We start from the raw sequence: 288,358 nt of genomic DNA, 5'->3' as shown, positions 1-288,358 counted from the left end.
CCTTATTCCTATATGCGTTGATTAACGATCAATATTCCTATCAAGCTGTTGTTTCAAGTCCCAAAATAATCTGAGAGTACCTTGAAATATTCTGATTGCCGAGATGGCTTTTCATTGAGCATCTAATAATAACTCCGCTGAAAGTTTGAACCAAAAATTAGTTCCACTTAAATGGGAAAGTTTCGCCCGAATTTGCGGATGGCCGGAATATTTACTCCGCCTTCCTGTTCTTTTGGTGCAGGATGATGAGGTTAATGATGCAACAGTTGCGCTTGGCAATCCTCGGGAGTCAACCGTTCAGCAGAAGCCGCCGTCCACTCCGAGGTTAAACCAAACTAGTGCCAGCGAGAGACGCCTGTCATTGTTCGCACGGCTCCGGACTGAACACCTCTCAGAGTTACTGTCAGTTATAAATACTGCAGAATGGGAGAATAATTGCTGAGTGTGCAACCGGTGTTGCAAAGTGGGTGAAGTCTTTACAAGGAAGCCTCTGCGATTTGGCCATCTCGAACCCACAGTGGGGGAATATCCCTCTCCCCGTCCCACCGTGTGTTGGTTGGTTGCACTGAAAACATAACGTGGAGATGCCGGTGATGGACTGGGGTTGACAATTGTAAACAATTTTACAACACCAAGTTATAGTCCAGCAATTTTTATTTCAATCTACAAGCTTTCGGAGGCTTCCTCCTTCCTCAGGTAAACATTTACCCGAGGAAGGAGGAAGCCTCCGAAAGCTTGTAGATTTCAAATAAAAATTGTTGGACTATAACTTGGTGTTGTAAAATTGTTTACAATTGAAAACATAACAGTAGAGATATATTACAAGCCTTCTTAATTTTCTCTCTTGCATCAGTCTGCAATTGTATGAGGCCAGGCAATTTGCTCATGTCTGTTTCTTTCGAATGGGAGTTCCGTCAATTCCCTTTCACTTTCACGTGTACCATTCTGCAGATGGCATTGTATCGTCACACTAATTAGGTTAATAACCTTGTGAAAGTAGCACACAAGGGGGCTGATTTCCACTGTGGCCGCCCGGTAACCCGGGTCAGTTAACCCCCTGCTTTGGCTTTCACTCCGGCAGTTGCAGTGTTGGTGAGGGCCTTTAGATGGGAGGCCAGAGCGCCCGCCTGTTTCAGGCAGGACGCGCTTTTGATGAGGTCCTTACACATTTTGAGGTACCAATGGGCGGAGTATTCGCTTATGAGCTCCCATTGGCACCTTCCTTAAGCAGCCTAATCCGCCATCAAAGCAACATGGAAACATAGAAAATAGGTGCAGGAGTAGGCCATTCGGCCCTTCGAGCCTGCTCCGCCATTCAATTTAAACATGGCTGATCCTCTATCTCAATTCCTGCTCTCTCCCCATACCCCTTGATGCCTTTTGTGTCTAGAAACGACTGGGGATTAAATATGCCAGGGTATTTAACAATCAGGAAGGACAGGCAGGAAGGGAGGGGAGGTGGGGTGGCTATGTTAATAAAGGAAGGGATCACTGTAATACAGAGAAATGATATTGGGACAAAGGATCAGGATGATGAAACAGTTTGGGTAAGGAATAATAAGGGGAAAAAACACTTGTGGGCGTAATATATAGGCCTCCTAATAGTTGCAACTCTGCTGGAAGAAGTATTAATCAGGAAATAGTCGGGGCATTAATAAGGGAACAGCTATGATTATGGGGGGTTTTAACTATCATATTAACTGGACAAATCAAATTGGGCAGGGCAGCCTTGAGGAACAGTTTATTGAGTGTATTAGGGATGGATTTCTTGAGCAGTATGTAACTGATCCTACAAGGGGGCAAGCAACCTTGGACCTGGTCCTGTGTAATGAGCCAGGATTAATTAATAATGTCCTAGTTAAGGATCCCCTTGGAATGAGTGACCATAACATGGTTAAATTCCATATCCAATTGGAGGATGAGAAGGTTGGTTCTCAAACAAGCGTACTGAGCTTGAATAAAGGAGACTATGATGGTATGAGAGCGGAATTGATTAAAGTGGACTGGGAAAATAGATTAAAGGGTAAGACGGTACATGAGCAGTGGTGTTCATTTAAGGAGTTATTTTACAACTTTCAAAAAATATATATTCCACTGAGGAAAAAAGGGTATAAGAGAAATGACAGCCATCTGTGGCTAAGTAAAGAAATTAAGGATAGTATTCGACTAAAAACAAGGACATATAAGGTAGCCAAACTTAGTGGGAGGATAGAAGATTGGGAAGTCCTCAAAAGACAGCAAAAAGTAACTAAAGGATTGATTAAGAAAGGGAAGATAGATTACGAAAATAAATTAGCAAAAAATATAAAAACAGATAGCAAGAGTTTCTATAGTTATATAAAAAGAAAAAGGGTGGCTAAGGCAAACGTAGGTCCCTTAGAGGATGAGACCGGGAAATTAATGGTGGGAAACATGGAGATGGCAAAAATGCTGAATAAATATTTTGTTTCAGTCTTTACGATAGAGGACACTAAGAATATCCCAACACTGGACAAAAAGGGGGCTCTAGCGGGGGAGGAGCTAAATACAATTAAAATCACTAAGGAATTGGTACTCAGTAAATTAATGGGACTCAAGGCGGATAAATCCCCTGGACCTGATGGCTTACATCCGCGGGTCTTGAGGGAAGTGGCAGTGGGGATTGTGGATGCTTTGGTAATAATTTTCCAAAATTCTCTGGACTCGGCAAAGGTCCCGGCAGATTGGAAAACTGCTAATGTAACACCCTTATTTAAAAAGGGTAGTAGGCAGAAGGCTGGAAATTATAGACCAGTTAGCCTAACATCTGTGGTGGGTAAAATTTTGGAGTCTATTTTGGAGTCTATTAGTAGTGGAACATTTAGATAAACATAATTTAATCGGACAAAGTCAGCATGGCTTTATGAAGGGGAAGTCATGTCTGACAAATTTGCTTGAGTTCTTTGAGGACATAACGTACAGGGTGGATAAAGGGGAACCAGTGGACGTAGTGTATTTAGACTTCCAGAAGGCATTCGACAAGATGCCACATAAAAGATTATTGCTCAAGATAAAGAATCACTGGATTGGGGGTAATATTCTGGCATGGGTGGAGGATTGGTTATCTAACAGGAAGCAGAGAGTTGGGATAAATGGTTCATTCTCGGACTGGCAACCAGTAGCCAGTGGTGTTCCACAGGGGTCGGTGCTGGGTCCCCAACTCTTTACAATCTATATTAACGATTTGGAGGAGGGGACCGAGTGTAACGTATCAAAGTTTGCAGATGATACAAAGATGGGAGGGAATGTAGAGAGTGAGGAGGACATAAAAAACCTACAAGGGGATATAGACAGGCTGGGTGAGTGGGCGGAGATTTGGCAGATGCAATACAATATTGGAAAATGTGAGGTTGTGCACTTTGGCAGGAAAAATCAGAGAGCAAGTTATTATCTTAATGGCGAGAAACTGGAAAGTACTGCAGTACAAAGGGATCTGGGGGTCCTAGTGCAAGAAAATCAAAAAGTTAGAATGCAGGTGCAGCAGGTGATCAAGAAGGCCAACGGAATGTTGGCTTTTATTGCTAGGGGGATAGAATATAAAAACAGGGAGGTATTGCTGCAGTTATATAAGGTATTGGTGAGACTGCACCTGGAATACTGCATACAGTTTTGGTGTCCATACTTAAGGAAAGACATACTTGCTCTCGAGGCAGTACAAAGAAGGTTCACTCGGTTAATCCCGGGGATGAGGGGGCGGACATATGAGGAGAGGTTGAGTAGATTGGGACTCTACTCATTGGAGTTCAGAAGAATGAGAGGCGATCTTATTGAAACATATCAGATTGTGAAGGGGCTTGATCGGGTGGATGTGGTAAGGATGTTCCCAAGGATGGGTGAAACTAGAACTAGGGGGCATAATCTTAGAATCAGGGGCTGCTCTTTCAAAACTGAGATGAGGAGAAACTTCTTCACTCAGAGGGTAGTAGGTCTGTGGACTTTGCTGCCCCAGGAAGCTGTGGAAGCTACGTCATTAAATAAATTTAAAACAGAAATAGACAGTTTCCTGGAAGTAAAGGGAATTCGGGGTTACGGGGAGCGGGCAGGAAATTGGACATGAAGCTGAGTTCGGATCGGTCAAGGCCCTGTGGGTGGCGGAGCGGGCCCAGGGGCCGAGTGGCCGGGTCCTGCTCCTACTTCTTGTGTTCTTTCGATTTAAGGTTAGGATCAGATCAGCCATGATCTTATTGAATGGCGGAGCAGGCTCGAGGGGCCGATTGGCCTACTCCTGCTCCCATTTCTTATGTTCTTATGTTCTTAAATCTATCCAGCTCCTTCTTAAATATATTCAGTGAATTGTCCTCCACTGCCTTCTGTGGTTGAGAATTCCACAGGTTCACCACCCTCTGAGTGAAGAAATTTCTCCTCATCTCATGTCCTAAATGTCCTACCCCGTATCCTGAGACTGTGTCATTAAAGGGACAGCTGAACGCTGCTCAAAAAAGGGCCATAACCATTTTAAGCTTCCGTTTGTGTTCCCCCTAGCCCCACATAAACAACCCCAGCCCATCTCCATCCCAGGTGCAGTCGCCACCCCCATAATCCCCTCTCCACATCGGAGTCCCGGACTGTCAGCCAATTTCTCCACTTGGCCAGTTCCATTGGAGCGCCTGTTTGGGGCGGGTGAGGGATGGGATTTAGTCCTGGACGGTAACACAAAATGGCCCGTACAGTACTTTTGTTTCCAGCCCAATGTTGCCGTCTGCTTCAACAGCCCGATCGATGCAGCTGGACAGTCGGGACCTTAGGATTTCTGACCTGCTCCGACACCAAGGCCACCCACAGGGAGGTCAGCGGCGGCTGAGGCAAAGTAGAGGTGTCAGACACGAGTCAAGAGTGGTAATAACTCTTGGAGCATGCCCAGCACAAGCTCCGCCCATTTGCGACCCAATTTTCATTTGGCTCCCACAACTGGCGTTCGGACCCCGGTTAAATAGATGCCTGTTTCAGGCGGGCGCCCTGCACACCTAGAAGTTGCTGGCATCCAATTTGGCAGGCGCAGCACTTCCGGGTTAGATTACAGCCCGAAATTGATTCCCTGCAACGATTAATTTTACGGCCATGTTAAAGGAACGGTTTTATTTATGATTTATTCCTCAAACCAATAAGATTCTTGAACATTGAGATCGAGTGTCATAGATGTATTAAGAATCTGGTACATACAATAGCTCTTAAACATACAATAACAAATCGTACTTGCAACCGCATGTGATGGTTTGGTTGGGGACTCAAACGTGTTACATCATTGACCAGAAACTTAACTGGACCAGCCACATAAATACTGTGGCTACAAGAGCAGGTCAGAGGCTGGGGATTCTGCGGCGAGTGACTCACCTCCTGACTCCCCAAAGCCTTTCCACCATCTACAAGGCACAAGTCAGGAGTGTGATGGAATACTCTCCACTTGCCTGGATGAGTGCAGCTCCAACAACACTCAAGAAGCTCGACATCATCCAGGGCAAAGCAGCCCGCTTGATTGGCACCCCATCCACCACCCTAAACATTCACTCCCTTCACCACCGGCGCACCGTGGCTGCAGTGTGCACCATCCACAGGATGCACTGCAGCAACTCGCCAAGGCTTCTTCGACAGCACCTCCCAAACCCGCGACCTCTACCACCTAGAAGGACAAGGGCAGCAGGCACATGGGAACAACACCACCTGCACGTTCCCTTCCAAGTCACACACCATCCCGACTTGGAAATATATCGCCGTTCCTTCATTGTCGCTGGGTCAAAATCCTGGAACTCCCTCCCTAACAGCACTGTGGGAGAACCTTCACCACACGGACTGCAGCGGTTCAAGAAGGCGGCTCACCACCACCTTCTCAAGGGCAATTAGGGATGGGCAATAAATGCCGGCCTCGCCAGCGACGCCCACATCCCATGAACGAATAATAAAAAAACAATTCTGAGCTGAGGCCTTTCGAATCTCAATACCTATTAAAGACTGCCACTTGATGTACATTACACACACACCCTCTACATGATAATGCACATACACCTGCATTGCAAAATTATACAAACGTTATCCACTTCGTAATATTGTTTGGTATCACGTCTTTCAAATCCTGTTATGGAGAATGATTTCCAATGCTGGGTAATGGCGACCAATAATGTATTTTGACCTCGACATTAACAATAATTAATAAGTGTGCTGGGGTCCCTATGGTTATTTTCTTGCTACAAACAGATCTAGATTGCTAAAATCGAGAAAAGGACAACGGGTCTGACGGGAACACAATACAAGGAAGGATGCAAAAATTCAGAAATTGCAAATAAAATTTGCAACTCCCCCATCAGGTTATCGGTCCTCATGGCTGCAGTTCACATTGGTCTGTGTTTATATTCTGTTCGGTACTGGCGAACACCAATTAGGAAATTCCTCTCTACGGTATTTTGAACCTAAAATGACTGAAAATGCCACTTCCTTGATACCTGCTCGTATTCTGTCCACAAAAACAACATCCGGCACAGGAGCAAACATCCCTCAGAGAGTTTCCTGATGCTGGAACTGCTTTGCACGGTGTTTCCAGATGTGAATTTGGTGCCAATGATTTCCTCACCTCTGAAGCTGATGTCCCAGAGCAAAAATGGAGCGGGAAGGAGACGGTTCGAGGCGCCAGGGTTTTATTCGTTTTCGGAATGTTTTCTCCAAGTGATTGAAATCAGTTTGCAAATTCACGCGGGTGCATCGTGAAGGCGATTCTTGGCTGACTCAGCTCGCCTGTCCGCGGTTCTCAAACTGTCCGCCAGTCTATTCCTCGAGCGAGAATGGGTTTGAGGAGAGCACAATACAAGGAATACAAAAATAATAAACTTAAGAATTTATCCATTCTCTATGTGTAGAGAGATTGTAACTAGGTTCTTAGAGTTCCCGTGTTAGATATCTCAGTGAAGCCCCAGTGCTGCCGCCTTTCCCTCCTCTCCTCTGCTCTCCTGTCCTCTCCTGTCCTCTCCTCCCCTCACCTCGCACCTCCTCCCCTCTCCTCCCCTCTGCTCTCCTCTCCTCCCCTCACCTCGCACCTCCTCCTCTCTCCTCCCCTCTCCTCCACTCACCTCGCACCTCCTCTCCTCCCCTCACCTCGCACCTCCTCCTCTCTCCTCCCCTCTCCTCCCCTCACCTCGCACCTCCTCCTCTCTCCTCCCCTCTCCTCCACTCACCTCGCACCTCCTCTCCTCCACTCACCTCGCACCTCCTCCCCTCTCCTCCCCTCTGCTCTCCTCTCCTCCCCTCACCTCGCACCTCCTCCTCTCTCCTCCCCTCTCCTCCACTCACCTCGGACCTCCTCTCCTCCACTCACCTCGCACCTCCTCCCCTCTCCTCCCCTCTCCTCTCCTCCACTCACCTCGGACCTCCTCTGCTCTCCTCCCCTCTCCTCCCCTCTCCTCTCCTCACCTCGCACCTCCTCCCCTCTCCTCCCCTCTCCTCTCCTCCACTCACCTCGGACCTCCTCTGCTCTCCTCCCCTCTCCTCCCCTCTCCTCTCCTCACCTCGGACCTCCTCTGCTCTCCTCTCCTCTCCTCCCCTCTCCTCCACTCACCTCGGACCTCCTCTCCTCCCCTCTGCTCTCCTCTCCTCTCCTCCCCTCACCTCGCACCTCCTCTCCTCCCCTCTCCTCTCCTCTCCTCCCCTCTGCTCTCCTCTCCTCCCCTCACCTCGCACCTCCTCCCCTCTCCTCCCCTCTCCTCTCCTCACCTCGGACCTCCTCTCCTCCCCTCTGCTCTCCTCTCCTCTCCTCCCCTCACCTCGCACCTCCTCTCCTCCCCTCTCCTCTCCTCTCCTCCATCCTCTGCTCTCCTCTCCTGTCCTGTCCTACCCTCTCCTCTGCTCTGCTCTCCTCTTCTGTCCTGTCCTGTCCTCCCCTCTCCTGTCATCCCCTCTCCTCTCCTCTGCTCTCATCGCTTCTCCTCTGCTCTCCTCGCCTCTCCTCGCCTCTCCGGTCCTCCCCTCTCCTCTCCGCTCCTCTCCTCCGCTCTCCTCGCTTCTCCTCTGCACTGCCCTCCTGTCCCCCCCCCCTCTACCTCCTCTGCTCTCCTCGACTCTGCTCTGCCCTCCTGTCCTGTCCTCTCCTTTCCGCTCCTTTGCTCTCCTCTCCTGGTCCTGCCCGAACCTCCCCTCTCCTCTCCTCTATCCCTCACCCCTCATCTACCAATGTTGCAATGTTAATATTATACCTGATGTTATTTTGCTTTGTCGATGAGTTTCTGGCATGTATGATGTTCTCAGTAGCACGCTGTGCAATGTGTTGAATGTCCGCCACGTCAGGTGAACACAAACATTCAGCCCCTCCAAAATGTCAATTGGCAAAAACCTTTTATCCGAATGAGACTTTTGTCCTTCATTATTGCTTCGAAAATACTGCTTGAGATATTAGTGTAGCCACGCTTAGCGCCTTGCTGTGGCGTTGCTCACAGTGCTGCTCTATCCCAGGCATTGGCTCGTTTCATTTAGAAGGAGTTTTAAATCCGTGAAACTAACAGGAAATTCGACCCAATAACCACGTGGCCGAGCCTGATACTTTTAAGGAACGGAAACGAGATCTTCCTCCCGCATTGGCATCTGACAAGCTCGGCCATCTCTCTCTCTATGTTTGGTGCAAACTGAACAGCAACAGCCATGCAGTGGTTCATCCTCGGCATCGCCCTTCTGCTGGGCTTTCTAAATTCAGGTATGTTTTCAGAGCAAATTTATATTTTTTATTGTCATTTATATGGAGACAACCACAGTCTCTCCCCCCTCCCGCTTGTGTGGTTATATCTGTCCCTATAGATCAAACTACCATAAATTACGCCCAGATTAGTTAGTTGCTCCTTCCAATTGACAGTCTGCGATTGAAACAGGATTAATGAGATACAGCATGAGACAAAAGACAAGACAATCTTTCAAGGTCCCTGTGACACTGCTGTATTCAATATCTTAAATGCTGTATCAGGTCGGGGTCGTTCCGGGTCCCATTCAGTGACACGCTGGGGTGGTTTGTCATTCACTTATTGATCCAGGTAGGGTGATCAGGAAAGTTTCAGTCAAGTTTGGAGAAGGCAGCACATCCCAGTCAGGCAGTCTCTGTAATATTATTTTTTTTAAAAGAAGATGGCGTCGAGCTAGATTTAAGGAAGTAACATTTTCAGCGAATGCTCTTGTTTCCTGATTGGGGGAGGGGAGCAGCACTGTAAGCCTCTAAATTTCTCCTCCTCTGACCACACAGGACGTAGCTTTCAGCATCTGAAAGCCTCACGAGGTGTGGCAGGTGGTTAAATGAGCAAAGGCTAAATAAGTAAACTGGATGATGAGACACTGAGATCCACTCAATGCTGGAGTGTGGTGCTGATGGAGAGGAGGTGCAAACAAGGTGAAATTTGCCCCCATAATTTGGATCCTTCCGCCAAAAGGGCCGAACTTCACCGACGAGGGCGCGCATTGGTCTAAATATATTTTTTATTCGTTCATGGGATGTGGGCGTCGCTGGCGAGGCCGGCATTTAAAGCCCATCCCTAATTGCCCTTGAGAAGGTGGTGGTGAGCCGCCTTCTTGAACCGCTGCAGTCCGTGTGGTGAAGGTTCTCCCACAGTGCTGTTAGGAAGGGAGTTCTAGGATTTTGACCCAGCGACGATGAAGGAACGGCCGATATATTTCCAAGTCGGGACGGTGTGTGACTTGGAGGGGAACGTGCAGGTGGTGTTGTTCCCATGTGCCTGCTGCTCTTGTCCTTCTAGGTGATAGAGGTCGCGGGTTTGGGAGGTGCTGTCGAAGAAGCCTTGGCGAGTTGCTGCAGTGCATCCTGTGGATGGTACACACTGCAGCCATAGTGCGCCGGTGGTGAAGGGAGTGAATATTTAAGGTGGTGGATGGGGTGCCTATCAAGCAGGCTGCTTTGTCCTGGATGGTGTCGAGCTTCTTGAGTGTTGTTGGAGCTGCACTCATCCAAGCAAGTGGAGAGTATTCCATCACACTCCTGACTTGTGCCTTGTAGATGGTGGAAAGGCTTTGGGGAGTCAGGAGGTGAGTCACTCGCCGCAGAATACCCAGCCTCTGACCTGCTCTTGTAGCCACAGTATTTATGTGGCTGGTCCAGTTAAGTTTCTGGTCGATGGTGACCCCCAGGATGTTGATGGTGGGGGATTCAGCGATGGTAATGTCAAGGGGAGGTGGTTAGACTCTCTCTTTTTGGAGGTGATCATTGCCTGGCACTTGTCTGGCACGAATGTTACTTGCCACTTATCAGCCCAAGCCTGGATGTTGTCCAGGTCTTGCTGCATGCGGGCACGGACTGCTTCATTATCTGAGGGGTTGTGAATGGAACTGAACAGTGTGCAATCATCAGCGAACATCCCCATTTCTGACCTTATGATGGAGTGAAGGTCATTGATGAAGCAGCAGAAGATGGTTGGACCTAGGACACTGCCCTGAGGAACTCCTGCAGCAATGTCCTGGGGCTGAGATGATTGGCCTCCAACAACCACTACCATCTTCCTTTGTGCTAGGTATGCCTCCAGCCACTGGAGAGTTTTCCCCCTGATTCCCATTGACTTCAATTTTACTAGGGCTCCTTGGTGCCACACCCTGTCAAATGATATCAAGGACAGTCACTCTCACCTCACCTCTGGAATTCAGCTCTTTTGTCCATGTTTGGATCAAGGCTGTAATGACGTCTGGAGCCAAGTGGTCCTGGCGGAACCCAAACTGAGCGTCGGTGAGCAGGTTATTGGTGAGTAAGTGTCGCTTGATAGCACTGTCGACGACACCTTCCATCACTTTGCTGATGATTGAGAGTAGACTGATGGGGCGGTAATTGGCCAGATTGGATTTATCCTGCTTCTTGTGGACAGGACATACCTGGGCAATTTTCCACTTTGTCAGGTAAATGCCAGTGTTGTAGCTGTAATGGAACACCTTGGCTAGAGGCGTGGCTAGTTCTGGAGCTAGATATGTGATAGCTACAAAACAACAGCCCCCCTTATAAAGTAGCGCCGGGGCTGGGACTGCATCTGAGTCCTCTGCAGCAGAGCTAGTGTGTGAGCTCGTCCTCCAGCAAGCTGGCATCTGTGACATCCTATATCCCTGCCCTCGCTCCAGCCCACTTGTGCCCATTGATTCACCACATGAAAACCCCTCCTCTAGCCCAGCCTCTGAAGTACTCGTAGTGCCAGTATCTGAGCGATGGTACATTTTCATGAAGGTTGCCCCTGCTCTTCCTGAAGTGGCAGAGGTGTCTCCACATTTTCAGCACCTGAAATGAAAGGGAGGGGCAATGGTTATCATTTACTGTGAAGGAAAACCAGAGGGAGATGTAGCTGGTGAAAACAGTTGCAGTTTGTCACGCAGAGTGTGTAGAGTGAGATACAAGTAAGGAGGGAAAAAGAGGATACGGTGTGAGGAATCCTTGTGTGTCGTCTCCTCCAGCATTGCCAATCAATAGGTGGTTAGGATCTGGAATGCACTGCCCGAGTTATCAAGAACTGGATAAGTACTTGAAAGGAAAAAATTGCAGGGGGAGTGGGACTGGCTGGATTGCTCTGGCATAGAGCCGGCGCTGACTCGATGGGCCGAATGGCCCCCTTCCGTTGCTGTAACCTTTCTATGATTCTATGATATGGCCATGTCTTCCCCCCTGCCCATGAAGGCTAGTACCGTTTCTTCCACAGGGAATAGGGCGTTCAGTCGGAGTCAGCCTTCTCTGGTGACAGCCTCGTGTAACAGGTTGTGTGCGACCTTCTCCCACATGAAAGAAGGGAGGGTGTTAGTGACGGCCTTGAGGTGTTTAGAGATTGTGCCTCTCATGGTGGAATAGTTGGTATGCAGTGTGTAAGATGTGAAGTGTGGGGAAGTGAGGGTTGCAATAGTGGGGCGTTTGAGAGTGTGAGGCGAAGGAGGCAAAGTGATGTGTTGCAATGATTGTAGTAAAGTAAAGGGAATCGGGGAGGGGGTATTGTGAGTATTTAGTGCAGTGATCCTGGTGGTGGTAAAGGTGAGAGCAGAGAGAAAGCGAGCAGTATTGTTACCTTGACAATTCTGGTGAGGTCGTTGAACTTCTTTCAACATTGCAGCCATATCTTGGGAGGGCAGCTCCTGGCATTGACCTCCACAGTGACCTCTCCTCACTGGTGGTGGCGGTGTTGCCTGTAATCTTCTACCCGCTGGAGGGAACAGGATGTCCCTCCTCCTGTGCACTGCTAGGGTCAGTGCCCCTATTGTAAAACCTTGGTGCCCTGTCTGGATCTCTCGCACCAATGTTAGTCCTTTGACAACATTCTCCGCTGTCTGCAACAACAATACACCTCCCCTTTAAATGTTGCTGACTGACTTTAGATGGTGTCTAGAGACATTCGATTTCCAGTCCCAACCCAACACAGGCCAATGGATAGCTCAGGGAGCGCTGGTTGCACGTGAATCATTTTAATGAGGTCCGAGCACGAATTTAATGTGGTGCCTGGGACCATGTGCACCATGCACACCAGCGTAATCGGCTGTAATCGGATTTCTAGACCACGTTTTGACTTATGATGGCTTTCATCAGCTTAATGGACTATCTTCTTTCCCGGCTCCATCAACCTGACCTGTGAGATGTCCAATGCGTCCTATTTTAACAGAATAGATTGGAGCATTAAAAATACCCGCTTAACTGGGACAGGGATTGAAATCCAGTGGAAACTGGACAACATGTTGAATCATAGAATCATAGAAAATTTACGGCGCAGAAGGAGGCCATTCGGCCCATCGTGTCCGCTCTGGCCGAAAATGAGCCACCCAGCCTAATCCCACTTTCCAGCATTTGCTCCGTAGCCCTGTAAGTTAGGTCACTTCAGGTGCACATCCAGGTACTTTTTAAATGAGTTGAGGGTTTCTGCCTCTACCACCCTCTCAGGCAGTGAGTTCCAGACCCCCACAACCCTCTGGGTGAAAAAAATTCTCCTCAGCTCCCCTCTAATCCTTCCACCAATCACTTTAAATCTATGCCTCCTGGTTATTGACCTCTCTGCTAAGGGACAGAGGATGTGGGACGCTACACTTATACTGTAAAATTCATGAACAGCTTTCCTCTTATAGCCGCCTATTGGAGATATCAGGTTAGCCCACATCTCAAACAATACTTCAATTTGCCAGGGATGATTCACAATTTCCATAAATATCTCCCCAAGTTTCACGTTTAGAAGCGCGGAGTCAGCAGACTGCCCTGTCCTGTGTGGTGCTAAGCTCCCCTGTTTTGACTGCACACAATCAGCCGACTGGTGGTTATCCAATTGTTCTCTCACCTTGAGCAACGAAGAGGGAGCAGAGTCTTTGAAGGGTCAGGAGGTGAGCCAACCATCGCTCAGTACCCAGCCTCTGCCCTCTACTTGTACCCAGTGTTCTCTTTGGGATTCTGGTCAGTGGTGACTCTCAGGAATGGCACTGCTGGTCAGTGCCAAGCGGAGGTTTCCAGGACTTGCCTTGTTGGAGATGGTCACCAGGCATTTATGTGGTGTGAGACTCAACAGCCACGTCTCAGCCGAAGCCTCGATGTTATCCTGGTCCTGCTGTAGACTGACATGGGGTCCTCATTATCGGAGAGTGGAAGGAACTGAACACGATGGAATCAGCAGTGGATAACCGCACTCCCATCTTATGAGAGAAGGTCATTGATGAGCCAGCTGCAGATGAGTGGTCCAGGGATGCATCCCTGAGAAACTCCTGCAGTGATTTCCTCCGGCTGAGATGTTTGGCCTTCACATCTTGTATCATCTTCCAGTGTGTCAGGCAAACCCCCGGTCACTGCAGGATCTTCCCCTTAACTCCCATTGGCATCCAGTTATTCTCTGACTATTGTTGCCATTCTCGGTTGGATGTTGCCTCAGGATGGAGCAGCATGTGGTCAGCAGGGTCTATTGTATTTCTGTATCTGCACTCTCTTCCCTTAGAGAACAGTGTGAGGTAGTGGGAGGATTCACAGGCTGATTAACAGTCTGACAGGCCACGATCTGAACAGCCCTTTCCATGGCTGTAACTATCTTTATACCAGGGTGCCTTGCCCTATATGGAGGGAGGGTCCTAGGGGGGCTCCCACAATCTTAAGAATGGGGGGAGACCACCCACATCCAGCTTGGATCCCGCTGGATTTCGGACCTGTGCTCTGCTCCCAGGTTTCGATACCTTGTGACTCAGAGGTGGGACTGCAGTCACTCAGTCCGTCCAAAGAGCAGTACCTGAAGGCATCAGTCAGATCCTGAGACATTGCGAACCATTGGTGTGAGGGGAGGGGGGCCGTGAAGTGACATTTCCACCGTAGAATATGGCTCCTTCCAACAAACGGGCAGCACTTGACAGGCGGGGCCGCGCACTGGTTCAAATCCGACTGAACAATAAAACTAAAGCCCCTCTCTAAGGAGCCGGGGCTGAGACGCTATCTACAGAACCAATTTACACACCTGACTGATACTGGCAGAGAGCTCAGTCCGAGTGTACACATGGCGGAACTCCGCTCCCAGCAGGAAACTTGAAAACTGGAAATTATTCTTTCAAGCTGATCAGTGACATGTCTATAGTGTTTATTGTATGGCGTCAGTATGTCCAAATTTATAACTGATGTTTGAACTCTATTTTTAAGTGTGGCCCTTTTTCAACAGATCCACACCTCAATTAAATTATCAGACAGAATCCCAATGAATGAGTTTGGTGCCCGTACTGCGCCGTGCGCTGGTTTATGTTGAAGTGTTTTCAGAGTTAATACAGTCCTAAACTCGATTCGACTCCGATTGGAATTTTATTGAAAATGTTTCTCAAACCCTATTTGTGTAATTTTTTGTTCTTAATTTGTTCTTGAGATGCGGTCGGCGCTGCTAAGACATTATTTATTGCCCATTCCGAGTTGTCCTTTGGGCAGTAAGGGTTAACCACGTATTGTGGGACTGGAGTCACATGTAGGACCGAATCCCGCCCTGAAGAACATTCCTCAGGGTTTTCATCACATCAAGAGAGTTTTCATCAGTTTTGTGTCAATTTTCAGCCCCGGTCAAATTTTGGTCAAATTCCTTTACTCTTATTAATTGGTTCTTGTTTTCTGTAGAACCTTCGCCTTACTTCAATAACACTTTGGGGAATTCAACAACAAATACATCAGGTAAAACTTTTCTCTCATGAAACCGTTTCTTGTTCCCTTCTTGCTGCCTTGTAGCTAAACGCTCCTGGAGACGGCTGAGTGGAAAGGCTGTGGTGATTGGCAGTGAGCGGGTGTTGCATTCACGAATTGCACCAGTGGATGTTAATTAGAAAATGAGCAGAAAAGGACCAGCCAGGAAAGGGGGAGATTCGACCATAGACCAGTCCCCTTAGACATGACCAGTTATAAGGCTGGGGGAGTGAATGGAGGACAGAGAGAGACCTGAACTAGTCCTGTTTGCTGCTAAACTATCAATGAATTGGCTCCAACTGTCAGTGGCAGAATTCCCACTTCAGAACTCAGAAAGTGTATGTTCGGTCCCTGCTCCCCACAACCCTGGCGAGTGGAGACCCGAGCTCAGGCCCTGAATTATGGGCTGACATCCAGTGAGATAGACATGTCTTGTAGGCGTGGGAAGCGCCTGAAGATCCGAAAATATGAATTTGCTCCCGGACAGTGGTGTTCCCCAGAATGTTATTGGGGGGCTCTTGAATGGTGGTTCTGTTGAAGGGGGCGGGATAGTCATTCTCTTGTTTGCAATCCCGTGGTGCGAAACCCACCAGCTACTTGTCCCTACTCTGGGCTGACACGATAGGCTTCGTTATCGGAATGTGAAAGGCGCTGAACACAGTCGATTAGAAATAATGATATAGAATGTACAGCACGGGGAAAAGGCCATTCGACCCAACAGGTCCAGGCCGAAGGTTATACAATGATCACTGAATAACACCACTCCCGATCTTATGACGGAGAGAAGGTCATTGATGAACCAGTTGTAGATGATTGGGCCTTGGATGCATCCCTGAATAACTCTTACAGCGAAGTCCTGTGGCTGTGATCATTGGGCTCCAAACTGACACCTTCTTCCAGTGTGTCAGGCAACCCCCCCGGTCACTGCAGGGTCTTCCCCTTAACTCCCATTGGCATCCAGTTATTCTCTGACTGTTGTTGCCATTCTCGGTTGGATGTTGCCTCAGGATGGAGCAGCATGTGGTCAGCAGGGTCTCTTGTATTTTGGTATCTGCACTCTCTTCCCTTAGAGAACAGTGTGAGGTAGTGGGAGGATTCGCAGGCTGATTAACAGTCTGATCCACACCTCGGTTAAATTATCAGACAGAATCCCAATGAATGAGTTTGGTGCCCGTACTGCGCCGTGCGCTGGTTTATGTTGAAGTGTTTTCAGAGTTAATACAGTCCTAAACTCGATTCGACTCCGATTGGAATTTTATTGAAAATGTTTCTCAAACCCTATTTGTGTATTTTTTGTTCTTAATTTGTTCTTGAGATGCGGTCGGCGCTGCTAAGACATTATTTATTGCCCATTCCTAGTTGTCCTTTGGGCAGTAAGGGTTAACCACGTATTGTGGGACTGGAGTCACATGTAGGACCGAATCCCGCCCTGAAGAACATTCCTCAGGGTTTTCATCACATCAAGAGAGTTTTCATCAGTTTTGTGTCAATTTTCAGCCCCGGTCAAATTTTGGTCAAATTCCTTTACTCTTATTAATTGGTTCTTATTTTCTTTAGGACCTGCATGTGTCTGCAATGCGACTGAGGAGAATTCAGTACCAAATACACCAGGTGAAACTTTTCTCTCATGAAACCGTTTCTTGTTCCCTTCTTGCTGCCTTGTAGCTGAACGCTCCTGGAGACGGCTGAGTGGAAAGGCTGTGGTGATTGGCAGTGAGCGGGTGTTGCATTCACGAATTGCACCAATAGATGTTAATTAGAAAATGAGCAGAAAAGGACCAGCCAGGAAAGGGGGAGATTCGACCATAGACCAGTCCCCTTAGACATGACCAGTTATAAGGCTGGGGGAGTGAATGGAGGATAGAGAGAGACCTGAACTAGTCCTGTTTGCTGCTAAACTATCAATGCATTGGCTCCAACTGTCTGGAGACAGCCTTTGGCTCAGTGGCAGAATTCCCACTTCAGAGTCAGAAAGTGCAGGGTTGGATCCCTGCTCCCCGCAGCACTGGCGAGTGGAGACCCCAGCTCTGGCTCTGAATTATTGACATCCAGTGAGATAGGCGTGTCTTGTGGGGGTGGCTTTCCCCCTCATGTTATGTGTTGAATGAGTCCATAAAACCCACTCGTCATTTATGACTGACCTCCCCAAGGGAAGAGTTTGAAGATGCAAACACAACCAATTTGCTTCTGTCACCTTTTCATGGTGCTGAGCGTTTTCGGTAAGATCTGATACATGGAGCAATGATCTCCAAATCCATCCAGCGTAAGTCTGTGGAGACGGACATCCAAATTGGTGAAAACCCCGGAGACAAGCATTTGTCAGTTCTTTCCTGTTGCATCCTGTAAAAGTCGAATTGAACATTTTGAGAAATCTGCTGTTACTGGTTCAAACCTGGTAAACTCGAGTGAGTGTTGGCAGAGAAAAAATGAGATCGTTTTCTGCAGTGGGGGGATTGCTCTGCTCGCTATGGACAGTTACATGACCAAAAGCATTGAAGCGAACCTCTTTACTGCAAAGTCACAAGAGAATTAAACATGGGAAAAGCCATTCATCCCATCTTAATTTTAATGACCCTAAAGCCCCACCTCCCACTATTCATTAAATGATTCTGATTTTTAAAACATTCTCTCGGGATGTGGGTGATGCTGGCACATTCATTGCCCATTCCTGTTTATCCAGTGAAAGTACAGCCTGCCTCGTTAACCCACTACAGTCCTTCTGGTCACGGTGCTCCCCCCACTGTGGTGTTAGATAATGGGCATGGAATTCTAGGTGATTGACCCAGCGAAAATGGAAGAAGGGCGATGTATGTCCAATCAGGGTGGTGTGTGCGTTGGAGGGGAACCTGGGGGTGATGCTGTTCCCATAACGTGTCTACTCCTGCCCTTCAGGGTGTTGGAGGTCATGGGGAGGGAGGTGCTGTCGTTTAATGAGTGTGTCACAGTGCGTCCTGTCGATCAGACAGGGGTAAGTGCACCGGTGGTGGAGGGGTTGGATCTCCAGTCCAAGGGGCATTGATCAGACGACCTGTTCTGTCCTAAAAGCTCTCCCGTTTGTTGAGTGTTGAAGCAGCGCCAACTCAAATTAGAGATGGGTGTTGCATCACACTCGGGATTTGGGCCTTGTAGATTACTGGTGAGGCTTTAAGAAATCAGGAAGTGAGCCACCTATCGCAGGGTGCCCAGCCCCTGTCCTGCTCGTCAAACAGTGTTCATAGGGCGGGTTCAGTTCTGCTTCTGGTTATTGATGATCTACATTGATTGAGGCGGGTCCCGGCTCAGGGGAGGCTCAGGAGAGCTAGATGGGCTTTCTCTTGTTCTAGATGGTCATTATTTGGTAGTTATGTGATGTGAATGTTACCGTTCATTTGTCAGACCGAGTTTTAATGGGCTTCTTCATTACTGGCGGGGTGATTGGGGCTAAACACTGTAGAATCGCTAGTGAGTGATGCCACACCTGACATAATTACGGAGGGAAGGTCATTGATGATGTAGATGAAAATAGACTCAGGTGATTGCCTTGAGAAACCCCTTGCAGTCTCTCTGCCCGTTAGATCTCACAGTTGTCCCATTGTCCGTGGGTGCGGGCTATCTTGGAGCCAGCTGTCTAGTGATCGGGGTTCACTCTTTGAAAGCAATAATCGATAGAATCACCTCTCAATCCCTGAGATGTGGAAGGTACAATTTATTGCCCATCCCTAGTTACCCTGAGGGCTGTAAGAGTCAACCACGTGATGTAGGACAGAAGTCACTTGTAGGCCATGTCCTCCCTGAAGGGCATGAGTCAACCATTGTGTTTTATGATATTGAGTCAGTCTTTATGTACATTTTCATTCCATGAAATACCCTTCCTCATGTTAATTCCTTCTTCTTTTCCATATGATCTGCACCGACTTCTGTCACCAAAAGGGACTCCACCGACACCAGGTAAAACTTTAATCTCATCAAACACACATTCCCTTTTAGTTTCCCTGCCTTGTTGCTAATTGCACCTGGTGGAGTGAAAAGCTGATGTGGTTTGCAGTGAACAGATGTTTGCTTTCAGTGGGGTAATTTGAACTTTGACCCATAGTTGTAACTACAACTCGCCCGTTGACCATTTCCTTCCATTCAATATCACGGTGAATTTTTGTCCTCTTGGATGGAGGCCCAATTTCGGCCTCTTTGGGCCTGTGCTTCTCATGCAGCGTCAAGTCTGGGCTTAAAAAAGGCCAAGATTAATTTCTACCCCAGTGAATTCCCATGACAGGTCACAGAGACAATTACAATGTTCATTGTTGACATAAAAATCAGGACAAAATAAGTAACATCAGTAATGGACTTCTACAGATGTCATAGTGCATTTATACAAATATTACACACGTTTGCCATTATATGTGGATAGTTAGTTGGATTTAGTGCTTTTTTTAATTGATAAGGTGTTTTCACAGCTTCCCCTAAGAATTCAAAGAGAACCATAATCACAGGTGCTGTAGTCGGTGTGGTGGTGATTGCTCTTACCCTGATTCTCATAAGTTTACTGATCAAAAGAAAATGCAAACCAGCAGGTAATTATGACAAAAATAACATCTAAATAGCTGCATAGCCTACAGATATTTCCACTCAGTGCTGGCAGTTAACAGTTCGACCGTGCTACTTTTCATCTTTCGTCTGGGTGCTCACATTCTTGGTCTTACTGTCTGCTCTGATCTCAACTGGGACTCTCACACTTGCTCCTGTCAACCATTTGCTTTCTCGTCAATTCCCACACGGAAGCTCAAGCAGTCCAAGAGTTGAATGAGAGTCCCATTTATGGGGAGATTCTCAGCTCCCTTCACCTCCTGGACACTACGCCAGAAAAATAATTACTAGCAACCATTGGTCTCCGCCACAAGCTCGAAATGGGCTGACAGCCAATCGCCAGCCAGTTTGATACCCCGCCCTGTTACCTTTTCCACTGACCTCAATGGGCCAGGAAATTCGGGCGGATTGTAAACGGGTTGCCAATTCACTAAGAGCAGGTTGCGGGCTAGGGGCTGAGACGACGTTCACCCCACCCCCCAGCCTCTCGGTCCATCTCTCTCAAATGGTGTTGAGTCTCTGTGTCTGGGGTAGAAACCCCGTCTTGGGTTTTATAGCAAATCAGGCGGTTAAGCTCCACGGCTTGGTTTGCCTTATTAACCTGCATTGCTACTTTTAGTGATCTGTACCCCCAAAGATCCCTTTGCTTCTCTATCCCATTTAGTCCCTTATTATCTAAGCAGTATGTGCCCTCCTTATTCTTCCTACCAAAATGCACCACCTCACACTTATTGAAATTCATTGACAATTACATGCCCATTCTGCAAGTTTATTAATTGCATTTTGACACATTCTTCCTTTTTATTAACTCATTTATTAATTACCCCCTCAATTTGGCAAATTTTGAAATTGCGCTCCCGATTCCTGAATACAAATCGCTAATGCAAGTTGCGAACAACAGTGGTCCCAGCACCGATCCCCGTGGAACACCATTTCCCACCTTTTGCCGGTCTGGTTAGCTACCCTTAGCCCCTCAGATTATTTGTGTTTTGTAGCCAGCTTGCTATCCATTCTACTACTTGTCCCCTGACTCCACATGCTCTGACCTTAGTCATGCGCGTATAATGAGCCTTTTGAAAATCCAAATATATTACATCTACTACATTACCCTTGTCTACTCTTTCTGTTACTTCCTCAAAGAATTCAACAAGATTGGTCGAGTATGACCTTCCCTTCTGAAATCCGTGCTGACTATTCTTTATTATATTTTCAGTTTCTAGATTTTTTTAATTACATCTTTGAGTAAGGATTCCATTATCATTCCTACCACTGACGTTAAGCTAACTGGTTTATAGTTCCCTGGACTTGTTCTATCTCCTTTTTAAAATATAGGAATCACATTAGCTGTCCGCCAGTCCTCTGGCAATGTTCCCTTTTCTATTTTTTATATATATATGTGTAAAAGTGCCTCTGCTATCTCTTCCCTAACTTCTATTAATATGAGCGGATGGAATCCATCGAGACCAGGGGTCCCCACCCCTGCCATCACCCCTGGGATTGCCTCCTGCTCGATGGTGCCATGGTTAGCATTTTTGGCTGTCCACCTCACAGCCTGAATCTTTATCTTGTCACAAATAGCAAGTACATTATAACTGCTGGATAGGGCCAGTGTCTGCGGGGGATCTCCTTCTCTATCTCCCCCAGCTTCCCCACACCCTGCTGACGATCAGTCACTCTCTCCCCTTCCTGTAACTGCGCTTTCCTCTGAGGTGTAACTGGAGAAAACTATCCAAAAATTCCTCCCCCTCTCTTATGTGTCGGAGTGTCTCCAACTCGCACTCCAGCTCAAGGATTCGGAGCCTGAGTGTCTCAGGGCAGAGACATTTCCTGTAGATGTGGCAATCCAGGACAGTCTCACTCTCCACAGACTCCCAGACATTTCAGTCCCGACACATAGCCTGTACTGCCATTTCTAGTATTTCTTTCTTTCTTTATTTGTTTGTAGTAATTTAATTCTAGAAAGAATAGAATTACTTATTTAGTAGATGGATTTAGCTTGATTTCCAATTAATTTGTAACTAATTAGTTTTGTTTATTAACTTCTTTATTTGAGTATCCCTTTAATTCCTACTTATTATTTATGTATACCAGATTTTTATTTAATACAATCCTGATCCCTTTAACATTGGTATCCTCTATTCCCTTAGATCTAATTAATTTCTCTGATTATTTATGTATATATTTACTTATTTACTGTTGCCCCTTGGTTTAAATCATTTAGCCAAGCTAGATTTTTTCCCTCCATTAACTTGAAGATAAAGTAAAATTGGATGTGGTGCATAACAGACGGTCAATTTGATAGCACCCATTTTACACAGTTGTCCAAAGTTAACATTACCCCCATTTCCAAATCTCTGCTGATCTTGTCGATCTAGGGGGAGGCATGACGAAAGCTACTGCGGTGACTGATCGTCTAGGTTTCTCTTCCTTTGGTTGAGGTGGTCAGGCTTGGTTCAGTGCTGTCCTACAGTGGAAAGAATGAGAACAGGAACTAAGGCACTGACGACATCAATAACTGCGATTGACTGTGGTCTTACTTGCGGCTTCGCGCTGTTGGAGCACTAACTTGCTGAAAGACAAACAGATGTTTTTCATTGCATGTACTGTCAATGTGGATGATTCCTGTCTCTCCTTAAAGCCACAGGTATTTACATTGCAGCAAACAAGAAACAGGGCAGTATGGTATTTTAGAGCACGTGAACCGCAATTTTAGGGATTTATGTGACCTGCAGTCCCACTGTCATAATTATATTATATATAGCATTAGAATTTAATTCCAATATAGGAACAGGAGGAGGCCATTTAGCCCCTCGAGCCTGTTCCGCCATTCAATGAGATCACGGCTGATCTGTGACCTAACTCCATAAACCCGCCTTAACCCCATATCCCTTAATACCTCTGGTTAACAAAAATCTTTCAGTCTCAGATTTCAAATTCACAATTGAGCTAGCATCAATTGCCGTTTGCAGAAGAGAGTTCCAAACTTCTCCCACACTTTGCATGTAGAAGTGTTTCCTGACTTCACTCCTGAAAGCCCTGACTCTAATTTTTAGGCTATGTCCCCTAGTCCTAGACTCCCCAACCAGTGGGAAATAGTTTCTCTCTATCTACCCTATCCTTAATATCTTGAAAACTTCGATCAAATCACCCCTTAATCTTCTAAATACAACCCTAGTTTGTGGAATCTCTCCTCGTAATTTAACCCTTGGAGTCCAGGTATCATTCCAGTAAATCTATGCTGCACTCCCTCCAAGGCCAATATGTCCTTCTGAAGGTGCGGTGCCCAGAACTGCTCACAGTACTCCAGGTGCGGTCTAACCAGGGTTTTGTATAGCTGCAGCATAACTTCTGTCCCCTTGTACTCTCTTCCTCTAGATATAAAGGCCAGCATTCCATTAGCCTTATTGATTATTTTCTGTAACCTGTCCATGACATTTTAATGATCGATGTACATGGACCCCTAAGTCCCTTTGGACATCCACTGTTTTGAGCTTTTCACCATTTATAAAGTTCTCTGACTTTAGTTTTACAGCTTTAAAGATTATTGATTAAATCTGTTTCGACTTAGACAATGTCCAGTATCAAACCCAGGTTTCTGTGCTGGATTCCAATTTATTGACCAATGCATTTTTTCTCTTCTTATCTTGTTTTTGTCACAACAGCGCAAAATGCGGCTCAGGTAAGTTTTTTTTTTCATTTCTTTATATTATTATTGTTGTGGAATGTCGGTGAACTGATTGTTAATATATCAGTGGTGCAAGTGGGAGTGAGATGATAAAGATAGGCAGAGAATTGAATGGATATTGGAAATAGGGAATGTCAGGGAATGTTGGATGCACCCAGCCAACCCATCCACCGTCTAAATCAAGAATCAACTCCAGACGGAAAGAATGCCATCTCTAAATGGTCTTGGTTTTACCCTACAATGCTGCTCACGGTGAATACCCTAGCGACCACTCACTGCTCAGAACCCATAAAGCTCATCAAACTTCATACAAACCCTCAACCTGAATATTTTAAGGAATGTTTGGAAAAAGATTCTAGTCTCCATCCAGAGACTCTCATATTCAGCGTTAAACGTTTTAACCCCTATTTAATGTAAGTGATACATGTGAAGCTCGACACCATCCAGGACAAAGCAGCCCGCTTGATTGGGACCCCATCCACCACCCTAAACATTCACTCCCTTCACCACCGGCGCACCGCGGCTGCAGTGTGTACCATCCACAGGATGCACTGCAGCAACTCGCCAAGGCTTCTTCGACAGCACCTCCCAAACCCGCGACCTCTACCACCTAGAAGGACAAGGACAGCAGGCACATGGGAACAACACCACCTGCACGTTCCCCTCCAAGTCACACACCATCCCGACTTGGAAATATATCGGCCGTTCCTTCATCGTCGCTGGGTCAAAATCCTGGAACTCCCTTCCTAACAGCACTGTGGGAGAACCTTCACCACACGGACTGCAGCGGTTCAAGAAGGCGGCTCACCACCACCTTCTCAAGGGGCCTTTAGGGATGGGTTTGCCAGCGATGCCCACATCCCTTGAACCAATAAAAAAAAACCTTAAAAAATAAACTATAGTGGACAATATGAAAGTCTAAACAGTTGATAACTGGATACAATAAGGCTCCTATCTCCAAGTTAGAGTAGACTCATTCTACAGCCTCTCTAGCCTGCCCTCACCAGTTTACAGTACGTCTATGCACACTCAGAGATCACACTATAAACACCAGCCACTGTGCTATCCACTAACACTCAATTATAGAAAGCTCTCTCACTCACCAGTCCTGAACCTGTAGTTTAAACCGAACATCAGTGCGGAAATCCGAATTAAGCCAAGTCTGCCTCCTTTCATCCACTCCAGCAACCCCATACAGGGATAGATGGCAATGTCAGTATGATCAGTGAATGTACCAGCAGTTTAACTGCACTTATGTTGATTTTACAGTGGTTTATTTAGTTAAGAATAAATTTCATGCCGTGTATATCCTGTTTGCTTGACTTCCTGGCCCAGAATTCCCTTTGGCACAACTTGGTTCTAAAACAATCATTTTCATGATAAAGTATTTTACTGACTGAATAGTTTTGTCACTGGGCGACTATAGTTTAAGAATCCCTCTCGTCACGGTGTGTAGGGACCCGGTAAAACGATTTGTGCAGAATGCTGTTCATTATTTCCAGAAAATTCACGAAAAAAAATCCTTAGGATTTCACTGAGGCCTGATGAAGATTTTCTAAATACAGGACAAGAGTGATGATAAATTTGTGAGCGACAATGTTTGGCTGCAGTCAGAGTACTGCACGCAGATTTGGTGCTGCATTATAGAAAGGACCTTAAAAACCTATAGAACTGGAGTGTAGATTCGCCAAGATGGTGCCAGCAATGGGAAACTATAGTTATGATGAGTGATTGGAGAGACTGGGACTATTTCCACTGGAGAAGAGAAGGCTAAGCGAAGATTTAAGTGATTTTTTTTTAAATGATGCAAGATTTTGATCAAACGAATAGGTAAAGTCTTTTCCCCCCAGTTAATAAGTAAGTGATTGAGAGGGCCTCCATTTAAAAATGTAACTAAACGAGTGAAGAGACGCGAAAGAGGTTCGGAGCAAATGGTTTATACAGAGTGGTGTTGGAGCACGGATGCGTTATTGCAGGGAGTGGTTGAGGCAGAGATCATTGAATCCTTTAAGGAAAATGGAAAAGTGTTAGAAGTAGAGGGAGATAAAGGGTTAAAGAGAAAGAGAGAGAGCCGGGCAGTGCGTTTCGCAAAGAGCTGGCACGTACATGATGGCCCGAATGGCCTCCGTCTGTGCTGTAAACTGAGCAGCAGAAATCTTCACAAATGCATTTATAATGTGGAGAGACATAGTGGTCAGAAAAGCCTGTATACGTTTATTAAAGATGTATGTTCATATCAAGCTGTTGTTTCAACTTCCACAACACATCAGAGTCCTTGAAATGTCCTGATTGCCTTGTTGTCGTTCTACCAACGATCGAATAATAACTCCGCTGAAAGTTGGACTCCAAAATTAGTTCCACTTAAATGAGAAAGTTTCGCCCCGAATTTGCGGATGGCCGGAATATTTACTCCGCCTTCCTGTTCTTTTGGTGCAGGATGATGAGGTTAATTATGCAACAGTTAATCTGGATGCGCTCGGCAATCCCCGGGGAAGAGTCAACCGTTCGTCAGAAGCCGCCGTCTACGCCGAGATTAAACCAAACTAGTGGGACGTTGCCAGCGAGAGACGCCTGTCATTGTTCGCAAGGCTCCGGACTGAACATCTCTCAGAGTTACTGTCAGTTATAATTAACGCTGCTTTACTGCGTGAATAATTGCTGAGTGTGCGCTCGGTGTTACAAAGTGGTAAAAGTGTTTATAAAGAAGCCTTTACAATTTCGCTACATCTAACCCACAAAGAGGGGCCGAGGGGGATATCCCTCTCCCCGTCCCACCATCTGTTGGTTATATTGTAACCATAACATGAGTTCCTGTGCTCATTATTTGTGGTGAAATTGTGAAATTGTCCTCAAATGTATTTGAATTCTTTTACAATTACTTTTCTCTCTTGCACTAGCTTGCAAATATTTGCTTCTACTTAAATTCCCTTCAGTTTAATTCTAATGGGAGACACATCTGGTTATTCTCTATCCCTTCCTTGTGTAGGTTTCTGCACAGACCATAAGAAATAGGAGCAGGAGTAGGCCATTCGGCCCCTCGAGCCTGCTCCGCCATTCAATCAGATCATGGCTGATCTTTGACCTCAACTCCACTTTCCCGCCCGATCCCCATATCCCTTGATTCCCCTAGAGTCCAAAAATCTATCGATCTCAGTCTTGAATATATTCAATGACTGAGCATCCACAGCCCTCTGGGGTAGAGAATTCCAAAGATTCACAATCCTCTGAGTGAAGAAATTTCTCCTCATCTCAGTCCTAAATGGCCGACCCCTTTTCTTGAGACCATGGTGTTAATGCAGCATCACATGTTCATCTTAATGAGGCTGATGACCATGTAAAAATACCATAAGAGGGGGGCTAATTTCAACAGTGGCCGCCCGGCGTAACCGAGAGGGTAGGGGACTGAAAGTGGTGTCTGCTCACTCTTGTTTACGCTGACTTTCTGGTGTCCGCAGTGCGGGTGAGGGCCTTTAGATGGGCAGCCAGAGTGCCCACTTGTTTCATGGCATATCACCATTTTAAGGATTCAAATCGGGGTCTCATCATGCACATAGGACCCCAATTGTAATTCTGTGGTACAAATGGGAGGGTGGGTTAGCCCAGGCTGGCAACAGCCCCCTAGGGCCACTGTGGAGCACTCCTGGTCCTACTGGCTGCACATGACTATAAACTATAATAGAAATTGTACCTGATTGTGGGCAGCTGCTGGCTGGTCCACACAAAACCCTGGACGAGGTACTCAAACAGGCCTCATTAACATATGCTAGGGCTCTAATGCCCGCTTACGGTGGCCTTCTGGCATGCCTGAATATCGTCCGAGGGCAAATGGCCTCCGACAGTTCTCAGGCATTCTTGAGGTGGGGGACAGAACCCCACGAAATTGACCCTTTTTTGCCACCCTCCCCCTTTTATCCACCTTAAATGTTGAGGTGTTGTGTAAAGGAGTTCCCTGTCACAGGACCGCAAAGGTAATAATCTCTGGATTACTTCCTGTGCCACGTGCACAGGGACAAACAGATGTGTGGCTCAAAGAGTGGGGTGGGAGACAGGGGGTTTCGATTCATGGGGCAGTGGGACCAGTACTGGGGAAAGAGGGGGCTCTTCCGTTGGGACGGGCGCCACTTAAACCGAGCTGGGACCAGCGTCCTGGCGAATCGAATAACTGGGGCTGTAGATAGGGCCTTAAACTAAAAGTGGGGAGAGAGGGGTCAGGTGAGGGGAAATTTAGAAATCTAATGAGAAAAGTCAAGGCAACAGAGCAGTGTAGTGATTTGGGTAAAGATAAGCAGAGTGGGGCAGGAAGGGACAGAGAGTTTACCAATACTAGAGCATCAACAAGTAAGGTCAAAGCAGGAAAAAATGGTAAACAGTCAAAAGAAAATGGCTCTTTGAATGCACAGAGCATTCGTAACAAGATAGACGAATTAGTTGCACAAGTAGAGATAAGTGGGTTTGACCCAATAGCCAATACAGAGACATGGTTGTAAAGTGACCAAGATTGGGAACTAAATATTCCAGGGTACATTGAGAAAAGACAGGCAGGATGGAAAAGGAGGGGGTGGAGCCCTGATAATAAAGGATGAGATAAGGACAGCAGTGAGAAAGGATCTCGGCTCGGAAGATCATACAAATTAAGAGCAGGAGTAGGCCATTCGGCCCCTCGAGCCTGCTCTGCCATTTGATAAGATCACGGCTGATCTGATTGTGACCTCAACCCTACTTTCCCATCTACCTACTATAAACTTTGACTCCCTTGTTGATCAGGAATCTATCGAACTCAGCCTTAAAAATATTCAATGACCCTGCCTCCACCGCTCTCTGGGGAAGGGAGTTCCACAGACTCACGACCCTCTGAGAGAAAAAAATTCTCCTCATCTCCGTCTTAAATGGGAGACCCCTTATTTTTAAACTGTGGCCCCTAGTTCCAGTCTCTCCCACAAGGGGAAACATCCCATCAGCATCTAAAAGTTTATGCACCGCCCAGGAATCGCAAGAATGGGGATCTTGCATGATGTAGAATCAGTATGGGTGGAAATGAAAAATAACAAGGGGCAGAAAACACTGGTGGGAGTAGTTTATAGGCCCCCAAATAGTAGCTATACCACTGGACAGAGTATTAATCATGAAATAATAGGAGCTTTTAATAAAGGCAATGGAGTAATCATGGGGAACTTTAATCTTCATATAGACTGGACAAATCAAATTGGCAAAAGATAGTTTGGAGGGCGAGTTCATGGAATTTATTAATGACAGTTTCCTAGAGCAATACATTGTGGAACCAACTAGGGAACAGGCTATTTTAGATCTTGTATTGTGTAATGAGACAGGGTTAATTAGTAATCTCACAGTAAAGGATCCTCTGGGGAAGAGTGATCATAATATGATAGAATTTCACATTGAGTTTGAGAGTTACGTACTTAAGTCCGAAACTAGAGTCTTAAAGCCAATTACATAGGAATGAGGGGTGAGTTGGCTAAGGTAGATTGGGAAATTAGATTAAAAGGTATGACGGTTGATAAACAATGGCAAACATTTAAGGAACTATTTCAATATTCTCAACAAGTACACATTCCATTGAGAAATAAAAACTCCACAGGAAAAGTGATCCACCCGTGACTAACTAAAGAAGTTAAGGAGAGTATTAGATTAAAAGAAGAGGCTTATAATGTTACCAAGAAGAGTGGTAAGCCTGAGGATTGGGAGAGTTTTAGAAACCAGCAAAGGATGACCAAAAAATCGATAAAAAGGGAGAAAATAGAATATGAGAGTAAACTAGCAAGAAATATAAAAACGGATTGTAAGAGTTTCTACAAGTATGTAAAAAGGAAGAGAGCAGCAAAAGTAAACGTTGGTCCCTTAGAGGCTGAGACAGGAGAAATTATAATGGGGAATCAGGAAATGGCAGAGACGCTAAACAAATATTTTGTATCTGTCTTCACAGTAGAAGACACAAAAAAATACCAGAAATAGTGGGGAACCAAGGGGATAATGAAAGTAATTAATATCAGAAGAGAAAAAAGTACTGGAGAAACTAATGGGACTAAAAGCCAATAAATCCCCTGGACTTGATGGCCTACATCCGAGGGTTCTAAAAGAGGTGGCTGCAGAGATAGTGGATGCATTGGTTGTGATCTTCCAAAATTCCCGATATTCTAGAACAGTCCCAGTGGATTGGAAGGTGGCAAATGTAACCCCGCTATTCAAGAAAGGAGGGAGAGAGAAAACAGGGAACTACAGGCCAGTTAGCCTGACATCAGTCATTGGGAAAATGCTAGGGTAGATAAAGGGGAACCAGTGGATGTAGTATATTTGGATTTTCAAAATGCATAAAACCATAAGAGATAGGAGCAGGAGTAGGCCATTCGGCCCCTCGAGCCTGCTCCTCCATTTAACGAGATCATGGCTGATCTGATTTTTACCTCAACTCCACTTTCCCGCCCTTTCCCCATATCCTTTGATACCCTTGCTGATCAAAAATTGGTCTAACTCAGCCTTGAATGTGTTCAATGACTCAGCCTCCACAGCTTTTTGGGGTAAAGAATTCCAAAGATTCACCACCCTCTAGGAGAAGAAATTCCTCCTCATTTCCATCTTAAACGGGCGACCCCTTATTCTGAGACTATGCCCCCTAGTTTTAGATTCCCCCATGAGGGGTAACATCCTCTCAGCATCTACCCTATCGAGTCCCCTCAGAATCTTGTATGTTTCAATAAGATCTCCTCTCATTCTTCTAAACTCCAATGAGTATAAACCCAACCTGTTCAATCTTTCCTCACAAGCCAACCCTTCCATACCCGGAATCAACCGAGTGAACCTTCTCTGAACTGCCTCCAATGCAAGTATGTCCTTCCTTAAATAAGGGCACCAGAACTGTACGCAGTGCTCCAGGTGTGGTCTCACCAGCACCCTGTACAGTTGTAGCATGACTTCCCTGCTTTTATACTCCATCCCCCTAGAAATAAAGGCCAATATTCCATTTGCCTTCCAGATTACCTGCTGTACCTGTATGTTGACTTTTTGTGTTTCATGTACAAGGACTCCCAGATCCCTCTGTACCGCAGCATTTTGTAGTATTTCTCCATTCAAATAATATTTTGCTTTTTTATTTTTCTTCCCAAAGTGGACGACTTCACATTTTCCCACATTATATTCCATCTGCCAAATTTTTGCCCATTCGCTTAACCTGTCGATATCCCTTTGCAGACACTTTGTGTCCTCATTGCAACTTGCTTTTCCACCTATCTTTGTATCATCAGCAAATTTGGCCACAAGACACTCTGTTCCTTCATCCAAGTCAATGATATATATTGTAAATAGTTGAGGCCCCAGCACTGAGCCCTGCGGCACCCCACTAGTTACAGATTGCCATTTTGAAAATGACCCTTTTATCCCGACTCTTTGTTTTCTGTTAGTTAGCCAATCCTCTATCCATGCCAGTATATTACCCCCAACACCATGAGCTCTTATCTTGTGCAGTAATCTTTTATAGAATCATAGAATCATAGAATCATAGAAGTTACAACATGGAAACAGGCCCTTCGGCCCAACATGTCCATGTCGCCCAGTTTATACCACTAAGCTAGTCCCAATTGCCTGCACTTGGCCCATATCCCTCGATACCCATCTTCCCCATGTAACTGTCCAAATGCTTTTTAAAAGACAAAATTGTACCCGCCTCTACTACTGCCTCTGGCAGCTCGTTCCAGACACTCACCACCCTTTGAGTGAAAAAATTGCCCCTCTGGATCCTTTTGTATCTCTCCCCTCTCACCTTAAATCTATGCCCCCTCGTTATAGACTCCCCTACCTTTGGGAAAAGATTTTGACTATCGACCTTATCTATGCCCCTCATTATTTTATAGACTTCTATAAGATCACCCCTTAACCTCCTACTCTCCAGGGAATAAAGTCCCAGTCTGTCTAACCTCTCCCTGTAAGTCAAACCATCAAGTCCCGGTAGCATCCTAGTAAATCTTTTCTGCACTCTTTCTAGTTTAATAATATCCTTTCTATAATAGGGTGACCAGAACTGTACACAGTACTCCAAGTGTGGCCTCACCAATGCCCTGTACAACTTCAACAAGACATCCCAACTCCTGCATTCAATGTTCTGACCAATGAAACCAAGCATGCTGAATGCCTTCTTCACCACCCTATCCACCTGTGACTCCACTTTCAAGGAGCTATGAATCTGTACTCCTAGATCTCTTTGTTCTATAACTCTCCCCAACGCCCTACCATTAACGGAGTAGGTCCTGGCCCGATTCGATCTACCAAAATGCATCACCTCACATTTATCTAAATTAAACTCCATCTGCCATTCATCGGCCCACTGGCCCAATTTATCAAGATCCCGTTGCAATCCTAGATAACCTTCTTCACTGTCCACAATGCCACCAATCTTGGTGTCATCTGCAAACTTACTAACCATGCCTCCTAAATTCTCATCCAAATCATTAATATAAATAACAAATAACAGCGGACCCAGCACCGATCCCTGAGGCACACCGCTGGACACAGGCATCCAGTTTGAAAAACAACCCTCGACAACCACCCTCTGTCTTCTGTCGTCAAGCCAATTTTGTATCCAATTGGCTACCTCACCTTGGATCCCATGAGATTTAACCTTATGTAACAACCTACCATGCGGTACCTTGTCAAATGCTTTGCTGAAGTCCATGTAGACCACGTCTACTGCACAGCCCTCATCTATCTTCTTGGTTACCCCTTCAAAAAACTCAATCAAATTCGTGAGACATGATTTTCCTCTCACAAAACCATGCTGACTGTTCCTAATTAGTCCCTGCCTCTCCAAATGCCTGTAGATTCTGTCCCTCAGAATACCCTCTAACAACTTACCCACTACAGATGTCAGGCTCACTGGTCTGTAGTTCCCAGGCTTTTCCCTGCCGCCCTTCTTAAACAAAGGCACAACATTTGCTACCCTCCAATCTTCAGGCACCTCACCTGTAGCGGTGGATGATTCAAATATCTCTGCTCGGGGACCCGCAATTTCCTCCCTAACCTCCCATAACGTCCTGGGATACATTTCATCAGGTCCCGGAGATTTATCTACCTTGATGCGCGTTAAGACTTCCAGCACCTCCCTCTCTGTAATATGTACACTCCTCAAGACATCACTATTTATTTCCCCAAGTTCCCTAACATCCATGCCTTTCTCAACCGTAAATACCGATGTGAAATATTCATTCAGGATCTCACCCATCTCTTGTGGTTCCGCACATAGATGACCTTGTTGATCCTTAAGAGGCCCTACTCTCTCCCTAGTTACCCTTTTGCCCTTTATGTATTTGTAGAAGCTCTTTGGATTCACCTTTGCCTGATCTGCCAAAGCAATCTCATATCCCCTTTTTGCCCTCCTGATTTCTCTCTTAACTCTACTCCGGCAATCTCTATACTCTTCAAGGGATCCACTTGATCCCAGCTGCCTATGCATGTCATATGCCTCCTTCTTATTTTTGACTAGTGCCTCAATCTCCCGAGTCATCCAAGGTTCCCTACTTCTACCAGCCTTGCCCTTCACTTTATAAGGAATGTGCTTACACTGAACCCTGGTTAACACACTTTTGAAAGCCTCCCACTTACCAGACGTCCCTTTGCCTGCCAACAGACTCTCCCAATCAACTTCTGAAAGTTCCTGTCTAATACCATCAAAATTGGCCTTTCCCCAATTTAGAATTTTAACTTTTGGGCCAGACCTATCCTTCTCCATAGCTATCTTAAAACTAATGGAATTATGATCACTGGTCCCAAAGTGATCCCTCACTAACACTTCTGTCACCTGCCCTTCCTTATTTCCCAAGAGGAGGTCAAGTTTTGCCCCCTCTCTAGTCGGGCCATCCACATACTGAATGAGAAATTCCTCCTGAATACACTCAACAAATTTCTCTCCATCCAAGCCCCTAATGCTATGGCTGTCCCAGTCAATGTTGGGAAAGTTAAAGTCCCCTACTATTACCACCCTATTTTTCTTGCAGCTGTCTGTAATCTCCTTACATATTTGCTCCTCAATTTCCCGTTGACTATTTGGGGGTCTGTAGTACAATCCTATCAAAGTGATCTCTCCCTTCTTATTTTTCAGTTCTACCCATATGGACTCAGTGGGCGAACCCTCGGATATATCCCCTCTCTCTACTGCCGTGATGTTCTCCCTAATCAAGAACGCAACTCCCCCTCCTCTCTTACCTCCTGCTCTATCTTTCCTATAGCATCTGTACCCTGGAACATTGAGCTGCCAGTCCTGCCCCTCCCTTAGCCATGTTTCAGTAATAGCTATAACATCCCAGTCCCATGTACCCATCCATGCCCTGAGTTCATCTGCCTTGCCCATCAGACTTCTTGCATTGAAATAAATGCAGTTTAATCTAGTCTTCCCTTGGTCTTTGCCCTGCTTTCTCAGACCATCTGTCCGGTCATGTTCTGTACACTCTCCCTTACTGCCTTTTGTTTCTGTCACCACTTTATTTCCCACTGACTTCCTGCATCGGTTCCCATCCCCCTGCCACATTAGTTTAAACCCTCCCCAACAGCACTAGCAAACACTCCCCCTAGGACATTGGTTCCAGTCCTGCCCAGATGCAGACCGTCCAATTTGTACTGGTCCCACCTCCCCCAGAACCGGTTCCAATGGCCCAGGAATTTGAATCCCTCCCTCTTGCACCATCTCTCAAGCCACGTATTCATCTTAGCTATCCTGTCATTCCTACTCTGACTAGCCCGTGGCACTGGTAGCAATCCTGAGATTACTACCTTTGAGGTCCTACTCTTTAGTTTAACTCCTAACTCCCTAAATTCAGCTTGTAGGACCTCATCCTGTTTTTTACCTATATCGTTGGTGCCTATATGCACCACGACAACTGGCTGTTCACCCTCCCCCTCCAGAATGTCCTGCAGCCGCTCCGAGACATCCTTGACCCTTGCACCAGGGAGGCAACATACCATCCTGGAGTCTCGGTTGCGTCCGCAGAAACGCCTGTCTATTCCCCTTACAATCGAGTCCCCTATCACTATAGCTCTGCCACTCTTTTTCCTGCCCTCCTGTGCAGCAGAGCCAGCCACGGTGCCATGAACCTGGCCACTGCCACCTTCCCCTGGTGAGCCATCTCCCCCAACAGTATCCAAAACGGTATACCTGTTTTGGAGGGAGATGACCGCAGGGGACCCCTGCACTGCCTTCCTACTCTTCCTCTGTCTGTTGGTCACCCATTCACTATCTCCCTCAGTAATTTTTATCTGCGGTGTGACCAACTCACTGAACGTGCTATCCACGACTTTCTCAGCATCGCGGATGCTCCAAAGTGAGTCCATCCGCAGCTCCAGAGCCGTCAAGCGGTCAAACAATAGCTGCAGCTGGACACACTTCCCGCAGGTGAAGGAATCAGGGATACAGGAAGGAGCCCTGAATTCCCACATCCCACAAGAGGAACATGACACGGCGCTGGGATCTCCTGCCATGACTTAACCCTTAAATTAGCTTAAGAACAACTACAATGTCAAGAGAAAAAAAAAGGAAAGAAAAACTACTTACCACTCCCTTTAAGGAGTTTACTCCTTTAAATTGTTCTCAATTTAGAGAATGTTAACTACACTAGGGACCTTGATTCACTAAAAAATAAACGCTACTTCCTATAAGACCTGCAGACCTTCCCTTTCCTTTTACTTTAGTTACTGTAGATAAGTAGAAATACTCACCTGAACCTACTCACCAATCAGGTGCCTCCCCTGTGTCGCGTCCCGATCTGATTCCTGACGTCACTTCGAACTCGGTCGCAGCTCCGCTCGGCTCCTCTCAGCTGTTCTCAGCGCTCTGAAATCCCGCCTTTTATCGGACGCTCCCTCCGCTCGGCTCGGCTCCTCTCAGCTGTTCTCAGCGCTCTGAAATCCCGCCTTTTATCGGACGCTCCCTCCGCTCGGCTTGGCTCCTCTCAGCTGTTCTCAGCGCTCTGAAATCCCGTCTTTTATCGGACGCTCCCTCCGCTCGGCTCGGCTCCTCCCAGCTGTTCTCAGCGCTCTGAAATCCCGCCTTTTATCGGACGCTCCCTCCGCTCGGCTCGGCTCCTCTCAGCGCTCTGAAATCCCGCCTTTTATCGGACGCTCCCTCCGCTCGGCTCGGCTCCTCATCGAATGCCTTTTGGAAATCCAAACATACTGCGTCCATTGGTTCCCCTTTATCCACCCTGCCCGTTACTTCCTCAAAGAACTCTGATAAATTTGCCGGACGTGATTTCCCCTTCATAAAACCATGTTGACTCTCCTTGATTGTATTATGAGTCTCCAAATGTCCTGCTACTACTTCCTTAATAATGGATTCTAGCATTCGATAAGGTGCCACATAAAAGGTTGTTACGCAAGATAAGGGCTCATGGGATTGGGGGTAATATATTAGCATGGAGAGAGGATTGGTTAACTGACAGAAAACAGAGAGTGGGGATAAACGGGTCATTCTCAGGTTGGCAGGCTGTAACTAGTGGGGTGCCGCAAGGATCAGTGCTTGGGCCTCAGCTATTTACAATCTATATTAATGACTTGGATGAAGGGACTGAGTGTAATGTATCCAAGTTTGCTGATAATACAAAGCTAGGTGGGAAAGTAAGCTGTGAGGAGGACACAAAGACTCTGCAAAGGGATATCGACAGGTTAAGTGAGTGGGCAAGAAGGTGGCAGGTGGAGTATAATGTGGGGAAATGTGAGGTTATTCACTTTGGTAGGAAGAATAGAAAAACAGAGTATTTTTCAAATGGTGAGAAACTATTAAATGTTGGTGTCCAGAGAGACTTGTGTGTCCTCGTACAAGAAACACAGAAAGTTAACATGCAGGTGCAGCAAGCAATTAGGAAAGCAAATGGTATGTTGGCCTTTATTGCAAGGGGATTGGAGTACAAGAGTAAGGAAATCTTAGTACAATTGTACAGGGCTTTGGTGAGACCTCACCTGGAGTACTGTGTACAGTTTTGGTCTCCTTATCTAAGGAAGGATATACTTGCCTTAGAGGCGGTGCAATGAAGGTTCACTAGATTGATTCCTGGGATGAGAGGGTTGTCCTATGAGGAGAGGTTGAGTAGAATGGGCCGATACTCTCTGAAGTTTAGAATTATGAGAGATGATCTCGTTGAAACATATAAGATTCCGAGGGGGCTTGATAGAGTCGATGCAGAGAGGCTGTTTCCCCTGGCTGGAGAGTTTAGAACTAGGGGGCATAGTCTCAGGATAAGGGGTCGGCCATTTAAGACTGAGATGAGGAGGAATTTCTTCACTCAGAGGGTTGTGAATCTTTGGAATTCTCTGCCCCAGAGGGCTGTGGATGCTCAGTCATTGAATATATTCAAGGCTGAGATGGATAGATTTTTGGACTCCAGGGGAATCAAGGGATATGGGGATCGGGCGGGAAAGTGGAGTTGAGGTCGAAGATCAGCCATGATCTGATTGAATGGCGGAGCAGGCTCGAGGGGCCGAATGGCCTCCTCCTGCTCCTATTTCTTGTGTTCTAATGTCCATCTCCTCGCTGTGACCATTTCAAATATTTGACTGTGGCAAACACCACCATCTGCTGGTGGAGAGGCGGATCTGCAGGAACAGGTTGAAAATCGAAGCTGCTGCCTGTTTGCATTATTCGCAACTTGTGTGCCTGTGCCAGTAAAAGTGCTTGTCTCCAGCTGCCTGTTAGTGCTGTGCGTTAGCGAGAGAGATGTTTGCTCAGGAGGCTGTCTTTAGCGGAAAAGCATTGCACTGAAATACCGCACAGTCCCGGAGACAGCAACACTCGTGTTGAGAGGCTGACCCTGGCTACAGAATGTGACGAGGACACTGAGTAATAGCACTGAGAAAGAGGCAGAGTAACACGAGGGAGAGACAGAGAAAGAGACTGAGTAAATCAGGGAGAGAGAGAGAGACAGAGTAACCCAGGGAGAGAGAGAGAGACCGAGTAAATCAGGGAGAGAGAGAGAGAAAGAGACTGAGTAAATCAGGGAGAGAGAGAGAGACAGAGTAACAAAGGGAGAGAGAGAGAGAGAGAGAGACTGAGTAAATCAGGGAGAGAGAGAGAGAGACAGAGTAAACCAGGGAGAGAGAGAGAGAGACAGAGTAAACCAGGGAGAGAGAGAGAGAGACTGAGTAAACCAGGGAGAGAGAGAGAGACTGAGTAAAACAGGGAGAGAGAGAGAGAGAAAGAGAGTGAGTAACACGAGGGAGAGAGAGAGAGACTGAGTAAATCAGGGAGAGAGAGAGAGAGAGACTGAGTAAAACAGGGAGAGAGAGAGAGAAATATACAGAGTAAATCAGGGAGAGAGAGAGAGACAGAGTAACCCAGGGAGAGAGAGAGAGAGAGAGACTGAGTAAACCAGGGAGAGAGAGAGAGAGACAGAGTAAACCAGGGAGAGAGAGAGAGAGACAGAGTAAACCAGGGAGAGAGAGAGAGAGACTGAGTAAACCAGGGAGAGAGAGAGAGACTGAGTAAAACAGGGAGAGAGAGAGAGAGAAAGAGAGTGAGTAACACGAGGGAGAGAGAGAGAGACTGAGTAAATCAGGGAGAGAGAGAGAGAGAGACTGAGTAAAACAGGGAGAGAGAGAGAGAAAGAGACAGAGTAAACCAGGGAGAGAGAGAGAGAAGGAGACTGAGTAAACCAGGGAGAGAGAGGGAGAGAAAGAGACTGAGTAAACCAGGGAGAGAGAGAGAGACTGAGTAAACCAGGGAGAGAGAGAGAGAGAGAGACTGAGTAAACCAGGGAGAGAGAGAGAGAGAGAGAGACTGAGTAAACCAGGAAGAGAGAGAGAGACTGAGTAAACCAGGGAGAGAGAGAGAGAGAGACAGAGTAAACCAGGGAGAGAGACAGAGAGAGAGAGACTGAGTAAACCAGGGAGAGAGAGAGAGACTGAGTAAACCAGGGAGAGAGAGAGAGAGAAAGAGACAGAGTAAACCAGGGAGAGAGAGAGAGACTGAGTAAACCAGGGAGAGAGAGAGAGAGAAAGAGACAGAGTAAACCAGGGAGAGAGAGAGAGAGAAAGAGACAGAGTAAACCAGGGAGAGAGAGAGAGAGAAAGAGACTGAGTAAACCAGAGAGAGAGAGCGAGAGAGAGAAATAGACTGAGTAACACGATGGCAAGAGGTAGCGAGAGAGAAAGAGATTAACACACGAGAGGATGAGATAAAGAGACTGAGACTGGTGAAGGGACGGAGACGATGTGTAACGCTGGTCTCCGTTGTGCAAAGATGTTCTTTGCTGTTGTGTACAGATGTTTCTTTGTTCCTGTGTGAGGGTGTTCCCTGTTGTGTGAGGGTGTTCCTTGTTGTGTGAGGGTGTTCCCTGTTGTGTGAGGGTGTTCCCTGTTGTGTGAGGGTGTTCTCTGTTGTGTGAGGGTGTTCTCTGTTGTGTGAGGGTGTTCTCTGTTGTGTGAGGGTGTTCCCTGTTGTGTGAGGGTGTTCCCTGTTGTGTGAGGGTGTTCCCTGTTGTGTGAGGGTGTTCCCTGTTGTGTGAGGGTGTTCCCTGTTGTGTGAGGGTGTTCCCTGTTGTGTGAGGGTGTTCCCTGTTGTGTGAGGGTGTTCCCTGTTGTGTGAAGGTGTTCTCTGTTGTGTGAGGGTGTTCCCTGTTGTGTGACGGTGTTCCCTGTTGTGTGAGGGTGTTCCCTGTTGTGTGAGGGTGTTCTCTGTTGTGTGAGGGTGTTCCCTGTTGTGTGAGGGTGTTCCCTGTTGTGTGAGGGTGTTCTCTGTTGTGTGGGGGTGTTCCCTGTTGTGTGAGGGTGTTCTCTGTTGTGTCGAGGTGTTCTCTGTTGTGTGAGGGTGTTCCCTGTTGTGTGAGGGTGTTCCCTGTTGTGCGACGGTGTTCCCTGTTGTGCGACGGTGTTCCCTGTTGTGTGAGGGTGTTCCCTGTTGTGTGAGGGTGTTCCCTGTTGTGTGAGGGTGTTCCCTGTTGTGTGAGGGTGTTCCCTGTTGTGTGAGGGTGTTCTCTGTTGTGTGGGGGTGTTCCCTGTTGTGTGAGGGTGTTCTCTGTTGTGTCGGGGTGTTCCCTGTTGTGTGAGGGTGTTCCCTGTTGTGTGACGGTGTTCCCTGTTGTGTGACGGTGTTCCCTGTTGTGTGAGGGTGTTCTCTGTTGTGTGAGGGTGTTCCCTGTTGTGTGAGGGTGTTCCCTGTTGTGTGAGGGTGTTCCCTGTTGTGTGAGGGTGTTCCCTGTTGTGTGAGGGTGTTCTCTGTTGTGTGAGGGTGTTCCCTGTTGTGTGAGGGTGTTCCCTGTTGTGTGAGGGTGTTCCCTTTTGTGTGAGGGTGTTCTCTGTTGTGTGAGGGTGTTCCCTGTTGTGTGAGGGTGTTCCCTGTTGTGTGAGGGTGTTCTCTGTTGTGTGAGGGTGTTCCCTGTTTTGTGAGGGTGTTCCCTGTTGTGTGAGGGTGTTCCCTGTTGTGTGAAGGTGTTCCCTGTTGTGTGAAGGTGTTCTCTGTTGTGTGAGGGTGTTCCCTGTTGTTTGACGGTGTTCCCTGTTGTGTGAAGGTGTTCTCTGTTGTGTGAGGGTGTTCCCTGTTGTGTGAGGGTGTTCCCTGTTGTGTGAGGGTGTTCTCTGTTGTGTGGGGGTGTTCCCTGTTGTGTGAGGGTGTTCCCTGTTGTGTGAGGGTGTTCCCTGTTGTGTGAGGGTGTTCCCTGTTGTGTGAGGGTGTTCCCTGTTGTGTGACGGTGTTCCCTGTTGTGTGACGGTGTTCCCTGTTGTGTGAGGGTGTTCCCTGTTGTGTGACGGTGTTCCCTGTTGTGTGACGGTGTTCCCTGTTGTGTGACGGTGTTCCCTGTTGTGTGACGGTGTTCCCTGTTGTGTGAGGGTGTTCTCTGTTGTGTGAGGGTGTTCCCTGTTGTGTGAGGGTGTTCTCTGTTGTGTGAGGGTGTTCCCTGTTGTGTGAGGGTGTTCCCTGTTGTGTGAGGGTGTTCCCTGTTGTGTGACGGTGTTCCCTGTTGTGTGAGGGTGTTCCCTGTTGTGTGAGGGTGTTCTCTGTTGTGTGAGGGTGTTCTCTGTTGTGTGAGGGTGTTCTCTGTTGTGTGAGGGTGTTCCCCGTTGTGTGAGGGTGTTCTCCGTTGTGTGAGGGTGTTCCCTGTTGTGTGAGGGTGTTCCCTGTTGTGTGAGGGTGTTCTCTGTTGTGTGAGGGTGTTCTCTGTTGTGTGAGGGTGTTCCCTGTTGTGTGAGGGTGTTCCCTGTTGTGTGACGGTGTTCCCTGTTGTGTGAGGGTGTTCCCTGTTGTGTGAAGGTGTTCTCTGTTGTGTGAGGGTGTTCTCTGTTGTGTGAGGGTGTTCTCTGTTGTGTGAGGGTGTTCCCTGTTGTGTGAGGGTGTTCTCTGTTGTGTGAGGGTGTTCTCTGTTGTGTGAGGGTGTTCCCTGTTGTGTGAGGGTGTTCCCTGTTGTGTGAGGGTGTTCCCTGTTGTGTGAGGGTGTTCCCTGTTGTGTGAGGGTGTTCCCTGTTGTGTGAGGTTGTTCCCTGTTGTGTGAGGGTGTTCTCTGTTGTGTGAGGGTGTTCTCTGTTGTGTGAGGGTGTTCCCCGTTGTGTGAGGGTGTTCTCCGTTGTGTGAGGGTGTTCTCTGTTGTGTGAGGGTGTTCCCCGTTGTGTGAGGGTGTTCTCTGTTGTGTGAGGGTGTTCTCTGTTGTGTGAGGGTGTTCCCTGTTGTGTGAGGGTGTTCTCTGTTGTGTGAGGGTGTTCTCTGTTGTGTGAGGGTGTTCCGTGTTGTGTGAGGGTGTTCTCTGTTGTGTGAGGGTGTTCTCTGTTGTGTGAGGGTGTTCCCTGTTGTGTGAGGGTGTTCTCTGTTGTGTGAGGGTGTTCTCTGTTGTGTGAGGGTGTTCTCTGTTGTGTGAGGGTGTTCCCCGTTGTGTGAGGGTGTTCTCCGTTGTGTGAGGGTGTTCTCTGTTGTGTGAGGGTGTTCCCCGTTGTGTGAGGGTGTTCTCTGTTGTATGAGGGTGTTCTCTGTTGTGTGAGGGTGTTCCCTGTTGTGTGAGGGTGTTCTCTGTTGTGTGAGGGTGTTCTCTGTTGTGTGAGGGTGTTCCCTGTTGTGTGAGGGTGTTCTCTGTTGTGTGAGGGTGTTCTCTGTTGTGTGAGGGTGTTCCCTGTTGTGTGACGGTGTTCCCTGTTGTGTGAGGGTGTTCTCTGTTGTGTGAGGGTGTTCCCTGTTGTGCGAGGGTGTTCCCTGTTGTGCGAGGGTGTTCCCTGTTGTGTGAGGGTGTTCCCTGTTGTGTGAGGGTGTTCCCTGTTGTGTGAGGGTGTTCTCTGTTGTGTGAGGGTGTTCCCCGTTGTGTGAGGGTGTTCCCTGTTGTGTGAGGGTGTTCCCTGTTGTGTGAGGGTGTTCCCTGTTGTGCGAGGGTGTTCCCTGTTGTGCGAGGGTGTTCCCTGTTGTGCGAGGGTGTTCCCTGTTGTGCGAGGGTGTTCCCTGTTGTGCGAGGGTGTTCCCTGTTGTGTGAAGGTGTTCCCCATTGTGTGAGGGTGTTCCCTGTTGTGTGAGGGTGTTCCCTGTTGTGTGAGGGTGTTCCCTGTTGTGTGAGGGTGTTCCCTCCTACTGTCCATCTGAGTACAGTGATACAGAGAGACACTTCATTGGAAGATATGTAATGGGTTTTAAAATTGTAATGATGAGATCATCGGTTTGACGACCTGCTCGGTATTGCTTTGAACTGCCTGCAGGAATTTGCGTCTTTTTACGTGAACTTTGTGTAAACTGTGTGTATCTTTAAATTTTATGAAATAAAGTATATTTTGAAATTTTAAAAAAGGCGACACCAACAGGGGTAGAGAGATAAAGGTGAGACTGAGTACAGTGATAGAGAGAGAGAGAGACACCAACAGAGGGAGATGGATAAAGGTGAGACTGAGGACAGTGATAGACAGAGAGAGAGAGACCAACAGAGGGAGATGGATAAAGGTGAGACTGAGGACAGTGATAGAGAGAGAGAGAGAGACACCAACAGAGGGGGAGAGATAAAGGTGAGACTGAGTACAGTGATAGAGAGAGAGAGAGAGAGACACCAACAGAGGGGGAGAGATAAAGGTGAGACTGAGTACAGTGATAGAGAGAGAGACACCGACAGAGGGAGAGAGATAAAGGTGAGACTGAGTACAGTGAGAGAGAGAGAGAGACACCGACAGAGGGAGAGAGATAAAGGTGAGACTGAGTACAGTGATAGAGAGAGAGAGACACCGACAGAGGGAGAGAGATAAAGGTGAGACTGAGTACAGTGAGAGAGAGAGAGAGAGACACCAACAGAGGGAGAGAGATAAAGGTGAGACTGAGTACAGTGAGAGAGAGAGAGAGAGACACCAACAGAGGGAGAGAGATAAAGGTGAGACTGAGTACAGTGATAGAGAGAGACACCGACAGAGGGAGAGAGATAAAGGTGAGACTGAGTACAGTGATAGAGAGACACCGACAGAGGGAGAGAGATAAAGGGTAGACTGAGTACAGTGATAGAGAGAGACACCGACAGAGGGAGAGAGATAAAGGTGAGACTGAGTACAGTGATAGAGAGAGACACCGACAGAGGGAGAGAGATAAAGGTGAGACTGAGTACAGTGATAGAGAGAGACACCGACAGAGGGAGAGAGATAAAGGTGAGACTGAGTACTGTAAGGGGTTTCTTTTTTTTACTGTTTCTCGGGCTTATAATAGGTCAGCCAGTTATGTTTTCCTGAGCTGCCCTGCCCGCAGTGCGGTTGCGAATCGCTTACCCCTTCCTGATTCTGAGCTGAGGACTTATCGAGTGGTAACAAAGACAGACAAACAGACCAGTGGATTGGTACAAGGAAAACCAATGTTTATTAATAAGAAAACTAAAACTACAAGGTAAACAGTATAATACAGAAGATAAAGAAATCGCTATGGATGTAATACAGTCTTACACTTATCGGGTTGAAAGAAACGGACACATCGAGGGAAAATTCTAAATTCACAAGTTTAGCAATATCCCCTTTAACCCCCAACCTTACACTTATGCTAGGTTGTCTTGTGGCAGCCAGAAAATTAATGCTCACCGGTGAAAACAGATGAAAAGGCCTGGCCCCTGTGCCTGCTGCTGCCGTCGACATGTGGTTGCGAGGTTTACTGGATGGCCTTCCTTCTTAGTTGCTAGCAGACAGACAGGACAGGGCCAAGAGGCGAAGAGAGCAGCTACTACTAGAAATATACTGGGCAGCCCCAGTTATACCCTCTTGGTAACAGGTTTTTTCATACCTTATCAGCTTGCTTCATTGTTTGATTTAAGCACGAAACGTAAGACAAAGGACCCCATCTCTGGCCCATTTACATTATGGCCGTTTCCTGTATCGATCTGTTCGCTAACTGCTTTACCATTGTTCCGAATGTACCTTGATGGTTCACCTTTTGTCCTGCGATCACTTCCTGCTCGAATTTTGATGTGTTGGCCGGCCATGTTGATAGCTTGCCTCAGGGCTAGAATGCAGCTGCATTGTTTAAAGAAACCTGTCTGAGACACGAAGTCTGCCAAGTTGTTGAAAAATGCAATTTCAAATCTGCCGGTCCTCGGCCATGTGTCTGACTGCAGCCATTTTGAGAGACCTTGGATTTTTTAAAACAGTCACACCAGGGTTTCTTTAATAACTCCAATAAATCTTCGGGGTGGGGGGAACATGTGAAATTTTGCGAATCCCTTCACTCCCCCCTGTGGATACTTAAACTTGCTTGAAGTGTCCATGCAAGGTGAGCAAAGATTTCTGACTGTCGCAAACAACCTTCCCCTTTATTTACCTATCCCTAATCCCTCGACACATACATTCCCTTACTTGGAGAGAACCCCAGTGTATGGCAGGCATTCGGATAGAAAACAAGGTTGAATTACAACAATCCCAGCACGGAGGGGTCCAAATACCCCTGCACCACTTGGGATGAAACAGTATTTCGCATACTATACAACACAACAATGAACAATCTTTATTCAAAATAACATCAAAACGTAAACATTACTTTATTGAAAACAACAAACGGAAGGGACCATCTTTATTAAAATAATGAAGCAGGCTGCCATCGCTCGCAAGGGATGCGTCCCCGAACTCACACGGGTGTTTCGTCTACCCGAGCATACTGGTCCTTCCATACCCTTTGTGTTCTAACTACTACCTCGAGACCCCTATTCCTACACTGGACGCAAACCAGGTAGAGGACGATCCCGAGCTGACAGATTACTAGCACGTGTGATGCCAGACGAATCCAGGAGGGGACCTCTATATTCTCAAAGATGTCCCACCAGGGTGGGGTCGTAATACTCAGAATATCGGCCCCTATCTGGACAGTCTTCTGTTCCAGCGTGTAAAAAGTGTTTTTGGGACACCCCTACTGCTTTTAATAATTTAACGAGGTGTTCTGGGAGAGGGGGAATCTGATAGCCAAAGTGGGCTACATACTTTTGGAGGTTGGTGAAATTCTCTTTCATAGTGAGGTGAACAGTGGATGGTTCAGGGATGGGGACAATTCGTGTCTGTGCCACTTGAACTTCTGCCTCGGGTTTAAAGCAGAAACTGCTGTCACTCACCGCACACCAGCTGTGCTGACCGTGCTGGTAGTGAGACGCTGCTGTGGTGACGCAATATGTCCCACCTCCTATATACGCCACCTGTGGGGGAACATGGCCTTGTGCCATGGCTTCCATGGTGCAGTTTATAGGCTTCGCGTCAGCAGCTCTGAACCCGCACTGCGGTTTTGAATAGGCGTTCAAGTGCTGGGGACACAGGATTATGTGTGATCCCCGGCTCTGCCACCCCGAGAGGTCAGTACCCGTCATACCGTGCTCCCACTTTATGACGTTGGGCGGGACCGCTGTGAAACGAACGTGTGCACCCCCCCTGAATGACACCAATGTTCTCCACCCTGTACACCGGCTTAAATTGCATTTTTAAACCATTAATCTGGGTCCGCAGCTCGATGTCATCTCAGCTGTTGATGACAGGAGACCCCGTGTTAAAACCAGTTAAGACATCGTTAAAAACACCCCTTCTTTGTCTCCCAATCCCGTCCAAAAGCTCGTGGGTGTTTAGTCTGGTTCTGTCACCGTCTGAAAAATCAAACGGATAAAATTTAACATTTCCTTTAAGAGGGCTCATCCGAAGATGTGGTGGTCCTCGGTGTCGCCCCTTCTCGCGAGGCTCAGCCCAGACAGGGCGAGCAGGATCACTCCTCCGAACATTCCCTGTAAGAGATAAAAACATCTGGCCGGGCCCCATACAGGCTGCCTGGCTCGGGTGAAGTGTTGACCATCCGGATTCTTTCCCCTCAGTCTGGTTCAGTAATAACTGAAGTCGAATACATTTTAAAGTTCAACACATCTTTAATAGCAGGGTTCTTAGTCTGCAGCATTGATTTGGACTCCTGATAGAGTCCCTCTATGCTGGCAGAGCAAGAACAAAAACATACAGAAATCCACACGTTTTTATACAGATGAATAGGGTTGGAACATACTTAACGAGGGTCAACACCAATCATAAGCCGGGCATAGGTTGCCATGCGAGGTTACATTATTTCCGACCAATCATAAATCGTCCATGTGCTGATCATGCTGCTGTTAGACATCAAAGGGGATAACTTCCTCACTTTCCAACTTGGAATGTTCTTCCCTGTTCCTTCTGTTCCTTATCTCCCAACCTGGAATGTCTTTCAACTTTGGCTAAGCTCGTTACCTATATTGATCTGCCATAAACATGGAGACATTCAGACCAGTCCTTGACTCACATCAAAGACCTATCATTGATAAGACAATGCAGGCCTGCTGACTAAGCAAACATATGGCCCAGCAGGAGGGCCAGGCCATCTGTACCAATCTCAGTTACTAACTAATTAACCCTTTCTAACCATTTTGCATTCTGCTTCTTTGCCACGTAGGCATTTTAATATTTTACCGAAAACTGACCATGTAGGGATTCTCAGTGTGAGCGGGTCCCTGGACCTCGGCTCACGTAGACAACACTGGAACGGTTCCATCTTAAAATTACATTACGGTTCCACACCTTATAATAAACCTATACATCTTAACTTAAAACTACAAACTTAACTGCTAAAGTTATATACATCCGCCGCCCGTCTCCGAGCGGCCAGCTCAAATTCTGTCAGGACTGCTGCAGGCTGCTCCCTGCGGCTTGGCTGTACTGAGCTTTACTTCCGGTCCCTCACAGCCCGCGACTGCTGGCTGAGGACCTTTGTCTTTCGACTTAACTTTAGCACGGGAGGTAGCCCTTTTAAACTGGGGAGCCGGCGACCATGCCTTCCTAGGCTGGGGTGTCCGAGGGGACCTCCTAGGAAGTGCTGTTGGTGGGGCTACCCTGGCGAGCGGACCCTTGCTGTGGGTCGCAGCCCTCGCTGGCTGGGGGCTTTTCCCCTGTGGCTCCTCCCGTCCCAAGTCTGAGCTGGGGACAGGCAACCCCTCGCTGCCTGCTGCCGGAGGCTGAGAGTCTTCCTCTCCAGGTTCAAAACCTGGGTCGGGGGTGGGGTTACCTGCCTCGGGCTCCTCCTCCTCCCCACCTGAGTCCCAGGAGAGGGGGAGTGGTTTGGACAGGGGTCTGGGTGACTCCTCCCCTGACTGCCCCTGCAGGCGGTGCCTGTGAGCTGTGACCTGCTGGGAGCTGGGGATTTCTAACCTCGGGTTGGATCCCAGCTGCCTGCTTTTTCGCCTCCACAGTACTGGGGACTGGTAGCTCTTGGACCCCTTCCCTCCGAGCCTTGTCTATGGCTCTTTCCCCTGCGCGGACGGTCAGGCCCAGGAATTTCACCTCCTGCTGACCGATCTGCGCTTTCTTCTCTAGTCATAGCGGGGCATCGTCAGGGGGGGCTGAGGGAGCTACCACACCAGTAGTGGCTGCTATTCTTCCCTGGCTGGCCATAAAAGATCGCATGGCCTCAAAAAATGACTCCATGGCAGCGGGGGCAATTCCTGTCCCTGCCTCCCCCGTCGCTGCCTTTTGGGCTGGGGCGGTGGGATTCTTTCCCTTGGTGTCCTTCCAGGGGTTTTTACAATCTTTCCGCCAGTGGCCGTTCTTCCCGCACCCAAAGCAGTTTAACTTAGCCTGGGCGGGACGATTCCCTTCCTGGTGCCATTCCCTTTTATGCTGGGCTCCTGGTTTAACCTCGTGGACTTTCCCCTTGGGTTGGGGCGTCTCGATACCCCTGATATTTTTAAATGCTATCGTGAGCTGGCGGATCACCGTTTCCTCGGTGGTCTGGGGGCTACGGGGGTCAAACCAGGCCGCAGCTCGTGTTCGAATTTGGGGCAGGCAGTTTGTCATGAGACAGCGGAGCCAGTGGGCCGATTGATCTCTGTTCAGGAGTGTCGGCCCTGGCATTCCCGGGCATGCGCTCCGGTAGACTGGCCACAGCCTGTCTGCGAAAGCCTGTGGGGACTCCCCAGGGAGCTGTACCGTTTTTCCCACCCGGGCGAACGGACTCCCATCATTTAGTCCCATGGCCTCCAATATCTCATCCTTTAACTCCCCGTAATCTTTCTGCCCCCTTTTGCACTCATCTGATAAGGTTTGGAGGAGGTCACCCCCCAGAGAAAACAGCAGCATTTTTGCTTGTTCTGCTTCATCACAGTCATTAACGCACGCTGCCTGCTCTATCTCACGGAAGTGTAGAGAGGGGTCTCCCCTCACTGTAAGCTTAGGGATATGGCTAACCATGGCCCTGAGCTGTGGGGTGCCATGCGGCACTACAAACTGGTTCTGGATGGCCCCTAGGTCCTCGCCATCGGCGGGCGGGCCGTACCTCCGTTGTCGGAGGGGGTACACTGGTCCCGGTCCTGGTCTATCTACCAGGGCTTGCTGGGTCTCCCCTAATGCTTCATCCTCCACCCCCCCTTGCTGCCAGACCTCCTGAAAACTCGGGGCTATGGGTGGTGGCCGTGAAGCCTCTGGTTCCCTAACCAGTGTCGTTCTGGGAGCTGCCTGTGGGACTTCCCTGCTTGGGTTGCCGTTAAAATCCGACTGGCCCGCCTTCGGGCTAAGGAGGCATACCATGCCCTTCGCCCTCGCTAAGGCCATGCCCAAACGTTCTATTTCTTGCCTGCAGGGGCGATGATCTGCGTCCTCAAACCCCTGGGCGCAGGCCAGCTTATATGCTGCCTTTACCTCGCCTACTTTCTCCTCCTGCTCTTTTAATTCTTGTGTGAGGCTGTGGATCTTATCCATTAACCTAGCCTCACTGCCTCTCGCCTCTCTGACCTGGTATTCCAGGCGTTCCATTCTACCTCTAGCGCTACTTTTGAGCTCAGCGATCTGGTATTCCAGGCGCTCTACCTTTGCCTGGTGGTCCCTTGCCATCTGCGCCCTTTCTTGGCTTATTGCCTCGAGCGTCGCTACCCCTTTCTCTTCCGCTGCTGTCTTTTCCTGCAGCTCTAGGGTCAACTGTTTAATCTTGGCTGCTTGTACTGCTACAGCACGGTCTAGTACCAAGACCTGCTTTTTAAAACACAAGAGCCAGACCGCCTTCTCAATACCTTTCTTATACTGTTTACTTGCTGTCCACTGGATGGCTGCATCTATGGGACGCTCGGCCTTTAACATATCGCCCACCCACTTTTTCGCGATATTTACCTTGCCGCACACATAGGCAGACAACCTTATCTCCATTGCGGATTCCTCCTCCGCACCACTGTCTGCCTTGTTACACACTTTCGTCTCAGCTCCTGGCTGGCTCGCCATTTCTGTAAGGGGTTTCTTTTTTTTACTGTTACTCGGGCTTATAATAGGTCAGCCAGTTATATTTTTCCTGAGCTGCCCTGCCCGCAGTGCGGTTGCGAATCGCTTACCCCTTCCTGATTCTGAGCTGAGGACTTATCGAGTGGTAACAAAGACAGACAAACAGACCAGTGGATTGGTACAAGGAAAACCAATGTTTATTAATAAGAAAACTAAAACTACAAGGTAAACAGTATAATACAGAAGATAAAGAAATCGCTATGGATGTAATACAGTCTTACACTTATCGGGTTGAAAGAAACGGACACATCGAGGGAAAATTCTAAAATCACAAGTTTAGCAATATCCCCTTTAACCCCCAACCTTACACCTATGCTAAGCTGTCTTGTGGCAGCCAGAAAATTAATGCTCACCGGTGAAAACAGATGAAAAGGCCTGGCCCCTGTGCCTGCTGCTGCCGTCGACATGTGGTTGCGAGGTTTACTGAATGGCCTTCCTTCTTAGTTGCTAGCAGACAGACAGGACAGGGCCAAGAGGCGAAGAGAACAGCAACCGAGAGAGATATACTGGGCAGCCCCAGTTATACCCTCTTGGTAACAGGTTTTTTTCATACCTTATCAGCTTGCTTCATTGTTTGATTTAAGCACGAAACGTAAGACAAAGGACCCCATCTCTGGCCCATTTACATTATGGCCGTTTCCTGTATCGATCTGTTCGCTAACTGCTTTACCATTGTTCCGAATGTACCTTGATGGTTCACCTTTTGTCCTGCGATCACTTCCTGCTCGAATTTTGATGTGTTGGCCGGCCATGTTGATAGCTTGCCTCAGAGCTAGAATGCAGCTGCATTGTTTAAAGAAACCTGTCTGAGACACGAAGCCTGCCAAGTTGTTGAGAATGCAATTTCAAATCTGCCGGTCCTCGGCCATGTGTCTGACTGCAGCCATTTTGAGAGACCTTGGATTTTTTAAAACAGTCACACCAGGGTTTCTTTAATAACTCCAATAAATCTTCGGGGTGGGGGGAACATGTGAAATTTTGCGAATCCCTTCACCCCTTCCGCCATCTTGTCAATACCCAGAGACGACCTCACCTCCACCGCCTCTCCGGGGAGCGGGGTCACGGGGTCAGGCGCCTCGAACTCCCAGCTCCCGCAGAGGGGCCCGAGCTGTCCATCGATGGGGCCTTCTCTGCACCGTGTTGAGGGAAGGTGGGGCCCGCCATTGGCCCTGAACACGTTCCCATCCCTCTGAACCCCTTCCCCGACCCCAGAACCCCCACAACCTTAACCCCTTCCCCGACCCCCAGAAGCCCTTCCCCCACCTCCCGAACCGCTTCTCCGCCCCTTGAAACCCTTACCCTCCCTGAGCGCTTTGTCCTCCCCTCTAACCTCCCCCCACCCTCAGAATCCCCTCCCCAACCCCTGACCCCCTCCCCCCTCCCCTGAACCTCTCCCCTCCCCTCAATGATGAGGGCTTTGTATCAATTGAAGATTCTCAGCATTAATGGTGACCACAGACATGGACAAAAGAGCTGAATTCCAGAGGTGAGGTGAGAGTGACTGCCCTTGACATCAAGGCAGCATTTGACCGAGTGTGGCACCAAGGAGCCCCAGTAAAATTGAAGTCAATGGGAATCAGGGGGAAAACTCTCCAGTGGCTGGAGTCATACCTAGGACAAAGGAAGATGGTAGTGGTTGTTGGAGGCCAATCATCTCATCCCCAGGACATTGCTGCAGGAGTTCCTCAGGGCAGTGTCCTAGGCCCAACCATCTTCAGCTGCTTCATCAATGACCTTCCCTCCATCATAAGGTCAGAAATGGGGATGTTCGCTGATGATTGCACAGTGTTCAGTTCCATTCGCAACCCCTCAGATAATGAAGCAGTCCGTGCCCACATGCAGCAAGACCTGGACAACATCCAGGCTTGGGCTGATAAGTGGCAAGTAACATTCGCGCCAGATAAGTGCCAGGCAATGACCATCTCCAACAAGAGAGAGTCTAACCACCTCCCCTTGACATTCAACAGCATTACCATCGCCGAATCCCCCACCATCAACATCCTGGGGGTCACCATTGACCAGAAACTTAACTGGGCCAGCCACATAAATACTGTGGCTACAAGAGCAGGTCAGAGGCTGGGTATTCTGCGGCGAGTGACTCACCTCCTGACTCCCCAAAGCCTTTCCACCATCTACAAGGCACAAGTCAGGAATGTGATGGAATACTCTCCACTTGCCTGGATGAGTGCAGCTCCAACAACACTCAAGAAGCTCGACACCATCCAGGACAAAGCAGCCAGCTTGATTGACACCCCATCCAGCACCCTAAACATTCACTCCCTTCACCACCGGCGCACTGTGGCTGCAGTGTGCACCATCCACAGGATGCACTGCAGCAACTCGCCAAGGCTTCTTCGACAGCACCTCCCAAACCCACGACCTCTACCACCTAGAAGGACAAGGGCAGCAGGTACATGGGAACAACACCACCTGCACGTTCCCCTCCAAGTCACACACCATCCCGACTTGGAAATATATCGGCCGTTCCTTCATCGTCACTGGGTCAAAATCCTGGAACTCCCTTCCTAACAGCACTGTGGGAGAACCTTCACCACACGGACTGCAGCGGTTCAAGAAGGCGGCTCACCACCACCTTCTCAAGGGGCAATTAGGGATGGGCAATAAATGCCGGCCTCGCCAGCGACGCCCACACCCCATGAACGAATTTTTTAAAAAGTCCACTCCCACTTTGGTAAAATGAACCTCTCTAATTTATGATTCCCAAATCATGTTAAAATGCGACTGTTCCTTGCATTATGTGACCTCCGGCAACACAGACTTGTGGAAAACTCATGCTCACACATTTAATAACAACCATTTAATGAACGAATCCGCACGACACGTGGTCACTGTCGTAATGTAGGAAATGCAGCAGCCAATTTGTGCACAGCAAGCTCCCACAATGTGATAACGGCCAGATAATCTGTCTTAGCGATGTAGGTTGAGGGATAAATATTGGCCAGAACACCGGGGAGAACACCCCTGCTCTTCTCTTTCGACCACCTGAGAGGGCGGACGGGGCCTCGGTTTAATGTCTCATCCGAAAGACAGCACCTCCGACGGTGCGGCACTCCCTCAGTACTGGCACTGGGAGTGTCAGCCTGGATTATGGGCTGACGTCTCTGGAGTGGGGCTCGAACCCACGACCTTCTGACTCAAGGCGAGAGTGAAACCCACTGAGACACGGCTAACACTGTACAACATTATAAACACTGTAAACACAAACTATTTCAGGGGCCAAGTCGCAGGGACACACTGGGGTGTAGATGCTTTTCCACTCTCACTCCTCAAGGAGCCCAGTCACTCTCTCAGGGTCCTTCCCTCAGACTGGGACTGACCTGAGCTCGAACAGGAACAGAAAAAGGCCCTAAATTCAATCCCCAGATAAAAAGATAAACAATTTTACAACACCAAGTTATAGTCCAGCAATTTTATTTTAAATTCACAAGCTTTCGGAGACTTCCTCCTTCCTCAGGTAAATGTTTGAAAAGGTGCTTGGATATAAAGGCCCGTACCGGGCAGCTCTGTGTGAACGGATTCCATTTGTTTCAGTCTAGTCCAGGGATTGGACACCAACACCGGCCAGAAAAAAACATGGTGCTGTTTCTGGGATCTTGCTGTGCGCAAAATGGCTTCCTCATTTGCCTCCATAATAGTGACTGCATCTCAAAAAGGTAATCCAGTGAATCTGAAGTGCTTTGGGACATCCGGTGAAAGGCGCTATATGAATGAAAGTTCCATCCTCCTTTACTGAGGGAGTGCTGCACTGTCGGAGGTGCCCTCTTTCAGACGAGACCTTAAACCGAGGCCCCGTCTGCCCTCTCAGGTCGATGTAAAAGATCCCAAGGGCATTATTGCGAAGAAGAGTTCTCCCCCGGTGCCCTGGGGCCAATATTTATCCCTCAACCAACATCACTGAAAGAGATTATCTGGTTATTTATCTCATCGCTGTTTTGTGGGATCTTGCTGCCCGCAAATTGGCTGCCGTGTTTCCTACATTACAACAGTGACTGCGCTTCAACTTCGTTCGCTGTAAAGCACTTTGGGACATCCAGAGGATGTGAAAGGCGCTATATAAATGAAAGCTCCTTCTTTAATAAATAGTAAAATCACTCAACCCGTATCTACGCTCTGAGTTGGTGGCGGAGGGGGCAAATTGTGTGGCCTGTAGAGCATTATATAAGGAAAGGTTCATTGTGGACTAGTCCCTTGCTATCTCTTCCTGCATTAGTGAATCACGGTTTGGGGGATAAGATCTCTGTTTGGGGGACAGTTTTGCCCCTCTGGATACAATCCCAGATCAACATCCCCCAACTCCAGCACCAATGGGAAGCCAAGGTTGCAACTCACTCTCAGAAGAATTTTTTAAACAAATTTACTGCTAATTTGGCACCGAAAGGGATGAGTTTGGTAAAACCAGGCAGGACCAGAGTCGCAGTGTCGAGTGCCAGGTCCACGAATGAAGGGGAGTCGGTGTCTTCCCATTGACTCCACAGGGAGTCTATCTCCCTCTGCATGTCACTCGCACGGTCCTGAAATCCCTCTTGCTTCAGGCTCTCCTGCTCCAGTAACCTTTGCTCCAGGACCTTCTCGTGCTCCTGGACCAAGCTGATCCGGTCCTGCTCCGCTTTCTCTCGCAGTTGCCGCAGGTGCTCGGCCATCGTCCGCCTCTCGTCCTCCAGGATCTGCTGGGTAGCTCGTTCCTCCTCCTCCTTCGCTTTCCGTTCCTGCTCCGCCATTTCCGCCCTCTCCCGTGAGGCTGGTCAAAGGAAAAAGAGGAATTACATCGAATTTTACAGCGGAGAAGATGGCCATTCGGCCCAACTGGCCCATGCCCGTGTTTATGGCTCCACACGAGCCTTCTCTCACCCTACTTTCCAATGAGGACAAATGGGCTCTATTCAAAAGCATTCTCAGAAACAGAATGAAGCCATATATGTCCCAGTGGTCAAAAGAAGGGCATGAGGAACAACAAAACCATTACAATTGCCGAGGAACATACAGAGGCAAATTCCAATGGAATCGAAGGCATTCGACACACTTCAATTAACTCGCAGGGAAAAGTATCACATGAAATGAAGGAAGGCAAAAGCAGCCAAGAAAGAGATCGCTGGAAAAGAAGAAGGTGCTTAATTGTGGTAGTGATAGCAAAAGCTTTATTAGCTATGTCTATAGTCAGAAGACATCGAGGACATAAAGGGCCACTAAACGAGGGCAGATTCAAACTGATTCTCAGGTTATGGCCTAGCTGCTAAGTGACTATTTTGCATCAGTCTATACTCCTGCAGAAGATGCTTATTATATTAATAATGTCATCTTGGATAGATTAGGAGAGCTCAAAATTGATAGGGCTGCAGATCCGGATAATATTCACCAGTGAGCCCCTTACCCGTATCTTTAACAGTTCAATAGAGTCAGTGATAGTTCCCCTCAGACTGGAAGCTCGCTCGTGTAGTCCCGATTTTCAAAGAAGGGGACAAATATGACCCAGGGAGCTACAGGCCTAGCAGCCTGACATCCATTATTGGGAAGGTGCTCAGAGGGATCTCAAGAGATGCCCTCGATGATCGCTGGGAAGGGCCATTAGACATACACCACACGGCTTCTGAAAAAGTAGATCATGCCTGACAAATTTGATAGAGTTTTTTGAGGAGTGGATGAGGGTAATCCGGTAGATATTGGCTCCCTGGGCTGTCGTAAAACCTTTGATAAGGTTCCTCACACTAGGTTACTTCACAATATAGAATCTTGTGCTATCAGTGGGGATTTGACAAGATGGATTAGGGATTGGCCCCAATCCCACAGGCAGAAAGTTGTAGTTAACAGATGTGGGTCAGCTTGTCCCCCAGGGATCGGTCCTGGGCCCATGACTCTTCACGGTCTTTATTAAAGACCTGGACAGTGGTGTCGGGAGTATGGTAAGTAAGTTTGCAGAAGACACCAAAAATCTAGGCAAGGGTTAGGACGGTAGAGCAGTGCAATCAAATCCAAAAAGATTTAGATTTGCTAGGGGAGTGGGCCACACACTGGCAAATGGCGTTTAATTTAGATAAATGTTGGTAGGGCCAACACAGAATTTGCAGGGCACAATAATGAAAGAAGGTCGAGAGAGAAAAAGATCTCGGTGTTATTGTGCACAGATCACTGAAGGTTCACAAGCAACGTAGAGAAACTGTAGCCAAAGCAAACAGGGTGTTAGGTTGCATTAATAGAACCATTCATTATAGGACACCATCCTGACCCTATCAGCATAACCTTCTGTTCCATTCATGTAGGAATATAGGAACAGGAGGAGGCCATTCAGCCCCTCGAGCGTGTTCCGCCTTTCAATTAGATCACGGCTTATCTGTATCTTAACTCCATTTACCTGCCTTGGTTCCGTAACCTTTAATCCCCTTACCCAACAAAAATCGATCAATCTCAGTTTTGACATTTCCAATTGACCCCCAGCCTCAACAGCTCTTTGGGTGAGAGAGTTCCAGATTCCCACTCCCCTTTGTGTGAAGAAGTGCTTCCCGACATCACCCCTGAACGGCCTGGCCCTAATTTTCAGGTTATGCCCCCTTGTTCTGGACTCCCCCCGCCAGAGGAAATAGTTTCTCTCTATCTACCCTATCGAATCCTTTAATCATCTGAAACACCTCAATTAGATCACCCCTTAATCTTCTATACTTGAGGGAATACAAGCCAAGTCTCTGCTTTTCAATTCTATCTCTCTAGAAATGAACCCCAGTGCTTGGTTTGCTTTTTTTATGGCCTTATTAACCTGCGTCGCTACTTTTAGTGATTTGTGTATCTGTACCCCCAGATCCCTCTGCTCCTCTCCCCCATTTAGACTCTTATTATCCAAGCAGTATGAGGCCTCCTTATTCTTCCTACCAAAACGCAGCACTTCACATTTATCTATATTGAAATTCATTTGCCAATTACACGCCCATTCTGTAAGTTTATTAATGTCTTCCTGTATTATGTCGCAGTCCTCCTCGGGATTAACTACACCCCCCAATTTGGTGTCGTCCGCAAATTTAGAAATTGTACTTCTGATTCCCGAGTCCAAATCGTTTATGTAAATGGTGAACAACAGTGGTCCCAGCACCGATCCCTGTGGAACTCCACTTCCCACCTTTTGCCAGTCTGAGTAGCTGCCTTTAACCCCCACTCTCTGTTTTCTGTTTTGTAGCCAGCTTGCTATCCATTCTGCCACCTGTCCCCTGACCCCACATGCTCTGACCTTAGTCATGAGTCTACAAACCTTATTGAAGGCCTTTTGAAAATCCAAATATATTACATCTACTACATTACCCTTGTCTACCCTTTCTGTTACTTCTTCAAAGAATTCAGTAAGATTGGTCGAGCATGACCTTCCCTTCTGAAATCCGTGCTGACTGTTCTTTAATATATTTTTAGTTTCTAGATGTTTTTCTATTCCATCTTTGAGTAAGGATTCCATTATCTTTCCTACCACTGACGTTAAGCTAATTGGTCTATAGTTCCCTGGACTGGTTCTATCTCCTTTTTAACTACAGGACTCACATTATCTGTCCGCCAGTCCTCTGGCACTGTCCCCTTTTATAATATATATAATATATGTAACATTGCCTCTGCTATCTCCTCCCTAACTTCTTTTAATATTCACGGATGCAATCCATCCGGACGAGGGGTTTTATCCTCTCTAAGTTTGATTAGTTTATTAATTATCTCCCCCCTTTCTATCTTGAATGTCTTTTTTGGGTTCTTCATCTAATGTCATGTTGAGGACAGCTATTAGGAATAAGTTACAAAAGGTTGGTGCTCGAGTCTCACCAAGTCTTGGACACATTCTCAACCTCCAATGTAATAATGGCCCAATCGCTAAATAAGAGTTACCATGACAACTGTAGCTAGGCGCCCCTCCATTCTCGTTTAAACTATTTACCACGTTACTGCTGAGCGACTAAGTCTTCCCAGGGCAGTGCTCTCCAACGGGGACATCTCCCAGGGCCTTGTGTCCAGGTGCGGGATTACAATCTACATTGAGATTATAGTGTCGGCCGAGGCCCAGAGGGTCTCGCTCTCACCTCTGAGTCTGAAGATCGTGGGTTCGAGCCCCACTCCAGAGACTTGAACCCATAATCCAGGCCGACACTCCCAGTGCCCAGAACCGAGGGAGCGCTGCACTGGTGGATGAGGCGTTAAACCGAGGCCCCGTCTGCCCTCTCAGCTGGATGAGAAAGATCCCACGGCCACTATTTCGAAGAAGAGTCGGGGAGTCGTGGGCCAATATTTATCCCTCAACCAACGTCACTAAATAAAGATTATCTGCTCATTATCTCACTGCTCTTTGTGGGATCTTGCTGTGCGCAGATTGGCCGCCACGTTCCCTACATTACAACAATGACTACACTTCAAAAATTGGCTGTTCAGCTTTTCGGGACGTCCTGAGGTGGTGAAAGACGCACACGTTACCGACTCTGAGTTCTTTGCTTTACCCAAGGCGCCATTCACCAGCACCGAGATTACTGACATTGATCGCAAGGGGGAAAGAGAGAGAGCAGTGGGGGAAGGAGCAGGGGGGAGTGGGACTAATCTTTCAAAGAGCTGGCACAGGCACGATGGGCCGAATGGCCTCCATTCTGCGCTGTAAGATTCTATGGTTCCAAAGATATTTGAAAAGGTAGACTCTGAGAAGGAGAAGGACCGTTGACCCAGTCTGAACTCTTGTCCCGTCTCTGGTGCTGATGGGTCGACTGTTCTGTTTTTGTGAACTGTACCTGTGAGCCCTTTCGTTCTTGCCGTCAGGTTTATGTCGGCCTGTCGAAGGAATTCCGAGAGTTGCTCCTTACGTTCCAGGAATGTACGAAGAACTTGCTCGGCCTGTGAAGCGAATGGGTTTTTGTTTTAGAGAAGTTCGTATCCTTCAACAATGGGAGTGAGGAACCGATGGGAGAGGTCAAAGGACAGAGGGCAGGGGGCAGGACAGCCCCAGTCGGAGAGAAGGCCGTGGTGGGGGGGGAACCTGAGGTAAATCAAGTTGTAGCCATTAGGCGGCACCAAGCTTCGGTTTATAAAGTCTTTACATCGAAGAGGATGTGAAAGTGGAGGGAGCTGAGGGATCCGCAGTTCAGAGTCCTGGAAAGGAATGAGTTTGAGTCCGAGACTCTGTCGTGAGTTTTGATTTCAATGCCTGTTAATAAAACATACGGGATCTTGGGCTTTATAAATAGAGGCAGAGAATATAAAAACAAAGAAGTTACGCTAAACCTTTATAAATTCACTGGGTTCGGCTCCAGAAGTCCAATTCTGGGCACCACACTTTAGGAAGGATGTCAAAGCCTTGGAGAGGGTGCAGAGGAGATTTACTAGAATGGTCCCAGGGATGAGGGACTTCAGTTATGTGGAGAGACTGGAGAAGCTGGGATTGTTCTCCTTAAAGCAGAGACGGTTAATTTAATAGAGGTGTTTAAAATTCTGAGGAGTTTTGATAGGGCAAAACTGTTGCCATTGGCAGGAGGGTCGGTAGGCAGAGGACACAGAATTAAGATAATTGACAAGAGAACCAAGGGGGAGATGAGGAGACATGATTCAAGTGAATGGTGGAACAGGCTCGAGGGGCTGAATGGCCACGTCCTGTTCTGATGTAACAAGTTCAAGGGGCTGAATGGCCTCCTCCTGTTCCTCTGGTCATTAAGGACAATGGGGTAGATTTGAAACTTGCCGCCCAGGTCTATTACTGAACCTTGCACCTCAGCCTCCCGTTATAGAAACAGCTCAATTCCCATTTCCACTGAGATCAGTTTCTCACCCCGGGGCAAAAAGTTGAAAATCTACCCCACGGTTTCAGACACGGGCTGGGAGTATTTCTCAATCTGGGTGAGGAGAATGGAGATAAAGGGGCTCGATTGAACCCAACATTTGGCCGGGCTCCTCCTGGTCAACATCAAATGCTTCGGGATCCCCCTCAGATAATCCAGCAACGTTCCTGGCATTCCAACACATACCTGGACTCCTTTCCCTGGTGTAGCTCGGTATATCTTGACCAGAGCTTCCATGTCCTTCTCAAATACTGCATATCCTCCTGGCTTTGTGTACGACCCATTCTTGATCTTATCTTCCATCGGAACTCCCAGCTCCAATATGATGGCGGTCGATTTGTCCACAGATTCTTGGAAGTTTTTCTTGCACACGGCCGCATATATTTCAGCCACTGCATTCTGTTATCAACAAGGACACAAGATGCTTACACCAAGATCGCAGTGTTGTCGAATAAATAATAAAGGATTTTGACGTTTACATTCTAGACTCACTCTATGCTGTGTTCACACTACGACCTCTCCTCAACCTCCAAGTCAAGTCCATTGTCCTACCTTCTCCCACTCAGCAACACAGGAAAAAAAATGCCTGAAGGATATTCAGTTACTTTAACTTGTAACATTAATTGTTTCAAGCTCAATAATATCTTCCGTCTGCATGCACTTCCTGTCTACAAATCATCACTTCCAGTTGGCAAGTTGCAGTCAACTTTTCCCTATTCCCTTTATGACGGAAAAGTCTGCACTGGGAGTGTCGGCCTGGATTTTGTGCTCAAGTCTCTAGAGTGGGGACTCGAACCCACGACCTTCTGACTCAGAGGTGAGAGTGCTACCCACGGAGTCACGGCTGACGCCTACAGTCTCCGGACCATGCACCATTTAGAAAAAATAATTTAATAGAAAAAACATTGCCAACTGGTGAATCTCCCATGGTCAGTTACACACACAAGATGATGACGGAGTGCGGAGAAAGACTTCAGCCACTCACTCCACAGAGACACCTAGTGGCCAGAGTCTGTCGTTACATCGTGACAGTTGACATAGCAAAATTGAGTGGGAGATGTTGACATAGGAATTTACAATGGAAAATGTGGTGACGAATGTTTGATCAAAAATCATAACAGGAAGTAATGTTCATGGAGAGAAAAGATTTTCCAATATCTAGAAATATTAAATCAAAAATGATCAACCGATCCTTCCAAAGACATAACTCAACAGATCCAGGTGACCGTAGCAACGATACAACTTAAATTACCATTAGTTCCTGCTGATACTTCTGCCCTTCATCCTTGAAGCAGCGTTCCATGAAGAGGTGTAGGGACTCCGACTGGCACTGATGATGGACCTCCGATAGTTCCTGCCAGGTTCCCGTCGGGAGCTGGACCAGTTTTCCCATCTGTTCCTCGTAGGCCTTGGTCGCTTCGCTGACCGCGGCCGAGTTCTCGATCCGTGCCAACGCATGGACCGCGCTCTCCAGACACGGAATCTTCCCGCTGCGGATAGCGTCCACGTAGGTGACTGCCAGGGTTCCCAGCACTGAGGGAGAGAGGCACAGGATGGGGGAACTATTGGCGTCAACAATACACAATGTTTCTCCTGGACATATTTTGTGATAGTTTCCTTTAAACACCGAGTGTTAATCACCTGCGATGTGAGTGATTCAGTGGATGGGAATCTCCCTTTAACCATGTGTGCTCTGAAAGTCAGCGGAAGTTCAACAGACTCCCATCATATATCTATCCTAACCCTCCGTCATGCCCTCAGCACTCACTCTCAAAGCTGCTGAGGTGCATCATAAGTTTGATCGCACTTCAATCCAATTGCATCAAATCTCCACAGTTTGTGGGGAAAGACTAAGGGGGGGAAGGGGGGAGAAGGTTTTGACAGGCTGCCTGATTTTCACGTCTAGCGATTTGAATGCAAGTGACGATCGGGCGGTTTCTGTAACGGGCGCAGACCCACTAACGCCAGTTTGATTCCCGGGCGCGAGCGGGGAAACCCACCCCCTCGTCTCTCTACAGTCCCCACCTTGTATAGCAGGCCCACGACCTTCTGACTCAGAGGTGAGGGGGCTACCCACTGAGCCAGGGCTGACACCGTAACGAAGAACCAATTGAACTGCCCGAAACAGTCGGGGCAATTAATCCGTTATCCGCAGTGCCCTTGTAATCGAAGCCTGTGGTACGGACAGATGGTTGGCGCATTTCCCCAATATGGAGGACTGCCCGTGACCAGAGCGGACGGTGTAAGTGGTGGGGACCGCGGTAATATCAGTGACCCACACTGTCCCTCTCCATCACGCACATCCAATCTCTGCCATCTCTTGGTTTATCCTTCCAATCCAACTTACCGTCCTGAACTATTAGCTCAGGGACTTACATCTCCCGTTGACCATGTGGCCCCCTTTCAGTCTCTTGATCTGCGCCGTGCTGTAGACGTAAGTCACAAAAGCACGGGCCTGATTCACGAAGGCTGGATCCAGGCCGGAGTCCGCAATCAGATCCATGTTTCTCATCACTTCCTTACCACCCGGTCTGTCAAACACAAAACATTTCCGGGTTGGGAAGTATTCCCGGATGCACTCCCTGGGCAGGTTATAATCCTGAACTGTTTCACTTGAGCCTGGGGGGGAAAGAAAAAATACAAAACAAAATCAATTTTTAAAAAGTTAAAGCTAAACTTGTACCAATCATCGGCTAGGACACGGTTCGAATATTGTGCCCAGTTCTGGGCACCTTACTTTGGGAAGGACGTCAAGGTCACGGAGAGGGTGCAGGAGAGATTCCTTGCGATGATCCCAGGGGTGACGGGCTGGTGTCACGAGGGACGAGGGAAACTGGGGGCTCTTTTCATTAGAACAGGGATTAAGAGGAGATCGGAGAGAGGAGTTTGAAATTATGAACGGTTTGATCAAGTGAGTCGATAACTAGAGGTCATAATTTGAGGAAAATTTTCTTACGCAGAGTTCTGTTAGGACATGGACTGCCCGACCGGAAACAGAGGGGAAAGCAGGAAGAGTAAAAGAGTCGATAAATAATTGGGGGAAAAAAATAATAAGTCATGGGGAAAGGGCAGGGAATGGGACAAAGGGAACAGTTGCTTCAGAGAAAGGGGACGAGCTTTTTGGATCGAATTGGGAGAGAGGAGGGGAACGGGACTGGGGGACATCTCCTTCAGAGAGAGAGAGGGGGGGCGTTGATCAGTATTGATAGAGAAGGAAGATTGGAGCTGTTGTCTCTGTGCCAGGAATCAAGGGTCTGAACGCAGTGTCCTCGTTTAGCAGATTTTATTTGAGGAATTGACACTCACAGACCAGCACACACGGTGATGTGAAGGCTGCGGGAGACCTCGAGTTACAGGTACTGAGCTCAATCTCCCTCGATCTCCCTCACTTCCTCACAATGGTCTCGCTTTAAAAGCTCGGCTAAAGGTCCCTTAACATCATCTCCTCCATGACCTCAACTCCTGGCTTTACACTGACTTACATCAGCTCAACATTCCCGAGAGTGGGTCCCGGGATATTAGGAGCTGAAAGATTCCACAGCACAGTCTCAGGTCTGAACATGAGCCACCTTATCTGTTTACATCTACAGAAAAGTATAAACATTTAGTCCATTAGAAGGACAGAGCTTTCAAACACCAGCTTACATTGGGCTGTCTGACTGACATTCTCCAGACACTAGTTGCTTCAACAACTCTCTGGGAGAAGATGCTTTTGACCCACAAAATGGAGTCTTGAATAAATCCTTCCTGCACGTGTCCCTAACAGGTACAAGAATGTTGGACCAAATGGAGATGGGGCAGGTGAATGGGACTGAGTGTCTAGCTCGATCAGAGAGTGAACACAGGTAAGATGAGGAGATGCCGGTGATGGGCTGGGGTTGACATTTGTAGTGTTTCTGCCTCTCTGGTTTTTTTTGGTTGTTTGTATATTCAGTGGCCCTGTAGGTAACACCTCTCTGTCTGAACACTTTGATTGCCTTGGCAACGGGCAGTTGGAAAGACTATCTGTAATCACCAGGTATTGTTCTGTGATTTATAAATGCGAAAGGTTCGAGGATTTCTTGACATTCACCTGAGGAAGGAGGAAGCCTCCGAAAGCTTGTGATTTTCAAATAAAATTGTTGGACTATAACTTGGTGTAGTAAAATTGTATACAACAGGTAAGATGGGCTGAAGGGCCTGCTCTGCGTGGCTACATTCTCTGATTCTAACTGAGGATTGACCAGAGCCAACTGGTACACATCGGGGAGAGGGGGGGATTCAACTGGTGGGACACTGAACGATCGAAGAGGTTTCTAACTCTGGATAACACTACTGGTTCCTGCCGTCTCTTGGCTGCCGATTTCCCCGGGCTTACCGTGCCTCAGTCTGAGAGCGTTGTCCAAGTATTCATCCGAAGACACATCTCTGCCGTTCATCTTCAGCTCCAGGGTGAAATCTCGAACTGACCACACAAAGGCCGGGAAGAATCGGACAAACTCCAACGATTCGTCGCCCCCGCCCGCTGATTTCACTTTGATGAGCTCGGTCAGTTCCGTGACGTAACTGAGAAACAGCTAAGGATCGGGTTTACAGACGGGTACAAGAATCAAGGGCGGCCGGGCAGTAGCACAGGGTCGAGTAAATGGCCAGAGCTGGGAGGAATCAGCGTCCATGAATCCAGGAACTGACTCCTTTCGTAGACATAAGTAATGGGATTGAAACAACAACAAGGATTTGCATTTATATAGCGCCTTTAACATAGTAAAACCTCCCAAGGTGCTTCACAGGAGCGTAAATCTGACAAAATTTGACACCGAGCCACATGAGGAGATATTAGGACAGGTGACCAAAAGCTCGGTCAAAGAGGTGGGTTTTAAGGAGCGTCTTAAAGGAGGAGAGAGAGGCGGAGAGGTTTAGGGAGGGAATTCCAGAGCTTAGGGCCCAGGCAGCTGAAGGCACGGCCGCCAATGGTAGAGCGATGGAAATCGGGGACCAGAATTGGAGGAGCGCAGAGATCTCGGGAGGTTGTTGGGCTGGAGGCCCGGACTGGGTAAGGACGGCAGGTTTCTTTCCCTGAGGGACATTAGTGAACCAGATGTGTTTTTACGACAATCCAACAGCTGCATGGTCACCGTCACTGATACCAGTTTAAAATTGAATTCAAATTCTCACGGAGCCCGTGGTGGGATTATGAACTCACTGTTCTCTGGATTACAAGTCCAGTAAGATAACCATGATACTACCTCGGCTACTAGTTTGATTTTGGAAAACGGGACGAGTAATCTGGAAGGACAGTAAATCCAGTGGTTTAAAACCTTCCAGAACATCAGGAATTCACCAGTAAACATTCTAATTTACATTGACTGCTGATTGCTGTGAACATCTGTTTGATATGTGTTAATATTCACCTCCCAATTTTTTACGGCAAAAGCTACAAGTGAAATGATGGATGTGACCAAAATAATATCTTGAGATCAGGACCTGCACAGGGGTGATCCTGGTATGCAAGAAAAACTCTAATGTGGATTTTCCCTCTCATTTTATCTGACCTTGGATACATTGTCGGAGTAATCATTCTACATCTCTTAAATCCACAGAGTCGGGGTCAAGCGACTATGGAGGGCATCGCAAACCCAGCCTTGCCGATTGTCCAGAGGTTGTCAGAGACGCTGCATCACTGCACGTTCTTTCTGCTATTTAATGTAGGCAAGCACTTGGATCTGAAGGAGAGGGGGGTTTGCAAACAATACGTGAAGGATACTGTAGGTCCTGCAGTGCGTATTCATCGATGGTGCCCAGGCTATTGTACACCAACATGCTGCTCAGGAGCACAGCAAGAGCAAAGATCCAAGAGTCATTCTTCTTGTCGACCTGCAGAGAGATTGAAAGAGTCACACTTGGCCTTCCGTCATTCCCCACAACACCCTCCCTCTCGCAGAACAGACAAAACGCTGGGACCGTTCTCTATTCCGAACACAGAACGTAAAACGGGGCGTTCGATGTAACCGTGTAAGACTGGGGACACCCTGGAGTGATGGGCCACACCTACCCATTGCTGGGCTGCCCGTTGAGAAATAAATTAGAGCCAGGCCATTCAGGAGTGAAATCAGGAAGCACTTTTTCACACAAAGGATAGTGGGATCTTGCTCTGTTTCTCCCCGCCAAAAGGCTCTGGATGCTGGGGTGCAATTGGAGCTTTCAAGACTGAGATCGCTAGATTTTTGTTGAGTAAGGGTATCAAGGGATATGAAGGAAAGGCGGGTAAATGGAGTTGAGATACAGATCAGCCATGATCTGATTGAATGGCAGAACAGGCTCGAGGGGGTGAATGGCCTCCTCCTGTTCCTATGTAACAGGCACGAGGGGCTGAATGGCCTCCTCCTGTTTCTATATAACAGGCACGAGGGGCTGAATGGCCTCCTCCAGTTCCTATGTAAAAGGCTCGAGGGGCTGAATGGCCTTCTCCTGTTCCTATGTAACAGGCACGAGGGGCTGAATGGCCTCCTCCTGTTCCTATGTATCAGGCTCGAGGGGCTGAATGGCCTCCTCCTGTTCCTACGTTCCAGTGCAAATCACTAAGCAATGTCTGTTGTTCAATCGGTTAATTAATATCAAAAAGTTGCCCCTCCCATACTTCCCATCCTCTCCTGGAATGTACATTAGGAAGGTGGAACTTGAGAGTATTCCTCAGTTGAACAAATGATTCTGTGATCCATGAAACACATCAGTTGATTGAGAGATAGGTTGGCTCACCTTCTCCACATCACCCAGTCCTTCTGTGTCCAGTAATACGAGGCAGTGGTCGGGCTGTAGCGGATGAGGCACACACCACATCCAGATCCCTTTGGTCTGGGATTGAATGGTTGATCCAAGAGAGAAACCTGTTTTTTGTTTCGGAGAAACACAGGACAGTTACTTATTCGCGGAATAACAGCAAGGCCACCTTTAAACACGGAACCAAGGTCAGGGCCAATGCGGGCAAGTAGTCACATAGAAAATCGTCAAAGAATTGATTTGTTCTTAGGATGTGGACAACACTGGCAAGGCTCCATTCATTGCCCAACTCCTAGCTGCTTTGAAGAGGAGGCGGTGAGATGGACCTTCGATTGTGCTTTGTAGTAACTTTTTGTTTTAATAACCGAATGGCTTGCACTTCAGAGGGCAATATAGAGTCAACCACATAGTGTGGGACTGGAGTCACGTGTAGGCGGGGCTGGCTGGGGGGGTGGGGAATGGGGAGGGGGGGGGTCACAGGTTCCTTTCCCCGAAGGGCGTTGGTGAACCAGTTGGGTTTTTACAACATTTTGATCTGGTGCCAACCCAGTGATTGCTGATTTATTGAGTTCCATTGGTGGGATTTGAACTCAGAACCTCTGGGGTGTTCGTCATGTCCCATAACCACTATCGTAACGCACCCTAACCTTACATTGTACGTAGTTTGGGAGCTCGTACTGATCTTATCTACGTTCAGCGCGGTTTTATTGCCTAAGGTTTGACGCAACTGAGTGGTTTTCTGGGCCACTTCAGAGCGCAGTTAAGAGTCAACCACGTTGGTGTGGGACTGGAGTCACATATAGGCCCAGACCGGGTAAGGACGGCAGGTTTCCTTCCCTAAAGGACATTAGTGAACCAGTTGGGTCTTTACAACAATCTGACAGCTTCACGGTCACTTATACTGGTACCAGATTTGTTTTAAATTTCCAGATGTGTGCGGTGGTGGGATTTGAACTCATGCTCTCTGGATTATTAGTCCAGTAACATAACCAGTGCTCTAGCTGTGTAGTGTGGGATCTTGCTGTGCCCTTGTTTTCCTGTCAGCGAGAAATCATACAAATTGGGCAAGAAATGAACCAACTATTTGCCTACCCAGTTGCCCAAGCCCTTGCCTGATTGGCGCCTGGACACTGGGAGGCCCACCCTCAGAAGAGGCAGTGAGACCCAGAGTGTCACCAGCTGAAGATGGGTTCAAGGTGGAGTCATCAAACCGAAGGGGAGGTAGTTGTTGATGGGACTTGAGAGGGACGTAAAGAAACCATGGGGGAGAATTTCCCCGGAGCTCCTCCTGATCTGCTGCCGTAACTTCAGCGTAAGTGCATCGGAGACCCGGAAAGTACGACGTAAAGGACATTTACGTCATTCCATCTTACGCCAAAGTTAAGGCAAAGGAACGGGAGAGCCTCTCTCGAAATTCACTCCCATGTCTTCAAGAAACAAACCCAATGAAATATGACTTTCATTGCCATGTTCAACATTTCAAATCCCTCCATGGCCTCGCTCCTCCCTACCTCTGTAACGGCGGGGAGAGAAACGGCGGGGAGAGAGACGGGGGGAGCGGGGGAGAGACGGAGGGGAAGATAGACGGGGAGAGAGAGACGGGGGGAGAGAGATGGCGGGGGGAGAGACGGCGGGGAGAGAGACGGCGGGGAGAGAGACGGGGGGAGCAGGGGAGAGAGTCGGGGGGAGAGAGACGGCGGGGAGAGAGACGGGGGGAGCAGGGGAGAGAGTTGGGGGGAGAGAGACGGGGGGAGAGAGACGGCGGGGAGAGAGACGGGGGGGGAGAGAGACGGGGGGGAGAGAGACGGGGGGGAGAGAGACGGGGGGAGCAGGGGAGAGAGTTGGGAGGAGAGAGACGGGGGGAGAGAGGGACGGGGGAGAGAGGGATGGGGGAGAGAGACAGGGGGGAGAGAGACAGCGGGTAGAGAGACGGTGGGGAGAGAGACGGGGGTAGAGAGATGGGGGGGAGAGAGACGGGGGAGAGAGACGGGGGGGCAAGAGACGGGGAGAGAGACGGGGGGCAAGAGACGGGGGCGAGAGACAGGGGGGCGAGAGACGGGGGGAGAGAGACGGGGGAGAGAGACGGGGGGAGAGACGGGGGAAAAGAGACAAGGGGGAAATAAACGGGGGGGAGACAGACGGCGGGGAGAGAGACGGCGGGGAGAGAGACGGCGGGGAGAGAGACGGGGGGAGCAGGGGAGAGAGTTGGGGGGAGAGAGACGGGGGGAGAGAGGGACGGGGGAGAGAGGGATGGGGGAGAGAGACAGGGGGGAGAGAGACAGCGGGTAGAGAGACGGTGGGGAGAGAAACGGGGGTAGAGAGATGGGGGGGAGAGAGACGGGGGAGAGAGACGGGGGGGCAAGAGACGGGGAGAGAGACGGGGGGCAAGAGACGGGGGCGAGAGACAGGGGGGCGAGAGACGGGGGGAGAGAGACGGGGGAGAGAGACGGGGGGAGAGACGGGGGAAAAGAGACAAGGGGGAAATAAACGGGGGGGAGACAGACGGCGGGGAGAGAGATGGCGGGGAGAGAGACGGGGGAGAGCGAAGGGGGAGAGAGAGAACGGGGGAGAGAGAACGGGGGAGAGAGAGGGGGGGAGAGAGAGGGGGGAAGAGACGGGAGAGAGAGATGGGGAAAGAGATGGAGGGGGAGAGACGGGGGGAGAGAGTGAGACAGGGGAGCGAGTGAGACGGGGGAGAGAGTGAGACGGGGGGGAGAGAGTGAGATGGGGGAGAGAGCTGGGTGGGGGGTGGAGAGAGAGCTGGGTGGGGGTTGAAGAGAGAGCCGGGTTGTGGGGGGAGAAAGATAGCGGGGTGGGGGGGGGGTGGAAGAGATAGCCAGGTTGGGGGGAAGAAGTGCTGGGGGGGGGTGGAAGAGCTGGGAGTGGGGGGGGGGGGGAGAAAGCCGGGGTACGGGGAAGGAGAGAGAGCCGGGTTGAGGGGGGAGAGACCCGGGTAGGGGGGAGGGAGACCGGGGAGGAGAGAAAGACAGACAGACAGAGAGAGAACGAGCGACCAACCACAGCGCAGATGGAGCTATTTGAGAGGAAACGAGGTAGCTACAGAAGTTAAGATGGAAAATTTTACAATGGCGGCTTGCTCATGGTGTGAACTATAACAAGAGACAATGGCTGGTCCCATCTGTGTCTCTGGTTCCACAGGAAAGATTCTTATCAATTTATCGAGCACCACAACAGAAATAGAACAATGCAGCTCAGTCTCATTAGCGTTGAGTCACCAGGAGTTGGTACTGGGTTAAATGTGATGGTTCGGAGTTTGTACCTTTCTGTTTCCCAGCGAGCTTGTTCATCAGGTAGGATTTCCCGGTGCGATACAGTCCCACTATGGCCACCACAATCACCGGTTGGCTGATCTCCGACAGGATGTTCAAGGCCTCTTGGTTCACCTGGAGTTCGCCAGACGCGCTGTTCTCAATCAAACACATGGGCTCATCCATGTTGTAAAGGCCATGACCTTCACTTGGGTTTGTGAGGGGAACAATCCTTTCCATCTAATGCACAAAGAAAATTACAAGACCCATCAACCAATGTAAGGAGAGTTTGATAAAGTAGCCTTTGGGGGGATGACCTGGAAGTTAAGACCAGTAGATAGTCGGTCATCACTAGAGCAAGACTAGAAGGAGATGGCAATGGGCAAGGAAAAGGACTTGAGTTTGACATAAAGAAGGAACTTGCATTTATATAGCACCTTCATGACCCCAGGATGACCCTACGCACTTCACAGCCAATGAGGTAGCTGTGAAGTGTAGTCACTGTTGTAATGTAGGGAAACACCACAACCAATTTGCGCACAGCAAGCTCCCACAAACAGAAATTAAATGAATGACCAGCTCATCTGTTTTGGTGTTGACTGAGGGATAATTGTTGATCAAGACACTGGGGACAACTAGTTTGGAGCCAACATGTCCACGTTTCAGCTCTTATCATTGTGTTAAGGTGTGATGTTTATAACCATGAAAAATTGTCTGATCTTCCACATCAACAAAACATACAGTCCAGTGAGAATGCAGTGCATGGGCTGCGACATTGCCATCTACTGGTGTAGCAGCGTATGACACAAATATCACATGACAATAATCTCAGCATTGATAGGTTTAGAGCAAGTCCTCTGACATTGTCCATCTCGGTGTATAATTAGGCTCACTTTCAGTAATTCTCTCATATTTTGTGCTGAGAATTTGCCTGGATTGGTTAGAGTTAAAAGCAGACCCAATGGATATCCTACCAGTGAGTATATAGACATATAACTCATTCATGCTTTCTGTCAATATTAATAAAACCAACAAGTTGATTTATGTCTGGCATCCAATCCTATATAATTTGGTTTAATCTTCTTGGTCGATGTAACGCTGGTCAGTAAATTGATACCTTGGGTTGGTCGACTTTCTTCTCCCTTTTGCTAATGGTAACAGCTTTGTCCAGTTCCACAATTGGCTCCTTACACAGGACTATGTCACAGAGATTCTCCAGAATGATCAGTTGGCCGTTGGACATCCAGCTTACACAGGTTTCAACCAATTTACCCAACACTGAAATAGATTAAAAAGTATATCACATCATCTCTCCACCACCTACTGGGCACAGGTCAGGAGTGTGATGGAATACTCTCCACTTGCCTGGATTGGTGCAGCAACACTCAAGAAGCTCGACACCATCCAGGACAAATCAGTCCATTCGATCGGCACCCCATCCACCACCTTAAATACCCACTCCCTTCACCACCGGCGCACTGCGGCTGCAGTGTGTACCATCCACAGGATGCACTGCAGCAACTCGCCAAGGCTTCTTCGACAGCACCTCCCAAACCCGTGACCTCTACCACCTAGAAGGTCAAGGGCAGCAGGCGCATGGGAACACCACCACCTGCACGTTCCCCTCCAAGTCACACACCATCCCAACTTGGAAATATATCGGCCGTTCCTTCATCGTCGCTGGGTCAAAATCCTGGAACTCCCTTCCTAACAGCACTGTGGGAGAACCTTCACCACACGGACTGCAGCAGTTCAAGAAGGCGGCTCACCACCACCTTCTCAAGGGCAATTAGGGATGGGCAATAAATGATGACCTTTCCAGCGACATGCATATCACGAGAATGAATTTTTTTTTTAAAAATCAGTACAATGGTTAAAATTCTATTAAACACCATAATGCTTTACAGGGCATGTGAAGTCCAAATCTATATTATTGTATTTTAGTGTAAGGGAATATCATGTAAAGTTAGCTAATCTGCTTGTGTCTACATTATCCCTTCCCCCCGAGTTTTACTAGTCTGCCTCATATCTTTTCTCAGTCTTTTAATGAATGAAACTTCGATCCCATCGAACGGTCATTGGAAATACATTCCCCTTTTCCCAACTCTGCTCTCCCTTCCTTCATAGTCGCGCTATCTCAAAAACAACCACAATTTGCATTTATATAGCGCCTGTCCCAAGGTGCTTCACAGGAGCGATTATCAAACAAAATTTGACACCGAGCCACATACGGAGGTATTAGGACAAGTGACCAAAAGCTTGGTCAAAGAGGAAGGTTTTAAGGAGCGTCTTAAAGGAGGAGAGAGAGGCGGAGAGCTTTAGGGAGGGAATTCCAGAGCTTAGGGCTGAGGCAGCTGAAGGCACGGCCGCCAATGGTGGAGCGATGAAAATCGGGGGATGCGCAAGAGGCCAGAATTGGGGGAGCGCAGAGATCTCGGAGGGTTGTAGGGCTGGAGGAGGTTACAGAGTTAGGGAGGAGGGGCGAGGGATTTGAAAACAAGGAGGAGAATTTTAAAATGGAGGCATTGCCGGACCGGGAGCCAATGTAGGTCAGCGAGCACAGCGGGGGGGGGCGGTAATGGGTGAACGGGACTTGGCGCGAGTTAGAATACGGGGGGCAGCAGAGTTTTGGATGAGCTGGAGTTTATGGAGGGAGGAAAATGGGAGGCCCGGCCAGGGGAGCATTGGAATAGTTGAGTCAGGAGGTAACAAAAGCTCAGATTACACATGAACGATGGGTCGAAAAAGGGAAACTTACTCAGCCCATTAATCTTGTGGCCTCCCAGGATAGTTTTCACCTGACCCGTGAGAACGTAGCCCCTCAGCCTTTCCATCTGCATCTCGAAGTCGTGCTCCAGATCCTCCTCGAAAACCTCATCCAGCCTCTTTGTGCCAGCTTCTGCACATGGCTGGCAAAATTCAAAACACTTGTATTTCGGGAATAGTTTCTTGAAGCAGTAACTGACAGAACAGCGATCGGGATCTGCAAACCATAAATGGGGAATCTGTGTCTCAACACCGAATCAAGCAGACGCACAAAAGCAACACACTTGTTACTGTGATATACTGTATTACAAATCTTACATCTTCATGCATCTCCTCTCAATTGTTTTCCATTATAAATTCCTACGTCCGCATTTATAATGGGAACTGCCCATGTAAACACGTCACGGTGTAATTACATCCTCCCACCAGTGGTGGGGCTGTAACAGCCCAGTTTCCCTTCGGCCTTTACTGTGGGAGAACTTGATCCTGCAAATAATCCTGCTTCACTGCCATGTTTTGTCAAAGTATTATGTAAAAAGTAAGGACAGAATGTATGAGTTTAAGAGGGACTGAGATACGTTTGCCCTGGTCCAATTATCTCCAATTGGTTTGTATTCCCTTGAGTTTAGAAGGTTGAGGGGTGATTTAATTGAAGTGTTTAAAATGATAAAAGGATTCGATAGGGTAGATAGAGAGAAACTATTTCCTCTGGTGGGGGGAGTCCAGAACAAGGGGGCATAACCTTAAAATTAGAGCCAGGCCGTTCAGGGGTGATGTCAGGAAGCACTTCTTCACACAAAGGGGAGTGGGAATCTGGAACTCTCTCCACCAAAAAGCTGTGGATGCTGGGGGTCAATTGGAGCTTTCAAGACTGAGATTGATCGATTTTTGTTGGGTGAGGGTATCGAGGTACAGATCAGCCATGATCTAATAGAATGGTGGAACAGGATCGAGGGGCTGAGTGGCCTCCCCCTGTTCCTACACAATAGGCTCGAAGGGCTGAATGGCCTCCTCCTGTTCCTTTGTTACAGGCTTGAGTTGCCCGCAGGAGTCAGTCGTGGCTCACTGGTAACACTCTCACTCCTGAGTCAGGAGCTCCACTCCAGAGACTCGAGCCCCGTAATCCAGGCCGACACTCCCAGCGCCAGTACTGAGGGAGTGCTGCACTGTCGGAGGTGCCGCCTCTCGGATGAGACGTTAAACAGAGGCCCCGTCTACCCTCTCAGGTGGATGTAAAAGATCCTATGGCCACTATAGGAAGAAGAGCAGGGGAGTTCTCCCCGGTGTCCAGGGGCCAATATTTATCTCTCAACCAACATCGCTACAAAACAGATTATCACATTGCTGTCTGTGGGATCTTGCTGTGCGCCAATTAGCTGCCGCATTTCCTACATTACAATAGTGACCACACTTCAAAAAGTTCTTCATTGGCTGTGAAGCTCTTTGGGAGGCCCTGAGGGTTGTGAGAGGTGGTCAATCAATGCAAGCTCACGCCGTTTGTTTGCAGCTTGGGCCTTTTACCCAGATCTCTCTCGATTCACTCCACGCCTACCTTTCCCCGTCGTCAGAATCGAATTCAGGTAATCGTCCGCGATCAGCCTGAAACCGTCCACGTAAAGCTCCAGCTCGGAGTCCCGGACGCACCAGAGAAACTCGGGGAACAGTCCGGAGAACAGGAATGTGTCGTCCTCACTGGCATCAGAATGCATCTGAACAAAGTCTGAGAGTTTTGTGATGAAGCTGATGGTTATTAAGGAAAAGGCACGAACGAGGCACGCCTTAACTTGTGCTGTCCACCAGCTAATTACACCTGGTCAAAGGATCACATCCCCCGACTCTCTGCACAGTGTAAGATCTGGACATTTTGTTTACATAGAATTCTACAGCACATCTACCATGGCCGAATCCCCCACCATCAACATCCTGGGGGTCACCATTGACCAGAAACTTAACTGGACCAGCCATATAAATACTGTGGCTACAAGAGCAGGTCAGAGGCTGGGTATTCTGCAGTGAGTGACTCACCTCCTGACTCCCCAAAGCCTTTCCACCATCTACAAGGCACAAGTCAGGAGTGTGATGGAATACTCTCCACTTGCCTGGATGAGTGCAGCTCCAACAACACTCAAGAAGCTCGACACCATCCAGGACAAAGCAGCCTGCTTGATTGGCACCCCATCCACCACCCTAAACATTCACTCCCTTCACCACCGGCGCACTGTGGCTGCAGTGTGTACCATCCACAGGATGCACTGCAGCAACTCGCCAAGGCTTCTTCGACAGCACCTCCCAAACCCGCGACCTCTATCACCTAGAAGGACAAGAGCAGCAGGTACATGGGAACAACACCACCTGCACGTTCCCCTCCAAGTCACACACCATCCCGACTTGGAAATATATCGCCGTTCCTTCATCGTCGCTGGGTCAAAATCCTGGAACTCCCTTCCTAACAGCACTGTGGGAGAACCGTCACCACACGGACTGCAGCGGTTCAAGAAGGCGGCTCACCACCACCTTTGGTCCACACTAGCCTAAAATTAAATTAGTCCAATTAAATCAATTGTTATTACTAATATTTTGCTTTTTCTCCCCCACAGTCTGCGGACTGTCGGAGGGAGAGATGGAGAGGGGGAGGGGTACAGGTTTTCAGATGCGTTCTGATGGAAGGGGTCAGGGAAGGGAGAAAGAGAGAGACACAAATAAAGAGAGAGAGATGGATAAATACATACACATAAGATGGATAAAGAAACAGGAAGAAATAGAAAGAAAGACAGAAAGAGTGAGACAGACAGAGACAGAAACATACAGATGGATAAAGAAACAGGAAGAAATAGAGAGAAAGATAGACAGAGAGACAGATTCGGAGAGACACAGATTGAGCGAGAGAGGGATTGAGCGAGAGAGAGGGATTGAGCGAGAGAGAAATTGTGTGAGAGAGAGAGAGAGAGAGATTGTGTGAGTGAGAGATTGTGTGAGAGAGAGAGATTGTGTGTTAGAGAGAGAGAGAGACTGAAAGAGAGAGATTGAGAGAGTGACTGAGAGAGAGATTGAGAGAGAGAGAGATTGAGAGAGAGAGAGATTGAGAGATTGAGTGAGGGAGAGATTGTGTGAGAGAGAGAGAGATTGTGTGAGTGAGAGATTGTGTGAGAGAGAGATTGTGTGTTAGAGAGAGAGAGAGACTGAAAGAGAGAGATTGAGAGAGTGACAGAGAGAGATTGAGAGAGAGAGAGATTGAGAGATTGTGTGAGTGAGAGATTGTGTGAGAGAGAGAGAGAGATTGTGTGAGAGAGAGAGATTGTGTGTTAGAGAGAGATTGTTTGAGTGAGAGATTGTGTGAGAGAGAGAGAGAGATTGTGTGAGAGAGAGAGATTGTGTGTTAGAGAGAGAGATTGTGTGTTAGAGAGAGATTGTGTGTTAGAGAGAGATTGTGTGAGAGAGATTGTGTGTTAGAGAGAGAGATTGTGTGTTAGAGAGAGATTGTGTGAGAGAGAGAGATTGTGTGTTAGAGAGAGATTGTGTGAGAGAGAGAGATTGTGTGTTAGAGAGAGATTGTGTGAGAGAGAGAGAGATTGTGTGAGAGAGAGAGAGATTGTGTGTGAGAGAGAGAGATTGTGTGAGAGAGAGAGATTGTGTGTTAGAGAGAGATTGTGTGAGAGAGAGATTGTGTGTTAGAGAGAGAGATTGTGTGTTAGAGAGAGATTGTGTGAGAGAGAGAGATTGTGTGTTAGAGAGAGATTGTGTGAGAGAGAGAGATTGTGTGAGAGAGAGAGATTGTGTGAGAGAGAGAGATTGTGTGAGAGAGAGAGAGATTGTGTGAGAGAGAGAGATTGTGTGTTGGAGAGATTGTGTGAGAGAGAGAGATTGTGTGAGAGAGAGAGATTGTGTGTTAGAGAGAGAGATTGTGTGAGAGAGAGAGAGATTGTGTGTTGGAGAGATTGTGTGAGAGAGAGAGAGAGAGAGAGATTGTGTGAGAGAGAGAGATTGTGTGAGAGAGAGAGATTGTGTGTTAGAGAGAGAGATTGTGTGAGAGAGAGAGATTGTGTGTTGGAGAGATTGTGTGAGAGAGAGAGAGAGATTGTGTGAGAGAGAGATTGTGTGAGAGAGAGATTGTGTGTTGGAGAGATTGTGTGAGAGAGAGAGATTGTGTGTTGGAGAGATTGTGTGAGAGAGAGAGAGAGATTGTGTGAGAGAGAGAGATTGTGTGTTGGAGAGATTGTGTGAGAGAGAGAGAGAGATTGTGTGAGAGAGAGAGATTGTGTGTTAGAGAGAGAGACTGAAAGAGAGAGATTGAGAGAGTGACTGAGAGAGAAATTGAGAGAGAGAGAGAGAGAGATTGAGAGAGAGAGAGATTGAGAGATTGAGAGAGAGATTAAACTGGGATGTGGAAACATTGGGAGTTTTGTTTCTGCATCACTGCTTCTTCAAAAAGATCAAAAACTGATCCTCCCCAAACCACACCCGTCCCCAAACCACACCCGTCCCCAAACCACACCCATCCCCAAACCACACCCGTCCCCAAACCACACCCGTCCCCAAACCGCACCCGTCCCCAAACCGCACCCGTCCCCAAACCGCACCCGTCCCCAAACCGCACCCGTCCCCAAACCACACCCGTCCCCAAACCACACCCATCCCCAAACCACACCCGTCCCCAAACCACACCCGTCCCCAAACCACACCCATCCCCAAACCACACCCTTCCCCAAACCACACCCGTCCCCAAACCACACCCGTCCCCAAACCACACCCGTCCCCAAACCGCACCCGTCCCCAAACCACACCCGTCCCCAAACCGCACCCGTCCCCAAACCGCACCCGTCCCCAAACCGCACCCGTCCCCAAACCGCACCCGTCCCCAAACCTCACCCGTCCCCAAACCACACCCGTCCCCAAACCTCACCCGTCCCCAAACCACACCCATCCCCAAACCACACCCGTCCCCAAACCACACCCATCCTCAAACCACACCCGTCCCCAAACCACACCCGTCCCCAAACCACACCCGTCCCCAAACCACACCCATCCCCAAACCACACCCATCCCCAAACCACACCCATCCCCAAACCACACCCATCCCCAAACCACACCCGTCCCCAAACCACACCCGTCCCCAAACCACACCCGTCCCCAAACCACACCCATCCCCAAACCACACCCATCCCCAAACCACACCCATCCCCAAACCACACCCGTCCCCAAACCACACCCGTCCCCAAACCGCACCCGTCCCCAAACCGCACCCGTCCCCAAACCGCACCCGTCCCCAAACCGCACCCGTCCCCAAACCGCACCCGTCCCCAAACCGCACCCGTCCCCAAACCGCACCCGTCCCCAAACCGCACCCGTCCCCAAACCGCACCCGTCCCCAAACCACACCCGTCCCCAAACCACACCCGTCCCCAAACCGCACCCGTCCCCAAACCACACCCGTCCCCAAACCGCACCCGTCCCCAAACCACACCCGTCCCCAAACCGCACCCGTCCCCAAACCACACCCGTCCCCAAACCACACCCGTCCCCAAACCACACCCGTCCCCAAACCACACCCGTCCCCAAACCACACCCGTCCCGTGCCCGAATCTGTCCTCAACGGGATGTGAATAGGATACCGCAGTTTCTCCAGGGCCTCTTGGTCTATCGTTCCTTTGCTGTTATAGAGGAAGATGCTGCTGAAAATCAGAGCAAGGACGGACATTTCTGCTCCCTGATCGCCCTGGAGGAGAGAGATGGAGAAGCTGAGTAAGGGGATAAGGTGGGGGAAGGGGAGTGATGGAGAGAGTGGGTGAGGGGGGGGATGAGGTGGGAGACGGGGAGAGATGGAGAGGGTGGGCGAGGGGGGGCTGAGGTGAGGGAAGGGGAGAGATGGAGTGGGTGGGTGAGGGGGGGGATGAGGTGGGGGAAGGGGAGAGATGGAGAGGGTGGGTGAGGGGGGGATGTGGTGGGGGAAGGGGAGAGATGGAGAGGGTGGGTGAGGGGGGGATGAGGTGGGGGAAGGGGAGAGATGGAGTGGGTGGGTGAGGGGGGGAGGATGAGGTGGGGGAAGGGGAGAGATGGAGAGGGTGGGTAAGGGGGGGATGGAGTGGGTGGGTAAGGGGGGGATGGAGTGGGTGGGTAAGGGGGGGATGGAGTGGGTGGGTAAGGGGGGGGAGGTATCAGGTGGGGGAAGGAGAGAGGGAGTTTGGGGGCCCGGAATTAACGCTAACTCTTCTTTCAGTGGTTTCTATCTACTTCTCCACAGGGATCTCCCGTCTCCACTGAACAGTCTCTTTGACCTAAAGTAACCTCTCTCCCTCCATCTGAAACTCAGTAAAATTATTGACCTCACACCTGAGTTTCAAACTGAAACTCCCTTATTTCCACACTGCTTCTTTCATCCGACTAAGAGCCAGTTGAATTGTGTCTTCTCCTGGGAACACTTGTGCGAATCAGCACAGTGGGTGAGGGGAGCTGTTCGACTCTGGGGGGCATCAACCAGATCCAATCATCACCCAACACACACACCAGGCAGCGATCTAGCGTGGGAAATGAGGCTGATATTCCCCCCACGCCCCCACTCCCTTCCCCAGACACCCTGAGGGGCAAATTGTAGCCTTACTGTGGCCCATGACGGGGATCAGATGACTCAGTACAGGCCGGGAATCCATCCTGGGGCCTTGTGGCCTGCAGAGTTTAATAGGCCACCAGGCACGGCCTTTAACCCACTGTGGAATGAACAATAAACTAACGTTACAAAATTTAAAAACAAGGAGGCAATGTTTTACTACAAAGCACTGAATAGACTGCGTTCAGACTATTCAATCATAGAAAGGTTACAGCACGGAAGGAGGCCATTCGGCCCATCGAGTCCGTGCCAGCTCTATGCAAGAGCAATCCAGCTAGTCCCACTCCCCCCGCCCTATCCCCGTAGCCCTGCAAATTTTTTCCTTTCAAGTGCTTATCCAATTCCCTTTTGAAGGCCATGATTGAATCTGCCTCCACCACCCCCTCGGGCAGTGCATTCCAGATCCTAACCACTCGCTGGGTAAAAAAGTTTTTCCTCATGTCACCTTTGGTTCTTTTGCCAATCACCTTAAATCTATGTCCTCTGGTTCTTGACCCTTCCGCCAATGGGAGCAGTTTCTCTCTATCTACTCTGTCTGGACCCTTCATGATTTTGAATACCTCGATCAAATCTCCCCACAACCTTCTCTGTTCCAAGGAGAACAATCCCAGCTTCTCCAGTCTATCCACGTAACTAAAGTCCCTCATCCCTGGAATCATTCTAGTAAATCTCTTCTGCACCCTCTCTAAGGCCTTCACATCTTTCCTAAAGTGCGGTGCCCAGAACTGGACACAATACTCCAGTTGTGGCCGAACCAGTGTTTTATAAAGGTTCATCATGACTTCCATACTTTTGTACTCTATGCCTCTATTTATAAAGCCCAGGATCCCATATGCTTTTTTAACCGCTTTCTCAACTTGCCCTGCCACCTTCAACGATTTGTGCACATATACCCCCAGATCTCTCTGTTCCTGTACCCCTTTTAGAGTTGTGCCCTCTAGTTTATGTTGTCTCTCCTCGTTCTTCCTGCCAAAATGTATCACTTTGCATTTTTCTGCGTTAAATTTCATCTGCCACGTGTCCGCCCATTCCACCAGCCTCTTGAAGTCTATCACTATCCTCCTCACTGTTTACTACCCTTCCAAGTTTTGTGTCATCTGCAAATTTGGAAATAGTGCCCTGTACACCCAAGTCCAAGTCATTAATATATATCAAGAGAAGCAGTGGTCCCAGCACCGACCCCTGGGGCACACCTCTGTACACCTCCCTCCAGTCCGAAAAACAACCGTTCTCCACTACTCTCTGTTTCCTGTCAGTTAGCCAATTCTGTATCCATGTTGCTACTGCCCCCTTTATTCCATGGGCCGCCATCTTGATGATAAGCCGACCGTGCGAAGCTTTCTCAAATGGCTTTTGAAAGTCCATATACACCACACCTTCCGCATTGCCCTCATCTACCCTCTCTGTTACCTCATCAAAAAACTTTTAGATGCTGAGAGGATGTTACCCCTCACGTGGGAATCTAAAACTAGGGGGCATAGTCTCAGAATAAGGGGTCGCCCATTAAGACGGAAATGAGGAGGAATTTCTTCTCCCAGAGGGTCGTGAATCTTTGGAATTCTTTACCCCAAAAAGCCGTGGAGGCCGAGTCATTGAATACAGTCAAGGCTGAGTTAGACCAATTTTTGATCAGCGAGGGAGTCAAAGGATATGGGGAAAGGGCGGGAAAGTGGAGTTGAGGTAAAATTCAGATCAGCCATGATCTCGTTAAATGGCGGAGCAGGCTCGAGGGGCCGAATGGCCTACTCCTGCTCCTATCTCTTATGGTCTAATGGTCTATCAAGTTAGTGAAACACGATTTGCCTTTAACAAATCCGTGCTGGCTTTCCCTAATCAATCCACGCTCGTCCAAGTGACTGTTAATTCCGTCCCGGATTATCGTTTCTAAAAGTTTCCCCACCAGTAGACTATAAATGGATTCCCGCCACATTCCTGGGCCCATGGGAGCCTTTCCCACCTTTGTCAGATTTTCCAACCTTCCCTCCCCCTCGGCTATTCTGCTGTAACCATTTACACCTCCTGAGGACCCATCTTTAGTCTGTTTACCTGTCCCATCAACACCCCCTAATGCCTTGCACCATCATCCCTATTCTCATTCAATCGTTCCTGCCCTCCGCCTGATCACAGACCTCTCCCTTTTGATCTTTCCCAGGCTCTGTATTTACTTATGAACTGTTGAATCTCTAATTTCTTCCAATTCTGACAAAAGGCTATCGACCTGAAACATTGGCCCCGATATTACCAGGGAGGCGGGATGGCAGAGAGGGGGCGACTGGGCGCGTGGGTAACCCGCCCAGTAAAATCCGTCCACTCCCCACGCGGTCGCGGGTAAATTGAAGCCACTTCCCCCTCGTCAACCTGCGCAGCGGGCGGACTGCGCACCCGCATCACAGGCTGTCAGCTGGAGGAGCCCTATTTAAAGGGGCAGTCCTCCAATGGCTGCTCCTGCAGCAAAGAACCAAAATTATAGAATGGAGCAGCCCAGGAGAAAGGCTGCTCCCAGATTTACCGATGCCTCACTCCAGGTCCTACTGGAGGTGAGGAGGAGGAGGGATATTTTCTACCCGGTGGACGGGAGGAAGTGGCCTGTCTCTGCCACCAAGAAGGCCTGGCTCAAGGTGGCGGAGGAGGTCAGCAGCAGCAGCAACATCTCCCGCACCTGGATCAAGAGCAGGAAGCTCTTCAATGACCTAACCAGGTCAGCCAAAGTGAGCACACTTACTCACTCTCCTACACTCCGTCTTCCACATCACCGCCCCCACCCCACAACTCCTTCTGCACTGCCAACACTACTCTATCACATCACTCCTCACACCCACTCAAAGCTCATCCTCAACTTACCTGCACTTACTCACCTCTCCATTACTCATCCCACCACTACCACTCAACCCAATCCTCATACAATCTCACGGCTCTGTCTCATACTCACCCTCTGATGCATCTCTTTCACGGTCAGCCTCACCCAACCCAATGCATTCAACGGTTGGCCATGTCACCATCCCTCACTCACGCCTCTCTACTTTCTCCCCTTATAGGAGAAGAGAGCCCAGAATGCACGGGAGAGGGCGAAGACAGGAGGGGGCCGCAACATCTGGTGGTCCTCACAAACGTGGAGCAGGAGGCACTTGAAGTGAGCCGCACCCTCGAGTGCCTGTCCGTCGGGGACGCCGAGAATGCCACCCGACAAACGACTGGTGACAGGACTTTAACATTCTGCACTCACAGTAGCAAATGATGTTAACATGCCTTGCCATCTTCAGCACCTCAACATCTGTCATCATGCTTAATATTGCCTTCTGTTCTCTTACAGGGCCTTCAGCGACCTCCGTGACGGCGGTGGGTGATTCTTCAGAGGACCTGCCGGCCTCTGAGGGGACACCGTCACATCTGAGCGAGCCATCCACCAGCACAGATACACACACCTCGGTGGGTCCCCGTCCTCACTTAGTTGGGGTTGCACACGGTGAGTCACCACACACATGTGAGCACGAGCAGACACTGGTGGCAGGGGCAGCTGTGGAGAGTCCGAGTCGGTGGGAGCATTCCTCTCCAGGCTCTGCTCAGCTGGACACAGATGCTGAACCCTGGGGGCCATTCTTTAAAAGGACAATGATCGAGGGGCAGCAGCACATCTGCGAGGTGCTGGAACAGGTGCCACACGCACTCTGCACAATCGCGCAGAGGATGGAGGAGTCCAACTCCTGCATGAGTGGAATGGTGGCACAGGTACAGGAGGGAATCTCTGAGATACTGTCACAGGGACGTGAGGGCATCTCTGAGATAGTGTCACAGGGACGTGAGGGCATCTCTGAGATAGTGTCACGGGTACAGGAGGGAATCTCTGAGATACTGTCACAGGGACGTGAGGACATCTCTGAGATAGTGTCGCGGGTAAGTGCGGGAATGTCTGCGATGGAGGGAAGGCTAGCCTCCATCGAGCTTCAAGCACGGCTCACCATTGAGTCCATAGAGGCCCTGACAACAGCCGTTCAGACTCAGGGTGAGCAACTTTCTGCCGCCTTAAACAGGCAGGCAGATACACTAGCACTGGCCTTACAAGGCTTTACACATGTCCTCCAAACTGTTGTCCAGCAGGGTGGTAGGAGTGATGTGGGCCTGGCCCGGGGGAGGGATGTTGGTGAAAGGGGACATGGAAGTGGGGATGCCACTCAAACCGCTCCCACGTCTCACCCCTTGCCCCCCTCTCAACCAGTACCCGCGATGCTGCCTCCTCTCCAGGTGGTCGAGTCTGCTCCTGCACAGGTGCAGGTGGAGCAGTCTTTGGAGGGGCCCTCACGGGCACCGAAACCCAGAGGGCGTAGGCCCAAAGCATCTAATCGGTCAGGGCATGAACAAGAGCAACCTGCCACTACCTGTGCTGCAGCCACAGAGGAAGCACCATGTAGGAGTAGTCGGAAGTGAAAGCAAAGGTTTTGTGAACACAGAGGGGATGCACAAGGGTGTTTGACGGTTTGTCATGTTCTTTATTTATATTTGATTTTTGTTAATGGCACATTAAATATTATTATTGTCACCACTACTGCCACGTCTTGGCCATTCTTGACTGACTTGTATAATAAGTCCCTTTCATGAGGTTCACCATGAGCACCCACCCTTGATGCCACCCATTGGGTCACCCTACAGTGGGTGTGTGTTTAGTTGCACGACTATTTTGTGCAGGTGCCTGTGGCACAGCATTGTGTTGTGGAGCTCCCCGTGGCGGAGGTGGACGCCGTGCCTGGCGAGGCTGGTGATGTTGCTCGTCCTCGGATGAAGTGATGAATGCAGCCATGGTGCCCCCCGATCCTGACGTTGTGAGATTGAGGGGGTCCACAAAGTAGGTAAATGTGTTTGCACAGCAGAGTTTAGGGTATAAATTAATAATTTTGAGTGGAAAGACAAAGGAGTTGCAGCCAAAACTTTGTCTGAAGTGACAGAGTGTCCCTGCTGCAATAAATGAGGTTTTCCCCCCAACTGCCAAATAATCCTTTACATCTCCCACTGGCTGAAACACGTCTGTTCCAACAGGGAGTGTTTCCCACAGCACGGGAAACACGCTGAGGATCCTTCAAAATTGCACCCCTGCCAAAATCTCCACTCAATGAGGCCTGTCAAGTACCTCAACCAGCTAAATAACCATCTAAATTACCATCCCGTCGGCTTTAATTGCTGGAGGGAGTCTCGCATTCTCACCACTCTCTGGGTAAAGAAGTTTCTCTTGAATTCCTTATTGGATTTATCAGTCACTGTCTTAAGAGGCCATAAATATAAGATAATCACTAATAAATCCAATAGGGAATTCAGGAGTGGTTGAGGCGAATAGCAAAGATGGATTTAAGGGGAAGCTGGATAAACACATGAGGGAGAAAGGAATAGAAGGATATGCTGATAGGGTGAGATGAAATAGGGAGGGAGGAGGCTCGTGTGGAGCATAAACACCAGCACGGACCTGTTGGGCCGAATGGCCTGTTCCTGTGCTATACATTCCATGTAATCTTATACTTATGGCCCCCAGTTTTGGACTCACCCACAAGTGGAAACATCTTTTCTGTTTTTATGACAATAAACGGCTTGGTTCATTCTCAATCTCTCTCTATTGTTTCCCCATTTTACCTGTTCCTTTGCTTCAAATCCATCCACATCCAAAATAATCAGACACTGAGCATCATGAAGAGGGTGAGGGAGACACCAGATCCACATCCCCCGGACTGGGGGCTTGGTTCCAGACGCCAGGCGGAACCCTGCACATGGTAAAAGAACAAACCTGCATTTACGAGGTTAAACGATGAGGACAGGTTGCAGAGACTAGGCGTGGACTCCCTCGAGTATAGAAGATTGAGGGGTGATCTTATCGAGGTGTTTAAGATGAGTAAAGGATTCGATAGGGTAGATAGAGAGAAACTATTTCCTCTGGTGGGGGGAGTCCAGACAAGGGGGCAGAACCTTAAAATTAGAGCCAGGCCGTTCAGGGGTGATGTCAGGAAGCATTTCTTCACACAAAGGGGAGTGGGAATCTGGAACTCTCTCCCCCAAAAAATGGTTGAGGCTGGGGGTCAATTGGAAATTTCAAAGCTGAGATTGATCGATTTTTGTTGGGTGAGGGGATTAAGGGTTACAGAACCAAGGAGGGTAAATGGGGTTGAGATACAGACCAGCCCTGATCTAATTGAAAGACGGAACAGGCTCGAGGGGCTGAATGGCCTCCTCCTGTTCGTATGTTTCGAAGATTAAATAGGCAGCTCCCAAGTTGATCTAAAGATGTGAGTTCTCGGAGGGTTGTAGGGCTGGAGGAGGTTACAGAGATAGGGAGGATGAGAATTTTAAATTCGAGGCGTTGCCAGACCGGGAGCCAAAGCACGGACCTACCTTTCCTCCGATTGACCAGTCTGTTCATGAGGTAGGACTTCCCGGTGTTTGGGGGCCCAAATATCGCCACCACCAGGACAGGCTCGGTGATGCCGGCCAGGATTTGTAAGGCATCTTGGTTGAGCTTCAGAGACCCTGAGGGAGAGACCTCGACGAGGCACATGGGCTCGTTCATATAACCATCAGAGGCCATCTGGGCGATTCTCAGATATCTGGAAAAGAAATAGAAGAGAGTTGGTTGAGAGTAGTTCAGTACTTGGGGCGTTACGGTTGACTTAATCTGTTTTATTGGGACAAGAACGTAGCAACGATCAAACAAATCCAGTCTTTACATCCATATCCTTTCCCTGACCATTTCCTCTCCTCCTCCGACCCTTTGTCATTCCATTCCCTGCCCATCCAACTCCCTTGGGAATGGGCAGTGTTGGCATTTATTGCCCATCCCTCATTACATGGAACGTACAGCACAGAAACAGGCCATTCGGCCCAACTGGTCTATGCCGGTGTTTGTGCTCCGCACGAGCCTCCTCTCACCCCTCTTCATCTAAACCCTACCAGCTTATCATGTTACCCTAGGTGATCCTAGGACAATTGCAGTTCATGATTAATTGACATGTACAACAGCAAGACTTGCAAGACCACTAGAGGGAATTTATGGTCAACCACGTAGAATGAAACTGGAGTCACGAGTAGCCTCAGACCAGGGTACGTGTGGTTGGATCCCTTGCCCGAAGGACTTCAGTGAACCAGTTGGGATTTTACGGCAATCTGGCCGTTTTAATGGTCATTTTGTGCCAGCCCACAAATTACCAGGTTTATTTATTTTTTGTTAATTATTCATTCATGGGAAGTGGGTGTCTCTGGCGAGGCCGGCATTTATTGCCCATCCCTAATTGCCCCTTGAGAAGGTGGTGGTGAGCCGCCTTCTTGAACCGCTGCAGTCCGTGTGGTGAAGGTTCTCCCACAGTGCTGTCAGGAAGGGAGTTCCAGGATTTTGACCCAAGTCGGGATGGTGTGTGACTTGGAGGGGAACGTGCAGGTGGTGTTGTTCCCATGTGCCTGCTGCCCTTGTCCTTCTAGGTGGTAGAGGTCGTGGGTTTGGGAGGTACTGTCGAAGAAGCCTTGGCGAGTTGCTGCAGTGCATCCTGTGGATGGTACACACTGCAGCCACTGTGCGCCGGTGGTGAAGGGAGTGAATGTTTAGGGTGGTGGATGGGGTGCCAATCAAGCGGGCTGCTTTGTCCTGGATGGTGTCGAGCTTCTTGAGTGTTGTTGGAGCTGCACTCATCCAGGCAAGTGGAGAGTATTCCATCACACTCCTGACTTGTGCCTTGTAGATGGCGGAAAGGCTTTGAATTCAACTTCACAATTTGCCCCGGTGGGGTTTGAAGTCACAAACTCTTAGTTCCTGATCCAGGTCCCTAACAACAACTGGGGCTACGAGGTCTGAATTATGAGGACAGAAGGCATAAACTAGGATTGTATTCCCTCGAGTTCAGGAGATTGAGGGGTGAACTAATCAAGAAACTATTTCAAGAATGGGAGAGTCCAGAACGAGGGGGCATAACCTTAAAATTAGAGCCAGGCCGTTCAGGGGTGATGTCAGGAAGCACTTCTTCACACAAAGGGGAGTGGGAATCTGGAACTCTCTCCCCCAAAATGGCAGTGCACAGATCAGCCATGATCCAATTGAATGGCAGAGCAGGCCTGAGGGGCTGAATTGCCTCCTCCTGTTCCTTTGTAACCGGCCCGAGGGGCTGAATGGCCTCCTCCTGTTCCTTTGTAGCCGGCCCGAGGGGCTGAATGGCTTCCTCCTGTTCCTTTGTAACCGGCCCGAGGGGCTGAATGGCCTCGTCCTGTTCCTAAGTAAAATCTGCGGACGTCCCTAATTATATTTGACGATGTTGTCATAGTCTCACGTTGTAAAGTTAGAACCGACAGAAGTTCTCAGCCGAAGCCTGAAAATCGAGCGGGGTAATTATATTCTCGATGAGTTGACTTTTCAGCCGGTGATGGTAATGCAGCGAGGCATTAGCAGAATGAGGTCAAACAAAAACGTGAGGAAGTCATTCTGCAGCGAGACAGAAGGAACTAGCCGGTCCTAAACACAGCTTCCTCTTTCACTGAGAACCACAGGAAGTTATCAAGTTACACTAAACTTTTCCGTTAATCCCTGGTAGTTTTTTTAAAAAGAAACAATTGGGACTCATTTTGACGTGCAGAATCTCCTTGAATCTCCACAATTAGCAATGGTTACCGTACCTCAGCGGGCAAAACCATCAGGCCTGCTGTTTAATGGCTCCATTCAGCCACTTCCTGCTCTCTGTCTGGGAGGCCGAGACACAGACAGGGTGTCTTTGCATCTCTGCTCTGAGTCAGGGGGACCGAGGGTCCGAGATATTACCCGCACTAACCGCCAGCCGTGGCTCAGTGGGTCTCATGCTCGGTCGTGGGTTCGAGCCCCGCTCCAGACGCTCGAGCACAAAATCCAGGCCGACACACCCAGTGCCAGTACTGAGGGAGCGCTGCGCTGTCGGAGATGCCGTCTTTTGGATGAGACGTTAAACCAAAGCCCCCGTCTGCCCCTCTCAGGTAGACGTAAAAGATCCCACCACTACCTTTCACGACCTCAGGACGTCCCAAAGCACTTTACAGCCAATTAAATACTTTTTGAAGTGTAGTCACTGTTGTAATGTAGGAAACGCAGCAGCCAATTTGCGCACAGCAAGATCCCACAAACAGCAACGTGATAAATCACCAGGTGATCTGTCTTACCGACAGAGACTGTCCACAGCAAACTGGGCAAATCTGTTAATGGGTAAAACGACTGATGATCAGTGGGAAATGTTTAAAGAAACATTTAACGTGATACAGAACTGGTTTATACCCCTGAGGGGCAAGAACTCAACTTGCCAAAAAAAACAGCCATGGACAACTAAAGAGGTAAGAGACAGTATAAGACATAAGGAAAGGGCATACAAAAAGGCAAAAAATGGCACAGATCCTGGCGAATGGGAAAGATACAAAGGGTCACAAAACAGATAGTAAGAGCTACAAAAAGAGAGTATGAAAAGAAACTTGCAAGGGATATCAAAACCAATACGAAGAACTTTTATAGTTACATTAGGAAAAAGAGGGTGGTCAGGAGCAATGTTGGCCCCTTAAAAACTGGAAGTGGGGATATTGTCATTGACAATGGGGAAATGGCGGACATGTTGAACAATTACTTTGCGTCAGTATTTACAGTAGAAAAAGAGGATAGCATGCCGAAAATCCCAAGAAAACGAATGTTGAATTGGGGACAGGGACTCAATAAAATTAACATAAGTAAAGCAACAGTAATGAAGAAAATAATAGCACTAAAGAGGGACAAATCCCCAGGACCAGATGGTTTCCATCCCAGGGTTTTAAAGGAAGTAGGTGAGCACATTGCAGATGCCCTAACTATAATCTTTCAAAGTTCTCCAGATTCAGGAACCATCCCTCTAGATTGGAAAATTGCACATGTCACTCCGCTTTTTAAGAAAGGAGAGAGAGGGAAACCAGGGAATTATAGACCAGTTAGCCTAACATCTGTTGTGGGGAAAATGCTGGAGTCTATAATTAAGGATAGGGTGACTGAACACCTCGAGAATTTTCAGTTAATCAGAGAGAGCCAGCATGGATTTGTGAAAGGTGGGTCGTGCCTGACAAACCTGATTGAATTTTTTGAAGAAGTGACTAAAGTAGTGGACAGGGGAATGTCAATGGATGTTATTTATATGGACTTCCAGAATGCATTTGATAAGGTCCCACATAAGAGACTGTTAGCTAAGATAGAAGCCAATGGAATTGAGGGAAAAGTACGGACTTGGTTAGGAAGTTGGCCGAGCGAAAGGCGACAGAGAGTAGGGATAATGGGAAGGTACTCACGTTGGCAGGATGTGACTAGTGGAGTCCCACAGGGATCTGTCTTGGGGCCTCAATTATTCACAATATTTATTAACGACTAAGATGAAGGCATAGAAAGTCTCATATCTAAGTTTGCCGATGACACAAAGATTGGTGGCATTGTAAGCAGTGTAGATGAAAACATAAAATTACAAAGGGATATTGATAGATTAGGTGAATGGGCAAAACTGTGGCAAATGGAATTCAATGTAGACAAATGTGAGGTCATCCACTTTGGATCAAAAAAGGATAGAACAGGGTACTCTCTAAATGGTAAAAAGTTAAAAACAGTGGATGTCCAAAGGGACTTAGGGGTTCAGGTACATTGATCATTGAAGTGTCACGAACAGGTGCAGAAAATAATCAGTAAGGCTAATGGAATGCTGGCCTTTATATCTAGAGGACTGGAGTACAAGGGGGCAGAAGTTATGCTGCAGCTATACAAAACCCTGGTTAGACCGCACTTGGAGTACTGTGAGCAGTTCTGGGCACCGCACCTTCGGAAGGACATATTGGCCTTGGAGGGAGTGCAGCGTAGGTTTACTAGAATGATACCCGGACTTCAAGGGTTAAGTTACGAGGAGAGATTACACAAATTGGGGTTGTATTCTCTGGAGTTTCGAAGGTTAAGGGGTGATCTGATCGAAGTTTATAAGATATTAAGGGGAACAGATAGGGTGGATAGAGAGAAACTATTTCCGCTGGTTGGGGATTCTAGGAGTAGGGGGCACAGTCTAAAAATTAGAGCCAGACCTTTCAGGAGTGAGATTAGAAAACATTTCTACACACAAAGGGTGGTAGAAGTTTGGAACTCTCTTCCGCAAACGGCAATTGATACTAGCTCAATTGCTAAATTTAAATCTGAGATAGATAGCTTTTTGGCAACCAAAGGTATTAAGGGATATGGGCCAAAGGCAGGTATATGGAGTTAGATCACAGATCAGCCATGATCTTATCAAATGGCGGAGCAGGCACGAGGGGCTGAATGGCCGACTCCTGTTCCTATGTTCCTATGATGTTGGTTGAGGGGTAAATATTAGCTCAGGACACCGGGGAGAACTCCCCCTGCTCCTCATCGAAATAGGGGCCATGGGATCTTTTATTGTCTCTGAATTGCAAACTTCATTCAGGATCCACACGAGGTTTGTGGAATTGGGAGGAAAAAAGGAAACAATGTGAATTCGAAACTGTAAACGGACATCGAGGGAGAGAGGGAGAGAGACGGGGAGAAAAGTAGGGAGAGAGAGAGAGAGAGAGAGACAGGGGAACACAGGGGAGAGAGAGAAGGGGAGGGAGAGTGACAGGGGAACACAGGGAGAGAGAGAGAGACAGTGTAACACAGGGAGGGAGAGAAGGGGAGAAAGAGAGGGAGGAACACAGGGAGGGAGAGAAGGGAAGAGAGAGACAGGGGAACACAGGGGAGAGAGAGAGAGAGAGACAGGGGAACACGGAGGGAGAGAAGAGGAGAGAGAGACAGGGGAACACAGGGAGGGAGAGAAAGGGAGAGAGAAACAGGGTAACACAGGGAGGGAGAGAAGGGGAGAGAGAGAGAGGGTAACACAGGGAGGGAGAGAAGAGGAGAGAGAGAGACAGGGGGACACAGGGAGGGAGAGAAGGGGAGAGAGAGACAGGGGAACACAGGGAGGGAGAGAAGGGAAGAGAGAGACAGGGGAACACAGGGAGGGAGAGAAGGGGAGAGAGAGACAGGGGAACACAGGGAGGGAGAGAAGGGAAGAGAGAGACAGGGGAACACAGGGAGGGAGAGAAGGGGAGAGAGAGACAGGGGAACACAGGGAGGGAGAGAAGGGGAGAGAGAGACAGGGGAACACAGGGAGGGAGAGAAGGGGAGAGAGAGACAGGGGAACACGGAGGGAGAGAAGAGGAGAGAGAGACAGGGGAACACAGGGAGGGAGAGAAAGGGAGAGAGAAACAGGGTAACACAGGGAGGGAGAGAAGGGGAGAGAGAGAGACAGGGGAACACAGGGAGGGAGAGAAGAGGAGAGAGAGAGACAGGGGAACACAGGGAGGGAGAGAAGGGGAGAGAGAGAGACAGGGGAACACAGGGAGGGAGAGAAGAGGAGAGAGAGACAGGGGAACACAGGGAGGGAGAGAAAGGGAGAGAGAGACAGGGGAACACAGGGAGGGAGAGAAGGGGAGAGAGAGAGACAGGGGAACACAGGGAGGGAGAGAAGGGGAGAGAGAGAGACAGGGGAACACAGGGAGGGAGAGAAGGGGAGAGAGAGAGGGAGGAACACAGGGAGGGAGAGAAGGGAAGAGAGAGACAGGGGAACACAGGGAGGGAGAGAAGGGGAGAGAGAGACAGGGGAACACAGGGAGGGAGAGAAAGGGAGAGAGAGACAGGGGAACACAGGGAGGGAGAGAAGGGGAGAGAGAGAGGGAGGAACACAGGGAGGGAGAGAAGGGAAGAGAGAGACAGGGGAACACAGGGGAGAGAGAGAGAGAGAGACAGGGGAACACAGGGAGGGAGACAAGGGAAGAGAGAGAGAGGGAGGAACACAGGGAGGGAGAGAAAGGGAGAGAGAGACAGGGGAACACAGGGAGGGAGAGAAGGGGAGAGAGAGAGACAGGGGAACACAGGGAGGGAGAGAAGGGGAGAGAGAGACAGGGGAACACAGGGAGGGAGAGAAAGGGAGAGAGAGACAGGGTAACACAAGGAGGGAGAGAAGGGGAGAGAGAGAGACAGGGGAACACAGGGAGGGAGAGAAGGGGAGAGAGAGAGGGGGGAGAGGGAGAGATACAAGGGAAAACAGGGAGAAAGCAAAAGGGAGAGAGACAGAGGAACAGAGGGAGGGAGAGAGAGAGAAAGGGAGAGAGACAGGGTAACAGAGCAGGAGAGAGTGAGGGAGAAACACAGGGGAAACAAAGAGGGAGAGAGTGAGGACAGAGGCAGGAGAAATGGGGTAAAGGAGAGACAGAGAAGGTGAAAGAAAGGGTAAGAGGATAGAGACAGAGTGAGCGAGGGGAGAACACAGGAAATGCTAAACGAGAAAAGACCCAGGCCCATCGAATTCACCTTCTACCATCCTGAGGGTCACACGATACATCGATAATTTGATGGGACAAAAATAGATGAAGAGGAGGTACTTAAAAGGTTGGCAGTACTCAAAATAGAAAAGTCACCCGGTCCAGATTTTTAAATTCGTTCATGGGATGTGGGCGTCGCTGGTGAGACCGGCATTTATTGCCCATCCCTAATTGCCCTTGAGAAGGTGGTGGTGAGCCGCCTTCTTGAACCGCTGCAGTCCGTGTGGTGACGGTTCTCCCACAGTGCTGTTAGGGAGGGAGTTCCAGGATTTTGACCCAGCGACGATGAAGGAACGGCGATATATTTCCAAGTCGGGATGGTGTGTGACTTGGAGGGGAACGTGCAGGTGGTGTTGTTCCCATGTGCCTGCTGCTCTTGTCCTTCTAGGTGGTAGAGGTCGCAGGTTTGGGAGGTGCTGTCGAAGAAGCCTTGGCGAGTTGCTGCAGTGCATCCTGTGGATGGTACACACTGCAGCCACAGTGCGCCGGTGGTGAAGGGAGTGAATGTTTAGGGTGGTGGATGAGGTGCCAATCAAGCGGGCTGCTTTATCTTGGATGGTGTCGAGCTTCTTGAGTGTTGTTGGAGCTGCACTCATCCAGGCAAGTGGAGAGTATTCCATCACACTCCTGACTTGTGCCTTGTAGATGGTGGAAAGGCTTTGGGGAGTCAGGAGGTGAGTCACTCGCCGCAGAATACCCAGCCTCTGACCTGCTCTGGGATGGGATGTATCCGAGGTTACTGAGGGAAGGAAAGGTGGAGATAGTAGAGGCTCTGATGACAATCTTCCAATCCTCCTTCCCTCAGTAACCCGAATAGCGAAAGGGAGATAGAAGAACAAATATGTAGGCAAATTTCTGAGTGCAAAAATAAGAGGGCAATAAGAGTCGGAGATTTCAACTACCCGAACAGCAACTGAGATTCAAACAGAGGGGTACAGAGGGCGCAAAATTCTTGATCGGTGTCCAGGAGAACTTTTTTAGCCAGTACGTGACAAGCCCAACAAGAGGGGATGCAATTCTAGATTTAGTCCTGGGAGATGAAGATGGGCAAGTGGGTGAAGTGACAGTGGGTGACCATAATGGGGATAGTGACCACAATTCAGTTAGTTTTAGCATTGTTATGGAAAAGGACAGAGTTAAATCAGGAGTAAACGTTTTAAATTGGGGGAAGGCAAATTTTACAGAACTAAGAGGTGATTTGGCAGAAGTGGACTGGACACAACTACTTGAGGAGAAATCAGTGGCAAGCCAGTGGGAGGCACTAAAAAGTGAAATTCTACGGGTCCAATGCAGACACGTCCCCTCAAAGAAAAAGGGTGGCACTGCCAAATTTAGAGCCCCCTGGTTGTCTAGAAGTATACGGGGCAAGATAAAGCAGGAAAAGAAAGCTTATGACTGTCACAGAAAACTAAATACTGCAGAAAGCCGAGAGGAGTATAGAAAGTACAGGGATAACGTAAAAAAGGAAATAAGGAAAGCAAAGAGAGGGCATGTAAAAATATTAGCTACTTAGATTAAAGAAAACCTAAAGATGTTTTATCAGTACATTAATAACAAGAGGATAGCTAAGGAAAAGGTGGGACCTATCAGGGATGATAAGGCTAACTTGTGTGTAGAAGCAGAGGATGTGGGTAGGGTTTTAAATGAATATTTTGTCTCTGGATTCACAAAGGAAAGGGATGATCTGGACGTAGTAGTTAAAGAGGAGAGGTATGAAATATTGGATAAGGTAAACATAACGAGAGAGGAAGTACTAGAGGGACTGGAATCCTTGAAAGTTGATAAGTCACCAGGGCCGGATGGATTGTTTCCCAGGCTATTGAAGGAAGCCAGGGAGGAAATAGCGGATGCTCTGAGGATCATTTTCCAATCCTCACTAGATACAGGGGAGGTACCGGAGGACTGGAAGACTGCAAACGTAGTACCATTGTTTAAAAAGGGTACGAGGGAAAGGCCGAACAATCACAGGCCGGTCAGTCTCACCTCGGTGGTGGGCAAACTATTAGAATCAATACTGAGAGATAGGATAAACTGTCACTTGGAAAGGCATGGTTTAATCAGGGATAGTCAGCATGGATTTGTTCAGGGAGGGTCATGCCCTACAAATCTGATTGAATTCTTTGAGGAAGTGACAAGGAGGATTGATGAGGGTAGTGCAGTGGATGTTGTCTACATGGATTTTAGTAAGGCATTTGACAAGGTCCCACATGGCAGACTGGTCAGAAAGGTAAAAGCCCATGGGATACAGGGAAATGTGGTGAATTGGATCCAAAATTGGCTCAGTAACAGGAAACAAAGGGTAAAAGTCGATGGATGTCTTTGCGAATGGAAATCCGTTTCCAGTGGTGTGCCACAGGGCTCAGTATTGGGTCCCTTGCTGTTTGTGGTATATATTAATGATTTGGACTTGAATGTAGGGGGCATGACTGGAAAATTTGCAGACGACACAAAAATTGGCCGTGTAGTTGATGGTGAAGAGGATAGCTGTAGACTCCAAGAAGATATCAATGGGTTGGTGGAGTGGGCGGAAAAGTGGCAAATGGAGTTCAACCCGGAGAAGTGTGAGGTAATGCACTTAGGGAGGGCAAACAGTAAAAGGGAATACGCAGTAAACGGGAATAGATTGAGAGGGGTAGAGGAAGTGAGAGACCTTGGAGTGCATGTGCACAGGTCCCTGAAGGTGGCAGTACAGTTAGATAAGGTTGTGAAGAAGGCATACGGAATGCTCTCTGTTATTAGCCGAGGTACAGAATACAAAAGCAGGGATGTAATCATGGAACTGTATAAAACGCTGGTAAGGCCACAGCTGGAGTATTGTGTGCAGTTCTGGTCACCACTTTACAGGAAGGGCGTAATTGCCCTGGAGAGAGTGCAGAGAAGATTTACAAGAATGTTGCCAGGGCTTGAAAACTGCAGCAACGAGGAGAGATGGGATAGGCTGGGGTTGTTTTCCTTGGAGCAGAGGAGGCTGAGGGGAGACTTGATTGAGGTGTACAAAATTATGAGGGGCCCAGATAGAGTAGACAGGAAGTATCTGTTTCCCCTTAGCGGAGAGTTCAAGAACTAGAGGACATAGATTTAAGCTGATTGGCGGACGGATTAGAGGGGACATGAGGAAAAACATTTTTACCCAGAGGGTGGTGGGTGTATGGAATTCGCTGCCCGAATTGGTGGTAGAGGCAGGGACCCTCAACTCTTTTAAAAAGTACCTGGACCCGCACCTAAAGTGCTGTAAGCTGCAGGGCTACGGACCGGGTGCTGGAAGGTGGGATTAGAATGGGCACCTGGTTGTTCTTCGAGCCGGGGTGGACACGATGGGCCGAATGGCTTCCTTCTGTGCTGTATCTTTTCAATGGTTCTATGGTTCCTTAGATATGGGGATGGTACTGGAGGACTGGAGGATTGCAAATGTTATACCCCTGTTCAAAAAAGGGGAGAGGGATAAACCCAGCAATTACAGGCCAGTCAGTCTAACGTTGGTGATGGGGAAACTTTAAGAAACAATAATCCTGGACAAAATTAATTGGCATTTGGAAAAGCGTTGGCTAATAAATGAAAGTCAGCACGGATTTGTTAAAGGGAAATTGTGTTTGACTAACTTGATTGAGTTCTTTGATGAAGTAACGGAGAGGGTTGATGAGGGGAGTGCGGTTGATGATGTGTATATGGACTTTCAAAAGGCATTTGATAAAGTACCAAATATTAGACCTGTTTGCAAAATTGAAGCCCATGGGATTAAAGGGACAGTGTCAGTGTGGATACAAAATTGGCTAAGAGACAGAAAGTAGAGCGTAGTGGTGAACGGTTGTTTTTCAGACTGGAGGGAAGTATACAGTGGTATCCCCCAGGGGTCAGTATTAGGACCACTGCTCTTTTTGATATATATTAATGACTTAGACTTGGGTATAGAGGGTATAATTTCAAAGTTTGGAAATGACACAAAACTCAGGAATGTAGTAAACAATGAGGAGGATAGAGACAGACTGGTGAAATGGGCAGATACATGGCAGATGGAATTTAACACAGAGAAGTGTGAAGTGATGTACTTTGGTAGGAAGAATGAGGAGAGGCAATATAAACTTTTTTTTTTATTAGTTCACGGGATGCGGGCGTCGCTGGCGAGGCTGGCATTTATTGCCCATCCCTAATTGCCCTCGAGAAGGTGGTGGTGAGCCGCCTTCTTGAACCACTGCAGTCCGTGTGGTGAAGGTTCTCCCACAGTGCTGTTAGGAAGGGAGTTCCAGGATTTTGACCCAGCGACGATGAAGGAACGGCCGATATATTTCCAAGTCGGGATGGTGTGTGACTTGGAGGGGAACGTGCAGGTGGTGTTGTTCCCATGTACCTGCTGCCCTTGTCCTTCTAGGTGGTAGAGGTCGCGGGTTTGGGAGGTGCTGTCGAAGAAGCCTTGGCGAGTTGCTGCAGTGCATCCTGTGGATGGTGCACACTGCAGCCACAGTGCGCCGGTGGTGAAGGGAGTGAATGTTTAGGGTGGTGGATGGGGTGCCAATCAAGCAGGCTGCTTTATCTTGGATGGTGTCGAGCTTCTTGAGTGTTGTTGGAGCTGCACTCATCCAGGCAAGTGGAGAGTATTCCATCACACTCCTGACTTGTGCCTTGTAGATGGTGGAAAGGCTTTGGGGAGTCAGGAGGTGAGTCACTCGCCGCAGAATACCCAGCCTCTGACCTGCTCTCGTAGCCACAGTATTTATATGGCTGGTCCAGTTAAGTTTCTGGTCAATGGTGACCCCCAGGATGTTGATGGTGGGGGATTCGGTGATGGTAATGCCGTTGAATGTCAAGGGGAGGTGGTTAGACTCTCTCTTGTTGGAGATGGTCATCGCCTGGCACTTATCTGGCGCGAATGTTACTTGCCACTTATCAGCCCAAGCCTGGATGTTGTCCAGGTATTGCTGCATGCGGGCTCGGACTGCTTCATTATCTGAGGGGTTGCGAATGGAACTGAACACTGTGCAGTCATCAGCGAACATCCCCATTTCTGATCTTATGATGGAGGGAAGGTCATTGATGAAGCAGCTGAAGATGGTTGGGCCTAGGACACTGCCCTGAGGAACTCCTGCAGCAATGTCCTGGGGCTGAGATGATTGGCCTCCAACAACCACTACCATCTTCCTTTGTGCTAGGTATGACTCCAGCCACTGGAGAGTTTTCCCCCTAATTCCCATTGACTTCAATTTTACTAGGGCTCCTTGGTGCCACACTCGGTCAAATGCTGCCTTGATGTCAAGGGCAGTCACTCTCACCTCACCTCTGGAATTCAGCTCTTTTGTCCATGTTTGGACCAAGGCTGTAATGAGGTCTGGAGCCGAGTGGTCCTGGCGGAACCCAAACTGAGCATCGGTGAGCAGGTTATTGGTGAGTAAGTGCCGCTTGATAGCACTGTCGACGACACCTTCCATCACTTTGCTGATGATTGAGAGTAGACTGATGGGGCGGTAATTGGCCGGATTGGATTTGTCCTAAATGGTACAATTTTAAAGGGGGTGCAGGAACAGAGAGACCTGGGGGTGTACGTACACAAATATTTGAAGATGGCAGGACAAGTTAAGAAGGCTGTTAAAAAGGTATATGGGATCCTGGGCTTTATTAATAGAGGCATAGAGTACAAAAGCAAGGAAGTTATGCTGAACCTTTATAAAACACTGGTTGGGCCTCAGCTGGAGTATTGTGTCCAATTCTGGGCACCGCACTTTAGGAAGGATGTCAAGGCCTTGGAGAGGGTGCAGAGGAGATTTACCAGAATGGTCCCAGGGATGAGGGACTTCAGTTATGTATTTGCAGGGCTACGGGGAAAGAGCAGGGGGGAGTGGGACTAATTGGATCGCTCTTTCAACGAGCTGGCACAGGCACGATGGGCCGAATGGCCTCCACCTGTGCTGTATCTCCTATAGTGCTGTGATACATCGATAATGGAGTTGTTGATTAATTATAGCAATCAATCTCCACCAATTAGTCTACAACAGACCCAGACATGAGGCGAGGGAAATCGCCAATGGTGGAGAGCTTTGGGGCAACTTTGAGAAAGGGAGAGAGAGAGAGAGGGAGAGAGAGAGAGAGAGGAACAGAGAGGGGAGAGGATTCCGGCAGGTGAAAGGGGTTGGTCACAAATAACGGTTTTAATCTCAGTTAACAGACAGCCAATAAACACCTCCTAAACCAGCAGTCGTCCGATAGTTTCTCAAACCTGATCGACAAACGGTAAGTCCTGGTTTAGACCGGGTGTGGAACCAGTTCAGTTGACCCTACCTGTCGGTGCAGGTGATGGGGTCTGAGAGTTAGACGTGAATCTGTGCAGTAATTCCCCCGGTCCCTGTATCAGAACAGCCTGAGTGCGAGCCTCCTCGATGATTCTGAGCTCGGAGCTGACTCTCCGGATACACACTCTCTCTCTCTCTCAAACTGAAACTAAAAGCTCTTACAGGAAAAGCATCGAGGAGGGAGAGAGTCAACCAGTGGGACAGGTTTCGACATCTTAAGAGGTGCAGAGAAATGTGTCCGGGCTCCGAACAGCAGCAAATCTCAACTCCCCGTTTTCTAATGTCTGTAGATTTACAGCGATTGCTGCTCCTGGTCCCTGCACACACTAACTCCACATCAGGACACTTGCTCAGTTAACCCCTCCCTGCCCAAGTCAGTGTTCATTCACAACATATTTTGGTCCTTTTCTCTTGCCCTGCATTTTATTCCACTCCATTCCTGATTCTCAACTTTTAATTTCATCTCTGCACAAACACTGGGAGATTCAGAGATTCCCCATTAAACACAAACTGTACAACACTTCCTGAGGGAGTGAAGAGTCTCCTTCTCTCCGTCTCTTTCTCTGGACTCTTCTTCCTCTCTCTCTCCCCATCTTACTCCCCCCCCCTACTCCCTCTCCTCTCTCTCATTCTCCCCGTCTCTCCCATCCTTTCCCTCTACCTCTGTCTGTCTCCCTCTCTCGGTCCCTCTCTCTCCTTTCTGTCCCATGTCTCCTCTCTGTCCATCTCTCTCTTTACCTCCCTCCCTTTCCCTCTCTCTCCCTTTCTTTCTCTTCTCCATCTCTCCCTTTCCCTCTCTCTGCTCCTCCCTCTCTTTGTCTCTGCTCCTCCCTCTCTCTCTCTGTCCCTCCCTCCCTTTCTCCATCTCTCTCTCTCTCCCTCTCCGTCTTTCCATCTCCTTCTCTCTGTCCCTCCCTCACTCTTTCTCCCTCCCTCTCCGTCTCTCTCTGTTCCTCCCTCTCTCTCCCTCTCTTTCTCCCTCCCTCTCTCTCTCTCCCTCTGTCCCTCCCTCTCTCTCTGTCCCGCCCTCCCTCTCTCCTTTCCATCTCTCTCTCTCTCTCTCTCTCCCTCTCCCTCTGTCCCTCCCTCGCTCTTTCTCCCTCCCTCTCCGTCTCTCTCTGTTCCTCCCTCTCTCTCCCTCTCTTTCTCCCTCCCTCTCTCTCTCTCCCTCTGTCCCTCCCTCCCTCTCTCCTTTCCATCTCTCTCTCTCTCCCTCTCCCTCTGTCCCTCCCTCCTTCTCTCCCTCACTCTCTGGGGCTCGATGATGTTCTGACTGAGTTCCCTTCACCAGTCGAGTGACCAACACACAGACCTCTGACTCTCCCTCCATGCACGGCCGGGAATCAGGGAGCCCAGTGAAGAGAGGACCCTCCGAGAACAGGAAAGGATTTCTTCGTCCCACTTTGAGGAGTTGAAAGTTTCATTCCCTTCTGCAGCCCAGAATGTGGATTCGACAGATGGAATTCCGCTCTCACTTTCCCCTCTGTGTAGTGGCTGCCGGTGTGTATCAATGCAAACTCTGCCGGTATAACTCGGGTCAGATCCCTGGGTCCCGATTGCACTGGAGCCCAGGAGTGCGAGGCCTCCAGCGATGGGCCTACTCCGGGTGATGGGGCTGCTCACCGGGTGCAGTATAACTCCAGCCCGGTGAGAACTCGCACTTCAAAGGAGTGCCCAGGAAAGGCCATTGGATTGGTGGGGATCCTTTAAACACAAAGTGTTTCACTGTTAAAAGAACTTGCATTTATATAGCGCCTTTCACAACCTCGGGACATCCCAAAGCGCTTTACAGCCAATGAAGTACTTTCTGAAGTGTAGTCACTGTTGTAATGTAGGAAACGCGACAGCCAAATTGCGCACAGCAAGATCCCACAAACAGCAATGAGATAAATGACCAGATCATCTGTTTTAGTGATGTTATTTGAGGGATAAATATTGGGCCCATGACTCCCCTACTCTTCTTCAAAATAGTGGCCGTGGGATCTTTTTCATAAATATCGGCCCAGGGCACAGGGGTGAACATAAGAACATAAGAAATAGGAGCAGGAGTAGGCCAATCGGCCCCTCGAGCCTGCTCCGCCATTCAATAAGATCATGGCTGATCTGATCCTAACCTCAAATCTAAATTCATGTCCAATTTCCTGCCCGCTCCCCGTAACCCCTAATTCCCTTTACTTCTAGGAAACTGTCTATTTCTGTTTTAAATTTATTTAATGATGTAGCTTCCACAGCTTCCTGGGGCAGCAAATTCCACAGACCTCCTACCCTCTGAGTGAAGAAGTTTCTCCTCATCTCAGTTTTGAAAGAGCAGCCCCTTATTCTAAGATTATGCCCCCTAGTTCTAGTTTCACCCATCCTTGGGAACATCCTTACCGCATCCACCCGATCAAGCCCCTTCACAATCTTATATGTTTCAATAAGATCGCCTCTCATTCTTCTGAACTCCAATGAGTAGAGTCCCAATCTACTCAACCTCTCCTCATATGTCCGCCCCCTCATCCCCGGGATTAACCGAGTGAACCTTCTTTGTACTGCCTCGAGAGCAAGTATGTCTTTTCTTAAGTATGGACACCAAAATTGTATGCAGTATTCCAGGTGCGGTCTCACCAATACCTTATATAACTGCAGCAATACCTCCCTGTTTTTATATTCTATCCCCCTAGCAATAAAAGCCAACATTCCGTTGGCCTTCTTGATCACCTGCTGCACCTGCATACTAACTTTTTGATTTTCTTGCACTAGGACCCCCAGATCCCTTTGTACTGCAGTACTTTCCAGTTTCTCGTCATTAAGATAATAACTTGCTCTCTGATTTTTCCTGCCAAAGTGCATAACCTCACATTTTCCAATGTTGTATTGCATCTGCCAAATCTCCGCCCACTCACCCAGCCTGTCTATATCCCCTTGTAGGTTTTTTTATGTCCTCCTCACTCTCTACTTTCCCTCCCATCTTTGTATCATCTGCAAACTTTGATATGTTACACTCGGTCCCCTCCTCCAAATCGTTAATATAGATTGTAAAGAGTTGGGGACCCAGCACCGACCCCTGCGGAACACCACTGGCCACTGGTTGCCAGTCCGAGAATGAACCATTTATCCCAACACTCTGCTTCCTGTTAGATAACCAATCCTCCACCCATGCCAGAATATTACCCCCAAAACTCCCCCCTGCTCTTCTTCCAATAGTGGCCGTGGGATCTTTTACGTCCAGCTGAGAGGGGCAGACGGGTCCCTCGGTTTAACGTCTCCTCCGAAAGACGGCAACTCCCTCAATACTGGCACTGAGGAGTGTCGGCCTGGATTACGGGCTCAAGTCTCCGGAGTGGGGGCTCGAACCCACGACTTTCAGACTCAGAGGGGAGAGTGAGACCCCACTGAATCACGACTGACAGCACGAGCAGCTCTGATTGCGTCGTCATGGGGCTAATCACAGTTCATATAACTCAGCAGTGAAACAGCCGTCAGTGACGCAGCCATGAACTTTCACCCCTCTCCTTACCTACACTTCACTCTCCCTCGCCCTCCCATTGGCTCCTGGACGGATATCCAGCTGTTACCGCGAAATCCCGGCAACTCAAGGCACCAAACCCAAGAAACCTCACCTCCGCGTGACCCCCTGACGCGACCCTCACCGACCTCCTGTGACCTGAGGCCTGCGAATCTCCTGCAGCCTCTACCTCCAGCCCGACCTTTTCACATCTGGTAAAAACCTCCCCTCCGCACCCCATCGCGTCCCTCTCCCTTAATCTAAGTTCACAGCTCACATCCCAACACCACATTCAATTGCACGCCAACTTATTCCAAGGGCATCCTTTAATACTTCTGCCAACTGCCTTTTCTACCCTGTTGCTAACACCTAACCAATCTGTTTGATGTCTGCATCTCCAGCCTCCCCTGTTTTATGTTTATATCCGTTTGCTTTGACAGTCTCTAAATTACAAAGGGACTTGGACAGATTGAGAGAGTGGGCAAAGCAGGGGCGGATGGAGTTCGATGTGTGGGAGAGTCTGAGGCCATCCACTTTGGACCTGAGAAAGATAAATCAGAGTATTTCGTTAATGGCGAGAGGCTAGGAACTGTGGAGGAGCTGAGAGATTTGGGCGTCCAGGTCACAAATCACCAAAAACTAGTGGACAGGTACAATAAAGTAACGGAAAGGCTAATGGAATGGTGGTCTTTATCTCGAGGGGGCTGGAATACAAAGGGGTGAAGTTGTGTTCCAGCTGTACAGAGCTCTGGTTAGACCCCATCTGGAGATACTGCGTTCAGTTCTGGGCACCGCACCTCAGGAAGGATGTACTGGCCTTGGAGGGGACGCAGGGCAGATTCACCAGAATGATGCCGGGGCTAAAAGGGTTAAATTATGAGGACAGGTTGCACAGACTAGACTTGTATTCCCTCGAGTGTAGAAGATTAAGGGGTGATCTAATCGAGGTGTTTAAGATGATTAAAGGATTTGATAGGGTAGATAGAGAGAAACTATTTCCTCTGGTGGGGGGAGTCCAGAACGAGGGGGGCTTAACCTTAAAATTAGAGCCAGGCCGTTCAGGGGGTGATGTCAGGAAGCACTTCTTCACACAAAGGGGAGTGGGAATCTGGAACTCTCTCCCCCAAAAAAAGCTGTTGAGGCCGGGGGTCAATTGAAAATTTCAAAACTGAGATTTTTTGCTCGCCGAGGGTATCGAGGGATATGGAGCAAAGGAGAGAAAATGGAGTTAAGATACAGATCAGCCATGATCTAATTGAATGGCGGAACAGGCTCGAGGGGCTGAATGGCCTCCTCCTGTTCCCATGATTTAAGAATCACCTTACGAAATAGCTCAGTGGAACTTTCTCCCCCCACTGTTTAATAACCTGAGACAAGAGCAGAAAACTTCTGAATGTTTTAAAACTTAAAGTCCCCCCAATCTCACCTGGCGCTGGGAGCATCAATTTAAAGGGATCTTTTCTGTGCTTTTTTTTTTGGACGATCAATAATTCGTGTCAATCTTTCCGCTGGAAAGCTGCAATCTCAAGAGTAGAGTTTGCAGCACCACGGACTCTCTGCGTCCGTCCACTGAAAGAATGCTGTTCACCTGCAAAAACCATCGTCCAGCCTGGGGACAGAGGTTCGTCCCCATCGGTGCCCGCGATACCGCCTTCGGTCACCAGAGGGCGGTGGTGGGCTGCGATACCGCCTCCGGTCACCAGAGGGCGGTGCGTCCTGTGGCAGCAAAGACTGCGAGTGCCTATTCGACTGTGGGAGCATCACAGCAGTTCCTCACCCGACGCCCAGAGTGTGTTAATATCAGATCTCAGGTGTGAATATTTTACACAATCCGGACGGACTGGAGTGTGTAAGGAGGAGAAACGTCAGCTGAGGACAGAATCGTGAGATTCGCCCGAACCGCATTGGAACAGACGGCCCACACCCACCGCCTGGGCTCCGACACTAAGAAAGGGCCGAGGTACCGAGAGCGGGTCGGGACCCAGGGACCCCCCCCCCGACCCCACCGGCAGCCTAAGCCTTCCCGGGGGGGGGGGGAGGGGGACGAGACACCTCGAGCATCATAGTCACAAACAAAAGTCAGAGGGCAGAGTTTCACTTGATCTGTTTATTAACCACGACTCGCCCTCTGCCCCAGGCTCAGGGAACAAGCATCAAAGCAACCGACGCACCCCATGGTCGACCAAGCCTCAGTGAGAAGGCGTCACTGCAATCAAAGCGTCTCTCAGGAGACCGAAGATCATTTTAACGATTTCACGTCAGGAAAAGACAAACGTTTAATGGCGACAGTCAGCGCGCAGAGATCAGGGGTTTCTACTAAAGGGGTTTCCTGGGCGAGGGTACAGGGGGCTCCCGTCCCCCGGGCCGTGTCTCGAATTTCCTGAAGTTTGCATTTATCCCCCAGATTCCCTCCCCACCCCTTGAAGGCAGCAATCGCCCCCCACCCCCACCCCCCACCCCATGATCCACCCCCAAGCAATGAATTTGTTGGCCAGATGTTCAACTACAGCAGGCATCACAGTTGGGACCCAGAGCGAGAGGAGGCCGGGGTCAGGGGTCAGGGGTCAGGGCCTGGGAGGGAAGCGGGGGGCCAACAATAACTTGAAGTGAAATTGGGGCTGAATAAAGTGAAGGATGTTAATGGTGGGGGAACAGAACAGAACTGTTTCAGGATCAAACACTCAGTTCCCTCCTCGTCACTCCCCTCCCTCCCCTCCCCCTTCTCCCCTCCCTCCTCACTCCACCACAACCTCTCACTCACCCTCCCCTTCCCCCTTAGCCCCCCTTCCCCTCCCATCACTCCCCCTCCCCCTCATGCCTCTCTCCTTCCCTCAATCCCTCCCCTCCCCTCCCCTCACGCTCCTCCCGCCCCTCACTCCCCCCTCCCCCTACAATCCCCTCCCCACTTGCTGCCCCCTGGTGTCCGGAGGCCGGTTTGACGGTGTTGCGGTGACGGGCGGTGTGTGTGTGAGCGTCGGGGGGCTCCGGAGACCCCCCTGCTGGGGACGGGCGGTGTGTGTGTGAGCGGCGGGGGGCTCTGGAGACCCCCCTGCTGGGGACGGGCGGTGTGTGTGTGAGCGGCAGGGGGCTCTGGAGACCCCCTTGCTGGGGACGGGCGGTGTGTGTGTGAGCGGCAGGGGGCTCTGGAGACCCCCTTGCTGGGGACGGTCTCTCTCTCTCTCTCTCTCTCCCCGGGGCTCAGGGCTGCTCCAGCTGACTGTCGCTCAGCCTGCAGTTCGCCACATCCTCGTACATGCACTGCTGGCCCCGGGTGATGTCCTCGTAGGTCGATTGATCTGCCTGGTTCAGACCCTGCAGGCAAGAGGGACAGAGTGAGGGGGGGCGGAGAGAAAGAGGGAAAGAGAGAGAGAGAAAGGGAGAGAGAGTGGAAGGGAGAGAGAGTGAAAGGCCGGGATAGAGAAAAGGGAAGAGAAAGGGACAGGGAGAGAGAGAGCGACAGAGGGAAAGAAAGAGAGAGAGACAGGGAGAGAGAGAGCGATAGAGGGAAAGAAAGAGAGAGAGACAGGGAGAGAGAGAGGGAAAGAAAGAGAGATAGAGACAGGGAGAGAGAGAGGGAAAGAAAGAGAGATAGAGACAGGGAGAGAGAGACAGAGGGAAAGAAAGAGAGAGAGAGACATGGGAGAGAGAGAGAGAGAGACAGAGGGAAAGAAAGAGAGAGAGAGACAGGGAGAGAGAGAGGGAAAGAAAGAGAGATAGAGACAGGGAGAGAGAGACAGAGGGAAAGAAAGAGAGAGAGAGACATGGGAGAGAGAGAGAGAGAGACAGAGGGAAAGAAAGAGCGAGAGAGACAGGGAGAGAGAGAGGGAAAGAAAGAGAGATAGAGACATGGAGAGAGAGAGAGAGATAGAGACATGGAGAGAGAGAGAGAGATAGAGACATGGAGAGAGAGAGAGACAGAGGGAAAGAAAGAGAGATAGAGAAAGGGAGAGAGAGAGACAGGGAGAGAGAGAGAGAGACAGAGACAGGGGAAAAGAAAGAGAGATAGAGAAAGGGAGAGAACGAGACAGAGAGAGAGTGAGAAAGAGAGACAGAGAGAGAAAGAGAAAGAAAGAGAGATAGAGACAGGGAGAGAGAGAGAGGGGGGGAGAGAGAGAGGGAGTGAGACAGAGAGAAAGAACGAAAGGGAGAGAGGGAGAAATGGAGAGAGAGAGAGACAGAAAAATATAGAAAGAACTTGCATTTCTATTGTGTCTTTCATGACCTCAGGAAGCCCCAAAGCGCTTTACAGCCAATGAAGTACTTTTTTGAAGTGTAGTCACTGTTGTAATGTAGGAAACACGGCAGCCGATTTGGGCACAGCAAGATCCCACGAACAGCAATGTGATAATGATCAGATCATCTGTGTTTTTAGTGGTGTTGGTTGAGGGATAAATATTGTCCCCAGGACACCGGGGAGAACTCCCCCCTGCTCTTCTTCCAATAGTGGCCGTGGGATCTTTTACGTCCACCTGAGAGGGGCAGACGGGGCCTCGGTTTAACGTCTCATCCGAAAGACAGCACCTCCGACAGTGGGGGAGACAGGCTTCTGGGGAGACGCCTCTCTGGTGTCACCGAGCGGGAGACAGGCTGCTGAGCAGACGTCTGTCTGGTGTCACTGAGCAGGAGACAGGCTGCTGAGCAGACGTCTGTCTGGTGTCACTGAGCAGGAGACAGGCTGCTGAGCAGACGTCTCTCTGGTGTCACTGAGCAGGAGACAGGCTGCTGAGCAGACGTCTCTCTGGTGTCACTGAGCAGGAGACAGGCTGCTGAGCAGACTTCTCTCTGGTGTCACTGAGCTGGAGGCAGGCTGCTGAGCAGATATACGCCTGGTGTCACTGAGCAGGAGACAGGCTGCTGAGCAGACGTTTGTCTGGTGTCACTGAGCTGGAGACAGGCTGCTGAGCAGACATCTGTCTGGTGCCGCTATGCGGGAGACAGGCTGCTGAGCAGACATCTGTCTGGTGCCGCTATGCGGGAGGCTGGCTGCTGAGCAGACGTTTGTCTGGTGTCACTGAGCGGGAGACAGGCTGCTGAGCAGAGGTCTGTCTGGTGTCACTGTACGGGAGACAGGCTGCTGAGCAGACGTCTGTCTGGTGTCACTGAACGGGAGACAGGCTGCTGAGCAGACGTCTGTCTGGTGCCACTGAACGGGAGACAGGCTGCTGAGCAGGCATCTGTTTGGTGCCACTGAACGGGAGACAGGCTGCTGAGCAGGCATCTGTTTGGTGCCACTGAACGGGAGACAGGCTGCTGAGCAGACGTCTGTCTGGTGCCACTGAACGGGAGACAGGCTGCTGAGCAGGCATCTGTTTGGTGCCATTTTGCGGGAGACAGGCTGCTGAGCAGACGTTTGTCTGGTGTCACTATGCGGGAGACAGGCTGCTGAGCAGACGTTTGTCTGGTGTCACTGAGCGGGAGACAGATTGCTGAGCAGACGTCTGTCTGGTATCACCGACTGGGAGACAGGCTGCTAGGCAGACGTCTGTCTGGTGTCACTGTACGGGAGACAGTCTGCTGCACAGACGTCTGTCTGGTGCCGCTATGCGGGAGACAGGCTGCTAGGCAGACGTCTGTCTGGTGTCACTGAGCGGGAGACAGATTGCTGGGCAGAGGTCTGTCTGGTGTCACTGAGCGGGAGACAGATTGCTGAGCAGACGTCTGTCTGGTATCACTGAGGGGGCTCGTACCTCGTACAGATTCTCATTCTCCTCTTTGTAACGCTGGATTTTCTCTCTCAAGCTTTTCTGCGATTTCTGTTCGAAAATAAAAACACAAATGATCCAATTACTGAGCCCGAGATATCGAAGGACCAGACACACACGGGACGACGTTACTCCTCTGTGTTTACATCCCCTGTCCCGAATATTATTTCACCAGAAAACGGTTTGAATTGAAAACAAATTGGGTAAAAATTCTCCTCATCAAAGTGAAGGAAGTTAATGCAGGGAATAAATACCCACTGTCCCATCAAACACCCCCAGGGCAGGTACAGGGGGTTAGATACAGAGTAAAGCTCCCTCTACACTGTCCCATCAAACACTCCCAGGGCAGGTACAGGGTTAGATACAGAGTAAAGCTCCCTCTACACTGTCCCATCAAACACTCCCAGGGCAGGTACAGGGGGTTAGATACAGAGTAAAGCTCCCTCTACACTGTCCCATCAAACACTCCCAGGGCAGGTACAGGGGGTTAGATACAGAGTAAAGCTCCCTCTACAATGTCCCATCAAACACTCCCAGGGCAGGTACAGGGGGTTAGATACAGAGTAAAGCTCCCTCTACACTGTCCCATCAAACACTCCCAGGGCAGGTACAGGGTTAGATACAGAGTAAAGCTCCCTCTACACTGTCCCATCAAACACTCCCAGGGCAGGTACAGGGGGTTAGATACAGAGTAAAGCTCCCTCTACAATGTCCCATCAAACACTCCCAGGGCAGGTACAGGGGGTTAGATACAGAGTAAAGCTCCCTCTACACTGTCCCATCAAACACTCCCAGGGCAGGTACAGGGGGTTAGATACAGAGTAAAGCTCCCTCTACACTGTCCCATCAAACACCCCCAGGGCAGGTACAGGGGGTTAGATACAGAGTAAAGCTCCCTCTACACTGTCCCATCAAACACTCCCAGGGCAGGTACAGGGGGTTAGATACAGAGTAAAGCTCCCTCTACACTGTCCCATCAAACACTCCCAGGGCAGGTACAGGGGGTTAGATACAGAGTAAAGCTCCCTCTACACTGTCCCATCAAACACTCCCAGGGCAGGTACAGGGGGTTAGATACAGAGTAAAGCTCCCTCTACACTGTCCCATCAAACACTCCCAGGGCAGGTACAGGGGGTTAGATACAGAGTAAAGCTCCCTCTACACTGTCCCATCAAACACTCCCAGGGCAGGTACAGGGGGTTAGATACAGAGCAGGGCTCCCTCTACACTGTCCCATCAAACACTCCCAGGGCAGGTACAGGGGGTTAGATACAGAGCAAGGCTCCCTCTACACTGTCCCATCAAACACTCCCAGGTCAGGTACAGACCGGGTTAGATACAGAGTAAAGCTCCCTCTACACTGTCCCATCAAACACTCCCAGGGCAGGTACAGGGGGTGAGATACAGAGTAAAGCTCCCTCTACACTGTCCCATCAAACACTCCCAGGGTAGATACAGGGGGTGAGATACAGAGTAAAGCTCCCTCTGCACTGTCCCATCAAACACTCCCAGGGCAGGTACAGCACGGGTTAGATACAGAGTAAAGCTCCCTCTACACTGTCCCATCAAACACTCCCAGGGCAGGTACAGGGGGTTAGATACAGAGTGAAGCTCCCTCTACACTGTCCCATCAAACACTCCCAGGACAGGTACAGGGGGTTAGATACAGAGTAAAGCTCCCTCTACACTGCCCCATCAAACACTCCCAGGGCAGGTACAGGGTTAGATACAGAGTAAAGCTCCCTCTACACTGTCCCGTCAAACACTCCCAGGGCAGGTACAGCACGGGTTAGATACAGAGTAAAGCTCCCTCTACACTGCCCCATCAAACACTCCCAGGGCAGGTACAGGGTTAGATACAGAGTAAAGCTCCCTCTACACTGTCCCATCAAACACTCCCAGGGCAGGTACAGGGTTAGATACAGAGTAAAGCTCCCTCTACACTGTCCCATCAAACACTCCCAGGGCAGGTACAGGGGGTTAGATACAGAGTAAAGCTCCTTCTACACTGTCCCATCAAACACTCCCAGGGCAGGTACAGGGGGTTAGATACAGAGTAAAGCTCCCTCTACACTGTCCCATCAAACACTCCCAGGGCAGGTACAGCAGTGAGGAGGCCGGGGATGGAACCTGAGCCTCTCCTGCTCTGTGCGGGGGCCTCAGTACCACAGGGAGCAGGGCACTTACCCACTGAGCCATGGAGGGGGTTCAGGGGGTGGGGGGGTTACTAACACCGGAATATTTGTTACCCCCACTTCTTTGTGTCTTTGCAGGGTCACCAAACCCTGTGCGAAAGGCGTCTCTCACCTCCCGGAGCAGAATCGTCCCGGGGATCATGACGCAGACGATGAGTAAGATCCCCTCCACCATCAGGATAATGTTCTTCATTGAGTCCTCGATGTCGAAGAGTTTGGGATACTGTTTGCCTGGACCGCAGACGGGAGGAAAGGACGGAGTGTTAGATGGGAGATTCCAGTGATGACGAGGAACGTAGAGCAGGAAATAATAAACTCCCCACTGGCCGTAAACACTCCCAAACCCCAATCACCTGTCGGTGAAGACTCTTCCAACCTTTCCTGACAGTCCTGAATGGGACACAATGGGCCCACTAGTTGATCCATGTCTCATCTCTTGGCTTCTAACCTCTCTCCCTTATCGCTATCGCTCCCCTGGTCTTCCCTCTCTCCTCCCTTCCAAGCTCCAAATCCCCCCACCGTCCCACAAACTCTACCTCCTCCCTGTGTTGAAATCGAGACTCATTGCCCGATCTCCTCCTCCAACTCATTCATTCACCCCAAAACTGTGGGAGTCCTCGCCTCACCTCGCTCGATCTACCCTTCCTCCCCGCCTCCCCTCCTCTTTCTCTCCTCTCCCTCCTCCCCTCCTCCTCCTCCCTTCTTCGTCCTCCACCTCCTCCACCTTCTCCACCTCCTCCTTCTCCACCTCCTCCTCCTCCTCCTCCACCTCCTCCTCCTCCACCTCCTCCATCATCTCCTCCATCTCCTCCTCCTCCTCCACCTCCACCTCCTCCACGTCCTCCATCATCTCCTCCATCATGAATTTAGATTTGAGGTTAGGATCAGATCAGCCATGATCTTATTGAATGGCGGAGCAGGCTCGAAGGGCCGATTGGCCTACTCCTGCTCCTATTTCTCATGTTCTTATGTTCTTATCTCCTCCTCCTCCAGCTCCACCTCCCCTCTTCCCCACCTCCTCCTCCTCCTCCAATCCACCAAAGATTTTGGCCCCCGATTTTCTTGATCCAACTTAATGTGGAAATTAAGCTGAAATTTGCACTCGTTTTTACGCTGATCTCATCATGCTGTAACATAAAAATTAGTGTAAACAATCTGAAATCAGCTAAAACAATCAGAAATCAGTGTAAACAATCAGAAATCAGCTAAAACAATCAGAAATCAGTGTAAACAATCAGAAATCACCAGAAACAACCAGAAATCAGTGTAAACAATCAGAAATCAATGTAAACAAGTGGAAATCAGCAAAAACAATCATAAATCAATTTGAACAATCACAAATCAGTGTAAAGAATCAGAAATCAGCATAAGCAAGCAAAAGTCTGTGTGAACAATCCTAAATCGCCTAAACATCGTAAATCAGTGTGAACAATCAGAAATCAGTGTAACCGGAAGAAATCAGCGTAAATAACCAGAAATCAGTGTGAACAATTGTAAATCAGTGTAAACAATCAAAAGTCAGTGTAACCAGAAGAAATCAGTGTAAGCAAGCAGAAATCAGCTAAAACAATCAAAAATCAATGTAAACAATCAGAAAACAGTGTACAAAATCAGTGTGAACAAGCAAAAGGCTGTGTGAACAATCCTAAATCAGCCTAAACATCATAAATCAGCGTAAACAAGCAGAAATCAGCCTAATCAGAAATCAGCCTAAACATCGTAAGTCAGTGTACGCAATCGTAAATCAGTGTAAACAATCAGAAATCAGCGAAAACAAACAGAACTCAGTGTAAACAATCAGAAATCAGTGTAAACAATTGAAAATCAGCGTGAACAATCAGGGCCCGAGGAAAGGGCGGCCATCTTCTTTCTTCGTGTATGAAAATTAAAGTTTGAAGCCATCAAACCGATATTCACGCACGTTAAGCACAGAGGCCTGGAACTTCCTCCGTGGGCCCAACTGAGGGTTGCACCCAAAAGCTGAACCCCCTTCCCTGCCCGTACCCCTGCCCACACCCCCCCCCCCACATGTTACCCCGCCTGTTATCCTATTCCCGCACCCATTCCCTTGCCCGTCCTCTGCCATTCCCCCCCCCACCCGTTACCCTGCCTGATACCCCGCCCGATACCCCGCCCGTTCCCCCGCCAGTCCCCCGCCCCTTCCCCCACCCGTTCCCCGCCCCTTCCGCTGCCCGTCCCGCCACCCATTCCTCCGATAAGTTACGCCTCAAACTCCCTCCCAATCTCATTGGAATTGGCCTGAACTTAGAACAGGCGTAAATCAGCACAAACGATCGGGGCCCGAGGGAAACGTGAATCCCAGACCAGAAAATTATCGTCTTTAATATCCGGGCGGAGGGGGCGGAGGAACTTTAGGCGTATTGCGGTCACGTGCGTAACTCACTCCCGCCCAGAATTTCTCCTGGAGAAGGAACAGTTTGCAGGTCTATGGGGAAAGAGCAGGGCGGGAGTGGGACCAATTGGACAGCTCTTTCGAAGAGCCAGCACGGGCAGGATGGGCCGAATTGCCCCCTGCTGCGCCGCGCGATTCCATGCTGCTGCAATTCCGCCATCTTTTAACCCCGCGTGTCCCACCGTCGCGCCCAGATCGCGCATTTGCTTTGGGCGCGAATACGCGGGGAATTTCAGGCCGTGAACCTGAAGCTCCTTGATCTTTTAACATCACTCATTCCGATGCCGTTAAACCGCGTTCAAGGGCACAGTGATGCTGGCAGTTAAACAAAGCTCTGCTCAGACCCCATCTGGAGACACTGCGTTCAGTTCTGGGCACCGCACCTCAGGAAGGATATATTGGCCTTGGAGGGGGTGCAGGGCAGATTCACCAGAATGATACTGGGGCTAAAAGGGTTAAATTATGAGGCCAGGTTGCACAGACTGGGCTTGTATTCCCTCGAGTGTAGAAGATTAAGGGGTGATCTAATTGAGGTGTTTAAGATGATTAAAGGATTTGATAGGGTAGATAGAGAGAAACTATTTCCTCTGGTGGGGGGAGTCCAGAACAAGGGGGCAGAACCTTAAAATTAGAGCCAGGCCGTTCAGGGGTGATGTCAGGAAGCACTTCTTCACACAAAGGGGAGTGGGAATCTGGAACTCTCTCCCCCAAAAAGCTGTTGAGGCCGGGGGTCAATTGAAAACTTCAAAACTGAGATTGATCGATTTTTGTTGGGTGAGGGGATTAAAGGTTACGGAACCAAGGCGAGTAATTGGAGTTAAGATCCAGATAAGCCGTGATCTAATTGAAAGGCGGAACAGGGTCGAGGGGCTGAACGGCCTCCTCTTGTTCCTATATTCCCATGTGAGGAGAAATATAAAAAGAAGAATTACTTGAAAATAAGAAACCCCAGATCAAAACACAGGAAATAAAACCTCGGGTTGTGCAGGGGCTGCAGGTTCCGGGTGTAAATTCTGAACGGGTGCAAATGCAGGAAGCCCGCGTTCTCTGCTCGTTTGCGTTGCGGGAAAGGGGGCGGAGCTACGTCAAGGAGCGGGAGAGGAAGATGGAGGGCACTCGAGCGTGGAAACGGGCGTGAGTCACTCGCGCACGATCGGCGGTGCGGGAGGTCGGCCTTGCGCTGACCTCACGCCGAAAGATGCGAGGACGTTGGAGGCCATTAAAAAAAAATCAAGCTTGGCGTCAACTGATTGCTGCTCCCTGATTGGCCTCATCGTCCCTCTTACTCTTGTCAAATTGGGGAGGTTGGTTCCCCTTGACCCCCGTTGACCCCCCCCGCCCCGGTGTCTCAACCCAACCATTGACCTACTTACTGTAGACCCGGACTCCGATGTCACAAGAGATGTCATTGGTCCTCGCGTTCCGACAGCGGTAAATTCCCACGTCGCTCACCTCCACCTTCTGCAGGGTCAGCTGGCCACCCGTTGAGTTCAGAGGTCGCCAGGTGGAGTTGTTGTAGGACCTCTTCTCCCACACCACGCCCTCCCCGGGCTCGAGGCGACACGGCAGCTGGAATGGCTTCCCGATCTCAGCCCGCACGGAAGGTTCCGGAACCTTCACGGTCCCCACTGTAACTAAAAACAGTGTGCGACATCGCTACCAAACACAGGCATAGAGTCATGGAATGGTACAGCACAGGAGGAGGCCATTCAGCCCATCATGCCTGTGCCGGCTCTTTGAAAGAGCGATCCAATTAGTCCCGTTCCCCCTGCTCTCTCCCCCTAGCCCTGCAAATTTTTCCCCTTCAAATATTTATCCAATTCCCTTTTGAAAGTTATTATTGAATCTGCTTCCACCGCCCTTTCAGGCAGCGCATTCCAGATCAGAACAACTCGCTGCGTAAAAAAAATGTTTCCTCATCTCCCCCTCTGGCTCTTTTGCCAATCACCTTAAATCTGTGTCCTCTGGTTACTGACCCTCCTGCCACTGGAAACAGTTTCTCCTTATTTACTCTGTCAAAACCCATCGTAATTTTGAACACCTCTATCAAATCTCCCCTTAACCTTCTCTGCTCTAAGGAGAACAATCCCAGCTTCTCCAGTCTCTCCACATAACTGAAGTCCCTCATCCCTGGGACCATTCTGGTAAATCTCCTCCGCACCCTCTCCAAGGCCTTGACATCCTTCCTAAAGTGCGGTGCCCAGAATTGGACACAATACTCCAGCTGAGGCCCAACCAGTGTTTTATAAAGGTTTAGCATAACTTCCTTGCTTTTGTACTCTCTGCCTCTATTAATAAAGCCCAGGATCCCATATGCTTTTTTAACAGCCTTCTCAACCTGTCCTGCCACCTTCAAAGATTTGTGTACATAAACCCCCAGGTCTCTCTGTTCCTGTAACCCCTTTAAAATTGCACCATTTAGTTTATATTGCCTCTCCTCATTCTTCCTACCAAAATGCATCACTTCACACTTCTCTGCGTTAAATTTCATCTGCCATGTGTCTGCCCATTTCACCAGTCTGTCTCTGTCCTCACTCTTTACAACATTTCCGAATATTGAATCATCTGCAAACTATAAAATGATGCCCTCCATACCCAAGTCCAGGTTATTAATAAATATCAAAAAGAGCAGTGGTCCCAGCACCGACCCCTGGGGAACACTACTGTACACTTCCCTCTGATAAACAACCATTCATCACTACTCTCTGCTTTCTGTCTCTTAGCCAATTTCATATACACACAGCAACTGCCCCTTTAGTCCCATGGGCTTTAATTTTTCGAACAAGTCTATTATGTGGTACTTTATCAAATGCCTTTTGAAAGTCTAATCACACAGCACGGGTTAGATACAGAGTAAAGCTCCCTCTACACTGTCCCATCAAACACTCCCAGGGCAGGTACAGGGGGTTAGATACAGAGTAAAGCTCCCTCTACACTGTCCCATCAAACACTCCCAGGGCAGGTACAGGGGGTTAGATACAGAGTAAAGCTCCCTCTACACTGTCCCATCAAACACTCCCAGGGCAGGTACAGGGGGTTAGATACAGAGTAAAGCTCCCTCTACACTGTCCCATCAAACACTCCCAGGGCAGGTACAGGGGGTTAGATACAGAGTAAAGCTCCCTCTACACTGTCCCGTCAAACGTAGCAGACACGATGTACACAGGAAGATCCCACAAACTGTACTGACAGATTTCACCAGTTTTTTCGTGATGCTGTTTGAAGGATTAATATTGTCCCAGGACACTGGGGAGAACTCCCCCTGCACATCTTCGAATAGCGGCTGAGGAATCTTAAACATCCGCCTGAGAGGGCAGACGGGGGCTCGGTTTAACGTCTCATCCGAAAGACACCGGGAGTGTCGGCCTGCGTTCTGTGCTCAACTCTCTGAATGGCCCGAATGGCACTGAATCTCCGACACTGGGAGAGAGCACTGCAGGCAGGAGGAGCAATAACTGAATCCCTGACACTGGGAGAGAGCACTGCAGGCAGGAGGAGCGATGATTGAATCCCTGACACTGGGAGAGAGCACTGTAGGCAGGAGGAGCAATAACTGAATCTCCGACACTGGGAGAGAGCACTGCAGGCAGGAGGAGCGATGATTGAATCCCTGACACTGGGAGAGCACTGCAGGCAGGAGGAGCAATGATTGAATCCCTGACACTGGGAGAGAGCACTGCAGGCAGGAGGAGCGATGATTGAATCCCTGACACTGGGAGAGAGCACTGCAGGCAGGAGGAGCGATGATTGAATCCCTGACACTGGGAGAGAGCACTGCAGGCAGGAGGAGCGATGATTGAATCCCTGACACTGGGAGAGAGCACTGCAGGCAGGAGGAGCGATGATTGAATCCCTGACACTGGGAGAGAGCACTGCAGGCAGGAGGAGCAATGATTGAATCCCTGACACTGGGAGAGAGCACTGCAGGCAGGAGGAGCGATGATTGAATCCCTGACACTGGGAGAGAGCACTGCAGGCAGGAGGAGCGATAACTGAATCTCCGACACTGGGAGAGAGCACTGCAGGCAGGAGGAGCGATGATTGAATCCCTGACACTGGGCTCGAGTCTCTGGAGAGGGGCTCGAACCCACGACCTTCTGACTCAGGGGCCAGAGAATCTACCACTGAGGCAACTCGACCGAGCGACCAGTTCAGATCGCAGCCTGACCGTACTGAGCAGTTTCAGGTCCTCTTTCGGAGCAGGTGTCCGTCTGTATCAGCCTCACAATCTTGGCTCTCATTCAAAGCAGACCCTCCGCTCGGCCCCCAAGGGACCAATGGGTAATGATGGCTGGAGATGTGGGACTGAGTTGTAGCCACTCGCAGTGTCCGTGGGTCGATGCCTGGTCTGTGCTCAGTATCTCTGGGCCAAGGAGGGGGACAATCACTCGTGGTTCTCATTGCTGGTCACTGACATGCGGACTCTTGCTGGCAAGTCTGTATGTGTTTGTGGGGGTGCGTGTGTGCCTGCGTGTGTCTGTGCGAATGTGTGTGTGTGTGGGTGGGCGTGGGTATGCGCGTGTGTGAGCACGTGCGTCTGTTTGTGTAAGTGAGTGGGTGTGTGTCTGTGCATTTTGTCTGTGCGTGTGCGTGTGAGCGTGTGTGTGTGGGCGTAAGTGTGTGCGTGTAGGTGTGAATGCGCCTCTGTGTGTGTGTCTGTGATTATGTGAGGTGTGTGTGTGTTAGAGTATGTGTGCACGTGTCTGTGCACGTGTGTTTGTGTTCATGTTTGTGTGTTTGAGTGTGTGTGTGCGCTAGTGTGTGTATGCGTGTGCCTGTGTGTGTGTTTGTGCGTGTGTGTGTGCATGTGTGCCTGTGTGTATGTATGTGCATGTGTGCACATATGTTTGTGTGTGCATGTACAAGCAAATGTTTGTAAGTGTTTGTGCGTGTGTGTGCATGTTTGTGTGTTTGTGTGGGAGTGTGTGTATGCATGTGCCTGCATATGTGTGCATATGCTTATGTGTGTTGTGTGTGCGTTCATGTGTGTATGTGTGTGCCTGCGTGTGTGTATATGTGTATTTGTGCATGTCTATGTAAATGTGTGCATGTGTGTTTGTGTGTGTGCGTGTGTGTCTGTGTGTATGTATGTGCATGTGTGTTTGTGTGTGTACATGTGTGTCCGTGTGTATGTATGTGCATGTGTGTTTGTGTGTGTGTGTCTGTGTGTATGTATGTGCATGTGTTTGTGCGCATGTGTGTGTTTGTGTGTGTTTGTGCATGTGTGTGCGTGTTTGTGTGCGTGTTTGTGCGTGTGTTCGTGTTTGTGTTTGTGTGCGTGTTTGTGCGTGTGTGCATGTTCATGGGGGCTTATCTCCCACCTGAAACTAGCTGTAATTCCCCCTCCTCCTCAGCACCCCTGCCCCCCTCCCCCATTGGGCAATTGAGAGAGCTCAGGGTTGCCATCTCTCCCAGTCAGATTCTCCGTCTCACCGACACCCACCTCTCACACTCACTGCGTGTTCACACTTGCCCCCACACCGAATTCTCTCCAACAAATCCACCGACCCAAACACATCGGAGCTGGAGCAGGTCCACAGGTGCGGAGCCGGTGTCCGTGAGACGCCCTCTCACAGACAGTGCTCTTTATAGACGGCAGGAGCCTGGGTCCTTATCTCTGTCACAAACCTTTCACTTCCCCTTCTGTGGTTCTCAAACCCTCGTCCCTGATAGTCCAGCTCAGCGCTGATCCAGATTGGGCCTCACAAGATATAACCAACAGTTCAGTGTTCCCCAACTCTCTCCATAACCCTCAATCCCACCTACCCACCTCTCCCCATATCCCTCAATCCCACCTACCCACCTTCTCCCCATATCCCTCAATCCCACCTACCCACCTCTCTCCATAACCCTCAATCCCACCTACCCTCCTCTCCCCATATCCCTCAATCCCACCTACCCACCTTCTCCCCATATCCCTCAATCCCACATACCCACCTCTCCCCATATCCCTCAATCCCACCTACCCACCTCTCTCCATAACCCTCAATCCCACCTACCCACCTCTCCCCATATCCCTCAATCCCACCTACCCACCTCTCCCCATATCCCTCAATCCCACCTACCCACCTCTCCCCATATCCCTCAATCCCACCTACCCACCTTCTCCCCATATCCCTCAATCCCATCTACCCACCTCTCCCCATATCCCTCAATCCCACCTACCCACCTCTCCCCATATCCCTCAATCCCACCTACCCACCTTCTCCCCATATCCCTCAATCCCACCTACCCACCTTCTCCCCATATCCCTCAATCCCACCTACCCACCTCTCCCCATATCCCTCAATCCCACCTACCCACCTCTCCCCATATCCCTCAATCCCACCTACCCACCTTCTCCCCATATCCCTCAATCCCACCTACCCACCTCTCCCCATATCCCTCAATCCCGCCTACCCACCTTCTCCCCATATCCCCCAATCCCACCTACCCACCTCTCCCCATATCCCTCAATCCCACCTACCCACCTCTCCCCATATCCCTCAATCCCGCCTACCCACCTTCTCCCCATATCCCCCAATCCCACCTACCCACCTCTCCCCATATCCCTCAATCCCACCTACCCACCTCTCCCCATATCCCTCAATCCCACCTACCCACCTTCTCCCCATATCCCTCAATCCCACCTACCCACCTTCTCCCCATATCCCTGAACTCCCCGCCCAGTGGGCCACACAGATCAGGAAGGCCACAGATTCCCCCCGGCACCGCCCCCTCCCCCAGCCCATGCTGAACTCACCTGGGAGGCACCAATTGGCATCACTTCAGTGTCCCTGGGCTGGGGGCGGGTAAACTCCAGCCGCTGACCCTGTTCCCCAGTGCAGCAAAACCCTGATGGAAAGCGCGAGCTTTGGGCGAGGAGTGGATCAGGCTGCAGTGTGATGCACCCTGTGGTCGAATATCCCACCGATATTCCTCGTCTCTCACACATAACGTATGGGCCATCGCCGTCACTACGATATACCCGGCCGCTAACGAGCGCGTGACGGTGTCCGGCAGGTGGGACGGCCCCTCTGTGCGGGGGAGGGGCAGCTGCCATCTCAGCATCGCAAGCAAGACTTTTCTGAACACGTCTCAGTGAGAAAAACAACAATCGAGGGGGGGAGCAGGGTGGGGGGAGCAGGGTGGGGGGGAGGTGGAGAGCGGGGGGGGGGAGCAGGGTGGGGGGAGGCGGAGAGCGGGGAGGGGGGGAGCAGGGTGGGGGGGAGGCGGGGAGCGGGGAGCAGGGTGGGGGGAGGCGGAGAGCGGGGAGGGGGGGAGCAGGGTGGGGGAGGCGGAGAGCGGGGAGGGGGGGAGCAGGGTGGGGGGAGGCGGAGAGCGGGGAGCAGGGTGGGGGGAGGCGGAGAGCGGGGAGCAGGGTGGGGGAGGCGGAGAGCGGGGAGGGGGGGAGCAGGGTGGGGGGAGGCGGAGAGCGGGGAGGGGGGGAGCAGGGTGGGGGGAGGCGGAGAGCGGGGAGGCGGGGTGCGGAGGGGGGGCACAATTCAAGAGACCACAGACCCTCTCCCCCCACCAGACCATCGCACAAATATCCATTCAATTCCAGTCAACAAAATGGCCGGCGAGGGAAGGGTCAGACTCTCAGGATAAAAGCACCGAAAAGGAAGATATTTGTCACAGGCCCTCACTCCCCTTTAAATAAACACAGGCCGTCACTCCCCTTTAAATAAACACAGGCCGTCACTCCCCTTTAAATAAACACAGGCCGTCACTCCCCTTTAAATAAACACAGGCCGTCACTCCCCTTTAAATAAACACAGGCCCTCACTCCCCTTTAAATAAACACAGGCCCTCACTCCCCTTTAAATAAACACAGGCCGTCACTCCCCTTTAAATAAACACAGGCCGTCACTCCCCTTTAAATAAACACAGGCCGTCACTCCCCTTTAAATAAACACAGGCCCTCACTCCCCTTTAAATAAACACAGGCCCTCACTCCCCTTTAAATAAACACAGGCCGTCACTCCCCTTTAAATAAACACAGGCCGTCACTCCCCTTTAAATAAACACAGGCCGTCACTCCCCTTTAAATAAACACAGGCCCTCACTCCCCTTTAAATAAACACAGGCCGTCACTCCCCTTTAAATAAACACAGGCCCTCACTCCCCTTTAAATAAACACAGGCCATCACTCCCCTTTAAATAAACACAGGCCGTCACTCCCCTTTAAATAAACACAGGCCCTCACTCCCCTTTAAATAAACACAGGCCGTCACTCCCCTTTAAATAAACACAGGCCGTCACTCCCCTTTAAATAAACACAGGCCATCACTCCTGTTTAATGGCCTTGTTAACCTGCGGAAGGAGGCGACGATGTTGTGATGAGGGAGTGATGGTCGAGTGGGGTAACCTTGGTCCCCTCACTCTGGGCTTTCTTATTTGATGGAGGGATTGAAGGGGTAAAGGGGGGTTAAGGCAGCTGATTGGGAGACGTGGTCAGCCTGGGAACAATGATTGGGGCAAGAAACAGGAAGAGCTGGAGGAGAGAACGCCTCAATTTTAAAATTCTCATCCTTGTGTTCAAATCCCTCCATGGCCCTCGCCCCCCTCCCTATCTCTGTAACTTCCTCCAGTCCTCCAACCCTCCGAGATCTCTGCGCTCCTCCAATTCTGGCCTCTTGCTCATCCCCGATTTTAATCGCTCCACCATTGGCGGCCGTGCCTTCAGCTGCCTGGGCCCTAAGCTCTGGAATTCCCTCCCTAAACCTCTCCGCCTCTCTCTCCTCCTTTAAGACCCTCCTTAAAACCTCCCTCTTTGACCAAGCTTTTGGTCACCTGTCCTAATATCTCCTTATGTGGCTCGGTGTCAAATTTTGTTTGATAATCGCTCCTGTGAAGCGCCTTGGGACGTTTTACGATGTTAAAGGCGCTGTATAAATGCAATTAGTTGTTGTTAAAACACACAGCGTCTAACCTCGTTCAAAAGGGGAACCCCCGGGGGGCAAAAAACAAGACCATCTCTCCGAGCACCTTCAAAACCTGCAACTCTCGAGCCGGGACATTGAATCTCTGGCCCGTCAGAGATCAGAGCGATTCGCCCCAGGCCCGAGAGAGAAAAATCCTCCCGGAACCGTGCTCCCAGTTCAACCAAAGGATGAAGACCCCTCCCATTGCCGATGGCCCCCCCCTCCCCCGATCCGCCCCCCTCCCCTCCTCCCTCCCGCCACTGCCCCTCCCCCGCACTCACCGTGAACCAGCATCTCCATCACCAGGAGCGTCACGGCCAAGGTTTGGAACGCGGGCTCCACGCCGTTCGCCATCCTCGTGCCACTCTGTGGCGAGGACTGTCGCGGACTGAGCTGGCGGACGCAGCCCCCGTGTCCCGCGTGACTCTCCAGGGCGAGCGAGCGGTCCCCGGGGCGTGCTGGGCCGGATGTTTACCCGTTTCTGGCAGTCGTGCCCTGCTGCCCGTCGCAGATGTTTCTCAACTTCTCCTTTCCTCTATTAATAGAACGAAGCAAAGCCCATGGGACCGACCTCTGACCTCAATCAGTGAGACCGTCCACCCACAGAGTACCTGCCCGGGGAGTGTTTGATGGGACAGTGTAGAGGGAGCTTTACTCTGTATCTAACCCCCTGTACCTGCCCCGGGAGTGTTTGATGGGACAGTGTAGAGGGAGCTTTACTCTGTATCTAACCCCCTGTACCTGCCCTGGGAGTGTTTGATGGGACAGTGTAGAGGGAGCTTTACTCTGTATCTAACCCCCTGTACCTGCCCTGGGAGTGTTTGATGGGACAGTGTAGAGGGAGCTTTACTCTGTATCTAACCCCCTGTACCTGCCCTGGGAGTGTTTGATGGGACAGTGTAGAGGGAGCTTTACTCTGTATCTAACCCCCTGTACCTGCCCTGGGAGTGTTTGATGGGACAGTGTAGAGGGAGCTTTACTCTGTATCTAACCCCCTGTACCTGCCCTGGGAGTGTTTGATGGGACAGTGTAGAGGGAGCTTTACTCTGTACATTTTTTTTATTATTCGTTCATGGGATGTGGGCGTCGCTGGCGAGGCCGGCATTTATTGCCCATCCCTAATTGCCCTCGAGAAGGTGGTGGTGAGCCGCCTTCTTGAACCGCTGCAGTCCGTGTGGTGAAGGTTCTCCCACAGTGCTGTTAGGAAGGGAGTTCCAGGATTTTGACCCAGCGACAATGAAGGAACGGCGATATATTTCCAAGTCGGGATGGTGTGTGACTTGGAGGGGAACGTGCAGGTGGTGTTGTTCCCATGTGCCTGCTGCCCTTGTCCTTCAAGGTAGTAGAGGTCGCGGGTTTGGGAGGTGCTGTCGAAGAAGCCTTGGTGAGTTGCTGCAGTGCATCCTGTGGATGGTACACACTGCAGCCACTGTGCGCCGGTGGTGAAGGGAGTGAATGTTGAGGGTGGTGGATGGGGTGCCAATCAAGCGGGCTGCTTTGTCCTGGATGGTGTCGAGCTTCTTGAGTGTTGTTGGCGCTGCACTCATCCAGGCAAGTGGACAGTATTCCATCACACTCCTGACTTGTGCCTTGTAGATGGTGGAAAGGCTTTGGGGAGTCAGGAGGTGAGTCACTCGCCACAGAATACCCAGCCTCTTATCTGCTCTTGTAGCCATAGTATTTATATGGCTGGTCCAGTTAAGTTTCTGGTCAATGGTGACCCCCAGGATGTTGATGGTGGGGGATTCGGCAATGGTAATGCCTTTGAATGTCAAGGGGAGGTGGTTAGACTCTCTCTTGTTGGAGATGGTCATTGCCTGGCACTTGTCTGGCGCGAATGTTACTTGCCACTTATCAGCCCAAGCCTGGATGTTGTCCAGGTCTTGCTGCATGCGGGCTCGGACTGCTTCATTATTTGAGGGGTTGTGAATGGAACTGAACACTGTGCAGTCATCAGCGAACATCCCCATTACTAACCTTATGATGGAGGGAAGGTCATTGATGAAGCAGCTGAAGATGGTTGAGCCTCGGAGACTGCCCTGCGGAACTCCTGCAGCAATGTCCTGGGGCTGAGATGATTGGCCTCCAACAACCACTACCATCTTCCTTTGTGCTAGGTATGACTCCAGCCACTGGAGAGTTTTCTCCCTGATTCCCATTGACTTCAATTTTAGGAGGGCTCCTTGGTGCCACACTCGGTCAAATGCTGCCTTGATGTCAAGGGCAGTCACTCTCACCTCACCTCTGGAATTCAGCTCTTTTGTCCATGTTTGGACCAAGGCTGTAATGAGGTCTGGAGCCGAGTGGTCCTGGCGGAACCCAAAATGAGCATCGGTGAGCAGGTTATTGGTGAGTAAGTGCCGCTTGATAGCACTGTCGACGACACCTTCCATCACTTTGCTGATGATTGAGAGTAGACTGATGGGGCGGTAATTGGCCGGATTGGATTTGTCCTGCTTTTTGTGGACAGTACATACCTGGGCATTTTCCACATTGTCGGGTAGATGCCAGTGTTGTAGCTGTACTGGAACAGCTTGGCTAGAGGCGCAGCTAGTTCTGGAGCACAAGTCTTCAGCACTACAGCTGGGATGTTGTCGGGGCCCACAGCCTTTGCTGCATCCAGTGCACTCAGCCGTTTCTTGATATCACGTGGAGTGAATCGAATTGGCTGAAGACTGGCTTCTGTGATGGTGGGGATATCGGGAGGAGGCAGAGATGGATCATCCACTCGGCACTTCTGGCTGAAGATGGTTGCAAACGCTTCAGCCTTGTCTTTTGCACTCACGTGCTGGATTCCACCATCATTGAGGATGGGGATGTTTACAGAGCCTCCTCCTCCCATTAGTTGTTTAATTGTCCACCACCATTCACGACTGGATGTGGCAGGACTGCAGAGCTTTGATCTGATCCGTTGGTTGTGGAATCGCTTAGCTCTGTCTATAGCATGTTGCTTCTGCTGTTTAGCATGCATGTAGTCCTGAGTTGTAGCTTCACCAGGTTGGCACCTCATTTTTAGGTACGCCTGGTGCTGCTCCTGGCATGCTCTTCTACACTCCTCATTGAACCAGGGTTGATCCCCTGGCTTGTTGGTAATGGTAGAGTGAGGAATATGCCGGGCCATGAGGTTACAGATTGTGCTGGAATACAATTCTGCTGCTGCTGATGGCCCACAGTGCCTCATGGATGCCCAGTTTTGAGCTGCTCGATCTGTTCTGAATCTATCCCATTTAGCATGGTGGTAGTGCCACACAGCACGTTGGATGGTGTCCTCAGTGCGAAGATGGGACTTCATCTCCACGAGGACTGTGCGGTAACCCATGCTATACCTGCCCTGGGAGTGTTTGATGGGACAGTGTAGAGGGAGCTTTACTCTGTATCTAACCCCCTGTACCTGCCCTGGGAGTGTTTGATTGGACAGTGTAGAAGGAGCTTTACTCTGTGTCTAACCCATGCTGTACCTGCTCTGGGAGTGTTTGATGGGACAGTGTAAAGGGAGCTTTTCTCTATATCTAACCCCCTGTCCCTACCCTTGAAAGGTTTGATGGGACAGTGTAGAGGGAGCTTTACTCTGTATCTGACCTGTGCTGTCCTGGGGCTGAGATGATTGGCCTCCAACAACCACTATCATCTTCCTTTGTGCTCGGTATGACTCCAGCCACTGGAGAGTTTTCCCCCTGATTCCCATTGACTTCAATTTTACTCGGGCTCCTTGGTGCCACTCGGTAAAATGCTGCCTTGATGTCAAGGGCAGTCACTCTCACCTCACCTCTGGAATTCAGCTCTTTTGTCCATGTTTGGACCAAGGCTGTAATGAGGTCTGGAGCCGAGTGGTCCTGGCGGAACCCAAACTGAGCATCGGTGAGCAGGTTATTGGTGAGTAAGTGCCGCTTGATAGCACTGTCGACGACACCTTCCATCACTTTGCTGATGATCGAGAGTAGATTGATGGGGCGGTAATTGGCCGGATTGGATTTGTCCTGCTTTTTGTGGACAGGACATACCTGGGCAATTTTCCACATTGTCGGGTGGATGCCAGTGTTGTAGCTGTACTGGAACAGCTTGGCTAGAGGCGCAGCTAGTTCTGGAGCACAAGTCTTCAGCACTACAGCCGGGATGTTGTCGGGGCCCATTGCCTTTGCTGTATCCAGTGCACTCAGCCGTTTCTTGATATCACGTGGAGTGAATCGAATTGGCTGAAGACTGGCTTCTGTGATGGTGGGGATATCGGGAGGAGGCTGAGATGGATCATCCACTCGGCACTTCTGGCTGAAGATGGTTGCAAATGCTTCAGCCTTGTCTTTTGCACTCACGTGTTGGACCCCGCCATCATTGAGGATGGGGATGTTTACAGAGCCTCCTCCTCCCGTTAGTTGTTTAATAGTCCACCACCATTCACGACTGGATGTGGCAGGACTGAAGTGCTTTGATCTGATCCGTTGGTTGTGGAATCGCTTAGCTCTGTCTATAGCATGTTGCTTCCGCTGTTTAGCATGCATGTAGTCCTGTGTTGTAGCTTCACCAGGTTGGCACCTCATTTTTAGGTACGCCTGGTGCTGCTCCTGGCATGCTCTTCTACACTCCTCATTGAACCAGGGTTAATCCCCTGGCTTGATGGCAATGTTAGAGAGAGGAATATAGAATCATAGATTCATAGAAAGTTACGGCACAGAAGGAGGCCATTCGGCCCATCGTGTCCGTGCCAGCCGAAAATGAGCCATCCAGCTCAATCCCACTTTCCAGCACTTGATCTATATCCCTGTAGGTTACGGCATTTCAAGTGCACATCCAGGTACTTTTTAAATGAGTTGAGGGTTTCTGCCTCTACCACCCTCTCAGGCAGTGAGTTCCAGACCCCCACCACCCTCTGGGTGAAAAAAATTCTCCTCAGCTCCCCTCTAATCCTTCCACCAATCACTTTAAATCTATGCCCCCTGGTTATTGACCTCTCTGCTAAGGGAAATAGGTCCTCCCTATCCACTCTATCTAGGCCCTTCATAATTTTATACACCTCAATTAAATCTCCCCTCAGCCTCCTTTATTCCAAAGAAAACAACCCCAGCCTATCCAATCATTCCTCATAGCTAAAATTCTCCAGTCCTGGCAACATCCTCGTAAATCTCCTCTGTACCCTCTCTAGTGCAATCACATCCTTCCTGTAATGTGGTGACCAGAACTGAATGCAATACTCAAGCTGTGGCCTAACCAATGTTTTATACAGTTCTAGCATAACCTCCCTGCTCTTATATTCTATTCCTCGGCTAATAAAGGAAAGTATCCCATATGCTTTTTTAACCACCTTATCTACCTGTCCTGCTACCTTCAGGGATCTGTGGACATGCACTCCAAGGTCCCTCACTTCCTCGACACCTCTCAGTATCCTCCCATTTATTGTGTACTCCCTTGCCTTGTTTGCCCTCCCCAAATGCAATACCTCACACTTCTCTGGATTGAATTCCATTTGCTGCTTTTCTGCCCACCTGCCCAGTCCATTGATATCTTCCTGCAGTCTACAGCTTTCCTCCCCACTATCAACCACACGGCCAATTTTTGTATCATCTGCAAACTTCTTGATCAAGCCCCCTACATTCAAGTCCAAATCATTAATATATACCCCAAAAAGCAAGGGACCGAGTACTGAGCCTTGTGGAACCCCACTGGAAACAGCCTTCCAGTCACAAAAACACCCGTCGACCATTACCCTTTGCTTCCTGCCACTGAGCCAATTTTGGATCCAACTTGCTACTTTCCCTTGGATTCCATGGGCTTATAATTTTTTGACCAGTCTGCCATGTGGGACTTGGTCAAAAGCCTTGAATAAAATACACTACATCAAACATGTTACCGTCATCGACCCTCCTTGTTACCTCCTCAAAAAAATTCAATCAAGTTTGTCAGACACGACCTTCCCTTAACAAATCCATGCTGACTGTCCTTGATTAATCCGTGCCTTTCTAAATGATGGTTTATGCTGTCCCTCAGAATTGATTCCAATAATTTGCCCACTATCGAGTTTAGACTGACTGGCCTGTAATTACTCGGTCTATCCCTCACTCCCTTTTTAAACAACGGTACAACGTTAGCAGTCCTCCAATCCTCCGGCACCACGTCTGTATCCAGGGAGGATTGGAAAATGACGGTCAGAGCCTCCGCTATTTCCTCCCTTGCTTCTCTTAGCAGCCTGGGATACATTTCATCCGGGCCTGGCGATTTATCTAATTTCAAAGATGCTAAACCCCTTAATACTTCCTCTCTCACTATGTTTATCCCATCCAATATTTCACACTCCTCCTCCTTAACTACAATCTCTGCATTGTCCCCGTCTTTTGTGAAGACAGATGCAAAGTATTCATTTAGAACCATACCCACATCTTCCACCTCTGCACACAGGTTACCTTTTTGGTCTCTAATAGGCCCTACTCTTTCCTTAGTTATCCTCTTGCTCTTTATGTATTTATAAAACATTTTTGGGTTTTGCTTGATTTTACTTGCCAGTATTTTTCATGCCCTCTCTTTGCTTTCCTAATTTCCTTTTTAGTTTCACCCCTGCACTTTCTATACTCCTCTAGGCTTTTTGCAGTATTGAGCTCTCGGTGTCTGACATAATCTTCCCTTTTTTGCCTTATCTTACCCTGTATGCTCCTTGTCATCCAGGGGGCTCTAGATTTGACAGTCCCACCCTTTCTCTTTGTGGGAACATGTTTACTCTGAACCCCTTGAATCTCCCTCTTGAATCTCTCCCACTGCTCCGACACTGATTTACCTTCAAGTAGCTGTTTCCAGTCCACTTTTGCTAAATCACTTCTCAGCTTAGTAAAATTGGCCTTTTCCCAATTGAGAACTTTTACTCCTGGTCTATCTTTGTCCTTTTCCATAACTACGCTAAATCTAACTGAATTATGATCACTACCACCAAAATACTCTCCCACTGATACTCCTTCCACCTGCCCAGTTTCACTCCCTAAAACTAAATCCAGAACTGCCCCTTCTCTTATTGGGCTTGCTACGTACTGGCTAAAAAAGTTCTCCTGAATGCAATTTATGAATTCTGCACCCTCTGTACCGTTCACACTGATTGTATCCCAGTTAATATTTGGGTAGTTGAAATCCCCGACTATTTCTGCCCTATTGTTTTTGCACTTCTCAGAAATTTGCCGACATATTTGCTCCTCCATCTCCCTCTGACTGTTTGGGGGTCTATAGTTCACTCCCAGAAGTGTGACTGCTCCTTTTTTGTTCTTTAGCTCAACCCATATGGCCTCATTTGATGATCCTTCTCACATATCATCCCTCCTCACAGCTGTAATTGTTTCTTTAACCAATATTGTGACCCCCCTCCTTTTATATCCCCCTCTCTATCTCGTCTGAAAACCCTGTAACCAGGAACGTTGAGCTGCCATTCCTGCCCCTCTTTAAGTCATGTTTCAGTAATAGTTAAAATACCAAACTTCCACATGTCTTTCTGTGCCCTCAGCTCATTTGCCTTATTCACTAGACTCCTTACATTGAGCTATACACCATTAATCACTGCCAAACTCCTTTGTTGTCTAGTTTCTAACCCTTGTTTCCTCTGCCTTCCAAACTCACTCACTAATTTTCTGCCTTCCATTTCCAGCTCTGTTTCTCTCCCTTCTAAATCTATGCTCAGATTCCCATCCCCCTGCCAAGCTAGTTTAAACCCTCCCCAACAGCACTAGCAAACCTCCCCGCGAGGATATTGGTCCCGGCCCTGTTGAGGTGCAACCCGTCCGGCTTGTACAGGTCCCACCTCCCACAGAACCGGTCCCAATGTCCCAGGAATCTAAAGCCCTCCCTCCTGCACCATCTCTCCAGCCACGCATTCATCTGCTCTATCCTCCTATTTCTATACTCGCTAGGGCGTGGCACTGGGAGTAACCCGGAGATTACTACCTTTGAGGTCCTGCTTATTAATCTCTTTCCTCACTCCTTAAAATCTGCCTGCAGGACCTCATCCCTCTTTCTACCTATGTTGTTGGTACCGATATGGACCACGACCTCTGGCTGTTCACCCTCTCCCTCCCAGAATGTTCTGCAGCCGCTCAGTGACATCCTTGACCCTGGCACCAGGGAGGCAACATACCATCCTGGAATCACATCTGCGGCCGCAGAAACGCCTGTCTGTTCCCCTAACTATAGAATCCCCTCTCACTATCGCTCTCCTGACCTTCCTCCCCACCCTGTACAGCTAAATGCCGGGCCTTGAGATTACAGATTGTGGCGGAATACAATTCTGCTGCTGCTGATGGCCCACAGCGCCTCATGGATGCCCAGTTTTGAGCTGCTGGATCTGTTCTGAATCTATCCCATTTAGCACGGTGGTAGTGCCACACAACACGTTGGATGGTGTCCTCAGTGTGAAGACGGGATTTCATATCCACGAGGACTGTGCGGTGGTCACTCCTACCAATACTGTCATGGACAGATGCATCTGCGACAGGTAGGTTGGTGAGGACGAGGTCAAATAGGTTATTCCCTCGTGTTGGTTCTCTCACCACCTGCCGCGGACCCAGTCTGGCAGCTATGTCCTTCAGAATTCGGCCAGCTCGGTCAGTAGTAGTACTGCCGAGCCACTCTTGTGATGGACATTGAAGTCCCCCACCCAGAGTACATTCTGTGCCCTTGCTACCCTCAGTGCTTCCTCCAAGTGGTGCTCAACATGGAGGAGGACTGATTCATCAGGTGAGGGAGGGCGGTAGGTGCTAATCAGCAGGAGGTTTCCTTGTCCATGTTTGTCTGGAAGCCATGAGACATCATGGGCTCTGGAGGACTCCCACCTGACTGTATCCCACTGTGCCAACACCTCTGGTGGGTCTGTCCTGCCGGTGGGACAGGACATACCCAGAGATGGTGATGGAAGAGTCTGGGACATTGGCTGAAAGGTATGATTCTGTGAGTATGGCTATGTCAGGCTGTTGCTTGACTAGTCTGTGGGACAGCTCTCCCAACTTTGGGCGCAGTCCCCAGTCCCCAGATGTCATTGAGGAGGACTTTGCAGGGTGGGCTGGGCTGGATGAGCCTTCGTCACGTCCTGATTCGATGGCTAGGTCACAGCCGAGTGGCCCGTCTGCTTTTATTCTTTTGTTCCTTTCTAACAGTTATTGATACGACTGAGTTGTTTTCCAGGCCACGTCAGAGGGCAGTTAAGAGTCAACCACAATGGTGTGGGGGCTGGAGTCGGCAGGTTTCCTTCCCAAAAGGAACCAGTTGGGTTTTTACGACAAAACTACAGCTTCACGGTCACTTTTACTGATAATCGGCTTTTTAAAAAGAAATCTGGGAATAAAGGGCTGGTCATTAGCAAAAGTGGCCTTGGAGCTGTCGGATTATTGCCCCATTCCCTGTATCACACCCCATTCCTTGTATCACACCCCATTCCCTGTATCACACCCCATTCCTTGTATCACACCTCATTCCCTGTATCACACCCCATTCCCTGTATCACACCCCATTCCCTGTATCACACCCATTCCCTGTATCACACCCATTCCCTGTATCACACCCCATTCCCTGTATCACACCCCATTCCCTGTATCACACCCCATTCTCTGTTTCAAACCCCATTCCCTGTATCACACCCATTCCCTGTATCACACCCCATTCCCTGTATCACACCCCATTCCCTGTATCACACCCCATTCCCTGTATCACACCCCATTCCCTGTATCACACCCCATTCTCTGTTTCAAACCCCATTCCCTGTATCACACCGCATTCCCTGTATCACACCCCATTCCCTGTATCACACCCATTCCCTGTATCACACCCATTCCCTGTATCACACCCCATTCCCTGTATCACACCCCATTCCCTGTATCACACCCATTCCCTGTATCACACCCCATTCCCTGTATCACACCCCATTCTCTGTTTCAAACCCCATTCCCTGTATCACACCCCATTCCCTGTATCACACCCCATTCTCTGTTTCAAACCCCATTCCCTGTATCACACCCCATTCCCTGTATCACACCCCATTCTCTGTTTCAAACCCCATTCCCTGTATCACACCCCATTCCCTGTTTCAGACCCCATTCCCTGTATCAGACGCATTCCCCGTATCACACCCCATTCCCTGTATCACACCCCATTCCTTGTATCAGACCCCATTCCCTGTAGCAGACCCCATTCCCTGTAGCAGACCCCATTCCGTGTATCACACACCATTCCCTGTATCACACCCCATTCCTTGTATCAGACCCCATTCCCTGTATCACACCTCATTCCCTGTATCACACCCCATTCCTTGTATCACACCCCATTCCCTGTATCACACCCCATTCCCTGTATCAGACCCCATTCCCTGTATCAGACCCCATTCCCTGTATCACACCCCATTCCCTGTATCAGACCCCATTCCCTGTATCACACCCATTCCCTGTATCACACCCATTCCCTGTATCACACCCCATTCCCTGTATCAGACCCATTCCCCGTATCACACCCCATTCCCTGTATCACACCCCATTCCCTGTTTCAGACCCCATTCCCTGTATCAGACCCATACCCCGTATCACACCCCATTCCCTGTATCAGACCCCATTCCCTGTATCAAACCGATTCCCTGTATCAGACCCCATTACCTGTATCAGACCCCATTCCCTGTAGCAGACCCCATTCCCTGTATCACACCCCATTCCCTGTATCACGCCCCATTCCCTGTATCACACCCCATTCCCTGTTTCAAACCCCATTCCCTGTATCACACCCCATTCCCTGTATCACACCCATTCCCTGTATCACGCCCCATTCCCCGTATCACACCCCATTCCCTGTATCACACCCCATTCCCTGTATCACGCCCCATTCCCTGTATCACACCCCATTCCCTGTTTCAAACCCCATTCCCTGTATCACACCCCATTCCCTGTATCACACCCATTCCCTGTATCACGCCCCATTCCCCGTATCACACCCCATTCCCTGTATCACACCCCATTCCCTGTATCACACCCCATTCCCTGTATCAGACCCATTCCCCGTATCACACCCCATTCCCTGTATCACACCCCATTCCCCGTATCACAACCCATTCCCTGTATCACACCCCATTCCCTGTATCAGGCCCATTCCCTGTATCACACCCCATTCCCTGTTTCAAACCCCATTCCCTGTATCACACCCCATTCCCTGTATCACACCCATTCCCTGTATCACACCCCATTCCCTGTTTCAAACCCCATTCCCTGTATCACACCCCATTCCCTGTATCACACCCATTCCCTGTATCACGCCCCATTCCCCGTATCACACCCCATTCCCTGTATCACACCCCATTCCCTGTATCACACCCATTCCCTGTATCACGCCCCATTCCCCGTATCACACCCCATTCCCTGTATCACACCCCATTCCCTGTATCAGACCCCATTCCCTGTATCACACCCCATTCCCTGTTTCAGACCCCATTACCTGTATCAGACCCCATTCCCTGTATCACACCCCATTCCCCGTATCACACCCCATTCCCTGTATCAGACCCCATTCCCTGTATCACACCCCATTCCCTGTATCAGACCCCATTCCCTGTATCACACCCCATTCCCTGTATCACACCCCATTCCCTATATCATACCCCATTACCTGTATCAGACCCATTCCCCATATCAAACCTCATTCCCTGTATCACACCCCATTCCTTGTATCACACCTCATTCCCTGTATCACACACCATTCCCTGTAGCAGACCCCATTCCCTGTATCACACCCATTCCCTGTATCACACCCCATTCCCTGTATCACACCCATTCCCTGTATCACACCCCATTCCCTGTGGCAGACCCCATTCCCTGTATCACTCCCCATTCCCTGTATCACATCCCATTCCCTATATTAGGCCCATTCCCTGTATCACACCCCATTCCCTGTATCACACCCCATTCCCTGTATCACACCCCATTCCCTGTAGCATACCCCATTCCCTGTATCACACCCATTCCCCATATCAATCCTCATTCCCTGTAGCAGACCCCATTCCTTGTATCACACCTCATTCCCTGTATCACACCCCATTCCCTGTATCACTCCCCATTCCCTGTATCACATCCCATTCCCTATATTAGGCCCATTCACTGGTATCACACCCCATTCCCTGTATCACACCCCATTCCCTGTATCACACCCCATTGCCTGTATCACACCCCATTCCCTGTATCACACCCCATTCCCTGTATCACACCCATTCCCTGTATCACACCCCATTCCCTGTATCAGACCCATTCCCTGTATCACATCCATACTCTGTATCAGACACCATTCCCCGTATCACACCCCATTCCCTGTATCACACCCCATTCACTGTATCAGACCCCATTCCCTGTATCACACCGCATTCCCTGTATCACACCCCATTGCCTGTATCACACCCCATTCACTGAATCACACCCCATTCCCTGTATCAGACCCCATTCCCTGTATCACACCCCATTCCCTGTATCACACCCCATTCCCTGTATCAGACCCCATTCCCTGTATCACACCCCATTCCCCGTATCACACCCCATTCCCTGTATCACACCCCTTTCCCTGTATCACACCCCATTCCCCGTATCACGCCCCATTCCCTGTATCACACCCATTCCCTGTATCACACCGCATTCCCTGTATCACACCCCATTGCCTGTATCACACCCCATTCACTGAATCACACCCCATTCCCTGTATCAGACCCCATTCCCTGTATCACACCCCATTCCCTGTATCACACCCCTTTCCCTGTATCACACCCCATTCCCCGTATCACGCCCCATTCCCTGTATCACACCCATTCCCTGTATCACACCCCATTCACTGAATCACACCCCATTCCCTGTATCAGACCCCATTCCCTGTATCAGACCCCATTCCCTGTATCACACCCCATTCCCTGTATCACACCCCATTCGCTGTATCAGACCCATTCCCCGTATCACGCCCCATTCCCTGTATCACACCCATTCCCTGTATCATGCCCCATTCCCTGTATCACACCCCATTCCCTGTATCACACCCCATTCCCTGTATCACACCCCATTGCCTGTATCACACCCCATTCACTGAATCACACCCCATTCCCTGTATCAGACCCCATTCCCTGTATCACACCCCATTCCCTGTATCACACCCCTTTCCCTGTATCACACCCCATTCACTGAATCACACCCCATTCCCTGTATCAGACCCCATTCCCTGTATCAGACCCCATTCCCTGTATCACACCCCATTCCCTGTATCACACCCCATTCGCTGTATCAGACCCATTCCCCGTATCACGCCCCATTCCCTGTATCACACCCCATTCGCTGTATCAGACCCATTCCCCGTATCACGCCCCATTCCCTGTATCACACCCATTCCCTGTATCATGCCCCATTCCCTGTATCACACCCCATTCCCTGTATCACACCCCATTCCCTGTATCACACCCCATTCGCTGTATCAGGCCCATTCCCTGTATCAGACCCATTCCCTGTATCACGCCCCATTCCCTGTATCACACCCCATTCCCTGTATCGCACCCCATTCCCTGTATCAGACCCCATTCCCTGTATCACACCCCATTCCCTGTATCAGACCCCATTCCCTGAATCACACCCCATTCCCTGTATCACACCCCATTCCCTGTATCACACCCCATTCCCTGTATCAGACCCCATTCCCTGTATCACACCCCATTCCCTGTATCACACCCCATTCCCTGTATCACACCCCATTCACTGCATCAAGCCTTTTTCCCTGTATCCGCCCTCATTGCCTAAATCAGGCCTCATTCCCTGTATCTGATCCCATTCCCTCAATGTATCAGGACCCATACAGTGAGTCAGACCCTTCCCTTCCTATAAATAATAAAAGGGTTGTTAAAGGAAGGGTGGGACCGATTAGGGACAAAAAAGGAGATCGTCTTGTGGAGGCAGAGGGCATGGCTGAGATACTAAATTAATACTTGGCATCAGTCTTCACTAGAGGAAAGAATGCGGCCATTGTAGCAGTAAAGGAGGAGGTCGTAGTGATATTGGAGAGGATAAAAATAGATAAAGAGGAGGGACTTAAAAGATTGGAAGTACTCAAAGTAGAAAAGTCACCTGGTCCAGATGGGATGCATCCTGGGTGACTGAGGGAAGTAAGGGTGGAAATTGCAGAGGCTCTGGCCACAATCTTCCAATCCTCCTTAGATATGGGGACGGTGCCAGAGGATTGCAAATGTTACACCCCTGTTCAAAAAAGGGGAGAGGGATAAACCCGGCAATTACAGGCCAGTCAGTCTAACGTTGGTGATGGGGAAACTTTTAGAAACACTAATCCTGGACAAAATTAATTGGCATTTGGAAAAGTATTGGCTAATAAATGAAAGTCAGCACGGATTTGTTAACGGAAAATTGTGTTTGACTAACTTGATTGAGTTCTTTGATGAAGTAACGGAGAGGGTTGATGAGGGGAGTGCGGTTGATGTGTATATGGACTTTCAAAAGGCATTTGATAAAGTTACGACATATTAGACCTGTTAGCAAAATTGAAGCCCATGGGATTAAAGGGACAGTGTCAGTGTGGATACAAAATTGGCTAAAGGACAGAGGAGTGATGAACGGTTGTTTTTCAGACTGGAGGGAAGTGTACAGTGGTGTCCTCCAGGGGTCAGTATTAGGACCACTGCTCGTTTTGATATATATTAATGACTTAGACTTGGATGTACAGGGCATAATTTCAAAGTTTGCAGATGACATGAAACTTGGAATTGTAGTAAACAATGTGGAGGACAGTAACAGACTTCAGGAGGACATGGGCAGATTGGTGAAATGGGCAGATGAAATTTAACGCAGTGTGAGGTGATGCATTCATAGAATCATAGAAAGTTACAGCACAGAAAGAGGCCATTTGGCCCATCGTGTCCGTGCTGTCTGAAAAAGAGCTATCCAGCTTAATCCCACTTTCCAGCACTTGGTCCGTAGCCCTGTAGGTTACGGCACTTCAAGTGCACATCCAGGTGCTTTTTAAATGAGTTGAGGGTTTCTGCCTCTACCACCCTCTCAGGCAGTGAGTTCCAGACCCCCACCACCCTCTGGATGAAAAAATGTCTCCTCAGCTCCCCTCTAATCCTTCTACCAATTACTTTAAATCCTCTGGTCACTGATCCCTCTGCTAATGGAAATATGTCCTCCATTTTGGTAGGAAGAATGAGGAGAGGCAATATAAACTAAATGGTACAATTTTAAAGGGGGTGCAGGAACAGAGAGACCTGGGGGTGTATGTACACAAATCTTTGAGGGTGGCAGGACAAGTTAAGAAGGCTGTTGAAAAACCATATGGGATCCTGGGCTTTATTACATAAGAACATAAGAACATAAGAAATTGGAGCAGGAGTAGGCCAATCGGCCCCTCGAGCCTGCTCCGCCATTCAATAAGATCATGGCTGATCTGATCCCAACCACAAATCTAAAGAACACAAGAAGTAGGAGCAGGACCCGGCCACACAGCCCCTGGGCCCTCTCCGCCACCCACAGGGCCTTGACCGATCCGAACTCAGCTTCATGTCCAATTTCCTGCCCGCTCCCCATAACCCCTAATTCCCTTTACTTCTAGAAAACTGTCTATTTCTGTTTTAAATTTATCTAATGATGTAGCTTCCACAGCTTCCTGGGGCAGCAAATTCCACAGACCCACCACCCTCTGAGTGAAGAAGTTTCTCCTCATCTCAGTTTTGAAAGAGCAGCCCCTTATTCTAAGATTATGCCCCCTAGTTCTAGTTTCACCCATCTTTGGGAACATCCTTACTGCATCCACCCGATCAAGCCCCTTCACAATCTTATATGTTTCAATAAGATCGCCTCTCATTCTTCTGAACTCCAATGAGTAGAGTCCCAATCTACTCAACCTCTCCTCATATGTCCGCCCCCTCATCCCCGGGATTAACCGAGTGAACCTTCTTTGTACTGCCTCGAGAGCAAGTATGTCTTTTCTTAAGTATGGACACCAAAACTGTATGCAGTATTCCAGGTGCGGTTTCACCAATACCCTATATAACTGCAGCAATACCTCCCTGTTTTTATATTCTATCCCCCTAGCAATAAAAGCCAACATTCCGTTGGCTTTCTTGATCACCTGCTGCACCTGCATACTAACTTTTTGATTTTCTTGCACTAGGACCCCCAGATCCCTTTGTACTGCAGTACTTTCCAGTCTCTCGCCATTAAGAAAATAACTTGCTCTCTGATTTTTCCTGCCAAAGTGCATAACCTCACATTTTCCAATATTATATTGCATCTGCCAAATCTCCGCCCACTCACCCAGCCTGTCTATATCCCCCTGCAGGTTTTTTATGTCCTCCTCACTCTCTACTTTCCCTCCCATCTTTGTATCATCTGCAAATTTTGATATGTTGCACTCGGTCCCCTCCTCCAAATCGTTAATATAGATTGTAAAGAGTTGGGGACCCAGCACCGACCCCTGTGGAACACCACTAGCTACTGGTTGCCAGTCCGAGAATGAACCATTTATCCCAACTCTCTGCTTCCTGTTCGATAACCAATCCTCCACCCATGCCAGAATGTTACCCCCAATCCCGTGATTTTTTATCTTAAGTAATAATCTTTTATGTGGCACCTTGTCGAATGCCTTCTGGAAGTCTAAATACACTATGTCCACTGGTTCCCCTTTATCCACCCTGTACGTTATATCCTCAAAGAACTCAAGCAAATTTGTCAGACATGATTCCCCTTCATAAAGCCATGCTGACTTTGTCCTATTAAATTATGCTTATCTAAATGTTCCGTTACTGTCTCCTTAATAATAGACTCCAAAATTTTACCCACCACAGATGTTAAGCTAACTGGCCTATAATTTCCAGCCTTCTGCCTACTACCCTTTTTAAATAACGGTGTTACATTAGCAGTTTTCCAATCTGCCGGGACCTCTCCTGAGTCCAGGGAATTTTGGAAAACTATCACCAAAGCATCCACAATCCCTACTGCCACTTCCCTCAAGACCCTAGGATGGAAGCCATCAGGTCCAGGGGATTTATCCGCTTTGAGTCCCATTATTTTACTGAGTACCATCTCCTGAGTGATTTTAATCGTATTTAGCTCCTCCCCCCGTAGAGTCCCCTGTTTGTCCAGTGTTGGGATATTCTTAGTGTCCTCTACTGTAAAGACTGAAACAAAATATTTGTTCAGCATTTTTGCCATCTCCATGTTTCCCACCATTAATTTCCCGGTCTCATCCTCTAAGGGACCTACGTTTGCCTTAGCCACCCTTTTTCTTTTGATATAACTATAGAAACTCTTGCTATCTGTTTTTATATTTTTTGCTAATTTCTTTTCATAATCTAACTTCCCTTTCTTAATCAATCCTTTAGTTACTTTTTGCTGTCTTTTGAAGAATTCCCAATCTTCTATCCTCCCACTAAGTTTGGCTACCTTATATGTCCTTGTTTTTAGTCGGATACTATCCTTGATTTCTTTACTTAGCCACGGATGGCTGTCATTTCTTTTACACCCTTTTTTCCTCAGTGGAATATATTTATTTTGAAAGTTGTAAAATAACTCCCTAAATGAACACCACTGCTCATGTACCGTCTTACCCTTTAATCTATTTTCCCAGTCCACTTTAATCAATTCCGCTCTCATACCATCATAGTCTCCTTTATTCAAGCTCAGTACGCTTGTTTGAGAATCAACCTTCTCACCCTCTAATTGGATATGGAATTCAACCATGTTGTGGTCGCTCGTTCCAAGGGGATCCTTAACTAGGACATTATTAATTAATCCTAACTCATTACAGAGGACCAGGTCCAAGGTTGCCTGCCCCCTTGTAGGATCAGTTACATACTGCTCAAGAAATCCATCCCTGATGCACTCAATGAACTCGTCCTCAAGGCTGCTCTGCCCAATTTGATTTGTCCAGTTAATATGATAATTAAAATTCCCCATAATTATAGCTGTTCCCTTATTACATGCCCCGACTATTTCCTGATTAATATTAATAGAGGCATAGAGTACAAAAGCAAGAAAGTTATGCTAAACCTTTATAAAACACTGGTTGGGCCTCAGCTGGAGTATTGTGTCCAATTCTGGGCACCGCACTTTAGGAAGGACGTCAAGGCCTTGGAGAGGGTGCAGAGGAGATTTACAAGAATGGCCCCAGGGATGAGGGACTTCAGTTATGTGGAGAGACTGGAGAAGCTGGGATTGTTCTCCTTAGAGCAGAGAAGGTTAAGGGGAGATTTGATAGAGGTGTTCAAAATCATTTTGTTTTTATATTCCTTCATGGGATGTGGGCGTCGCTGGCAAGGCCGGCATTTATTGCCCATCCCTAGTTGCCCTTGGGAAGGTGGTGGTGAAGGTCATGAGGGGGTTTTGACAGAATAAATAAGGAGAAACTGTTTCCAGTGGCAGAAGGGTTGATAACCACAGGACACAGATTGAAGGTGATCGGCAAAAGAGCCAGAGGGGGAGATGAGGAAACATTTCTTTTACGCAGCGAGTTGTGATGATCTGGAATGCGCTGCCTGAAAGGGCGGGGGAAGCAGATTCAATAATAACTTTCAAAAGGGAATTGGATAAATACTTGAAGGGGAAAAATTTACAGGGCTCTGGGCAAAGAGCAGAAGGAATGGGACTAATTGGACAGCTCTTTCAAAGAGCCAGCACAGGCCCGATGGGCCGAGTGGCCTCCTCCTGAGCTGCATCTCCAAGGGTGCTCTGAAGGCCCCGCCCATCTCTCCTCAGACCCCGCCCCCTCCAATGCGCTGCTTGCCATTGGTTCTCACTCCATTTGACATCACAATGGGCTGCGAGTGCTCGGCGTCAGGCGAGGGGCGGGGCGGGAGGATATTTAAATTAGCAAGCCTTCCCTCCCGGTTCTGATTGGCAGACGTTCAAAGTTGTGGGGGGGGGCGTGGGGCGGGCTTCGGCCCACGTGGCCTCGCGTGTGTATGGCGTGTTCCTGTCCTGATTGGGAGGATGGCGCGTGGGCGGGGCCGGCGCCGTGTGGGCGGGACCGGCGCCGGGTGGGCGTGTCCACTCGCTGATTGACAGCCGGGGGCGGTGATTGGCAGGCCGGGCTGTCAACATCTCAGCGTGAAGATGGCGTCAGGCGGAGCGGAGAGGAGCCCGGGGGAGAGCGGCAGCAAGGCCCAGGGGAGCGGCCCGGCGCCGGCAGGTCGGTACGCGAGAGTGGCGGTTACCAGGGAAACCTGGGGTCAGGGGGGGGGCCTGTTACCAGGGAAACCTGGGATGAAGGGGGCCGGTTACCAGGGAAACCAGGGGTCAGGGGGTCAGTTACCAGGGAAACCTAGGATGAAGGGGGCCGTTTACCAGGGGTCAGGGGGTGAGTTACCAGGGAAACCTGGGATGAAGGGGGCTGGTGACCAGGGAAACCTGGGATGAAGGGGGCTGGTGACCAGGGAAACCAGGGGTCAGGGGGTCAGTTACCAGGGAAACCTAGGATGAAGGGGGCTGGTGACCAGGGAAACCAGGGGTCAGGGGGTCAGTTACCAGGGAAACCTAGGATGAAGGGGGCCGTTTACCAGGGGTCAGGGGGCTGGTGACCAGGGAAACCTGGGATGAAGGGGGCCGGTTACCAGGGAAACCAGGGGTCAGGGGGTCAGTTACCAGGGAAACCTAGGATGAAGGGGGCCGGTTACCAGGGGTCAGGGGGTCAGTTACCAGGGAAACCTGGGATGAAGGGGGCTGGTGACCAGGGAAACCTGGGATGAAGGGGGCCGGTTACCAGGGAAACCAGGGGTCAGGGGGTCAGTTACCAGGGGAACCTGTGATGAAGGGGGCTGGTTACCAGGGGAACCTGGGATGAAGGGGCCCGGTTACTAGGGGAACCTGGGATGAAGGGGGCCGGTTACCAGGGAAACCTGGGATGAAGGGGGCTGGTGACCAGGGAAACCTGGGATGAAGGGGGCCAGTTACCAGGGAAACCTGGGATGAAGGGGGCTGGTGACCAGGGAAACCTGGGATGAAGGGGGCCGGTTACCAGGGAAACCAGGGGTCAGGGGGTCAGTTACCAGGGGAACCTGTGATGAAGGGGGCTGGTTACCAGGGGAACCTGGGATGAAGGGGCCCGGTTACCAGGGGAACCTGTGATGAAGGGGGCTGGTTACCAGGGGAACCTGGGATGAAGGGGCCCGGTTACTAGGGGAACCTGGGATGAAGGGGCCGGTTACCAGGGGAACCTGGGATGAAGGGGGCCGGTTACCAGGGGAACCTGGGATGAAGGGGGCCGGTTACCAGGGGAACCTGGGATGAAGGGGGCCGGTTACCAGGGGAACCTGGGATGAAGGGGGCCGGTTACCAGGGGAACCTGGGATGAAGGGGCCCGGTTACTAGGGGAACCTGGGATGAAGGGGCCGGTTACCAGGGGAACCTGGGATGAAGAGGGCCGGTTACCAGGGAAACCTGGGATGAAGGGGGCCGGTTACCAGGGAAACCTGGGATGAAGGGGGTCGGTTACCAGGGAAACCTGGGATGAAGGGGGCCGGTTACCAGGGAAACCTGGGATGAAGGGGGGTCGGTTACCAGGGGAACCTGGAATGAGGGGTCAGTTACCAAGGGAACCTGGGATGAAGGGGGCCAGTTACCAGGGAAACCTGGGATGATGGGGCCGGTTACCCTGGAACCCTGGGATGAAGGGGGCCGGTCAGGGAAACCTGGGATGAGGGGTCAGTTACCAGGGGACCCTGGGATGAAGGGGGCCGGTTACCAGGGGAACCTGGGATGATGGGGCCGGTTACCCTGGAACCCTGGGATGAAGGGGGCCAGTCAGGGAAACCTGGGATGAGGGGTCAGTTACCAGGGGACCCTGGGATGAAGGGGGCTGGTTACCAGGGGACCCTGGGATGAAGGGGGCTGGTTACCAGGGGACCCTGGGATGAAGGGGGCTGGTTACCAGGGAAACCTGGGATGATGGGGCCGGTTACCCCGGAACCCTGGGATGAAGGGGGCCGGTTACCAGGGAAACCTGGGATGAAGGGGGCCGGTTGCCAGGGATTATTAGTCCTGGCCTCTGGGTTATTAGACCAGTACCTGTACCTATTATAGATACTGGACCTATTATGGTGACACTTTCCTGTCAACATCTCCCATTGTAAATTGCTATGTCAACTGTCACAGTGCAGTGCTGGCTTTGGCCAGTAGATGGCTCTGTGGAGATAGTTTCCAAAGTCCCTCCCAACTCTGTTGCCATCTTGTTGACTGTGGCAACACAAACAGGCAGTTGGAGAGTATTGGATTAAGGCTGAGTGTCAGCGCCACCACACCGAATAAGTCCTGTGACAGTTAACGGCACCGCGTTGGAGCTGTCCCGACACTCCGGTGTATATAATGTTCAGACAGCCTCACACGGTGTCATTAGCCGAGCTTCTCCACAGCCTGATAGTGGACAGATTGCGGTTAGCATTTCTCAGCAGATCGGCCTCCGCACAGATGGGTCAGCAACTGATGTCTGTTGGTGACGGGCTGCTTTAGAAGCACTAACTGGGTCCCCGGTACCAAGTCACCGCTCACCCAGTAATAAGAAGCTTCTTGTCTCTCCCTTTCTGAGAGCATTTTGCTTTGTATTCACTGTGTCTGGCACTAAATGATGTATTCTACATGGCAAAACACGTTTGAAGATTATTCTTACATAGAATGTACAGCACAGAAACAGGCCATTCGGCACAGCTGGTTCATGCTGGTAGTTAATGCTGCACACAAGTCTCCTCTCACCCCTCTTCTCAATGATGAGTTTAAAATTCTCATTAAATGAGTGAGGAGAGAAATTAGGTGAAATTTCTGTACACTGAGGGCTGTTGGAGTATGGGATGCTTTGGCACGGGGAGCGGTTGAGGCAGAGACCATGGTATCCTTTAAGGGAGAATTGGATATAAGGAAAAAGAGGAAGATACAGGGCTATGCGGAGAGAGCGGGCAGTGGGATTAGTTTGGGATTGATACACAGTTATGGGGAAAGAGCAGGGCAGCGGGATTAGTTTGGGATTGATACAGGGCTATGGGGAGAGAGCGGGGCAGTGGGATTAGTTTGGGATTGATGCAGGGCTATGGGGAGAGAGCGGGGCAGTGGGATTAGTTTGGGATTGATACAGGGCTATGGGGAGAGAGCGGGGCAGTGGGATTAGTTTGGGATTGATACAGGGCTATGGGGAGAGAGCGGGGCAGTGGGAGTAGTTTGGGATTGCTCTAGCATAGAGCCAGCACAGACACGATGGGCCGAATTACCTCCTCTTGTGCTCTAAACTTCCATGGTTCCCCAACCCCATGCCTGAAATTGCTGGCATTGACATCATCGAGTGATACAAGACAGCTGAGCGTTCCTGCTCTGCCGCTGAATGTGACCCTGCTCTCCTGAAACCTACGTCTCACCGGCTGGCAGGAAAAGTGCCAGGATCCAGATGTCAGAGGGGTGCGTTTCCTCAAAGGCCAATATCACAGCAGCTGTTCTATGTATCGAATGGTTAAGTGTGCTATTAGTTCAAGGCCTGTCTACGCCTGGCCCCTGGCAGTGGGACGCTTCTTGCGAGCTGCTGTTCTGTATGTAGCAGACTGAAGGACTCCTTCAAGGCCCGCTTGCACCAAAGGGCCGTGACCTGGCAAGTCCACCGTCTGTCCAGCGGCTGCTGGCGATTCGGTAACCCTCGACCTACTGTACTGTTTACTTCACTGCAGAGCAGCTTGGGGGACGTGAGCATCCATTTTGTTTTCCGGGCTGCCTTAAAGAAAGAAAGAAGTTGCATTTATATAACTCCTTTCAAGACCTCAGGATGTCACAAAGCGTATTACAACCAACAAAGTGCTTTTGGAATATAGAAAAACGGCAGCCAATTTGCAAACAGCAAGCTCCCACCAACAGCAATAAGATAATGACAAGATCATCTGCAAAACTGTCATTGACTGGGTACAGTACCTGGAGACTGTAGGGTCAGTGACTGTCATTGACTGGGTACAGTACCTGGAGACTGTAGGGTCAGTGACTGTCATTGACTGGGTACAGTACCTGGAGACTGTAGGGTCAGTGACTGTCATTGACTGGGTACAGTTCCTTGAGACTGTAGGGTCAGTGATAGTCATTGACTGGGTACAGTACCTGGAGACTGTAGGGTCATTGACTGGGTACAGTACCTGGAGACTGTAGGGTCAGTAACTGTCATTGACTGGGTACAGTACCTGGAGACTGTAGGGTCAGTGACTGACATTGACTGGGTACAGTATCAGGAGACTGTAGGGTCAGTGATAGTCATTCACTGGGTACAGTACCTAGAGACTGTAGGGTCAGTGACTTTCATTGACTGGGTACAGTACCTGGAGACTGAAGGGTCAGTGACTGTCATTGACTAAGTACAGTTCCTTGAGACTGCAAGCTCAGTAACTGTCATTCATTGGGCAGTACCTGGAGACTGTAGGGTCAGTAACTGTCATTGACTGGGTACAGTATCAGGAGACTGTAGGGTCAATGATAGTCATTGACTGGGTACAGTACCTGGAGACTGTAGGGCCAGTGACTGTCATTGACTGGGTACAGTACCTGGAGACTGTAGGGTCAGTGACTGTCATTGACTGGGTACAGTACCTGGAGACTGTAGGGTCAGTAACTGTCATTGACTGGGTACAGTACCTGGAGACTGTAGGGTCAGTGACTGACATTGACTGGGTACAGTATCAGGAGACTGTAGGGTCAGTGATAGTCATTCACTGGGTACAGTACCTAGAGACTGTAGGGTCAGTGACTTTCATTGACTGGGTACAGTACCAGAAGACTGTAGGGTCAGTGACTGTCATTGACTAAGTACAGTTCCTTGAGACTGCAAGCTCAGTAACTGTCATTCATTGGGCAGTACCTGGAGACTGTAGGGTCAGTGTCTGTCATTGACTGGGTACAGTACCTGGAGACTGTAGGGTCAGTGACTGTCATTGACTGGGTACAGTACCTGGAGACTGAAGGGTCAGTGACTGTCATTGACTGGGTACAGTACCTGGAGACTGAAGGGTCAGTGACTGTCATTGACTGGGTACAATACCTGGAGACTGTAGGGTCAGTGACTGTCATTGACTTGGTACAGTACCTGGAGACTGTAAGGTCAGTGACTGTCATAGTACCTGGAGACTGTTGGGCCAGTGACTGTCATTGACTGGGTACAGTACCTAAGAATGTAGGGTCAATTACTGTCGTTGACTGGGTACAGTACATGGAGACTGTAGGGTCAATGACTCATTGACTGGGTACAGTACCTGGAGACTGTAGGGTCAGTGACTGTCATTGACTGGGTACAGTACCTGGAGACTGTAGGGTCAGTGACTGTCATTGACTGGGTACAGTACCTGGAGACTGTGGGGTCAGTGACTGTCATTGACTAGGTACAGTACCTGAAGACTGTAAGGTCAATGACTGTCATTGACTAGGTACAGTACCTGAAGACTGTAAGGTCAATTACTGTCATTGACTAGGTACAGTACCTGAAGACTGTAGGGTCAATTACTGTCATTGACTGGGTACAGTACCTAAGAATGTAGGGTCAATTACTGTCATTGACTGGGTACAGTACATGGAGACTGTAGGGTCAATGCCTCATTGACTGGGTACAGTACCTGGGGACAGTAGGGTCAGTGACTGTCATTGGGTACCCTTGAGCTCCGATCTAAAACTCTGTTGCCCGTATCCTAACTCTCTCCTCCAATTCTGGCCTCTTGCCCATCCCCGATTTTAATCGCTCCACCATTGGCGGCTGTGCCTTCAGCCGCCTAGACCCTAAGCTCTGGAACTCCCTCCCTAAACCTCTCCTACTCTCTACCTCTCTCTCCTTTAAGACGCTCCTTAAAACCTATCCCTTTGACCAAGCTTTTGGTCACCTGTCCTAATATCTCCTTATGTGGCTCGGTGTCAAATTGTGTTTGATAATCGCTCCTGTGAAGCGCCTTGGGACGTTTTACTTGGTTGAAGGCGCTATATAAATGCAAGTTGTTGTTGTTGATTCTGATAATAGCCCGCGTTCAGGATCTGGCATATTGATTCCCTCCAGCTCTCCTTATCCATATCATCGTTTTTCATTGTTACGCCCACAGCCTACCATTACTGCTCCCTGCTCAGAAATACAGATTGAACACTCAGTAAGATCTGTCCCCTCAGCAGCAATAGAACTAGGTTTGTGTTTGCAGCGCGAGGCACAGGGCCCGGTCAGTTCATGTAGCGGGTGAGGCCAGTGAAAGGCTCTTGGCCCCCATCCCCCTCTTTCACTCCCACTGCCCCACTCTCTCCCCATAGCCCTGTATCAATCCCAAAACTACTCCCACTGCCCCACTCTCTCCCCATAGCCCTGTATCAATCCCAAAACTACTCCCACTGCCCCACTCTCTCCCCATAGCCCTGTATCAATCCCAAACTAATCCCACTGCCCCGCTCTCTCCCCATAGCCCTGTATCAATCCCAAAACTACTCCCACTGCCCCGCTCTCTCCCCATAGCCCTGTATCAATCCCAAACTAATCCCACTGCCCCGCTCTCTCCCCATAGTCCTGTATCAATCCCAAACTAATCCCACTGCCCCGCTCTCTCCCCATAGCCCTGTATCAATCCCAAACTAATCCCACTGCCCCGCTCTCTCCCCATAGCCCTGTATCAATCCCAAACTAATCCCGCTGCCCCGCTCTCTCCCCATAGCCCTGTATCAATCCCAAACTAATCCCACTGCCCCGCTCTCTCCCCATAGCCCTGTATCAATCCCAAACTAATCCCACTGCCCCGCTCTCTCCCCATAGCCCTGTATCAATCCCAAACTAATCCCACTGCCCCGCTCTCTCCCCATAGCCCTGTATCAATCCCAAACTAATCCCGCTGCCCTGCTCTCTCCCCATAGCCCTGTATCAATCCCAAACTAATCCCACTGCCCCGCTCTCTCCCCATAGCCCTGTATCAATCCCAAACTAATCCCACTGCCCCACTCTCTCCCCTTAGCCCTGTATCAATCCCAAACTAATCCCACTGCCCCGCTCTCTCCCCATAGCCCTGTATCAATCCCAAACTAATCCCACTGCCCCGCTCTCTCCCCATAGCCCTGTATCAATCCCAAACTACTCCCACTGCCCCGCTCTCTCCCCATAGCCCTGTATCAATCCCAAACTAATCCCACTGCCCCGCTCTCTCCCCATAGCCCTGTATCAATCCCAAACTAATCCCACTGCCCCGCTCTCTCCCCATAGCCCTGTATCAATCCCAAACTAATCCCACTGCCCCGCTCTCTCCCCATAGCCCTGTTGTTGTAGCGGGTGAGGCCAGTGAGAGGCTCTTGGCCCACATCTCCCACTTTCAAGCTCTCTTTTGCTGCGCTGCCCACTCATTCCACTTGGCTGGAGTTTTGTGTCCAATTCTGGGCACCACACTTAGGAAGGATGTAAATGCCTTGGAGAGGGTGCAGAGGAGATTTACTAGAATGGTACCGGGGATGAGAGACTTCAGTTATGTGGAGAGACTGGAGAAGCTGGGATTGTTCTCCTTAGAGCAGAGAAGGTTAAGGAGAGATTTAACAGAGGTGTTGAAAATCATGAGGGGTTTTGATAGAGCAAGTAGGGAGAAACTGTTTCCTTTGGGGCAAGTGGGTTGGTATCCAGAGGTCATTGATTTAAAATAATTGGCAAAAGAACTCGAGGGGAAATGAGGAGAATTTTTTTCACGTGGAGGGTGTGATCTGGAGCGCACTCCCTGAAAGGGCGGTGGAAGCAGATGCCATAGGAACTTTCAAAAGGCAATTGGACATGTACTTGAGGAGGACTAATTTGCAGGGTCATGGGGAAAAAGCTGGGGTGTGGGACTAAATGGGACAGCTCTTTCAAAGAGCCGGCACAGGCTCGATGGGCCGAATGGCCTCCTTCTGTGCTGTAAGATTCTATGATTCTATATGATTCCGTCCTGATGTGGGACCTAAACAGGCAGCCTTACTTCCTGACGCAGCACCAGCACAGTCCCTCGGCATCACGGGGGAGGGAAAGGTGGAGGCAGAGGGATAGGGGTGGAGGAAGGGGGACTGAGAGAGATCAGGAGTTAGGGGACCAGGAGATTGGGAGGAAGGGGGACTTAGGTGGGGGAGAGACTGGGACCGAGAGAGACGGGAAGGAGAAGTGGACTAAGGCACAAAGACTGAGAGAGGGATGTAGATCAAGAGAGATTGGGGGAGGGGAGAGAAGGGGACTGAGAGAGACAGGGGATGAGAGGGGGAACAAGAGAGATGGGGGGAAGAGAGGAGAACTGAGAAATGAAAGGGGAATGAGAGAGAAGGGGACTGAGAGAGACAGGGGATGAGAGGGGGGGAAGGAGAGAGATTGGAGAGAGGAGCGAAGGAGAGGGGGAGAGAAGGGGACTGAGAGAGACAGGATGAGAGGAAGGAAGGAGAGAGATTGGAGGAGGGGAGAGAAGGGGACTGAGAGAGACAGGGGATGAGGGGGGGAAGGAGAGAGATCGGAGGAGGGGAGAGAAGGGGACTGAGAGAGACGGGATGAGAGGGGGGAAGGAGAGAGATTGGAGAGAGGGGGAAGGAGAGAGATTGGAGGAGGGGAGAGAAGGGGACTGAGAGAGACAGAGGATGAGGGGGGGAAGGAGAGAGATTGGAGGAGGGGAGAGAAGGGGACTGAGAGAGACAGGGGATGAGGGGGGGAAGGAGAGAGATCGGAGGAGGGGAGAGAAGGGGACAGAGAGATGGGATGAGAGGGGGGAAGGAGAGAGATTGGAGAGAGGGGGAAGGAGAGAGATTGGAGAGAGGGGGAAGGAGAGAGATCGGAGGAGGGGAGAGAAGGGGACTGAGAGAGATGGGATGAGAGGGGGGAAGGAGAGAGATTGGAGAGAGGGGGAAGGAGAGAGATTGGAGAGAGGGGGAAACAAGGTGTTGCGAGATGAAGATAATGGAGACTGAGAGGCAGGGAAGATTGCGCGGGAAGGAAAGTGAGAGGGAACGTGAGAAAGGTGAAGAGACGAAATGAGAAACAGTGAGAAGATAACGGCGGTAATTTTAACCCCCAAGCACAGGTGGGTTGGGGGCGGGTGGGCAGTGAAAATTGTCGATTTTCGGAGCGGGACCGCACCCTGGGCTCCAGCGCGCCCACTTCTGGGTTTGACCCAGGCATGTTCGGAGGCGAGCACACAACAGACACCTGGAAGTCCCACCCCCACTTAAAGCTGGCGGGCCGATACTTAAAGGGGCAATGTACCTCATTGAAATAGTTGAGGTACTTAATTTTTTGTGTATTTCAAAAATAAAACAACTTTAACCTTACCTGTTTGGGTTTCCCATCGCTTCCGATTCACGTCAGGTGAAAGCAGGCGGGAAGGGCCGGATCCATGAGGCGAGGGCCTTTATTGCACAGCTAGTGGGCCTGGAGGAGCAGGAGTGCTTCATCCAGGCCCAACAAGCTCACCTGGCGCAACATGACCCCGCAATCGGCCGATACCCCCCCTGACGGCGGACCCGCCCCCCCCCCCCCCCCCCGATCTTCTCCAAGGCCCACCCAATGTCGTCCACGTACCCCACCTCCCCCTACCCCTCTGATTTCTTCCACGGTCTCTCTCTCTCTCCCTTCCGCCCCCCCCCTCTCTCTCATTCGAGGCTCCTTTCCCTCCCAACAGGCAGCCAGCCTGTCAATCTGGCTGCCTGGCGCGTGGCGAACCCGGAAGCAACAAATACTCACCTTCACTTGAGTTGCGATCGCAGCTTGCGACAAACTCATCCGGGTTCCCCACGCGAATATCTGGACTGGGTTCTCGGCTGAATTTTGGCTCCCAGTTAAAATCGTGCCCAACGTGTCGTAAAAGGGATTGTGAGAAAGGAATTAATGGATTGAGAGGGAGGAGGGTGTGAGAGAGAATCCAAATGTTAGGTGAATGTGGATGTCAAAACCGAGTATGATGGGCACATTGTATATCTGGTTACAGTGGGGATACGAGTCAGTACATTTATACCCGTGACTATGTCAGTACGTGGTGTCTCAGCCCTGAAGGGGTTGGCCATCACTCTCCCAGATAAAGAACAGCTGAGAGTGTGTGTGAGCGAGTGTGTGTGAGCGAGTGTGTGTGAGCGAGTGTGTGTGAGCGAGTGTGTGTGAGCGAGTGTGTGTGAGCGAGTGTGTGTGAGCGAGTGTGTGTGAGCGAGTGTGTGTGAGCGAGTGTGTGTGAGCGAGTGTGTGTGAGCGAGTGTGTGTGTGTGTGTGCGTGTGAGCGTATGTGTGAAACACTGTAAGATAATGGACCGACCTTGGACCCTTGCTATCTGGGAAAAGGAACGCGCACAACCTTGGAGTTTGTTCAAACAACGAGACAAAAAGAGGAAGAATAGGCAGAGAGTCTGAGCAGAGGCAGAGAGTCTGAGCAGAGGCAGAGAGTCTGAGCAGAGGCAGAGAGTCTGAGCAGAGGCAGAGAGTCTGAGCAGAGGCAGAGAGTCTGAGCAGAGGCAGTGTCCGTTGGGTTCAGCTGTCTCACACAGACAATTTGAAAAGCAAAGTCGTGCTGTTCCTCCTGGAGATTTTACACTGATTCACCGCAGCAGGTAAAGTGACACAATGCCAAGTTACTATTCCTTATATATTAATTCTAGGGATGTGGGCGTCGCTGGCAAGGCTGGCATTTATCGGGCATCTCTCGTTGCCCTTGAGAAGGTGGTGGTGAGCCGCCTTCTTGAACCGCTGTAGTCCGTGTGGTGAAGGTTCTCACACAGTGCTGTTAGGAAGGGAGTTCCAGGATTTTGACCCAGCGACGATGAAGGAACGGCGATATATTTCCAAGTCAGGATGGTGTTTGACTTGGAGGGGAACGTGCAGGTGGTGTTGTTCCCATGCGCCTGCTGCCCTTGTCCTTCTGGGTGGTAGAGGTCGCGAGTTTGGGAGGTGCTGTCGAAGAAGCCTTGGCGAGTTGCTGCAGTGCATCCTGTGGATGGTGCACACTGCAGCCACAGTGCGCCGGTGGTGAAGGGAGTGAATGTTTAGGGTGGTGGATGGGGTGCCAATCAAGCGGGCTGCTTTATCTTGGATGGTGTCGAGCTTCTTGAGTGTTGTTGGAGCTGCACTCATCCAGGCAAGTGGACAGTATTCCATCACACTCCTGACTTGTGTCTTGTGGATGGTGGAAAGGCTTTGGGGAGTCAGGAGGTGAGTCACTCGCCGCAGAATACCCAGCCTCTGACCTGCTCTCGTAGCCACAGTATTTATATGGCTGGTCCAGTTAAGTTTCTGGTCAATGGTGACCCCCAGGATGTTGATGGTGGGGGATTCGGTGATGGTAATGCCGTTGAATGTCAAGGGGAGGTGGTTAGACTCTCTCTTGTTGGAGATGGTCATTGCCTGTCACTTATCTGGCGCGAATGTTACTTGCCACTTATCAGCCCAAGCCTGGATGTTGTCCAGGTCTTGCTGCATGCAGGCTCGGACTGCTTCATTATCTGAGGGGTTGCGAATGGAACTGAACACTGTGCAGTCATCAGCGAACATCCCCATTTCTGACCTTATGATGGAGGGAAGGTCATTGATGAAGCAGCTGAAGATGGTTGGGCCGAGGACACTGCCCTGAGGAACTCCTGCAGCAATGCCCTGGGGCTGAGATGATTGGCCTCCAACAACCACTACCATCTTCCTTTGTGCTAGGTATGACTCCAGCCACTGGAGAGTTTTCCCCCTGATTCCCATTGACTTCAATTTTACGAGGGCTCCTTGGTGCCACACTCGGTCAAATGCTGCCTTGATGTCAAGGGCAGTCACTCTCACCTCACCTCTGGAATTCAGCTCTTTTGTCCATGTTTGGACCAAGGCTGTAATGAGGTCTGGAGCCGAGTGGTCCTGGCGGAACCCAAACTGAGCATCGGTGAGCAGGTTATTGGTGAGTAAGTGCCGCTTGATAGCACTGTCGACGACACCTTCCATCACTTTGCTGATGATTGAGAGTAGACTGATGGGGCGGTAATTGGCCGGATTGGATTTGTCCTGCTTTTTGTGGACAGGACATACCTGGGCAATTTTCCACATTGTCGGGTGGATGCCAGTGTTGTAGCTGTACTGGAACAGCTTGGCTCGAGGCGCAGCTAGTTCTGGAGCACAAGTCTTCAGCACTACAGCTGGGATGTTGTCAGGGCCCATAGCCTTTGCTGTCGAGCTTCTTGAGTGTTGTTGGAGCTGCACTCATCCAGGCAAGTGGAGAGTATTCCATCACACTCCTAACTTGTACCTTGTAGATGGTGGAAAGGCTTTGGGGAGTCAGGAGGTGAGTCACTCACCGCAGAATACCCAGCCTCTGACCTGATCTTGTAGCCACAGTATTTATATGGCTGGTCCAGTTAAGTTTCTGGTCAATGGTGACCCCCAGGATGTTGATGGTGGGGGATTCGGTGATGGTAATGCCGTTGAATGTCAAGGGGAGGTGGTTGGACTCTCTTGTTGGAGATGGTCATTGCCTGGCATGAATGTTCTGGGATTTTGACCCAGCGACGATGAAGGAACGGCCAATATATGTCCAAGTCGGGATGGTGTGTGATTTGGAAGCCCTACGGCTCTCTCTCTCAGACCCTCTCTCTCAATCTCCCCTATCTTTCGTGGTCCCCCTTTCCCCTCAATCTCTCAGAGTCTTCCCCCCGCCTCTGTGCCTCTTGGTTCCCTTATCTTCTCCCTGTCTCTCTCGCTCTCTCTCTCTTCCCTCCCCCCACCCCTCAATCTCCCTCCCTCCCTCCAGTCTCTCTCAGTCCCCTACCTCCTGATCTCTCTCAGTCCCCCTTCCCCCGTCACCTTATTCTCAACCCCTGACTGATATTGGTCCCTTCTCATCAGGCGCTTTTACTATTTGGATTTTTTGGGCCCGGAGGTATGGATCAGGTTGCTCTTAACTCTGTTGCACTCGGTGGCTGAATCCTAAATCAGAACAGCCATGCTTTCCAGCAGGGGGCACGGGATAGTGATCAGAAACTGAAATCTGGGCTGATTTCCCGGCCCCCTGCCTCACAGTCCTAATTGTACGCTTCCAGTTCAGAGTGGGGCTGGAACCTGGGACCCTTGCGGCCTGTGTGGCACCCTCGGGTGCTGTCTCCACCCGCTGTCTGTGGACAATGGACCCCAGCGACTGACCCCTTCAGCTGCCTCCTTACTGTGTGTGTGTGTGTGTGTGTGTGTGTGTGTGAGAGAGTGATACTGCCTGCACTAACTGGAGAGATGTTACTGTCCCACAAATCAGGTACCGGGATAAGGAGAGACGCCTCCTTTTAAATAAGCTTTCCATCGTAACCATTCCTCGAATAAATGACACCACTTAGTTCGCAGATCAGTGACTCCCATTGAAAACCATAACTTGCATTTATACAGCACCTTTAACATGGAGAAACGTCCAAAGCTGCTTGGCAGAGGTGTAATCAGGCAAACACGTGAGATACTTTATCAGAAGTTGCTGCCCCGTGAGCTGTAAAGAAGCAGGGAATCCGAGGGAGGAGTCTGACATCAGATGTCAAGTTGCTTTCCCTTAGCTGTTTCACCCCCTCAGTCCGTCCCACGGACCTGAATCAGGGCCTTGAATTAATCACAAGTCCCGGAATTGCCAGGGGGTACCTTTCTTTGTTCTCCTTCCTCTGATGTAATCTTTCTGCCGAGGTCCATAGTCCATTGGCTGGCAACGCCTCGATTTCAAAATCCTCATCCTTGTTTTCAAATCCCTCCATGGCCTCGCCCCCTCCCTATCTCTGTAACCTCCTCCAGCCCTACAACCCTCCGAGATCTCTGCGCTCCTCCAATTCTGGCCCCTTGCGCATCCCCGATTTTAATCGCTCCACCATTGACGGTCGTGCCTTCAGCTGCCTGGGCCCTAAGCTCTGGAATTCCCTCCCTAAACCTCTCCGCCTCTCCACCCCTCTCTCCGCCCTTAAGACGCTCCTTGAAACTTGCCCTAATATCGCCTTATGTGGCTTGGGTCAATGTTTGTCTGATTTCCGCTCCTGTGAAGCGCCTTGGGATGTTTTTTCTACGTTAAAGGCGCTATATAAATGCAAGTTGTTGTTTTCGTTGTTATTATTTACCAAAGGCGCTCAAAACTTTAAAACCCACACACTGCCCATCCTTTACAGCATGGCATACCCAGTTAGTATCTGAAGACACCATTTAATATGCAGTAGATTCAGTTATTCCTAGGTTTCCTAATTATCTATTCCTCATCAACACTATGCCCGTAAATGTACTTGTTCATTCACCCACAACCTTGTTGCGTGACTTTACTCAATGCACTGCTCAAAAATAGTAAAGCTGCAGGCTCCTCAGTTACAGTATAATGAATAATTAATCAACAAACAAAGATAGAAACAGGAGGAGGCCATTCAGCCCCTCGAGCCTGTCCTACCATGTAATTAGATCATTGCTGCTCTGGATCTTAACTCCCATCTACCCGCCTTGGTTCCGTAACCCTTAATCCCCTCACCCAACAAAAATCGATCAATCTCAGTTTTGAAATTTCCAATTGACCCCCGGCCTCCACAGCTTTTTGGGGGAAGAGAGTTCCAGATTTCCACTCCCCTTTGTGTGAAGAAGTGCTTCCTGACATCACCCCTGAATGGCCTAGCTCTAATTTTAAGGTTATGCCCCCTTGTTCCGGACTCTCCCCACCAGAGGAAATAGTTTCTCTCTATCTACCCTATCAAATCCTTTAATCATCTTAAACACCTCGATTAGATCACCCCTTAATTGATATTCAAGGGAATACAGTGCACTGGGGTTCATTTCTAGAGGGATAGAATTGAAAAGCAGAGAAGTTATGTTAAACTTGTATAGAACCTTGGTTTAGACCACACTTGGAGTACCATGAACAGTTCTGGTCTCCGTATTATAAAAAAGGATATTGAGGCATTGGAGAAGGTGACAAAAAAAAATTTACAAGGCTGATACCAGAACTGAGAGGTTATACCTATCAGGAAAGATTGAACAGGCTGGGGCTCTTTTCTCCAGAAAAGAGAAGACTGAGGGGAGATCTCATTGAGGTCTTTCAAGATTATGAAGGGGTTGATAGGGTAGATGTAGAGGAGATTTTTTTTATTCGTTCTTGGGATGTGGGCGTTGCTGGCGAGGCCGGCATTTATTGCCCATTCCTAATTGCCCTTGAGAAGGTGGTGGTGAGCCGCCTTGTTGAACCGCTGCAGTCCGTGTGGTGAAGGTTCTCCCACAGCGCTGTTAGGAAGGGAGTTCCAGGATTTTGACCTAGCGACGATGAAGGAACGGCAATATATTTCCAAGTCGGGATGGTGTGTGACTTGGAGGGGAACGTGCAGGTGGTGTTATTCCCATGTACCTGCTGCTCTTGTCCTTCTAGGTGGTAGAGGTTGTGGGCTTGGGAGGTGCTGTCGAAGAAGCCTTGGTGAGTTGCTGCAGTGCATCCTGTGGATGGTACACACAGCAGCCACTGTGCGCCGGTGGTGAAGGGAGTGAATGTTTAGGGTGGTGGATGGGGTGCCAATCAAGCAAGCTGCTTTGTCCTGGATGGCGTTGAGCTTCTTGAATGTTGGAGCTGCACTCATCCAGGCAAGTGGACAGTATTCCATCACACTCCTGACTTGTGCCTTGTAGATGGTGGAAAGGCTTTGAGGAGTCAGGAGGTGAGTCACTCGCCGCAGAATCCCCAGCCTCTGACCTGCTCTTGTAGCCACAGTATTTATATGGCTGGTCCAGTTAAGTTTCTGGTCAATGGTGACCCCCAGGATGTTGATGGTGGGGGATTCGGCGATGGTAATGCCGTTGAATGTCAAAGGGAGATGGTTAGACTCTCTCTTGTTGGAGATGGTCATTGCCTGGCACTTGTCTGGCGCGAATGTTACCTGCCACTTATCAGCCCAAGCCTGGATGTTGTCCAGGTCTTGCTGCATGCGGGCTCGGACTGCTTCATTATTTGAGGGGTTGCGAATGGAACTGAACACTGTGCAGTCATCAGCGAACATCCCCATTTCTGACCTTATGATGGAGGGAAGGTCATTGATGAAGCAGCTGAAGATGGTTGGGCCTAGGACACTGCCCTGAGGAACTCCTGCAGCAATGCCCTGGGGCTGAGATGATTGGCCTCCAACAACCACTACCATCTTCCTTTGTGCTAGGTATGACTCCAGCCACTGGAGAGTTTTCCCCTGATTCCCATTGACTTCAATTTTACTAGGGCTCCTTGGTGCCACACTCGGTCAAATGCTGCCTTGATGTCAAGGGCAGTCACTCTCACCTCACCTCTGAAATTCAGTTCTTTTGTCCATGTTTGGACCAAGGCTGTAATGAGGTCTGGAGCCGAGTGGTCCTGGCGGAACCCAAACTGAGCATCGGTGAGCAGGTTTTTGGTGAGTAAGTGCCGCTTGATAGCACTGTCGACGACACCTTCCATCACTTTGCTGATGATTGAGAGTAGACTGATGGGGCGGTAATTGGTCAGATTGGATTTGTCCTGCTTTTTGTGGACAGGACATACCTGGGCAATTTTCCACGTGTAGGAAAGACCAGAACTTGGGGCCATTAATATGAGATAGTCTCTAATAAATCCAATCGAGAATTCAGGAGAAACTTCTTTACCCAGAGAGTGGTGAGAATGTGGAACTCGCTACCACAAGGAGTAGTTGGGGCGAAATACACAGATGCATTTAAGGGGAAGCTGGATAAACACATGAGGGAGAAAGGAAATGAAGGATATGGTGATAGGGTGAGATGAAATAGGGAGAGAGGAGGCGCGTGTGCAGCAAAAACATCGGCATAGACCAGTTGGGCCGAATGGCCTGTTTCTGTGCTGTACAATCCATGGTGTCAGAATTTGAAACAGCGCATGGGACGATAAGGCAGCTGTATCAAAATTTTTAAAAAGATAGATTAAAGACCTGGATCCATTTAAGAGGTGGACAGACTGTCATGTTAACGTAAGAACGGAGCCAGAATGTGCCCAGCTCTGCAGCAGGCAAGAAGGGCTTGCAGGGGGTTAGGACTTAATGACATTAATGCTCTTTCCTGTGTACATTAGGTAATGCCCTCTCTCCTCTGTATATTAGGTAATGCTCTCGCTCCTGTGTCCATAAGGTAATACTCTCTCCTGTGTACATTAGGTAATGCCCTCTCTCCTCTGTATATTAGGTAATGCTCTCTCCTGTATCCATAAGGTAATACTTTCTCCTATGTACATTAGGTAATGCTCTCTCCTGTGTACATTAGGTAATGCCCTCTCTCCTCTGTATATTAGGTAATGCTCTCTCTCTTGTTTACATTGGATAATGCTCTCTCTCTTGCATACATTATGTAATGCTCACCTGTGTACATTAGGTGATGCTCTCTCCTATGTATATTAGATAATGCTCTCCTGTGTACATTAGGTAATGCTGTCTCTCCTGTGTACATCAGGTAATGGTCTCTCTCCAGTGTACATTAGGTAATACTCTCTCCAGTGTACATTAGGTAATACTCTCTCCAGTGTACATTAGGTAATGCTCTCTCTCCTGTGTACATTAGGTAATACTCTCTCCTGTGTACATTAGGTAATACTCTCTCCTGTGTACATTAGGTAATACTCTCTCCAGTGTACATTAGGTAATACTCTCTCCAGTGTACATTAGGTAATACTCTCTCCAGTGTAGATTAGGTAATACTCTCTCCAGTGTACATTAGGTAATACTCTCTCCAGTGTACATTAGGTAATGCTCTCTCTCCTGTGTACATTAGGTAATACTCTCTCCAGTGTACATTAGGTAATACTCTCTCCAGTGTACATTAGGTAATACTCTCTCCAGTGTACATTAGGTAATACTCTCTCCAGTGTACATTAGGTAATACTCTCTCCAGTGTACATTAGGTAATACTCTCTCCAATGTACATTAGGTAATACTCTCTCCAGTGTACATTAGGTATTACTCTCTCTAGTGTACATTAGGTAATACTCTCCCCAGTGTACATTAGGTAATATCCTTTCCTGTGTACATTAGGTAATACTATCTCCAGTGTACATTAGGTAATACTCTCTTCAGTATACATTAGGTAATACTCTCTCCAGTGTACATTAGGTAATACTCTCTCCAGTTTAAAATGGGTAATAGTCTTTCCTGTGTACATTGGGTAATACTCTCCCCAGTGTACATTAGGTAATATTCTCCCCAGTGTACATTAGTTAATATTCTCTCCAGTGTACATTAGGTAATACTCTCTCCAGTGTACATTAGGTAATACTCTCTCCAGTGTACATTAGGTAATACTCTCCCCAGTGTACATTAGGTAATACTCTCTCCAGTGTACAATAGGTAATACTCTCTCCAGTGTACATTAGGTAATACTCTCTCCAATGTACATTAGGTAATACTCTCTCCAGTGTACATTAGGTAATACTCTCTCTGGTGTACATTAGGTAATACTCTCTCCAATGTACATTAGGTAATACTCTCTCCAGTTTAAAATGGGTAATAGTCTTTCCTGTGTACATTAGGTAATACTCTCTCCGGTCAACATTAGGTAATGGTCTCTCCCCAGTGTACATTAGGTAATATCCTTTCCTGTGTACATTAGGTAATACTATCTCCAGTGTACATTAGGTAATACTCTCCCCAGTGTACATTAGGTAATACTCTCCCTAGTGTACATTAGGTAATACTCTCTCCAATGTACATTAGGTAATACTCTCTCCAATGTACATTAGGTAATACTCTCCCCAGTGTACATTAGGTAATACTCTCTCCAGTGTACATTAGGTAATACTCTCCCCAGTGTACATTAGGTAATACTCTCTCCAATGTACATTAGGTAACACTCTCTCCAATGTACATTAGGTAATACTCTCCCCAGTGTACATTAGGTAATACTCTCCCCAGTGTACATTAGGTAACACTCTCCCCAGTGTACATTAGGTAACACTCTCCCCAGTGTACATTAGGTAATATTCTCTCCAGTGTACATTAGTTAATATTCTCTCCAGTGTACATTAGGTAATACTCTCTTCAGTATACATTAGGTAATACTCTCTCCAGTGTACATTAGGTAATACTCTCCCCAGTGTACATTAGGTAATACTCTCTCCACTGTACATTAGGTAATACTCTCTCCGGTGTACATTAGGTAATACTCTCTCCAGTTTCAAATGGGTAATAGTCTTTCCTGTGTACATTAGGTAATACTCTCTCCAGTGTACATGAGGTAATACTCTCTCCAGTGTACATTAGGTAATACTCTCCCCAGTGTACATTAGGTAATACTCTCTCCAGTGTACATTAGGTAATACTCTCTCCAGTGTACATTAGGTAATACTCTCCCCAGTGTACATTAGGTAATACTCTCTCCGGTGTACATTAGGTAATACTCTCTCCGGTGTACATTAGGTAATACTCTCTCCGGTGTACATTAGGTAATATTCTCTCCAATGTACATTGGGTAATACTCTTTCCTGTGTACATTGGGTAATACTCTCTCCTGTGTACATTGGGTAATACTCTCTCCTGTGTACATTGGGTAATACTCTCTCCTGTGTACATTGGGTAATACTCTTTCCTGTGTACATTGGGTAATACTCTCTCCTGTGTACATTGGGTAATACTCTCTCCTGTGTACATTGGGTAATACTCTCTCCTGTGTACATTGGGTAATACTCTTTCCTGTGTACATTGGGTAATACTCTTTCCTGTGTACATTGGGTAATACTCTTTCCTGTGTACATTGGGTAATACTCTTTCCTGTGTACATTGGGTAATAATCTCTCCTGTGTACATTGGGTAATACTCTTTCCTGTGTACATTGGGTAATACTCTTTCCTGTGTACATTGGGTAATACTCTTTCCTGTGTACATTGGGTAATACTCTCTCCAGTGTACATTGGGTAATACTCTTTCCTGTGTACATTGGGTAATACTCTCTCCAGTGTACATTGGGTAATACTCTTTCCTGTGTACATTGGGTAATACTCTCTCCTGTGTACATTGGGTAATACTCTCTCCTGTGTACATTGGGTAATACTCTCTCCTGTGTACATTGGGTAATACTCTTTCCTGTGTACATTGGGTAATACTCTCTCCTGTGTACATTGGGTAATACTCTCTCCTGTGTACATTGGGTAATACTCTTTCCTGTGTACATTGGGTAATACTCTCTCCTGTGTACATTGGGTAATACTCTCTCCTGTGTACATTGGGTAATACTCTTTCCTGTGTACATTGGGTAATACTCTTTCCTGTGTACATTGGGTAATATTCTTTCCTGTGTACATTGGGTAATACTCTCTCCTGTGTACATTGGGTAATACTCTTTCCTGTGTACATTGGGTAATACTCTTTCCTGTGTACATTGGGTAATACTCTTTCCTGTGTACATTGGGTAATAATCTCTCCTGTGTACATTGGGTAATACTCTTTCCTGTGTACATTGGGTAATACTCTTTCCTGTGTACATTGGGTAATACTCTTTCCTGTGTACATTGGGTAATACTCTCTCCAGTGTACATTGGGTAATACTCTCTCCTGTGTACATTGGGTAATACTCTTTCCTGTGTACATTGGGTAATACTCTCTCCAGTGTACATTGGGTAATACTCTTTCCTGTGTACATTGGGTAATACTCTCTCCTGTGTACATTGGGTAATACTCTTTCGTGTGTACATTGGGTAATACTCTCTCCTGTGTACATTGGGTAATACTCTTTCCTGTGTACATTGGGTAATACTCTCTCCTGTGTACATTGGGTAATACTCTTTCCTGTGTACATTGGGTAATACTCTTTCCTGTGTACATTGGGTAATACTCTCTCCAGTGTACATTGGGTAATACTCTCTCCTGTGTACATTGGGTAATACTCTCTCCTGTGTACATTGGGTAATACTCTCTCCTGTGTACATTGGGTAATACTCTCTCCTGTGTACATTGGGTAATACTCTCTCCTGTGTACATTGGGTAATACTCTTTCCTGTGTACATTGGGTAATACTCTCTCCTGTGTACATTGGGTAATACTCTTTCCTGTGTACATTGGGTAATATTCTTTCCTGTGTACATTGGGTAATACTCTCTCCTGTGTACATTGGGTAATACTCTTTCCTGTGTACATTGGGTAATACTCTTTCCTGTGTACATTGGGTAATACTCTTTCCTGTGTACATTGGGTAATAATCTCTCCTGTGTACATTGGGTAATACTCTTTCCTGTGTACATTGGGTAATACTCTTTCCTGTGTACATTGGGTAATACTCTTTCCTGTGTACATTGGGTAATACTCTCTCCAGTGTACATTGGGTAATACTCTCTCCTGTGTACATTGGGTAATACTCTTTCCTGTGTACATTGGGTAATACTCTCTCCAGTGTACATTGGGTAATACTCTTTCCTGTGTACATTGGGTAATACTCTCTCCTGTGTACATTGGGTAATACTCTTTCGTGTGTACATTGGGTAATACTCTCTCCTGTGTACATTGGGTAATACTCTCTCCTGTGTACATTGGGTAATACTCTCTCCTGTGTACATTGGGTAATACTCTCTCCTGTTTACATTGGGTAATACTCTTTCCTGTGTACATTGGGTAATACTCTTTCCTGTGTACATTGGGTAATAATCTCTCCTGTGTACATTGGGTAATACTCTCTCCTGTGTACATTGGGTAATACTCTTTCGTGTGTACATTGGGTAATACTCTTTCCTGTGTACATTGGGTAATACTCTTTCCTGTGTACATTGGGTAATACTCTTTCCTGTGTACATTGGGTAATACTCTTTCCTGTGTACATTGGGTAATACTCTTTCCTGTGTACATTGGGTAATACTCTTTCCTGTGTACATTGGGTAATACTCTTTCCTGTGTACATTGGGTAATACTCTCTCCTGTGTACATTGGGTAATACTCTTTCCTGTGTACATTGGGTAATACTCTCTCCTGTGTACATTGGGTAATACTCTTTCCTGTGTACATTGGGTAATACTCTTTCGTGTGTACATTGGGTAATACTCTTTCGTGTGTACATTGGGTAATACTCTTTCCTGTGTACATTGGGTAATACTCTTTCCTGTGTACATTGGGTAATACTCTCTCCTGTGTACATTGGGTAATACTCTTTCGTGTGTACATTGGGTAATACTCTCTCCTGTGTACATTGGGTAATACTCTCTCCTGTGTACATTGGGTAATACTCTCTCCTGTGTACATTGGGTAATACTCTTTCCTGTGTACATTGGGTAATACTCTTTCCTGTGTACATTGGGTAATAATCTCTCCTGTGTACATTGGGTAATACTCTCTCCTGTGTACATTGGGTAATACTCTTTCGTGTGTACATTGGGTAATACTCTTTCCTGTGTACATTGGGTAATACTCTTTCCTGTGTACATTGGGTAATACTCTTTCCTGTGTACATTGGGTAATACTCTTTCCTGTGTACATTGGGTAATACTCTTTCCTGTGTACATTGGGTAGCCCCAGTGTCATCAAACAAAAAACAAACAAAAGTGCCCCTTTTTAGAGGGGCACAGCTAATAAAGAAGTAAACCATAAAACAAATGAAAGTGATAAAATTAAAGAATATTTTTATCGACGTCCACTATGCCCTCCGATCCCTGCGGTGGCCACCGGTGGCGGAAGGCCTCAAGCGTACTGGCGGACACCGCGTGTTCCTTCTCCAGGGCCACCCTGGCGCAGATAAGATCGCGGAAGAGAAGGGCAGGCAGCCCTCGTCCAACCTGGACCTGTGGATTGCCACCTTGGCCAGGCCCAGGAGCACACCCACGAGGTGGTCCTCCGAATTGCCCGCCCTCCACACGCACACACCCCACCCCCGGCCAACCTGCACCAGGTGGCCAACGATCAGGAGCACGCCAGTACGTTGTACATTTTACTGCCCTTTTTTCCACAATACATCTGGCAGCTCATATTGAAACTGTTCCTCCCCCAGAGGCCAGTTCAGTGCTGTCGCAGTTGTGTTCTTTTGGTGTTTGAATTTCAGACACCTGTTGTGTAGCCGAATGTGGAATGTGCTGGATCGGCAGTCAGGCTGGTCAGCCTGAGGCTGCTGTTTGTAATTTCCGATCACAACAACAACAGCTTGCATTCATGTCGCGCCTTTAACGTAGTAGAACGTCCCGAGGCGCTTCACAGGAGCGTTAATCAGACAAAAACTGACACCGAGCCACATAAGGAGACATTAGGACAGCTGGCCAAAAGCTTGGTCAAAGAGGTAGGTTTTAAGGAGCGTCTTAAAGGAGGAGAGAGAGGCGGAGAGGTTTCGGGAGGGAATTCCAGAGCTTGGAGCCTAAGCAGCTGAAGGCACGGCCGCCAATGGTGGGGCGAAGAAAATCGGGGATGCGCAAGAGGCCAGAATTGGAGGAGCGCAGAGATCTCGGAGGGTTGTTGGACTGGAGGTTACAGAGGTAGGGAGGGGAGGCGAGGGCCATGGAGTGATTTGAAGACAAGTATGAGAATTTTAAAATCGAGGCATTGCCGGACCGGGAGCCATTGTAGGTCAGCGAGCACAGGTTCCTGTTGGCCAGTTGTTACAGTAACGCTGTGCATTGTTGTTAACGGAAAAAGCATCTTGCAGGCATTGGGAGGGAGCGGGTAAAGACCCCCAGTAGTAATGGGTCACGGTGCTGTTGATAAATTGCTGCATTAATCGAATCATTCTCTATTAAGCAAACTGCAGAATTTCTATGCATTGAGAATGGATCGGTGTCTGCGATATCCCAGAAACTGGTCCTGAGTGACCCAGCACTGCCAATATTGGACAATTGTAAACAATTTTACAACACCAAGTTATAGTCCAGCAATTTTATTTTAAATTCACAAGCTTTCGGAGACTTCCTCCTTCCTCAGGTAAATGTTCAGGAGCTCCTCGAAGCCTACGCATTTATACATATAGAACAATACATGGTGTTTACAGAATGCCCCTGCAACTGCCCGTTGCCAAGGCAATCACCGTGTTCAGACAGAGAGGTGTCACCTGCAGAACCCCCGAATACACATTCAACAAAAAAACAAACAGGAAAAAAAACAGAGAGAGGCAGAAACATCCGGAAGGCAGAGAAAGCCAGCAAATGACCCATTATATTAAAAACAGATAACATTTGTTCGCTGGTGGGGTAACGTGTAGCGTGACATGAACCCAAGATCCCGGTTGAGGCCGTCCTCATGGGTGCGGAACTTGGCTATCAATTTCTGCTCGACGATTTTGCGTTGTCGTGTGTCTCGAAGGCCGCCTTGGAGTACGCTTACCCGAAGGTCGGTGGATGAATGTCCATGACTGCTGAAGTGTTCCCCGACTAGGAGGGAACCCTCCTGTTTGGCGATTGTTGCGCGGTGTCCGTTCATCCGTTGTCGCAGCATCTGCATGGTCTCGCCAATGTACCATGCTCTGGGGCATCCTTTCCTGCAACGTATGAGGTAGACAACGTTGGCCGAGTCACAGGAGTATGAACCATGCACCTGGTGGGTGGTGTCCTCTCGTGTGATGGTGGTATCTGTGTCGATGATCTGGCATGTCTTGCAGAGGTTACCGTGGCAGGGTTGTGTGGTGTCGTGGACGCTGTTCTCTTGAAAGCTAGGTAATTTGCTGCGAACGATGGTCTGTTTGAGGTTGGGTGGCTGTTTAAAGGCGAGTAGTGGAGGTGTGGGGATGGCCATAGCGAGGTGTTTGTCCTCATTGATGACATGTTGAAGGCTGCGGAGAACATGGCGTAGTTTCTCCGCTCCGGGGAAGTACTGGACGACAAAGGGTACTCTGTTGGTTGCGTCCCGTGTTAGTCTCCTGAGGAGGTCTATGCGATTTTTTGTTGTGGCCCGTCGGAACTGTCGATCGATGAGTCGAGCGTCATATCCCGTTCTTACTAGGGCGTCTTTCAGCGTCTGTAGGTGTCCATCGCGTTCCTCCTCGTCTGAGCAGACCCTGTGTATTCGCAGGTCCTGTCCATAGGGGATGGCCTCTTTGACGTGGTTAGGGTGGAAGCTGGAAAAGTGGAGCATCGTGAGGTTGTCCGTGGGCTTGCGGTAGAGTGAGGTGCTGAGGTGCCCGTCTTTGATGGAGATTCGTGTGTCCAAGAAAGAAACTGATTCTGAGGAGTAGTCCATGGTGAGCTTGATGGTGGGATGGAACTTGTTGATGTTATCGTGTAGTCTCTTTAGTGATTCCTTGCCGTGGGTCCATAGAAAGAAAATGTCGTCGATGTATCTGGTGTATAGTGTTGGTTGGAGGTCTTGTGCAGTGAAGAAGTCCTGCTCGAACTTGTGCATGAAAATGTTGGCGTATTGGGGTGCGAATTTGGTCCCCATGGCTGTTCCGTGTGTTTGGGTAAAGAACTGGTTATCGAAGGTGAAGACATTGTGATCCAGGATGAAGCGGATGAGTTGTAGGATGGCTTCCGGAGATTGGCTGTTGTTGGTGTTGAGTATTGATGCTGTCGCAGCGATGCCGTCATCGTGGGGGATACTGGTGTATAGTGCCGAGACGTCCATCGTGGTGAGAAGTGTTCCTGGTTCAACTGGTCCGTGGGTACTGAGTTTTTGTAGGAAGTCTGTAGTGTCGCGACAATATTGGACAAGCCCTGGGTGTGACATTGTGTGTCACAGGCTGTGTAGCTGAGGGTTTGACTACCGCCAAACACATAAAGGTGTGTGAAGCTGTCAGCCGGGCTCTGTCGCAAGGACTGTGGGGAACGGACAACTGGAATTCAGTCTCTTCTCCTCTCGCACACTTCCCTGACTACTTCATTCTGTGTGTGTGTGTCTCTTGTCTCTCGTTTTTCTATCGCATTCTTTTGCTTTTACACTCTTGCTCTCTTTCCTATCTTTTTCTCTTCCTCTCTTTCCCATTCTCCTTTTCTCACTCCCTCTCTTTTCTCACTCCCTCTCTTTTCTCACTCCCTCTCTCTTTTCTCGCTCCCTCTCTCTTTTCTCGCTCCCTCTCTCTTTTCTCGCTCCCTCTCTCTTTTCTCGCTCCCTCTCTCTTTTCTCGCTCCCTCTCTCTTTTCTCACTCCCTCTCTCTTTTCTCACTCCCTCTCTCTCTCTTTTCACTCTTCTTTCCCTCTCTCTCACTTTGCTCTATTTTCTCTCCCACTCTCTTTTCTCTCTTATTTCTTCCACTCCTTTCTCCTCTTTCTTTCACATTCTCTTTCTTTCGGGATGTGGGCGTCACTGGCAAGGCCGGCATTTATAGTCCAGTCCCAGATGCCCTGTAAAGATGGCGGTGGGCTTTCTGTTTGAACAGCTGCATGGTGATTTGATACAGCTGTGTGGCTTGCTCGGCCACTTTAGAGGGAAGTTAAGAGTCACCCAGCTGTGGGACTGGAATCAGATACAGGCCAGACCGGTTAAGGGCAGCAGTTTTCCTTCTCCGCAACTGGCGAATGTGACCCTTGCGAGCCATTAAGTGCCCGATATCAGTGAGTTGCTGGGTCTGTACCCTCTGTGTCCACATAAACAACAGTGGACACTGAGGGTCATGCCAGCACCACCGAATTTACAGAACCCGGTAACATCAGGCTTTTGATGCATCAGCTGGCAGGCTTCACCACGGTTGATACAACAATTTGCATTTATATAGCGCCTTTAACGTAGTGAAAGGTACCACAGGAGCAATTATCAAACAAAATTTGACACCGAGCCACATAAGGAGATATTTGGACAGGTGACCAAAAGCTTGGTCAAAGAGGTAGCTTTTAAGGAGGGTCTTAAAGGAGGAGAGAGAGAGGCGGAGAGGTTTAGGGAGGGAATTCCAGAGCTTAGGGCCCAGGCAGCTGAAGGCACGGCCGCCAATGGTGGAGCGATTAAAATCGGGTGCCAGAGGCCAGAATTGGAGGAGCGCAGAGATCTCGGAGGGTTGTCGGGCTGGAGGAGGTTACAGAGATAGGAAGGGGGTCGAGACCATGGAGGGGATTTGAAAACAAAGGATGAGAATTTTATAATCGAGGCATTGCTGGACCGGGAGCCAAGCCTTCTATTAACCTGCATCCAGCTAGGATTAGCTAAGGACATGCTCGTCGAGTTTATATTACTGTGCATTTTAGTAAAAAAAAACTTGCATCTTTCACTACATCAGGACATCAAAAAAGGGCTTCACAGCCAATGAGGAACTTTTTGAAGTGTGGTCACTGTTTGTAATGTAGGAAATGCGTCAGCCAATTTGCGCACAGCAAGATCCCACAAACAGCGACGTGATAATGACCAGGTCGTCTGTTTTTTATTGATGCTGGTTGAGGGATAAACATTGGCCCCAGGACATCAGGGCGAACGCCCCCTGCTCTTCTTCAAATAGTGACTGTGGGATCTTTTACCTCCACCTGTGAGGGCAGACGGGGCCTCGGTTTAACGTCTACATCCGAAAGACGGCACCTCCGACAGTGCAGCACTCCCTCGGTACTTCCACTGGGAGTTACAGCCTGGATTATGGGTTCGAGTCACTGAAGTGGGACTCAAACCCACAACGTTCTGATTCAGAGGTGAGAGTGCTGCCCACTGAGCCACGGCAGACACCTTACTTCTGTGTCTGTGTATTGCTGTTGAATCTGTGCTGTACCCGCTCCGAGGCCAGCACATGATTCCTGAGGTGCGGTGCCCAAAAAAAAACAAAACCCTGGGCCAGTTTGGATCAATTAATGATCTCCGTTGGCTTTATTCTTTAATACTGTGGCCCAGTTTAGTTCAGGTAATGATGCCTGGGGTGGGGCCCAATCTGGTTCAGGTAATGATGCCTGGAGTGGGGCCCAATCTGGTTCAGGTAATGATGTCGGGGGAGGGGCCCAGTCTGGTTCAGGTAATGATGTCGGGGGAGGGGCCCAGTCTGGTTCAGGTAATGATGTCGGGGGAGGGGCCCAGTCTGGTTCTGGTAATGATGTCGGGGGAGGGGCCCAGTCTGGTTCAGGTAATGATGTCGGGGGAGGGGCCCAGTCTGGTTCTGGTAATGATGTCGGGGGAGGGGCCCAGTCTGGTTCTGGTAATGATGTCGGGGGAGGGGCCCAGTCTGGTTCTGGTAATGATGTCGGGGGAGGGGCCCAGTCTGGTTCTGGTAATGATGTCGAGGGAAGGGCCCAGTCTGGTTCTGGATACAAAACATGAAAAGACCATTAGGCCCATCCATCCGCTTTGCCTCCATCCTTCAGCTGACTTCATCTCTTCTGCTTCCCCCATTATTTTTCATTCATTCTGGGGATGTGGGCGTCGCTGGCAAGGCCGGCATTTATTGCCCATCCCTGATTGCCCCTTGAGAAGGTGGTGGTGAGCCGCCTTCTTGAACCGCTGCAGTCCGTGTGGTGAAGGTTCTCCCACAGTGCTGTTAGGAAGGGGGTCCCTGGATTTTGACTCAGCGACGATGAAGGAACGGCCGATATATTTCCAAGTCAAGGTGGTGTGTGACTTGGAGGGGAACGTGCAGGTGGTGGTGTTCCCATGTGCCTGCTGCCCTTGTCCTAAATCTGGAACTTTCTCTCCCAAAATGCTGTTGAGACCAGGTCACTTGAAGCTTTCAAAACTGAGATTGATAGATTTTTGTTGGGCAAGGAGATATGGAACCAAGGAGGGAAGATAGGGCGAAGGTACAGATCATCCGATGATCTGATTAAATGGCGAAACAGGCTCGAGGGGCTGAATGGTCTCCTCCTATTCCTTTGTAACAAGCTCAAGGGGCTGAATGGCCTCCTCCTGTTCCTGTGTAACAGGCTCAAGGGGCTGAATGGCCTCCTCCTGTTCCTGTGTAACAAGCTCGAGGGGCTGAATGGCCTCCTCCTGTTCCTGTGTAACAGGCTCGAGGGGCTGAATGGCCTCCTCCTGTTCCTGTGTAACAAGCTCGAGGGGCTGAATGGCCTCCTCCTGTTCCTATGTAACAGGCTCGAGGGGCTGAATGGCCTCCTCCTGTTCCTATGTAACAGGCTCGAGGGGCTGAATGGCCTCCTCCTGTTCCTATGTAACAGGCCCGAGGGGCTGAATGGCCTCCTCCTGTTCCTGTGCTCCTACAGTGGAGGTCTGGGAGGTGCAGCGACAGAACGGAAAGGAACTGATACGATGAGCCAATTCTGGGGGCTGGGGGGGGGGTCCACTATCAAAAGGAACTGCCCCCCGACAGCTACACGATCCGCACTCCTCTCGCTAGCCGGGGCAGGTTAATATACAAGTACCCTGGGGATTGGAGGGTGGGGCTCCGCGGGACGGCTCGGTTATAAAACGCCTGCCTTTCCTTTCTCTCTCCAGCCTCCGCCCTGTCCCCTCCGGCCATGGACGTGCGGACCATGTTCCTCCTCCTCCACTCCGTCACCGAGGACAACATCCGCTTCTTCCAGCAGAACCCGTCGGAGACGGGGCGGCGTTTCGTCAGCGCCTTCGCCCAGATCCAGGGCCACGGGCGGGGGCTGCAGTCGGTGGTGCACGGCTTCACCGAGATCTTCCCCATCTTCGACTTCGACGAGCGCACGCCGGCCAACGGTTACCGCAGCCTGATCAAGGTGGTGCGAGCCTGCATCCTCCACATCATCCACAAGGCCCGCTACATCTCCGCCAACCGCCGCAGCATCTTCTTCCGCACCAACCACAACTGCATGGAGATCGAGGCCTACTGCACGGCCCTCTGCCAGCTCCGCGCCCTGGTCTACTTTGCCCAGAAGCTGCTGACCGCCAACAAGCACGGCGACCTGTTCTTCAGTGAGGAGAAGGGCCTGTCCGAGGACTTCCTGCGCGAGTCCAACTCCATGCACAAGGGCTGCTTCTACGGGCGCTGCCTTGGCTTCCAGGTCCGTGTGTCTCTCCCGCGTCTTCGAGTCACCCCCCCCCCCTCCGCCCCCCCGAGGCCTGGCCCCCTCCGAGATTGCTGAAACCTCCCCCAGCCCCACACCCCTCCCTATCTCTGTAACCTCCTCCAGCCCCACACCCCTCCCTGTCTCTGTAACCTCCTCCAGCCCTACACCCCTCCCTATCTCTGTCACCTCCCCCAGCCCTACACCCCTCCCTATCTCTGTAACCTCCTCCAGCCCCACACCCCTCCCTATCTCTGTATCCTCCTCCAGCCCAACACCCCTCCCTATCTCTGTAACCTCCTCCTGCCCCACACCCCTCCCCATCTCTGTAACCCCCTCCGGAGCCCTACACCCCTCCCTATCTCTGGAACCTCCTCCAGCCCTACACCCCTCCCTATCTCTGTAACCTCCTCCGGAGCCCTACACCCCTCCCTATCTCTGTAACCTCCTCCGGAGCCCTACACCCCTCCCTATCTCTGTAACCTCCTCCGGAGCCCTACACCCCTCCCTATCTCTGTAACCTCCTCCTGCCCCACACCCCTCCCCATCTCTGTAACCCCCTCCGGAGCCCTACACCCCTCCCTATCTCTGGAACCTCCTCCAGCCCTACACCCCTCCCTATCTCTGTAACCTCCTCCGGAGCCCTACACCCCTCCCTATCTCTGTAACCTCCTCCGGAGCCCTACACCCCTCCCTATCTCTGTAACCTCCTCCGGAGCCCTACACCCCTCCCTATCTCTGTAACCTCCTCCGGAGCCCGACACCTCTCCCTATTACTATATCTCTCCCCTTCCCGCCCCCAGTTAGCTGTGCTCCTCGCGAGCTCATCCACAAGTATGGGGCAGTTCGATAACCAAACTCTCTGTTGTTCAGTGTGTTCCCTGGTTAACTCTGTGCTCTTACTGTCACGGGACAGAAGAAAGAGAGGAGCCTCCCTGGTCACACTGTGAGAGCACAGAACCATATTAAAGGATTAAAGAACACAAGGGGGCTTAAGAGCTGAGAGTTTGTGCACAGCGTATATCGCGTGTTGTCATGAACTGACTGACTATGAGGCCGCAGCTCCTGATTTGTGTCTTTCTTCACTTCTTCAGTTTTTTCCTCTCCCCTCTGCCCCGGGCTGAGAAAGATGGAGCCATTCTTCATTGAGAGGCCAGACAGTGAGCCTGAGCAGGCGATTTGATTGTAGAGGGGATGACTGATCCTGTCCACAGAAGTACACACATACACACAAACGCACACACACAAACGCACATGGACACACTGCTCTCATAGAGTCACACTTCACACACACACACTGCTCTCATAGAGTCACACTTCACACACACACACTGCTCTCATAGAGTCACACTTCACACACACACACTGCCCTCAGAGAGACACACTTCAGACACACACACTGCTCTCATAGAGTCACACTTCACACACACACTGCTCTCATAGAGTCACACTTCACACACACACACACACACACACACTGCCCTCAGAGAGACACACTTCACACACACACACACTGCCCTCTTAGAGTCACACTTCACACACACACACTGCCCTCATAGAGTCACACTTCACACACACACACACTGCCCTCATAGAGTCACACTTCACACACACACACTGCTCTCATAGAGTCACACTTCACACACACACACTGCCCTCATAGAGTCACACTTCACACACACACACACTGCTCTCACAGAGTCACACTTCACACACACACACTGCCCTCATAGAGTCACACTTAACACACACACACACTGCTCTCATTGAGTCACACTTCACACACACACACACTCTGCCCTCATAGAGTCACACTTCACACACACACACACTCTGCCCTCATAGAGTCACACTTCACACACACACACACTGCCCTCATAGAGTCACACTTCACACACACACACACTGCCCTCATAGAGTCACACTTCACACACACACACTGCCCTCATAGAGTCACACTTCACACACACACACACTGCCCTCATAGACTCACACTTCACACACACACACTGCCCTCATAGAGTCACACTTCACACACACACACACTGCCCTCATAGACTCACACTTCACACACACACACACTGCCCTCATAGAGTCACACTTCACACACACACACACTCTGCCCTCATAGAGTCACACTTCACACACACACACTGCCCTCATAGAGTCACACTTCACACACACACACACTGCCCTCATAGAGTCACACTTCACACACACACACTGCTCTCATAGAGTCACACTTCACACACACACACACTGCCCTCATAGAGTCACACTTCACACACACACACTGCCCTCATAGAGTCACACTTCACACACACACACACTGCCCTCATAGTCACACTTCACACACACACACACACTGTCCTCACAGAGTCACACTTCACACACACACACTGTCCTCACAGAGTCACACTTCACACACACACACTGTCCTCACAGAGTCACACTTCACACACACACACTGCCCTCATAGAGTCACACTTCACACACACACACACTGTCCTCACAGAGTCACACTTCACACATACACACTGTCCTCACAGAGTCACACTTCACACACACACACACTGTCCTCACAGAGTCACACTTCACACACACACACTGTCCTCACAGAGTCACACTTCACACACACACACACACTGTCCTCACAGAGTCACACTTCACACACACACTGTCCTCACAGAGTCACACTTCACACACACACACTGCCCTCATAGAGTCACACTTCACACACACACACGCACACACCCTGCTCTCATAGAGTCACACTTCACACATACACACTGCCCTCATAGAGTCACACTTCACACACACACACACTGCCCTCATAGAGTCACACTTCGCGCACAAACACTGCCCTCATAGAGTCACACTTCACACACACAAACTGTCCTCACAGAGTCACACATCACACACACACACTGCCCTCATAGAGTCACACTTCACACACACACTGTCCTCACAGAGTCACACTTCACACACACACTGTCCTCACAGAGTCACACTTCACACACACACACTGTCCTCACAGAGTCACACTTCACACACACACACTGCCCTCAAAGAGTCACACTTCACACACACACACTGCCCTCATAGAGTCACACTTCACACACACACACTGCCCTCATAGAGTCACACTTCACACACACACACTGCTCTCATAGAGTCACACTTCACACACACACACTGCCCTCATAGAGTCACACTTCACACACACACACTGCCCTCATAGAGTCACACTTCACACACACACACTTCCCTCATAGAATCACACTTCACACACACACACACTTCCCTCATAGAGTCACACTTCACACACACACACTGCCCTCAGAGAGACACACTTCACACACACACTGCCCTCATAGAGTCACACTTCACACACACACACACACACTGCCCTCATAGAGTCACACTTCACACACACACACACTGCCCTCATAGAGTCACACTTCACACACACACACTGCCCTCATAGAGACACACTTCACACACACACACACACTGCCCTCATAGAGTCACACTTCACACACACACACTGCCCTCATAGAGACACACTTCACACACACACACTGCCCTCATAGAGTCACACTTCACACACACACACTGCCCTCATAGAGACACACTTCACACACACACACTGCTCTCACAGAGTCACACTTCACACACACACACTGCTCTCATAGAGTCACACTTCACACACACACACACTTCCCTCATAGAGTCACACTTCACACACACACACACTTCCCTCATAGAGTCACACTTCACACACACACACTGTCCTCAAAGAGTCACACTTCACACACACACACTGCCCTCAAAGAGTCACACTTCACACACACACACTGCTCTCATAGAGACACACTTCACACACACACACTGCCCTCACAGAGTCACACTTCACACACACACACACTTCCCTCATAGAATCACACTTCACACACACACACACTGCCCTCATAGAGTCACACTTCACACACACACACTGCCCTCAGAGAGACACACTTCACACACACACACTGCCCTCATACAGTCACACTTCACACACACACACACTGCCCTCATAGAGTCACACTTCACACACACACACTGTCCTCATAGAGTCACACTTCACACACACACACTTCCCTCATAGAATCACACTTCACACACACACACACTTCCCTCATAGAGTCACACTTCACACACACACACTGCCCTCAGAGAGACACACTTCACACACACACACTGCTCTCATAGAGTCACACTTCACACACACACACACACTTCCCTCATCGAGTCACACTTCACACACACACACACACTGCCCTCAGAGAGACACACTTCACACACACACACTGCCCTCATAGAGTCACACTTCACACACACACACACACACACACACTGCCCTCACAGAGTCACACTTCACACACACACACTGCTCTCATAGAGTCACACTTCACACACACACACTGCCCTCATAGAGTCACACTTCACACACACACACTGCTCTCATAGAGTCACACTTCACACACAAACACTGCCCTCATCGAGACACACTTCACACACACACACACTGCCCTCATAGAGTCACACTTCACACACACACACACTGCCCTCATAGAGTCACACTTCACACACACACACTGCCCTCATAGAGACACACTTCACACACACACACTGCCCTCATAGAGTCACACTTCACACACACACACTGCCATCATAGAGACACACTTCACACACACACACTGCTCTCACAGAGTCACACTTCACACACACACACTGCTCTCACAGAGTCACACTTCACACACACACACTGTCCTCACAGAGTCACACTTCACACACACACACTGCCCTCATCGAGTCACACTTCACACACACACACTGTCCTCACAGAGTCACACTTCACACACACACACTGCCCTCATAGAGTCACACTTCACACACACACACTGCCCTCATAGAGTCACACTTCACACACACACACTGCCCTCACAGAGTCACACTTCACACACACACACTGCCCTCATGGAGTCACACTTCACACACACACACTGCCCTCATAGAGTCACACTTCACACACACACTGTCCTCACAGAGTCACACTTCACACACACACACTGTCCTAACAGAGTCACACTTCACACACACACACTGCCCTCATAGAGTCACACTTCACACACACACTGTCCTCACAGAGTCACACTTCACACACACACACTGTCCTCACAGAGTCACACTTCACACACACACACTGCCCTCAAAGAGTCACACTTCACACACACACACTGCTCTCATAGAGTCACACTTCACACACACACACTGCCCTCACAGAGTCACACTTCACACACACACACTGCTCTCATCGAGTCACACTTCACACACACACACTGCCCTCATAGAGTCACACTTCACACACACACTGTCCTCACAGAGTCACACTTCACACACACACACTGTCCTCACAGAGTCACACTTCACACACACACACGGCCCTCATAGAGTCACACTTCACACACACACACTGCTCTCATAGAGTCACACTTCACACACACACACTGTCCTCATAGAGTCACACTTCACACACACACACACTTCCCTCATAGAGTCACACTTCACACACACACACACACTTCCCTCATTGAGTCACACTTCACACACACACACTGCCCTCATAGAGTCACACTTCACACACACACACTGCCCTCATAGAGTCACACTTCACACACACACACTGTCCTCACAGAGTCACACTTCACACACACACACTGTCCTCACAGAGTCACACTTCACACCCACACACTGCCCTCATAGAGTCACACTTCACACACAGACTGTCCTCACAGAGTCACATTTCACACACACACACTGCCCTCATAGAGTCACACTTCACACACACACACACTGCCCTCATAGAGTCACACTTCACACACACACACTGCCCTCACAGAGTCACACTTCACACACACACACTGCCCTCACAGAGTCACACTTCACACACACACACTGTCCTCACAGAGTCACACTTCACACACACACACTGTCCTCATAGAGTCACACTTCACACACACACACTGTCCTCATAGAGTCACACTTCACACACACACACTGCCCTCATAGAGTCACACTTCACACACACACACTGTCCTCACAGAGTCACACTTCACACACACACACTGTCCTCATAGAGTCACACTTCACACACACACACACACACTGTCCTCATAGAGTCACACTTCACACACACACACTGCCCTCATAGAGTCACACTTCACACACACACACTGTCCTCACAGAGTCACACTTCACACACACACACACTTCCCTCATTGAGTCACACTTCACACACACACACACACTTCCCTCACAGAGTCACACTTCACACACACACACACTGCTCTCATAGAGTTATACTTCACACACACACACTGTCCTCACAGAGTCACACTTCACACACACACACTGCCCTCACAGAGTCACACTTCACACACACACACACTGCCCTCATAGAGTCACACTTCACACACACACACTGCTCTCATAGAGTCACACTTCACACACACACACTGCCCTCATAGAGACACACTTCACACACACACACTGCCCTCACAGAGTCACACTTCACACACACACACTGCCCTCATAGAGTCACACTTCACACACACACACTGCCCTCATAGAGTCACACTTCACACACACACACTGCCCTCATAGAGTCACACTTCACACACACACACTGCCCTCACAGAGTCACACTTCACACACACACACACTGCCCTCATAGAGTCACACTTCACACACACACACACTGCTCTCATAGAGTCACACTTCACACACACACACTGCCCTCATAGAGACACACTTCACACACACACACTGCCCTCACAGAGTCACACTTCACACACACACACTGCCCTCACAGAGTCACACTTCACGCACACACACACTGCCCTCATAGAGTCACACTTCACACACACACACTGCCCTCATCGAGACACACTTCACACACACACACTGCCCTCACAGAGTCACACTTCACACACACACACTGCCCTCACAGAGTCACACTTCACACACACACACTGTCCTCACAGAGTCACACTTCACACACACACACGGCCCTCATAGAGTCACACTTCACACACACACACTGCTCTCATAGAGTCACACTTCACACACACACACTGTCCTCATAGAGTCACACTTCACACACACACACACTTCCCTCATAGAGTCACACTTCACACACACACACACACACTTCCCTCATTGAGTCACACTTCACACACACACACTGCCCTCATAGAGTCACACTTCACACACACACACTGCCCTCATAGAGTCACACTTCACACACACACACTGTCCTCACAGAGTCACACTTCACACACACACACTGTCCTCACAGTGTCACACTTCACACCCACACACTGCCCTCATAGAGTCACACTTCACACACAGACTGTCCTCACAGAGTCACATTTCACACACACACACTGCCCTCATAGAGTCACACTTCACACACACACACTGCCCTCACAGAGTCACACTTCACACACACACACTGTCCTCACAGAGTCACACTTCACACACACACACTGTCCTCATAGAGTCACACTTCACACACACACACTGTCCTCATAGAGTCACACTTCACACACACACACTGCCCTCATAGAGTCACACTTCACACACACACACTGTCCTCACAGAGTCACACTTCACACACACACACTGCCCTCACAGAGTCACACTTCACACACACACACACTGCCCTCATAGAGTCACACTTCACACACACACACTGCTCTCATAGAGTCACACTTCACACACACACACTGCCCTCATAGAGACACACTTCACACACACACACTGCCCTCACAGAGTCACACTTCACACACACACACTGCCCTCATAGAGTCACACTTCACACACACACACTGCCCTCATAGAGTCACACTTCACACACACACACTGCCCTCATAGAGTCACACTTCACACACACACACTGCCCTCACAGAGTCACACTTCACACACACACACACTGCCCTCATAGAGTCACACTTCACACACACACACACTGCTCTCATAGAGTCACACTTCACACACACACACTGCCCTCATAGAGACACACTTCACACACACACACTGCCCTCACAGAGTCACACTTCACACACACACACTGCCCTCACAGAGTCACACTTCACGCACACACACACTGCCCTCATAGAGTCACACTTCACACACACACACTGCCCTCATCGAGACACACTTCACACACACACACTGCCCTCACAGAGTCACACTTCACACACACACACTGCCCTCACAGAGTCACACTTCACACACACACACTGTCCTCACAGAGTCACACTTCACACACACACACGGCCCTCATAGAGTCACACTTCACACACACACACTGCTCTCATAGAGTCACACTTCACACACACACACTGTCCTCATAGAGTCACACTTCACACACACACACACTTCCCTCATAGAGTCACACTTCACACACACACACACACACTTCCCTCATTGAGTCACACTTCACACACACACACTGCCCTCATAGAGTCACACTTCACACACACACACTGCCCTCATAGAGTCACACTTCACACACACACACTGTCCTCACAGAGTCACACTTCACACACACACACTGTCCTCACAGTGTCACACTTCACACCCACACACTGCCCTCATAGAGACACACTTCACACACAGACTGTCCTCACAGAGTCACATTTCACACACACACACTGCCCTCATAGAGTCACACTTCACACACACACACTGCCCTCACAGAGTCACACTTCACACACACACACTGTCCTCACAGAGTCACACTTCACACACACACACTGTCCTCATAGAGTCACACTTCACACACACACACTGTCCTCATAGAGTCACACTTCACACACACACACTGCCCTCATAGAGTCACACTTCACACACACACACTGTCCTCACAGAGTCACACTTCACACACACACACTGTCCTCATAGAGTCACACTTCACACACACACACACACTGTCCTCATATAGTCACACTTCACACACACACACTGCCCTCATAGAGTCACACTTCACACACACACACTGTCCTCACAGAGTCACACTTCACACACACACACACTTCCCTCATTGAGTCACACTTCACACACACACACACACTTCCCTCACAGAGTCACACTTCACACACACACACACTGCTCTCATAGAGTTATACTTCACACACACACACTGTCCTCACAGAGTCACACTTCACACACACACACTGCCCTCACAGAGTCACACTTCACACACACACACACTGCCCTCATAGAGTCACACTTCACACACACACACTGCTCTCATAGAGTCACACTTCACACACACACACTGCCCTCATAGAGACACACTTCACACACACACACTGCCCTCACAGAGTCACACTTCACACACACACACTGCCCTCATAGAGTCACACTTCACACACACACACTGCCCTCATAGAGTCACACTTCACACACACACACTGCCCTCATAGAGTCACACTTCACACACACACACTGCCCTCACAGAGTCACACTTCACACACACACACACTGCCCTCATAGAGTCACACTTCACACACACACACACTGCTCTCATAGAGTCACACTTCACACACACACACTGCCCTCATAGAGACACACTTCACACACACACACTGCCCTCACAGAGTCACACTTCACACACACACACTGCCCTCACAGAGTCACACTTCACGCACACACACACTGCCCTCATAGAGTCACACTTCACACACACACACTGCCCTCATCGAGACACACTTCATACACACACACTGCCCTCACAGAGTCACACTTCACACACACACACTGCCCTCACAGAGTCACACTTCACACACACACACACTGCCCTCATCGAGTCACACTTCACACACACACACTGCCCTCACAGAGTCACACTTCACACACACACACTGCCCTCATAGAGTCACACTTCACACACACACACTGCCCTCATAGAGTCACACTTCACACACACACACACACACACACACACACTGCTCTCATAGAGTCACACTTCACACACACACACTGCCCTCATAGAGTCACACTTCACACACACACACACTGCCCTCATAGAGTCACACTTCACACACACACACTGCTCTCATAGAGACACACTTCACACACACACACTGCCTTCATCGAGTCACACTTCACACACACACACTGCTCTCATAGAGACACACTTCACACACACACACTGCTCTCATAGAGTCACACTTCACACACACACACTGTCCTCACAGAGTCACACTTCACACACACACACTGCCCTCACAGAGTCACACTTCACACACACACACACACTGCCCTCACAGAGTCACACTTCACACACACACACACTGCCCTCATAGAGTCACACTTCACACACACACACACACTGCTCTCATAGAGTCACACTTCACACACACACACTGCCCTCATAGAGTCACACTTCACACACACACACTGCCCTCATAGAGTCACACTTCACACACACACACACACACACACTGCTCTCATAGAGTCACACTTCACACACACACACTGCCCTCATAGAGTCACACTTCACACACACACACACTGCCCTCACAGAGTCACACTTCACACACACACACACTGTCCTCACAGAGTCACACTTCACACACACACACTGTCCTCACAGAGTCACACTTCTCACATGCACACTGCCCTCATAGAGTCACACTTCACACACACACACTGCCCTCATAGAGTCACACTTCACACACACACACACTGCCCTCATAGAGTCACACTTCACACACACACACTGTCCTCACAGAGTCACACTTCACACACACACACTGTCCTCACAGAGTCACACTTCACACACACACACTGCCCTCATAGAGTCACACTTCACACACACACACTGCCCTCATAGAGTCACACTTCACACACACACACTGCCCTCAGAGTCACACTTCACACACACACACACTTCCCTCATAGAGTCACACTTCACACACACACACACTTCCCTCATAGAGACACACTTCACACACACACACTGCCCTCATAGTCACACTTCACACACACACACACACACACACACACTGCCCTCATAGAGTCACACTTCACACACACACACTGCCCTCAGAGAGACACACTTCACACACACACACTGCCCTCATAGAGTCACACTTCACACACACACTTCCCTCAGAGAGACACACTTCACACACACACACACTGCCCTCATAGAGTCACACTTCACACACACACACTGCTCTCATAGAGTCACACTTCACACACACACACTGCCCTCATAGAGTCACACTTCACACACACACACTGCCCTCATAGAGTCACACTTCACACACACACACACACACACACTGCTCTCATAGAGTCACACTTCACACACACACACTGCCCTCATAGAGTCACACTTCACACACACACACACTGCCCTCACAGAGTCACACTTCACACACACACACACTGTCCTCACAGAGTCACACTTCACACACACACACTGTCCTCACAGAGTCACACTTCTCACATACACACTGCCCTCATAGAGTCACACTTCACACACACACACTGCTCTCACAGAGTCACACTTCACACACACACACTGCTCTCACAGAGTCACACTTCACACACACACACTGCTCTCATAGAGTCACACTTCACACACACACACTGCCCTCATAGAGTCACACTTCACACACACACACACTTCCCTCATAGAGACACACTTCACACACACACACTGCCCTCATAGTCACACTTCACACACACACACACACACACACACTGCCCTCATAGAGTCACACTTCACACACACACACTGCTCTCAGAGAGTCACACTTCACACACACACACTGCTCTCAGAGAGTCACACTTCACACACACACACTGCCCTCAGAGAGACACACTTCACACACACACACTGCTCTCACAGAGTCACACTTCACACACACACACTGCTCTCACAGAGTCACACTTCACACACACACACTGCTCTCATAGAGTCACACTTCACACACACACACTGCCCTCATAGAGTCACACTTCACACACACACACTGCCCTCAGAGAGACACACTTCACACACACACACTGCCCTCATAGAGTCACACTTCACACACACACACACTTCCCTCAGAGAGACACACTTCACACACACACACACTGCCCTCATAGAGTCACACTTCACACACACACACTGCTCTCATAGAGTCACACTTCACACACACACACTGCCCTCATAGAGTCACACTTCACACACACACACTGCCCTCATAGAGTCACACTTAACACACACACACACACACACTGCTCTCATAGAGTCAAACTTCACACACACACACTGCCCTCATAGAGTCACACTTCACACACACACACACTGCCCTCACAAAGTCACACTTCACACACACACACACTGTCCTCACAGAGTCACACTTCACACACACACACTGTCCTCACAGAGTCACACTTCTCACATACACACTGCCCTCATAGAGTCACACTTCACACACACACACTGCCCTCATAGAGTCACACTTCACACACACACACACTGCCCTCATAGAGTCACACTTCACACACACACACTGTCCTCACAGAGTCACACTTCACACACACACACTGTCCTCACAGAGTCACACTTCACACACACACACTGCCCTCATAGAGTCACACTTCACACACACACACTGCCCTCATAGAGTCACACTTCACACACACACACTGCCCTCATAGAGTCACACTTCACACACACACACACTTCCCTCATAGAGTCACACTTCACACACACACACACACTTCCCTCATAGAGACACACTTCACACACACACACTGCCCTCATAGTCACACTTCACACACACACACACACACACTGCCCTCATAGAGTCACACTTCACACACACACACTGCTCTCAGAGAGTCACACTTCACACACACACACTGCTCTCAGAGAGTCACACTTCACACACACACACTGCCCTCAGAGAGACACACTTCACACACACACACTGCTCTCACAGAGTCACACTTCACACACACACACTGCTCTCACAGAGTCACACTTCACACACACACACTGCTCTCATAGAGTCACACTTCACACACACACACTGCCCTCATAGAGTCACACTTCACACACACACACTGCCCTCAGAGAGACACACTTCACACACACACACTGCCCTCATGGAGTCACACTTCACACACACACACACTTCCCTCAGAGAGACACACTTCACACACACACACACTGCCCTCATAGAGTCACACTTCACACACACACACTGCTCTCATAGAGACACACTTCACACACACACACACTGCCCTCATCGAGTCACACTTCACACACACACACTGCTCTCATAGAGACACACTTCACACACACACACTGCTCTCATAGAGTCACACTTCACACACACACACTGTCCTCACAGAGTCACACTTCACACACACACACTGCCCTCACAGAGTCACACTTCACACACACACACACTGCCCTCACAGAGTCACACTTCACACACACACACACTGCCCTCACAGAGTCACACTTCACACACACACACACTGCCCTCATAGAGTCACACTTCACACACACACACACTGCTCTCATAGAGTCACACTTCACACACACACACTGCCCTCATAGAGTCACACTTCACACACACACACTGCCCTCATAGAGTCACACTTCACACACACACACACACACACACACTGCTCTCATAGAGTCACACTTCACACACACACACTGCCCTCATAGAGTCACACTTCACACACACACACACTGCCCTCACAGAGTCACACTTCACACACACACACACACTGTCCTCACAGAGTCACACTTCACACACACACACTGTCCTCACAGAGTCACACTTCTCACATACACACTGCCCTCATAGAGTCACACTTCACACACACACACTGCCCTCATAGAGTCACACTTCACACACACACACACTGCCCTCATAGAGTCACACTTCACACACACACACTGTCCTCACAGAGTCACACTTCACACACACATACTGCCCTCATAGAGTCACACTTCACACACACACACTGTCCTCACAGAGTCACACTTCACACACACACACTGTCCTCACAGAGTCACACTTCACACACACACACTGCTCTCATAGAGTCACACTTCACACACACACACTGCCCTCATAGAGTCACACTTCACACACACACACTGCCCTCAGAGAGACACACTTCACACACACACACTGCCCTCATAGAGTCACACTTCACACACACACACACTTCCCTCAGAGAGACACACTTCACACACACACACACTGCCCTCATAGAGTCACACTTCACACACACACACTGCTCTCATAGAGTCACACTTCACACACACACACTGCCCTCATAGAGTCACACTTCACACACACACACTGCCCTCATAGAGTCACACTTCACACACACACACTGCCCTCATAGAGTCACACTTCACACACACACACACACACACACACACACTGCTCTCATAGAGTCACACTTCACACACACACACTGCCCTCATAGAGTCACACTTCACACACACACACACTGCCCTCACAGAGTCACACTTCACACACACACACACTGTCCTCACAGAGTCACACTTCACACACACACACTGTCCTCACAGAGTCACACTTCTCACATACACACTGCCCTCATAGAGTCACACTTCACACACACACACTGCTCTCACAGAGTCACACTTCACACACACACACTGCTCTCACAGAGTCACACTTCACACACACACACTGCTCTCATAGAGTCACACTTCACACACACACACTGCCCTCATAGAGTCACACTTCACACACACACACACTTCCCTCATAGAGACACACTTCACACACACACACTGCCCTCATAGTCACACTTCACACACACACACACACACACACACACTGCCCTCATAGAGTCACACTTCACACACACACACTGCTCTCAGAGAGTCACACTTCACACACACACACTGCTCTCAGAGAGTCACACTTCACACACACACACTGCCCTCAGAGAGACACACTTCACACACACACACTGCTCTCACAGAGTCACACTTCACACACACACACTGCTCTCACAGAGTCACACTTCACACACACACACTGCTCTCATAGAGTCACACTTCACACACACACACTGCCCTCATAGAGTCACACTTCACACACACACACTGCCCTCAGAGAGACACACTTCACACACACACACTGCCCTCATAGAGTCACACTTCACACACACACACACTTCCCTCAGAGAGACACACTTCACACACACACACACTGCCCTCATAGAGTCACACTTCACACACACACACTGCTCTCATAGAGTCACACTTCACACACACACACTGCCCTCATAGAGTCACACTTCACACACACACACTGCCCTCATAGAGTCACACTTAACACACACACACACACACTGCTCTCATAGAGTCACACTTCACACACACACACTGCCCTCATAGAGTCACACTTCACACACACACACTGCCCTCATAGAGTCACACTTCACACACACACACACTGCCCTCATAGAGTCACACTTCACACACACACACTGTCCTCACAGAGTCACACTTCACACACACATACTGCCCTCATAGAGTCACACTTCACACACACACACTGTCCTCACAGAGTCACACTTCACACACACACACTGTCCTCACAGAGTCACACTTCACACACACACACTGCTCTCATAGAGTCACACTTCACACACACACACTGCCCTCATAGAGTCACACTTCACACACACACACACTGCCCTCAGAGAGACACACTTCACACACACACACTGCCCTCATAGAGTCACACTTCACACACACACACACTTCCCTCAGAGAGACACACTTCACACACACACACACTGCCCTCATAGAGTCACACTTCACACACACACACTGCTCTCATAGAGTCACACTTCACACACACACACTGCCCTCATAGAGTCACACTTCACACACACACACTGCCCTCATAGAGTCACACTTCACACACACACACACACACACACACACTGCTCTCATAGAGTCACACTTCACACACACACACTGCCCTCATAGAGTCACACTTCACACACACACACACTGCCCTCACAGAGTCACACTTCACACACACACACACTGTCCTCACAGAGTCACACTTCACACACACACACTGTCCTCACAGAGTCACACTTCTCACATACACACTGCCCTCATAGAGTCACACTTCACACACACACACTGCTCTCACAGAGTCACACTTCACACACACACACTGTCCTCACAGAGTCACACTTCACACACACATACTGCCCTCATAGAGTCACACTTCACACACACACACTGTCCTCACAGAGTCACACTTCACACACACACACTGTCCTCACAGAGTCACACTTCACACACACACACTGCTCTCATAGAGTCACACTTCACACACACACACTGCCCTCATAGAGTCACACTTCACACACACACACACTGCCCTCAGAGAGACACACTTCACACACACACACTGCCCTCATAGAGTCACACTTCACACACACACACACTTCCCTCAGAGAGACACACTTCACACACACACACACTGCCCTCATAGAGTCACACTTCACACACACACACTGCTCTCATAGAGTCACACTTCACACACACACACTGCCCTCATAGAGTCTCACTTCACACACACACACTGCCCTCATAGAGTCACACTTCACACACACACACACACTGCTCTCATAGAGTCACACTTCACACACACACACTGCCCTCATAGAGTCACACTTCACACACACACACACTGCCCTCACAGAGTCACACTTCACACACACACACACTGTCCTCACAGAGTCACACTTCACACACACACACTGTCCTCACAGAGTCACACTTCTCACATACACACTGCCCTCATAGAGTCACACTTCACACACAAACACTGCTCTCACAGAGTCACACTTCACACACACACACTGCTCTCACAGAGTCACACTTCACACACACACACTGCTCTCATAGAGTCACACTTCACACACACACACTGCCCTCATAGAGTCACACTTCACACACACACACACTTCCCTCATAGAGACACACTTCACACACACACACTGCCCTCATAGTCACACTTCACACACACACACACACACACACACACTGCCCTCATAGAGTCACACTTCACACACACACACTGCTCTCAGAGAGTCACACTTCACACACACACACTGCTCTCAGAGAGTCACACTTCACACACACACACTGCCCTCAGAGAGACACACTTCACACACACACACTGCTCTCACAGAGTCACACTTCACACACACACACTGCTCTCACAGAGTCACACTTCACACACACACACTGCTCTCATAGAGTCACACTTCACACACACACACTGCCCTCAGAGAGACACACTTCACACACACACACTGCCCTCATAGAGTCACACTTCACACACACACACACTTCCCTCAGAGAGACACACTTCACACACACACACACTACCCTCATAGAGTCACACTTCACACACACACACTGCTCTCATAGAGTCACACTTCACACACACACACTGCCCTCATAGAGTCACACTTCACACACACACACTGCCCTCATAGAGTCACACTTAACACACACACACACACACACACTGCTCTCATAGAGTCACACTTCACACACACACACTGCCCTCATAGAGTCACACTTCACACACACACACACTGCCCTCACAGAGTCACACTTCACACACACACACACTGTCCTCACAGAGTCACACTTCACACACACACACTGTCCTCACAGAGTCACACTTCTCACATACACACTGCCCTCATAGAGTCACACTTCACACACACACACTGCCCTCATAGAGTCACACTTCACACACACACACACTGCCCTCATAGAGTCACACTTCACACACACACACTGTCCTCACAGAGTCACACTTCACACACACACACTGTCCTCACAGAGTCACACTTCACACACACACACTGCCCTCATAGAGTCACACTTCACACACACACACACTTCCCTCATAGAGTCACACTTCACACACACACACACTTCCCTCATAGAGACACACTTCACACACACACACTGCCCTCATAGTCACACTTCACACACACACACACACACTGCCCTCATAGAGTCACACTTCACACACACACACTGCTCTCAGAGAGTCACACTTCACACACACACACTGCTCTCAGAGAGTCACACTTCACACACACACACTGCCCTCAGAGAGACACACTTCACACACACACACTGCTCTCACAGAGTCACACTTCACACACACACACTGCTCTCACAGAGTCACACTTCACACACACACACTGCTCTCATAGAGTCACACTTCACACACACACACTGCCCTCATAGAGTCACACTTCACACACACACACTGCCCTCAGAGAGACACACTTCACACACACACACTGCCCTCATGGAGTCACACTTCACACACACACACACTTCCCTCAGAGAGACACACTTCACACACACACACACTGCCCTCATAGAGTCACACTTCACACACACACACTGCTCTCATAGAGACACACTTCACACACACACACACTGCCCTCATCGAGTCACACTTCACACACACACACTGCTCTCATAGAGACACACTTCACACACACACACTGCTCTCATAGAGTCACACTTCACACACACACACTGTCCTCACAGAGTCACACTTCACACACACACACTGCCCTCACAGAGTCACACTTCACACACACACACACTGCCCTCACAGAGTCACACTTCACACACACACACACTGCCCTCACAGAGTCACACTTCACACACACACACACTGCCCTCATAGAGTCACACTTCACACACACACACACTGCTCTCATAGAGTCACACTTCACACACACACACTGCCCTCATAGAGTCACACTTCACACACACACACTGCCCTCATAGAGTCACACTTCACACACACACACACACACACACACACTGCTCTCATAGAGTCACACTTCACACACACACACTGCCCTCATAGAGTCACACTTCACACATACACACACTGCCCTCACAGAGTCACACTTCACACACACACACACTGTCCTCACAGAGTCACACTTCACACACACACACTGTCCTCACAGAGTCACACTTCTCACATACACACTGCCCTCATAGAGTCACACTTCACACACACACACTGCCCTCATAGAGTCACACTTCACACACACACACACTGCCCTCATAGAGTCACACTTCACACACACACACTGTCCTCACAGAGTCACACTTCACACACACATACTGCCCTCATAGAGTCACACTTCACACACACACACTGTCCTCACAGAGTCACACTTCACACACACACACTGCTCTCATAGAGTCACACTTCACACACACACACTGCCCTCATAGAGTCACACTTCACACACACACACACTTCCCTCATAGAGTCACACTTCACACACACACACACTTCCCTCATAGAGTCACACTTCACACACACACACACTTCCCTCATAGAGACACACTTCACACACACACACTGCCCTCATAGTCACACTTCACACACACACACTGCTCTCAGAGAGTCACACTTCACACACACACACTGCTCTCAGAGAGTCACACTTCACACACACACACTGCCCTCAGAGAGACACACTTCTCACACACACACTGCTCTCACAGAGTCACACTTCACACACACACACTGCTCTCACAGAGTCACACTTCACACACACACACTGCTCTCATAGAGTCACACTTCACACACACACACTGCCCTCATAGAGTCACACTTCACACACACACACTGCCCTCAGAGAGACACACTTCACACACACACACTGCCCTCATAGAGTCACACTTCACACACACACACACTTCCCTCATAGAGTCACACTTCACACACACACACTGCCCTCATAGAGTCACACTTCACACACACACACTGCCCTCACAGAGTCACACTTCACACACACACACTGCCCTCATAGAGTCACACTTCACACACACACACTGCTCTCATGGACTCACACTTCACACACACACACTGCCCTCATAGAGTCACACTTCACACACACACACACTGCCCTCATAGAGTCACACTTCACACACACACACTGCCCTCATAGAGTCACACTTCACACACACACACTGCTCTCAGAGAGTCACACTTCACACACACACACTGCTCTCAGAGAGTCACACTTCACACACACACACTGCCCTCAGAGAGACACACTTCACACACACACACTGCTCTCACAGAGTCACACTTCACACACACACACTGCTCTCACAGAGTCACACTTCACACACACACACTGCTCTCATAGAGTCACACTTCACACACACACACTGCCCTCATAGAGTCACACTTCACACACACACACTGCCCTCAGAGAGACACACTTCACACACACACACACTGCCCTCATAGAGTCACACTTCACACACACACACACTTCCCTCAGAGAGACACACTTCACACACACACACACTGCCCTCATAGAGTCACACTTCACACACACACACTGCTCTCATAGAGACACACTTCACACACACACACACTGCCCTCATCGAGTCACACTTCACACACACACACTGCTCTCATAGAGTCACACTTCACACACACACACTGTCCTCACAGAGTCACACTTCACACACACACACTGCCCTCACAGAGTCACACTTCACACACACACACACTGCCCTCACAGAGTCACACTTCACACACACACACACTGCCCTCATAGAGTCACACTTCACACACACACACACTGCTCTCATAGAGTCACACTTCACACACACACACTGCCCTCATAGAGTCACACTTCACACACACACACTGCCCTCATAGAGTCACACTTCACACACACACACACACACACACACACACTGCTCTCATAGAGTCACACTTCACACACACACACTGCCCTCATAGCGTCACACTTCACACACACACACACTGCCCTCACAGAGTCACACTTCACACACACACACACTGTCCTCACAGAGTCACACTTCACACACACACACTGTCCTCACAGAGTCACACTTCTCACATACACACTGCCCTCATAGAGTCACACTTCACACACACACACTGCCCTCATAGAGTCACACTTCACACACACACACACTGCCCTCATAGTGTCACACTTCACACACACACACTGTCCTCACAGAGTCACACTTCACACACACACACTGTCCTCACAGAGTCACACTTCACACACACACACTGCCCTCATAGAGTCACACTTCACACACACACACTGTCCTCACAGAGTCACACTTCACACACACACACTGTCCTCACAGAGTCACACTTCACACACACACACTGCCCTCATAGAGTCACACTTCACACACACACACTGTCCTCACAGAGTCACACTTCACACACACACACTGTCCTCACAGAGTCACACTTCACACACACACACTGCTCTCATAGAGTCACACTTCACACACACACACTGCCCTCATAGAGTCACACTTCACACACACACACACTTCCCTCATAGAGTCACACTTCACACACACACACACTTCCCTCATAGAGACACACTTCACACACACACACTGCCCTCATAGTCACACTTCACACACACACACACACACACACTGCCCTCATAGAGTCACACTTCACACACACACACTGCTCTCAGAGAGTCACACTTCACACACACACACTGCCCTCATAGAGTCACACTTCACACACACACACTGCCCTCACAGAGTCACACTTCACACACACACACTGCCCTCATAGAGTCACACTTCACACACACACACTGCTCTCATAGAGTCACACTTCACACACACACACTGCCCTCATAGAGTCACACTTCACACACACACACACTGCCCTCATAGAGTCACACTTCACACACACACACTGTCCTCATAGAGTCACACTTCACACACACACACACACACTTCCCTCATAGAGTCACACTTCACACACACACACTGCCCTCACAGAGTCACACTTCACACACACACACACTGTCCTCATAGAGTCACACTTCACACACACACACACTGCCCTCATAGAGTCACACTTCACACACACACACTGCCCTCATAGAGTCACACTTCACACACACACACTGCCCTCACAGAGTCACACTTCACACACACACACTGCCCTCACAGAGTCACACTTCACACACACACACTGTCCTCACAGAGTCACACTTCACACCCACACACTGCCCTCACAGAGTCACACTTCACACACACACACACTGCCCTCATAGAGTCACACTTCACACACACACACTGCCCTCATAGAGTCACACTTCACACACACACACTGTCCTCACAGAGTCACACTTCACACACACACACACTTCCCTCATTGAGTCACACTTCACACACACACACACACTTCCCTCATAGAGTCACACTTCACAGACACACACTGTCCTCACAGAGTCACACGTCACACACACACACACTGCCCTCATGGAGTCACACTTCACACACACACACTGCCCTCACAGAGTCACACTTCACACACACACACACTGCTCTCATGGAGTCACACTTCACACACACACACTGCCCTCATCGAGTCACACTTCACACACACACACTGCCCTCACAGAGTCACACTTCACACACACACACACTGCTCTCATAGAGTCACACTTCACACACACACACTGTCCTCACAGAGTCACACTTCACACACACACACTGCCCTCACAGAGTCACACTTCACACACACACACACACTGCCCTCACAGAGTCACACTTCACACACACACACACTGCCCTCATAGAGTCACACTTCACACACACACACTGCCCTCATAGAGTCACACTTCACACACACACACTGCCCTCATAGAGTCACACTTCACACACACACACACACACACTGCTCTCATAGAGTCACACTTCACACACACACACTGCCCTCATAGAGTCACACTTCACACACACACACACTGCCCTCATAGAGTCACACTTCACACACACACACTGCTCTCATAGAGACACACTTCACACACACACACTGCCCTCATCGAGTCACACTTCACACACACACACTGCTCTCATAGAGACACACTTCACACACACACACTGCTCTCATAGAGTCACACTTCACACACACACACTGTCCTCACAGAGTCACACTTCACACACACACACTGCCCTCACAGAGTCACACTTCACACACACACACACTGCCCTCACAGAGTCACACTTCACACACACACACACTGCCCTCATCGAGTCACACTTCACACACACACACACTGCTCTCATAGAGTCACACTTCACACACACACACTGCCCTCATAGAGTCACACTTCACACACACACACTGCCCTCATAGAGTCACACTTCACACACACACACACGGCACACTCTGCCCTCATAGAGTCACACTTCACACACACTGCCCTCACAGAGTCACACTGCACACACACACACACTGTCCTCACAGAGTCACACTTCACACACACACACTGTCCTCACAGAGTCACACTTCTCACATACACACTGCCCTCATAGAGTCACACTTCACACACACACACTGCCCTCATAGAGTCACACTTCACACACACACACTGCCCTCATAGAGTCACACTTCACACACACACACTGTCCTCATAGAGTCACACTTCACACACACACACTGCCCTGATAGAGTCACACTTCACACACACACACTGTCCTCACAGAGTCACACTTCACACACACACACACACACACACACACACCCTGCTCTCATCGAGTCACACTTCACACACACACACACTGCCCTCATAGAGTCACACTTCACACACACACACTGTCCTCATAGAGTCACACTTCACACACACACACTGCTCTCAGAGAGTCACACTTCACACACACACACTGCCCTCAGAGAGACACACTTCACACACACACACTGCTCTCACAGAGTCACACTTCACACACACACACTGCTCTCACAGAGTCACACTTCACACACACACACTGCTCTCAGAGAGTCACACTTCACACACACACACTGCCCTCATAGAGTCACACTTCACACACACACACTGCCCTCAGAGAGACACACTTCACACACACACACACTGCCCTCATAGAGTCACACTTCACACACACACACTGCCCTCATAGAGTCACACTTCACACACACACACTGCCCTCAGAGAGACAAACTTCACACACACACACTGCCCTCATAGAGTCACACTTCACACACACACACTGCCCTCATAGAGTCACACTTCACACACACACACTGCTCTCATAGAGACACACTTCACACACACACACACACACTGCCCTCATAGAGTCACACTTCACACACACACACTGTCCTCACAGAGTCACACTTCACACACACACACTGTCCTCACAGAGTCACACTTCACACATACACACTGCCCTCATAGAGTCACACTTCACACACACACTGTCCTCACAGAGTCACACTTCACACACACTGTCCTCACAGATTCACACCTCACACACACACACTGCCCTCATAGAGTCACACTTCACACACACACACACACACACACACCCTGCTCTCATCGAGTCACACTTCACACACACACACACTGTCCTCATAGAGTCACACTTCACACACACACACTGCCCTCATAGAGTCACACTTCACACACACACACACACACTGCCCTCATAGAGTCATACTTCACACACACACACACTGTCCTCATAGAGTCATCCTTCACACACACACACACTGCCCTCATAGAGTCACACTTCACACACACACACACACACTGCCCTCATAGAGTCATACTTCACACACACACACACTGTCCTCATAGAGTCACACTTCACACACACACACTGTCCTCACAGAGTCACACTTCACACACACACACTGTCCTCACAGAGTCACACTTCACACACACACACTGCCCTCACAGAGTCACACTTCACACACACACACACTGCCCTCATGGAGTCACACTTCACACACACACACTGCCCTCATAGAGTCACACTTCACACACACACACACACACTGCCCTCATAGAGTCACACTTCACACACACACACACTTCCCTCATAGAGACACACTTCACACACACACACTGCCCTCATAGAGTCACACTTCACACACACACACACACTGCCCTCACAGAGTCACACTTCACACACACACACACACACTGCTCTCATAGAGTCACACTTCACACACACACACACTTCCCTCATAGAGTCACACTTCACACACACACACACACTGCCCTCACAGAGTCACACTTCACACACACACACACACACTGCTCTCATAGAGTCACACTTCACACACACACACTGCTCTCACAGAGTCACACTTCACACACACACACTGCTCTCATAGAGTCACACTTCACACACACACTGCTCTCATAGTGTCACACTTCACACACACACACACTGCCCTCATAGAGTCACACTTCACACACACACACTGCCCTCATAGAGTCACACTTCACACACACACACTGCCCTCATAGAGTCACACTTCACACACACACACTGCTCTCATAGAGACACACTTCACACACACACACTGCCCTCAGAGAGACACACTTCACACACACACACTGCCCTCATAGAGTCACACTTCACACACACACACACACTGCCCTCATAGAGTCACACTTCACACACACACACTGCCCTCATAGAGTCACACTTCACACACACACACTGCTCTCATAGAGACACACTTCACACACACACACTGCTCTCATAGAGTCACACTTCACACACACACACTGCTCTCATAGAGACACACTTCACACACACACACTGCCCTCACAGAGTCACACTTCACACACACACACACTGTCATCACAGAGTCACACTTCACACACACACACTGCCCTCATAGAGTCACACTTCACACACACACTGTCCTCACAGAGTCACACTTCACACACACACACTGTCCTCACAGAGTCACACTTCACACACACACACTGCCCTCATAGAGTCACACTTCACACACACACACACACACTGCCCTCATAGAGTCACACTTCACACACACACACACTTCCCTCATAGAGACACACTTCACACACACACACTGCCCTCATAGAGTCACACTTCACACACACACACACACTGCCCTCACAGAGTCACACTTCACACACACACACACACACTGCTCTCATAGAGTCACACTTCACACACACACACACTTCCCTCATAGAGTCACACTTCACACACACACACACACTGCCCTCACAGAGTCACACTTCACACACACACACACACACTGCTCTCATAGAGTCACACTTCACACACACACACTGCTCTCACAGAGTCACACTTCACACACACACACTGCTCTCATAGAGTCACACTTCACACACACACTGCTCTCATAGTGTCACACTTCACACACACACACACTGCCCTCATAGAGTCACACTTCACAAACACACACTGCCCTCATAGAGTCACACTTCACACACACACACTGCCCTCATTGAGTCACACTTCACACACACACACTGCCCTCATAGAGTCACACTTCACACACACACACTGCTCTCATAGAGACACACTTCACACACACACACTGCCCTCAGAGAGACACACTTCACACACACACACTGCCCTCATAGAGTCACACTTCACACACACACACACACACTGCCCTCATAGAGTCACACTTCACACACACACACTGCCCTCATAGAGTCACACTTCACACACACACACTGCTCTCATAGAGACACACTTCACACACACACACTGCTCTCATAGAGTCACACTTCACACACACACACTGCTCTCATAGAGACACACTTCACACACACACACTGCCCTCACAGAGTCACACTTCACACACACACACACTGTCATCACAGAGTCACACTTCACACACACACACTGCCCTCATAGAGTCACACTTCACACACACACTGTCCTCACAGAGTCACACTTCACACACACACACTGTCCTCACAGAGTCACACTTCACACACACACACTGCCCTCATAGAGTCACACTTCACACACACACACACTGCTCTCATAGAGTCACACTTCACACACACACTGCCCTCATAGAGTCACACTTCACACACACACACTGTCCTCACAGAGTCACACTTCACACACACACACACTGCCCTCATAGAGTCACACTTCACACACACACACGCACACACCCTGCTCTCATAGAGTCACACTTCACACACACACACACTGCCCTCATAGAGTCACACTTCACACACACACACTGCTCTCATAGAGTCACACTTCACACACACACACTGCCCTCATAGATTCACACTTCACACACACACACACTGTCCTCATAGAGTCACACTTCACACACACACACACTGCCCTCATAGAGTCACACTTCACACACACACACTGCCCTCATAGAGTCACACTTCACACACACACACTGCCCTCATAGAGTCACACTTCACACACACACACACTGCCCTCATAGAGTCACACTTCACACACACACACACTGCCCTCATAGAGTCACACTTCACACACACACACTGCCCTGACAGAGTCACACTTCACACACACACACTGTCCTCACAGAGTCACACTTCACACACACACACTGCCCTCATAGAGTCACACTTCACACACACACACACTTCTCTGATAGAGTCACACTTCACACACACACACTGCCCTCATAGAGTCACACTTCACACACACACACACTTCCCTCATAGAGTCACACTTCACACACACACACACACACACACTGCCCTCATAGAGTCACACTTCACACACACACACTGCCCTCATAGAGTCACACTTCACACACACACACTGCCCTCATAGAGTCACACTTCACACACACACACTGCCCTCATAGAGTCACACTTCACACACACACACACTGCCCTCATAGAGTCACACTTCACACACACACACTGCCCTCATAGAGTCACACTTCACACACACACACACACTGCCCTCATAGAGTCACACACACACACACACTGCCCTCATAGAGTCACACTTCACACACACACACTGCCCTCATAGAGTCACACTTCACACACACACACTGCCCTCATAGAGTCACACTTCACACACACACACTGCCCTCATAGAGTCACACTTCACACACACACATACTGCTCTCACAGAGTCACACTTCACACACACACACTGCTCTCATAGAGTCACACTTCACACACACACGCACTGTCCTCATGGAGTCACACTTCACACACACACACTGCTCTCATAGAGTTACACTTCACACACACACACACTGCACTCATAGAGTCACACTTCACACACACACACTGCCCTCATAGAGTCACACTTCACACACACACACTGCTCTCATAGAGTCACACTTCACACACACACACTGCACTCATAGAGTCACACTTCACACACACACACTGCCCTCATAGAGTCACACTTCACACACACACACTGCCCTCATAGAGTCACACTTCACACACACACACTGTCCTCACAGAGTCACACTTCACACACACACACTGCCCTCATAGAGTCACACTTCACACACACACACACTGCCCTCATAGAGTCACACTTCACACACACACACTGCCCTCATAGAGTCACACTTCACACACACACACTGTCCTCACAGAGTCACACTTCACACACACACACTGCCCTCATAGAGTCACACTTCACACACACACACACTGCCCTCACAGAGTCACACTTCACACAAACGCACTTCCCTCATAGAGTCACACTTCACACACACACACTGCCCTCATAGAGTCACACTTCACACACACACACACACACTGCCCTCATAGAGTCACACTTCACACACACACACACACACACACTGCTCTCATAGAGTCACACTTCACACACACACACACTGCCCTCATAGAGTCACACTTCACACACACACACTGCCCTCATAGAGTCACACTTCACACACACACACACACACTGCCCTCATAGAGTCACACTTCACACACACACACACACACACACTGCTCTCATAGAGTCACACTTCACACACACACACACTTCTCTCATAGAGTCACACTTCACCCACACACACTGCCCTCATCGAGACACACACACACTGCCCTCATAGAGTCACACTTCACACACACACACACACACTGCCCTCATAGAGTCACACTTCACACACACACACACACACAATGCCCTCATCGAGACACACTTCACACACACACACTGCCCTCATAGAGTCACACTTCACACACACACACTGCCCTCATAGAGACACACTTCACACACACACACTGCTCTCATAGAGTCACACTTCACACACACACACTGCTCTCACAGAGTCACACTTCACACACACACACTGCCCTCATAGAGTCACACTTCACAAACACACACTGCCCTCACAGAGTCACACTTCACACACACACACTGCTCTCATAGAGTCACACTTCACACACACACTGCCCTCATAGAGTCACACTTCACACACACACACTGTCCTCATAGAGTCACACTTCACACACACACACTGCCCTCAGAGTCACACTTCACACACACACACTGCCCTCAGAGTCACACTTCACACACACACACTGCCCTCATAGAGTCACACTTCACACACACACACACACACACACACACACCCTGCTCTCATAGAGTCACACTTCACACACACACACACTTCCCTCATAGAGTCACACTTCACACACACACACACACACTGCCCTCATAGAGTCACACTTCACACACACACACACACACAATGCCCTCATCGAGACACACTTCACACACACACACTGCCCTCATAGAGTCACACTTCACACACACACACTGCCCTCATAGAGACACACTTCACACACACACACTGCTCTCATAGAGTCACACTTCACACACACACACTGCTCTCACAGAGTCACACTTCACACACACACACTGCCCTCATAGAGTCACACTTCACAAACACACACTGCCCTCACAGAGTCACACTTCACACACACACACTGCTCTCATAGAGTCACACTTCACACACACACTGCCCTCATAGAGTCACACTTCACACACACACACTGTCCTCATAGAGTCACACTTCACACACACACACTGCCCTCAGAGTCACACTTCACACACACACACTGCCCTCAGAGTCACACTTCACACACACACTGCCCTCATAGAGTCACACTTCACACACACACACTGTCCTCATAGAGTCACACTTCACACACACACACTGCCCTCAGAGTCACACTTCACACACACACACTTCCCTCATAGAGTCACACTTCACACACACACACACTTCCCTCATAGAGTCACACTTCACACACACACACACTTCCCTCATAGAGTCACACTTCACACACACACACTGCCCTCACAGAGTCACACTTCACACACACACACACTGTCCTCATAGAGTCTCACTTCACACACACACACTGCTCTCATAGAGTCTCACTTCACACACACACACTGTCCTCATAGAGTCACACTTCACACACACACACTGCTCTCATAGAGTCTCACTTCACACACACACACTGTCCTCATAGAGTCTCACTTCACACACACACACTGCTCTCATAGAGTCTCACTTCACACACACACACTGTCCTCATAGAGTCACACTTCACCCACACACACACTGTCCTCACAGAGTCACACTTCACACACACACACACTGTCCTCATAGAGTCACACTTCACACACACACACACTGTCCTCATAGAGTCACACTTCACACACACACACTTCCCTCATAGAGTCACACTTCACACACACACACTGCCCTCACAGAGTCACACTTCACACACACACACACTGTCCTCATAGAGTCTCACTTCACACACACACACACTGTCCTCATAGAGTCACACTTCACACACACACACTGTCCTCATAGAGTCACACTTCACACACACACACACTTCCCTCATAGAGTCACACTTCACACACACACACTGCCCTCACAGAGTCACACTTCACACACACACACACTGTCCTCACAGAGTCACACTTCACACACACACACTTCCCTCATAGAGTCACACTTCACACACACACACTGCCCTCACAGAGTCACACTTCACACACACACACACTGTCCTCACAGAGTCACACTTCACACACACACACTGTCCTCACAGAGTCACACTTCACACACACACACTGTCCTCACAGAGTCACACTTCACCCACACACACTGCTCTCATAGAGTCACACTTCACACACACACACTGCTCTCATAGAGTCACACTTCACACACACACACTTCCCTCATAGAGTCACACTTCACACACACACTCTGCTCTCATAGAGTCACACTTCACACACACACACTGCCCTCATAGAGTCACACTTCACACACACACACTGCCCTCAGAGTCACACTTCACACACACACACTGCTCTCATAGAGTCACACTTCACACAGACACACACTGTCCTCATGGAGTCACACTTCACACACACACACACTTCTCTCATAGAGTCACACTTCACACACACACACACACACACACACACACACTGCCCTCATCGAGTCACACTTCAAACACACACACTGCTCTCATAGAGTCACACTTCACACACACACACACACACACACTGCCCTCATCGAGTCACACTTCACACACACACACTGCCCTAATCGAGTCACACTTCACACACACACACTGTCCTCACAGAGTCACACTTCACACACACACACTGCCCTCATCGAGTCACACTTCACACACACACACACTGCTCTCATAGAGTCACACTTCACACACACACACACACACACACACACACACACTGCCCTCATCGAGTCACACTTCACACACACACACTGCTCTCATAGAGTCACACTTCACACACACACACACACTGCTCTCATAGAGTCACACTTCACACACACACACTGTCCTCACAGAGTCACACTTCACACACACACACACACTGCTCTCATAGAGTCACACTTCACACACACACACTGTCCTCACAGAGTCACACTTCACACACACACACTGCTCTCATCGAGTCACACTTCACACACACACACTGCTCTCATAGAGTCACACTTCACACACACACACTGTCCTCACAGAGTCACACTTCACACACACACACTGCTCTCATAGAGTCACACTTCACACACACACACTGCTCTCATAGAGTCACACTTCACACACACACACTGTCCTCACAGAGTCACACTTCACACACACACACTGCTCTCATAGAGTCACACTTCACACACACACACTGCCCTCATCGAGTCACACTTCACACACACACACTGCCCTCATAGAGTCACACTTCACACACACACACTGCTCTCATAGAGTCACACTTCACACACACACGCACTGTCCTCATGGAGTCACACTTCACACACACACACACTGCCCTCATAGAGTCACACTTCACACACACACACTGCTCTCATAGAGTCACACTTCACACACACACGCACTGTCCTCATAGAGTTACACTTCACACACACACACACTGCACTCATAGAGTCACACTTCACACACACACACTGCCATCATGGAGTCACACTTCACACACACACACTGCTCTCATAGAGTCACACTTCACACACACACACTGCACTCATAGAGTCACACTTCACACACACACACTGCCCTCACAGAGTCACACTTCACACACACACTGTCCTCACAGAGTCACACTTCACACACACACACTGCCCTCACAGAGTCACACTTCACACACACACTGTCCTCACAGAGTCACACTTCACACACACACACTGTCCTCACAGAGTCACACTTCACACACACACACTGCTCTCATAGAGTCACACTTCACACACACACACACACACTGATCTCATAGAGTCACACTTCACACACACACACACTGATCTCATAGAGTCACACTTCACACACACACACTGCCCTCACAGAGTCACACTTCACACACACACACACTGATCTCATAGAGTCACACTTCACACACACACACTGCCCTCACAGAGTCACACTTCACACACACACACACTGATCTCATAGAGTCACACTTCACACACACACACTGTCCTCACAGAGTCACACTTCACACACACACACTGCCCTCACAGAGTCACACTTCACACACACACACACTGATCTCATAGAGTCACACTTCACACACACACACACTGCCCTCATAGAGTCACACTTCACACACACACACTGCTCTCATCGAGTCACACTTCACACACACACACTGCCCTCACAGATTCACACTTCACACACACACACTGCTCTCATAGAGTCACACTTCACACACACACACTGCTCTCATAGAGTCACACTTCACACACACACACACTTCCCTCATAGAGTCACACTTCACACACACACACTGCCCTCATAGAGACACACTTCACACACACACACTGCCCTCATAGAGACACACTTCACACACACACACTGCTCTCATAGAGTCACACTTCACACACACACACTGCTCTCACAGAGTCACACTTCACAAACACACACTGCCCTCATAGAGTCACACTTCACACACACACACTGCTCTCATAGAGTCACACTTCACACACACACACTGCCCTCATAGAGTCACACTTCACACACACACACTGTCCTCATAGAGTCACACTTCACACACACACACTGCCCTCATAGAGTCACACTTCACACACACACACTGCCCTCATAGAGACACACTTCACACACACACACTGCTCTCATAGAGTCACACTTCACACACACACACTGCTCTCATAGAGTCACACTTCACACAGACACACACTGTCCTCATAGAGTCACACTTCACACACACACACTGCTCTCATAGAGTCACACTTCACACACACACACTGTCCTCATCGAGTCACACTTCACACACACACACACACACACACTGCCCTCATCGAGTCACACTTCACACACACACACTGCTCTCATGGAGTCACACTTCACACACACACACACACACACACACACACACACACACTGCCCTCATCGAGTCACACTTCACACACACACACACTGTCCTCACAGAGTCACACTTCACACACACACACTGCCCTCATCGAGTCACACTTCACACACACACACACTGCTCTCATAGAGTCACACTTCACACACACACACACACACACACACACTGCCCTCATCGAGTCACACTTCACACACACACACACTGCTCTCATAGAGTCACACTTCACACACACACACACACACACACACACTGCCCTCATCGAGTCACACTTCACACACACACACTGCCCTCATCGAGTCACACTTCACACACACACACTGCTCTCATAGAGTCACACTTCACACACACACACTGCCCTCATAGAGTCACACTTCACACACACACACTGCCCTCAGAGTCACACTTCACACACACACACTGCTCTCATAGAGTCACACTTCACACAGACACACACTGTCCTCATAGAGTCACACTTCACACACACACACACTTCTCTCATAGAGTCACACTTCACACACACACACACACACACACACACACACACTGCCCTCATCGAGTCACACTTCAAACACACACACTGCTCTCATAGAGTCACACTTCACACACACACACACACACACACTGCCCTCATCGAGTCACACTTCACACACACACACTGCCCTAATCGAGTCACACTTCACACACACACACACTGTCCTCACAGAGTCACACTTCACACACACACACTGCCCTCATCGAGTCACACTTCACACACACACACACTGCTCTCATAGAGTCACACTTCACACACACACACACACACACACACACACACACACTGCCCTCATCGAGTCACACTTCACACACACACACTGCTCTCATAGAGTCACACTTCACACACACACACACACTGCTCTCATAGAGTCACACTTCACACACACACACTGTCCTCACAGAGTCACACTTCACACACACACACACACTGCTCTCATAGAGTCACACTTCACACACACACACTGTCCTCACAGAGTCACACTTCACACACACACACTGCTCTCATCGAGTCACACTTCACACACACACACTGCTCTCATAGAGTCACACTTCACACACACACACTGTCCTCACAGAGTCACACTTCACACACACACACTGCTCTCATAGAGTCACACTTCACACACACACACTGCTCTCATAGAGTCACACTTCACACACACACACTGTCCTCACAGAGTCACACTTCACACACACACACTGCTCTCATAGAGTCACACTTCACACACACACACTGCCCTCATCGAGTCACACTTCACACACACACACTGCCCTCATAGAGTCACACTTCACACACACACACTGCTCTCATAGAGTCACACTTCACACACACACGCACTGTCCTCATGGAGTCACACTTCACACACACACACACTGCCCTCATAGAGTCACACTTCACACACACACACTGCTCTCATAGAGTCACACTTCACACACACACGCACTGTCCTCATAGAGTTACACTTCACACACACACACACTGCACTCATAGAGTCACACTTCACACACACACACTGCCATCATGGAGTCACACTTCACACACACACACTGCTCTCATAGAGTCACACTTCACACACACACACTGCACTCATAGAGTCACACTTCACACACACACACTGCCCTCACAGAGTCACACTTCACACACACACTGTCCTCACAGAGTCACACTTCACACACACACACTGCCCTCACAGAGTCACACTTCACACACACACTGTCCTCACAGAGTCACACTTCACACACACACACTGTCCTCACAGAGTCACACTTCACACACACACACTGCTCTCATAGAGTCACACTTCACACACACACACACACACTGATCTCATAGAGTCACACTTCACACACACACACACTTCCCTCATCGAGTCACACTTCACACACACACACACTGATCTCATAGAGTCACACTTCACACACACACACTGCCCTCACAGAGTCACACTTCACACACACACACTGATCTCATAGAGTCACACTTCACACACACACACTGCCCTCACAGAGTCACACTTCACACACACACACACTGATCTCATAGAGTCACACTTCACACACACACACTGTCCTCACAGAGTCACACTTCACACACACACACTGCCCTCACAGAGTCACACTTCACACACACACACACTGATCTCATAGAGTCACACTTCACACACACACACACTGCCCTCATAGAGTCACACTTCACACACACACACTGCTCTCATCGAGTCACACTTCACACACACACACTGCCCTCACAGATTCACACTTCACACACACACACTGCTCTCATAGAGTCACACTTCACACACACACACTGCCCTCATAGAGTCACACTTCACACACACACACTGCCCTCATGGAGTCACACTTCACACACACACACTGCCCTCATAGAGTCACACTTCACACACACACACTGCCCTCATAGAGTCACACTTCACACACACACACTGCCCTCAGAGAGACACACTTCACACACACACACTGCTCTCATGGAGTCACACTTCACACACACACACACTGCCCTCATAGAGTCACACTTCACACACACACACTGCCCTCATAGAGTCACACTTCACACACACACACTGCTCTCATAGAGTCACACTTCACACACACACACTGCCCTCATAGAGTCACACTTCACACACACACACACTGCCCTCATAGAGTCACACTTCACACACACACACTGCCCTCATAGAGTCACACTTCACACACACACACTGCTCTCATAGAGTCACACTTCACACACACACACTGCCCTCATAGAGTCACACTTCACACACACACACTGCCCTCATAGAGTCACACTTCACACACACACACACTGCTCTCATAGAGTCACACTTCACACACACACACACTGCCCTCATAGAGTCACACTTCACACACACACATTGCCCTCATAGAGTCACTTTTCACACACACACTGCCCTCATAGAGTCACACTTCACACACACACACTGCCCTCATAGAGTCACACTTCACACACACACACTGCCCTCATAGAGTCACACTTCACACACACACACTGCTCTCATGGAGTCACACTTCACACACACACACACTGCCCTCATAGAGTCACTTTTCACACACACACACTGCCCTAATAAATTGTGGGGGGAGGGCTCAGTCATAAACATTAGTAGAAATGATAATGTAAGGACAAAAAAGGGATAAGAGCAGAGTTCAGGTCACAAACACTGGTGCAGGTACTTCAGGTGAAGGGAATACTAAAATAACTAAAGTGGTTATAGCAGGAGTGACAAATTAGAAACGTGTTCAGTTTAACGGTGTGAGAAAGACAGCATCAAGGCAGAAGGTCAGATTAGAGTCTCTTGCCCAAATAAGAGTTTTGTATACAAACACACTGAGTATTAGCAATAAAGTGAGTTAATTTGAGGCTTAAATACAGCCTCGTGGATAGGACATGGTGGCCATTACTGAGACATAGCTGCAAGCTGGTCATAATTGGGAGTTAAATATTCCAGGTTATAAGGTCTTTGGAGAGGACACGTAAACTGGAAGAGGAGGAGGGGTAGCCTTGTTGATTAACAATACTATTACAACATTAGTAAGAGAGGATATAGATAAAGGAAAGCAATCAGCTGAGACTCTATGGTTAGAATTGAGGAATAAGAGAGAACTTAAAACTGTAATGGGAGTTATCTGCAGACTTCCTGATAGCAGCAATGGAGTGGCAGAATGTATTAATTCAGAGATTAGAGAGGCTTGTAGTAAAAGTTGTTTTAATGGGAGACTTTAATTTTCCTTTAGATTGGGAAGAGCAGAGTAGCTGAAGTCAGAAAGGTAGTGAATTTCTTGAGTGCATTCAAGATAGTTTTCTGGAACAATATGTTCCAGAACCAACAGGAGGGCAGTTCATACTAGATTTAGTAATGAGTAATGAGCCCGACTTAGCTAAATGTTCCCTTACTGTGAGACCATTAACTAACAGTGATCATAATATGATCGAATTCAATGCTAGGTTTGAAAAGGAGAAACGTAACACAGTTACTAAGATTCTAGATTTTGGTAAAGCTAACTTTAAATGGGCTGAAACAGAGACTGACAACAGCAAACTGGTCAAAACTGTTTTCGGGTAAAACTACAGATGAACAGTGACAGGTGTTCAAAAAAGAATTTAGCTTAATACCAGGCCAGAATATACCCCTAAAGGGCAAGAGCTCTACTTTCCAAATAAAACATCCATGGTCGACAAAAGAGGTGAGAGAGAACATAAAACTAAAAGAAAGAGCACACAAAAGTGCAAAGAATAGTGGAGATCCAGGGGACTGGGAGAGAGATAAAGAACAGCAGAGGAAGACAGAAAAGATAGCAAGAGCTGCAACAAGAGAATACGAAAAGAAACTGGCGAGGGATATCAAGATTAACACAAAGTTTTAAAAATTATATTAAATGATAAAGGATAATCAAGGGTAGTGTGGGCCCTTTAACCACAGATGCGGGTAATATTGCACAAATGAAAATAAGGAAATGGCAGACTTGTTGAATAATGACTTTGTGTCAGTCTTTACAGTCGAGGAAGAGGATAATATACCTGACATTCCAGGGAAACTAATAATGAATCAAGGACTGGAACTCACTAAAGTTAACGTAAGCAAGAAAACAGTGTTAGAAAAATTAATGGCACTGAAAAGACTCATCAATCTCCAGGACCTGATGGTTTCCACCCCAGGATTTTAAAGTATAGACATATACTTCCAAAGCTCTCTCGATTCAGGAATTGTCCCTTTAGATTGGAAAATTGCAAATGTAACTCCATTATTTAAGAAAGGTGAGAGAGAGAAACCAGGAAATTGCAGACGTGTTAGTCCAACATCTGTTGGAAATTATTGGAACCTATAATTAAGGACAGCATGACTGAGCACAAAGAGAAATTTGAGGTGATTAGAGAGAGCCAACATGGATTTGTAAAGGGTAGGTCATGACTAACGAACATAATCGAATTTTTTGAGGAAGCATCTAAAGTAGTGGACAGGGGAATGTCGACGGATGTAGTTTATATGGACTTCGAGAAGGCATTCGATAAGATTCCACCAGAAGAGACTGTTAGCTAAAATTAAAGCTCATAGAATTGAAGGCAAATTATTGACCTGGTTGGGAGATTGGTTAGGTCATAGGAGACAGTAGGGAGAATGGGTATGTACTCGAATTGGAAGGAAGTGACTAGTGGTGTCCCACAGGGATCTGTGCTGGGGCCTCAACCATTCACTATTTATTAATGACTCAGATAACACAATAAATAACGACATATCCAAATTTGCCGATGACGCAAAGATTGGTGGCATAGTAAGTAGTGTAGACAGGAGCATAAAATTACAAAGAGACATTGATAGATTAATGAGTGGGCAAAACTGTGGCAGATGGATTTCATCCATTTTGGACCAAAAAAGGGATGGATCCGAGTATTTTTTAAATGGTGAAAAGCTAGGAACAGTGGAAGTCCAAAGAGATTCAGGGGTCCATGTACACAGATCACTAAAATGTCGTGGTCAGGTAAAAAAAATAATCATTAAAGGCTAATGGAATGTTAGCCTTTATAACCAGAGGGCTAGAATATAACAGGGAGGAAGTTTTGCTGCAGCTGTACAAAGCCCTGGTTAGACTACATTTAGATTATGGTGTACAGTTCTGGGCACCGCGCCTTAGAAAGGATATATTGGCCTTGGAAGGTGTCCAGCGCAGATTCACCAGAATGTTACCAGGGCTCCAAGGGTTAGGCTTGTATTCCCTGGAATATAGAAGGTTAAGGGGTGATTTGATAGAGGTTTTTAGGATTTAGAAAGGAATTGATAGGGTAGATAGAGAGAAACATTTTCTGCTGGTGAGGGGCGTCTGGGACAAGGGGACATAACCTTAAAATCAGAGCCAGGCCATTCAGGAGAGAAGTTAGGAAACATTTCTTCACACAAAGGGCGGTAGAAGGGTAGAACTCTCTCCCACAAAAAGCAGTAGGTGCCAGCTCAATTAATAATTTTAAATCTGAGATCGATAGATTTTTGCCAGCCGAGGGTATTAAGGGATATATGGAGCCGAGGCGGGTGGATGGAGTTAGGATACAGATCGGCCATGATCTCACTGAATGGCGGAACAGGCTCGAGGGGCTAAATGGCCTATACACACACACACGCACACTGCTCTCAGAGAAAGTCTGCTCCAGTCTTCTCACCCAGCCTCTTTCAATGTGAGATCAAAATCCTGTGCCGGTCCCAGAATGAATGGCAGATCCGTTGCGGGTTTTTTCTTCCTTCTTTTCCCTTGCCCCTCCTCCAGCACCCGCCCCCCCCCCCCTTCCAGTGCTGACTAATACCACGGGCTCTACTGTGCTCTCAAAAGATTAATTGTATAACAGCTGCCATTAACGTCAGCATAAACACTTGTGAAATAAGCCATTGTTGATGTATTATGGGCAGACACCCAGCAACTCATTATGTTCAGTCCTTGGTGATAGCGCTGACTGTCTGCGTGGGGTTTAGTGTCAGTGAGCGCTGGGATCGGGGCTAACGGTTTCCACATGCCCGACAGTGCAGTCACTGGCACTTCAGGGAATCGGAAAACTGGCTGGGCAAAATCCTCATCCTGCAAAACTCATCCAGCCGTACGATTCTAGACTATGTCCTTTCAAACTTGGTTTGTGTTCAGCACTTGAAGCCGTATAATACTGGGGTACAGTACTGGTGGGTACAGGTCTGTCACTGTATAATACTGGGGTACAGTACTGGTGGGTACAGGTCTGTCACTGTATAACACTGGGGTACAGTACTGGTGGGTACAGGTCTGTCACTGTATAATACTGGGGTACAGTACTGGTGGGTACAGGTCTGTCACTGTATAACACTGGGGTACAGTACTGGTGGGTACAGGTCTGTCACTGTATAATACTGGGGTACAGTACTGGTGGGTACAGGTCTGCTACTTCGCGGGTTTACAGTCAACATGCGCTGTAAAATTAGGATTGATGAGAAGCCTTGGCTGGGGAGGCTCCCATAGGAATGTGGGAATGTGGAAGCTCCTCCTACAGCCTCTTCCCCCAGCTCCCGATCCCACCTCCTCCCCCAGCTCCCGATCCCACCTCCTCCCCCAGCTCCCGATCCCACCTCCTCCCCCAGCTCCCGATCCCACCTCCTCCCCCAGCTCCCGATCCCACCTCCTCCCCCAGCTCCCGATCCCACCTCCTCCCCCAGCTCCCGATCCCACCTCCTCCCCCAGCTCCCGATCCCACCTCCTCCCCCAGCTCCCGATCCCAGCTCCTCCCCCAGCTCCCGGTCCCACCTCCTCCCCCAGCTCCCGATCCCACCTCCTCCCCCAGCTCCCGATCCCACCTCCTCCCCCAGCTCCCGATCCCACCTCCTCCCCCAGCTCCCGATCCCAGCTCCTCCCCCAGCTCCCGGTCCCACCTCCTCCCCCAGCTCCCGATCCCACCTCCTCCCCCAGCTCCCGATCCCACCTCCTCCCCCAGCTCCCGGTCCCACCTCCTCCCCCAGCTCCCAACCCTACCTCCTTCTGCAGCTCCCGGTCCCACCTCCTCCCCCAGCTCCCGATCCCACCTCCTCCCCCAGCTCCCGATCCCACCTCCTCCCCCAGCTCCCGATCCCACCTCCTCCCTCAACCCCCGATCCCACCTCCTCCCTCAACTCCCGGTCCCACCTCCTCCCCCAGCTCCCGATCCCACCTCCTCCCTCAACCCCCGATCCCACCTCCTCCCTCAACTCCGGGTCCCACCTCCTCCCCCAGCTTCCGATCCCAACTCCTCCTATCAGCTCCCGATCCCACCTCCTCATCCCACCTCCTCCCCCAGCTCCCGACCCTACCTCCTCCCTCAGCTCCCAATCCCACCTCCTCCCTCAGCTCCCGATCACGATCCCACCTCCTCCTGCAGCTCCCGGTCCCACCTCCTCCCCTCGCTCCCGATCCCAGCTCCCGGTCCCACCTCCTCCCCCAGCTCCCGATCCCAGCTCCTCCTCCAGCTCCCGATCCCACCTCCTCCCCCAGCTCCCGGTCCCACCTCCTCCCCCAGCTCCCGGTCCCACCTCCTCCCCCAGCTCCCGGTCCCACCTCCTCCCCCAGCTCCCGATCCCACCTCCTCCCCCAGCTCCCGGTCCCACCTCCTCCCCCAGCTCCCGGTCCCACCTCCTCCCCCAGCTCCCGGTCCCACCTCCTCCCCCAGCTCCCGGTCCCATCTCCTCCCCCAGCTCCCGATCCCACCTCCTCATCCCACCTCCTCCCCCAGCTCCCAACCCTACCTCCTTCTGCAGCTCCCGGTCCCACCTCCTCCCCCAGCTCCCGATCCCACCTCCTCCCCCAGCTCCCAATCCCACCTCCTCCCTCAACCCCCGATCCCACCTCCTCCCTCAACTCCCGGTCCCACCTCCTCCCCCAGCTCCCGATCCCACCTCCACCCCCAGCTCCCGATCCCACCTCCTCATCCCACCTCCTCCCCCAGCTCCCGACCCTACCTCCTCCCTCAGCTCCCAATCCCACCTCCTCCCTCAGCTCCCGATCACGATCCCACCTCCTCCTGCAGCTCCCGGTCCCACCTCCTCCCGTAGCTCCCGATCCCAGCTCCCGATCCCACCTCCTCCCCCAGCTCCCGATCCCAGCTCCCGATCCCACCTCCTCCCCCAGCTCCCGATCCCAGCTCCCGGTCCCACCTCCTCCCCCAGCTCCCGATCCCATCTCCCGATCCCATCTCCTCCCCCAGCTCACGATCCCACCTCCTCTCTCAGCACCTGAACGAGGAGCGGATCCAAGCTCTTCGCTGGGGCTCGGTGAGTGAACTCACCGCCTGGTGTGGTACCGGTAACGGTGACCTGGGAGCTCTGAAGTTCGATTTCAGGGATGTGCTCAGTTAGTTGACCTCAGCTAGATGCTACAATTACCCTTGGTACTCCCTGGGCTCGAGCAGCAAGATCATTCTGATTACTACCCAGAAAGCACATGTTTGTGGGTGTCAGCGTGGAGTGCCATTCGGCTGGGCTGCGACGCACCCCATACTCAAATATCCTGCTGGCACTCGCACGTAGAGCATGGCTATTCGGGCACGTGTAGGAGAGGTAAGCTGGCTTGTGTAGAGCTGTAACTCCGTACTCTCCGGCGAGTTCAGAAGAGGAGAACATTATAACATAAGCTTGCATTTAGATAGTGCCTTTAATGCCGAAGGGGATATCAGGAGGGGCGAACAAGAGCTGGGTAAAAGTGGTGGGATTTAAGGAGTATCTCTCCTAACCAGCCTCCCACCTTCCACTCTCTGTAAACTCCAGCTCATCCAAAACTCTGCTGCCCCCGTATCCTAACTCGCACCGAGTCCCGTTCACCCATCACCCCCTGTGCTTGCTGACCTACATCGGCTCCCGGTCCGGGAACGCCTCGATTTTAAAATTCTCATCCTTGTTTTCAAATCCCTCCATGGCCCTCGCCCCTCCCTATCTCTGTAACCTCCTCCAGCCCTACAACCCTCCGAGATCTCTGCGCTCCTCCAATTCTTGCCTCTCGCACATCCTCTGATTTTAATCACTCCACCAATAGCGGCCGTGCCTTCAGCTGCCTCGGCCCTAAGCTCTGGAATTCCCTCCCTAAACCTCTCCGCCTCTCTCTCCTCCTTTTAAGACGCTCCTTAAAACCTACCTCTTTGACCAAACTTTTGGTCACCTGTCCTAATATCTTCTTATGTGGCTCGGTGTCAGTTTTTGTTTGATAATCGCTCCTGTGAAGCGCCTTGGGACGTTTTATTATGTTAAAGGCGCTGTATAAATGCAAGTTGTTGTTGTTGAGATGGAGGTGAAGAGGCGATGGGGTTCAGGGAGAGAATTCCAGATCTTGGGATCTAGGGTCGCCAGTGGGTGGGGTGAAGGGAGGGTCTGCACGAGGAGCCAGAGGAACGGGGAGTTTGGTGGGGCAATGGGGCCGGAGGGGGTTACAGAGCTAGCGAGGGGCGAGGCCATGCAGGGATTTGAACACAAGGATGAGAATTGTAAATCTGAAGCATTGCGGGCCTCAGGTTTATGTCAGCGCGGCTGGATATGCTTCGAAGCTCGTGCTGTGCTTCCCCTACTCAGCTTCGTACAGAATACCGCCACATCACTGATTCCCTTCACCTAAAAAAAATACTCGATCTATGAACTTTCACCTCCTACCTTCCCTTCATAGCTCAGTGATCCGATTTACCGATGAGGAGATTGGGTGTGTGAATAACTAGAAATGCTGGAAACACACAGCAGGTCCGTCAGCACCTGGGACAGATCCCAAGCTTAGCAACAGGAGGGAGTGCGAGCTCCAGCATTACCCTGGACCTGTGATGGGATACCAACCCCCCATTATATCCTCCACAGGCAGAGAACCTCGCGAGGGCCGATGCAGCTCTCCCTCCCTCCTGCACACACCCACAACCTTCTGATTTTTTATTCATTCTCAGGATGTGGGCATCACTGGTAAGGCCGCACTTATTGCCCCATCCCTGGTTGCCCTGAGAAGGTAGTGAGCCTTCTTGAACCGCTGGTTAGCAGTTTGATGCAACTGAGTGGTTTGCTAAGCCACTTCAGAGGGGGCAGTTAAGACTCAATCACATTGGTGCAGGACTGGAGTCACATACAGGCCCAGACCAGGTAAAGACAACAGGTTTCCTTCCCTAAAGGGACATGAGTGAACCAGTTGGGTTCAATAAACAATCCAACAGCTTCACGTTCATTTTTACCGGTAACCAGCTTTTTATAATCAGATTTTTTAAGCTGAACTAAAATTCTCAAACTGCGATGATGGGATTTGAACTCGTGTTGGCTGGGTTACTAGTCCAGTAACATAACCACTACGCTACCGTACTCAGAGGCAAGGACGCTGCCACTGAGCTCGTGTTTAGCTGTGGAATCATGATGCCCTCCTCTGGATCCAGACGGTGCCCACATTCCGGTTTCGTTAACTCTCGGTGCCGTTCCTTCTCACTTCCCTCTGGCTCCGTCGCCTTGCTCAGTGCTGACCCGTTGACTAATCGTTGACTCACTTTGAATGCCCTTTGGTCTGCCCTGGCTTCTTTCTGTTTTTACTGCGATAACTTTGACAGTCGTCATCTGTGACTCACCACAATGATTTGTGCAGCCTTGAAATGTGTTTGAACCTGTTCAGAACATGTACAGCCGCAGCTGATGGGAACATAGGAACAGGAGGAGGCCATTCAGCCCCTTGAATGTCTTCCGCCTTTCAATTAGATCACGGCTGATCTGTATCTTAACTCCATTTACCCGCCTTGGTTCTGTAACCCTTAATCCCCTTACCCAACAAAAATCTATCAATATCAGTTTTGAAATTTCCAATTGACCCCCAACCTCAACAGTCTTTTGGGGGAGAGAGTTCCAGATTTCCACTCCCCTTTGTGTGAAGAAGTGCTTCCTGACATCACCCCTGAACGGCCTAGCTCTAATTTTAAGGTTATGCCCTCTTGTTCTGGACTCTCCCACCAGACGAAATAGTTTCTCTCTATCTACCCTATCAAATCCTTTAATCATTTTAAACACTTCAATTAAATCACCCCTTAATCTTCTAAACTCGAGGGAATACACGCCTTGTCTGTGCAACCTGGGCCTCATAATTTAACCCTTTTAGCCCCGGTATCATTCTGGTGAATCTGCGCTGCACCCCCTCCAAGGCCAGTATATCCTTCCTGATGTGCGGTGCCCGGAACTGTGTTGTGCTTTCTTGGTGCAGAGAAGAGGCTTTGTCCAATATACTGTCTGGTCGTAGCGCTCTGCCCAGGGTCCTGAGGCACCCAGACCAGAGCAGCCCAGCTCACATCACCAGTTTTATGCCGGGTTCGCTGATTGCAGACTGAGGCACCTCTTGGTGTGGGAGAGCAAAAACCAGCCTTGCTCCCCCTCGGGGATCCCGGAACCCCAAGCCGGAAGGTGTGTGGGCGTCAAGTGAAGGAAGTTTCAGGTGTGCCCCCCATGGTTCAATAGCCGGCTGGCACTCACCGTCTCGGCCCAAGCCTCATAAACGGGTGAGATGCCGCAAGAGATTTGGCACCGTTCCCCAGCACCATCAGAGGGTCGGGGATTTGGAGAGGACAAGAACGTTTAACAGAAAAACAAAGGCGATGTCCCCCCAGACTGGTGATCAATAAAGTCATAGAATCTTACAGCACAGGAGGAGGCCATTCAACCCTTTGTGCCTGTGCCGGCTCTTCAAAAGAGCAATCCAATTAGTCCCATTCCCCCTGCTTTCTCCCCCTAGCGCTGCAAATTTTTCCCCTTCAAGTATTTATCCAATTCCCTTTTGAAAGTTATTATTGAATCTGCTTCCACCGCCTTTTCAGGCAGCGCATTCCAGATCATCACAACTCGCTGCGTAAAAAAATTCTCCTCATCTCCCCCTCTGGTTCTTTTGCCAATTACCTTAAATCTGTGTCCTCTGGTTACCGACCCTCCTGCCACTGGAAACAGTTTCTCCTTATTTACTTTATCAAAACCCTTCATAACTTTGAACCCCTCTATCAAATCTCCCCTTAACCTTCTCTGCTCTAAGGAGAACAATCCCAGCTTCTCCAGTCTCTCCACATAACTGAAGTCCCTCATCCCTGGGACCATTCTGGTAAATCTCCTCTGCACCCTCTCCAAGGCCTTGACATCCTTCCTAAAGTGCAGTGCCCAGAATTGGACACAATACTCCAGCTGAGGCCCAACCAGTGATTTATAAAAATTTAGCATAACTTCCTTACCTTTATTAATAAAGCCCAGTACCCCATATGATTTTTTAACAGGCCTAGAGTTTATTAGAGCCAGTATGGGCTGTAACGCGGGGAGGCGACACGTAGCTCTTAAAGGGGCCGGCCCCTGTACTGAGGGGAGGGGAGGGGGCTGCTCTTATACCTGGGTTGGGGGGGGGTCTCCTCCTGAACCTGGAGGTTCTCCTTCTGTACCCAGGGGTCTCTGCCTGTACCTGGGAGTCTACTCCTGGGGGTTTCTTCCTGTACCTGGGGGTCTCCTCCTGTACCTGGAGGAGGGGTCTCCTCCTGTACCTGAGGGATCACCTCCTGTACCTGAGGGATCACCTCCTGTACCTGAGGGATCACCTCCTGTACCTGGGGGATCACCTCCTGTACCTGAGGGATCACCTCCTGTATCCGGGGGATCACCTCCTGTATCCGGGGGATCACCTCCTGTACCTGGGGGATCTCCTCCTGTATCCGGGGGATCACCTCCTGTATCCGGGGGATCACCTCCTGTACCTGGGGGATCACCTCCTGTATCTGGGGGATCACCTCCTGTACCTGGGGGATCACCTCCTGTATCTGGGGGATCACCTCCTGTACCCGGGGGATCACCTCCTGTACCCGGGGGATCACCTCCTGTACCTGGGGGATCACCTCCTGTACCTGGGGGATCACCTCCTGTACCCGGGGGATCACCTCCTGTTCCTGAGGGATCACCTCCTGTATCCAGGGGATCACCTCCTGTACCTGGGGGATCACCTCCTGTATCCGGGGGATCACCTCCTGTACCTGAGGGATCACCTCCTGTATCCGGGGATCACCTCCTCTACCTGGGGGATCACCTCCTGTATCCGGGGGATCACCTCCTGTACCTGAGGGATCACCTCCTGTATCCGGGGATCACCTCCTGTACCTGGGGGATCACTTCCTGTACCTGAGGGATCACCTCCTGTACCCGGGGGATCACCTCCTGTACCTGGGGGATCACCTCCTGTACCCGGGGGATCACCTCCTGTACCTGGGGGATCACCTCCTGTATCCGGGGATCACCTCCTGTACCTGAGGGATCACCTCCTGTACCTGGGGGATCACCTCTTGTATCCGGGGGATCACCTCCTGTACCTGGGGGATCACCTCCTGTATCCGGGGGATCACCTCCTGTACCTGGGGGATCACCTCCTGTACCTGAGGGATCACCTCCTGTACCTGGGGGATCACCTCCTGTACCCGGGGGATCACCTCCTGTACCTGGGGGATCACCTCCTGTACCTGAGGGATCACCTCCTGTTCCTGAGGGATCACCTCCTGTACCTGGGGGATCACCTCCTGTTCCTGAGGGATCACCTCCTGTACCCGGGGGATCACCTCCTGTACCCGGGGGATCACCTCCTGTACCCGGGGGATCACCTCCTGTATCCGGGGGATCACCTCCTGTACCCGGGGATCACCTCCTGTACCTGGGGGATCACCTCCTGTATCCGGGGGATCACCTCCTGTACCCGGGGGATCACCTCCTGTACCTGGGGGATCTCCTCCTGTATCCGGGGATCACCTCCTGTACCTGGGGGATCACCTCCTGTACCTGGGGGATCACCTCCTGTACCCGGGGGATCACCTCCTGTATCCGGGGGATCACCTCCTGTACCTGAGGGATCACCTCCTGTACCTGAGGGATCACCTCCTGTACCTGGGGGATCACCTCCTGTATCCGGGGATCACCTCCTGTACCTGAGGGATCACCTCCTGTACCTGAGGGATCACCTCCTGTACCTGGGGGATCACCTCCTGTTCCTGGGGGATCACCTCCTGTATCCGGGGGATCACCTCCTGTATCCGGGGGATCACCTCCTGTACCCGGGGGATCACCTCCTGTATCCGGGGATCACCTCCTGTACCTGAGGGATCTCCTCCTGTATCCAGGGGATCACCTCCTGTACCTGGGGGATCACCTCCTGTATCCGGGGATCACCTCCTGTACCTGAGGGATCACCTCCTGTTCCTGAGGGATCACCTCCTGTATCCGGGGGATCACCTCCTGTACCTGAGGGATCTCCTCCTGTACCCGGGGGATCACCTCCTGTTCCTGAGGGATCTCCTCCTGTACCCGGGGGATCACCTCCTGTTCCTGAGGGATCACCTCCTGTACCTGAGGGATCACCTCCTGTTCCTGAGGGATCACCTCCTGTATCCGGGGGATCACCTCCTGTACCTGGGGGATCACCTCCTGTATCCGGGGGATCACCTCCTGTACCTGGGGGATCTCCTCCTGTATCCGGGGGATCACCTCCTGTTCCTGAGGGATCACCTCCTGTACCCGGGGGATCACCTCCTGTATCCAGGGGATCACCTCCTGTACCTGGGGGATCTCCTCCTGTATCCGGGGGATCACCTCCTGTACCCGGGGGATCACCTCCTGTACCCGGGGGATCACCTCCTGTACCCGGGGGATCACCTCCTGTACCCGGGGGATCACCTCCTGTACCTGGGGGATCACCTCCTGTACCCGGGGGATCACCTCCTGTACCCGGGGGATCACCTCCTGTACCCGGGGGATCACCTCCTGTACCCGGGGGATCACCTCCTGTACCTGGGGGATCTCCTCCTGTATCCGGGGGATCACCTCCTGTACCTGGGGGATCACCTCCTGTATCCGGGGGATCACCTCCTGTACCTGGGGGATCACCTCCTGTACCCGGGGGATCACCTCCTGTACCTGGGGGTCTCCTCCTGTACCTGGGGGTCTCCTCCTGTACCCGGGGGATCACCTCCTGTACCCGGGGGATCACCTCCTGTACCCGGGGGATCACCTCCTGTACCCGGGGGATCACCTCCTGTACCCAGGGGATCACCTCCTGTACCTGGGGGATCACCTCCTGTACCTGGGGGGATCTCCTCCTGTACCTGGGGGATCATCTCCTGTACCTGGGGGATCACCTCCTGTACCTGGGGGATCACCTCCTGTACCCGGGGGATCACCTCCTGTACCCGGGGGATCACCTCCTGTATCCGGGGATCACCTCCTGTACCTGGGGGATCACCTCCTGTACCCGGGGGATCACCTCCTGTACCCGGGGGATCACCTCCTGTTCCTGAGGGATCACCTCCTGTATCCGGGGGATCACCTCCTGTACCTGAGGGGTCTCCTCCTGTACCCGGGGGGATCTCCTCCTGTACCCGGGGGGATCTCCTCCTGTACCCGGGGGGATCTCCTCCTGTACCCGGGGGATCACCTCCTGTACCCGGGGGATCACCTCCTGTACCCGGGGGATCACCTCCTGTACCTGGGGGATCACCTCCTGTACCTGGGGGATCACCTCCTGTACCCGGGGGGATCTCCTCCTGTACCTGGGGGATCACCTCCTGTACCTGGGGGATCACCTCCTGTACCTGGGGGATCACCTCCTGTACCTGGGGGATCACCTCCTGTACCCGGGGGATCACCTCCTGTACCCGGGGGATCACCTCCTGTATCCGGGGGATCACCTCCTGTACCCGGGGGGTCTCCTCCTGTACCCGGGGGATCACCTCCTGTACCCGGGGGGATCACCTCCTGTACCCGGGGGGATCTCCTCCTGTACCCGGGGGGTCTCCTCCTGTACCTGGGGGTCTCCTCCTGTAGCTGGGGGATCACCTCCTGTGCCCGGGGGGGTCTCCTCCTGTATCTGGGTTGGGGGGGAGTCTCCTCCTGTACCCGGGGGTTCTCCTCCTGTACCTGGGAGTCGAGCCCCCTGCCCTTGTGGTGAGTGTGTATACTTTGATCTCCTGTTTGGTTGGTGCTCTGCTGTCAATTCCTGCTCCACACACACAGTGAATGTAAACTTGCCCCCACCTTCACCTGGACTCCCACCAACCTTCCAGCACCAGGGCAGCTGCCAAACCCTCCAGCTGTCCAGAAATAGCCCACTGCCCCCTCTGAGGGTGTGCCTGGGTGTTGCCAACCCTCCAGGATTGGCCTGGAATCTCCAGGAATTAAAGACTAATTTCCAGCACAATTTTCTTTGAACGCTTTTGCCTTATTAGTTATAAAAAAATATCACCCATGGGGAGAAAGGGCTGTTTGACTGACAGTTAAGAATCATCCAATCGGGTAACGAAGACAGTTCGTTTTTCCAATTGGCCGTAGGAAGGCGGGGCACCGAGATTATGGACATGTCGGGTGACCAATGGCAGAAGTGTGAGGGCGGGGCTGTTGGAGGCAGGAGGTCATGTGATGATACCTCCAGGGTTGCCAACCCTCGGTGTACCAAAGGCGCAGTGTACTTGCCCTCTGACCCCTGTCGAGGGCACGGCGAGTTCCTTGTTGGGGGTGGGGGCAGTATCACTGGCTGGGCTCTGCGCGGTGGGCCTCTGCTTTTTCCCAGAGCAAAGGGGGCTCGGTAGAGTGGGGTCTGTCACCACTTTCCGTACTGCATAAAACTGTAAGACCCGTTCGAACATAGGAACAGGAGGAGGCCGTTCAGCCCCTCGCGCTTGTTGCATAGGAACAGGAGAAGGCCATTCAGCCCCTCGTGCTTGTTGCATAGGAACAGGAGAAGGCCATTCAGCCTTGAGCCTGTTGCACAGGAACAGGAGTAGGCCATTCAGCCCCTCGCGCTTGTTGTATAGGAGAAGGAGGAGGCCATTCAGCCCCTCGAGCCTGTTCCACCATTCAGTCAGATGATGGCTGATCTGTACCTCAACCCCATTTACCCGTCTTTGCTCCATATCCCTTGATGCCCTTACCCAACAAAAATCTATCGACTTCAGTCTTGAAAGCTCCAATTGACCCCCAGTACCCACAGCCTTTTGGGGCAAGAGTTCCAGATTTCCACTCCCCTTTGTGTGATTGGATTACGAGGCGTGATCACGTAATTTGGGCCTCTACTCACTGGAAAAGGGAAGGTTGAGAAATGATATTATTGTTGTTTATAACATTCTAAAGGGACTAGATAATGTCGACCATGACAAGTTATTTCGCCTTGTCCAGAACACTAGAACCCGAGGACACGGCCTGTGCTTGAAGGGGGTAAATTCAGAACTAATCTGCGGAAACAATATTTCGGTGAGCGAGTGGTCAATCTATGGAACAGGCTCCCCAGGGAGACGGTGGAAGCAATTAGTATTAACACATTGAAATGTAAACTAAAATAACATTTTAGGATCCAGTATATGAGTCTTTTGAGACATGACGTGTGGTGAGTGTAACATGTTTGGGAGGAACTGGTGACTTTGGACCTCTGGTTCCCAAAGCTCTCCACCACTGGGGGTTTTCCTCACCTCATGTCTGTTGTCGACTTATTGATAGAGATTGATTGCCATGATTAATCAATAACTCCATTATCGATGTATCATGTGACTATCGGGATGGTAGAAGGTGAACTAGATGGGTCATCGTTGTTTTTTTGACTAGTAATTTTAATGTTCCTGTGAAAAAGTGCGTCCTGAATTCACTCCTGAATGGCCTAGCTCTAATGTTTAAAAATTTATTCATGGGATGTGGGCGTCGCTGGCAAGGCCAGCGTTTATCGCCCATCCCTAATTGCCCCTTGAGAAGGTGGTGGTGAGCCGCCTTCTTGAACCGCTGCAGTCCGTGTGGTGAAGGTTCTCCCACAGTGCTGTTAGGGAGGGAGTTCCAGGATTTTGACCCAGCGACGATGAAGTAACGGCCGATATATTTCCAAGTCGGGATGGTGTGTGACTTGGAGGGGAACGTGCAGGTGGTGTTGTTCCCATGTGCCTGCTGCCCTTGTCCTTCTAGGTGGTAGGGGTCACGGGTTTGGGAGGTGCTGTCGAAGAAGCCTTGGCGAGTTGCTGCAGTGCATCCTGTGGATGGTACACACTGCAGCCACAGTGCGCCGGTGGTGAAGGGGGTGAATGTTTAGGGTGGTGGATGGGGTGCCAATCAAGCGGGCTGCTTTGTCCTGGACGGTGTCGAGCTTCTTGAGTGTTGTTGGAGCTGCACTCATCCAGGCAAATGGAGAGTATTCCATCACACTCCTGACTTGTGCCTTGTAGATGGTGGAAAGGCTTTGAATTTTAAGGTTATGCCCCCTTGTTCTGGACTCCCCCCACCAGAGGAAATAGTTTCCCTGTATCTCCCCCATCGAATCACTTTTAACATTTAATTGACCATTTTGCTCGCTGTGTGCCATGTCTGAACGGAGCTTTGTGCTTCACTGACCCGTGCCATCCTCTTGCGGCATTTGAGTTGCTTGGGTTATTTCTGACCTTCACCTCTTGTTCCTTACAGTTTACCCCTGCGATCCGCCCCTTCCTACAAACCATCTCAATCGGCCTGGTGTCGTTCGGAGAAAACTACAGGAAACACGAAACCAGCCTGGGTAAGGAGCATGTGTTTGCACGAGTGCGAGTCATGTTTTGATCTATATTAACGACCTGGACTTGGATGTACAGGGCATAAGTTCAAAGTTTGCAGATGACACGAAACTCGGAAATGTAGTAAACAGTGAGGAGGATAGTAACAGACTTCAGGAGGATATAGACAGACTGGTGAAATGGGCAGACTCACGGCAGATGAAATTTAACGCAGAGAATTGTGAAGTGATGCATTTTGGTAGGAAGAATGAGGAGAGGCAATATAAACTAAATGGTACAATTTTAAATGGGATGCAGGAACAGAGAGACCTGGGGGTGCACATACACAAATCTTTGAAGGTAGCAGGACAAGTTGAGAAGGCTGTTAAAAAAGCATATGGGATCCTGGGCTTTATTAATAGAGGCATAGAGTACAAAAGCAAGGAAGTTATCTTGAACCTTTATAAAACACTGGTTGGGCCCCAGCTGGAGTATTCTGGGCACCACACTTTAGGAAGGATGTCAAGGCCTTAGGGAGGCTGCAAAGGAGATTTACCAGAATGATTCCAGGGATGAGGGACTTCAGTTACGTGCAGAGACTTGAGAAGCTGGGATTGTTCTACTTACAGCAGAGAAGTAGGGGACACAGATTTAAGGTAATTGGTAAAAGAACCAGAGGGGGAGGTGGGGAGAATTTTTTTTACGCAGCGAGTTGTTCTGATCTGGAATGCGCTGCCTGAAAGGGCGGTGGAAGCAGATTCAATAATAACTTTCAAAAGGGAATTGGATAAGTACTTGAAGGGAAAACATTTACAGGGCTATGGGGAAAGAGCAGGGGAATGGGACTAATTGGATAGCTCTTTCAAAGAGCCGGCACAGGCACGATGGGCCAAATGGCCTTCTTCTGTGCTGTATCATTCTATGCTTCTATGTGTGTATACTGTGTGTGTGTGTATGTTTGCATGAGTGTGTGCATGAGTGTATGTTTGCACGTATGTGTACATGTGTGCGCGCGCGTGTGTATGCGTGTGCTTGCGCATTTGTATGCGTTTGCATGTGTGTGTTTTCACGTGTGCGTGTGTTTTCAAGTGAGCGTGTTTGCATGTGTTGGCACGTGTATTTTCAAGTGAGCGTGTTTGCATGTGTTGGCACGTGTATTTTCAAGTGAGCTTGTTTGCATGTGTTGGCACGTGTGTTTTCAAGTGTGCGTGTTTGCATGTGTTGGCACGTGTGTTTTCAAGTGAGCGTGTTTGCATGTGTTGGCACGTGTATTTTCAAGTGTGCATGTTTGCATGTGTTGTCACGTGTGTTTTCAAGTGTGCGTGTTTGCATGTGTTGGCACGTGTGTTTTCAAGTGAGCGTGTTTGCATGTGTGTCACGTGTGTTTTCAAGTGTGCGTGTTTGCATGTGTTTGCACGTGTGTGTGTGTTTGCTGTGAACACTGTCTCCATTATGTTTGTGTCCGACTCCATGTCTGTGCGAGTGTGTTTTTGGTTCTTGTTGTTAAAGAGAGAAACCCCAGTGTTCAAATTGCAGCTTAATACCAAAAGCACGTATTTTAAACCCCCAGCATGTGCTCACACTCTCCATTATTTTCTCAAACCCTAATGCCCGCAGGAAGTTCCCTGGACCTGTGGGCCAAGGCCTGTTTACCAGCCCCCTCCCCATAACCTGCAGGCCCGGCACGCAGAGCTGGCTCCACACTTGCCCAGCTCTCTAACGTCTGGCTGGTCCATTTAATCATTCTGAGCTGCAGTAGAGGGCAAGCTCTAGTGGAAGAAAGCAAATAATTCAGGCAGAATATTTACAGCAGGCAAGCTACTGTGCCTGCTGGTCCCTATAGAATGAGGCACTCACTCCATCTGGCCTCCTGGTCCCTATAGAATGAGGCGCTCACTCCATCTGGGCTGCTGGTCCCTATAGAATGAGGCACTCACTCCATCTGGGCTGCTGGTCCCTATAGAATGAGGCACTCACTCCATCTGGGCTGCTGGTCCCTATAGAATGAGGCGTTTGCTCCATCTGGCCTCCTGGTCCCTATAGAATGAGGCGCTCGCTCCATCTGGCCTCCTGGTCCCTATAGAATGAGGCGCTCGCTCCATCTGGCCTCCTGGTCCCTATAGAATGAGGCGCTCACTCCATCTGGCCTCCTGGTCCCTATAGAATGAGGCGCTCGCTCCATCTGGCCTTCTGGTCCCTATAGAATGAGGCGCTCGCTCCATCTGGCCTCCTGGTCCCTGTAGAATGAGGCGCTCGCTCCATCTGGCCTTCTGGTCCCTATAGAATGAGGCGCTCACTCCATCTGGCCTTCTGGTCCCTATAGAATGAGGCGCTCGCTCCATCTGGCCTTCTGGTCCCTATAGAATGAGGCGCTCGCTCCATCTGGCCTTCTGGTCCCTGTGGAATGAGGCGCTCGCTCCATCTGGCCTTCTGGTCCCTATAGAATGAGGCACTCGCTCCATCTGGGCAGCTCTGACGGTAGAAGAGATGCTACAGTTGCCCTCTACCTCCCCGTGCTAGGGAGAGATAAATCAGCCAGCCTTCCTCCCTCTGCAGTGACCCCTGGTGGCAAGTGCCGGCATGTGGGTACCTGTGATGGCCTCCATTATCGAATAGCCTGTGGATCCTCACAGTCTGGGCTCAGGCATGAACAATGGGACCTTCAGCAAGAGAAGGTGAATTCCTCCAAGTTCATTTTGGACATCATCCAGTGGAACAGTGTGGGGGGGGGGGGCTTTAATCTGTATCTAACCCGTGCTGCACCTGCCCTGGGAGTGTTTGATGGGACAGTGTAGAGGGAGCTTTACTCTGTATCTATCCCGTGCTGTACCTGCCCTGGGAGTGTTTGATGGGACAGTGTAGAGGGAGCTTTACTCTGTATCTAACCCCCTGTACCTGCCCTGGGAGTGTTTGATGGGACAGTGTAGAGGGAGCTTTACTCTGTATCTAACCCCCTGTACCTGACCCTGGGAGTGTTTGATGGGACAGTGTAGAGGGAGCTTTACTCTGTATCTAACCCCCTGTACCTGCCCTGGGAGTGTTTGATGGGACAGTGTAGAGGGAGCTTTACTCTGTATCTAACCCCCTGTACCTGCCCTGGGAGTGTTTGATGGGACAGTGTAGAGGGAGCTTTACTCTGTATCTAACCCCCTGTACCTGACCCTGGGAGTGTTTGATGGGACAGTGTAGAGGGAGCTTTACTCTGTATCTAACCCCCTGTACCTGCCCTGGGAGTGTTTGATGGGACAGTGTAGAGGGAGCTTTACTCTGTATCTAACCCCCTGTACCTGCCCTGGGAGTGTTTGATGGGACAGTGTAGAGGGAGCTTTACTCTGTATCTAACCCCCTGTACCTGCCCTGGGAGTGTTTGATGGGACAGTGTAGAGGGAGCTTTACTCTGTATCTAACCCCCTGTACCTGCCCTGGGAGTGTTTGACGGGACAGTGTAGAGGGAGCTTTACTCTGTATCTAACCCCCTGTACCTGCCCTGGGAGTGTTTGATGGGACAGTGTAGAAGGAGCTTTACTCTGTATCTAACCCCCTGTACCTGCCCTGGGAGTGTTTGATGGGACAGTGTAGAGGGAGCTTTACTCTGTATCTAACCCCCTGTACCTGACCCCGGGAGTGTTTGATGGGACAGTGTAGAGGGAGCTTTACTCTGTATCTAACCCCCTGTACCTGCCCTGGGAGTGTTTGATGGGACAGTGAAGAGGGAGCTTTACTCTGTATCTAACCCCCTGCACCTGCCCTGGGAGTGTTTGATGGGACAGTGTAGAGGGAGCTTTACTCTGTATCTAACCCCCTGTACCTGCCCTGGGAGTGTTTGATGGGACAGTGTAGAGGGAGCTTTACTCTGTATCTAACCCCCTGTACCTGCCCTGGGAGTGTTTGACGGGACAGTGTAGAGGGAGCTTTACTCTGTATCTAACCCCCTGTACCTGCCCTGGGAGTGTTTGATGGGACAGTGTAGAAGGAGCTTTACTCTGTATCTAACCCCCTGTACCTGCCCTGGGAGTGTTTGATGGGACAGTGTAGAGGGAGCTTTACTCTGTATCTAACCCCCTGTACCTGACCCCGGGAGTGTTTGATGGGACAGTGTAGAGGGAGCTTTACTCTGTATCTAACCCCCTGTACCTGCCCTGGGAGTGTTTGATGGGACAGTGAAGAGGGAGCTTTACTCTGTATCTAACCCCCTGCACCTGCCCTGGGAGTGTTTGATGGGACAGTGTAGAGGGAGCTTTACTCTGTATCTAACCCCTGTACCTGCCCTGGGAGTGTTTGATGGGACATTGTAGAGGGAGCTTTACTCTGTATCTAACCCCCTGTACCTGCCCTGGGAGTGTTTGATGGGACAGTGTAGAGGGAGCTTTACTCTGTATCTAACCCCCTGTACCTGCCCTGGGAGTGTTTGATGGGACAGTGTAGAGGGAGCTTTACTCTGTATCTAACCCCTGTACCTGCCCTGGGAGTGTTTGATGGGACAGTGTAGAGGGAGCTTTACTCTGTATCTAACCCCCTGTACCTGCCCTGGGAGTGTTTGATGGGACAGTGTAGAGGGAGCTTTACTCTGTATCTAACCCCCTGTACCTGCCCTGGGAGTGTTTGATGGGACATTGTAGAGGGAGCTTTACTCTGTATCTAACCCCCTGTACCTGCCCTGGGAGTGTTTGATGGGACATTGTAGAGGGAGCTTTACTCTGTATCTAACCCCCTGTACCTGCCCTGGGAGTGTTTGATGGGACATTGTAGAGGGAGCTTTACTCTGTATCTATCCCGTGCTGTACCTGCCCTGGGATGTAATGGGAAACTGTTCTAGTCCCAAACCGAAGTTCACAAGATGTATTTGAATAAAATGGAGAGGGATGCAGAGGCTGGTTTGCCAGAGCGCACAGTAACATTGAAATGCTTTGTTTCTGTTTTAATCTAATGCCTTCACTAGTGGAAGTGGGTAGCTTACCGCAGTATGGTGAGTACATTTCCATATTTATATGAAAAATAAAATCCTTTAATGCTGCGACAGAATACTTAAATCAGGAGGCAAGTCTGGGGGAGTTCTACTATAAAATGCCACCTTAGCACTCCCCCCCCCCCCCCCCCCGGAGTTAGAAGGTCTTGGGTTCGAGCCCCACTCCAGGACTTGAGCCCGTAATCTAGGCTGATGCTCCCTGCAGTACTGAGGGAGTGCTGCACTGTTGGGGACTGCCAGCCGTTTAATAAGACTTGTTGCAGGGGTAGAGTGGGTGTTTCTCCAGCTCAAACATGGGGAGGATGTTGTCCCGAGCCGCCAACTCCCCTCCCTTATCAGTGACTCCACCCCACCTCCTCCCCGGCCACTCTCGGGCCGAGCCAGGCTTGGCATCACATTGGAGCCTGACGCAAGCTTTAAACTAAACATCCTATCCGCTCCCAGACTGCTTCCCTCCACCTCCGTCTCCACCTGAACCCCTCAACCCTTGCTTGTTGGGAAAACGAGAATTGTTTTCACGCAGCGAGTTGTTATGACCTGGAATTGACTGAGTGAAAGGGCGGTGGAAGCAGATTCAGTAGTAACTTTCAAAAGGGAGTTGGATAAATACTTGAAAAGGATAATAATTGCAGGGGAAACGAGCAGAGGGAGTGGGATTAATTGGATAACTCTTTCAGAGAGCCAGCACAGGCACGATGGCCGAGTGGCCTCCTCCTATGTGGTATGATTCTATGTGCTTTTGTCAACTCCAGACTCAACTATACCATAGCTCTCCTTTCCAGCTCCCCATCCTCCACCCACCCTGAACTCCGAACTTTTTGTGTTAAAAATACGGTATAAATGCAGGTTCTTATTAGGAACAGGAGGAGGCCATTCAGCCCCTCGAGCCTGTTCCGCCATTCAGTTAGATCATGGCTGATCTGCACCTCAACCCAATATTCCCGCCTTTGCTCCGTATCCCTCGATGCCCTTACCCGATAGAAATCTATCGATCTCAGTCTTGAAAGCTCCAATTGACCCCCAGCATCCACAGCCTTTTGCGGGGGGGAGAGAGTTCCAGATTCCCACTCCCCTTTGTGTGAAGAAGTGCTTCCTGACATCACCCCTGAACGGCCTGGCTCTAATTTTAAGGTTATGCCCCCTTGTTCTGGACTCCCCCCACCAGAGGAAATAATTTCTCTCTATCTACCCTATCAAATCCTTTAATCATTTTAACCACGTCAATTAGATCACCCCTCAACATTCTAAACTCAAGGGAATACAAGCCAATTTGATGCAACCTGCCCTCGTAATTTAACCCTTTTAGCCCCGGTATCATTCTGGTGAATCTGCACAACACCCCCTCCAAGGCCAATATATCCCTCCTGAGGTGCAGTGCCCAGAACTGACCGCAGTGACCACAGATGGGGTCTGACCATGGCTCTAGACAACTGAAGCATAACTTCCTCCCTTTTGTATTCCAGCCCCCTTGAGATAAAGGCCAACATCACATTAGCCTTTCTGATTACTTTTTGTACCTGTCCACTAGCTTTAGTGATTTCTGTACTTGGACCCCTGAATCTCTCCGCTCCTCCACAGTTCCGAGCTTCTCGCCTTTAAGAAAATACTCTGATTTATCTTTCTTGGATCCAAAGTGGATGACCTCACACTCTCCCACATTAAACTCCACCTGCCACAATATTGCCCACTCACTTAATCTCTCAATGTCCCTTTGTAATTTGCTGCTCCCGTCTACACTATTTACTGTGCCTCCTAACTCAGTGTCATCTGTAAAGATGGATCTACAACTCTCTATTCCTTCATCCATGTCATTGATAAATGTGGTGAAAAGCTGCGGCACCAGTACAGATCCCTGGGGAACACCACTGGTCACATCCTGCCAATCAGAGTACAAACCCTTTATCCCCACTCTCTGTCTCTGCCCTTCTAACCAATTACTGACCCATGTCACAAGGTTACCTACAATCCCGTGCGTTTTCATTTTTGCTAATAATCTCTTGTGTGGAACTTTATCAAATGCGTTCTGGAAGTCCATATAACACTCCCACATCCACCATAGTAGCGACTTCCTCAAAGGTTTAACCAGATTAGTCAGACATGACTTAACCTTCACAAAGCCATGCTGACTAACTCTGTTCAGCTCTGATCAGCCCAGTCCCTGGGCTACCAGGAGACTCCTTATTCCAGTCCCTGGGCTACCACGAGACTCCTTATTCCAATCCCTGAGATTCCAGGAGGCTCCTTATTCCAGTCCCTGGGCTACCAGGAGGCTCCTTATTCCAGTCCCTGGGCTACCAGGAGACTCCTTATTCCAATCCCTGAGATTCCAGGAGGCTCCTTATTCCAGTCCCTGGGCTACCAGGAGGCTCCTTATTCCAGTCCCTGGGCTACCAGGAGACTCCTTATTCCAATCCCTGAGATTCCAGGAGGCTCCTTATTCCAATCCCAGGGATTCCAGGAGGCTCCTTATTCCAGTCCCTGGGCTACCAGGAGACTCCTTATTCCAATCCCTGAGATTCCAGGAGACTCCTTATTCCAGTCCCTGGGCTACCAGGAGACTCCTTATTCCAATCCCTGAGATTCCAGGAGGCTCCTTATTCCAATCCCTGAGATTCCAGGAGGCTCCTTATTCCAGTCCCTGGGCTACCAGGAGACTCCTTATTCCAATCCCTGAGATTCCAGGAGACTCCTTATTCCAGTCCCTGGGCTACCAGGAGACTCCTTATTCCAATCCCTGAGATTCCAGGAGGCTCCTTATTCCAGTCCCTGGGCTACCAGGAGACTCCTTATTCCAATCCCTGAGATTCCAGGAGACTCCTTATTCCAGTCCCTGGGCTACCAGGAGACTCCTTATTCCAGTCCCTGAAATTCCAGGAGGCTCCTTATTCCAGTCCCTGAGATTCCAGGAGACTCCTTATTCCAGTCCCTGGGATTCCAGGAGGCTCCTTATTCCAGTCCCTGGGATTCCAGGAGACTCCTTATTCCAATCCCTGGGCTACCAGGAGGCTCCTTATTCCAATCCCTGGGCTACCAGGAGATTCCTTATTGCAATCCCAGGGATTCCAGGAGGCTCCTTATTCCAGTCCCTGGGCTACCAGGAGGCTCCTTATTCCAGTCCCTGGGCTACCAGGAGATTCCTTATTCCAATCCCTGGGATTCCAGGAGACTCCTTATTCCAATCCCTGGGATTCCAGGAGACTCCTTATTCCAGTTCCTGGGATTCCAGGAGGCTCCTTATTCCAGTCCCTGGGATTCCAGGAGGCTCCTTATTCCAGTCCCTGGGCTACCAGGAGACTCCTTATTCCAGTCCCTGGGCTACCAGGAGACTCCTTATTCCAATCCCTGGGATACCAGGAGGCTCCTTATTCCAGTCCCTGGGATTCCAGGAGACTCCTTATTCCAGTCCCTGGGATTCCAGGAGACTCCTTATTCCAGTCCCTGGGATTCCAGGAGACTCCTTATTCCAATCCCTGGGATTCCAGGAGACTCCTTATTCCAGTTCCTGGGATTCCAGGAGGCTCCTTATTCCAGTCCCTGGGATTCCAGGAGGCTCCTTATTCCAGTCCCTGGGCTACCAGGAGACTCCTTATTCCAGTCCCTGGGCTACCAGGAGACTCCTTATTCCAATCCCTGGGATTCCAGGAGGCTCCTTATTCCAGTCCCTGGGATTCCAGGAGACTCCTTATTCCAGTCCCTGGGATTCCAGGAGACTCCTTATTCCAATCCCTGGGATTCCAGGAGACTCCTCATTCCAGTCCCTGGGCTACCAGGAGACTCCTTATTCCAGTCCCAGGGATTCCAGGAGACTCCTTATTCCAGTCCCTGGGCTACCAGGAGACTCCTTATTCCAGTCCCAGGGATTCCAGGAGGCTCCTTATTCCAGTCCCTGGGCTACCAGGAGACTCCTTATTCCAGTCCCAGGGATTCCAGGAGGCTCCTTATTCCAGTCCCTGGGATTCCAGGAGGCTCCTTATTCCAGTCCCTGGGATTCCAGGAGACTCCTTATTCCAGTCCCAGGGATTCCAGGAGGCTCCTTATTCCAGTCCCTGGGATTCCAGGAGACTCCTTATTCCAGTCCCTGGGATTCCAGGAGACTCCTTATTCCAGTTCCTGGGTTTCCAGGAGGCTCCTTATTCCAGTCCCTGGGATTCCAGGAGACTCCTTATTCCAGTCCCTGGGATTCCAGGAGACTCCTTATTCCAGTCCCTGGGTTTCCAGGAGGCTCCTTATTCCAGTCCCTGGGATTCCAGGAGACTCCTTATTCCAGTCCCTGGGATTCCAGGAGACTCCTTATTCCAGTTCCTGGGATTCCAGGAGACTCCTTATTCCAGTCCCTGGGATTCCAGGAGACTCCTTATTCCAGTCCCTGGGATTCCAGGAGGCTCCTTATTCCAGTCCCTGGGTTTCCAGGAGGCTCCTTATTCCAGTCCCTGGGATTCCAGGAGACTCCTTATTCCAGTCCCTGGGATTCCAGGAGACTCCTTATTCCAGTCCCTGGGATTCCAGGAGACTCCTTATTCCAGTCCCTGGGTTTCCAGGAGACTCCTTATTCCAGTCCCTGGGATTCCAGGAGACTCCTTATTCCAGTCCCTGGGATTCCAGGAGACTCCTTATTCCAGTCCCTGGGATTCCAGGAGACTCCTTATTCCAGTCCCTGGGATTCCAGGAGACTCCTTATTCCAGTTCCTGGGATTCCAGGAGACTCCTTATTCCAGTCCCTGGGATTCCAGGAGGCTCCTTATCCAGTCCCTGGGATTCCAGGAGGCTCCTTATTCCAGTCCCTGGGATTCCAGGAGGCTCCTTATTCCAGTCCCTGGGCTACCAGGAGACTCCTTATTCCAGTCCCTGGGCTACCAGGAGACTCCTTATTCCAATCCCTGGGATTCCAGGAGGCTCCTTATTCCAGTCCCTGGGATTCCAGGAGACTCCTTATTCCAGTCCCTGGGATTCCAGGAGACTCCTTATTCGAATCCCTGGGATTCCAGGAGACTCCTCATTCCAGTCCCTGGGCTACCAGGAGACTCCTTATTCCAGTCCCAGGGATTCCAGGAGGCTCCTTATTCCAGTCCCTGGGCTACCAGGAGACTCCTTATTCCAGTCCCAGGGATTCCAGGAGGCTCCTTATTCCAGTCCCTGGGATTCCAGGAGACTCCTTATTCCAGTCCCAGGGATTCCAGGAGGCTCCTTATTCCAGTCCCTGGGATTCCAGGAGACTCCTTATTCCAGTCCCTGGGATTCCAGGAGACTCCTTATTCCAGTTCCTGGGTTTCCAGGAGGCTCCTTATTCCAGTCCCTGGGATTCCAGGAGACTCCTTATTCCAGTCCCTGGGATTTCAGGAGACTCCTTATTCCAGTCCCTGGGTTTCCAGGAGGCTCCTTATTCCAGTCCCTGGGATTCCAGGAGACTCCTTATTCCAGTCCCTGGGATTCCAGGAGACTCCTTATTCCAGTTCCTGGGATTCCAGGAGACTCCTTATTCCAGTCGCTGGGATTCCAGGAGACTCCTTATTCCAGTCCCTGGGATTCCAGGAGACTCCTTATTCCAGTCCCTGGGTTTCCAGGAGGCTCCTTATTCCAGTCCCTGGGATTCCAGGAGACTCCTTATTCCAGTCCCTGGGATTCCAGGAGACTCCTTATTCCAGTCCCTGGGTTTCCAGGAGACTCCTTATTCCAGTCCCTGGGATTCCAGGAGACTCCTTATTCCAGTCCCTGGGATTCCAGGAGACTCCTTATTCCAGTCCCTGGGATTCCAGGAGACTCCTTATTCCAGTCCCTGGGATTCCAGGAGACTCCTTATTCCAGTTCCTGGGATTCCAGGAGACTCCTTATTCCAGTCCCTGGGATTCCAGGAGGCTCCTTATTCCAGTCCCTGGGATTCCAGGAGGCTCCTTATTCCAGTCCCTGGGATTCCAGGAGGCTCCTTATTCCAGTTCCTGGGATTCCAGGAGGCTCCATAGTGCAGTGTCAGCTGTGGCTCAGTGGGTTAGCACTGTCGCCCCTGAGTCAGAAGATCGTTGGTTTATCCCATCTATCTCAACTCAGTCTTAAAAGCTCCAATTGAGCCCCAGCACCCACAGCCTTTTGGGAGAGAGACTTCCACTCCAGAGAATTGAGCCCATAATCCAGGCAGACATTCCCAGCGCCAGTACTGAGGGAGTGCTGCACTGTCGGACGTGCCGTCTTTCGGATGAGACATTAAGCCGAGGCCCCGTCTGCCCTCTCAGATGGAGGTAAAAGATCCCAAGGCCACTATTGCGAAGAAGAGCAGGGGAGTTGTCCCTGGTGTCCTGGGGCCAATGTTTATCCCTCAACCAACATCACTAAAAACAGATGATCTGGTCATTTATCACATTGTTGTTAGTGGGATCTTACTGTGTACAAATTGGCTGTATCGTTTCCTACATGACAATGACTGCATTTCAAAAAAGTACTTCATTGGCTGTAAAACACTTCGGGTCGTCCTGAGGTTGTGAAAGGTGCTATATAAATTCAAGTCTATTTGACGGCTGGGATTCCAATGTGCTTCTTATTCCAGTCCCTGGGATTCCCTACTCTTGTATATAAATTGTTTGCTTGTTTTCACCGCAGGCGTTGCTGCCACCTCCATCTTCACCAGCGGGAAATACGCTATCGACCCCGAGCTCCGCGGCTCTGAGTTCGAGCGGCTCACCCAAAACCTGGACGTACATTTCTGGAAGGCCTTCTGGAACATCACCGAAACTGAGGTGCTCGCGGTAAGGAGCCAGTGTTCACCGAAACTGAGGGGGCTCGCGGTAAGGAGCCAGTGTTCACCGAAACTGAGGTGCTCGTGGTAAGGAGCCAGTGTTCACCGAAACTGAGGGGGCTCGCGGTAAGGAGCCAGTGTTCACCGAAACTGAGGTGCTCGCAGTCAGGAGCCAGTGTTCACCGAAACTGAGGTGCTCGCAGTCAGGAGCCAGTGTTCACCGAAACTGAGGTGCTCGCAGTCAGGAGCCAGTGTTCACCGAAACTGAGGTGCTCGCAGTCAGGAGCCAGTGTTCACCGAAACGGCCCACCTCGCTGTTTGGAGCAAATGGCTTCAGCGGAATTCGCCACCAATGGGTGAACTGGAAGGGGTTACATCCACTGAGATTCTGTACAATGGGAGTGAATGGGAAGGGGTTTGGTCCATTGGGATTCTGTACAATGCGGGTGAATGGGAAGGGGTATGGGATTATTGGGATTCTGTACAATGCGGGTGAATGGGAAGGGGTTTGGGTTTATTGGGATTCTGTACAATGCGGGTGAATGGGAAGGGGTATGGGATTATTGGGATTCTGTACAATGCGGGTGAATGGGAAGGGGTATGGGATTATTGGGATTCTGAACGATGGAGTGAATGGGAAGGGGTTTGGGTTTATTGGGATTCTGTACAATGTGGGTGAATGGGAAGGGGTTTGGGTTTATTGGGATTCTGTACAATGCGGGTGAATGGGAAGGGGTATGGGATTATTGGGATTCTGTACAATGCGGGTGAATGGGAAGGGGTTTGGGTTTATTGGGATTCTGTACAATGCGGGTGAATGGGAAGGGGTATGGGATTATTGGGATTCTGTACAATGCGGGTGAATGGGAAGGGGTATGGGATTATTGGGATTCTGAACGATGGAGTGAATGGGAAGGGGTTTGGGTTTATTGGGATTCTGTACAATGTGGGTGAATGGGAAGGGGTTTGGGTTTATTGGGATTCTGTACGATGGAGTGAATGGGAAGGGGTTTGGGTTTATTGGGATTCTGTACAATGTGGGTGAATGGGAAGGGGTTTGGGTTTATTGGGATTCTGTACGATGGAGTGAATGGGAAGGGGTTTGGGTTTATTGGGATTCTGTACAATGTGGGTGAATGGGAAGGGGTTTGGGTTTATTGGGATTCTGTACGATGGAGTGAATGGGAAGGGGTTGGTCCCATCATCTGGTCAGGTCTGTACGTTCTGTAGGTCTGTCAGCACCTGAAATGGAAATATCCGTTCATGCTTCAGTGCCACACTTGTTCTCAGAACCCACCGTAAACGTGAAGCTCCCTTTTCCCCTCTCAGCAGCTGTGTTCCCAGCAACTGATGGTTTTAAATTTCCAGGATATTGAGGCACCGGTGAAAGGGCAGAAAAGATTTACACGGATGTTACCAGAATTGAGAGGATGAAACTATCGGGAAAGATTGAACAGGCTGGGGCTCTTTTCTCTGGAAAAGAGAAGACTGAGAGGAGACCTGATAGAGGTCTTTAAAATGATGTCGGTGTTCGATTGGGTGGATGTGGAGAATCTGTTCCCACTTGTGGGGGGGACCAGAGCAAAGGGTCATAAGTATAAGATGGTCACCAACACATCAAATGAAGAATTTAGGAGCAATTTCTTTACACCCTGGTGAGAATGTGGAACTCACTGTCACATGGGGTGCAGATAATGTTGGTGCATTTAAGGGAAGGCTTGATGCATACATGGGGGAGAAGGGAGTAGAGGGATAGAGGGAGCAGGGTGGGAATAGAGGGATACGGGTAGGGTGGGGATAGAGGGAGCAGGGTGGGAATAGAGGGACACGGGTAGGGTGGGGATAGAGGGAGCAGGGTGGGAATAGAGGGACACGGGTAGGGTGGGGATAGAGGGAGCAGGGTGGGAATAGAGGGATAGAGGGGGCAGGGTGGGAATAGAGGGATAGAGGGGGCAGGGTGGGAATAGAGGGATAGAGGGGGCAGGGTGGGAATAGAGGGGGCAGGGTGGGAATAGAGGGATAGAGGAGGCAGGGTGGGAATAGAGGGATAGAGGGGGCAGGGTGGGAATAGAGGGATGCAGGGAATAGGGTGGGAATAAGGGGACACAGGGTTAGGGTGGGAATAGAGGGATGGAGGGGGAAGGGTGGGAAGAGGTCATTACACAGAATGTACAGCACAGAAACAGGCCATTCGGCCCAACTGCTCCATGCTGGTGTTTATGCTCCACACGAGCCTCCTCCCTCCCTATTTCATCTCACCCTATCAACATATCCTTCTTTTCCTTTCTCCCACATGTACTTACCTACCTCCCCCTTAAATGCACCTATACTAATCTCCTCAACTACTCCTTGTGGGAGTGAGTTCCACATTCTCACCACTCTCTGGGTAAAGAAGTTTCTCCTGAATTCCCTATTGGACTATCCCTAGTTTTGGTCTCCCCAATAAGTGAAAACATGTTCTCTACGTCTACCCTATCGAACCCTATCGTAATTTTAAAGACCTCTATCAGGTCACCCCTCAGTCTTCTCTTTTCTTGAGAAAAGACCCCCAGCTTGTTCACCCTTTCCTGATAATTATAACCTCTCAGTTCTGATATCATCCTTATGAATCTTTTTTGCACCTTCTCCAGTGCCTCTATTCATAATACGGAGACCAGAACTGTGCACTGTACTCCAAGTGTGGTCTAACCAAGGTGCGATACAAGTTTAACATAACTTCTCTGCTTTCCAAGTTAATTAGAGCGGGAGGAGGCTCGTGTGGATTATAAGCACCAGCATAGACCAGTTGGGCCGAATGGCCTGTTTCGGTGCTGTAGATGCTGTGCAATACCATGCTCGGGTCCTCTCCTGTATTACTGTTTGCTGCTTACTGACGTTTCTGACCGTGTTCTCCGTGTGTTTCTTCCCGCCAGTCTCTGGTCACTCTAACGTCCACCACAGTGCGTGTGAACAAGACTCTCTCCATCCCACCCATCCCCTTTGAGGTGCCACTGCTTGCCGACCCCAACCTGACGGTCCTCATAACGCCTCCTGTGGCTCACTCAGGCCCCGGACCGGTACAGATGAGACTCATCTCCTACGAGCTGCGAGAAGGGCAGGTAATGGAATCATTTCACACGCTAGGCTGTGAGCGCCCGCCGTGCCTTAAGATGACCCAGGAGCCATGTCGGAGCAGGGCAACACCCCGTTACTGGAGGTGTAAAATTCCATGGGTTGAGTGTTAGAGCATAAATGTGTGTTGGAGCAGACAGCATGAAGCAAGTGTGTGCTCTCCGTGTGTGCTGTATGTTGGAGCAGACAGTGTGAAATGAATGTGTGCTCTCCGTGTGTGCTGTATGTTGGAGCAGACAGTGTGAAGAGAGCGTGTGCTCTCCATGTTGTTTGCTGTATGTTGGAGCAGACAGTGTGAAGCGAGCATGTGCTCTCCGTGTTTGCTGTATGTTGGAGCAGACAGTGTGAAGCGAGCATGTGCTCTCCGTGTTTGCTGTATGTTGGAGCAGACAGTGTGAAGCGAGTGTGTTCTCTCGTGTTGTGTGCTGTATGTTGGAGCAGACAGTGTGAAGCGAGCATGTGCTCTCCGTGTTTGCTGTATGTTGGAGCAGACAGTGTGAAGCGAGTGTGTGCTCTCCGTGTTTGCTGTATGTTGGAGCAGACAGTGTGAAGCGAGCATGTGCTCTCCGTGTTTGCTGTATGTTGGAGCAGACAGTGTGAAGCGAGCATGTGCTCTCCGTGTTTGCTGTATGTTGGAGCAGACAGTGTGAAGCGAGCATGTGCTCTCCGTGTGTGCTGTATGTTGGAGCAGACAGTGTGAAGCGAGCATGTGCTCTCTGTGTGTGCTGTATGTTGGAGCAGACAGTGTGAAGCGAGCGTGTTCTCTCCATGTTTGCTGTATGTTGGAGCAGACAGTGTGAAGCGAGCGTGTTCTCTCCGTGTTTGCTGTATGTTGGAGCAGACAGTGTGAAGCGAGTGTGTTCTCTCGTGTTGTGTGCTGTATGTTGGAGCAGACAGTGTGAAGCGAGCGTGTTCTCTCCGTGTTGTGTGCTGTATGTTGGAGCAGACAGTGTGAAACAAACGTGTGCTCTCCGTGTTTGCTGTATGTTGGAGCAGACGGTGTGAAGCGAGCGTGTTCTCTCCGTGTTTGCTGTATGTTGGAGCAGACAGTGTGAAGCGAGTGTGTTCTCTCGTGTTGTGTGCTGTATGTTGGAGCAGACAGTGTGAAACAAACGTGTGCTCTCCGTGTTTGCTGTATGTTGGAGCAGACAGTGTGAAGCGAGCGTGTGCTCTCCGTGTATGCTGTATGTTGGAGCAGACAGTGTGAAGCGAGCGTGTGCTCTCCGTGTTTGCTGTATGTTGGAGCAGACAGTGTGAAGCGAGCGTGTGCTCTCCGTGTTTGCTGTATGTTGGAGCAGACAGTGTGAAGCGAGCGTGTTCTCTCCGTGTTTGCTGTATGTTGGAGCAGACAGTGTGAAGCGAGCGTGTGCTCTCTGTGTTTGCTGTATGTTGGAGCAGACAGTGTGAAGCGAGTGTGTGCTCTCCGTGTTTGCTGTATGTTGGAGCAGACAGTGTGAAGCGAGCGTGTTCTCTCCGTGTTTGCTGTATGTTGGAGCAGACAGTGTGAAGCGAGCATGTGCTCTCCGTGTTGTGTGCTGTATGTTGGAGCAGACAGTGTGAAGCAAGCGTGTGCTCTCCGTGTTTGCTGTATGTTGGAGCAGACAGTGTGAAGCGAGCGTGTTCTCTCGTGTTGTATGTTGCCACTCCCTATTTTGCTCCTGTTTCTCACTGCACCTGGAAACCCCGACGGTTTAAGGTTCAGGCGCCATTGGAGGTGAGCAGTTTGCCTCTCTTACTCTGACAGCATGGCGGACAGCCAATAATGGGGGTGAAAGGCCAATAAAGGGGGTGAAAGGCCAATAAAGGGGGTGAAAGGTGAATAATGGGGGTGAAAGGTGAATAATGGGGGTGAAAGGCCAATAATGGGGGTGAAAACCCAACGAGGAGGGTGAAAGGCTGTGTTTTGTGTCTCTGTTGGTGGACACTTCACTTTTAGGGAGGGGCGATGTTGAAGGAGCTGTGACCGAATATTACCCCACTGGTATTACGGTACGGCACCTTGTGCCCCAATTCACCACGTTTACACACCGCAGGGTCGATTTAGCAACAATCGAACAGCTGCCTGTTGGGGAGTTCTGCAAGGCCGTATTTCGGATTTTGCCCCTTCTAACAGCAGACCCGCGACAGGCAGTCGGAGAACAAACACATCTCCCGAAATGGCACTCTACCCACGCCCAGGTTTATAAAGCACAGCTCTAACACCGAGGGCAGGGCTGAACTTTTCCACAGTCCATTCCTCTTTCACTGAGTGACATAAGCACCAAATTAGAGTCTCGCAGGACACCTGGTACTGCAGTCTCACACGACCCCTAGTGGTAGACACCCGGTACTGCAGTCTCACACAACCCCTAGTGGTAGACACCTGGTACTGCAGTCTCACACAACCCCTAGTGGTAGACACCTGGTACTGCAGTCTCACACAACCCCTAGTGGTAGACACCTGGTACTGCAGTCTCACACGACCCCTAGTGGTAGACACCCGGTACTGCAGTCTCACACAACCCCTAGTGGTAGACACCTGGTACTGCAGTCTCACACGACCCCTAGTGGTAGACACCTGGTACTGCAGTCTCACACGACCCCTAGTGGTAGACACCTGGTACTGCAGTCTCACACAACCCCTAGTGGTAGACACCCGGTACTGCAGTCTCACACAACCCCTAGTGGTAGACACCTGGTACTGCAGTCTCACACAACCCCTAGTGGTAGACACCTGGTACTGCAGTCTCACACGACCCCTAGTGGTAGACACCCGGTACTGCAGTCTCACACGACCCCTAGTGGTAGACACCTGGTACTGCAGTCTCACACAACCCCTAGTGGTAGACACCTGGTACTGCAGTCTCACACGACCCCTAGTGGTAGACACCTGGTACTGCAGTCTCACACAACCCCTAGTGGTAGACACCTGGTACTGCAGTCTCACACAACCCCTAGTGGTAGACACCTGGTACTGCAGTCTCACACGACCCCTAGTGGTAGACACCTGGTACTGCAGTCTCACACGACCCCTAGTGGTAGACACCTGGTACTGCAGTCTCACACGACCCCTAGTGGTAGACACCTGGTACTGCAGTCTCACACGACCCCCTAGTGGTAGACACCCGGTACTGCAGTCTCACACAACCCCTAGTGGTAGACACCTGGTACTGCAGTCTCACACGACCCCTAGTGGTAGACACCCGGTACTGCAGTCTCACACAACCCCTAGTGGTAGACACCTGGTACTGCAGTCTCACACGACCCCCTAGTGGTAGACACCTGGTACTGCAGTCTCACACGACCCCCTAGTGGTAGACACCTGGTACTGCAGTCTCACACGACCCCCTAGTGGTAGACACCTGGTACTGCAGTCTCACACAACCCCTAGTGGTAGACACCTGGTACTGCAGTCTCACACGACCCCCTAGTGGTAGACACCTGGTACTGCAGTCTCACACGACCCCTAGTGGTAGACACCTGGTACTGCAGTCTCACACAACCCCTAGTGGTAGACACCTGGTACTGCAGTCTCACACAACCCCTAGTGGTAGACACCTGGTACTGCAGTCTCACACGACCCCCTAGTGGTAGACACCTGGTACTGCAGTCTCACACGACCCCTAGTGGTAGACACCTGGTACTGCAGTCTCACACAACCCCTAGTGGTAGACACCTGGTACTGCAGTCTCACACAACCCCTAGTGGTAGACACCTGGTACTGCAGTCTCACACAACCCCTAGTGGTAGACACCTGGTACTGCAGTCTCACACGACCCATAGTGGTAGACACCTGGTACTGCAGTCTCACACTACCCCTAGTGGTAGACACCTGGTACTGCAGTCTCACACGACCCCTAGTGGTAGACACCTGGTACTGCAGTCTCACACGACCCCTAGTGGTAGACACCTGGTACTGCAGTCTCACACGACCCCTAGTGGTAGACACCCGGTACTGCAGTCTCACACGACCCCTAGTGGTAGACACCTGGTACTGCAGTCTCTCACAACCCCTAGTGGTAGACACCCGGTACTGCAGTCTCACACGACCCCTAGTGGTAGACACCTGGTACTGCAGTCTCACACGACCCCCTAGTGGTAGACACCTGGTACTGCAGTCTCACACGACCCCTAGTGGTAGACACCTGGTACTGCAGTCTCACACTACCCCTAGTGGTAGACAACTGGTACTGCAGTCTCACACAACCCCTAGTGGTAGACACCCGGTACTGCAGTCTCACACAACCCCTAGTGGTAGACACCCGGTACTGCAGTCTCACACGACCCCCTAGTGGTAGACACCTGGTACTGCAGTCTCACACGACCCCTAGTGGTAGACACCTGGTACTGCAGTCTCACACGACCCCTAGTGGTAGACACCTGGTACTGCAGTCTCACACGACCCCCTAGTGGTAGACACCTGGTACTGCAGTCTCACACGACCCCTAGTGGTAGACACCTGGTACTGCAGTCTCACACGACCCCTAGTGGTAGACACCTGGTACTGCAGTCTCACACGACCCCTAGTGGTAGATACCTGGTACTGCAGTCTCACACAACCCCTAGTGGTAGACACCCGATACTGCAGTCTCACACGACCCCTAGTGGTAGACACCCGGTACTGCAGTCTCACACAACCCCTAGTGGTAGACACCCGGTACTGCAGTCTCACACGACCCCTAGTGGTAGACACCCGGTACTGCAGTCTCACACAACCCCTAGTGGTAGACACCTGGTACTGCAGTCTCACACGACCCCCTAGTGGTAGACACCTGGTACTGCAGTCTCACACAGCCCCTAGTGGTAGACACCCGGTACTGCAGTCTCACACGACCCCTAGTGGTAGACACCTGGTACTGCAGTCTCACACGACCCCTAGTGGTAGACACCTGGTACTGCAGTCTCACACAACCCCCTAGTGGTAGACACCTGGTACTGCAGTCTCACACAACCCCCTAGTGGTAGACACCTGGTACTGCAGTCTCACACGACCCCCTAGTGGTAGACACCTGGTACTGCAGTCTCACACGACCCCTAGTGGTAGACACCTGGTACTGCAGTCTCACGCGACCCCCTAGTGGTAGACACCTGGTACTGCAGTCTCACACAACCCCCTAGTGGTAGACACCTGGTACTGCAGTCTCACACGACCCCCTAGTGGTAGACACCTGGTACTGCAGTCTCACACGACCCCCCCCCCCTAGTGGTAGACACCTGGTACTGCAGTCTCACACGACCCCTAGTGGTAGACACCTGGTACTGCAGTCTCACCAGATCCCTAGTGGTAGACACCTGGTACTGCCGTCTCACCGGATCCCTGTGGTAGACACCTGGTACTGCAGTCTCACCAGATCCCTAGTGGTAGACACCTGGTACTGCAGTCTCACACGACCCCTAGTGGTAGACACCTGGTACTGCAGTCTCACCAGATCCCTAGTGGTAGGCACCTGGTACTGCAGTCTCACCGGATCCCTGTGGTAGACACCTGGTACTGCAGTCTCACAGGATCCCTAGTGGTAGGCACCTGGTACTGCAGTCTCACCGGATCCCTAGTGGCAGGCACCTGGTACTGCAGTCTCACAGGATCCGTAGTGGTAGACACCTGGTACTGCAGTCTCACTGGATCCCTAGTGGTAGACACCTGGTACTGCAGTCTCACCGGATCCCTAGTGGCAGGCACCTTGTACTGCAGTCTCACAGGATCCATAGTGGTAGACACCTGGTACTGCAGTCTCACAGGATCCCTAGTGGTAGACACCTGGTACTGCAGTCTCACCGGATCCCTAGTGGTAGACACCTGGTACTGCAGTCTCACCGGATCCCTAGTGGCAGGCACCTGGTACTGCCGTCTCACCGGATCCCTGTGGTAGACACCTGGTACTGCAGTCTCACCAGATCCCTGTGGTGGACACCTGGTACTGCAGTCTCACCGGATCCCTGTGGTAGACACCTGGTACTGCAGTCTCACCGGATCCCTAGTGGTAGACACCTGGTACTGCAGTCTCACCGGATCCCTAGTGGTAGACACCTGGTACTGCAGTCTCACAGGATCCCTAGTGGTAGGCACCTGGTACTGCAGTCTCACCAGATCCCTAGTGGCAGGCACCTGGTACTGCAGTCTCACAGGATCCCTAGTGGTAGACACCTGGTACTGCAGTCTCACTGGATCCCTAGTGGTAGACACCTGGTACTGCAGTCTCACCGGATCCCTAGTGGCAGGCACCTTGTACTGCAGTCTCACAGGATCCATAGTGGTAGACACCTGGTACTGCAGTCTCACAGGATCCCTAGTGGTAGACACCTGGTACTGCAGTCTCACCGGATCCCTAGTGGTAGACACCTGGTACTGCAGTCTCACCGGATCCCTAGTGGCAGGCACCTGGTACTGCAGTCTCACTGGATCCCTAGTGGTAGACACCTGGTACTGCAGTCTCACCGGATCCCTAGTGGCAGGCACCTGGTACTGCAGTCTCACAGGATCCATAGTGGTTGACACCTGGTACTGCAGTCTCACTGGATCCCTAGTGGCAGGCACCTGGCACTGCCGTCTCACAGGATCCCTAGTGGTAGGCACCTGGTACTGCAGTCTCACCGGATCCCTAGTGGCAGGCACCTGGTACTGCAGTCTCGCAGGATCCCTAGTGGCAGGCACCTGGTACTGCAGTCTCGCAGGGCCCCTAGTGGCAGGCACCTGGTACTGCTGTCTCACAGGATCCCTAGTGGCAGGCTCCTGGTACTGCAGTCTCGCAGGGCCCCTATGGGTAGACACCTGGTACTGCAGCCTCACAGGAACCCGAGTGGTAGACACTTGGTACTGAGTCTCACGGGACCCCCCCCCCCCCGCTGTTCCCCCCCCCCCCTCCATTGGTAGACTCCTGGTACTGCAGTCTCACAGGAGCCCCCTAGTGGCAGACCCCTAGTACTGCAGTCTCACAAGACACCTAGGGGTAGATTCCTGGTACTGCAGTCTCACGGGAGCCCCCTAGTGGTATACTCCTGCTACTGCAGTCTCACAGAGCCTCCAGTGGTAGACTCCTGGCACTGCAGTCTCACAGAGCCTCCAGTGGTAGACTCCTGGCACTGCAGTCTCACAGGACCCCGAGGGGTAGACTTCTGATACTTCAGTCTCACAGGCCCCCTAGTGGTACATAGGAACAGGAGTAGGCCCTCGAGCCTGTTCCGCCATTCAATGAGATCACGGCTGATCTGTGACCTAACTCCATAAACCCGCCTTAACCCCATTCCCTGAATACCTTTGGTGAACAAAAATTGATCAATCTCAGATTTAAAATGAACAATTGAGCTACCATCAACTTCCGTTTGTGGAAGTGAGTTCCAAACTTCTCCCACCCTTTGCGTGTAGAAGTGTTTCCTAACTTCACTCCTGAAAGTCCTGTCTCTAATTTTTAGGCTATGTCCCTTGACTCCCCAACCAGTGGGAAATAGTTTCTCTCTATCTATCCTATCAGTTCCCCTTAATATCTTGAAAACTCCAATCAAATCACCCCTTAATCTTCTAAATTCCAGGGAATACAACCCTAGTTCGGATATGTGGCTCTCCAGCCCGTCATCTAAGTCGTTAATAAATAATGAATAGCTGAGGCCCCAACACAGATCCCTGTGGGACACCAGATTGATTCCTGGGATGAGAGGGTTGTCCTGTGAGGAGAGATTGAGTAGAATGGGCCTCTACTCTCTGGAGTTTAGAAGAATGAGAGGTGATCTCATTGAAACATACAAGATTCTGAGGGGGCTTGACAGGGTAGATGCTGAGAGGCTGTTTCCCCTGGCTGGAGAGTCTAGAACTAGAGGGCATAGTCTCAGGATAAGGGGTCGGCCATTTAGGACTGAGATGAGGAGGAATTTCTTCACTCAGAGGGTCGTGAATATTTGGAATTCTCTACCCCAGAGGGCTGTGAATGCTCAGTCATTGAGTATATTCAAGGCTGAGATCGATAGATTTTTGGACTCTAAGGGAATCAAGGGATATGGGGATCAGGCGGGAAAGTGGAGTTGAGGTCGAAGATCAGCCATGATCTGATTGAATGGCGGAGCAGGCTCGAGGGGCCGTATGGCCTACTCCTGCTCCAATTTCTTATGTTCTTACACCACTAGTCACATTCTGCCAATTTGAGTACCTGCCTATTATCCCTACTCTTTGTCTCCTGCCCTCAGCCAATTTCCGAATCAGGTCAATAATTTGCCCTCAATTCCATGAGCTTCAACTTTAGCTAACAGTGGGGCTGAGGGAGTATGAGGAACTTCATCGAATGCCTTCTGGAAGTCCACATAAACAACATTCATAGACATTCCCCTGTCCACTACTTTAATCACCTCTTCAAAAAATTCAATCAGGTTCATCAGGCATAACCTACCCTTTACAAATCCATGCTGGCTCTCTCTGATCAGCTGATAATCTTCAAGGTGTTCAGTCACTCTATCCTTAATTGGACTCCTGGCACTGCAATCTCACGGGACACCTAGTGGTAGACACCTGGTACTGCAGTCTCACAGGACATCTAGTGGTAGACACCTGGTACTGCAGTCTCACAGGACACCTAGTGGTAGACACCTGGTACTGCAGTCTCACGGGACACCTAGTGGTAGACACCTGGTACTGCAGTCTCACTGGATACTTTTTTATTCGTTCGTGGGATATGGGCATCGCTGGCGAGGCCGGCATTTATTGCCCATCCCTAATTGCCCTCGAGAAGGTGGTGGTGAGCCGCCTTCTTGAACCGCTGCAGTCCGTGTGGTGAAGGTTCTCCCACAGTGCTGTCTGGAAGGGAGTTCCAGGATTTTGACCCAGCGACGATGAAGGAACGGCGATATATTTCCAAGTCAGGATGGTGTGTGACTTGGAGGGGAACGTGCAGGTGGTGTGCCTGCTGTCCTTGTCCTTCTAGGTGGTAGAGGTCGCGGGTTTGGGAGGTGCTGTCGAAGAAACCTTGGCGAGTTGCTGCAGTGCATCCTGTGGATGGTACACACTGCAGCCACAGTGCATCGGTGATGAAGGGAGTGAATGTTTAGGGTGGTGGATGGGGTGCCAATCAAGCGGGCTGCTTTGTCCTGGATGGTGTCGAGCTTCTCGAGTGTTGTTGGAGCTGCACTCATCCAGGCAAGTGGATGTCTAATCGGCCACACCCTTCCTTTGATTACCCTTTTACTATTTATGAGTTTATCGGTTCCCTTTTATGTTAGCCACTTGGGTGGTGAACCTTTGGAATTCTCTACCCCAGAGGGCTGTGGATGCTCAGTCATTGAGTATATTCAAGGCTGAGATTGATAGATTTCTGGACTCTAGGGGAATCAAGGGATATGGGGATCGGGCAGGAAAGTGGAGTTGAGGTCGAAGATCAACCACGATCTGATTGAATGGCGGAGCAGGCTCGAGGGGCCGAATGGCCTACTCCTGCTCCAATTTCTGATGATCTTATGTTGTCTACAAATTTGCTCCTCTATCTCCTTCCCACTATTTGGTGGCCTATAGTATACACCCAGTAGCGTAATAGCTCCTCTATTGTTCCTTAATTCCAACCAAATAGATTCTGTCCTTGACCCTTCAACTACGTCATCCCTTTCCAGTGCTGTAACAGTATCTTTGATTAATACCGCCACCGCCGATCGCCCCCCACCTCCTTTTTTTGCCTTCCCTATCTTTCCTAAATACCTTGTAGTCAGGAATATTAAGTACCCGATACTCCCGCTCTTTGAGCCAGGTCTCTGTTATCGCCACTATACCACAGTCCCATGTGGCGACTTGTGCCTGCAGCTCACCGACCTTATTTACCTCGCTCCGTGCATGCACTCCGAACCCATCCTCGTCTGCCTCACGTTTTACTCTGTCTGATCACTCCTATTTCCGAATGAATCTTTATACTGTTTGTCTCTCCCTGTCCTCTGTGCACCTTGTGTCCCCTCTTCATCGTGGTGCCCCCACCCTCCTCCCCACGATGGTGTCATTGACCCTTTGAACTATCCTTTCCAAGGTTTCATTACTTCTTCTCTTTCCCCTCCTGCTATTATTAGGACAGCGATGAGCTGAGTGAGCTCTGCAAACCGGATGTCCAGCTGAGCCTTGACCTGCGCCTGAGGACCAAGAGGGCTCCACTGTCAAAATTCCTCATCGTCCATTTCCATGGCGGAGGGTTCGTGGCTCAAACCTCAAAATCACATGAGGTAAGAGGAGGTCTAACCCTTCCGTGTCTGCTGATTCAGGAAGGGAGTACGGGCTCATTTCAGCTGTGTTTGTACACAGCCCACCCAAGACAAAGGAAACAGCAAACACTCCCAGGGCAGGTACAACACGGGTTAGATACAGAGTAAAGCTCCCTCTACACTGTCTCATCAAACACTCCCAGGGCAGGTACAGGGGGTTAGATACAGAGTAAAGCTCCCTCTACACTGTCCCATCAAACACTCCCAGGGTCAGGTACAGGGGGTTAGATACAGAGTAAAGCTCCCTCTACACTGTCCCGTCAAACACTCCCATGCAGGTACAGGGGGTTAGATACGGAGTAAAGCTCCCTCTACACTGTCCCATCAAACACTCCCAGGGCAGGTACAGGGGGTTAGATACAGAGTAAAGCTCCCTCTACACTGTCCCATCAAACACTCCCAGGGCAGGTACAGGGGGTTAGATACAGAGTAAAGCTCCCTCTACACTGTCCCATCAAACACTCCCAGGGCAGGTACAGGGGGTTAGATACAGAGTAAAGCTCCCTCTACACTGTCCCATCAAACACTCCCAGGGCAGGTACAGGGGGTTAGATACAGAGTAAAGCTCCCTCTACACTGTCCCATCAAACACTCCCGGGACTCTCTTCCCTTCTCCTCTCAGTGATATACATGCCTGTAATGGTGATCTCTGTCTCTCTCTCTCTATCTCACTCTCTCTCTCTCTCTTTCTTTTTTTCTGTCTCTCTTTTTCTCTATCTCTCTCTGTCTCTCTCTGTCTGTCTCTCCCCTGAACCCACCCCTTCGTGATGTACACGACTGTAATGGTGATCTCTTCTCCAACCTCCACCCTCCCACACCCCGGACCTCCCCAGGTGGTCTTGTCCTGTTCTATGCCGGTGCTGTCTCTCTCTGTCTCTTTCACTGTCTCTTTGTCTCTTTCTCTCTCTCTCCATGTCTGTATGTTTCCCTCTCGCTCTGTATCTCTCTGTGTGTCTCTCTCTCTGTCTGTCTGTCTCTCTCTGTCTCTCTCTGTGCCTCTCTTTCTGTCGCTCTGTTTCTCTGTGTCTCTCTCTCTCTGTCTCTCTCCCTCTGTCTCTCTCTCTCTCTGTCTCTCTCTCTGTCTGTCTGTCTTTCCCCTGATCCCACCCCTCAGTGATGTACACGACTGTAATGGTGATCTCTTCTCCAACCTCCACCCCCCCAGGTGGTCTTGTCCTGTTCTGTTCTGGTGTTGAGTTTCCCAGTGTCTCTAATCACTCTGACTCTCTTTCTCTCTTTCAGGCTTACCTGAAGAGCTGGGCCCAAGAGCTGGACACGCCGATACTTTCCATCGATTACTCGCTGGCCCCCGAGGCTCCCTTCCCCCGTGCCCTCGAGGAGTGCTTCTTCGCCTATTGCTGGGCGGTGAAGAACTGCCACCTGCTGGGTACGTGTGCCTGCTACTTTTAAATCGAGAAGCCTGGCTAAAAGACTAAGGCCCACGGCTTGGGACAGAGGGTGGGATCAACCAGGACGCAACGATTGGGGGACACCAGCTTCATGTTTAAAAGGCCTGTGATCTATCGGAGGACGAGAGGAGTGAGGGCAGGTACAGGGGGTTAGTTACAGAGTAAAGCTCCCTCTACACTCTCCCATCAAACACTCCCAGGGCAGGTACAGGGGGTTAGATACGGAGTAAAGCTCCCTCTACACTGTCCCATCAAACACTCCCAGGGCAGGTACAGGGGGTTAGATACAGAGTAAAGCTCCCTCTACACTGTCCCATCAAACACTCCCAGGGCAGGTACAGGGGGTTAGATACAGAGTAAAGCTCCCTCTACACTGTCCCGTCAAACGCTCCCAGGGCAGGTACAGGGGGTTAGATACAGAGTAAAGCTCCCTCTACACTTTCCCATCAAACACTCCCAGGGTAGGTACAGCACGGGTTAGATACAGAGTAAAGCTCCCTCTACACTGTCCCATCAAACACTCCCAGGGTCAGGTACAGGGGGTTAGATACAGAGTAAAGCTCTCTCTGCACTCTCCCATCAAACACTCCCAGGGCAGGTACAGGGGGTTAGATACAGAGTAAAGCTCCCTCTACACTGTCCCATCAAACACTCCCAGGGCAGGTACAGCACGGGTTAGATACAGAGTAAAGCTCCCTCTGCACTCTCCCATCAAACACTCCCAGGGCAGGTACAGGGGGTTAGATATGGAGTAAAGCTCCCTCTGCACTCTCCCATCAAACACTCCCAGGGCAGGTACAACTCGGGTTGGATACAGAGTAAAGCTCCCTCTGCACTCTCCCATCAAACACTCCCAGGGCAGGTACAACTCGGGTTGGATACAGAGTAAAGCTCCCTCTACACTGTCCCATCATCTTTCTATTTCCCACTATTTCTAGATAGTAACAGACTTCAGGAGGTGATAGACCGGTGAAATGGGCAGACACATGGCAGATGCAATTTAATGCAGAAAAGTGAAGCGATTCATTTTGGTAGGAAGAATGAGGAGAGGCAATATAAACTAAATGGTACAATTTTAAAGGGGCTACAGGAACAGAGAGACCTGGGGGTGGATGTACACAAATCTTTGAAGGCAGCAGGACAAGTTGAGAAAACTGTCAAAAAAGGATATGGGATCCTGGGCTTTATTAATAGAGGCATGGAGTACAAATGCAAGGAAGTTATGCTAAACCTTTATAAAATACTGGTTAGGCCTCAGCTGGAGTATTGTGTCCAATTCTGGGCACCGCACTTTAGGAAGGATGTCAAGGCCTTGGAGAGGGTGCAGAGGAGATTTACTAGAATGGTCCCAGGGATGAGGAACTTCAGTTATGTGGAGAGACTGGAGAAGCTGGGATTGTTCTCCTTAGAGCAGAGAAGGTTAAGGGGAGATTTGATAGAGGTGTTCAAAATCATGAGGAGTTTTGATAGAGTAAATAAGGAGAAACTGTTTCCAGTGGCAGGAGGGTCGGTAACCAGAGGACACAGATTTAAGGTAATCGGCAAAAGAACCAGAGGGGGAGATGAGGAAAAATTTTTTACGCAGCGAGTTGTGATGATCTGGAATGCGCTGCCTGAAAGGGCGGTGGAAGCAGATTCAATAATAACTTTCAAAAGGGAATTGGATAAATACTTGAAGGAGAAAAATTTGCAGGGCTCTGGGGAAAGAGCAGGCGGGAGTGGGACTAATTGGATCGCTCTTTCAAAGAGCCAGCACAGGCACGATGGGCTGAATGGCCTCCTCCTGTGCTGTATCATTCGATGACTCTCTTCCTTTCTCTCTGTGTGTCTTTCTCTCTCTTTGTGTCTCTTTCTGCCATTGTCCAGCTCTTTCTTCCTCATCTCTTTTTCTGCTTCTCTCCCTCTCTCTCTCTCTCTCTCTTCTCCCCGCACCTTGATACGACACAGCTGAGGTGGAGAAGGACAGGTTTCCCGAGCTGATCCTGTGGTGTGTTAGCGGGGGCAGGAATGGTCAGTGTGAGGTGGCCGCAGCAGGAGCTGGGCCGTGCAGCTTCCCGCGTTGCGTTTCGGAGGGCCTTTCTTACATGCAGCAAACGGACGGTATATTAAACCCCCTCTAGCTGTTCCCCCAAACTTCTCCTCACCCCCTTTCCCTTTTCTTCCTCCCCATTTCCCCCCACTCCTCAGGTTCGACTGGAGAACGGATCTGCCTGGCTGGGGACAGTGCTGGAGGCAACCTCTGCATCACCGTGTCCATGCGAGCTGCCTCCTACGGGGTTAGACTGCCCGACGGGATCATGGCAGCTTACCCCGCCACCCTGCTCCAAGCTGCGGCCTCGCCCTCCCGTCTGCTCACCTTCATCGACCCACTGCTGCCCCTCAGCGTCCTGTCCAAGTGCTTGAGTGCGTACGCAGGTAAGAGTCTCGACCGCAATATCCCATCCGGAGTCAGACTGAGCGGGCTGGGGGTCCTGGCGGAGGGAGAGAGCCCTCTTCGAACTCCGTGTGTGAAATAATTGGAAAGTAATAAAGAATTTGCATTATTTCGCACCTTTCGCGACCTCAGGACGTCCCAAAGCATTACCAGGTTCCATAACAGTGAATTACACAGTGTCGGTGGGTCTCACTCTCGCCTCTGAGTCAGAAGGTCGTGGGTTCAAGTCCCACTCCAGAGACTTGAGCGCAAAATCTAGGCTAACAATCCCAGTGCAGTGCTAAGGGAGAGCTGCACTGTCGGAGGGTCAGTACCGAGTGAGCGCTGCACTGTCGGAGGGTCAGTACCGAGGGAGCACCGCGCTGTTGGAGGGTCAGTACCGAGGGAGTGCTGCACTGTCGGAGGGTCAGTACCGAGGGAGTGCTGCACAGTCGGAGGGTCAGTACCGAGTGAGTGCTGCATTGTTGGAGAGTCAGTACTGAGTGAGTGCTGCATTGTCGGAGTGTCAGTACTGAGGGAGCGCTGCGCTGTTGGAGGGTCAGTACCGAGGGAGCGCTGCGCTGTCGGAGGGTCAGTACCGAGGGAGCACCGCGCTGTCGGAGGGTCAGTACCGAGGGAGCGCTGCGCTGTCGGAGGGTCAGTACCGAGGGAGCACCGCGCTGTCGGAGGGTCAGTACCGAGGGAATGCTGCACTGTCGGAGGGTCAGTATCGAGGGAGCACTGCACTGTTGGAGGGTCAGTACCAAGGGAGTGCTGCACTGTCGGAGGGTCAGTACCGAGGGAGCGCTGCACTGTCGGAGGGTCTGTACCGAGGGAGCGCTGCACTGTCGGAGGGTCAGTACCGAGGGAGCGCTGCACTGTTGGAGGGTCAGTACCGAGGGAGCACTGCACTGTCAGAGGGTCTGTACCGAGGGAGCGCTGCACTGTCGGAGGGTCAGTACCGAGGGAGCGCTGCACTGTCGGAGGGTCAGTACCGAGGGAGCGCTGCACTGTCGGAGGGTCAGTACCGAGGGAGCTGCACTGTCGGAGTGTCAGTACCGAGGGAGCGCTGCACTGTCGGAGGGTCAGTACCGAGGGAGCGCTGCACTGTCGGAGGGTCAGTACCGAGGGAGCACTGCACTGTCGGAGGGTCAGTACTGAGTGAGTGCTGCACTGCCGGAGTGTCAGTACTGAGTGAGTGCTGCACCGTTGGAGGGTCAGTACTGAGGGAATGCTGCATTCTTGGAGATACTGTCTTTCAGGTTAAACTGAGGCCCCATCTGCCCTCTCAGGTAGATCCAGTGGCCACTATTGGAAGAAGAGCAGGGGGGAGTTCTCCCCGATGTCCTGGCGCCGATATTTATCCCTCAACCAATGTCATTAAAACGGATGATCTGGTCATTATCACATTGCTGTTTGTGGGATCTTGCTGTGCGTAAATTGTCTGCCGCGTTTCCCTACATTACAACAATGACTGCACTTCAAAAGGTACTTCATTGGCTGTAAAGCGCTTTGGGACGTCCTGAGATCGTGAAAGGTGCTACAGAAATGGATTTCTCTCGTTTTACATAGAATGGGAAAGGTTCCTCTCGAGGAGAGGGGAACCCCAGGTACAAATGGAGATAGGGCGAGCTCGGGACCGATATCAGGGAAACACTTCTCATACAAAGAGTGGGGCCGTACCTGGATAGTCCTCCTGGGTAGGGAAATGGAGATTAAAACTGTGGAGTGACTCGAGAGTGGGGTGGATGGTGGGCGGGGGGACTCTGGGCCGGACGGGCTCAGTGGGCTCGATTGTTTCCCCCATCTGCTTGTGTAACAGTTGGGGTGCTACTCTTCCCCCTCCCCCCCGATCCTCGATCCGTGCTCCCCCGATCCTCGATCCGTGCCCCCAGATCCTCGATCCGTGCCCCCGATCCTCGATCCGTGCCCCCAGATCCTCGATCCGTGCCCCCGATCCTCGATCCGTGCCCCCCGTTACTCGATCCGTGCCCCCGATACTCGATCCGTGCCCCCCGATACTCGATCCGTGCCCCCCGTTACTCGATCCGTGCCCCCGATCCTCGATCCGTGCCCCCCGATGCTCGATCCGTGCCCCCCGATGCTCGATCCGTGCCCCCCGATGCTCGATCCGTGCCCCCCGATGCTCGATCCGTGCCCCCCGATCCTCGATCCGTGCCCCCCGATGCTCGATCCGTGCCCCCCGATGCTCGATCCGTGCCCCCCGATGCTCGATCCGTGCCCCCCGATGCTCGATCCGTGCCCCCCGATGCTCGATCCGTGCCCCCCGATACTCGATCCGTGCCCTCCGATCCTCGATCCGGCTCCCCCGATACTCGGGCCGTGCTCCCTCGATACTCGGACCGTGCCCCTCGATCCTCGGGCCGTGCCCCCCGATACTCGGGCCGTGCTCCCTCGATCCTCGGGCCGTGCTCCCTCGATCCTCGGGCCGTGCTCCCTCGATCCTCGGGCCGTGCCCCCTCGATCCTCGGGCCGTGCCCCCCGATACTCGGGCCGTGCTCCCTCGATCCTCGGGCCGTGCCCCCCGACACTCGGGCCGTGCTCCCTCGATCCTCGGGCCGTGCCCCCTGATACTCGGGCCGTGCTCCCTCGATACTCGGTCCGTGCTCCCTCGATACTCGTCCCTGCCCCCCCCGATACCCGGGCTGTGTCCCCCGATTCTCGGGCCGTGCCCCCTCTGACTCCCGTTCGTTCTGTTTTTCAGGTACGGAGCCAGTGCCAAGTGCCTCCTCGAGCCTGGGGAAGGTGGACACCCTGAGCATGGTTCGGAATGATACGGCTGTGCTGCTTCGCGATATCCGACTCGGTGCCTCCGCCTGGCTCAATGCGCTGCTAGAACCCAGCAAAACCACCGCAACGCCTGGTGGGTGCCCCCTCCTCATCTCCGTAACCTCCTCCGCCGCGGCGGGGCCCTACAACCCAGAGACACCTCTGCGCTCCTCCAACCCTGGCCTCTTGCACATTCCCCGATGACTCCCTACTGCAAATCCGAGATCGGCTAACTCGGCTCAGATCAGGGATTAAAGCTGGGATCTTCCCGGTCTTTCCCACACCAAGCTGGGTTCCGGAGGGGGGAGAATCAGCCAGGCTTCCTGCTTCCGATCGGTATCCAGCGACTCCAACCAGAAAGGATGCGTGCGTGTGTGTGTGTGTGTGTGTGTGTGGTTGTCGTGTGAGGACAGGATCAGCTCGACTGTCGTGCCCTCCTCAGTTGAATAGTCTGCCAGCGCTGGCTGTATGTGCTCACACATGACACGACCCGGACAAGGTACCAGAGGGCAGCCAGCCACCGTGTAACCTCCTCCAGCCCCTACAACCCTCCATGATCTCCGCGTTCCGCCAATTCTGGCCTCTTATCCATCCCCGATTTCCATCGCTCCACCATTGGCTGCCGTGCCTTCAGCTGCTCTAAGCTCTGGAATTCCCTCGCTAATCCTCTCCGCCTCTCTCTCCTCCTTTAAGACGCTCCTTAAAACCTGCCTTTTCGATGAAGCTTTTGGTCTCCTGTCCTAATATCTCCTTATGTGGCTCGGTGTCAAATTTTGTCTGATTAACGCTCCTGTGAAGCGCCTTGGGACGTTTTACTACGTTAAAGGCGCTATATAAATGCAGGTTGTTGTACTCCAAAACGTCTCAGATTTCAGCTGTGCTTGTCTCGTGAGGGTAACGAAAGATTTCGCGGGGCGGAGGGAATGGCTGAGTACTGACTGAGCGAGAGAAACAGGGGGCGGAGGCAGGTACAGGCGAAGAGGAGGTTTCAGCAGAACGCAGAGAGGTGGGTGAAAGGGTTAACAGAAGGAGGGTTGGGCAGGGCTGAAAGAGTGATCATTAACTCCACAACAACTCGCATTTAAAGAGCGGCTTTAACGCAGAAAACCGTCCCCATAGTGCTCCACAGGGGCGTGAGGAAACAGAACGGGCTTAAGGAGGCGAGGAACAGAGGGGTGAGCAAAAGAGATGGGGCTTAAGGAGGCTCTTAAAGTAGCAGAGGGAGGTGGAGAGGCCGAGGGGTTACGGGTGGGAATTCCAGAATGTCTGGCCTATATGTCTGAAACCAGGGCTACCCTGGTGGAGAGGATGGAGGAGGAGGTATGCTCGATGCCAAGTTTGGGGGGAGAGGGAAGTGAGGGGGAGGTGGGGAGGGTAGTGAGGGGGAGGGGGGGAGGGGGAGACAGGGAGGGGAGTGGAGCGAAGGGGAGGGGTGTGAGGGGGAGTCAGGGAGTGAGGGGAGGCAGGGAGGGGAAGGGAGTGAGGGGGAGGGGGAGGGGAGTGAGGGGGGTCAGGGAATGAAGGGGAGGGGAGCGAGGGGGGCGGGGAGTGAGGGGGAGAGGAGTGAGGGGGAGGCAGGGAGTGGAGGGGAGCGAGGGGGAGAGGAGTGAGGGGGAGGGGAGTGAGGGCGAGGGGGGAGGGGGAGACAGGGAGGGGAGTGGAGCGAAGGGGAGGGGTGTGAGGGGGAGTCAGGGAGTGAGGGGAGGGAGTGAGGGGAAGGGAGTGAGGGGGAGGGAGCGAGGGGGAGGGGAGTGAGGGGGGTCAGGGAGTGAAGGGGAGGGGAGCGAGGGGGAGGGGAGCGAGGGGGAGGGGAGCGAAGGGGAGAGGAGTGAGGGGGAGAGGAGTGAGGGGGAGGCAGGGAGTGGAGGGGAGCGAGGGGGAGAGGAGTGAGGGGGAGGGGAGTGAGGGGGGGGTCAGGGAGTGAGGGGGAGGGGAGTGAGGGGGGGTCAGGGAGTGAAGGGGAGGGGAGCGAGGGGGAGGGGAGTGAGGGGGAGGGAGTGAGGGGGAGGGGTGTGAGGGGGGGTCAGGGAGTGAAGGGGAGGGGAGCGAGGGGGAGGGGGAGGCAGGGAGGGGAGGGGAGTGAGGGGGAGGTGGGGTTCCACACCTCACATCGCATTGTCCCGGGAGGGGATCAGGACTCGGCCCAGGATAGGGGGCAGATAAACGCAGGGCAAGAATGGAATGCCAACGATGTACTTGAGCTCGGGCGCACTCCTGGCACGGGCTTTGCGGGCAGTGCCAGTGGGATCTTGCTGCTCCTCTCTCCGCCGCAGCTGTGTGGGGTCTCTGGCTTTGGCTGGGATGTCGCTCGCTCTGCGGATTCCCCCTTTCCTCTGGGCGCTGAGCTTTGTCTTGTCTCTGCAGTGGGATTTCAGCTCTGGGCCTGTCTTAGGCGGCCTCTGACCCTACTGATGCGCCTGCTGCAACTCGACAAGCTCGTCATTTCTAACTGTCTTGTCTCTGGTAGGAGCGTTTCTGTGCTGTAACCTAGCAACCGCCTCACAACCCATCGGCTTCTGTTTCCTAGCGACCACGCCATTAACCAATTACTCACATTGGCACGGTGCCCATTCGCTTCTGCCTGTGTGTGTGCCTGTTTGCTTTTTTCTGCCACCCTTGCTTGCTTTGCCCTGTTGTCCCTCGTGTGCTGTTGTCTGTCTGATTGGGTCCTTGTCGTCTTGGCCTCCCATTGCATGCCTCACTCGCTGCCTGCCTTTGCACGCTCGCCCACTCCCGCATTGCCTGCCTCACTTCGCACACTCGCCCAGCCCCCCGGTTGCCAGCACTTTGAAAGAGCTATCCGATTAGTCCCACTCCCCCATAGCCCTTTCCCCCATAGCCCTGCGAATCTTTACCCTTCAAGTATTTATCCAACTCCCTTTTGAAAGTTATTATTGAATCTGCTTCCACCGCCCTTTCAGGCAGCGCATTCCAGATCATCACAACTCGCTGCATAAAAAAAATTCTCCTCATCTCCCGCTCTGGTTCTTTCACCAGTTATCTTAAATCTGTGTCCTCTGGTTACCGACCCTCCTGCCACTGGAAACAGTTTCTCCTTATTCACTCTATCAAAACCCTTCATGATTTTGAACACCTCTATCAAATCTCCCCTTAACCTTCTCTGCTCTAAGGAGAACAACCCCAGCTTCTCCAGTCTCTCCACATAACTGAAGTCCCTCATCCCTGGGACCATTCTGGTCAACCTTCTCTGCGCCCTCTCCAATCTCGAGAAAATGTCCGAGGAGGTCTTTTCTCCCCGTTCCTTCCCCAGCCCAGAGTGGCTGCTCCCAGTTCACAGGTTTGCTGCAGTCACCCTGACTGAGATCAGCTAAACCGCAACAGGCTGGGACGGTCACTTGGAGAGGTAATGTCAGCCGTGACGCGGTGGCTCTCACTCTCGCCTCTGAGTCAGAAGGTCGTGGGTTCGAACCCCGCTCCAGAGACTTGAGCCCCATAATCCAGGCCGACACTCCCAGAGTCGGAGGTGCCGTCTTTCAGATGAGACGTTAAACCCCAAGGCCCCGTCTGCCCTCTCAGGTGGACGTTAAAGACCCCTATTCGAGGAAGAGCAGGGTAGTTCTCACCGATGTCCTGGGGCCAATATTTATCCTCAACCAACATCACTAAAACAGATTATACGAATTAAGAGCAGGAGTAGGCCATTCGGCCCCTCGAGCCTGCTCTGCCATTTGATAAGATCATGGCTGATCTGATTGTGACCTCAACCCTACTTTCCCATCTACCTGCTATAACCTTTGACTCCCTTGTTAATCAGGAATCTATCTAACTCCGCCTTAAAAATATTCAATGACCCTGCCTCCACCGCTCTCTGGGGAAGGGAGTTCCACAGACTCAAGACCCTCTGAGAGAAAAACATTTCTCCTCATCTCCGTCTTAAATGGGAGACCCCTTATTTTTTAAACTGTGGCCCCTAGTTCTAGTCTCTCCCACATCCTCTCAGCATCTACCCCTTCTGGTCCCCTCAGGATCTTAAATGTTTCAATAAGATCACATTGCTGTTTCTGGGATCTTGCTGTGCGCAAATTGGCTGCCGTGTTTCCTACATCACAACAGTGACTACACTTCGAGAAAGTACTTCGTTGGCTGTGAAACGCTTTGGGACGTCCTGAGGTGGTGAAAGGTGCAGTAGGAATGCCAGTTCTTTCTTCCTGTACCCTGCTCTCTGCTGTGCCAAGTGGTGAGCTTACTCGTGGGGCCAGTGGGGGTGTGACCCACCCCCATATTGGGGGTATAAAGGGGCGAGTTTCGCGGTTACGATCGAGACTGAGACGGACCGTGTATTGTTCCTTGCTCCCGACAGAGGCCGTGAGGAAGAGCTGCTCGGAGGCTGCCCTGACCGGGAACTCCACCACCAATTCCTCCATGGACCTGGACCAGAACTTTGTGATGAGCCAGACCTGCCAGGCGCTAGCGGGCTCCACCCCGGGCTCCAGCAGGCAGAGCCTGGCCACCCAAAGGCCCCAGGAGCAGGCCAGCGACAGGGAGGGAGTCAGCTTCCACCTGAAGCAGGAGGAGGAGGAGGAGGAGGAGAGGCAGGCCAGGGAGCAGGAGCCCGGGGAGTCGCAGGAGCCCGGGGAGTCGCAGGAGCCCGGGGAGTCGCAGGAGCCCGGGGAGTCGCAGGAGCCCGGGGAGTCACAGTTCCCAGAGGGGTTTCAACCCCTCCGCATCGGCTCAACGGTGGCCAAAATTAAACTGCAGACGTCTGCCATCGTGAAAAACCCATTCATGTCGCCACTCCTCGCCCCAGATGACATGCTCAGAGGGCTACCACCTGTACACTTAGTGGTGAGTGTCAATTCCTCAATTCAATTACTCACCCTCTGCCCCCCGCCCAATGCGCTGTCTCCTGTCGGGATACAGATACCACCGGCCCCTCATCCAGCTCGCCGGTCTTCACCAGTCTCAAAAGTAGTTTATAAACTTCCCAGCGATGCCCCCTGTGAATACTGACACCCACCCCGGGACCCCCTGTGAATACTGACACCCACCCCGGGACCCCCTGTGAATACTGACACACTCCCGGGGACCCCCTGTAAATACTGACACCCACCCCGGGACCCCCTGTGAATACTGACACACTCCCGGGGACCCCCTGTAAATACTGACACACTCCCGGGGACCCCCTGTAAATACTGACACACTCCCGGGGACCCCCTGTAAATACTGACACACTCCCGGGACCCCCTGTAAATACTGACACACTCCCGGGGACCCCCTGTAAATACTGACACACTCCCGGGGACCCCCTGTAAATACTGACACACTCCCCGGGACCCCCTGTAAATACTGACACACTCCCCGGGACCCCCTGTAAATACTGACACACTCCCGGGGACCCCCTGTAAATACTGACACACTTCCGGGACCCCCTGTAAATACTGACACACTCCCGGGGACCCCCTATAAATACTGACACACTCCCGGGGACCCCCTGTAAATACTGACACCCACCCCGGGACCCCCTGTGAATACTGACACCCACTCCAGGACCCCCTGTAAATACTGACACCCACCCCGGGACCCCCTGTGAATACTGACACACTCCCGGGGACCCCCTGTAAATACTGACACCCACCCCGGGACCCCCTGTGAATACTGACACACTCCCGGGGACCCCCTGTAATTACAGACACACTCCCGGGGACCCCCTGTAAATACTGACACACTCCCGGGGACCCCCTGTAAATACTGTCACACTCCCGGGGACCCCCTGTAAATACTGACACACTCCCGGGGACCCCCTGTGAATACTGACACACTCCCGGAGACCCACTGTAAATACTGACACACTCCCGGGGACCCCCTGTAAATACTGACACACTCCCGGGACCCCCTGTAAATACTGACACACTCTGGGGGACCCCCTGTAAATACTGACACACTCCCAGGGACCCCTGTAAATACTGACACACTCCCGGTGACCCCCTGTAAATACTGACACCCACCCTGGGACCCCCTGCAAATACTGACACACTCCCGGGGACCCCCTGTGAATACTGACACACTCCCGGGGACCTCCTGTGAATACTGACACACTCCCGGGGACCCCCTGTGAATACTGACACACTCCCGGGGACCCCCTGTAAATACTGACACACTCCTGGGGACCCCCTGTAAATACTGACACACTCCCAGGGACCCCCTTTAAATACTGACACACTCCCGGGGACCCCCTGTGAATACTGACACCCACCCCGGGGATCCCCTGTAAATACTGACACACTCCCGGGGACCCCCTGTAAATACTGACACACTCCCGGGGACCCCTGTAAATACTGACACACTCCCGGGGACCCCTGTAAATACTGACACACTCCCGGGGACCCCCTGTAAATGCTGACACACTCCCGGGGACCCCTGTAAATACTGACACACTCCCGGGGACCCCCTGTAAATACTGACACACTCCCAGGGACCCCCTGTAAATACTGACACACTCCCGGGGACCCCTGTAAATACTGGCACACTCCCGGGGACCCCCTGTAAATACTGACACACTCCCAGGGATCCCCTGTAAATACTGACACACTCCCGGGGACCCCCTGTAAATACTGACACACTCCCGGGGACCCCCTGTAAATACTGACACACGCCCGGGGACCCCCTGTAAATACTGACACACTCCCGGGGACCCCCTGCAAATGCTGACACCCACACCGGGGACCCCCTGTGAATACTGAAACACTCCCAGCGACCCCCTGTAAATACTGACACAGTCCCGGGGACCCCCTGTAAATACTGACACACTCCGGGGGACCCCCTGTAAATACTGACACACTCCCGGGGACCCCTGTAAATACTGACACACTCCCGGGGACCCCTGTAAATACTGACACACTCCCGGGGACCCCTGTAAATACTGACACACTCCCGGGGACCCCTGTAAATACAGACACACTCCCGGGGACCCCTGTAAATACTGGCACACTCCCGGGGACCCCCTGTAAATACTGACACACTCCCAGGGATCCCCTGTAAATACTGACACACTCCCGGGGACCCCCTGTAAATACTGACACACTCCCGGGGACCCCCTGTAAATACTGACACACTCCCGGGGACCCCCTGTAAATACTGACACACTCCCGGGGACCCCCTGCAAATGCTGACACCCACACCGGGGACCCCCTGTGAATACTGAAACACTCCCAGGGACCCCCTGTAAATACTGACACAGTCCCGGGGACCCCCTGTAAATACTGACACACTCCGGGGGACCCCCTGTAAATACTGACACACTCCCGGGGACCCCTGTAAATACTGACACACTCCCGGGGACCCCTGTAAATACTGACACACTCCCGGGGACCCCTGTAAATACTGACACACTCCCGGGGACCCCTGTAAATACAGACACACTCCCGGGGACCCCTGTAAATACTGGCGCACTCCACGGGACCCCCTGTAAATACTGACACACTCCCGGGGACCCCCTGTAAATACTGACACACTCCCGGGGACCCCCTGTAAATACTGACACACTCCCGGGGACCCCTGTAAATACTGGCGCACTCCCGGGGACCCCCTCGAAATACTGGCACACTCCAGTGGACCCCCTGAAAATATTGACACACTCCCGGGGACCCCTGTAAATACTGGCGCACTCCACGGGACCCCCTGTAAATACTGACACACTCCCGGGGACCCCCTGTGAATATTGACACACTCCCGGGGACCCCTGTAAATACTGACACACTCCCGGGGACCCCCTGTATATACTGACAAACTCCTGGGGACACCTTATAAATACTGACACACTCCTGGGACCCCCTATAAATACTGACACGCTCCCGGGGACCCCCTGTAAATACTGACACACTCCCATGGACCCCCTGTAAAACTGACACACTCCCGGGGACCCCCTGTAAATACTGGGACACTCCCGGGGAACCACTGTAAATACTGACACACTCCCATGGACCCCCTGTAAAACTGACACACTCCCATGGACCCCCTGTAAATACTGACACCCACCCCGGGACCCCCTGGAAATACTGACACACTCCCAGGGACCCCTGTAAATACTGACACACTCCCGGGGACCCCCTGTAAATACTGACACACTCCCAGGGACCCCCTGTAAATACTGACACACTCCCGGGGACCCCTGTAAATACTGGCACACTCCCGGGGACCCCCTGTAAATACTGACACACTCCCGGGGACCCCCTGTAAATACTGACACACACTCCCGGGGACCCCCTGTAAATACTGACACACTCCCAGGGATCCCCTGTAAATACTGACACACTCCCGGAGACCCCCTGTAAATACTGACACACTCCCGGGGACCCCCTGTAAATACTGACACACTCCCGGGGACCCCCTGTAAATGCTAACACACTCCCGGGGACCCCTGTAAATACAGACACACTCCCGGGGACCCCTGTAAATACTGACACACTGCCGGGGACCCCTGTAAATAATGACACACTCCCGGGGACCCCTGTAAATACTGACACACTCCCGGGGACCCCTGTAAATACTGGCGCACTCCCGGGGACCCCCTGTAAATACTGACACACTCCCGGGGACCCCTGTAAATAATGACACACTCCCGGGGACCCCTGTAAATACTGACACACTCCCGGAGACCCCCTGTAAATACTGACACACTCCCGGGGACCCCCTGTAAATACTGACACACTCCCGGGGACCCCCTGTAAATGCTGACACACTCCCGGGGACCCCTGTAAATACAGACACACTCCAGTGGACCCCCTGAAAATATTGACACACTCCCGGGGACCCCTGTAAATTCTGACACACTCCCGGGGACCGCCTGTAAATACTGAAACACTCCCGGGGACCGCCTGTAAATACTGACACACTCCCAGGGACCTCCTGTAAATACTGACACACTCCCGGGGACCCCTGTAAATACTGACACACTCCCGGGGACCCCCTGTAAATACTGACACACTCCCGGGGACCCCCTGTAAATACTGACACACTCCCGGGGACACCCTGTAAATACTGGCGCACTCCTGGGGACCCCCTGTAAATACTGACACACTCCGGGGGACCCCCTGTGAATACTGACACACTCCCGGGGACCCCCTGTAAATACTGACACACTCCCGGGACCCCCTGTAAATACTGACACACTCTGGGGGACCCCCTGTAAATACTGACACACTCCCAGGGACCCCTGTAAATACTGACACACTCCCGGTGACCCCCTGTAAATACTGACACCCACCCCGGGACCCCCTGCAAATACTGACACACTCCCGGGGACCCCCTGTGAATACTGACACACTCCCGGGGACCTCCTGTGAATACTGACACCCACCCCGGGGATCCCCTGTAAATACTGACACACTCCCGGGGACCCCCTGTAAATACTGACACACTCCCGGGGACCCCTGTAAATACTGACACACTCCCGGGGACCCCTGTAAATACTGACACACTCCCGGGGACCCCCTGTAAATGCTGACACACTCCCGGGGACCCCTGTAAATACTGACACACTCCCGGGGACCCCCTGTAAATACTGACACACTCCCAGGGACCCCCTGTAAATACTGACACACTCCCGGGGACCCCTGTAAATACTGGCACACTCCCGGGGACCCCCTGTAAATACTGACACACTCCCAGGGATCCCCTGTAAATACTGACACACTCCCGGGGACCCCCTGTAAATACTGACACACTCCCGGGGACCCCCTGTAAATACTGACACACTCCCGGGGACCCCCTGTAAATACTGACACACTCCCGGGGACCCCCTGCAAATGCTGACACCCACACCGGGGACCCCCTGTGAATACTGAAACACTCCCAGGGACCCCCTGTAAATACTGACACAGTCCCGGGGACCCCCTGTAAATACTGACACACTCCGGGGGACCCCCTGTAAATACTGACACACTCCCGGGGACCCCTGTAAATACTGACACACTCCCGGGGACCCCTGTAAATACTGACACACTCCCGGGGACCCCTGTAAATACTGACACACTCCCGGGGACCCCTGTAAATACAGACACACTCCCGGGGACCCCTGTAAATACTGGCGCACTCCACGGGACCCCCTGTAAATACTGACACACTCCCGGGGACCCCCTGTAAATACTGACACACTCCCGGGGACCCCCTGTAAATACTGACACACTCCCGGGGACCCCTGTAAATACTGGCGCACTCCCGGGGACCCCCTCTAAATACTGGCACACTCCAGTGGACCCCCTGAAAATATTGACACACTCCCGGGGTCCTTGTAAATTCTGGCACACTCCTGGGGACCCCCTGTAAATACTGACACACTCCCAGGGACCCCCTTTAAATACTGACACACTCCCGGGGACCCCCTGTGAATATTGACACACTCCCGGGGACCCCTGTAAATACTGACACACTCCCGGGGACCCCCTGTATATACTGACAAACTCCTGGGGACACCTTATAAATACTGACACACTCCTGGGACCCCCTATAAATACTGACACGCTCCCGGGGACCCCCTGTAAATACTGACACACTCCCATGGACCCCCTGTAAAACTGACACACTCCCGGGGACCCCCTGTAAATACTGGGACACTCCCGGGGAACCACTGTAAATACTGACACACTCCCATGGACCCCCTGTAAAACTGACACACTCCCATGGACCCCCTGTAAATACTGACACCCACCCCGGGACCCCCTGGAAATACTGACACACTCCCAGGGACCCCTGTAAATACTGACACACACCCGGGGACCCCCTGTAAATACTGACACACTCCCAGGGACCCCCTGTAAATACTGACACACTCCCGGGGACCCCTGTAAATACTGGCACACTCCCGGGGACCCCCTGTAAATACTGACACACTCCCGGGGACCCCCTGTAAATACTGACACACACTCCCGGGGACCCCCTGTAAATACTGACACACTCCCAGGGATCCCCTGTAAATACTGACACACTCCCGGAGACCCCCTGTAAATACTGACACACTCCCGGGGACCCCCTGTAAATACTGACACACTCCCGGGGACCCCCTGTAAATGCTGACACACTCCCGGGGACCCCTGTAAATACAGACACACTCCCGGGGACCCCTGTAAATACTGACACACTGCCGGGGACCCCTGTAAATAATGACACACTCCCGGGGACCCCTGTAAATACTGACACACTCCCGGGGACCCCTGTAAATACTGGCGCACTCCCGGGGACCCCCTGTAAATACTGACACACTCCCGGGGACCCCTGTAAATAATGACACACTCCCGGGGACCCCTGTAAATACTGACACACTCCCGGAGACCCCCTGTAAATACTGACACACTCCCGGGGACCCCCTGTAAATACTGACACACTCCCGGGGACCCCCTGTAAATGCTGACACACTCCCGGGGACCCCTGTAAATACAGACACACTCCAGTGGACCCCCTGAAAATATTGACACACTCCCGGGGACCCCTGTAAATTCTGACACACTCCCGGGGACCGCCTGTAAATACTGAAACACTCCCGGGGACCGCCTGTAAATACTGACACACTCCCAGGGACCTCCTGTAAATACTGACACACTCCCGGGGACCCCTGTAAATACTGACACACTCCCGGGGACCCCCTGTAAATACTGACACACTCCCGGGGACCCCCTGTAAATACTGACACACTCCCGGGGACACCCTGTAAATACTGGCGCACTCCTGGGGACCCCCTGTAAATACTGACACACTCCGGGGGACCCCCTGTGAATACTGACACACTCCCGGGGACCCCCTGTAAATACTGACACACTCCCGGGACCCCCTGTAAATACTGACACACTCTGGGGGACCCCCTGTAAATACTGACACACTCCCAGGGACCCCTGTAAATACTGACACACTCCCGGTGACCCCCTGTAAATACTGACACCCACCCCGGGACCCCCTGCAAATACTGACACACTCCCGGGGACCCCCTGTGAATACTGACACACTCCCGGGGACCTCCTGTGAATACTGACACACTCCCGGAGACCCCCTGTGAATACTGACACACTCCCGGGGACCCCCTGTAAATACTGACACACTCCTGGGGACCCCCTGTAAATACTGACACACTCCCAGGGACCCCCTTTAAATACTGACACACTCCCGGGGACCCCCTGTGAATACTGACACCCACCCCGGGGATCCCCTGTAAATACTGACACACTCCCGGGGACCCCCTGTAAATACTGACACACTCCCGGGGACCCCTGTAAATACTGACACACTCCCGGGGACCCCTGTAAATACTGACACACTCCCGGGGACCCCCTGTAAATGCTGACACACTCCCGGGGACCCCTGTAAATACTGACACCCACCCCGGGACCCCCTGGAAATACTGACACACTCCCAGGGACCCCTGTAAATACTGACACACACCCGGGGACCCCCTGTAAATACTGACACACTCCCAGGGACCCCCTGTAAATACTGACACACTCCCGGGGACCCCTGTAAATACTGGCACACTCCCGGGGACCCCCTGTAAATACTGACACACTCCCGGGGACCCCCTGTAAATACTGACACACACTCCCGGGGACCCCCTGTAAATACTGACACACTCCCAGGGATCCCCTGTAAATACTGACACACTCCCGGAGACCCCCTGTAAATACTGACACACTCCCGGGGACCCCCTGTAAATACTGACACACTCCCGGGGACCCCCTGTAAATGCTGACACACTCCCGGGGACCCCTGTAAATACAGACACACTCCCGGGGACCCCTGTAAATACTGACACACTGCCGGGGACCCCTGTAAATAATGACACACTCCCGGGGACCCCTGTAAATACTGACACACTCCCGGGGACCCCTGTAAATACTGGCGCACTCCCGGGGACCCCCTGTAAATACTGACACACTCCCGGGGACCCCTGTAAATAATGACACACTCCCGGGGACCCCTGTAAATACTGACACACTCCCGGAGACCCCCTGTAAATACTGACACACTCCCGGGGACCCCCTGTAAATACTGACACACTCCCGGGGACCCCCTGTAAATGCTGACACACTCCCGGGGACCCCTGTAAATACAGACACACTCCAGTGGACCCCCTGAAAATATTGACACACTCCCGGGGACCCCTGTAAATTCTGACACACTCCCGGGGACCGCCTGTAAATACTGAAACACTCCCGGGGACCGCCTGTAAATACTGACACACTCCCAGGGACCTCCTGTAAATACTGACACACTCCCGGGGACCCCTGTAAATACTGACACACTCCCGGGGACCCCCTGTAAATACTGACACACTCCCGGGGACCCCCTGTAAATACTGACACACTCCCGGGGACACCCTGTAAATACTGGCGCACTCCTGGGGACCCCCTGTAAATACTGACACACTCCGGGGGACCCCCTGTGAATACTGACACACTCCCGGGGACCCCCTGTAAATACTGACACACTCCCGGGACCCCCTGTAAATACTGACACACTCTGGGGGACCCCCTGTAAATACTGACACACTCCCAGGGACCCCTGTAAATACTGACACACTCCCGGTGACCCCCTGTAAATACTGACACCCACCCCGGGACCCCCTGCAAATACTGACACACTCCCGGGGACCCCCTGTGAATACTGACACACTCCCGGGGACCTCCTGTGAATACTGACACACTCCCGGGGACCCCCTGTGAATACTGACACACTCCCGGGGACCCCCTGTAAATACTGACACACTCCTGGGGACCCCCTGTAAATACTGACACACTCCCAGGGACCCCCTTTAAATACTGACACACTCCCGGGGACCCCCTGTGAATACTGACACCCACCCCGGGGATCCCCTGTAAATACTGACACACTCCCGGGGACCCCCTGTCAATACTGACACACTCCCGGGGACCCCTGTAAATACTGACACACTCCCGGGGACCCCTGTAAATACTGACACACTCCCGGGGACCCCCTGTAAATGCTGACACACTCCCGGGGACCCCTGTAAATACTGACACACTCCCGGGGACCCCCTGTAAATACTGACACACTCCCAGGGACCCCCTGTAAATACTGACACACTCCCGGGGACCCCTGTAAATACTGGCACACTCCCGGGGACCCCCTGTAAATACTGACACACTCCCAGGGATCCCCTGTAAATACTGACACACTCCCGGGGACCCCCTGTAAATACTGACACACTCCCGGGGACCCCCTGTAAATACTGACACACTCCCGGGGACCCCCTGTAAATACTGACACACTCCCGGGGACCCCCTGCAAATGCTGACACCCACACCGGGGACCCCCTGTGAATACTGAAACACTCCCAGGGACCCCCTGTAAATACTGACACAGTCCCGGGGACCCCCTGTAAATACTGACACACTCCGGGGGACCCCCTGTAAATACTGACACACTCCCGGGGACCCCTGTAAATACTGACACACTCCCGGGGACCCCTGTAAATACTGACACACTCCCGGGGACCCCTGTAAATACTGACACACTCCCGGGGACCCCTGTAAATACAGACACACTCCCGGGGACCCCTGTAAATACTGGCGCACTCCACGGGACCCCCTGTAAATACTGACACACTCCCGGGGACCCCCTGTAAATACTGACACACTCCCGGGGACCCCCTGTAAATACTGACACACTCCCGGGGACCCCTGTAAATACTGGCGCACTCCCGGGGACCCCCTCTAAATACTGGCACACTCCAGTGGACCCCCTGAAAATATTGACACACTCCCGGGGTCCTTGTAAATTCTGGCACACTCCTGGGGACCCCCTGTAAATACTGACACACTCCCAGGGACCCCCTTTAAATACTGACACACTCCCGGGGACCCCCTGTGAATATTGACACACTCCCGGGGACCCCTGTAAATACTGACACACTCCCGGGGACCCCCTGTATATACTGACAAACTCCTGGGGACACCTTATAAATACTGACACACTCCTGGGACCCCCTATAAATACTGACACGCTCCCGGGGACCCCCTGTAAATACTGACACACTCCCATGGACCCCCTGTAAAACTGACACACTCCCGGGGACCCCCTGTAAATACTGGGACACTCCCGGGGAACCACTGTAAATACTGACACACTCCCATGGACCCCCTGTAAAACTGACACACTCCCATGGACCCCCTGTAAATACTGACACCCACCCCGGGACCCCCTGGAAATACTGACACACTCCCAGGGACCCCTGTAAATACTGACACACTCCCGGGGACCCCCTGTAAATACTGACACACTCCCAGGGACCCCCTGTAAATACTGACACACTCCCGGGGACCCCTGTAAATACTGGCACACTCCCGGGGACCCCCTGTAAATACTGACACACTCCCGGGGACCCCCTGTAAATACTGACACACACTCCCGGGGACCCCCTGTAAATACTGACACACTCCCAGGGATCCCCTGTAAATACTGACACACTCCCGGAGACCCCCTGTAAATACTGACACACTCCCGGGGACCCCCTGTAAATACTGACACACTCCCGGGGACCCCCTGTAAATGCTGACACACTCCCGGGGACCCCTGTAAATACAGACACACTCCCGGGGACCCCTGTAAATACTGACACACTGCCGGGGACCCCTGTAAATAATGACACACTCCCGGGGACCCCTGTAAATACTGACACACTCCCGGGGACCCCTGTAAATACTGGCGCACTCCCGGGGACCCCCTGTAAATACTGACACACTCCCGGGGACCCCTGTAAATAATGACACACTCCCGCGGACCCCTGTAAATACTGACACACTCCCGGAGACCCCCTGTAAATACTGACACACTCCCGGGGACCCCCTGTAAATACTGACACACTCCCGGGGACCCCCTGTAAATGCTGACACACTCCCGGGGACCCCTGTAAATACAGACACACTCCAGTGGACCCCCTGAAAATATTGACACACTCCCGGGGACCCCTGTAAATTCTGACACACTCCCGGGGACCGCCTGTAAATACTGAAACACTCCCGGGGACCGCCTGTAAATACTGACACACTCCCAGGGACCTCCTGTAAATACTGACACACTCCCGGGGACCCCTGTAAATACTGACACACTCCCGGGGACCCCCTGTAAATACTGACACACTCCCGGGGACCCCCTGTAAATACTGACACACTCCCGGGGACACCCTGTAAATACTGGCGCACTCCTGGGGACCCCCTGTAAATACTGACACACTCCGGGGGACCCCCTGTGAATACTGACACACTCCTGGGGACCCCCTGTAAATACTGACACACTCCCGGGGATCCCCTGTGAATACTGACACACTCCCGGGGACCCCCTGTGAATACTGACACACTCCCGGGGATCCCCTGTGAATACTGACACACTCCCGGGGACCCCCTGTAAATACTGACACCCACCCCGGGACCCCCTGTAAATACTGGCGCACTCCTGGGGACCCCCTGTAAATACTGACACACTCCCGGGGACCCCTGTAAATACTGGCGCACTCCCGGGGACCCCTTCTAAATACTGGCACACTCCAGTGGACCCCCTGATAATATTGATACACTCCCGGGGATCCCCTGTAAATACTGACACACTCCCGGGGACCCCCTGTAAATACTGACACACTCCCGGGGACCCCTGTAAATACTGACACACTCCCGGGGACCCCCTGTAAATACTGACACACTCCCGGGGACCTCCTGTAAATACTGAAACACTCCCGGGGACCGCCTGTAAATACTGACACACTCCCAGGGACCTCCTGTAAATACTGACACACTCCCGGGGACCCCTGTAAATACTGACACACTCCCGGGGACACCCTGTAAATACTGACACACTCCTGGGGACACCCTGTAAGTACTGGCGCACTCCTGGGGACCCCCTGTAAATACTGACACACTCCCGGGGACCCCCTGTAAATACTGACACACTCCCGGGGACCCCCTGTAAATACTGACACACTCCCGGGGACCCCTGTAAATACTGACACACTCCCGGGGACCCCCTGTAAATACTGACACACACTCCCGGGGACACCCTGTAAATACTGACACACTCCCAGGGATCCCCTGGAAATACTGACACACTCCTGGGGACCCCCTGTCAATACTGACACACTCCCGGGGACGCCCTGTAAATACTGACACTCTCCCGGGGACCCCCTGTAAATGCTGACACCCACCCCGGGGACCCCCTGTGAACACTGACACACTCCCGGGGACGCCCTGTAAATACTGACACACTCCCGGGGACTCTCTGTTAATACTGACACACTCCCGGGGACCCCCTGTAAATACTGACACACTCCCGGGGACCCCCTGTAAATACTGACACACTCCCGGGGACCCCTGTAAATACTGAGACATTCCCGGGGACCCCTGTAAATACTGACACACTCCCGGGGACCCCTGTCAATACTGACACACTCCCGGGGACCCCTGTAAATACTGACACACTCCCGGGGACCCCCTGTATATACTGACAAACTCCTGGGGACACCTTATAAATACTGACACACTCCTGGGACCCCCTATAAATACTGACAAGCTCCCGGGGACCCCCTGTAAATACTGACACACTCCCATGGACCCCCTGTAAAACTGACACACTCCCGGGGACCCCCTGTAAATACTGACACACTCCCGGGGACACCCTGTAAATACTGGCGCACTCCTGGGGACCCCCTGTAAATACTGACACACTCCGGGGGACCCCCTGTGAATACTGACACACTCCTGGGGACCCCCTGTAAATACTGACACACTCCCGGGGATCCCCTGTGAATACTGACACACTCCCGGGGACCCCCTGTGAATACTGACACACTCCCGGGGATCCCCTGTGAATACTGACACACTCCCGGGGACCCCCTGTAAATACTGACACCCACCCCGGGACCCCCTGTAAATACTGGCGCACTCCTGGGGACCCCCTGTAAATACTGACACACTCCCGGGGACCCCTGTAAATACTGGCGCACTCCCGGGGACCCCTTCTAAATACTGGCACACTCCAGTGGACCCCCTGATAATATTGATACACTCCCGGGGATCCCCTGTAAATACTGACACACTCCCGGGGACCCCCTGTAAATACTGACACACTCCCGGGGACCCCTGTAAATACTGACACACTCCCGGGGACCCCCTGTAAATACTGACACACTCCCGGGGACCTCCTGTAAATACTGAAACACTCCCGGGGACCGCCTGTAAATACTGACACACTCCCAGGGACCTCCTGTAAATACTGACACACTCCCGGGGACCCCTGTAAATACTGACACACTCCCGGGGACACCCTGTAAATACTGACACACTCCTGGGGACACCCTGTAAGTACTGGCGCACTCCTGGGGACCCCCTGTAAATACTGACACACTCCCGGGGACCCCCTGTAAATACTGACACACTCCCGGGGACCCCCTGTAAATACTGACACACTCCCGGGGACCCCTGTAAATACTGACACACTCCCAGGGATCCCCTGGAAATACTGACACACTCCTGGGGACCCCCTGTCAATACTGACACACTCCCGGGGACGCCCTGTAAATACTGACACTCTCCCGGGGACCCCCTGTAAATGCTGACACCCACCCCGGGGACCCCCTGTGAACACTGACACACTCCCGGGGACGCCCTGTAAATACTGACACACTCCCGGGGACTCTCTGTTAATACTGACACACTCCCGGGGACCCCCTGTAAATACTGACACACTCCCGGGGACCCCCTGTAAATACTGACACACTCCCGGGGACCCCTGTAAATACTGAGACATTCCCGGGGACCCCTGTAAATACTGACACACTCCCGGGGACCCCTGTCAATACTGACACACTTCCGGGGACCCCTGTAAATACTGACACACTCCCGGGGACCCCCTGTATATACTGACAAACTCCTGGGGACACCTTATAAATACCGACACACTCCTGGGACCCCCTATAAATACTGACACGCTCCCGGGGACCCCCTGTAAATACTGACACACTCCCATGGACCCCCTGTAAAACTGACACACTCCCGGGGACCCCCTGTAAATACTGGGACACTCCCGGGGAACCACTGTAAATACTGACACACTCCCATGGACCCCCTGTAAAACTGACACACTCCCATGGACCCCCTGTAAATACTGACACCCACCCCGGGACCCCCTGGAAATACTGACACACTCCCAGGGACCCCTGTAAATACTGACACACTCCCGGGGACCCCCTGTAAATACTGACACACTCCCAGGGACCCCCTGTAAATACTGACACACTCCCGGGGACCCCTGTAAATACTGGCACACTCCCGGGGACCCCCTGTAAATACTGACACACTCCCGGGGACCCCCTGTAAATACTGACACACACTCCCGGGGACCCCCTGTAAATACTGACACACTCCCAGGGATCCCCTGTAAATACTGACACACTCCCGGAGACCCCCTGTAAATACTGACACACTCCCGGGGACCCCCTGTAAATACTGACACACTCCCGGGGACCCCCTGTAAATGCTGACACACTCCCGGGGACCCCTGTAAATACAGACACACTCCCGGGGACCCCTGTAAATACTGACACACTGCCGGGGACCCCTGTAAATAATGACACACTCCCGGGGACCCCTGTAAATACAGACACACTCCAGTGGACCCCCTGAAAATATTGACACACTCCCGGGGACCCCTGTAAATTCTGACACACTCCCGGGGACCGCCTGTAAATACTGAAACACTCCCGGGGACCGCCTGTAAATACTGACACACTCCCAGGGACCTCCTGTAAATACTGACACACTCCCGGGGACCCCTGTAAATACTGACACACTCCCGGGGACCCCCTGTAAATACTGACACACTCCCGGGGACCCCCTGTAAATACTGACACACTCCCGGGGACACCCTGTAAATACTGGCGCACTCCTGGGGACCCCCTGTAAATACTGACACACTCCGGGGGACCCCCTGTGAATACTGACACACTCCTGGGGACCCCCTGTAAATACTGACACACTCCCGGGGATCCCCTGTGAATACTGACACACTCCCGGGGACCCCCTGTGAATACTGACACACTCCCGGGGATCCCCTGTGAATACTGACACACTCCCGGGGACCCCCTGTAAATACTGACACCCACCCCGGGACCCCCTGTAAATACTGGCGCACTCCTGGGGACCCCCTGTAAATACTGACACACTCCCGGGGACCCCTGTAAATACTGGCGCACTCCCGGGGACCCCTTCTAAATACTGGCACACTCCAGTGGACCCCCTGATAATATTGATACACTCCCGGGGATCCCCTGTAAATACTGACACACTCCCGGGGACCCCCTGTAAATACTGACACACTCCCGGGGACCCCTGTAAATACTGACACACTCCCGGGGACCCCCTGTAAATACTGACACACTCCCGGGGACCTCCTGTAAATACTGAAACACTCCCGGGGACTGCCTGTAAATACTGACACACTCCCAGGGACCTCCTGTAAATACTGACACACTCCCGGGGACCCCTGTAAATACTGACACACTCCCGGGGACACCCTGTAAATACTGACACACTCCTGGGGACACCCTGTAAGTACTGGCGCACTCCTGGGGACCCCCTGTAAATACTGACACACTCCCGGGGACCCCCTGTAAATACTGACACACTCCCGGGGACCCCCTGTAAATACTGACACACTCCCGGGGACCCCTGTAAATACTGACACACTCCCGGGGACCCCCTGTAAATACTGACACACACTCCCGGGGACACCCTGTAAATACTGACACACTCCCAGGGATCCCCTGTAAATACTGACACACTCCTGGGGACCCCCTGTCAATACTGACACACTCCCTGGGACGCCCTGTAAATACTGACACTCTCCCGGGGACCCCCTGTAAATGCTGACACCCACCCCGGGGACCCCCTGTGAACACTGACACACTCCCGGGGACGCCCTGTAAATACTGACACACTCCCGGGGACTCTCTGTTAATACTGACACACTCCCGGGGACCCCCTGTAAATACTGACACACTCCCGGGGACCCCCTGTAAATACTGACACACTCCCGGGGACCCCTGTAAATACTGACACACTCCCGGGGACCCCTGTAAATACTGACACACTCCCGGGGACCCCTGTCAATACTGACACACTCCCGGGGACCCCTGTAAATACTGGCGCACTCCCGGGGACCCCCTCTCAATACTGGCACGCTCCAGTGGACCCCCTGTAAATATTGACACACTCCCGGGGACCCCTGTAAATTCTGACACACTCCCGGGGACCGCCTGTAAATACTGACACACTACCGTGGACCCCCTGTAAATCCTGAAACACTCCCGGGGACCGCCTGTAAATACTGACACACTCCCAGGGGCCTCCTGTAAATACTGACACACTCCCGGGGACCCCTGTAAATACTGACACACTCCCGGGGACCCCCTGTAAATACTGACACACTCCTGGGGACACCCTGTAAATACTGACACACTCCCGGGGACCCCCTGTAAATACTGACACACTCCCGGGGACACCCTGTAAATACTGGCGCACTCCTGGGGACCCCCTGTGAATATTGACACACTCCCGGGGACCCCTGTGAATGCTGACACACTCCCAGGGACCCCCTGTAAATACTGACACACTCCCGGGGACCCCCTGTAAATACTGACACACTCCCGGGGACACCCTGTAAATACTGACACACTCCCGGGGACCCCCTGTAAATACTGACACACTCCCGGGGACCCCTCTAAATACTGACACACTCCCGGTGACCCCCTGTGAATACTGACACACTCCCGGGGACCCCCCTGTAAATACTGACACACTCCCGGGAACCCCCTGTAAATACTGATACACTCCCGGGGACCCCCTGTAAATACTGACACACTCCCGGGGATCCCCTGTAAATACTGACACACTCCCAGGTACCCCTGTAAATACTGACACACTCCCAGGTACCCCTGTAAATACTGACACACTCCCGGGAACCCCCTGTAAATACTGACACACTCCCGGGGACCCCCTGTCAATACTGACACACTCCTGGGGACCCCCTGTAAATACTGACACACTCCCAGGGACCCCCTTTAAATACTGACACACTCCCGGGGACCCCTGTAAATACTGACACACTCCCGGGGACCCCCTGTAAATACTGACACACACTCCCGGGGACACCCTGTAAATACTGACACACTCCCAGGGATCCCCTGTAAATACTGACACACTCCTGGGGACCCCCTGTCAATACTGACACACTCCCTGGGACGCCCTGTAAATACTGACACTCTCCCGGGGACCCCCTGTAAATGCTGACACCCACCCCGGGGACCCCCTGTGAACACTGACACACTCCCGGGGACGCCCTGTAAATACTGACACACTCCCGGGGACTCTCTGTTAATACTGACACACTCCCGGGGACCCCCTGTAAATACTGACACACTCCCGGGGACCCCCTGTAAATACTGACACACTCCCGGGGACCCCTGTAAATACTGACACACTCCCGGGGACCCCTGTAAATACTGACACACTCCCGGGGACCCCTGTCAATACTGACACACTCCCGGGGACCCCTGTAAATACTGGCGCACTCCCGGGGACCCCCTCTCAATACTGGCACGCTCCAGTGGACCCCCTGTAAATATTGACACACTCCCGGGGACCCCTGTAAATTCTGACACACTCCCGGGGACCGCCTGTAAATACTGACACACTACCGTGGACCCCCTGTAAATCCTGAAACACTCCCGGGGACCGCCTGTAAATACTGACACACTCCCAGGGGCCTCCTGTAAATACTGACACACTCCCGGGGACCCCTGTAAATACTGACACACTCCCGGGGACCCCCTGTAAATACTGACACACTCCTGGGGACACCCTGTAAATACTGACACACTCCCGGGGACCCCCTGTAAATACTGACACACTCCCGGGGACACCCTGTAAATACTGGCGCACTCCTGGGGACCCCCTGTGAATATTGACACACTCCCGGGGACCCCTGTGAATGCTGACACACTCCCAGGGACCCCCTGTAAATACTGACACACTCCCGGGGACCCCCTGTAAATACTGACACACTCCCGGGGACACCCTGTAAATACTGACACACTCCCGGGGACCCCCTGTAAATACTGACACACTCCCGGGGACCCCTCTAAATACTGACACACTCCCGGTGACCCCCTGTGAATACTGACACACTCCCGGGGACCCCCCTGTAAATACTGACACACTCCCGGGAACCCCCTGTAAATACTGATACACTCCCGGGGACCCCCTGTAAATACTGACACACTCCCGGGGATCCCCTGTAAATACTGACACACTCCCAGGTACCCCTGTAAATACTGACACACTCCCAGGTACCCCTGTAAATACTGACACACTCCCGGGAACCCCCTGTAAATACTGACACACTCCCGGGGACCCCCTGTCAATACTGACACACTCCTGGGGACCCCCTGTAAATACTGACACACTCCCAGGGACCCCCTTTAAATACTGACACACTCCCGGGGACTCCCTGTGAATACTGACACACTCCCGGGGATCCCCTGTGAATACTGACAGAGTCCTGGGGACCCCCTGTAAATACTGACACACTACCGGGGATCCCCTGTGAATACTGACACACTCCCGGGGACCCCCTGTGAATACTGACACACTCCCGGGGATCCCCTGTGAATACTGACACACTCCCGGGGACCCCCTGTAAATACTGACACCCACCCCGGGACCCCCTGTAAATACTGACACACTCCCGGGGACCCCCTGTAAATACTGACACACTCCCGGGGACTCTCTGTTAATACTGACACACTCCCGGGGACCCCCTGTAAATACTGACACACTCCCGGGGAACCCCTGTAAATACTGACACACTCCCGGGGACCCCTCTAAATACTGACACACTCCCGGGGACCCCTGTAAATACTGACACACTCCCGGGGACCCCTGTCAATACTGACACACTCCCGGGGACCCCTGTAAATACTGGCGCACTCCCGGGGACCCCCTCTAAATACTGGCACACTCCAGTGGACCCCCTGTAAATATTGACACACTCCCGGGGACCCCTGTAAATTCTGACACACTCCCGGGGACCGCCTGTAAATACTGACACACTACCGGGGACCCCCTGTAAATACTGACACACTCCCGGGGACCCCCTGTAAATACTGACACACTCCGGGGGACCCCTGTAAATACTGACACACTCCCATGGACCCCTGTAAATACTGACACACTCCCGGTGACCCCCTGTGAATACTGACACACTCCCAGGTACACCTGTAAATACTGACACACTCCCGGGAACCCCCTGTAAATACTGACACACTCCCGGGGACCCCCTGTCAATACTGACACACTCCTGGGGACCCCCTGTAAATACTGACACACTCCCAGGGACCCCCTTTAAATACTGACACACTCCCGGGGACCCCCTGTGAATACTGACACACTCCCGGGGATCCCCTGTGAATACTGACACACTCCTGGGGTCCCCCTGTAAATACTGACACACTCCCGGGGATCCCCTGTGAATACTGACACACTCCCGGGGACCCCCTGTGAATACTGACACACTCCCGGGGATCCCCTGTGAATACTGACACACTCCCGGGGACCCCCTGTAAATACTGACACCCACCCCGGGACCCCCTGTAAATACTGACACACTCCCGGGGACCCCCTGTAAATACTGACACACTCCCGGGGACCCCTGTAAATACTGACACACTCCCGGGGACCCCCTGTAAATACTGACACACTCCCGGGGACCCCCTGTAAATACTGACACACTCCCGGGGACCCCCTGTAAATACTGACACACTCCCGGGGACCCCTGTAAATACTGACACCCACCCCGGGACCCCCTGTAAATACTGACACACTCCCGGGGACCCCCTGTAAATACTGACACACTCCCGGGGACCCCTGTAAATACTGACACACTCCCGGGGACCCCCTGTAAATACTGACACACTCCCGGGGACCCCCTGTAAATACTGACACACTCCCGGGGACCCCCTGTAAATACTGACACACTCCCGGGGACCCCTGTAAATACTGGCACACTCCCGGGGACCCCCTGTAAATACTGACACACTCCCGGGGACCCCCTGTAAATACTGACACACTCCCAGGGATCCCCTGTAAATACTGACACACTCCCGAGGACCCCCTGTAAATACTGACACACTCCCGGAGACCCCCTGTAAATACTGACACACTCCCGGGGACCCCCTGTAAATACTGACACACTCCCGGGGACCCCCTGTAAATGCTGACACCCACCCCGGGGACCCCTGTAAATACTGGCGCACTCCTAGGGACCCCCTGATAATATTGATACACTCCCGGGGACCCCTGTAAATACTGACACACTCCCGGGGACCCCCTGTAAATACTGAAACACTCCCGGGGACCGCCTGTAAATACTGACACACTCCCGGGGACCTCCTGTAAATACTGAAACACTCCCGGGGACCGTCTGTAAATACTGACACACTCCCAGGGACCTCCTGTAAATACTGACACACTCCCGGGGACCCCTGTAAATACTGACACACTCCCGGGGACACCCTGTAAATACTGACACACTCCCGGGGACCCCCTGTAAATACTGACACACTCCTGGGGACACCCTGTAAGTACTGGCGCACTCCTGGGGACCCCCTGTAAATACTGACACACTCCCGGGGATCCCCTGTAAATACTGACACACTCCCGGGGACCCCCTGTAAATACTGGCGCACTCCTGGGGACCCCCTGTAAATACTGACACACTCACGGGGACCCCTTTAAAAACTGACACACTCCCGGGGACCCCCTGCAAATACTGACACACTCCCGGGGACCCCCTGTAAATACTGACACACTCCCGGGGACCCCTGTAAATACTGACACACTCCCGGGGACCCCCTGTAAATACTGACACACACTCCCGGGGACCCCCTGTAAATACTGACACACTCCCACGGATCCCCTGTAAATACTGACACACTCCTGGGGACCCCCTGTCAATACTGACACACTCCCGGGGACCCCCTGTAAATACTGACACACTCCCGGGGACCCCCTGTAAATGCTGACACCCACCCCGGGGACCCCCTGTGAACACTGACACACTCCCAGGGACCCCCTGTAAATACTGACACTGTCCCGGGGACCCCTTGTAAATACTGACACACTCCCGGGGACCCCCTGTAAATACTGACACACTCCCGGGGACTCTCTGTTAATACTGACACACTCCCGGGGACCCCCTGTAAATACGGACACACTCCCATGGACCCCCTGTAAATACTGACACAAACCCGGGGACCCCTGTAAATACTGACACACTCCCGGGGACCCCTGTAAATACTGACACACTCCCGGGGACCCCTGTCAATACTGACACACTCCCGGGGACCCCTGTAAATACTGGCGCACTCCCGGGGACCCCCTCTAAATACTGGCACACTCCAGTGGACCCCCTGTAAATATTGACACACTCCCGTGGACCCCTGTAAATTCTGACACACTCCTGGGGACCCCCTGTAAATACTGACACACTCCCAGTGGACCCCCTTTAAATACTGACACACTCCCGGGGACCCCCTGTGAATACTGACACACTCCCGGGGATCCCCTGTGAATACTGACACACTCCCGGGGACCCCCTGTGAATACTGACACACTCCCGGGGATCCCCTGTGAATACTGACACACTCCCGGGGACCCCCTGTAAATACTGACACCCACCCCGGGACCCCCTGTAAATACTGACACACTCCCGGGGACCCCCTGTAAATACTGACACACTCCCGGGGACCCCTGTAAATACTGGCGCACTCCCGGGGACCCCCTCTAAATACTGGCACACTCCAGTTGACCCCCTGTAAATATTGACACACTCCCGGGGACCCCTGTAAATTCTGACACACTCCCGGGGACCGCCTGTAAATACTGACACACTACCGGGGACCCCCTGTAAATACTGACACACTCCCGGGGACCCCCTGTAAATACTGACACACTCCGGGGGACCCCTGTAAATACTGACACACTCCCATGGACCCCTGTAAATACTGACACACTCCCGGTGACCCCCTGTGAATACTGACACACTCCCAGGTACACCTGTAAATACTGACACACTCCCGGGAACCCCCTGTAAATACTGACACACTCCCGGGGACCCCCTGTCAATACTGACACACTCCTGGGGACCCCCTGTAAATACTGACACACTCCCAGGGACCCCCTTTAAATACTGACACACTCCCGGGGACCCCCTGTGAATACTGACACACTCCCGGGGATCCCCTGTGAATACTGACACACTCCTGGGGTCCCCCTGTAAATACTGACACACTCCCGGGGATCCCCTGTGAATACTGACACACTCCCGGGGACCCCCTGTGAATACTGACACACTCCCGGGGATCCCCTGTGAATACTGACACACTCCCGGGGACCCCCTGTCAATACTGACACCCACCCCGGGACCCCCTGTAAATACTGACACACTCCCGGGGACCCCCTGTAAATACTGACACACTCCCGGGGACCCCCTGTAAATACTGACACACTCCCGGGGACCCCGTGTAAATACTGACACACTCCCGGGGACCCCTGTAAATACTGACACCCACCCCGGGACCCCCTGTAAATACTGACTCACTCCCGGGGACCCCCTGTAAATACTGACACACTCCCGGGGACCCCTGTAAATACTGACACACTCCCGGGGACCCCCTGTAAATACTGACACACTCCCGGGGACCCCCTGTAAATACTGACACACTCCCGGGGACCCCCTGTAAATACTGACACACTCCCGGGGACCCCTGTAAATACTGGCACACTCCCGGGGACCCCCTGTAAATACTGACACACTCCCGGGGACCCCCTGTAAATACTGACACACACTCCCGGGGACCCCCTGTAAATACTGACACACTCCCAGGGATCCCCTGTAAATACTGACACACTCCCGAGGACCCCCTGTAAATACTGACACACTCCCGGAGACCCCCTGTAAATACTGACACACTCCCGGGGACCCCCTGTAAATACTGACACACTCCCGGGGACCCCCTGTAAATGCTGACACCCACCCCGGGGACCCCTGTAAATACTGGCGCACTCCTAGGGACCCCCTGATAATATTGATACACTCCCGGGGACCCCTGTAAATACTGACACACTCCCGGGGACCCCCTGTAAATACTGAAACACTCCCGGGGACCGCCTGTAAATACTGACACACTCCCGGGGACCTCCTGTAAATACTGAAACACTCCCGGGGACCGCCTGTAAATACTGACACACTCCCAGGGACCTCCTGTAAATACTGACACACTCCCGGGGACCCCTGTAAATACTGACACACTCCCGGGGACCCCCTGTAAATACTGACACACTCCCGGGGACACCCTGTAAATACTGACACACTCCCGGGGACCCCCTGTAAATACTGACACACTCCTGGGGACACCCTGTAAGTACTGGCGCACTCCTGGGGACCCCCTGTAAATACTGACACACTCCCGGGGACCCCCTGTAAATACTGACACACTCCCGGGGACCCCCTGTAAATACTGGCGCACTCCTGGGGACCCCCTGTACATACTGACACACTCACGGGGACCCCTTTAAAAACTGACACACTCCCGGGGACCCCCTGCAAATACTGACACACTCCCGGGGACCCCCTGTAAATACTGACACACTCCCGGGGACCCCTGTAAATACTGACACACTCCCGGGGACCCCCTGTAAATACTGACACACACTCCCGGGGACCCCCTGTAAATACTGACACACTCCCACGGATCCCCTGTAAATACTGACACACTCCTGGGGACCCCCTGTCAATACTGACACACTCCCGGGGACCCCCTGTAAATACTGACACACTCCCGGGGACCCCCTGTAAATGCTGACACCTACCCCGGGGACCCCCTGTGAACACTGACACACTCCCAGGGACCCCCTGTAAATACTGACACTGTCCCGGGGACCCCTTGTAAATACTGACACACTCCCGGGGACCCCCTGTAAATACTGACACACTCCCGGGGACTCTCTGTTAATACTGACACACTCCCGGGGACCCCCTGTAAATACGGACACACTCCCATGGACCCCCTGTAAATACTGACACACTCCCGGGGACCCCTGTAAATACTGACACACTCCCGGGGACCCCTGTAAATTCTGACACACTCCTGGGGACCCCTGGAAATACTGACACACTCCCAGGGACCCCCTGTAAATACTGACACACTCCCGGGGACCCCTGTAAATTCTGACACACTCCTGGGGACCCCCTGTAAATACTGACACACTCCCGGGGACCCCCTGTAAATATTGACACACTCAAATTGTGGTTTGGGATTTGGATTGGCGTTTGTATTATGGTTTGGGATTGGGATTGTTGATTGGATTGTGGTGTGTGATTGGGTTTCCGATTGGGGATTGGGACGTGGGATTGGATTGCGGTGTGGAATTGGGATTGGATTGCGATCTGGGATGGGGATTGGGATTGGATTGCAGTGTGGGATGGGGATTGGGATTGGATTGCGGTGTGGGATGGGGATTGGGATTGGATTGCGGTGTGGGATGGGGACCTGGGATTGGATTGCGGTGTGGGATGGGGATTGGGATTGGATTGCGGTGTGGGATGGGGATTGGGATTGGATTGCGGTGTGGGATGGGGATTGGGATTGGATTGCGATCTGGGATGGGGATTGGGATTGGATTGCGGTGTGGGATGGGGATTGGGATTGGATTGCGGTGTGGGATGGGGATTGGGATTGGATTGCGGTGTGGGATGGGGATTGGGATTGGATTGCGATCTGGGATGGGGATTGGGATTGGATTGCGGTGTGGGATGTGGATTGGGATTGGATTGCGGTGTGGGATGGGGATTGGGATTGGATTGCAGTGTGGGATGGGGATTGGGATTGGATTGCGGTGTGGGATGGGGATTGGGATTGGATTGCGGTGTGGGATGGGGATTGGGATTGGATTGCGGTGTGGGATGGGGATTGGGATTGGATTGCGATCTGGGATGGGGATTGGGATTGGATTGCGGTGTGGGATGGGGATTGGGATTGGATTGCGGTGTGGGATGGGGATTGGGATTGGATTGCGGTGTGGGATGGGGATTGGGATTGGATTGCGATCTGGGATGGGGATTGGGATTGGATTGCGATCTGGGATGGGGATGGGGATTGGATTGCGGTGTGGGATGGGGATTGGGATTGGATTGCGGTGTGGGATGGGGACCTGGGATTGGATTGCGGTGTGGGATGGGGATTGGGATTGGATTGCGGTGTGGGATGGGGATTGGGATTGGATTGCGGTGTGGGATGGGGATGGGGATTGGATTGCGGTGTGGGATGGGGATTGGGATTGGATTGCGGTGTGGGATGGGGATATGGGATTGGATTGCGGTGTGGAATGGGGATTGGGATTGGATTGCGGTGTGGGATGGGGATATGGGATTGGATTGCGGTGTGGAATGGGGATTGGGATTGGATTGCGGTGTGGGATGGGGATTGGGATTGGATTGCGGTGTGGGATGGGGATTGGGATTGGATTGCGGTGTGGGATGGGGACCTGGGATTGGATTGCGGTGTGGGATGGGGATTGGGATTGGATTGCGGTGTGGGATGGGGATTGGGATTGGATTGCGGTGTGGGATGGGGATTGGGATTGGATTGCGGTGTGGGATGGGGACCTGGGATTGGATTGCGGTGTGGGATGGGGACCTGGGATTGGATTGCGGTGTGGGATGGGGACCTGGGATTGGATTGCGGTGTGGGATGGGGATTGGGATTGGATTGCGGTGTGGGATGGGGATTGGGATTGGATTGCGGTGTGGGATGGGGATTGGGATTGGATTGCGGTGTGGGATGGGGATTGGGATTGGATTGCGGTGTGGGATGGGGATTGGGATTGGATTGCGGTGTGGGATGGGGATTGGGATTGGATTGCAATCTGGGATGGGGATTGGGATTGGATTGCGGTGTGGGATGGGGATTGGGATTGGATTGCGGTGTGGGATGGGGATTGGGATTGGATTGCGGTGTGGGATGGGGATTGGGATTGGATTGCGGTGTGGGATGGGGATTAGGATTGGATTGCGGTGTGGGATGGGGATTGGGATTGGATTGCGGTGTGGGATGGGGATTGGGATTGGATTGCGGTGTGGGATGGGGATTGGGATTGGATTGCGGTGTGGGATGGGGATTGGGATTGGATTGCGGTGTGGGATGGGGATGGGGATTGGATTACGGTGTGGGATGGGGATTGGGATTGGATTGCGGTGTGGGATGGGGATTGGGATTGGATTGCGGTGTGGGATGGGGATGGGGATTGGATTGCGGTGTGGGATGGGGATTGCGATTGGATTGCGGTGTGGGATGGGGATGGGGATTGGATTGCGGTGTGGGATGGGGATGGGGATTGGATTGCGGTGTGGGACATGTGCTGATTGTTCTCCTGCTCCCCCCCCACCCCCCCCCCCCCCCAGGCCTGTGCCCTGGACCCCATGCTGGACGACTCGGTGATGTTCGGGAAGCGGCTGCGAAACCTGGGACAGCCAGTGACCCTGCGAGTGATTGAGGACCTCCCTCACGGCTTCCTCAGCCTCTCCAACCTCTCCCGGGAGACCAAGGAAGCCTCCCACATCTGCGTGGAGAAGATCCGGGAGGTCCTGCAGGGCCGGCCGGCCCCCATCCAGACACGGAAACACCGCAAGCTGGAACGGGTCGGAGTGAAGCCACCGCCAGTGCCCGAGGTCAGCCAGCCCGAGGACGTGACCATGGTCTCGAACAGAGAAATTGGGGCCTAGACCCTCCCATCCTGCGTGTGCCCTCTCCTCGTGCACAAGTGGACAGTCGTGGGATGTCTATCCACGGGTGTGTGGACTGCAGAGAACTTTCTATCTACTTTTTCCGCCCTCACCCTCAGACTAAACCCGTCGAATGGGCTGCGACCATTAACGGGGTTCCCCTGGATTGGGGGGGAGGGGGGGCTTCTGTACAGACTTCTCCTGATCCCCATCTCTACTTAGTCAACTGCCATCGCCCCTCCACCCATCGGTCCCCCCCGACCTTACGGGGACGCGCGAAAGAGAAGGTCCAGATCCCACCAGCACGGCCTCCCTCCGGATCCGCCTCACCTGCCAACCAGCCAGCGAGTGTGCACGTGCCCCGCAGGCAGAGCGTGTAATCGCACACCCACACTCTTTGCACGCAACCCACCCTCAGCGTGTGGGCTGCGAGCGCCAGGGGTGCGCGGGCACGTCCAACCCATCCGGGCACGTCCGCCGCACGCGCCTTTGCACGAGCGTGAGCTCTGTTGCACGAGGGGACTGTGCACCCTGTGGAGGACGGGGGGACAGCATGTGGGGCCTTTGCACAAGCGCGAGCCCCAGTGTGCGAGGGGAGCGTGTGACCGTCACACCCTGCGGAGGACGGGGGACAGCGTGTGGGGCCTTTGCACAAGTGTGAGCTCTGAAACTTATGGAGACCAAAGCACAGCGCCTTCTCTGCCAGCGCAGGGAGGGCGCAATTTACTTCTCCAAATTGTTCGGACTGCTGCCTTTGTATGAGTCTCTGTCTGTGCGTCTGTCTGTGTGTCTGTCTGTGTGTGCCAGTGCCTGTGTGCATCACTGTCTGTGAGTATCTGTGTGTTGGACTTTTGTTTTTATTTGTCTATATATTATTTTAAAGGATTGTTTTTGCTGTCTGTTCAATCGCTGCCACAGATTATGTATTTATTCTGTACCTGCCCCCGCCTTCCGTTCAGTTTGCCGTCTGGTGCCAGCTTCACGTGGCGTTCCCCCATACCCTCGGCGACGTTTCCCTCCAGCCCACTCCCTCCCCCACCCACCATTTCTCCGCACCCCTTCTGGGAATCAGGACAGTGTCCTGGTGATTCCAGATGTCGCCTCCCTGAGTTTGTTCCAGTTCCTCCACCATAAACCAGACAAACGGGATAGTTTCCTGCCTCTCTGCAGTACCCCCTCACCGTGTGACACCCGGGGGAACCCCCCCTCACCGTGTGACACCCGGGGGAACCCCCCCTCACCGTGTGACACCCGGGGGAACCCCCCCTCACCGTGTGACACCCGGGGGAACCCCCCCCTCACCGTGTGACACCCGGGGGAACCCCCCCCTCACCGTGTGACACCCGGGGGAATCCCCCCTCACCGTGTGACACCCGGGGGAACCCCCCCTCACCGTGTGACACCCGGGGGAACCCCCCTCACCGTGTGACACCCGGGGGAACCCCCCTCACCGTGTGACACCCGGGGGAACCCCCCCTCACCGTGTGACACCCGGGGGAACCCCCCTCACCGTGTGACACCCGGGGGAACCCCCCCTCACCGTGTGACACCCGGGGGAATCCACCCCCACCGTGTGACACCCGGGGGAATCCACCCCCACCGTGTGACACCGGGGGAATCCACCCCCACCATGTGACACCGGGGGAATCCACCCCCACCGTGTGACACCCGGGGAAACCCCCCCTCACCATGTGACACCCGGGGAAACCCCCCCCCTCACCGTGTGACACCGGGGGAACCCCCCCCCCTCACCGTGTGACACCGGGGGAACCCCCCCCTCACCGTGTGACACCGGGGGAACCCCCCCCCTCACCGTGTGACACCCGGGGAACCCCCCCCTCACCGTGTGACCCCCGGGGCAAACCCCCTCACCGTGTGACCCGCGGTGCAAACCCCCCCTCACTGTGTGCCACCGGGGGAAACCCCCCCTCACTGTGTGACCCTCGGGGCAAATTGCCCTCACTGTGTGACCCCCGGGGCAAATCCCCCCTCACTGTGTGACCCCCGGGGCAAACCCCCCTCACTGTGTGACCCCCGGGGCAAACCCCCCCTCACTGTGTGACCCTCGGGGCAAATTGCCCTCACTGTGTGACCCCCCGGGGCAAATCCCCCCTCACTGTGTGACCCCCGGGGCAAATCCCCCCTCACTGTGTGACCCCCGGGGCAAACCCCCCTCACTGTGTGACCCCCGGGGCAAACCCCCCCTCACTGTGTGACCCCCGGGGCAAACCCCCCCCCAACCGTATGACACCCGGGGCAAACCCCCCCCCTCACTGTGTGACCCCCGGGGCAAACCCCCCCTCACTGTGTGACCCCCGGGGCAAACCTCCCCTCACTGTGTGACCCCCGGGGCAAACCCCCCCTCACTATGGTCGGTGGAGTGCTCTCAGTTTGAGATTGGGTCCTGGTAATGAGCAGTTGCCAATTCTAACCCCACTCCCCCTCCCCTCGGTGCGCGGGGAGTTTGCCCGTTAACCTGCCCCTCAGTGCGCGGGGAGTTTGCCCTTTAACCTGTCCCTCGGTGCGCGGGGAGTTCGCCTGTTAACCTGTCCCTCGGTGCGCGGGGAGTTTGCCCTTTAACCTGCCCCTCAGTGCGCGGGGAGTTTGCCCTTTAACCTGTCCCTCGGTGCGCGGGGAGTTCGCCTGTTAACCTGTCCCTCGGT

The 288,358-nt window shown here is 51.0% G+C and overlaps 3 protein-coding genes across 8 annotated transcripts; 1 reads left to right on the top strand and 2 right to left on the bottom strand.

Annotated features, from left to right (window-relative positions):
- Nucleotides 1-52,500: 52,500 nt before the first annotated feature.
- Nucleotides 52,501-98,047, bottom strand: LOC137306173 (guanylate-binding protein 1-like). The gene is made up of 16 exons (XM_067975243.1): nucleotides 97,877-98,047; nucleotides 84,635-84,846; nucleotides 83,882-84,009; nucleotides 77,277-77,380; nucleotides 73,220-73,407; nucleotides 71,660-71,884; nucleotides 70,019-70,179; nucleotides 68,913-69,141; nucleotides 65,612-65,739; nucleotides 64,620-64,729; nucleotides 63,234-63,421; nucleotides 61,253-61,495; nucleotides 60,129-60,409; nucleotides 59,063-59,275; nucleotides 57,836-57,938; nucleotides 52,501-53,844 (listed from the first exon to the last, which is right to left on the bottom strand). The coding sequence occupies exons 2-16, from the start codon at nucleotides 84,825-84,827 to the stop codon at nucleotides 53,438-53,440; spliced, it is 2,901 nt and encodes a 966-aa protein (XP_067831344.1). The 5' UTR covers nucleotides 84,828-84,846; nucleotides 97,877-98,047; the 3' UTR covers nucleotides 52,501-53,437.
- Nucleotides 98,048-104,261: 6,214 nt separating this feature from the next.
- Nucleotides 104,262-121,106, bottom strand: LOC137306172 (B-cell antigen receptor complex-associated protein alpha chain-like). Of its 2 annotated transcripts, none has more exons than XM_067975242.1 (5): nucleotides 120,872-121,106; nucleotides 113,058-113,312; nucleotides 109,384-109,502; nucleotides 107,062-107,127; nucleotides 104,262-104,686 (listed from the first exon to the last, which is right to left on the bottom strand). In XM_067975242.1, exons 1-5 carry the CDS (start codon nucleotides 120,942-120,944, stop codon nucleotides 104,573-104,575), a joined length of 627 nt encoding a protein of 208 aa, XP_067831343.1. In that variant the 5' UTR covers nucleotides 120,945-121,106; the 3' UTR covers nucleotides 104,262-104,572. The 2 variants fall into 2 exon arrangements, with proteins under 2 accessions (XP_067831343.1, XP_067831342.1); XM_067975241.1 differs by having other exon boundaries at nucleotides 113,058-113,318; nucleotides 120,872-121,105.
- An 18,526-nt stretch (nucleotides 121,107-139,632) lies between these two features.
- Nucleotides 139,633-286,601, top strand: lipeb (lipase, hormone-sensitive b). Of its 5 annotated transcripts, none has more exons than XM_067975235.1 (11): nucleotides 139,633-139,736; nucleotides 168,708-169,243; nucleotides 222,176-222,266; nucleotides 233,795-233,940; nucleotides 236,843-237,028; nucleotides 247,050-247,199; nucleotides 248,481-248,625; nucleotides 250,835-251,062; nucleotides 253,786-253,944; nucleotides 258,172-258,656; nucleotides 285,375-286,601. In XM_067975235.1, exons 1-11 carry the CDS (start codon nucleotides 139,661-139,663, stop codon nucleotides 285,693-285,695), a joined length of 2,523 nt encoding a protein of 840 aa, XP_067831336.1. In that variant the 5' UTR covers nucleotides 139,633-139,660; the 3' UTR covers nucleotides 285,696-286,601. The 5 variants fall into 5 exon arrangements, with proteins under 5 accessions (XP_067831336.1, XP_067831340.1, XP_067831338.1 ...); XM_067975237.1 differs by lacking the exon at nucleotides 139,633-139,736 and adding an exon at nucleotides 149,861-150,100; XM_067975236.1 differs by lacking the exon at nucleotides 139,633-139,736 and adding an exon at nucleotides 162,567-162,710.
- The last annotated feature ends 1,757 nt before the right edge of the window (nucleotides 286,602-288,358 follow it).

The sequence above is a fragment of the Heptranchias perlo genome, chromosome 42 (genome assembly GCF_035084215.1).
Source record: "Heptranchias perlo isolate sHepPer1 chromosome 42, sHepPer1.hap1, whole genome shotgun sequence".
NCBI lineage: Eukaryota > Metazoa > Chordata > Chondrichthyes > Hexanchiformes > Hexanchidae > Heptranchias > Heptranchias perlo.
The sequence above is the reverse complement of the archived record's forward strand: the minus strand, read 5'-3'. Positions and strand labels throughout refer to the sequence as shown.

Coding starts and splice junctions, on each gene's coding strand:
- LOC137306173 (XM_067975243.1), bottom strand. CDS start 84,827: ATGGCCTCTGATGGTTATATGAACGAGCCCATGTGCCTCGTCGAGGTC. Junction 63,422..64,619: donor TACGCACTGCAGGACCTACA/GTATCCTTCACG, acceptor GCTGTTTCTCAG/TTACGTCACGGAACTGACCG. Junction 61,496..63,233: donor CGCTCTCAGACTGAGGCACG/GTAAGCCCGGGG, acceptor TTTCCCCCCCAG/GCTCAAGTGAAACAGTTCAG.
- LOC137306172 (XM_067975241.1), bottom strand. CDS start 120,944: ATGGCGAACGGCGTGGAGCCCGCGTTCCAAACCTTGGCCGTGACGCTC. Junction 109,503..113,057: donor CATCGGAGTCCGGGTCTACA/GTAAGTAGGTCA, acceptor TCTGCGGTCCAG/GCAAACAGTATCCCAAACTC. Junction 107,128..109,383: donor GGACGATTCTGCTCCGGGAG/GTGAGAGACGCC, acceptor ATTTTCGAACAG/AAATCGCAGAAAAGCTTGAG.
- lipeb (XM_067975235.1), top strand. CDS start 139,661: ATGGCGTCAGGCGGAGCGGAGAGGAGCCCGGGGGAGAGCGGCAGCAAG. Junction 251,063..253,785: donor GTGCTTGAGTGCGTACGCAG/GTAAGAGTCTCG, acceptor TCTGTTTTTCAG/GTACGGAGCCAGTGCCAAGT. Junction 253,945..258,171: donor CAAAACCACCGCAACGCCTG/GTGGGTGCCCCC, acceptor TGCTCCCGACAG/AGGCCGTGAGGAAGAGCTGC.